This window comes from Calidris pugnax, unplaced genomic scaffold, assembly GCF_001431845.1.
Source record: "Calidris pugnax isolate Ruff unplaced genomic scaffold, ASM143184v1 scaffold41, whole genome shotgun sequence".
NCBI classification, from domain to species: domain Eukaryota; kingdom Metazoa; phylum Chordata; class Aves; order Charadriiformes; family Scolopacidae; genus Calidris; species Calidris pugnax.
The window spans coordinates 8,784,715-9,052,530 of NW_015094509.1; the positions used below are offsets into that span (position 1 = coordinate 8,784,715).

The following is a 267,816-nucleotide window of genomic DNA, read 5'->3' on the forward strand; positions in this document are numbered from 1 at the left end:
GAGCGACGGGACGGGACGGGGGTTTCGGCCGCCCCTTCGGCACCGCTGCCCGCCGGTTGGCATCTGTTGCTGGGCTGAGCGCTCTGCCGACACCCCCAAAAAAGAAGAGATACCCCCAAAAAAGAAGAGACGACCCCCTACTCCCCCCTCCCCGGCAGAAAAACCTCCGTGAAGCCGAAGCGGAGCGCCCTGCCGCCCTCCAGCGAGCCTCGACCGAAGTTTGCATCGACGACCCAGCCGCCTGCCGGTCCCGGAGCCCCCCCGGTGCCTCTTTACCGGAGGGGACGTGGGGGGGCTGTGGGGTGCCCGTGGGGTGCCCGAGGGGCTGCGGCGTGGGGTTGGGTCCGGGAGCCCGAGGGGCAAGGCGTCCGGCGGGGGTTTGTGCCCCTTCCCGACCCAGCACCGGGCACCGGGACCCGGGGAAAACACCGCTACCCCCGGTTCCGCGGGCGGTGAGGCTTAGGAGCGTCTCCAACAAGAGCAGCCCACCCCGGCCGGTTGCTAAAAAGAGAAAGAAAAGAGGGGAAAAAAAAAAGAAAAAAGCTATAACTCAGGATGCCCCAAAACCACCGGGGACGCCGCGCTCTCCTTGCGCGGGTGCGCAGCGCTGCGCGCCTGCCGCCCGTCCCGGAGCCCCAGCCTGCCCGACCCCTCCGGGTTTGCGGCGGGATGCTCGGGATAACGCCGCCGTTGAAGCTTTTTTTTCCGAGCCACAAGTGGATTTGCCAACCGGGGGGACCTCTGCTTAATGCAATTAACTCGGTTGCCGAGATTTGTGCCTCTGGGAAAAGCCCCCCCGCTCCCCCGGAGAAGCGCTCCCACCCTTCCGCGGCGCGGAGCTGGGTGAAGGCCGGCCACAGGGGTTTTGGTCTTTTTTTTTCCGTCGCTGGGTCTGAGATTTGTCTTGAGGGAAGGGGGCGTGCAAATGACACAGTTGCAGCATTTGGGCAAATATTAGGAAATAATAAATTGAGGTTTCAGGATGAAATTAAAAAAAAATAAAAATACCATGGCGATTTAATCCAATTAAAATGAGCTGCTCCACTGAACTAAATAATGTCGCTAGCTTGGGTTAACTTCTGAAGTTGTCTAGCTGTTGTATAAATTAGCCCAGTCGCAGCCTTCCTGAAATCTGGCTCATCGTTAGGGATTTCTAAGGATACAATTGCAAAACGCTTTTCTGAAGGACTAATTAAAAAGGGTTGTATAGAACACCGACTCCTGCTTCCGCTAAGTGTAACTGCGCTGCAGAAACACCCTGGCTAATGAGGTACAATATACTTTAATTTTATAGAAACGCTGTTATTACGAAGTTCTCTGATGGGCTAGTAACTATTAAACTGCCACAGCAATTAGTAAAGTATTAAGTTTTATGCTTTTTTGCCTTAGGATGAGGGCTCTGCGGCAGCAGGAGGGGGGTTGTCGGGGTGTACCGGGGCAGGGGGGGAGCGAGGTGGGGGGGAGCCTGCCTGGCCCTGCTGCAGCGCCCTCGCTGCTGCCAGAAAGTTGTGGAGAGGCTGGAAAAGTAAAGGCAGAGAGGATTTTTTCCTTTAGTTTTTTTTTCTTTTCCTCCTTTTTATCTTTTTTTTTTTTTTTCCTTTTTTCACCATGCAGCGGCTACATGGTCCCTTAAGGGGGGGGATTTTGTAGACCAGTCTCTGGGAAAAGATAAGGTGCCAAATCTGCTGTCTCTGCAGAAGGTTGTCCTGCTCCTAAGAGGAATTTTATGTGGATGATGAAAAAACTCTGCTGGCTCTCCGGAGCGCTGTTGAGTGGGTTTAGCTCTAAATTTCTTCCCCTTTATTTGATTCTGCTATTTATTATTATTATCTAGGCAAAGCTGTGAGGGAAAAATCTCATTTCCGATGAAGCAAATTATCTAGGAGCTTTTTTAACAGAGGAGGGGCAGGCAGCAGGGGATTTGGTTTCCTAAAGCAGTGCGTTCCCTGCGTTCCCTTGGTGTAACCAGCAAACCTCTTCCTTGGGGTGGGCTTAGGAGATGTCAGAGCAGTGTTTAAAGATGTAGGAGATCTGAGAGCTGCCACCAAACCCAGGAGCAGTTTGCCTGGGCTGGATGGGTGCTCCATGTGCCCTGACAGGGGCTGTGGCACCAAATATGCCCTGCCCCTGGGGGAACAGCCATTTGGGGACATGGTGGGGACACAGAGGGTGAGGGGAGGGTGACCAGTTCATGCCGACCTGTGCTTGGTGGCCAGCGTTGCCCACATCAAAGCTGGTGGATCCCAGGCAGGGCTGGCAGGGTGGTTTGCTGCCATCAGCGCGGTGAGATGCCAGGGGTCTGGAAAGGTGTTGGGGGTTGACCCAGGCTTGGCTGAACCACAAAAAAATGTGCTTTTTAGGTACTTCCAAGGTTTCCTGTTTCGCTTTTAGGAGAGGGAAAGAGAGCGACGTGAAACTGCTGGAAAGAAAAGGCAAACTCTGTAACAGCGAGAGGTGCCTTTTAAAAGGCTGGGTCCTGTCCTGATGGTAGAGGGAGTCAGCCCTCGCTGATTTTAATAGCGCCGGAGAGCAGCGCCAAGTATCCAGCTGTACTTGTCAGCTCCCTTTCGGAAGAGGCTGATAAACCTTTCCGTTTCACCCTGGTTTGCAGCAGTGGGACAAATGGTTTTCCAGAGCTGGTGTGATGGTCTCATCCTCTCCGCAAGCCCCAAGTGTGCGTTGGGGAGCTTTGCTGGCTGGCAGGTTGTGCTGCACACTGCAGCCTCATTGAGCTGCTTTCCTAACAGAAGGCTGATCCTGCCTCTCCTCTTCCTCATCCTGCCTCTCCTCTTCCTCAGCGAGGTTTCCCGGAGCCTGGGGACTTTGCTTCATGTCAGCAATGGCTGTGTGGGGTTGGTTTTTAGGCTTTCGGTGAAATAGAGCACTGGGGCATCAATATCAGCTGGGTGGTCTTTCTGTTTCGTCTGTAAGCCTCTGAGCACTGATTTGTTGGCATAAATATTATTGAAAGATGATACAAAGATAATATTTGGTATGTTTTTCAGAAATATTTAGTATTTCAGAAGAAACAATGTTATAATTTTCCTGTGTTTGTCTCTAACGGTTACTTTGATTTTGGAAAATTAATAGTGTGTTGAAGTGGAGGAATGTTGTTGTTTTGAAAAATGCAGCTAGACTTTGGAGATAGTAATTAGAGGAGAAGAGAGATGAAGGGCTGAAGAGATAGGTGGCGTTTCAGATTTATACACTGTGTGTATCTCTCCTAAGCATGTTAAATCTGCACATTGCCAAGTAAGTTCCAAAGAAAGGTAGGAAATATTTGAGTCTTGATTTATTTCCAGCCTTCCCCAACTCACGTGAGCTTTTTCTTCTCACTGTAGAATTAATAAATACCCGTCCATTGCTTTTTGTGGCTTGGCAGCGTCTGGAATCAGCCAGCAGCATCTGCTGTGGGTGCTCCCCTTGCTGTGGCTGAACATCTGGGTGCTCCCATCCAGCAGCTGCCTGCACCGCCCTGCACTGGAAATTCGGGGGAGCTCTGGGTTTTGCCACCAGTTTTGGGTATTATAATTCTGGTGCTGTAATGAAGCCACCCCTTATCTGGATGTTCTCAGGAGCCACATTCTGGGAATAGATTTCCCTCCCAGGTTAGCTTATCTTTTAAAAAATTAAAGAACAGATGATTCTTGACCCGAGATCAAACACTGAAGCAGTTTCTCTTTTTAATATCTTAGCCCCGAGGTCTGCATTGGAGCTGACTTAATATTCAGGCCCAAAGTGCAGAGGTGTTTTCTCTGCATTTTTTTCTAGATCCTTATCGAGGAAGAAGATGAGAGCCTCGTCTTTAGGAACAAGTTGGGACAAATATCTGGGGGTTTGAAGTCGGGTACTGGGATTGTGGTTCTTGGGCGGATGATACCTCTGTGGTAGGTTTGAGGCAACCGCTGTAGCTAATAGGTAAAGATGGTGGACTTTGGAGAATGAGCTGTAAACCTTGGGTTTGTTTGAAGTTTTGATGGATCTAAGTCTCTGTGGTCCTAATCTTAAATTCAATCTCAGGATGACCAGATCAAGGCCTAATTTCTTGATTTGCAGAGGTCAAAGCCTAATTTCTCGGCTAGCAGAAGTGTGACTTATGAAAAGCCTCGCTTCAAACACAGAGCTAGGATCTAAAGCTTCTGGAGGGGATGGTGGAGAGCTACCTGCTGTCCTTGGTGGGGAACATGGTGTCTTGGCAGGGAACCATGAGCCTGCAGGGGAGCTTGTTCCTCCCTGCAGCAGCTGAGCTCACTGCGGAGCAGCAGAGCTCTCTGTTTGCCCTGCTCTTTGTGGCCAGTTGCCTTTATAAAACGTCAGCCAGAGGCATACGGATGGCATTTATTAATTACATTATCTCACCAAATTTACTTTTGCCAATGACCAGTTTAAAAATTTTCCTTATGGGGAAGAATTACAGGCTTTAGTAAGGCTCAGGGGCTGAACAAAGGGCTGTTGTCTAGTTACGGAAAAGTGCTCTTTTGTCTTCTCAATAGATTTGACTGTGATTTTTAACAGAAATATTGTGTTTGAGACTGGCAAGCTTATTTGAGGCCCCATGTAAGACTCCACTTGAATGTAAGTCATAAAGATGCCCTCTGTGCTGCTGCTGCCTTTGAGAGAGGATGCACAAGTCACGAGCAAGCAATTTGGTCCTCATTCAAGTTGCTCCGCTCTCCGCATTGTAGCAAGCATGAGAGAATTCCTTTAGGCTGTTCTGCGAACAGCTTGTTGTTTGGTTATCTTTGGTTCATGCTTACAAGACGATAATAAACTGCTATCTCTAATCTTTTGAGGACTATTAATTTATTCATAGGTTACATGGCCCTATTCAGTGATTTGGGAGCAAGATTTCTCTTGCTCGCATTGAAGTATAATTTGCAATCTCTCGAGTAAAGGCTGCATTAGTGTTTGACCCTGTAATAATGACAGTTCTCTGTATGTATGTTGTTTTCTTGATTAGCCCAGCCCGGAGGGATGCTTTCAAAAGCATGCTGGATATTTGGGCAGAAATACAAAATACGTGTAATCCTCAAAAGCATTGGAAAGCTGATTGCAGTAGGAGGGTTTAACAATAATTTGCAACAAGTACTTTTGCGTGGCATGAATTATTTGTGTTGTCATCTCAAGTAGGGGGTTCATTTAAAGTGAAGTAATGACTAACAGGGTGGTGATGAATCGGCAGAACTTGGCCTTGTGTATAGATAGGTTATTAGTGTGTCACTCAAGCCATGCTTAACCAAAGCCTGAGCTGGACGTTCCATCTGAAGTCACTATTTTTAGTTTATATATAAACAACTTCTTCAGAAATCTCCTTTCTAAGCTAAATTGTTTTGTTCCAAAGGTGAATTGATTTGGAAAAGTTCAAATAAAAACCTCTTTGGCTGCGTTTGAGTTGTGAGTGTGAAGATAAATACACACTTTGTACTCTTATTAAAGGTGAGGAGACAAAGGGACTTGCAGAAGGTCAAAGAGCCTGTGGTATACACAGGAACTGAATCAAAATGTTCAGAAACCAGCGTTGTGATTAACAATCAGAATGTCTTGTTTGTATTTAAATATCATGTTGTCAGACATGTATTGTTCCTCTTTGATTAACCATAATAAAGCATAATTTTCTCTAGAGGTGCTTTGACACTAATGGAGGCCGCTTGTCACCTTTCAGATCAGTGTGAAGTGGCCTGTCCTTATTTTCTGAAGCGTGTTGCAGAAGTGTAACCATAATGGTCTCGCAGAGCTGTAGGAAACAGTGTTCCTAAAGCAGGACAGCCTGGGATGTGGAGTACTTCTCGGGGAACAGTTGGGTGCGTGACTGGTGTGGCCTCAAGACGAAGGATGTTTTGAGAGAAGAAAAAATGTAATGTGCTTGCTGCCACATGAATGGACAACCCAACTGGGTCTTCCACCTCTCCTACCTGCCCCAGGATCCTCTTAGTTGTGCCTCCAGTAGTTATACAAATAGAAGTAAGCTTTTCTCTTTCTCTGGGCTGAGCTGTGTTAATTCCAGCTGTGGTGACTCTGCAGTACCTGCAGGAACATCTGGCTGGACGCAGCAGCTGGAGGGCACAGCTGTGACCAGCCAGGCTCTGTGTGCTTGATCTCTTTTGGCTTTAAGAGCTGAGTCTTGATTGCTTTTTGGACTGAGGTCTGCAAGGGAAGGCTGGTGATGGGTTTGAATACATGGCATGTCTCGCAGCCTGTGGAGAGGAGACGTGTGTCCGGGAGATGGATTCTTCCTCTGCTCCCTTGTTTATCTCACTCTGGGTGTGGAGATCCCAGAATCAGTGCGTCACTTAAACTGATTACCAAGTGAAAGCCTCCACAAAGCCTTTCCTTTCCAATCCCCTTCAAGTGTTGTGCAGATCCAGGTTCAAATAGGCAGGCGCGGAGGTGGGACATCGATGGTGTTCTCCTTATTTAAAATGGGAAACCTACAAGGGAAGCAAAGCGGAGAGGTGAAGTTGGTTCAAAGTAATGGAAATGCATCATCATTGGGACATCTGAAGGTGGAGCTTCTGTTGAATATAAATTTGTGACACTGCATAAATAAAAATAGGTATGGCTTAGCCCTATAAATAATAATAGTGTATAGCTCCTGCAGCAAGGGTGGGCATAGAATAACATTGCTGAGAAGCAAGATTCTGAGTTTTCTGTGGAAGGAGGGTTGCAGAACATCTGGGTCCTGTCCTGGCCGTGGGGCTGTGTCTCCTCCCAGTCAGAAGCTATGGGGCACTTGGTACTCACCACTGGTGTCAGTGTGAGCACAGTGAATGGAAATGTGTCTGCAGCAAGGAGAAAGAGCATCCATGAATAGGGTGTGCAAAATTTGGTTGTGTTACTAACTGGCTTGTGTAAGTCTCATTGAAAGAAGGTGAAAAGTTCTCAAGAACTGCTGTGGCAGCATACACTGTTAGAAGATTAATGCTTTAGCATCATTAGTGACTTAAGCATCTGTAGCATGTGGAACTCACAGATCTCTCTATGGTAGAACAGGAAAGAAGCCTAGTCCTGGAGGTAGATAGGAAAAGTTACTAAAGTGCCACAAGTATCTTCTAAATTCTTGTCTTTGCTGGAGTTGCTTGCAGTTTTCCAGTCATGTGCTCTTTGATTATTTCTCATCTGTGAAGGCTGATATTTTTCAATTTAACATTTAAAATGTCTTGAAATGAAACTTTCTGGAGTACATTTGAAATGATGTCTTCCTAGAGACTGTCTTCTACTGAACGTTCACCACTGAGCTCCCTGCAGCTGTTGCAGTTCTAGCTTGGAAGGTCTCTGAAACTTCATGTGTGTGTATTTTATATAGATCTTTATTTTACATAAATCTCTATTTTATATATATGTTTTATTTTATATTCTTTTGTGTGTGTATCTTTTATAAGGCAGTGTGTCTTTCAAGAGCCAGGAAAAGTGTCGTGCAGAACATGAGAAGGATTCCCAGTTAAATAAACAGAACAAAATTGCTCTCAAAATTGCCTTAATAATTCTCCTGGCCTGAGTTAGGATAGGAAGAGGAGCTTCTCTGACCTTACTTACTAGGCAAAAAAGCCTTAAACAGAAGGTGCTCTTTACATATCCTTTTCCTCTTGTTTCGCCACTTGTGATTTGATACAGCAATTTTGTAGGTTTTCCTCCCTAAGTGTGGTTTGATGCTCCGTAGCTCCCACAGATGGTACAGCATTCCCTCTGCCCTCAAAGCCCTGGTAAGGGGACAGGCATGTTCATCACTCTGAAATGTGAATGACAGGGAAAAATATTGTTCTAAAGAGAAAAACTGGGAATAATGGTTAACATAGGTCTGGACCTGACCTGCTCAGGCTGGGAGATCTTACCAGAACTTCTTGTGGCCCGAAGGGACTCCTGGCTCAGCTGAAATTGTCTGTGCATGATGAAACTTGGTCTGATTGAATTTGTCTTTTGACCAAACCACTTTAGTGGACACGTGTGTCTGCTGAATGAAAACATGGCAGAGGTCTCCAGAAGTTTCCAGAGAGTTTGGCAGTGAGCGGGAAGTGGCTGAGAAAGCCCAGTGGCAAACCATGAGATAGTTCTGAGATAGACCTCTTCTGGTAGGTCCCTGCACGATGGCATAGAGCACCCGTTGGGGTGCGGAAGGGATGGGATGACATGAGGGCATTGAAGCAGCAGCAACTCTGAAAACTGACTATAAAAAGGTATAGTGATGCCATTCAACAGCCTTATCTCCAACATATTGAAAAGTGATTGGAAACCACATCGCAGCTTAATGGCCTGGCTGTGCAGGGCGTGTGGGTTGAGAAGAGTACGTGCCATGGCCACCTCTCAAAAGCAGACATACCCCCTTAAAGCGTGCAGGTACGGTGGTTACTGGTGGGGACAGGACATTAAAGCTGAGTATGACTGGCTGTGTCTCCAGTTGATGCTTTTCTTCCTGGTGGCATTTCACCCAAGCAGCCACGGCCAGTTGAAGAGCAGGGCTATGTTCTGCAAGGGAGTATCTCTGCACCTTTGCCGAGGCTCAGGCTCAGTAACAAGCAGCCTTTCTGCTGGGGTGGGGTGGCAGAGGTGTGCCCGTGCCACTGTGCTGGGGCTCACCAGGTGGAGAGAACTTCTGAGCTCCTGATAACGCAAGAGCATTGGGTCTAAAATAGTTTGAGACAGTGCTCTTAATAGCATTGCCGTGCTGAAAATGCCACTTCTTGTCTGTTTTGTAACTGGAGGGCATTAGAAAGGGGAAATGACCTTTCTTTCCTTTTGTTCCTGTTCTTACTGTGATTCAAATCCTGAAAAGCTTATTCTACCCTTGGCTGGTTCGGGGTTTTGTGCTTTCACTAATGCTGCTTTCTTGACCCTATCTCTCCCAAGAGCTGGTGACTTGGTATCTTGATGTAGGTCTCTTCTGGTGAACACCTGCAAGTGGTCTTCTGCCTGGTGGTGTAAATTGTCATATACCAAAAGCCAGATAAACTTAATAGCGATGAAGGTTTCCTGATACTTTTTTTTGAGAACTGTGAATCTTGTCTGTGGGTTAAATAAATCTTCTGGGTTTGTGAATATTTAGTAATGCTATCGAGGTCATGTACCTTTCACTTTATTTTTTTGTTTTTTCTGACCTTCTCTATATACACTGGAAGAATTAGACAGCTTTGTGCTATGACAGAAAAAAAGTCCTTGTTTGGGAAAAAAGTGTGGTGCTTCTATAGTGTACAGATAGGAGTCTCTGGGATACTTTCTCACCATGTTACTTCTTGCTGTTTCACATAACGTCTGAGGTTCTTATCACCACTGGTTTAAGTGTGTAAAGGTATTTGGACTTGAGGAAAACAAGGAAGACTGAGGAGAAAACTTCTTCTGGTAGATGCTGTGAGTCCCAAAAAAAATAATAATTTGGAAGGCTCCTTTGTCATGAAGATTGTGGCTGTACAGACAGTCAGAGCTGGCACAGTTCCCACGTAGTAGAGTAGCTCACATGGCATTTCTGTATTTGTGATCGGAGGTGAAGGGGTCCTAAGGGAGGATTAGCGAGAGTATTTTTTTGCAATTTCTCTGTGCCTTCCTAGAGATGCACGGAAAAAAAAACAGTCTCTCTCTCTGGTTATTTAATTCAGCTAACCTAATTGCAAAACCTCCTTAGAGCAGTCTCTGGCAGCTAGCTGTAGCAGCTGTACAATTAGTAGTGTCACCTAACGGGAGAGCAAAACAAGGAGTGGTAGGAAACTGGAGGTGGATGTTTCTGTGTATCTTAACAACCCTCCCAACAGCCAAGCTTGCTAGAGTGAACTCAGCTGTGAATTTTAAGAGCTTAAAAAAAAAAAAAAAAAGGGCTGAGTTTTTAAAGACTTAAAATTCTGAATGCCTCAATTTTCTTGCTGCCAGTCTTGTTATGCTGTTAAGGTCCAGCAAAGGACCCAGAGTTACTGTTTTGGCTATGTAAAACCCTCTTGCTTCTTGAAGCATTCAGCTTTGGGGTTTGGGCATTGTTGTAGTTAATTTATAGATTAATTAGTTAATGAAATTTTACACGAACAAGACGGGATGTGGGGGCTGGTGGGCTCTATTGGCCGTTCCTCGGGGTGTGACCAGTCAAGCTGTGTGGGTAAGGGGTGTAAAATTGGCTGCTTGATGTGGCTGGGGACAGTTCTTTGGCCTTTGCCCCCAGCTTGGCTACTGGAGCGTGGTTTATTTGTGGGTTGCCCTGAAGCTCATGAAGAGCAGGAGGTGGCGTGGAGGAGAGCATCAGCCCTGGGGCTGACCGTGCCCCAGCAGGGCAGGAGGTGACAGAGCCGGTGGCACTGATGCTCCCAGCCTGCATGGTTGAGGGCTGCACCGGAGGGCAGAGAAAGGTTTGTGTTTGTTGAACCACCAGCTGGGCACTTTCCAGCTTTACGTGGTTAATTACCGTGATGCTAATGTCATTTAGCCATACATGTATATCCCAGGGAGCGTTTAGTTAAAGAGTATGTGTGTGGGGCAAGTCATCATTTCCTAATCTGTGAGGAGTTAACATGGTCGTCATATTTGAAATGTGTGACCCATGGTTAGAAAGGATGGGTTTGGAAGTGCTATTCACCGAGTGGCATGTGTCAGGGACTGGAAAATGTAGGCTATTTATAATTATCCACAGGTGGAGAGGGAGGCAGCAATGCACAGCACCAGCAATAATTATCGGCAGTATAGAAGTTCATCTCTTAAGCCGTTGGGTCTAAAGCACTAAAAAGTATTTGATCTGAAGTCTGGCACAGCCTTCAAATGGAGCTGTTCAAAGGCGTCCTGACCTAATTTTGCTGCGGAAGCGTGCGAGCCTTCCTCATTCCCCTAATTTCTTGCAGAAGGTTTCAGTGATAAAGTCTTCATCCCCTACACGTGCATATATTTTACCGCAGAGCATTTGAATAAAAGCAGCCATTACAAGCCAGGTGGTAAATATAGCACGCAGCTTAGCAGAAATGACCTTCGATTAAGCAGAGGCAGGCCCTTCTCCTGCGCTTTGCAGTTGTCAATTAGCTTTCCTTAAGAGTTTTGGTTTTTTTTTTTTATTTGCTGGGTCTTTTGTGACTAATTGCAAAGCCTGAAGCGCAGGGCTGGCTCCAAGTGTACGAGTAGAGACTTTGTGTTACACTGAACTCCTCTTTCAGTCAACATCTCAAAAACGCGAAGGAGCTTAGAAAGAAAAGTTTGCTTTCTTTGCCAGGGAAATAAATCATTAAATTACAAAATGTTGTCCACGGAGCTATGTAAATTTATCAGTTAAAGCATATGGCGTAATTGCTTTGACTTTCCTTTGGATAAATGAAAGCAGATGTATTGATATTATGTCATAATGGGCTTTTGCCTTCAAAAGAAAATGGGGGAAAAAAGGAGTCTATTCCTCAGCAGCGGTAGGATAGAGCGCACCGCAGAGATGAGGAGTGCTCCCTGTTATTGTCTGTGTAGGTGTGGGCTGTTTTTATCAGAAGATAAAAACAAACAAAGCAACCTGAACTGAAGGCTTTTAAATTCTGTCTAACCTGTCACTGGTACATTTTCTCATGCCATTATCACCACAGTGGTGGTGTAAGACTAGAAATGTCGCTTTTTGTTCAGCGTGGGTTTTTTTGACTTGTGTTAATGGTATTTCTGAGCAATACTGCGCAGTACATAGTAACTGGAATGCACGTAATTGTAATTTTTATTTGCTCTTTTTTTTTCCTCCAGTCTCTAGTGCTTCCAACCTCATTAGACTGATTTTTTTTTGTTATTATTATTTTTTTTTTCCCCCTCCCTGCTGCTTTTGTGCTGTCAGACAAGCCAGGTAACTGTTAGCATTGGCACCGCTCTTCAGTCTCGTGTTGCAAGTACAAGATCCAAGAGCAGCAAGAAAAAGGTAGATGAAAATCTGGGCCTGCCTTGGTCCTTTGCCCACCCTCCGGAATCCTGCTCGCTCAGCTCCATGCAGGGAAAAGGGGGGAGTGGGGAGGGGGCGGCTGGGAGTGACCGAAGCACCGGCACAGCTCTTGGTGGGGAGGGGATGCTGGGCTGCTGGCACGTCTTGGCCAGACCATAATTCAAGGAAAAAACCTGCAAGTGACTGGTCTAGGGTGGAAAGTAGTCCCTGTATCGGGGATACTAGCTCCATCTCATTATATATATATATATAAAAATATATATATATATGCTTGTCAGCTGTGTCGTTTTGACAGCCCTGGAGCACGCGAACCAAGCGTTTAAGCAGACGTGGATGATTTGAGCACCACATCCCTCATCCCCTTTGCTTTTTGGAAAGTGAGCGTGTGGAGCCAAACTCTGCAGCTTGGCATTTCTCTCTGCTCTGCTCTCAGGTTTTCTTTGAAGCCTTTGTGTTCTCCTCTCGGCCCGGGGAGGGATGGGAATGGTGGGTGCAAGGTGCTGATGAAGCCGGGGGTGCTCCTCTGACCTACAGCATCCCTTCAACACTTATTTTTGTGCAAATCACCATTTGACTGTTGAAGTGATCAGTAACTATGCTGGCCCAAACGGAGGGGGAGCCGGCTGAAGTTGGGATTAGCTGGAGAAGTGTCAGGTTGCTGAGGACACTGTAATCAAGGTGACAGCTGCTTTCCTTATGCTATACTGAAACAAAATATCCCAAACCCTTCGACAGAGCCTTACCAAATACATTAACCTCGGCGCTTTGACTCTTTCCACGAGTTGGTGGAATACTTAGCACTGCTGGCTAATGAAACACGGGAGTGCTAATCTCTTTCCATGGATACCGGAGGGGAAAATGTTGAGTATTGCTACCCCGAGAGGACAGGCGTGTGCTGGCTTCCGTGAAGATTTTGGAGGCAGGGAGAGGAGCATTTTGTTCTGAGGGTGTTTGTGCATCCTCAGGAGGTGCTGAGGGTGGCCCTGGGGAGGAAGAGGAAGGGTGGGCTCCATCGTGCCTGGAGGATTATCTATGGCTCAGCAGCTGCTGTCTGGCTGCTTGCTTCTCCATACCAGGTGGTGAGCAACCTGTTAACGCAACCCTTTCTCCTTCTCCCTCCCACCCCTTCCCAGGTATTTACACTTGGCCTTAAGTAACCATTTCTTTCTTTGGCTCCTTAAGCTGACGCACTTTGAGATGCTCAGGAGTAAAAAATGGGAGGTGCTAACTTGAAATAGCCTGGACGTGTCGCTAGGGAGAGGTGTGTTTGAGGAGCAGGCTGTGAGAGTCCTCTCTGAGATCTATTTATACCTCTCTTCTAATAATACCAGTTTATTTTGTGTTGTTTTATTTTAAACAAAATCTCCTGTGGGTGTCTTAGCCACAGAAAAAAAACCACACAAAAATACCTTGCTGGGTTTTGGGTGCAGTTTGTTTCCAGTGATGAAGGGCAAGCGTGTGTGGGGAAGAAGTTTATGTCAAAGAACAAGATAAATGAAGACCACAAGAAATTACTGGTCCTGGGCTTTACTGTGGGACTGTGACTAAAGTTTTAGGAATCATTTTCCTGGTACAAAGTCTTTTCTTAATAGGTGCCTTTTCAGAGGAAAACTAGTCTTGGGCTTAGTTTTTGGATGCCAGAGGCTTGCTCCTGGATCAGCCAGAGGGCTGTAAGCCCTGGCTTTCTTCAAGGCAGAGGGACCTTCTCCCAAGCCCCTGTGGAAGGCTCTGCTGCAACAGCCAGCATCAGAGAAAGGGAGGTAGAACTGGAAAGGCTGAATCTGTAAAGGCAGCAGGGATGAGGGACTTAAAAATTGCGTAGGGGAAAGCCGAGGGTAATCTAATTGCTGAGCCTCACTGTAGGGATAGCTCTTACGTGCCAGCTGCCACATCCCCTTTCTGGTTAGGAAAGGCAAGAGCAAGGAGTGAAAGGACCCTGAGAAAAATCATCTTGGTTAAACTTGACTTGCAGAGGTCTGACAAAAGGCACCAGAAGTTTCACTGAGTGCATGTTAAGGGATGGCTGTAAAAGCCTGGGGCAGGTGGGGTTGCAGGAGGAGGGAACCTGTTTAGAAAGGCCTGCAGTGACAGGATGAGGGGCAATGGCTTCAAGCTGGAGGGGAACAGATTTAGACTGGAGATTAGGAGAGGGTTCTTCACTGTGAGGGTGGTGGAGCACTGGAACAGGTTGCCCAGGGAGGTGGTTGAGGCCCCTTCCCTGGAGATATTCAAGGAGAGGCTCGACGAGGCCCTGGGCAACCTGGTCTAGTTGGGGGTGTCCCTGCTGACTGCGGGGAGGTCGGACTAGATGGCCTTTGGAGGTCCCTTCCGGCCTGGGCAATTCTATGATTCTAAGGTGGGCAGGCTCCAGCTGCGGGGTCTGCAGGAGGCTCCTTCCCCATCACAAGCTCCTTCCACTGGGCTGCCAGTGCGACTGGAAACCTCCCCTCTCCCTGGCCACAGAGCCTTCTCCAGCTTCTGGAAAAGCACGTCTGTATCACTTCATTTGTGGTCAATGATGTGGTGTGTTTCCAGTGTTGAGAGGAGGCTCTGAGCGGTGCTGATACTCCCATCAGGGCAAAGAAACAGGGTGAGAGTTAAAGTATTGGTAGAGCATGAACTCTTGGTTATTTCAAAGCACCTAATTTAGCCTTTTATCTTTTCTCAGTTGCACCTAACTGGGGCGACAAAGCCTGTGCTGTGCGGAGACAGTGTTGGAAAACATGCATTTTGAAGCAGAGAAACTGCTCAGTAGTGAGGGAGCGTGAATATCTGAGAAAGAGAAGCTTTTGTACCTCATGATTTTTAGTCTTAGAAGGTCTGGAGCACTTGGTGCCCCCAAAACAAATCTCCCATGAGCAGAAGGCTAAGCAGTGTAGGCCACCACAGCCACAGTTGCATCCAGGCTCTCCTGGAGGGACTAGTTAACCTGAAGCCTTGCAAGGGGATGGCTGGGGTGTGCCAAGTCCCTGCCATGCATCAGAGATCCTGCACAGCTTCTTTTTCAGATTTTTTTTAGGTTTTTTTTTCCCTTATAATGCAAGCAGAGACTGAAACTGTTAAGGCTGACCTCTTGCATGAGGTGACAACTTCTTCCAAGGGAGAAGGAACAAACACCAAAGAAATTAAAGGGACAAGTGTTCCAATAAGAATTTTTTTAGGGCTGTTTTCCCTAAAATATTTTCTTTTTCCATAATTATTTTTAATCCTCTCCTGCTGGCAGCTTAAGAGGCATCAGAAGAAGGCAGTGTGTTCATTAGGTGTGGTGCAGGGCTTGTGAAGCCTGACCAAAATGAATAGGCTTCACTGGATGGTCGTTGAGTACATGCTCTGGAAATAACTCCTTCATTTTCTCTTGGGGTTTGGGAGATGAAGGAGGACTTTCTTTTAGCCCTCCTACTTTATTTAAAATAATATGCTGGGATGCCAATCAGAGCAGCATTTGTTTTTTTCTGATGCTGGATGAAGGCTCTCATGATTAAGAAACTCTGGCAGTTTGTGACTCTTAGTTTGTTTTCTTGTATTTTTGATGCTTGTGTTTGTGTGCTAAGGTGTACACAAAAGCATAAGAAAGTGTATTTTTGGGAAAGTTGTGAAATGGATGACATTTTCCAAAAGGACAGTGTGTCTCTTTTGGCAGTGTCCTGGTCAAACAAGTAAATATGTATTTTGGTATGCAGCCTAATTTTGAAAACATTTATGGATCTGCCTCATCATTCCTTCCTCAGTGTGTCTGCAATTCCAGGCAGTCTTGGAAACACTGTATGTGTCAAATTCATGAAATATGAGCAAAAATACTTGGATCTAGAATTAGTTTTTAATTCTGCGATATAGCTCTGGATTACTGCACAGTAAACACACTGGTTTTCTAGTACAAGTAGCACAAGTTAGGGATGAAGTAGCACAGAACTCCAGTAGTGGTGTCTCAGCACTTTCTGTGGAGGAAAAGGCCGCTGGGTACCAACCCCTGTTCATCTCTTACCTCTCAGCTCAAACTGTTGCTAACAGGGGTTATTTGCCTCCTTGTATTTCCAGTGTGGAGGGATCTGTCCTCAACTAATCAAAAATGTCAAACTTTCCTCTGCTGAAAATTTGGTAGAGGGGGATGGAGTAATGCTGCGCTGCTGCTGATCTCTTGCGGGTATGGAGGATATAGAGAAAGTCGGAGGGAGAGACACAGGGAAAGAGGAGAGAAGAGCCATGGTGTGACTCTGCATGCTGGAGGTCATCCTATGACTGCTCACAACCAGCTAACACCATTGCAGGAAATTATGTGTACTTTGCAGGTGGCTGCAGCAAGGGATGGGAGAGAGAGAGCTTGCCCTGAAAAGGAGGAAAAGCCTTCAAGAAAACCCACTCGCTGTAGCTTTTGATTGCTTCCACTTTTGGTTTTTGTTGGTTTTTGGTTTTCTTTTGTTATGTGGAGGATGTGACTACAGTCAGTTCCTTGCTGTACTCTGCCTGAGAGCCAAGGGAAGAGCTGATGGAGGGTGCTGGGGTTCCTGGCACCGTCACTCCCAGCAGAGGTGCTGGGGGGTGAAGGAGTTCTATCATCTCACCAGTCCCTGAACTGGTCACCTCCTCCAAACTGGTGCTTTGTCAGGAAGGCATGGTAGTGTTGCAAGCAACGTTGTGAGACATGAGGGCGAAGGTAAAGGATTTATTTGAGGGACTCCTGAAAGATGAGCTGGGGAAGTGGAGCTTGTGTAGCTCCTGTGAAAGCAGAGGACCCCTTTCACTAGGAGATGTGGGACAGAGCGGCAGGTTGGGTGGAAAAAACCCAAATACCCCTTTTGGTTATTTCACACCTGAACTGATGTGAAAACACACAGACCGATATGGCTGTTATGTCAGTAATTCAGCACAATACAAAGAATTTCTAGCTCCTACTGCAACACCAGCAAATCAGTTACTGCTTTGCTACGTTCGTGTATGAAGTGTCGTATTTTATCAGTTTATCTTTGGAAATCTGTATGATTCAGGGCTTTCAGTGTATAAATTAACCAAGTTAAAGGTTATGCATCACAGTGCATATGGTTGTAATGTTCTTACTTATAGGATGAAAATTAGCTCATATTTTATATGAGCTATTAAAGCTTAGTTAGCTTTTACCTAATAAATATTTACTAGCTGCTAAATATCGGTCATTTATGGCTGATAAATGAGGTTCTCCAGGAGGCAGCTTCAGCTGGGAAGGCATCTCTCTCCTACCCTCTTTGTATGGTTTTACATTAAGTGACATCTTTCTCACCTGCTGCTGTTTGCCCGCAGTTGGAATGTCCCTTTTTGGTGGTAGTCACCGAGTCTGGATGGAGACGTGGGTATCTTGTACTTCCCAGGACTGAGAAGGCAACCAGTTCTCCAGGACAAATCCTCTTAGAGATGTGAATTGGTTTGCTTTGCAGGGAGGATTGAAATGGATCATCTGCTCAAGCGATGCTGTGATTTCTCCTTGGGAATTTAGGTAGATATTATGCATGTCACACAGCTGAGTTTCTGAACACGGTTTTCTTTTTAAAATCTGCTTTTAAATGTCAATATACTCATCCCTGAAGCTGACGTATCCAGAATTGACGGGTGGGATTTTTTAGGGCTAGACAGTCTTTGTGGAGAGGCAAGTAGGAAGGCAGTAGTAAAATAAAGCATTAGACTATTTGGCATTGCTGGTTCAGCTTTAGTATCGGGGGATAAAGCATCTGTAGTACCCCCAGATTTCATTTTCCAGGAAACCGTGAATGCATGTAGAGATTGGGATGGAGGGAACAGGATTTTCTACAGAACAGGAAAACAAAAATTCATGTGTATGCACTATGGCTTTTTTGATGGCAAGGGTAAAACTCCCTTTACATATGAAAGCGTTATATGTTCCAAAGGGGAAAAAGGCAGGACAAGGGGGAGCTAAAAAAGAATTGACCGGAATTCATTGGTTTGTGTGTTAAGAAACAAGAGACCAGGTAAAAACCCACCAAAAGAAAAGATTCATGTCAAAGTCTATCTGATTTCACCATGATCAGCAGCAGTTGAGCAGGCTGGCCTCAGACAAAATTTTGGGATATGCTACTGGGTCTTTTAGAAAGGGATGATCTGCAAGTGGTATTTTGCTGATGTATTAACTAGTGGTTTGCTGCTGAATTGCCTTGGGGAATCAAAACAAGTTAAGGACTTTACTTTTTCAAATGTAAAGTTCCTATTGCCTAGCAGGTCGGGGATTTCCATGCATCAGCATGATCTGCGCGGATTATGGAGCCGGATTTAGTTATATGTTTTTACCATTTAAAAAAAGTCAACACTTCTTAGCAATTTTGTGTAAGGAACGCTAGATACTGTGTTAATTTACTTTTCTGTCAGTGTGCTCGGTGTGAGGTTTTATTTATTTTTTTAAAGAGACCGCAGCATATGAGACTTTTACAAAGTAACTTTCAAGGGTGCAATTACCACGCAGTTGTTCCCTGACTTACACTTGTTTTGTAAACTGTCGCTGTGCAGCTGAACTTATGCTTTGAATGAAGCCTTATGTACCACCAGAGTTAATATTTAAACCAAACCACCCGCTTAAAATTGGCTCCCCATTACTCTGGTTACATTAAATTAGAAACTCCAGTAACAGAGTGGCAAGGGTCTTGTTTTATAGCATGAGCTGCTTTCCCACCCTCGGGCAGCAAACTTATTTTAAGTCTCATGCTCTGAAGAAAATCAGAAGAGTTCAGTCCTCCAGCTGCACATGGCTGTCTCACGAAAATAGAAACCGGTGCTATCTATCCCAAATGCATAATTCATCCCCTAGCTAGCGGGCGTTTGTGCAATATAGGAAACGGCGTGCCCCTGTCTGGCTCAGCCTCTTCCATCCCCTACCTGGTGGGATGGGTGCCCTAAGGACAATGCTGGCAGCCTCTCAGCCTCCCCGGGGCACCCAGGGACCCCTTGGCTTTTGGCAAAGTGAAGGCTGACCTTGCAGCTGCTTAAATTACGGGGAAACTTAACCTGATGTCGTCTTGGTTGACCGTAGAGCAAAGAGTTGGAGAAATGAAGAGACCCCAGCTTTGCTGGTATCCTTTGGATGAAAATGTGTTGCTTCAAGCTTTACGGGACATCATTATGTTCTGAATTTGTATAGGAAAAAGCAGTTTTGTAAGGTAGATAACTGCTGTGTGATGTATTTTTCTTCCCTCCCTCTTTCCCACAAACCAATATTTTTTTTCTTCCTCTCCATCACATCAGAGTTACACCAAAACTGGAGAGTTGGGATCAAGATTGTGTTCGCTGTTGAACAACTGAGAAGCACAGTATAAAGTAGCTCATGTGAATAGCATCCTTTTCCTCATTTATTTCTGAGAAAAAATTTCTAGAACATTTCTTAAATTTCCCTTCAGAAATCTGGGATACTCTTGCTTTTACTCTTTGTTGTATCTGAGAAAATGCCATTGACTTGAGTGCACCTTGTATTGTAGTAATTTGAGATCTTTCTCCAGCATACAGAAAAAAAAAAAAAAAAAAACTGTAGCTTTGGAGACCCTGAAGGATGGAATAATCTTGGATAGATAGAGGAATACAGAAAGATGGTGTTGTTTTTCAACAGAATGAAAGCATGACAAAGATAGTTGACCTGTTACCTGTTTTGATAATAGAGACATACACATCTCTTTCTCTACTACTTTGATTTTTAGAGGAATAAACATTGAGCAATGAAAATAAATATGGTATGTCAGATAACTGTAGCAGTTTATGTGGCTTCTCAGCACAGAGGAAATGCTTTGAAGGCTGTCCTGTACAGGTGCGGAGTGACAAGCACGCAAAACTTTTCATTCATTACAAAGCCTTTCAAATAAGATTTTTTTTTTTTTTTTTAAAGGCTTCATCAAAGTGATCCTTTAAAAAAACAAGAAATAGTAAAAGAGTAGTTCCTTACTTGCTCACAGCTCTCTTCATCCCTCTTCCAAGCTGTTCTTCTTGCTGTATCTCTGTGTGCACACAGGATGTAGTTTTGCCACAACTTCATTTATTTAGGAAAGGTAAGTGCTTTGGTGATGCTAGGTGTCCAGCAGTGACTCTGATGGATGCAGAGAAGTGTTGACTGTTTCATGGTTATGGCTTCAGGAAATTAATCCCCGCATTAAGTGGATGCTTGAACCAGCAGGAGAAGGGCATACAGAGAAGTGTGGACATCTTAATCTCCCATGTCTCTAGTTCCAGCAGTGGGGTGGGCAGCTCTTCTGCTGGAGCCCCACCACCAGCTCACTCTGGGGCTGGTGCCTCAAGCTCCCCGTGGCACCTCTGCTGAGATGGAGGAGGGCTGGAGTAGCTTGGAGGCCACGTTGCCCTGTGGTCCCTGCTTGGTTGCCTCACTGACCCTTCTCCCACGGCGCAGAGTCTGGGTGGCCCTGCCGTTGGCGTGCAATGGCTGGGTGGGACACGTGCTGCCTGGACCATGGCTTGGCCACGCAGCCTCAGTAGCTGAAACCAACCTAAATCAGGAGGCTTGAGGATTTCAGTCATCAAGGCAGAGAGGTTGAGCTGGCAGCCATTCCTCGTTGCAGGAGTCTATGTCTGTTAGTGCATGTGCTTTGCTCTGCTGGGTGATGGTCTTTGTTTTGCTGGGATTTAGGACAACCACAGTCTCTACTTCACTTGTAGATGCTACTGAAGCATCTGCATTCACTAGATGCTGCTGAAGCAAGCATTTTGGTTGCATAACACTAAATAGTAGTTGATTGTCACCTGGCTTGGCTCTCTTCAGCTTCTAGTGATTGTCAACCTTTAAATAAAACTTAGTGTGACTGGGATGAAGCTGGTGTTGTGACAGCTATAAGCTGGGCTCCAGCTGGGGCCTCGTGTTAGATATGTGCAATAGATGCTGTCTGGGGATGCTGGTGGTGATCTTCAGGTTAGGTGGGTCCCATGCATTATTATTTGTTACTCCTGCGTCTACCTCTATTTCTAGGACCCCTTAATTGTTAATAGTGCCAAATAAAAATATCGTAGGGGTTTACAGTACAAGCACATACTTGTATAGTGTCCTAAAGTGTTTTAGAGTTGTAAATAAAAAAAAATGAAGATAACTTCTATTTTCAGGGCAGTCCTTTACAGTGTGAATTTAAAAAAAAAAAAAAAGGCAAGTCAGATGTAATCTGTGATTTAAGCACATTCTCCAAGTTACGCACACTGAGCAAGTGCAAATGGTGTCCCTGGTGGGACCCCTTAGTCTACATAAAGTGGGGCATGTGTGGGGGCATCTGATGGAGGTCCAAGCTCAGAGCCACAGGCTGTGGGCAAGCCCTAGTCCAAAAGGGGTAGCAGGGCACCAAATTGACCCAGTGTGTTCCTTGGAGGGTTTGTTGGCTCTGTTAAAACGCTCGGTTAAGTGGTTTCACAGTTTTGGATTGATCCATGGCGGGCCAGAACATGCTCTTGTCTGCTGGAGATCTGTTTGTTTATTTACGAACTTCCAAAAGAATGTAATCAATTTGAGTGATCTGGCTGGAGGAGAGAATGGTACAGAACTCAGTATAAGCACTGAATGGTGTGAATGTTTACACTAACGCTGCAGAGATTGCTTTATTGGGTTCTGTTTCTCAGTGAAAAGACCGAGGAAAGCAAAGCCCACCAAGTGTTGGGTTGGGAGGAACAGCCTGCGTGGCCCAGGCTGAGCAGGAGGAGCTGACAAACGTGGAGAAGAGGCAGGCAGCTGGCTGCCTTGCAAGGTTGTCCTAGGAACTGTTGCTTCTTTTAAAAAATAAAATAAAAATCAAATTATATGTACCGAAGGCAGTTTACATGCTGTGTTTGGCAACAGAAGTTAGGAATGCAGCTGAGCAGGGGGATACACGCAGACAAGCATGGAATTGTCTCAGTGGAAAAGATGAGTAAATCCGTCAGAGAGTCCCGTACTCCCTTATTTTGGTCAGCCCTTCAGAGAGGGAACGGAAACGGCAGAACGCTGTGAGTCTTGACAAGTTTCCACCGTGCTAACTGGAAGAAAGGATGGTTCTTCCATGCCTCACGTGAAGGAAACCAGTGGGTGTCACTGCTTGTGTAATTCTGTTACCCATCGTTCCCAAGTGTGACTGAAGCACAACACATGTGCAATGTCCCTGTTTCGGTTAAGTAATACTTTCCATCCCGAGCTCTCCTTCCAGACTTATTGTGAAGCACTCTTGTTTTTCTTACTTGATAACTGGCAGTTGCCTGCTCTTCCCGCCTCCCAAATCCTCACCCCCGCCCCAAACTCATACTAAGCAATTTAGGGATAAACCCATGGCATCTTGCCTGTCTCTAAAGCTGCCTCCCAGGCCTGGGTGAAGCCCAGCCTTGTTGGATGGGCACCACCTTGCTCCTGCTTGAGGGATACTCCAAACGGCACAAGCGGTGGATGTTTGCAAGGGCTGGAATCACACTGTAGTGCCTGGGAATCTGCAGCTGTAGACTGTGGTATAGTGTTGGGTTGGCCAACTCATACTGGGTGTAGGTACTGGTCTACTAGTACAGTGGTTGGGCACGTGAACCTCAGCAACATCGCAGAGTTGGGTCCTCCAAAGTTAATGCCACATATGACACATAGACTGAGGCCTTAATTCTACTCTTATGCTCTTAATTCTGCTCTTGCTCTTACCATCCCTGGAAGGAATTTATATTTCTGATTCCATGCTTTGTTTCCTGCTAGAGAAGTGTCGTGTCCTGTATAGATCAAACACAGATGAGGTCTAGTTTATTGGGTGGAGTACTCTTCTTGAAAATGTACTCCCTCCTGTGTCCCTCCAAAGCTGGTTGCTCTGCCCCTAGACTGGGGATTTGTAGGCATGTACCCTGCAGCGAGGTCGTACCTCCAAAGCCCATAGTCAGTTCTGCTCCGTTGCAGGGGATTTGGCTTTGCCACTCTGCCGTTAGGCCTGGCAGATGAATGTGATTAAAAATAGATCTGGCCGCTAACTGCTTGAATTCCCAGGTGGCTGAATTTCCATGTAATAGGACTTTCACCATAATTTATCCGCTTGGGGTGTATTAGCGATGAAAAGCCGCCTTTCTGCAATCACAGTTTTATTCATCGTGTTTTGTCTCTGCAGTTGCTAAGCCTTTACGTCACTCATCTGTGCTACTGGGTAGCTTTTGCTACTGTAAAATGTGAGATACTCTCGTGAAGAGAAGCTATACTGGGAAATTAGACCTTTATTGCACCTGCCCTATTATATCCTTTCGTTCCTTCCTTTCTCTCTCTCTTTTTCTCGTACCACTTCAGCCTCAGAGCTCAGCTGATGAGACCTCCTTTGGTCTCTGAGGCCTTCCTCCCATTTGAGGAGTAGCTGGCAGTCACTGACCCACACCTGGATGCTCACAGCCGACACTGCAAACCCTGGTCCGGGTGTGCGAGGTGCTCACTGCGGTACCTGCTTCTCCTGTGGGCAGCAGGTCTGTCCTTGGTGGTGGAGGGCTGGTCTCCTCCTGAGGCTGCCTCACCACCAGCAGCAGGAGGGTGATGTCTTGGAAGACAGAAGAAACTGGTGTGGGCTACATAGCATAGTGGTTTTTCTTTTTGGCAGCTCTGTTTTATTTGACTGAAATTTCCCCAGCTGTGTTTGGTGTCTGACTTTTGAGAAAGCAGCTTTCCAAATCGTATTGGTGCAGTGACTTGTCCGGTGCCAGCAGTGGATATGACCTGTATTTCTCCCACAAAGTGTGTGACACCTGCTTGTGTAATGATGATAAAAGCAAAATATGCAGAGGAGGCTTTTCCCCCTCCTCTTTTTCCATGTGGAGCTTCAGCTTTGGACCTCTCTCCTCTCAGATACACCAAGGGGAGTACACCTCAAAAAAGGTGTTGTGTGAGTTGGAAAGCGTGGTATAATCTGCAGTGTGGAGTTTCTGCTAGCGTGTCACCTCACCCTGCTTCACCAGCCTTTTGAAGAATTTCACAAGGAAAGTATAATTTGTAGTTGATCACATGTTTATACAGAAACACAGTGTATTTTACTGTAGACCTGTATTTTTCGCTCTCTTCCCATAACTTACCTTAAACTGCTCAATTTTAGAAAGTGTATGCATTATGAAGTTATTTTTTCTGATTTTTATATCTTTTACGTATATTCTGTGGGAAGTTTTTATAAAATATACTTTTCTTTTAATGTTGTTAGCTTCCTATGTCATACTCTTCAGTATTGCGCGACACTGAGTGAACATTCCTCCTGTTTCTTGAAGCATCTTGCCTTTGTTGGTGTATAATGTTTCTGCAATTCATTAAGGTTTATAAGAGTTTCTTCGTAGTGAATGAAAAGAATTGCAGGTATTTCAGGAATCTATGAATAGCTATTTCATAGTAAAAGGCTAATAAGAGGGGAGCATTTTTTTTTCCCAGTAATCTGAGTTTCAAGAGCGGTGAGTACTAAGAGCTCAGTGTTATGGCCTCCTTGCTAAAACTTGATACCTCAGCTGTGTAGAGGAAAGCTGTAGCCTTCAATGAGATTGTGGAGAGATAAAAATACAGATCCGCGCCGTGTCAGAGTGTTTCTCTCCACAGCACTGAGGTCTCTTTATCTAAACCAGAAGTGACAGCAGTGTTGCCTTCAGCGTGGCCAAGAGCTAAGGTAGGAGGAGGGTGACTGGATAACAAGTCCCATTTGAGCGCCTGTAAAAAAGTAAATAGCTAAATTACTTGCAAATTCTATAGTATGCTGCAAGTCTTGTCTCTGGCAAGGAGCATTGAATAACTCTGATTTGGAAAGGCATCTCAGGGTGGCCATTTTACCTTTCAGAAAAGTAATTCTGCTAGATTTGCTTTGCTCTCTGCAGTGAATTGCGGTAGCTGCTGTGAGAGCCCTTCAACCTTAATGCCTTCCTTTTAGGAAGTGGTATTGCTAATGGGAAGTTGTACAGATTAGGTTATATCAGTGCCTGGTTTCTATCAAACAACTTGGCAGGAATTGCTGCATTCTCTGCTAATAGATTCGGTCCTCTCATGGTGTATCTTTCCAAACTCATCTCAAATGAGATGCTGCAGTACGACTTTTGTTTCATGACTGTACTTAAGAGTATTGCCTTTAAATCACGGAGGCTTATTGTGTTTCAGTTTACTTATGTTTAATTTTTAAGCAGGGATTCCCTTGAGCTAGGTATTCAGTTTTACTTAAGGCACATAATAAGGTAAGTATCAGATGTGGATGATTGTTTAATGGCCATGGATTTTCACAGTATAATTAAGGTTAATGTTTTCCTAAACTTATTTGGTTTTGTATCTTTTTCAATTAGTGTCCAATATAAAAGATAGGTTTGTAGGTTACCTTTGCTTTATTTCTTAGTTTTCTAATGTGATTTAATTATTTCTGAAGGGAAAAAAAAACCCCAGCACCTCTGTTATTTGGCTTCAGTGTTTCAGCAACCTATAACCTTAGAGGAATATGCTAAATCCTGAATTTAGCTAAAATTTTCTTTTTCCTCTCTCATTAGTAATGATAAGACACAGGATTCCATGATTTAAGACTGCTTCTTCCAAGGGCAGTAATATTACCCGTGCTGTGGGTTGAACCCAGGCAAGGTGGGTTTCATTGCAGATGCAAAAGAGGGGGCATCTCTCAGTCAGGAGTTCCAGCAAAATAAAAGGTTTTTGGAAGCAGCCTTCGGGTTTTGCTATTGGGGAAAGTTATCCCCGGATAAGTAAGTCTAAATGTATGCGTAGTACTTATGCTGTATTAATTTTGAAAATAATGCTCGTTCCTTTCTAAAGTAAGAGACATTTGATTTAATGCTACTGGTTTGAGGCGGCATGAGCAAGATACAGACAAATCTTGCCCGTGTATCTGAATGCAGTAGAAACATGGATGATGTCTAAATTCACACAGGAAAAAATTTAGGCCCAGGTAATGGAGTTAACTGAGAAAGTTTAAACTGGAAACATCTTTTCTGCTTTAAAAGGACAGAACTTACATAGAATATGCAGCTTGCTAATGACTTCTAGTTACCTGCGGCTGTTTGTGTGGCAACTACGCTTCACGTGAAAATCAAGGAAATTTAGAAATATATGCAAGTTTTCTAAACCAGATAAAGATAAAAACACTCTAAACCTCTGTCCCTGACACACTCTGTTCTGATCCTCAAGCTGTAAGGAGGAATTTGTGTATTGTTTTCTGTTCCTCACAAAACGTACTTGTATTTAAAAGAAGTTAAAAGCCCCTGTGGGAATGCCTGTTCTGTAGGAAGCTGTCAAGGCTTTCTGGTTGTATATGCAGTAAAGCTTATGTGTTACTCCTACAAAAGTTAATTGCTCCTATGTTTAATTTAATCAAGGACCTCAAGTGTATAAAGGAATTAAAATCTGGGATTTGTCCTTCCTTGGTATACAGCTTTATTTTTTTTCCCTAAAGTTGTCCTTTTATCCCTTTTTGGATCATTGCAATAAAGCGAAATGCCTGTTTTTAATAGAAGTGAGTGCAGTATGGAGTACAGTCATGCATTTATTTATTATTTTTTGACTGCCTCTACAAATTACATTCTACATACCATGCTGCAGCGCGTTGGTTTGGTAGGCAGTCTGATTTATGGGTGAAGAAAAATACCCTTGATAGTGTTTTTGAGCGCCTGGGAAGGAAGGAAATAGGTAGCCTTTCTGGTTAGCTTTCAGTGGAGTGTTCTGAAACGCTTGGCCTTCAGTCAAGAGAACAAAAGCCCTCTTGTTGGTTTATGAGGTTTTGGGGTGTGCCTACACCCTAAAAATGTTGTAATAGCATTTATTTTGGAAGCTTTATTTGGAGCTTTCATCAACACCGTGATGAGGAGGGGAGAGCTACCATCAATCTCCCTGCCTAGCTTAATCCAGCCAACAGGGAAACATCAGTAATAGTGCATCAGCCTTTGCAAGTCCTGCTTGGACATGTCTTTCTGGCCATGAAGAAAGAATGAGACGTTCACCAAGATTTCGTACTAGTCTCTGCATTGCTGGTGATCTGTACAATAAGAAACGCTGAAAGTAGATGATTTATAGGTGTTTTAACAAAACCAGCTGGTAGTGTTTCACTTTGTCTTCAGCTGCCCATCTAATACAGGATCCAGTTCAGGATTGCAACCTGCAATTCTTTTTTAAAGTCTAGGTTTTGCAAAGGGACCACTTGGCTGAGAACTACTGAAAGTTACGTGTAAATCTGTGACAAATCGCCCTGTCGCTATGTGCACTGAAATGATAGTAAAGCTTGCTCCAAATCAGAATATTTTCACCAGCTCTTGTGTCATAGGTACGAGTACTGTGACTTCTTCTAATCCCACTCCTGTGTCTACAGGCGTAAGACTGAAAAGGATTTTCTGTGTAGTTGTGGAGCCCAAGGCTGGTGGAAACACTGATGTCTCACTGTTGAGCCAGGACAGTGCAAGCCTGGTGAGAAGGGTGCTCTCCTCTTTCCCACCATGCCTTAGGTTTTCACCATGGCAAAGGAGAGGAGGATTGTTCCTTCCAGAAGAAGCTATGGCTCCTGTAGCAGCCTGTGTTCCCACAGCCTCTGGCGTGGATGTGTCAGAGGCAGCAGGGGATGAAGGAGACTTAGTGATCAACAGGGTGCTGCACAGCTTAGATGTGCTCCTCCACCTGTGCAGGAGCTATTGGTGCCTCTCAAGATCTTTCCCACAGCAGGAAGGGGAACCAGTTTAAGCAACTCTAAGTTGTGGTGAGGAAGGCAAAGATTGGGGTTCTTGGTTTTCTAGTTATTACAAAAATTGTCTAATAGATTTGTGTTACAAAGACATCAGTGTTCTTCTCAATTCTATAAGCAACAGCTTCTTTAAATTAGCTCTGAAGGTTTGGAAACTTTCTTTTTTCTGTGCTTGGCATTTTTTGTTAAAAAGGGCAACTGGAGAAAAAAAAATCTCGAGTTTACTTCTTGTGTCTTGTGTAATTGTCTTGGGATACAGAAGCCTGTATTGACATCTGCTGTTGTGAGGAGCATCTGGGTGTTTGGCCCGGACCTCCTCATCCAAGGACTTTCTAGGTGGTATAAGTGGACTCTGAGACCCTGGAACGCTCTCCAAAGCTTGCCCTGCCGTGCTGGAGTTGCTGTCACTGAGGGGTGATAAGCCAGGTTGCACTCACCTTATATTCAATACCCGTGTATAGCAGTGTGTGCTGAGGTTACAAAGCTGGGCATTCCAGAAGTGTTTCAGACATCTGCACAACCATCATTCAGGGCCCTTTGTCTTGTCTGCCACAGACCAGTCCCTGATTCGGACCTCCTCCTGTCTGTCACACCTGCCCTCTCAGCGTGGGACAGGGAAGACAAATTCTCTTTACTTTTTGTGCCATTTGAGATACTTTCTGGCACTGGGAGGTCTGCGCGGTGCTGGAAGGTGCCATGGGACCTGCAGGAGGCACGTGTCCATCTGGAGCAGGAGCTGAGGACAAGGCAGGGTGCCTCAGGCACCCCGAGCAGTGCTACATGCCTTGCATTCAGGAAGCTCAACAGTGCTCCTCTGGCTGCAGAGACTAGATTTCCAATGATTAAAATGGGATTTTGTACACTGAGCTCAAGGCAAATGCCTGCCTAAAAGTGGGTGCTTTTGGAGTTGAATCTCTCGCTTTAAATTGGGCCCTCCAGGCAGCTGGGGCTCTCTCGGAATGGGTTTTAAATTCTCCATGCTTGTTTGTGCTTTTTCTCTTTTCCTTTTCCCGTATCGCTGACGAACAGTGATGGTACTTCAGCTTGGGGCCAGGAAGCACACCGATATCCTGTAATTGCCTCTCAGACCTTAGCTGGGAAGTTGCTTTTGTATAATTGTCTTGTTTTGTTCTCGACTTGTTTGTTCCCACAGCCTCCTATTACATTAGGACAATATGTCCCTCTCGGAAGGTTTTCTAAGCCACTGTAAGGTAATTTCATCTTGCTGACCAGGACACCATTGTCTGTAAGTGCATTATCTGCAGGTATCCTTAGGGGGTTTCCGTACTGTGTGGGCATTTATCAATAGCCTGCCTCAAAACAGAAGGAGGTGACAGAGGAGTAGGAGCTGAAGTGCTGTCTTATGCTGAGGGAATAGGTCCTTATTGTCTGTAGGTAGAATAGGTGTATAATTACCAGAAATTTCAAGCAGTTTTTAACGTGAGCACGTTTCACATTTACAGGTTGGCCTTAGGTCAATTTTTCTGCTATTCTGTAATTGATAGGTATACAATGCTCTTATCGAAGAGCATTACGTATACTTATGGCCCATGAAGAATTCAGTTGGTAAAACGTCGCTAAAATGATAATCAGTGTGTTTAACGGCAGCAGTTTTTTGCCGTGCAATTTGGGTTTGATTCTTTTCACTGCTAGCAAACTCCATTAGTTTCTCATTTCACACCTGGGAGGTTTCTGATGTTAACTGCGTTGCAGAATTTCAAGAGGCTGTCTTGCTTGCCTTTGGATGCCGGTCTTACTGCCTCTGTTGATTTTAGGAATGAAGCTAAATTTGCATAGAAAAGAACTGTGAATTTTGAACTGGTTTGGCCGGTTTCTATCTCATTGCATGATAGATATGGGATGTTTAATTTTAAGCCTTAATAGATCACACTTCATTCTCATCGTCCATGAGAAAATAAAGTAAAACACACAGTCTGCAGGTTTTACAAACCATTGCATCCTTCTGGGATATACAACTATTTTAACTTGCGCTATCTCGTGGATTTTGATTACTGTATTGCAATGCAGCTACTCCTTTGGTTTCCATTCCTCGAAGTGGCACGTGGAAAAATCTTATTCCTAAAGCATTCAGCATGCATTCCCCTGTACACACTGGATGGCACTGAGAATGGTAACATATATCCGATCCTTTCGTTTAATGACTGTACAGGGTAGAATTAGCAACCGGAGAAGAGTTGCAGTTCTCCAAGTGTGGAACAATATAACTTTTGTAGCCGTCATTGAGCAACTATAAGCAGTGTAAGAAGAGGCAAAAAGTTTACCTGGAAGAATTTTTTTGGCACATAGCACTGAGCTAATTAGCCAGGAGAATTGGTTTTCTACACAGCCAGGTCCGCACATTGAATTAATTGTATGACAGTGATGTCTGGGTGCTTGTATACTATGGAGCTGAAATAGCTGCTGTTAGACATGGCCAGAGAAATACAGCTGCTTCGTGCTGGAAGAACTCTGCAGTCAGGAATTATGCTGTGGTTGCTTTTTTTTCCCCTTCTTCTCCTTCCTTATAAAGCATCCAGAGAAATGAGTACCCACTGTCCCGGTCCAGAGGAGAGTCACCTACTTGGTTGGGTTATACCGTGTCATTACAGACAAACAGATGTCTCTAATTGGAACCGTCAGCCACAAAAGTATGGGTCTGCAGCCTGAAGTTGTGGAGTTTGAGGGTTTTTTTTTTCAGCGCATCTTATGGCAGCACGGAGATACTGAGGTTTCATTCCATGGCTTGTAAATGCGCTGCTGTGACAGTAATTGTTCCCTTGGAAAATGCAGAAGATCTGCTGGCTTTGCAATGTGCCCCTCTACTGTTTTATTCCAAAACTCATTCAGACCTACTGGAACCTGACGTTATAGGTGCCATTTCAGTCAGAGATTGACTCCTTTGCTTGACATGTGTTGGAAGGACTGCTCGGCTATTAACTGTTAACCGAGGAGTCTGAATTCAGACAGAAAATCAGGACTGTGAGCAGCCCTCTGCAGAAGTATACCTCTCTCCATTGATCTGTGGAAGGACCTTTTGGTCCTAAATTTAGCTACTCGGAACTGAAGTAAAGTTAGGTGCCTGAAATACACAGTGGATTTCTGTCTCCCCTTCTCTTCAGTGGGATCTGAGATGCCGCTGTATTAAAGCCCCGAACTGGATAACCCAGCATGAGGCCAGTGGGTTCAAAATTACAACTGAAGTCTATTTGTAGTGATTATACTAATTGTACAGAGATATTGAGAGGGAAAGGAATGTGCATATGACTCTTTGGGGACTCGCTTTGATCTTTGCCTCCCTGTGCCAAGCAGAGAAGGACACAGAGAGTGGGAGTAGATGCAGATAACATAGAAAAAAAATACTTTAGGTTTCATCCAAGGCTGATGATGTGTTTTAGGCTGTGGCACTTCTCCTCAGGCCAGCTGAAACCCCCAGCCCATGCAGGAGGCACCGAGGAGGTTGGGTGGCTGCAGTTGGCAGCAGAGCTGGTCACTGGCGCTGTGAGGAGCAGTGTCCTTCTGCTGGGCTCTTTATCTTGACCAGCTGCCGTGCTGGGCACTCAGAATTTGTTGATGAATAGACACGTGAGGCTGGAGCTGCCTTTAATGTGAGAGGTGAAATCAGCTGCTGATATCCCTGTTATGGAGACCTGTTTTCACTTTTGCTGCATCTAAATTGAATGATGTAACCTGTGCATTTGTGGGACAACGTGTTCACCCACTCCAGATAAAGCAAGGGGCTGCGCCACATGAAATCCTGGCTTTGGGGAGGGGATGAAGGGGCGAACAGATGATGGATGTTAGTCTTATGCTTCATATACCATGTCAGAGAACACTGTGAACAACTGAGGTACAACAGAAGAAAGGAACGTGGAAAGGTTCAGCTTTAACCCACTCTGGAAGCCACCTCTTGCGAAAGAGGGATGGCTGGGCCTGTTGACATCCAGCTGAGGAAGTGGGACAATCCAGGTGTGACCCTATCCCAAGGTGTGCCCAAGCCTCTGGGATCTACCTGTCTTTAGCTCTGGCCTCTCTCCAACTCAAATCCCATGCCTGGGCCAGTGTGTCCACACCTCCTTGGCCATCCTCTGCTTAAATGGAAATGCCTTTAGTTTTCTTGAGCAGGGTTCGTCAGCTGCTGATGTGCGTAGCTTTTGCTGGCAAGGTCTGTGTAGCTCTGACAGCGAGGGACACTTAGATCTTAACCAAAACGTGTCAACACAGATTACGTTGTTAAAAGAAGTAAGCCTTTGAATCCCCAGCAAGACAGTTGTAATCCCACAGTCATTACAACATCAAGCAACAATTCTGAAAAAGACGCCGAGTTTGATGCTGCTGGCTCGGGACGGCTTCAAGCCAGAGCAGCCCAGCTCCATGGGTGGCACAGGACCACAGCCTGTGGTCCCTTCTGAGGTGCTGAGGTCTCAAAGAGTGGGAGGATGAGGGCTCTGATGGGATACTCTGCTTTGCTTTGGCAAGCCCCCGGGGCATTTGTTGCAATAATGCCTTCAGAGGGAAAGTAACGTGGCAAATAGCTGCCCTAACTGGGGGTTTCAGGGTGTCTTCTGTGCTTTGCTCTGGTAATACAAGCCCGAGACTTGACGTGTGCCAGGACCACTGTGAATGCAGACTGAATCTGTGTTTAATTCCTCTTCAGCATCGGGGTATAAACAAGGAGTATGTGCCCTGGAAGTTTTTCCAGCTGCTTGCAGAGAAGCAGTAATGGGAGCTCGGCGTTGAGATTTGATTGATTGCTCCCAGATTATAGAGCAGCAATTGCAGACAGTTTTACTGTTTAAACACTGCTTGGTATTAAACCACTTTTATAGCAGACTGGAAAGGCAGATGTCCATTTAATCTGTTTGGCTCCTTCAGCGCTGCATAATGTCATGAATGACAACCTTCTCCAGCAAAATGGAAACCTTCAGCTATGTGATCCAGTGGAGCAGGCTCGGAAGTGAGGGAGAAGCTCACTCCTCTTAGTGACTCCTTTGGTGAAGGTGAGCTTTAACTTTCAGATGACAGGACTGATTATAAATCAATAATAGGAGATGATATATCCTGGTTATAAATCAATAATAGAATATTAAGTTGATTTCCTAAGGTAGCATAAGGTGGAGAAGTGGTGTGAAGTATCCTAAACTATCCCTTTATTCGAATCTTGTGTATTGCTTTAAAAAAGAAAAGACAAACAGTACTATTGCAGCCTGTCCCTCAGTGTGCAGACTCTATGTACTGAGGTTTTATGCCACTTTAGGTGCCACTTTTATCCTTTGCTTCAACAGCAGTTGACTGTTACAAACCCAAGCACTTTCCATTTTGTGTTACCTCTGAATTGCAGTCATCATGAGCAGAGAGAGAGGAGAACAGCCCTGTCATCCTCCCAAAATGGGATTCCATAAAACCGGGCTGGTCTGTGCTCGCTGGACTTGCTGCAGAAAGCTGGCTGGGAGAGGTTCACCTCCAGCTCGCTGGAAACTTCTCCTCAGCTTGCTGGTGACAAAATGAGGTTTTTCACTCTGAATGCAAATGGTGTTCCACTTCAAACCCGCCCTACTGGGAAAGTGATGAAGAAAACGTCTGTAAAGGCAGTCTGTAGCTTGCCCAGAGGGTTGCCTTTGGCTGCCCGAAGCCGGTGGCTGCAGAGCCAGTGCCTGTGTGGAGCAGCAGTGTCCCCCAGGGCACCAGGGGTGGCAAGGCAGAGGGGACAGACCCTTCCCTCTCCCTCCTGCTCCACGGCCTGCCGTGGAAGATGGAGTGACCTCTAAAGCAGATTCCAGGAATATTAGACTTGCAGAGCGCAGCCTGGTTGTTCTTTTTAAAATGGTAACCGGGCTCATGAAGGACATGGTGCTTGAGCAGAAAATAATGAGCAAGCCCTCACTGCCTGGCAGGCTTCGTTGGCAGAACCTCTTGACTCTGCCATCACCCTGTTAAGGGAAAACTGAGGCATTATCATTTGCGCTGGGTTTGGGGGGGTTTATGTCACTTTTGTGACGTTCTTCCTCATAACTGTTCATTTTTTTTTTTTTTTTTTTTTTTTTTTTCAAACTAATTTCAAAAGGATGAAATGGAGGCTTGTTAAGCCTTTCGGTTGCATAACGTGCTGCATCTGAGCCGTAAGCCAGCAGTAATCTGCTCTCCCAGCCCATCGGGGGGTTCCCCAGGGGACTGCAGAGCGGGACGATGTGCGCACACACATAGTGAATGGAGGGAGAACAGCCCCTGCCAGGAGCTGGACCGGGGCCTTCGCTCTGCGGAATGGCCCCTGCTCCATCAGGCTGTTAAAGCAAGCAGGTCCAGCACAGCAAACTCTTGGGGTGCCAGTTCATCTCGATAAGCCAATTATTCCGCAAGCAAAGCAGCGATGTATTTCACTGGGCGAGTATCGTTAGCTCCCGTGGGATGTGTCCAGTATGGACTCATGTTTTTAGAGACATGAAATGAGCTGATGACCGTGCTGCATCAAAATGCCAGTTGCTGTTGTGTTCTTCTGCCTAATGGTCTTTGTTTATCCCATCATTATGAAGTCGGATGAACTTCTGAGTGACTTTTAAGAAGAGATGTCAGCTACTGACGTGAGTTGAGCTTTTCAGCAGAAATGATCTTCACCTTAGTTCTCAAATTCTTCCTGGTTGTTGTTTGCCTTCATTCAATTATTGCCTCTAAAAATGCCATATGAAAGCATCTTTCTGATCTCTTCTGTCTGGTCAAAGTGAGGAAAAAAAAAAAAAGTGCTGCTTGCCATGATATACCGTGTTGCAGTTGCCTCCTTACAGTTGTCTTCCCCAACGTGCCATAATAAGCTGCTTCCATTTGTATTATTGGCGGAATCGTATTTATCTACAAGTTCTTGATCTCATTTGCTCATGTATGTTTATCAGAAAGCCTGACTCCCTTTACACTTTGTGCCCTGCCCTGTGAGGAGAGGTTTATTTTTCATCAAAATATCTAATTTGAGAAGAACTTAAATACAATATTATTGTGTGATAGAAAACTCTTCTGTGCTTTCTACTATAACCCCATTACAGGCACTTTTTTCGATCTAGCTGTATAGACATGTATGTTAAAATGTTGCTTTGTGTTGCATTGCTCTCCTTTGAAACACAGTCCTTGACCACTCTATTTTCTTAGATATACATATAGAAGTGTCCTAGTAATGTTGCAGAACTGTTCTGTGTTGTCTTGCTGTGGCAGATTTGAATGTTTTGCCATTCAGGTCTCCCTAAGCAGAGTCTTTACACCTCCCCTCTTTGTCCTCGGATTTTTTTTTTTAAGCTCCCAGAACCCGGGGAGGTGAGCAGGTTTGTGTGAGGTCAGGTCTATTAAGCAGCCGATATCCGTGACACTTAGGCAGATGAAACCCCTTTTTGCTTGTTCCATTTCCGAGAGCTGTGACCCTTTTACTGAAGCAAACAGAAACGGGAACTAATCAGCTTTCTAATGCCGTTGGTATAGCAAACTTTTTTTGTTGCTTGCAGAGCAAACCTGTAGTTTGAATTAAACTTTTGTTATTAATCTGGGGATAGCCTTGTAAAGTGCAATTGCTTTGGACATCTCTGCAATGAAACCTTAAGAGAATTTGTCCATTTGATTGATGGCTATATGGAGCAGATTACGTGCTGTATTTTTGAAGCGGAACTGTCAGAAATATGGTGCGGATAATTGGAATATATTTGTGCTTTTTCTAGAATAACTAGGGGCTGACAGGTTACTTATCCATTGTGTCTGCTATTTTTGCCAACGCTAAACCGCGTTAAGTAGCATAAAGATACCAGTGCTCAATTAGTTGCTTCCATAAGACATTGGTTAAAAGGTGTTTCTAAGGTACTTACAAACTTTACTGAATTGATAACTTAGAAGACATCTGTTCTTTCCATTCACTCCACAAGGTACAGGTTTAACAAGGAAAGAGGAAAGTTGATCTAACATCCAGATATTAAGTATCGCTAGCAGAGATTTTGTGGACTCAATTTATGTCACTTTAAATCTTTCTGTTACCTTTCTCCCTGGGCAGCTTCCCCTGTATGCTTTGGCCCTCAGCTGAGAGTCTAGTCATCAAGTGCATTACAGAAGTTGGTATCAAATTTAAATCTCTCTGTGCCTATATGGGCTGTCAGTTAAGTACGTTTTATAGCGTGCCCTTTGATTACAACAGGGTAGATCCTAATAGTTCTGATGACACAGGTGAGCAGTATGGGTCACTGGCCACACAAGCTTTCAAGATCTGAAACTTCAAAGTAGAACAACAAGCAAGAGTTGCTTCCCCAACCAGGATCAATCCATAAATATTTTCTATAAGTGGTAAAGTAGAAGCAGCATGGATGCGGCTGCTTGACTGTGGCTATTCACAAGTTGCAATCCAAGGAAGACTGCTGTGCTAGCACTAGCCTTCTTGGTTGATACCTCCAGGCATGAGCCTGCAGAAGACCATGAGATTGCTTTTTGATGTGTGTGGATGTTGTGTCAGGTTGAGGCTTGCTTTTCCTACCATGCCACAGCAATGCAAGACCTTTACCTGATAAGGTATGTAAAAATAAAGCAGAGTATTTGGTTTTTGAGTTTGAAGCATGAGAAATTTACCTTTGTTTTCTTCTTCCATTCCTCATCTTCCAAGCCAGGTGATGTGTTTTCTTACTCAGTAGGTTGCTTGCTAACTTTTGTTTCTCTAATTATATATCATGATAGATATAAAGGCAAAAGAAAGCGTGCACGTTAAATAGCATGGTCCCAAAAATATGTGGATTTGGTCTCTTTTGTCTGCTGCACGTTCACATTGCTCTCTCTCAGGAGGTGCTTAGGTGTGTAGCCAGCTTCCCAGAGGCAGGGCAGTGATCTGTAGGATATTAGAAGCATATTAGGAAAGTGGAAGAAAAAAGAAATAAAAAGGGAACCTGACAGACCCCTTTCTGGTTTCTGCTTAGTACCTCCACGTTTTGTGCTGTATTGTAAGCAGGGCTTTAGCAATAATACAGACAGAGCCTAACAAAGAGACTTGCTTGCTGGCAGAAAGTTGCTTAAAATAACTTACTGAGGATAAAGAGGCTGCCCAGGTCAATAATGCTGTGAAATCCTCAGTGTGTAACAGCTCCGGGAGGTTTTGTAGGCATATGGATTTTTCAAAGCTTTAGGCCGTTGATAAGGCAGTCAAGATTGTAGAGTGCTGCTAACTTTGTATTGATGGTGTTGGGACAGTTTTATGAAGGTTTGGAGTTTGGCTATAGAAATACTGAAATTTTTGTTCCCTTCAGCAGAACTCTGATTTAAAGTATGAATGCTAGAAAGAAAGCATTGTTCTTTGTCAACAAAGACTCTTAATGGTATTAAATATCTGTTATATTTTACTCTTCAGGCAGATCTATGACTGTTAAAAATGCTGTCAAACAACTTACCTGGCTTGCTTTCCTGTGGATCACGGGAGGGTAATTGATCAAATACAGTGTAATGTATCCCTACCTTCATTATAAAGTAATTAATTTGGTTTAGTTTTACGTAACTTTTTTTTTTAAACATCAGATTAAGGTAATCAATATGAAGCTTATTTCAGCCAGTTTTCATTAAAGATAGCCACTCATGATAACTGGAGAGATTATGTTATCAGATCACTAATCCTTTGAATAAAGCAGCAGCTTTCTTGACCATGCTTTAAACCAAAAAGAATGTAACATGCTGTTTGAAGGTCGTCCCTTATGTAATTTCAGTTGAAACTTTTATTTTGAGAAGTTCCTATATGTTCATCTTTGGAGTTGTTTGATCCATGTTGTGCCACATCCCTGTGCACAGCTTGTAGGGAAGGAGCAGCACAGGGGAGAGGGTCAGGAGCTGGGGTTGTGGTGGGGAGGGCAACCCCTGTAGAAAATCAGGTGTCAGCCTTTCCACTGCTTATGGAGTAACTCTCTTATTTTAGTACACCTGATACTGTGCAGTTTGATGCTTTCTCTGTACATTTGTGGGGGTTTTTTAAGAGCAGATACCTGTTAGATGGTTCTTCTCAGGAATATGAATGCATGTTAATTATTACAGTGTGCAGAAATGTCTTAACAGGAGATATGGATGCTCACAGGAGACTGCCTTACCAAGGCTCTGCTTTGGTTTTCCTTGCTCTGTGGTCGATTTGGGGTAAACCAGCTGCTGCAAAACTGCAAAATTGACTAAATTCCTAACAATACAGTTCAAATTGTGGATCCCCCATTCCTGGGAATGTTCAAAGCTGGGTTGGATGGGGCTTTGAGCAACCTCATCTAATGGAAGGTGTCCCTTGGAACTAGATGATCTCTAAGCTCCCTTCCAACTCTAACCATTCTATGAAATTCTCTTTTAGTGGTTCTGCTCAGTATATCCACCTAGTTTCTGAATGCAGCCCTGATCTTTATTCATCTTCAGAAGAAACCATCCCCTTGGTTCCCTCGCCCAGTCCAATGCTGCACTGCAAGCCCCAGGGAGCTGCCAGGAGAGTCTAAGACAGAGGGAGGGCAGGAGGGAAAATCCTTCCTTCTTCCCTTGGCCCCACCTGGCTCGGAAGTTGGCTGGCGCTGCAGGAAGGGCGCTGTGTGTCCCCCCCAGCCCAACCTGTCTGTCATCTTTGGCTGGGGGAGTCAGGCGGGCTTGCTTTGGTGATGCACCAGTTCCTTCTCCGTGGTGGAAGGAGGGGAGTCATGCCTGAAGGGCAACATACCAGACAGAAGACTGTTCCCAAAGCCACATCGCCTGCACAAGCCACCCTATCTCTGATTTCACTCAACTGCTTTTACAGTAGAAGTTATTAAAGTGATGTTTTATCCCACCTGAAGAAAACCCATTTCTTATCTTTGTGTGCATCAAAGAGGATATGAACACCAAGCCTTTGTAGCAAAAATTCAGTTAAGACAGGATCAGAGCGCCGAATCCAACAACTTAATCTTGTAGACCAGTGAGATGAGTGGGTGTTAGACTAGTTGGCACCTGGAAACAGCAATAAAGTCATCTTTGTAGTTTTACTGTTTGGGGATCCGGGATACTAAGAGGTATCTCACAAGGATGTACCTGGTCTCTCAATGCTTTCTGTGTTTGCTATCTCTGTCTGAGAAGACTACACCAGTGGAAAGAGTAGCAGTGATACCATTTCATCCTTTTCAGCTGTAGAGATTACGGCTTCTGGCCTTACTTTTACCCAGTTTCGGATTTACCAGTGTTTTTCCTGCCAGAGGATAAGCCAATCCCTTACCTCTATGCTTCCAGCCACCACCTAACAAGTTGGAAGTAGTCACCTGAACAAATGAAGTTGTGATTGTTTTCATGGACTGGAGAAAGAAGTTGGCATGTGCAGCGTGTTCTGCTGGTTAAGGCAAAGTTCGCGTTGATCTGCAGTTCAGTTTGCATTTTGTATCATTAGACAGTACCAGTTTTGAGCAGAAAATCTTCTCTGTCAGCACCAGAAGTAGTATAAAGATGATGATTTGGGGTTTCTTGTTTGTTTGTTGGGTTTTTTCAATATATTTGTTTAAAGGGTGATTCTTTCCTCTTGTGTTGCGTGCACAGCCTTCATATCCTGTTGTAATTAAACTGTGAGTCCTGGTACAGAGGTGTTTCATTTAAGCATACCTAAAACTTATTTGAGCTCTACTTTCCTTAAGAGTCTAGCAGACTTGGGATATGAATGTGCTACCACTATCATTCATCTCTGTTTTAGAGGATCCAGGACTTCTCTTCATTTAAAGCAGTTTATGACCATCTTCTGAAATAGGTTGCATGTGTTTGTGTGAGGAAGGGAAGTTCCTTCAGCTAAATGCTACCAGAGCACACAATTTTAGAAAGATCAAACGGATTTCAGATCTACCAGTGGCCATTTTTCCCCCTGTGGGAAGCTTTGGTGAGGTGTCACCAAGAGTCTGCTGGCTGCAGGTGGCAAACAGAAGTGTCCACTGAGAGATTCGTGGACCTTGTTCAACCAATAAGTCCCTATTGAGTAATAGATTATTCATTCAAGAATTGGAAATGCTCACTCCTTAAGCTGTGAAGTCTGATTCCTCCTCACCTTTGACAAATTTCAGTTGCCATACATAACCTTTGCTAGTAGTATTTAATTGGTGCTTAATGTAACTTTAATAATATAGTTATTTTATATGTAATTTTCCTGTTTATGCAAAAGGAATGTAATTGAGGCAGTTTATTGCCAATTCTTGCTCCTAATGGCAAAAATATCTTAATTTAAATGATTTCACGTTAGCTGATTCTGGGTTCCTCACATGGGTTATTTTGTTGAAATCCACAGACTGGAAAGGAATCAATATGGGGCTTTTGAAACTGGTGGAGATTTGCAGTGCTCCCACTACGATTGATTACAGCTGCTTTTGTAGGGCTTTAAAAAGAACAATCTGTATTAAAAACATCATTCTTTGGTATGAGCTCGAACAGCTCCAAATAGGTTTCCATGGGGGCTGCCCTGCAATTTGACCACTTCAAGGGATTGCAGTAATCACCAGTGGGCCAGGGCAGCGAGGCAGAGGAAAGGCTATTAGGTGGGGAGTTATTGGCATGCATGCCAAAGAGGTTACCCTGGCAGCTTTAATCATTCAGCCGCATTCTCGAGAGGAGGGAGGAAAATATAAGTGTTAGTTCTTCTGATTGATTAGGAAAAAGGAGCGGTAAAGCATGAAAGGAGAGGGGAGGTGTGTGTGGAAGAGCCAGCACACGTTAGATTTAAAAGCAGTGACTGGGTCAGGTACCTGCAGTTTTGACCTCTATACCAAAAAGCTACCTTTTCCTCTCAGGCTTGGGACTGGTGATTCAAAGACAGGCTAACCTCTTCATTCAGCATTTTCAAAGGAGCACATTTAGCTTCTTGGTCACGACTGTGCCTTAAATTTAACCTGTCTGCACACGGGCTGCTGTGTCCTTAAAAAAAAACTGCTTAGCATTTTGAGCTGTGACAACAATTTGCATGGTGGTTTTGATCCTATTTTTGGTGAAGCCGATGGGTGCTTTTTGGAAAACGTGCAGAAAATTGCTATGCTAATTGAGATAAATCAATCCGTGATGCAGATTGCTGGCTGCTGGCTCCTGATGCTGTTTTGCCTGCACGTTGCCCTTTAATATTTCAGTCTGGAGTGGCGCTTCGGAAGCTGATTCAGCTGTAGCCTTTCTAAAATAGTTTCCCTGTTGTATCATGCCTACGTCAAAGGCAGAGTTGAAGAATAAACTGTTCTTTGCACCAATTGATAGCTTGGCATGAAAGATGAGAGGGCTTCTAGTCTTTTAATTTTGGGGTTCCTGGAGAAACTTTGGTATTAAACTCAAGCTTTTACATGGGAAACATGAGTCACTGTGTACTGTACCCTGACTGCTAAGAGGTCTTGAAGCTTTCAAGGTAAAGAAGACAACTAAAGTGCAGTATTTAATTCTGGGTTTCGCATACAAGGAAAGAAAGGCCTGCTGGTGTGGAGTCAGGGAATGTGATATAATGTCAAATCAGGGGGTTCACATAAACAGCACAGCAGTGCTGCTTGCTTGGGTTTGGGTATCAGATTTGCCCTGCCATTCACAAAGTAAAACCATTTTTGAGTTAGGGTAAGTTTATGTGGTCATTGGGTTAGAAAGGTGCCTTGGTCCTAACCAGTAGCCTGTGTGGAGGTGATCTGATCTCAAATCTCCCCAGCTGTAGATCTGGGGAAGGACCAATGGGGCTGGTCCCCTCTTGAGCAAGGGATGGGACCCTCTTGAGCGTGGGGTTTCATCATTAATTGCAGTAGAACCACAGGAAACTTTCACTGCTGGAGAAAGAAAGTAAAATGCTACAGTTTCATATCCTGTGATCCAGGTAGCTTTTACTTGCTGAGTTGTGAGGTGAAGCTGTGGGACTTCTTCTGAGGAGACTCTGCCCAGGTGAGGAGCTGCTCTTCACTGGGATATAGTGGTGGCACAGATCCACAGAGGTAAAGGTTTGTTTTTCCAGAACATTGTGTAACTGAATCAAAATGTAGGTGTCTTCTGCAGGGTGGATGATGAAGGCATCTTTTGTTGGGGCAGACCCAACTATGGTTTCACTCAACTAGCAGTCCTTTAATACTACTTCTTGTGGGCTTGAGCCTAGTTGGATAGCCTAGGAGGGCTGTTGGGTAACCGATGAGGATTTCTTTTTGTTCATTTACCAAATACCTATTGAGGCTGGAGAGCATGAGCAAGTTGTTTGATCTGTCTTTCATCACAAATTGTGCTTTTGGTATTTGTGCATAATGATGGAAAGCTCTACCTGATCTTGCTGCCATGTTTGCTCGCCTCCCTCCTGCATCATCATACAGCAACCTCTGTCCCACCCTGGGCAACACAGTTTCTGAACAAGGGATGAGACTAATAGACTGAAGTTTAGCCTCTGTGTACAGCTAGTACATAAATGATGCACAACTGGAAAGCAGACTCTCAAAAGAAGTGGAAGGATAGAAGCTTATTCCATTGGAATTTACGTTAAACAGGCAAGAACTTTAGAGGACGTTTATCTTTCTCCTCAAGGCAGGACAAGCCTCAGCTCCAAAAGTTCAAGCAGGCCAAAGACCCACTACACAGATCCGTGAGCCTTTATAATGGGAAGAAAAACATTTGCAATTAAGCTTGAACAAGTTCTCCAGTTATCTTTTTAAGTTCTGTTATCACATAATGTACCATACGGCATGTAATTACACAGTAGGGAATATTTCTAAAGGCACAGATGACTGTTAGGAAACAGGCACGTGAGTTTCTGTGTCTTCATGAAGAGTGTGAACTTAAATCTATCAACTGCAGCACAGTCATTTCTTTGGTGTGTGGCTGTAAATGAGCAGTTGCTGACATGTTGGTGGCTTGTTGGTGTCTCCTACCCTGGGGGACTCTTTGCCTTGGAGCGTTTCCCTGTGAGCACTGTGGATGTGGTGTATTTTCTTTATTCTGAGCCATGACATAGGCTGCTGAAACGCCTGACACCGGCAAGAGTTGTTCTATTAATGCTGTCCCTGTCAAATACGCCTCTGTTTTGGTAATTAGTCTGGCGTAACAGACTGTGCGCGTCCTAAAAGCCAGCATATTTTGACTCTTGGCTCTGACATGAGGCAATCTCTGTAAATCAGCTCTTTTGGTGGACTCCTCTGTTGTTGGATGCTAGCAGTGGTAGAAGCAGTTTGCCGTGCCTGTGTTTATTTTGGGCTCTCCGCCTTTCCTCAGCAGCCACGAGCGGTCAAACCCTTTCTTTTATCTGTCGTGAGAGATTGGAGGCCTAAAGCTATAGTTTTGTACAGCATCAGGAAGTTCTTCTGCATGAGGTACGAGGAGCGTGAATAATCTTCCTGGCATGTGCTCCAGCCGCGGTGGTGGCTCCGTTCTGCACCAGGCAGGGGCTCGGCCCACCACACCGGCCCCGGGGGCAAACCCCCAACTTAACAACACTTATAGGGACATCCGTACAAAGCCCATTTCCTCTTCCACCCTTACCTGAAGAAAGGCAGCAAACGTCTTCTAAGATATTTTTAAAAATACCTTTGGAAGCCAGCCCGGCAGAATTGAGTCATGGCAATCAAAGCTTGTTATTTAATTGGCCAAAGCAGTTGGGGGGAGGTGGTGGCTTTCGCTAATTTGGCCCAGGCGGTTCCCATCACAAGGCTGGTTTTCACGTGGGGCACGGGGAGGAGCAGGAGGGCTGGCACAGAAAGGCAGAAGCCATGGGCAGTGCTTGGAGGGTTTTAAGCCATCCCGAAGTAAAACTGGGAGATGGTAACCCTGTCAAAATGGTTTGGGGATAATGAGCAATGCAGATGTTGGCTTCTGTGTGAAAGCCGTGCTCTCAAACTTGCAAAATTCAATCTGAGGCCAGTTGTTATGGAAAGAATATTTTTGTTGTGGTGGCAGTTACCCAGACTGTGGTGTGGGGCACCTTTCCTGCAGCCAGTACCCACCCCACTGACAGCACCACTGTGCAGGCACTACAGTTTCTCCAAGGAAGAAAATGGGGAGTCCTTTGAGTGTTGTGCTTCAATTATGTCACTAACTATTAGCACCATATTTCTCAAAAAAAATCTCACAACTGCCCACCACCACACCTTCTACCACTACTTCTGCTGGAGGCCCCACCACTGTTGGCACGGTGCAATGAAGTGGGGCTTGCTGGGGTGAGTTTGGCCTTCAAGTCCTTCAAAGTGGCCACTGCCACCTTGAAAGGAAATGGCGGGGACTACTTCTTTCCTTCCCTTTTCATCTGTGCCCAGCTGTAGTATCATTGAAAGGGCAAAATGGCATCTGTAATAAGACAACTAGTGGTAAACATGCCTGGTAACATAAAGTCCTACTTCAAAATTACATGTTTGTAGCAGGGTAAACCAGGCAATGTAGGGGTGCACAGGCTGAAGGACACTGATGAGCACTGTCAGAGCCAGCAGAGACTCATCTTTGGGAACCAGTAGCACAATGAGAAGATGGAAGATGAATGCTTTTCTGGTTAGAACATTTGTCTGGGAAAACCTAGTGCTTTGAGCTATAAATTTGATTTTCAAGTTTTGTTCTGTAGAGGTTTTTTTTTTTTGTTCAAAATCATTCCTGGACAAGGTTAATGAACTCTTGATGGGACAGTCTCACCAGTGAAATAGCTTTCCTGGTGTGATGAGGGGAAGCAAAGAAATAGTGAACAATGATAGCAAGATGATTGCCAGCTTTGGGGTCTGCAGTGCTGAGGTCTGTTAGGACTAACTCCCATTGGGTGGCAGATCAGAAGGTTTTTGCAGGAAACCTAGGGGAAAATACAGCTTCTCCTTCACACAACTGCCTTTTCTCCTGCCTTCAGTGGAAGTCTCTGCAATGGCCCTCAGGCTTTAGATGAATGCGTTCAGGTAGTTAGCGTTCCAAAAATGTAGTGTATATGAAGAATGCATCACTTCAGTGAACTCAGACTCACCAGCTGAACATGTTTTTATACAAGCACTAATAGAACAGCACGACCTGTTAATAGAAGAGGAAGATCTGTTTTCTTTCTCCTTGTTACGTGTAAGATCTCCACGTAATCAACAGCTGTAACACTTGCAAATTTTCAGAGCCTTCTGGCTTAGATATTTGGGATATAACATCACTTTAAAAATATTAGTCTCTGGTTCTGTGCATACTAAATGGGTTACATCTAAAAGAATTCCATCTGGGGAAAAAGGGAGGCAATGTACCATTAATAACCCAGCTGCAAACCTCAAATTCTCTGTCCCATACATATACCCAAAAAGGCAGAGAACAGAAATTTGAGTGCATCTGTAAGTAATAAAATGTTTCCTTCCATATGTCAGTTACTCATTGCTCTTCCGTCTGAGTTTCAAACAGCCACGACAGCCATGGTAGACATTACTTCTTCACTGCTCCTCACACCAGCTTTCTTGGCTTCATCCACATGGCAGGAAGGTCTCTAATGTCTTGCTCCTAAATCATCCCCCTATGATGGGAGGACTGACTGTAATAGCAGCACTGGAAAAGGGAATGGCTGTTACAGGGCACTCTGTACTTTTTCTTTTTTTATTTAAATGAAGTGCACCATCCTTTCCCAACCCTCCTATTTTCTGAAGATTGTTTTCAATTTTTTGCCATTTGTAATTTTGATGAATGATTTATGCCTTTCATGAGATGAGTCAGAAAAAGCTTTTTTGCTTTGTTTCCTCTCTCACTTAGTGTCAGAATGAGGGGGGTTTATATATATGTCCTCGATAATCTGAATTTATTAAATTAGAAATAATTTTAAATGTTAAGTTTTAGTAAAATAGACTTTGAGATTTCAACTTCAATATATAACTGGTATGGGAATATCTTTTATCTACTACTTAATGGGTGCTAATCTACACTACATCCATGAGATTTAGATTTATGCCAATGTAGTCAATAACCAGACAGGAATCAGTGATCATTGGCATGTAGCATGTGAAGTATTTAGGTCACAGGATTTTGCGGCATTATATTCTTGGAATAAAAACGTAAGTGGGATAACAATGATGGATGAGAATGCAATCTCTGTCAAGAGGTAACGAGCAGTTTTTGTGGCTTCAGGGCCAGATTAAAGGACCGATAACAGAGACATCCTTGCCTGGTGTTCTTGTCGTTTTAATAGATCTGAAAATAAGGCTGTTACGTAAAAGTGACATGAGGGACCTCATTTCAATTGTTAGCCATAGGAAACAGTCCCTTAAATATTTGGCCTTCCTAATAGCTACAAATAGATTTATGGAGTTACTTTTGCAAACTTTTTTCTTTTTCCTCCTAAGCATATTGAAGTGCTAGTACAGACCTTTCTCTGTCAAAGCCTACTGAAAGCAAACTTGTTTTTCCAACTTATCTTTTGTGAACACCCTGGAAGTAGTCCATGGGCCCCCATGGATTCCCAGCTGACAAGTGAGAAAACATTTCTAGAGCAAATATTAAATCAAATTTATTTTTACATAGCATAAAATTGCAAAGCATGGCTTCAGTGCTTGATATTCACTTAAGCACCATGAAGTATTCTTTTATTTTCATTAACTGTCTCTCATTTTGCTAAGCTTAATCTTCACAGAATTATTTTTAACGGCTGTGCATTTTTTGTTAACTGTTGGGCTTTTCTTTTTATTTTAAATGAAGGCAGTTTTCATTCCAAGTGGCCTAAGGCAGTTACATGCTTCTGAGCAACTGGGAAAGGGGGTGCAAGCTGTTGGTGTAGTAGGGATGCCCCTACCCAAAGTCTACTAGCCAGCTTGCAAAGAGAGCCTGTCTGGGGACGGTGCAATGCATTTATCTATGCAAATGCCTGGGAAATTTTAGGCTAGACTATGCTCCTTTGTGCCTTTGGTTTGAGAGAGTGCTCATGTCCTGCCCAGGTTCCACTAGACGAGAATCATTCATACTGGAAATGGGCTGAAGCAAGGGGCTCTGGCCAAAGAAGCTGCAGAGCGTCTTCTTCAGATGGAGCTTGATGTCTGATATGAATGCATTTGAGGTTCACTGTACCGTATGTTTCTCCCTAGAATAAATACTGTACTGGATCTGTAAGACTGTGGGGAATAGTTTTGTCATTCTGATGGAGTTGTGCCATCCATAATACTAGATATTAAATAATGTTTCACATTGTACCCTTTGCATCCCCAGAATAAAATACAATGGATTCTCAAATTGGTGCTGAAAACTACACAGACGTTTGTTCCGTTTCTGTTCCTCTGTTTTCAGCTGGTTTAAATATTGAGAATATCTCAGCATAGCTAGGAACGAAAGCTTTTGGCTGCTGAAAAGCCGTAATTCATCAAAAGAAAGGGAGTAAATATGATGGTGGGGAGCCTGGCTGACCAGGCACTTGCAGCTTGGGCTGGATCGGGTTAGCTGCTCAGCTGTCTTACAAAAACTGAAGCTTTAGAAGAACTGTCAGAGATCATTTCTGTCTTCGCTTGACTCCTGTGAAGCTGGAAAGAGCAAGGAGACAGGGTTATTTGTTTTGTAGGGGGGGATGGTGGTTTGGGTTTTTGTTAGGTTTTTGAATTCTACTAAGTTTTTTTCTGACATAAACAAAATTGGGAAATGGCCTGGGGAATAAATTGGTAAGTTCATATCTTTATTCAGCACTAAAAGGGCATGGATGTGTGATGCTTCTGTTCTCATGCAGACTGGTTTTCATTCACTAACAATTGCAAACTCAGGCCGCTTCTCAGCTGTTGCCAAATGCTATTGGCAATTTCCATTGTTAGCAAATTTCTCCAGGTAGGTCTTAGATTTTTTTTATTTTTTTTATTTTTTCCCCAGCTTGGCGTTGGGTAACATTTGCTGCCTCTGGTATCTTTGAGTATTGTATGCCTTTTATATACTCATGGTCAGCCACCTGCATTTCCTTTTAAATATGTTTTGTTTTTTTCCTGCCTGATAGTGAGGAGTGGGTTGTTTTGTAGCACAATTGTGGCTGAAAGTAAAATGGGGTGAAGTGGCTTGGTCCATTGTGGCAGCCTGATCAACAGCAGGATATTTGTCCCACAACAGGGAGTTGTTTTCCTATACGGAAACAGTCTCAGCTGCGTCTTAATTACAATACCACCTATACACCTACCAAGCCACTTCAGGCCTTCCTTTGGAGACATCTTTTAAAGGAATTAAGTCATTTGATGGTGACCAGGCATCGTCTTGAATTTCTGCTTTGGACTGAAGCCAGTTCCAGGCAGACCGTGTGAACTAGGAGCAGCAGATGAGAGCAAACCATTTTGTAAACCTATCTTAAAAACAGCTTTTTTTTTTTTTCCTCCCGCACATCCCACAGGTAAAAGCTACTGCAGGAAGAGTAGACTTTGACCAAGTATAGAATCATGTTGTTTTTCTTTTCCTCTTTAGAAGAAAAAACAGGTAATACTATTTTAGTTCAGGGCTGTTCAGAAAAGTGTTAGGTACCCCCAGTGCAAAGGTCTTTTACAATGAAATACTCTAATAATCAGGATAGCCTTCTGCTTTCCATGAAGAATCATTTTTTTAATTTTAGGTCAAATTGAAGTGCAGTTTTCTGCTGTGCAGAAGCTTAGAAGCTTGGAACAGAAATCCATTGCCAAAAGCCTCCAGAAAAAAGTCACATCTTCAACAAAACTTTTTTCCCAGAGGTCTAAAAAATAATCTCAGAAAATCAGATGTGGGTCTTTGCATACAGGAGCTACCCCTTTTGCAGTTTGGTACCCCTTTAGGAAAGCTACAGTGAATGTTGGGTAGAATAAAATGGGCAATCAATGCCATGCAGTAAAAAGTAAGGTGGAAACCGTTTCAGGGGTTTGGGCAGCAAGTTTGGGCAATTATATGATATAAATAAAAGACTCAGTTTGGTATAGTATTGCTTTTTGACTTAAAACTCTGTTTGCAACTTCCATACTTTTTTCAACAAGTCGTGGCAAATGGGTGTGCACAGAAATGCTGGTAAAAGTAATAGTAGTAATAGTGGCAAGTAACTTCTCAGTCATCAGGGATACATGGCTCCCATAAGGAAGTTTATGGTCTGTTGAGAAAGCTCAAGCTGCTGTGGAGGAAGACAATTTCTAGTCTTTCAAAGCCTGAATTGTCAATCTAAAAGGATGACTGATACCTTGTTTTATTATCAGCTTGTTTTAGCAAAATCCTTTTTTAGTGGGGAAATACTTGCGGACATAAAAATGTGGTGAATGTCAAAAGAAGCCAACGTTTCAGTGTGTTGAATCTACAGCTAAATTTTAGGATGTGTTCATTTAGAAGTTGGAGCATCTTGCCTGACCAGAATTTTGGAGATGTGCTCTCTGATCCATCTGGAAATGTCATAATCCTTAACCACCAGCACTATCTTGGAAACATTTCTATTCTGTAGTCCTGGTTGTTTGTTCTGATTTATAAAGAGTTTTGTGAGTATTGACTTGATGTACATCTAAGGCGGTTTTTGATATGCGCTCTTGTTGCTTGCCATTTGAGATCAAATGACAGACTTCACGTGACAGCCTATAGATTTATATATTTGAGATGTTGACAGAGGGCTTCAGTCCCGGGATTTCCTTCTTTCAGTTACAGAAGCTCTGCAGAGTATATTGCAAATCCTATTTATTCATTCATGCATTTAATGAGATGAAGTGTGATTTGAAGGGGGCTTGCTTCCTAAAGATTATGTGGTTTCTTAGTTTTCATTGTGCAACCTTGGATTTTTTTCTTATTATGCTATAATTTTACAAATTTCTTTTAACATCTTAGATGAATGAGTTGCATAAACTGAAGATATAAAGTGCTCAAGGTGCCATTATCAACTTTGAAAACAGGAGTGAAGATTAGGGGGCTGCTATGCCAGAGAACTGTTACCTTTTTAACCATTCCCTTTTATCTATTTTCCAGAGAGCAGATTTGACCTCTGATAAGGATTTATACCTTGACAACAGCTCTGTTGAAGAAGCATCGGGTGTCTATCCAATTGATGATGACGATTATTCTTCTGGGTCAGGTTCAGGTAAGACAACATGTCACAATTTGATTTTTAAAAGTGTGAGAAGTAATGCAATTATTTGAGGAAAAGCTGTGCAGTTTTTCCTTTATAAGCTGGAGGTGATACTTTTAGTGAGTACCATGAGTGCTTGGCACTCTGTTTACAGAACACTGAGCATCCCTGCGGGCTGAGTTTTAAATATTAACTTTCTGCTCTTTCCTCTTACTCCTTAGTTGCATCATTTCACTGTGGTATTTTCTCTCTTCTGTCCCTCTGGTTGCTGTGTAGATCTCTCTGGAGTTTAGAAATAAGGATTAGAGAAGGCTTAGTTTTCCCATTGCATAATGCTTATTTAGTAGTCTGTAAGAAAACATAGCAGCAGCAAACTTGTTTTCTCTTATATGCATTCAAGTTGACGTAAACATGGTGTCCACTGCTCTTTTGTTGTTGTTCTTTAAATTTGGAAGCCTAGACACTGCCAAAACCATGACAGTTTTCTCTGAGGTAATTACATCCATACAGTGAATAAAGAAATTCATAAGCATAACATACTGAGTTCTCCGACTTAAACACTCATTAGAGGCATGTAGCTAGCTCATCATTTTTCAAAAAAACTGTCAGTGAAACCTCATTAATCATTTCTCTTAGAAAGCCTCTTTGTGAAGTGTCTTCTAGACTAGCTGGGAGGCTCCAGCCATTAGAAGTTAAGTGCAGGATTTTATGGTAGTTCTGGAAGAGAAATTTCTTTATTCTTGTGAGCATTTGCTGAGCTGTTGTGGAAATCCCATTGTTTTCCAAGTGTGTTACTTATTTGTGTTTTATTGTACTTTTTGTAATCTGTCTTTTGATGTTTGCATATACTTGTGAATTTTTAAAGGGTGAGCCCTTCTCGTGGAACCCTGCCTTTCTTACCTTGTAAGCCACAGCTGAGATTTTTCGCGTGGTTTTTTGTGTTTCCTTTCTTTTGGAGGGTCAAAGATACGTTAAAATTAAGTCTGCAGAGGATTGATGGTGCTGCCAGGTGAATCCAGGCCCATCGGTCATTGACACCTGGGTAATACCCTGTATTTCAGAGGCATATTTGGACATCCTTGCTGTAGACTTGAGTGTGATCTCTGAGAAAATTGCCCTCTCAGTCAGCACCCCATTTTGTCATGACTTCAGATGCTGGTGACTTCGTAAGCTTTGGGAAAGGAGATAGGCTGACAATAAATAGCAGTATGGAGAATGGCCTGTTTTGGATTTATTTCATCTCTCTTTGTGGAGATTGACTGTTTCAAATAAGGATGACTCAAAATGCAGCCCTGCTTTTGAAGAGGAAAAGGCTATAGAAGAACTGGCTTCAGATTTTATTAACCCGTCTCAGTGGTAAAGGTGGAGCCACTCCAGAAATTATCCTGGACTTCACCAGTAACACCATGGCTTTCTTGCCTCTCTTTTCCTGTGTTCAGCCTTGAACCATGGGTGGAAGATGGAGTACATAACACACACTCATGCTACCTCCCTCTGCCAAACTCTTTCTTCCCTGCAAGAAAGCAGGAAAAGTCTCATTGTAGACTGAGGCTAATTGGAGGTCACTCCAGAGACCTCATGTGACAGTATCAAAATCTAATTCTTTTGAACAAAGGAAGAAGTCTAAGTCAAATAATCTTCTAAGCAGTCTGTGACCCCAGTTTTATTCACTTAAGGAAAAAAAAACCTCGAGGGAAACAAATTAGCATCCTCTTTGACCTGCTCACCCTATGCTTATTTAAATCTATCTCCATTTTATGAAGTAGAAAGTGTGCTGCAGATGTACCAATGATCAATTTTCTTCACATTGTTGAGTATGTCTCTCTTGACGCAGGAACACTTCGTAGTGTTCCTAGCAGGCAGAGCTTTCCCAATCAAGAGTGGTTTGCTATGTAATTCCACTCCAAGCAGACAGATCCAAGATGACAACATGCTGACTCCTTTCTTTGGTATGAAAATTGTTAGCTGCCACCAGGCCTATGGAGATAAACAGGAATTGTCAGCACCACTGTTAATGCCCTTGCAGGTCTGCAAGCAGCATTAACATGGGCAAATGTCACTGTAAGCATGACACATTTCTAACTAGAAATTGGCTGAAGGCTTTTTCTAAGGAGAAAAAAAACAGGTGAGGGTGTTCTGGTTTTCTTTTTCCTCTTATAGCCTTCATGGACATTCAGCTACTGAGGTTCATCTGCCGAAATGTTCAATACAAATCCTTTGGTCAACAGTTTCTGAAGGCGCCATGCCTGGTTCCTGTTTGTCCTACACAAACATCAGAAAGTCCATAGTGAATTCATTAGTCCATTGTTTCCTTCTTGCAGCCTCCATCTCTGAGGAGATGCCTCAATTTGTCATCAGTCTGTTTAGTGTAGGTGTTTGTATATCGCATAATAATAAAAGGGTAAAAATAAGTTTTCCTGCCTATCTACAACTTGAAATGTTTTTATAACTACTGTTCCTTTTTCCTCTAGCATAAAAGATCTTAAGTGAGCCCTGAAAGTAGCTGCTAAACAGCATGACTACCCTTTATGTTAAGGAAAGCCACCATCTCTATTAGATTTATCTATACGTTCTTTGGAAAACTGATTCTTGTGTCTTGTTGCTCTTGGTAGACAAGTCTATGCAATATATATCAGAATCTGATGCAGATTTTCCTTCCCCTTCATCTCTTCCCCAACCTAATATTTCTCAGCGGCTTGAGTTGAGAAGGTTAGCTCAGGATCAACTAGGTCTAGACTGATGTTGTGACTGGGGACTGTTCTTGGAGGAAGGTTATGGTAGTGGGGCTGGAGCTTTTCCAAGAAATACAAGGGCAACAGATCTGCTTTGGCTCTTGACCGAACGGGAAGTTACACTCCAAGGCTGGAAAGCAGTTTAGGAGTCCAGAGGCAGCGTGGTGTGGGGCTGGGTGATGGGTGGTGGGGTGGCCTGGGGACCCATGGTTCTAGATAGGGGAGGGACAAGTGCTCTCCCCATGTATTTCAGCTGCAGTTCCCTGGTAGGGCAGTAGTATTGTGTTTACAGTGTCATCTCTTGTTGTCTAATGCTGTGTTGATTAAGATTGTGTCCCTTTTCATGTGAATGGGAGTGAGATAAGCCAGCTAAAAATATGTCAGTCTGGTGTGTATCACATTGATGACAGAGATGGAAGGTGTAAAAGAGATGGTGGATATGTGTGTTCCCACCTCATGACAAGTCTGCTTGTGGTGGTAGTACTCCGTGTGATATGCAACAGTGAGCAAACATGATCCCAAAAGATAGATTGAAATGATGGGATTTGTTTGGTAGGAAGAGTTAATCACTGGCTGCTTTGCAAGTAAGAGTGCTAACTACTGGGGGCTTTTTGTAGTGGATAATGATTTAAGCTGTCACAGTCTTGATTTCCTGACAAGTTTCCTCAAGCACCAGGAGTGTGAAAGAGTATTTGCATTCCTGTCGTGCAAGGGACAGCTAACAGACATGTCACTAAGGGATATATTCATATTTCCAATACTACACCACAATTTAGGCTATTTTGACTACTATGAACATAACAGTTGTCCTGAAGAGGTTGCGGTGGATAAAAGATGGCGCATGGTGGTCGAGAGCTCTCAACTCTTTACCACAGAGATGTCTATGGGTTCAATTGCTGCAGGGTTTCTGCGGTGCCCTCACTAAGAGGGCAGTATATATTTGTAGAAGGACTCAAGGCAGTTAATACCCAGCACTGTCACCCAAGCTGGCCAAATCCAGAAACCTAAAGAGACAGTGCTATGTTCAAGGACAAAGTAAGCTCTTATACTCCAGCCATTTGACAGCATTCCTCTTAACAACCTAGTTGGAAATTATCTTCATGACACTCTGTAGGCTTTTTCTTTCCAATCCTATTTGGATTCAATAATGGGGTGGAGGTAGTTTTTGTTTGTCTGTTTGGGTTGTGGGGGGTTTTTTGGTTTTTATTTTGTTCTGTTTATCCCTTTTAGGGAACATGATACTATGTAAAATGCTATATGCTATGTTCTGGAGAGCATTAGAGAGGTTTTTTGGTCACTCAATCCTTTTTATGGGTAATTTTGAGAATACTACTGTCAGTTTAGCAAGAGAAATGCTTTCCCCTTGTTTAGACCTAGTCCATGCCAAGATAGAGACCTGTCTAGATAAAGCTAATTAGAAATCAGGGATGTGTATGAATAGGTACCTGAGTCAGGTCCAAGCAATAGGTGCTGTGATGTTTTGGTCAGGATTTCTCTGAGGCTCCTGAGGCTGTTCACAAGAGGAGTTGGATACCTTTGGTGCAAATCTAGTGACTAGTCCAGGAGTTAAATTAGTCATCTGTTTGTTGAGAGGCTGGGGATCTGCATCCTCAGTAGCCAGAGAGGTTCAGACCTGTAACGCTCACCAGTTTATCTGGCAGACACAACTATTGCCTGAAGTACAGGTGGTATTTAAGGATTTGGAGGAGCAGTTCTGATTAAATGGGACTTACCATTTCATAAAAAGAAGAAAATAAAGTTCTGTATTCTCAAAGGGTGCTTTATCAGATATCTAATCTGCTCATCAATTTTAATTTCCTTGACTCTGAAAGTCTTGTGCAATTTGGAGGAACTTCGGAAGGTAAAGCAGGCTGAGCTATCCATTGGGCCCTTATTTCTCAAAGAAAACTCTTGAGGCAAAACCAGATAAATTTTCCTGTTGGATGCCTTTCCTCACCTCTGTTTTAAAGCAGGATGTTGGTTTTTTGATCTTTGAGTAGCGTTTTGGGAAAATACCTCATTCTTGTTGTGAGGTCTTTATTCTGGAGGTTGCACTGTAATTTTGGTATCTCTAAAGGTTTTTCCCGTATTATTCTGTGCTGGTAGCTTTAATGTAGTATTTTTTTTAATTATTCCAAATTTTCTTTTCCATAGTACAGAAAAGGTTTTAGTTATTGTCTTGTTAATGCCCTTTCTTTCAATGCCAAATGTATATAATTGTGGATTCTGAGTTCAAAACTTGGTTACTGTGCTCTTATTTTCAGCCTGTTTTCTTTCTCTACAAAAAGAGGATTAAAAAGTCAGTTTGGAATGAGCGAGTCATACTATTCTGTTGTAAGAGGATATATTTTTATTTGTTAGGAATTGCTATTATGCACATTTGCTGGATTTATTACCCAATAGTTACTTGGGTAACCGATGTCTGTAATGAGCAGAACACATTGAGATTCCTAAGGAGTGGTCCAAGAATAGGTTGATTCTTTTCCTCTTTCAGGCTTTGCAATAATTTAGTCTCTTGTCTGTATCTTCTTCCTTCCAGTATCACTAAAGAATATTTATTAGACATGTCCATTATCTTATTATTCTAAAGGAGCCTTCATACTCCAGCAGGGCTTTGAATGTGGAGGAAATTAAATTTAAGGTCATCATTAGGGAGTTTTATGTCCTCTCACTCTTTATTTCAAAATAAAAAGGCTTCTGAATTATGCGGAGTTTAAAAACGTGAATTCCTAGTGACTGAAACATAAAGTAATAGTAGTCTTCCTGTAGATATAAAAGACTTGTTTTTTTATGTTTGAGGGTTTAAAGGATTTGCTGTAGGGGAGAGATTTTGCTGTTGAAGCAGCGTGTTTCAGGAAAAAACTGCTCACTTCACGTGGTTTGAGTCAAGTCAGGATAAAGAAGTTTATTGATCGATTTATTTATGATATGCAATTAACTGGCAATCATTGAACTAGACTTTTGGGCTTAATATCAGCGATGCAACAGATAACCACAGTACCAGCCACTTATAAAATGCTAACATGCAACTACAAATTTGCAACCTCCTCTTCTGTAACTGATCCCAACAAGTGTCACAGGCACACACAGATTTTTGTGTACTCCCAATTTCCTGATTGCTGCTTAATCCAGCTGATGGCCCCCTTTTCCCTTTCATGAGGTCACTTGGGGCAAATATTCCCCTGACAGTTTGGGTCACACTGTTTGCACTTGCATCTTTATCTTAGCAGGCATTGTCATCTAGGCCGTTTGCCTAGGGAGGGCTGTGTGAGCACCCCGAGCTTGATGTCATAATAAAAAACGTAACTGGTCTGGAAGAATTTCACAGGTCAATGAAATGTCACCTTTTCTGTCTCCAGGTGCTGAAGAAGATGAGGATAGTGCTGTGATAACAACATCCAGAACACTTCCAAAGTTGCCGACAACTAGTGATGCATCTAGGGCAGAGACCACTACGGTGAAAATGCAGACCAAGGTGCCTGCACAAACAAAGGTACGTGGCTGGAGAGCAACACTGTTTACAATGATTCCACTGTACCCCATTTATGGCTTGATGTTACCTTTATTTGATTTATATGGATTAAAAAGCTCCCACAAGCTCTGCTTAATGCTTCTGCAGCCTGTTCAATTAATACAGAGCTGCTCAGTTTCATTCCTACCAGCAAGTCTGTGTAAGGATGTCTGGATTTCACATGAAAGAAAAGAGAGATGCAAAAAACAGAATCTCATGATACCTTTGAGTTCGAGCTGTACCTTTTTCACATCTCTCAAAGAGTTATTCAAAACTTCTACCTGAAACTTCCCTGCTCAAAGGAGAATGTTGTGTGGTTTGACTGTAGGTTGAACACTTGCCAGGTTCCATTTACTATTTCAGTATTGCCTTCTACCACCATAGGCAATATTGTCTAAGTTACCCTCAGAGGTGTTCTGAATATAACATACCTGATGCGTTAATTTTAGTGTGGTTATGTCATTCAGAGGCTGATAAACACAGGCAATATTTAACAGCTGTTTGCTAAATATGCTTTTGGGGGTTTTAAGCTTGTGGATAGTGTTTTTCATTCCGACATCATGACGACAAATAGATCCAGTTACAATGTCTAGCAGAGCTCTCTGCGGTCAAAAAGCTTCCCATGTGTTGTGTTTGTGGGTATGGTGGAGTACGTGTGTGGAGCCACAACTTCGTGTCTGCCCGTGACTGTGCAGGCTCACAGTGTGCCCTGTTTCCCTTTTTGTGCCACAGTCACCTGAAGAAATTGATAAAGAAGAAAGGCCTGGCTTAGATGCCAAGAAAAAGAGCGATGAGCCAGGGGATGACACCGATGTGTTCACCGAAAAACATTCAGAAAACCTCTTCCAGAGGACGGAAGTTCTGGCAGGTGAGGCGTTGTTTGCCAAAGTCTATCTCCCCAGAAACACCACAGAAACCAGAGGGGATCCATATAAAACAATACAAACTCAGTTTGGATAGTTGCTTGCAGTGCAGAAATGTACTTCCCACACACATTCCTAAGAGCGCGTTGCTCTCTGGTCCATCTAGTGCAGATGGACACTGCCTGGGAGGAGGTCATGGCAGTGATAGGTGGATGGAGAGGGATGGATAAACACTGTCCTTAGGATACGGAGGCTGCAGCTGTTCCTACAGCTCCATGAAATGTTCTCATCAATAGGAAATTCATTTCAGTCTAGAGTCAGAGTGAAAATTGATGGAGAAAAGGGAAAACCTATTTCTCAACTAGCGTAACAAAATAGTTCTTTTAAGGCTGAAAAAGTTAACAGTTGAAAAGTGAGTTTGAAAGAAACTTAAATATTGTTATACATGAAGAAAACTTTATGTTCTGGCAGTATGGGTGACTTTCTTAATTGAGGTTTTGGCAAATTGCTGTTAACTCTTTTAGAACTGTGGGTTGGTGGATTGCTCACTTGTAGGTGGAACGTCCTTTTAAATGATTGCCTTATAAACAGAAACAGGCTTTCTGAGAATATATTTCAGGATACCCACAATTAAGACAGTTGCATAATGGGAGCCCTTTTCTGCGATTTGAAAACAGTCACAAACTCTTTGTGTGAGATGAAAAAGAAACATGGTGCTAAACTTCTTTTTTTTTTTCCGGCATATTGTGAATCTCTTGTTTCTTTGATTACAGCTGTTATTGCTGGTGGAGTTATCGGTTTTCTTTTCGCAATCTTCCTTATCCTGCTGCTGGTATATCGCATGAGGAAGAAGGATGAAGGCAGTTATGACCTTGGTGAACGTAAACCATCCTGTGCTGCCTATCAAAAGGCACCTACTAAGGAGTTTTATGCATAAAATTCCTATTTAGTGTCTCTATTTATGAGATCACTGAACTTTTTTAAATAAAGCTTTTGCATAGAATAATGAAGATCTTTTTTTTTTTTTTTTTCATTAAAGAGCCATTACGGCACCTTTATGATAAAATCCCATTGTATTTAAAACTTTTCATGTATTCCTTTAAAAATGTAAAAATTAAAACTTAACATTTGCAGTGTTCTGTGAATAACAGTGGCAAAGCATTATTTTATAAAACCATTGATGTTCACTGAATCATTTTTAAAACTTTATGCATAAATATAAAATAATGAAAATGATTGTTTTATCCTATGGTTCAATGAAAGTTGTTTAATTTTTGTCGGCATGTCTCAGATTGATCTTACAAGTTAGTTTTTATTTCATTAATTTATCTGTTTCCAAAAAATGCCTTTTTGTAGTTGTCATGGTGCAATTTGTCTTCAGATAAATCAGATAACAGTAACTTTTAGTGTAAATGTAATTTTTCAGCTATGTAAACTTTAACCTCCACTTTGTATAAATTTAAGTGTCAGAATATCAATTTTACACTTTGCATTGTTTCTCAGCGTACCTGTAGCTTCAGTGAGATTTGTAACAGCAAATTAATGTGTAAAATTGGATTATTACTACAAACTGTATAGTCGTATTCTTACTAAACAAATCTCCTGTAAGGAAGATTTGGAGTAAGCTACTGACAAACCTAAGCAAACCCAAAGACTCTAACAGTATTTTGAGAAGTTGCTGCAGATTTCTATGGCCACTGTATTTGTTAATTATTTGCAATTTGAAGGTACAAGTAGGGGTTTAAATTTTTGTTCTTTAAAAATGCATTTCAGTTGTAAACGTCTTTTAAAGCCTTTGAAGTGCCTATGATTATATGTAACTCGTCGCAGACTGGTGTTAATGAGTATATAACAGTAAAAGAAAATGTTGGTATTTTATAAGCACAGACAATTCTAATGGTAACTTTTGTAGTCTTACATGGATAGACATAATTGTAATTTGGGAACATAAACACTACTGAATAAATCATGTGGCCTAATACTGAGAATTCCATTGTGATATACTTTTGTACGCTTTTCGTTTTATGTCTACTTGCTTATGTTTTGATGTTACAGACTACATCTAGATCCTAGAAATCCAGACCAAAAAAAAGAGGCTGTTGATCGGGCTGATCCTTGGACCAGATCTATTGCTGAGGAAAGTGGGAATGTTTAAGTCTTGCATCTGGTGTATGAGTTAAGAGTCATTCGACCTTTGCATTATATTTAATGGCAGTATTGACACAGACCTGTTCTTCCTGCAATTGTTGTTTTCCATACTGTAAAAGTCAAAGGAGTACCCGGTTTCATTTATTGTGTATATCGGTTTTTGATTTGTTGTTCTGGTTTGTTTTTTCCCCGGCCTTTTGGAGAATTCTGATTTATTCTGCTCGGACTCCAGCAGAAGAATTGAGACAAGTGGAGTATCTTCATAAGAGAAGAAAGAAATATTCCGAGTAGAAGAGAAAAGGCTCTGTTGCTTAGACCACAGCTAGGTGTTGGATAGAGGGGCACGTGGAGAAGACGATAGTCTGCCTCCTTATATTATGCTTTGTAACAGACAAATGGCTTCGTCTTCTGCTCTGTTAACCTCCTCATTTTTTATTTTTGAGATTTCCAAAATATAGGTGTTCAGGACATCATGCTGAACTGCTTCTCAGAAATGGCAATGTATTGTAAATAAGATCTGGTAGCTCTTCAGATAAGAGTTGCGTAACTTGTATTTGTTGCTGTCCCAAGTTCAGTGGTCATTTAGGAACAAACAAACGCTATCCTGTGCTAAAATATTTAATATATTGCTTTTTAAATTACTTATACTTACTGGCAAGTTTTTCAAAGCCATACAAGTTCAACAAGTAAAAACAGGGTAAGAATTTAACAGGTATATCTTATTGTGCAATATTTAGTGAAATTCAATTAGTAAAATAACTGCTTGAAATAACTGTGCCAAGAAAAGAAAATTTCTGGCAAATGCTGTGCCACTGCTGTAAAATAAAGCATTTGTTAAAGTGCCAAAATAAAGTCTACCATGCCTAAACTAATACTTTATTTGTATAGTCTGACATCCAGTTTTTTGAAGCCCACTTAGCTTAAGGTAGTAGATCTGAATTCTCTTTAAGGGTGCAATAAATATTGCTGTAAGTATAGCTGTAAATATTAAACACCGGATAAATTGTCTCCTCCTTCTTCATAAGCAAATTGGTATTAAGAAGCTGTTTTCTTTTTATTTATAAATGTTGGACTCTGCCTGTATACAGAACACACAGGACACTTTATGCAACCTAGACATCTGTTGTAACTGTGCAGGCTACCAAATATGAGGCTCGTTGGGTTCCTCCTGCATCTGCTTACAAGCAGAAGCAATGGGAAGGTTTCAGCTCTGCTTCACCACGCACCTTTTTTTCCCCTTGCACATCCATTATCTGCTCTGTTGTATGCAGAAGAGGTTTAATGCTTCAGCTGTGTACACAGGCTTAAAGTAATGCATTCCTCCCACCCTCCCTCACAAAAACTTGAGACTTCAGCATGCAATAGGCATGAGAGCAGCATTTATCACTTCACGGTCTCTTTGCCATTCTCTTTTTGGTGCTAAGCCATACTGTTAGGGAAAAATTCTAAGGGAGCTATGGCCTCGATTGTAAACGTGGATTTGTTTTTCGTCAGGCTGATGCAGACACCCCACTTCCATCAACACTGCTCAGAAGGAACGGGTGGCTGAATGCACGTCCCTCGCTCTGAGGCTTCCTAGCACAAGCTGGTCTTTGGTTTTCCTACCCTTTTGTCCTCCCCTTCCTGGATGTGTTTCTAGCCATACTCTGGCTGCTCGTGGATGTTGCTGGGCAGCTGGGAGTCCCGGTGCCAGGCTGTGGATGCTGCCCCACGTGCCTGCAGCTAGCAGAGGCATCTGTACCTCCGGGATGGCATTTCCTAAAGACCCCTGGCTCTTCTCTGCTGGGGCTGCTGTAGCAGCTCTGAAATTCCTCAGCAACCTGATCCGGCACCTCCTTGTGATTGATAGGCCCTAGTGTTTATCAAAATGCCATTTTGCTTTGATTTATTCTGGGTTATAAATGGTTACTTCCTCCTAGATTCTTTACAAATGAAGCCTGATGCAAGTAACTTAAAGCTGATGTTAAAAGAAGTCTCCCACCTTTGCTTCATTCATGGAAAAATAACTTCTGAAGTTGAGTTGCTTGATCCTCTGTTTTAAAAGTGAATTGTGGCTCATGTTTACGGGCTGTGTTGCTAGTTTTTTCTTCACTTTGAGCATTGCACTTCATTAAAATAGGATAAATAAAAATGAAGATTGTCCTCTTGTTTCTCCTAAGAAGAGAATGGCATATTTGTAACTTTGGCTAGTTGCTGCTCTTTTTTTTCCCTTGGAGCTGTGTATTGAAATGATGATGGAATGCAGCCTTAAATGACAGATGCTATTTTTAAGCAACATACAGAATACAGAAAACTTTTGTAAGGAAAGAAGTATCCAGATGAATGTTAAACAAAAACTATCAGTGTGAGGCAAATGATGATAGCATGCTTAGTATTACAGTCTTTGCTCAAGTAAGCAAACAATGAGAAGGGGAAAAGGAATCTGAGAGGGAAAAGATCTCTAAGTAACTATTTTTACAGGTAAAAATAATATAGCATTTTTTTCTTAACTTGCAATCAGTTACGTTTGTTACTTAGCACTTGCTTAATCAGATTAGCATAATTTCCTTTGAGGAATTTGCAATATCATTGTCCATTTTTAATGACCTCTGATACTTGTTACATTTAAGCTCTTGCCTGTGTATAGTAGAGTTCTGAACCGTGATGTGAAAACTTCATGCTGTGAATTTTCAGAGCATTGCCTTCCCAAAACTTTCTTCGGGTTGAGGAAGCACGACTTTGCTGCACAGTTTGTCTGAGAAAAGATGAAGCAAGTGTCCCCCTCCCTGGCACATCTTCTGGTCCTGGGATGGTTCGTGGCTGGAGGAGAAGAGCGGTTCTGCTGAGGAACTGGAGCGGGAGAGGGGGACGCTGACATGTGCATTTCATTTCCTCCTGCCTCTCGGGCTGACCAGGCGCTGGGTTCAGCTGCGTGGGTGGGAGTTGGGGAGCTGTAACCCAACCCTGCCAGTGGAAAAGATGTTTTGCTGAGATTTCTTCCCCTGTGAAGTAAAAGTTGTATATTTTTTGCTTTGAAAACAAACAGATGATAAAACTTAAGCTCAGTAGAGCTAGAAATGGAAACGTGGGCTCTTGCCCTGACCCCTGTGAACCAGTTTCACATGTGTATCGGATGTGCAGAGTAGCTGCTTGCGTGGGTGGAAATCTGAAAAACCCTCTGTGTGTTTGCAGTATCTGAGCTTAGTTTCTAGCTGGGACGGCAGGGGGTGGAGGGGCGAGCAGGGTAGGATCCACGTATAACTACAGACTTTAATTTGGGGTGAGTGGAAAGAAGGCAGGAAGAGAAACTGTCCTCAAGCCCACGTTTTCCACTGGAAGTTATAAGCCATTTTGTTTTGTTGAGTGGTTGCTGTCGTGCTGAATTTGGCCTTAAAAGAGAGAATCTGTAGGCAGAGAAGTGGGCAGATGCTGGTGTCATACCCTGAGAGATGCTCTTGGTTGCAGAGCTTCCCAGCTTGTGGGAGATCTACGCTATCTGTGGCACACGTTGCAGAGGAACTGATAAGGCAAAACAGGTGGAGGATCCACAAGGTTGACCCCGCTCACTCTGCTGCTTGCAGGAGGTGCTGGGAGGATGGCAGGAGGCAACAATTAGGGTGCTGCATTGCTCTTGGAAAGCTCTGGGTTGTCTTTTTTCTACTGGGAGGTGGGAAGAAACAGATGAGATGCACTGTTGTGTATTGAAGCAACCTTCCGTTTCTTCTCCATGCTTGGGAGATGTCAAGCATTTGCTCCCCATGACTCCTTTGATATCAAATGTGTTTATGCTGCATCCTGCAGAGCTCTTGAGTTTTTAAATTCACATTGCAGCTTAAAAACTGTGCTGTAGTTGGGCTGGGGCTGAGGGCCACTATCTCTTGTGGCTAAAGGTCAGGTCGAAAGAATTCCTCCAGGCTGGCAGTTCAGCCCCGGCCCAGAGTGAGAGGAAGTAGGAATGCTTGTGAAAAACTTCCAGAAAAATATTGCAAAACCTGTAATAGTTTTTGAAAATAAACAGAGTCCAAGTTCTCTGTAGGGGGTGACTTTAATTCATTTAGATTTCTTCTGGGGCATTATGCAATTTATTTTCCCATGGATCTTTTGTTGATTTGTTGAATGCAGAGGAAGCTTCTGATTTTTTTCCATTTTTAGTCCTAACATGAACCAAGTGCTAACGTATAAGGAACAATAATTCCAGCAGACAAGCTACTTAAAGCTTATCTAGTGGTGGGAAACTATGCTCAGTGGAGGAAGCTCTGTCCTAGCTCTCCACCTACCTTGTATGGCCACATGTAGTCCTAGAGTCTAAACAAAGTTCGGTGCCTATTTTCCTCAGCTCCTGTGGTGAAACAGGAGCTTTCTCCAAACACTCCAGCTCCCCAGAGGATGCCAAAGAGAAATGGGAACAGACCTACTTTTTGATGTTTTTGTGTCATAACCCGTAATACTAATGCTCATCTCCCTCCTACTCCCCTTTCTAAATACAGCGTCAGGGGAAAAGTCAACAACGATCATCACGCTAAACAGTACTGAAAGAATGTAAAACAGCCCAAAGTTCAGTTTTTCATCATTCATGCCTATAATTTTCCTTACCACAGAACTTACAGAAGAGTCTCTTGTGAAAGGGACAGAAGTGGAGCATGTGCTTCCTTCTGGACCAGCCCCCAGTGCCAGCTGAGTTAATGCTGACTTGGGGAAAAAGCTCCTCATGGGAAGGAACAGTTTCTGGGGCTGAGTCTCAGATGGCTGGGGGCACAGCTTAACTCAGACCAAAATGCTCAAATGAAGGACCCTGCCTTGACCTGGCTCCTTGCTGACAGGCTGTGCCACCTTCCTGCTGGTAGGGCAAGGCTTCAGGAACAGTTCTAGTAAATCCTCATTATCTGAGCCGCATCCTGTAGGAAAACCTTCCCTGAGAATCAAAGTCAGCTTAAATTATTGACTACAATTAAAGGAGCAGCACAAATCCTTTCTTTAAATCATGGGCTTTCACCTTGTTTTGCATGTGCTCGGATATTTTCCTAAAGAAAATTGGTTTTCATTGGCTGGTGAACCAGATGACTTGTTAACTTGTAATTTAATCTTTATAGTAAATTTTGTACTTCTTTGTACTCTGCAGGAGCACACACACTATTTACGTATTTATGCCATTACAAAGCTTAACTTCCATTTTTACATTCTGTTTTTCCATTCTGTTATGTTAAAAACAGTAAACAAATATTTATTTACCAGCTGATTCACTTTATAGTATTTATTTGTTTCAACTTGCTTTTCAGTGGAAATTGAGATTTCATTAAGAAGGCATAAAATTAGCACTTCTTACAAAGTGAAATATATTAAGCACATCAGAACAGAAATTAGCAAAAACATTTTGACTTTAAAGCATATGTAATTATTGGAAGTAACTTATTTATTAGGCAAAAGCAATTTTGCTAGTTATTGAACTGAATTGAGTAATTCCAATCACAATGCTTGTTAAGACTTTAAAACCAATCTTTCTTCTTTTTTTCCCATAGGTTGGAAGAGTACAAGCTTTCCTGCTTTTTCAGCTTCTAAGTGGTTTTATAAAAAAAAAGCCTGGAAAAAAAACAAGAATTCTATACCTACAGAAAAGCTGTCAAAGAGTCTAAAGTTTTCTTTTATCATCTCAAAAACTGGTTACAGGTGCTCAGCCATGTGACTTCTCCCAATTCATGGTTTGATTTTTGTAACAGCTTTGGCAGTAGAAATCATCAATTTTTCTCTGCCAGTCTGTGCTTTTTATAATACCCATTCAACCACTAAAAGCTAAGTGGAATTTTACGTGAGCCTTTCCTGATGGAACTCTTAATGCAGAATCTGAAACTCTGTAGACTTTTTCAGCTCTGGCTCTTCTAGATTCTAGGAAATGCCGTACCTCTTCTTAAATAAGCAATATATTATTTTACACAAGCTCTTAGTATATCAGCTTCTCACTTTTCAGCATGTGCATCAAAGCTTTCAAACTGTGATGAGACAGACTTTGCAAATTTGAGTAAGAATCATGCCATCTTCTAAATATATACTGTAGAGGATCAGAAGAAGACTCCAAAACTTTAGTTAATTTTGATAGTAACACATTGACTCTCTTGCAGAATCACATTTTTTTGAAGCTTAGATGATTAATGCTATACTGTCTCTGCTTGACTTGAGCAGCCTGTTCAGAGTGTTGTAGTTAAACCTCGATGAGATACTGGCGAAGCTGGGTCTTGAAGCAGGCATCCACACGTTGGGTGGGGACTTTGTCTGCATTCAAAACCCATCACAAAATAAAACACCTCTCACTTTTTGGTCCTTTCAGATGGTAACGAGCTATTTTGGCACTGTTTCTGTCCATCTGTCCAGTATTTGCTGCTCCAAGAATGCTCCCCTTCCCAGTACAATGGCTGGCTTGAAGCATCACCACCCAGAGAGGTCACACTCCTGCTCAGCCTCCCGTCTGCCCGTGTTAGACGGGTATTTTATTGGCTCATCCTGTATGAAAACAGTCTGTAACGTGTTCAACGCAGTTCAACCCAGCCCGAGCTGTGCCCAGGGAGTAACTGTGTTTTCCTGTGGGACGGTGGGGTTGCACGGGATGTCCTCTAAACTTGGAACTCACCATTACAGTAGATGAAAAGAGGGCTGCTTTGGTACATGGCAGGGTAGAGGATTCGCTTTAAGTCTATATATCCAGAAATAAAACATGTATTTTATCTGCAGTTTTATAAGTATCTGTGGATTTAAACTTGTTTGGGACAAATATGTGCTGAATAAGTCTAACCTGGATTTTGAGTGAGTTGAACCTGGATTTTATCCTCACAAAAATACTGAGATGAATACAGGTACTTAACTGTAGTGGAGGGAGTTGCTGCAAGAAACTATTTATAATTTAATTCCTTCATCATAAGGAAAGTTATTTAAAGCAGCATTTAATGTATTTTTAATACAAATATATGATAATTGGTGTTAGGCATCCAGATGCCTTTGCTTTGTAAACACAGGAGTGGAGGAGGACTTGTATATTGCTGGACCAATTGCTACCTGAAGACTGGAGATCTGTAGGACTGACAGAGAGGGCTCCTTGCACCTCTGGTTTTACATGAGGGGCCCACGCTCTGCTCTCTCCCCATGGCAGCAGAAGTCACCCAGTTTGTAAGGAGATTCAAGTGAGAACACTTTCCACTAATGTTTAACCAACACCTCTCAGGGGCACAGCAAAGCCGTTGCCCCTGTGAGTAAACTTGCAATAACCTGCAGGAGAAATTACACTGCCAGGCTGTGTCTTACCAGCAAGTTTTGCTGCCAGAACTTTTTTTGTGGGTCTTGAGTTGCTGACATTTTTATGTCCCCAGAGCATGTGTGTTCATCATTGCTTTTTTTGAGGGGCTGTACCAGCAGAAGGGCTGCTGCACACTGGATAAGAAGGACCCAGGGCTTGCAGCCGCCAACATCGCTGTGTTCTTGGAGCGTGCGTACAGTGGCATTTTGCTAGTAGCTATATGTTGGTTTGTGCTGTTCAGAGAGGAGATTTCACTTCAGCAGGAGAGGCTGAATTTTTTTTTGGCTTACATCAACTTGGTATGAGAATGCATAGAAACTTGGGGTAATTAATGCCGACTTCTGACAGTAAACCCATATAGAACTGGACAGGCCACAGCTAAGACGTGTCCCAAGACGTATGGAATAGCTCAAACGAGGTGCCTGCTGTTTTTCTTTCATGATGTCCCCACCTTTTTCTCCATTCTGTGCACTGTTAGGGTATATTTATTTGCTGCCAGGCTGCTTAAAGGGAAAGATGTACAAGTCAGGGTTGAGCTTGAACACTTCTTCCTAGGAAGAACTGAAAAACAGTGCTGCTTGAAAGCTTCAGAATATTTCTTTTCAGCTCCGTTAATGGAAAAAGGAAGAGAAAATAAAAGCTGAAGTTTGCATTAATTAGCAGGCCATATTTACCTGCCTACAGTGCAAAGCAGCAGAGGAAAACACCTTCTAGTGGTACAGAAATACAATGTGGACCTAGAGGAGACTTTGGGGAGACAAAAAATGGAAAAAGCTTTGGTAGAGTGAATAAATGTCATGAAATGAAAATGGAGAGCATGCTTCTAAACAAGGATAGCTGGTATATTGGCAATTCCTTCAGGCTGGTAGAGCCTGCTCCCACTTCAAACACCTTTTGTGTTTGGACCTGTGCTGGCAGCTTTTCAAAGGAATCTCATACTTTCTTCCCTCCCTCTCCCCACTTTGCATAATAATTAGTATGTGAACATGTTTGTGATTTCTTCTTGTTATTTTAATACAGTCACATTTTAGAGACTTCAGTAGAGTTCAGAGCTCCACTGAAGTAGTCCTTGCTCCAAAAACCATGCAGCCTAAACAGACTGGAAAAACAAAGCACAGTGAAATAGCATCATCCATCATCCCCATTCAGTGCAGGAAGAAGCGTGGTACCAAGTGACTGTCCTGTCAGAAGAGATTCAGGACCCATTCAGACAGTATCTTGTGCCTAACAACAGACTCCACCAGTTGCTTCATGTACTGCATAACAGAAGGTGAAAAAAATCCAATGTCATCTGTCCTCACATTAGATTTCATCCCATCTTCCTAAGAGTTAGATACTGGCTTATTCCCTGAAGCACCAAGTTACCCTCAGATAATTCTGATGATTTTTTACATTCATATATATCCAATCCCTTTGTTGAATATTAAGTTCTTGACTCTGTCACTGTTCCCACCAGTGTAATCACAGCAATCTTGTGAAGATCTTCAAGCACCTGAATAGTCTTAGTGAGTTCAAAAGTACGCAAGATGGATCACATGGGTGCTTTCTGGATGGGGGAGCTAGGATTTTGCCCAGCATGGTAGCTTATAAAGTCTGAGAAACTGACGACGGGTCTCTTCAGCGCCAGCCTCTCCCTAATTTACAATTACAACCCTGAGGAGGAAAGAACAGTAATCTGAAAGTCCTGAAGCTGCAAACTAAAGGAAAACAAAACTATGTATTCAGTGAATAATGCAAAATATGAGAAAATAATGTAAGAGATGGGTGTGATTGAAATACCTTTCCCGAGGCTACGTGGGTATTGGTGAGTTTCAAACCCATAAACAGCTTTATGCATGTTGCTGGCTGAAGAGGCTTGAGGGGTGGAGCCTTAGGTTTTGTTGTTACACCTCTTTACCTGCTCTTATTGCTTCTCAGGCAAGGACAACAGAAGACACGGGCAGTGTGCTCTTTTCCCTCTGACCTGGGATTAATGACAGCCATGCCAAGATTTCTCCCTCCTTCTGACCACTTGATGACAAGGAAAAGATGGCTTATTGCTACTCATCCTTCTGACTCCTTGGCTGTGAAAGGATTAACAAACGAATCAGGAAAGATTAATGGGAAACCAGTTTTGGGAATTGATTTAATTGTAAAGGGAGCAAATGAAGAGGGAAGTAATCACTCTCAGGAATCAACCAAAATCCTAAAGTAAAACACTGCAAGTACAGTTTTACATGAGCTTGTTCATGCAGACCTGTCCTGTGTTCTCTCTCTCATTGGAAGGAAAAAGGAAAGCCATAGGTTAGTGGTTAAGTTCAAGAGGTTGTGGGTCCAACAGCCAGTCTTTGAGGGTGGAATATTTTCTTACATGACTTACAGTGACACATTTATAACTACTTGATCACTGTGTATCATCTCTTTCCAGAGATGCAGTCCCAGACGGACACTTAGAGCACGACATGTAAAGAATATACAGAACGCACAAGAAAGAGACAGGCAGAACTACAACAGTCATTCACTTGTGTAACTGTTTTATTTAAACAGATACTTTGTTACCCTTAATGGAACAGGACTCTTAAAACACTGGGCAGGTTGAGAGAAATGTTATTGTTGCATCCCACCTGCAGGCTCCACGATCCTTATAGCAGGACACAGCCCCCAGCTGCAAAAATGTACCATCCACATTGTGCATTGAGAAATAAAAGCGGAAAAAAACCACAAACGAGTCTCCTCAAACAAACGGGTGGAGGAGTCGGGTTGGCAGGGACAGCGATTATCTTGTAATAACGTGTGTTTCAAATCCCTTCTCGAGGTTCACGCCCATAAAGCTCATCAGTGTCACAGTCTTTTCACTTAGGCAGAAAGATCTTGGAGCAGCGTTGAATATGAGAGGGAAATTCTTCCCTGTCTACCTGCTACAGTTTTTTGGAGATGTGCCAGGCACTTTGATGCTAAAAACCCCTTACTGCAAGCACCTGGGTAGCCCCATTGACTCACGCAGAACCCATTGAGAGCTCCAGTTCAAGTGTTTGCAGATTAAGACCCATGTTTGTGTTTTAAGATCTTATCTACAGAAGAAATTGCGCTCATTTACCTAAGCGTTTTTATAAAGGCGCCTTTATTTAAACAGGAGGCCTCCCTGCGAGCAGAGGTGGCCTTAGCTCGGCTAGTGAGGGCTCTCCACCAGCTGGGAGCCATCAGGGGCTAACATGGCACCGCCCTCCTCTGAAGCACCCGGGGAGAAGGCCGCTGTCACCCCGCAAGGCTGAGGGGAAGCCTCCTTGGGTTTTGGCCGCTTGCTGTAAGCCCTCGCACCGCTAACACCCCGTGTGGCCGCCAGCCCCCTCACCTTGAGGGGAGTCTCTCCCCAGGAAGGGCTGGGGATGAAGGGTGGATGGGAGCTTGGAGGCCTCCTCCGCCTCAAGAGGGGCTTGTGAGGCGACCCAACCCGCCGGGCAGAGAGGGGATAACGCTCGGCCTCACCCGCAGCGCCGGGCCGTGCCCTGAGGCGGCTTCAAGCAGCCTGAGGCGCAACCGGCACCGGCCCGGGCCCGGGCGGCGTCCCGTCTCCCCCGCCCCCGCGGCGGCTCCTCCCCGGCCGGGCGGAGGCGGGGGCCGTGCTGGCGCCGCCGCGGCCCGCTCCGCAGGGGGAAGGTGCGTGTTTGCTCTGCTCCCCCTCGCTCATCCTCCTCCTCTTCCTCCTTCTCCTCTTCCTCCTCCTCCTCACAGCGGGCCAGGGGCCACCGCGCGGGGAGCGCTCGCTCCGCCGGGTCGCAGCGCTCTCCCGGAGGGGCTGCGCTTCTCGCTTTGCTGGGGGGGGGACCCGGTTCCGGCCCCACCGCCTGGCTGGGGGCAGGAAGGGGCAGGCAGGCTGCCATCACCGGCCCGCTCCGGCCCCGTCTCCTCCTCTCACTGCTCCAGCCCCGTCTCCTCCTCTTACCGAGACCTTGCTTCCAGGCCCTGCCGACATGTGCTGGGGGTTCCCTCACCCCCGAAACGGGGCCTTTCGGGCTCTGGGCCACGGCCTCGGTGCTGCCGGGCCATCCCTGCCGAGGCTGGGTGGGATGGAGCCCCCCGGGCCTGGCATTGGGGCGCTGGGCCCACCTCACACCCCTCTGCCTGCTCTGCTCTAGAAGTTGGCCGGCCTTCAGGGACACGGGTGCTTGATGGCGTGGCAAGAAACACCAGCTTACTTACTCATTCCTCTCAATTTAAAAGCAAATATTGACCCGAAGTTGTAGCAGGCTGTTGGGCACGTTCTTGGGGGATGCGTGGCCGGTGTTGGATGAGGAGCTCCACTGCCTGCTTGAAACCCCCTGAGCTGTCAGCAGACACTGGCGGAAACTTACGAAGGGGTAAAACCCATAAATATCACATGGGTACCTTAGATGGTCAGTTTCATGTTCTCGCAGCACGCTGCATAGTGTGAAGAGGTCCCAGCACGTAAAGTGGTTTAGTGCTTCTGAGTGGGAAATTCTAGTAACTGGTACCCATTAGGTTTGTTTTGACGGGACTTTAAAGACTATCGCTTTCAAATTGATGCAAAAGGGAAAAGTACGTAAGAAGAGGGGCATTTTTATATATACAATTTTTACATATGTGTATATGCATATACATATTTTATAGAAGTACTAAAATATATATGAGGGAGAGAAAATTGAGATGAAAAAACACCAGAAAAATGTAAGTTCTGCAAGCTGGATCAGATTTTACGAAGGAAGCGTTAGATAAAGAGGAGCCTTTTGAATCTAGTGGTTGTGTCTGACAAGTCACAAGTCTGCTCAGAACTACTGAATAGAAAATTCAGACTACAAGCATCTATTTGCTTGTTGATTACTTGTTTCTTCCTTCAGAATGTGGAATTTTTGGGACCTGACTTTCCCAAGTGCTGCATGAGCACTCAGAGCACCAGCTCAGAGAGCACCATACACATGCAACACCTGAAATCCTGATTTCATCTTTTGTAAGCCTTAATTTTCAAAACTTTGCTGTCTGTGGTTTTCACTCTGTTCATAATTGGATTAATTTTTTACTATCTCTGAAAATTGTTCCACATCTGCTTGCCCTATTGTATCAAAAGAATGTAAGAGTGTTGTAATCTGTCAATGAAAGGGGAGCATGTGGGTGTTTCTCCTTTTAAAGCAGTAGAACAGTAGAACTTGGTAAATCAGTAGAATAGATTCCCTGTATGAGAATGGAAGACTGCTTACATCTACATCTATCTAGAATGTATCTCTCTGTTTTAGCTTGAGAAATTCTTGTAAGCCAGGGTGACAAAAGTTGGCCTTTATTTTGTGCAGGTTATTTTTTTTGCATGAATGAAAGCTTTTATTAAAAGTCTTTCTCATGCTTACCTGCTATCGCTCCTTAAAATCACCTTCCAGTCTTGTCTGGTGCTCCCTCTGTTAGATTATTATTTTGAATACAGCCTCACATGCTTCTTTCCCCAAAGAAACCCTGCAAAGCCTGCCATATCTGTGAGAGTTCTTACATCCCTTGTTTCCTCGTAAATTTTGACTCATTTCTTTAGACATATCCACTCTGTCTTGGATAGTGTCTATCAGTTGTGCCTTGCAATCTGTTTTACTTTACCCAAACTTCAATCTTTCAGATGAATCGGTGCAGATAAACTTGGATCAGAGCCACTGCAGCTTTAGAGCTTCATACTAAGCCTTTGTCTTCCCCAATCTTGTTTCTTGGTGTTTGAAATATATATAATTCTTTTGAACAGCAGAACAATAAGATACTCAATCAGATAAGAACAGATTGCAAATCTGGGCTGGGGAAGAACAACCTGGCATTGACCCCTGTTGGGAGACATCTGTCAGTAAAAGCTCATATACATTCTTATTTGTTTTATAACACAGTTTTGCAAATGCCTGCATGTCTTTAAAGCCAAATTGGGAAAGGAAGCAACTTACACAGTCTCTTATTGTTGATATAATTGCACAAACTCATAATGCACATGGGATTCTTTTATCTGTTCCTGCTATAGCGTATAAAACTTTTTTATTTTAAGATTGAAAACTTTGTCTTGTCATTTCTTCCTTCCTTTCCAGTTGTGGGAGGATGAAGATGAAGGATGGCAGAACATCTAAGAGATAGCAGCTGCAGGGGTGAAATATTTTGCTTAAAAAAGTACTTTGTGCGTAGAAATGTACGAAACGATTACAATCTTGAAGCTCTACAGTTCTTTCTGTTCTGTCTCGACAGGAAATATTATCTGTCAAAAACTGCATTGCAGTAATCTTTCACGTTTTTGTTACCAAATGTCTGCAATAATCTCAAAGTACTGAAATAAATGTAAGTTCCTTTTTCAGTTGACCCGCAGTCACTTGCATTTTCACTGCAATGGTGACAGTGAATTTTTAGGTCTGATTCTTAATCTCCTAAATGCCAATTACTTGATTAAGTCAGTATTTCTGGCAGAATCTGTGGAGAATGCTCTGCTCTTTTTTTGTTTTAGTTTTACGATAGAAGAAAAAATTGTATGTCAGCTTGAGAAAAATGTTAACCTTGTTAAACTGTAGTTTTAAAAACAATACTTTGAGTGCCTTGATCTTTCAAGAGGCTTGATTTCTTTTTTTGGGACAGAGAATGGACCAATGGTGGTGGTGGGGTTGTCTGTCTGTCTTTCTATCTATCTGGCTACTGGAGGGGTGTGTTACTGGATTCTTTTTTTGTGTGTGTCCTGGTATTAATAAGAGTAATATTTTATTTCAGAGTCTTTTAAATCTAATTAACATAGATGTGTTTGAATTTTTTCCACAGTGGGTGTGAAAGCAAAATGTGAAAATCCCTTTGGTGCTGTTGTTGCCAAAGAGGGATTCAGTAGAAGTATCTAATGAACAGACATACAGATTCAAATACATCTCAAAGTAGTTGTTTATATATTTTGGCAAAATGTATCTCTCTGCTACCCATTGCAATCAGAAGTATGGTAAATGACCTGCGATCTTAAAAATTGATTTTCAAAGATACTAATGCAGTTTTAGTAAAGAAAAATTCCAGTCAAATTTATCTCAGTTCTTAATTGTCTAAGATAAATTTTAAATCAATGTTCTTTATGTTATAGTGAGATGAGGTTAATCTTGGGTCAATTATCGTAGACATTTCTTACATCATAGGAAATATCTTAAGTTTGCCTGAGTGACCATCCTGCATTCGGTTTAACACTGACAGTTTGCACCAGCTCAGGGTTTGCCCAAACCTGCTGTGTGACACATACCGCCTCCCCCCATCTTGTGCAACTGAGCATTGTTGTCACCCTTTTGAAGCCTGATGTGAGAAAGTTCTGGTTTTAAGTATATGTGTGGTTTCTTGTGTGTTTTTTGTTGGTTTCTTTTTTTTTCTCCAGTTGCTGGTTATGGTGTCTGATCTTTTACTCAAATGTAGCGGTAGTACATTTCCTGCTAGAACACTCAGTGTGAAAGGGAATGAGATCACTCTTCTTCCCTCCCCCAATTTTTCTAGCTTTCATCTGCTACATGTATATTGATATCCTGTGTCTTTAATTTTTGTTATTTTTTCAGAGGAGGCACTTCACTGTAAATTTACATAAGACAAGTGAGTCAAAAGTAATTTTGTGTTTCAAGTAGCCCCACAAAAGGGGCTTATGTAATATTATGCATGTGCTGATAGGCATTTGAGAAAGAAATGTGCTTTTTGAGGCCTTAAAATGAGATCTGAGCCAATAGCCTCCGTTGGGAAAGCATCCACTTTTTTATCTGTAACTTTTGAAGACCAAAGCATAAATTTGATTTATCTGTAATGGTTTCCCCTTCTGCTCTCCACAGGTTTTGAGATTAGCGTTTCTGATCTTGTTGATTTTTACTGTTCCAAATCACAGGGCTCACCTCCTAGTGCTCTCTCTGGTCATGTTCTCCCATACAAAACATGAGTGCTCTTCCGTGACAGACTGCAAAAACACTTCTCAGAGTTTTAGTTTAATGAAATTCTTTATTGCTTTGGAAGCAAAAGGAATTGTAAGTTACTAATTTCTTTAAGATTGATCGTATACTGCAACGGGCGACTAATATTTTCTCTTCTGATAACTAGATAAGGCAGAAAAGTACATTACTGATCTCAGGTAATGTATTCAGTGCTGCTGAAAAATACACAGAGCAGAAAATGTCTACCTCAGTGATGCACTAAGAGGTACCCTAGAAGAAAAACAAAGTCAACTTGACTTTAATTACTTGTTCAGTTTGGTTGTCTTGAAATAGCTGTTGGGTAAGGAATGTCCAGGGGGTTTTCAGAAGCAAAAAAGTTTCAGGAATAGGCGTGGAAAATTCTGTGTAGGCTCTGAGTTACTTCTCTTGTGTAATTTACCTGCAGCTGCTGCAGAGGTTTCCACCCCAGACACTCTTCTGTCCCTTGGCCAGAGGTTCTTACCCAGGTAGCAGAGGTGGTAGAAAGAGCAGAGCTGTCTGCTCTTCAAGCTGCAGGAACTGCCACAGTCCAGTCTTCCTTCGAGTAGTACCTCCCTGCTTTCCCTTTGGCAGTAACCTACTGGTGCTAATATTCATGATTAATTTCTGCAAACAAAGAATAAATGTTTTTCCCAGAACCAACTTGCTGCCTGACCATATGGATGAGGTTCTGGTGCAAGTGAGTGGAATTTTGGAGAGCAGAGCCACCGCATCTGGGAACTAGATAGACTTAAGCCACAATTGATCCAAATCTTCTGCTGCCCAGACCAGTGACTGGTAAAATACACCTACCCTGATTTTAATGTACATTGCTGCTGCAGCTAATGTTTGCCATTCATGCTTCATTTTGGACTTACCTTTTACAGCTGAATGGAAACCTTGCTGAAAGGGTGATACTGAGCAGGAATATCTCTCTGGCTGCCCTTCAAAGAGTAACAGAACGAGGACAGATGTGCTTGTTTCCAGCAACTGATGCCGCCCGTCAGCAGATACATCTTGCTTTGCAATGCTATCTGGTGTATGCTACGGCTGTGATTGTTAAAAAGACCTGACATAGCCAGACCCAGCATATCCAATGCAGGTGGATCATGCAGGGCTTTTTGGTAGTTGTCTGATTTTTGGATTGTTCTGGCGAACCTGGTGATGACAGAGGAGAAAGCGGTCAAACTGGAAGAAACTTGGAGAGAACAACTTAAGTTTTCAGTGTTTATAGCAGGTGACAACATGTCAACAGTGTCTGTAGCCTTACATCGAAATTTTGACTGGGACAATGACTGCTTTATTTCATTGGAAAAAGAGGTGGTCAGAGTAGCATGATTATCTTTCTGTGTTTACATCTGGCAGTAGGTGAGCTGAAAACTCATTTGCAAGGCTTTTTCCCTAGAGGAAAAGGTATTTCCCAGTGCTAAGGGGTACTTGTGTTAGCAGTCCTCTTATTGCTCAAAGTAGGTCTGTTTTTTTGGCCCCAGAATATTGGTTTTGAGTAAAAATAATCCTTTCGACACAACAGCATGAGTTACTTCGTGCTCGTAAGCAAGCAAGACTTTATGCTTTCTCAAATATAGGAATTTTGGCATAGCTAGAAATGATTTTATTTTTTTTCCCCACATCACATTCTCCCATCTGATGTTATTTGTGAAACAGATTTGTGAAAATTGCTTTATGGTTTAAGCTTTTAGGCTGAAAGAAGCCATGCATGTTTTAAGCTTTATTTGAGGAGCTATCATTATCAATAGTGACATATCCGGTGTTTTTTTGACTCGGATCATGTGGCATTTATTATTATTATTATTATTATTATTATTTTATTATAATGTTTTATTTAAAGTGGAAGCATTAAAAAAAAAAAACGTACAAACTGAATCCTGTTTTGCTGACTGGGATGTTAAGTCAGGAGATGAACCCAGCAATTAAAAACTGTATGATATCATAGAATGGTTAGAGTTGGAAGGGACACCTCCCACTAGACTAGATTGCTCAAAGCCTTATCCAACCAGGTCTTGAACACCTCCAGGGATGGGGCATGTCTATGAAGTGTAACTAATGTATGTATGCTCATTGTTGTTTTTTTCTTTTTTAAATCAGTGCTATTTTCTTGTGAGTAGGGTGCAGCCCCCTCAGCTGTCTCATCGTTGCATTTACACAGCACACTCTTGTCGGTACCACCATCACTTGTTGGCAGTTGTTGAGGATTTACCAAAGTCAGAGCAGTTATGTTTTGGGGGACTAATAGTCACATTTTCTAATTTTTTTCTTCCCTTTCACATGCTGTTTTATTTCCTTTGGCTTTTCCTCGTTGTAATATTGGAAGATATGGCTCTTCTCCATTGCTTCTGTTCTCAGTGTGTTGGTATTAGAATTAAATGTATTCAGATGGCTGCATTCTGAAAAATCGAGAACACACGGCCCGGTTGAGCAGCACGCAAACAGGAATGGGAGCATGGGAAAGTTCCTTTGAAGAATGTCATATAAAAACAACTATTTGGAGCTTATCAGTATGTGAACTGTATATAAAAAAACAGATGCACACTGGATAAATAATAATAACTACAGTAGGCATCTGTCTAATGCATCCTCCCAGAATTATCAAAATGAAATGTGCTGGGTAACATCTCCTGTCCCTACAGACAAGCGGCATAGGAAGGATGGAAGTCAGCTAGTACTAGCTTTTTTCCTAGAAAACGTTTTCAGCTGTTGTAGGTAACAGCATGGCTGCAACTGTGCAAGGGCAGCTGCTCTTCTGAGAGCAGAAGGTAACTTTGCTGTAGAAAAAGCCTTAATCTAGGAATTCAATGAGATAGTAAACTTATTCTTGATGACCTTGCCTGCTCTCCAGGTGTTTACATCCAAGTACTTTGTACTCAACAAGTAGGGCTTGTTGGCATACGTGGAATCAGGGGTGTAGGATTAGTGTTGCCAATGGATAACTGGGAAGTCACTGTCACCAGGGAGCAGAACTGATATGCAATTCATTGCCCAAAGCACTGTTTATGTCCCGGCCTGACTTTTGAATGGTTTCAAAGAAGAGCTTCCTGAGGAGTGACTCTAACGTGAAAATCATAAAAGTGTGGGCACGTGTGGTGAGACCGTTGTCCTGAAAGGAGCAGTACTTCATTGAGAAGTCAAAGATGGCTTTTTTTGGCTGCTTCTGAGTGAAGGAGCAGTTGTAACTCTGAGGACTCTACGTCACCAGTCATCCCTGCTTTCAAGCTGATGTATGTCATAAAATCAAAACCAAGTGTAAGCAATCCTCCAATACAATGCATTTTAGTTCTGAGACTGATGTTTGCAACATCTGGATTCAGTGGAGGAGGCAGAGGTTCTATTTTCTCCTCATACTAGTAACACCAGACACCCAAATGTTGAATAGTCTTTCTACTCATGCTGTGGATAAAGCCCTCTGAATTTTATGCAATTATGACAGCGCAAATGCGTGGTTTTGAAAATCACCATTTATAGCTAAATCAAAGTAAAGTGCTCTAAGTGGGTTGATTCTGGAAGCTTTTGTCTCCTCAATGATTGGTCTTGTGACTAGGAACACTTAAAGGCAAGTTTCCCAAAGCTGTGCTTGCAGGGGGCTATTTAACAGGTGGGATAAAAGCCAGAGGTGTCCTAATACCTGGGGTCCCTGCTCAGTTTGATAACACTGTATCTAAATGGCAATTTAAAGAGTGTCTAAATAGCTTCACTTCTTATTGTGTTCCAGGCATAACTCCTCCAGCAGGCCCAGAAGGAGCTGGTGGCTGTGACCTGCAATAGCAGAAGGACAGGGTGAGCAGAAGGACTGGAAATGGAGCCATAGCCTCTTTGGGCTCTGCTTGGTTGAAGTTCCTGGGGGCTTCCTGAGTTGGGGTGCAGTCACTCACCTGGGCACCGTGTGTTCGTGGCAGCAGTGGTGAGCTGTTTTCTCACAGATGGCCAGTGCAAACACTTCTCCAGAGCTTGGGAGCTGGCAGCTTTGCCTTATGCCAGTCTGAACTGTGCAAAAATGTTTTAAGATCTAGGAGGAAACTTTTGGCTGTGATTTGGTTTTGTTTTTTTTCTCCTGTACTTGACATAATTTAATCTCTGAGTACTACTGGTCAGGTACAGCGTCAGAATGATGTCAGTGCAAAGACAGGGAGATGTCTTACCATAATATTTGCAGAGAGAGGGTTGATCCCATTCTGTCTCGAATAGTGTTGCAGATGCTGTAAAATGTGTGCCAGATGCAGTAGGATGTGTGCCAGAAGATGACATGTATGTACACCTAGTCAGCTTCTGTTTGCCAAGGTCAGTATCTTCCCTTAACGTGACACTCAAGTACAGTTATCAGCTTTTGTATTGTCACATTCAAGATCCTATTAAGCATCTGGATCAAACAAATGGTACCAGAGATAGTTTGGCAGCTAGAGCAAAGGACCTGTGAGGATTTTAAAGGATGGACCTCCATTTGTTTTTCTTATACCATGAGATTCAAACAATAATTGTGTTGAGAAAAGGGAGTTTCATAGTTCATTAAACTACCTTCCTTCTCACAAATATTTGTTGCCCTTTTGGAAAGATGTCTCCAGTGTAGCTTCTGAATATGTTTTAGCAGTGGTACTTTTTTCATTTATTGTGAAGCTGCTGTTGGTATTTGTGCATATATGCTCTGTGGTATCTCTGAAAATATATCTGTGCAAGTATAAGGCATTTATTTTTGCTTGGACAGTTATCTGTATTAACAACATTATCTAAAATATAGTACAGTATGGTATAGTATCTTTTGATCTTTTTCTAAAGACTTTCCCTGATGAAAAATAATAAAAAAAAAATATTTTCTGGAAACTGTTGGCTTCAGGTCTCTTGAAGATCAAGGGCAGTGGCTAATACTCCTAAACCTGAAAACTACGTTGTAGGCGTATTTAACTATATAGATAATTCACTGTGTAAGGATCTTACTAAATAGAAAATGGTTTTTAATATGTGATACTATTAGTCCAATGTTTCTGCACTCAATTAAGTATTTTAATTTGAGCATATGAATGGGATTTTAACATACAAATTGCTAATACAGCTACTTTTCCTGGTGATACTTCTGTGATACTGATATTGCAAAAAACCCACAGTCCTCTGGAAGGTGCTTTAGTGTCTTGATACTGCTTAGGTTTATGCTGTCACTTTCTGGCTGCTTCAGGGAGAAGTTTCTTCTGTTTCAGCCATCTGCTTAGAATGGTAATTCATCAAAAGGTACTAAGAAATTGGTGTTCATTCAGGTGTCAGTAATTCCTTGATTCTGAGCAGTGTGCGCCTCTCTTTCCCCTTAAGAAACAAAAGACCCCAAAAATACTGTAGCTGATAGTAGCAGGGTGTATGTTTGCAAACTAAATATTCAAAATGAACTTTAAATTTTGCACTGAGGTGCTTTAACATGAAAAATGCATACATCTGGGCTTCCCTGTATGTGTTTTTCCATGTTCAAATTTTGCCTATGCAGAAAGTTGTTGGTTTTCTAAACCTTATTTAAGGCTTGCTAACCTATTGCAGCTCAGTGTAACCTATCTCCTAGCTCACCTGCTGCATGGTGGATCTTTGGAGTCACTGCCTGAGAATTCTGGACAGAAACATGCCAGGTGTGTTAGTATGTCAACAAAAATAAATTAAGAATAGGCATTTTCAGATATTTACTACCAGCATACCAGATAGAAGAATTGTTTACATCATCTTTAAACATTCGCTTTTGGAGTAGAATTGCGTGGCTCAGAAAAATAGGAATTTTACCCAGACACACTGGTGTCAACATTTGTCACTGTCCTCTCTATATAATTGGCGTGTTTATTTTTTGGTATGTTCTTTGTTTTGTTGTTTGGGGTTTTTTTCCCCACTTTGATTTTCAGTTAACTTTTTGTAATAATCATTTGCTTCACTGCAGCAAGCTTTTGATCAGCTCCTCTTGGTAGTTGCAGGAGAAAGGGTTTGAGTGGAGATGCTAATGGAAATGTGGAGCTGTCACTTCTGGGTCCCTCCTCTTCCAATTGTTTGTTGATTTTGTCTGTCTGTAGGTGTAAGGCCCTAGTGGTGCACTTGTCCCAGTGGATTTCTGCAGTGAGTAGCACTGTGGACCATGATTTTAACTGGGACTGTTGAATGCCACTTGAAATAAAAAAAATGTTATTAATACTGTCTTCTGTCATAAGCAACTTCTTTTTTCTTGCAGTAGCAAAATAAAATTGAATTATTATTTTTTGTCTCTTAAAAGGCAGTAAAAGGTGATTAGAAGCTACATGCAAGCCTTATGCATGGTAGCTGTAGTGCTCTATGACCTAATGTGTGCTGTGCTGGGGAGTAGCCTTGATGAAGAAATGGTGTTGGAGCTTTCCTTAACTTCAGAAAGAGGTCTGGTTTTGTTGATGGATTACTCAAAATTAGCTAAACCCCAGTTTTCTATCAAGCTACTTAAGTGTATGTATCTTGTTTACAGTCTGTTCTTTGCCTTGGTTCTTTACATTTAAACTTTTTAAGCTTGCTTTTGTTTGTACATTGCAGTGCAGTCTGTGGTGGGATTGTAGTCCCAATTTTATATTGCCACTGAGCTGTAGCAATATATTTCTGATGTTGACATGTTGGAATACAGTTTGGTATTTGAGTACCAGTATTATCCCCTAGTGAACATGATGATATCATAAATGACATACTTCATAACATATCTCATTGAAATTAATATCCTTTCCCGCCCTTAATATAAGTAAAGAAATGTGTGCATCATAAAAATAATTTTTCTGTCAATTGTAATGAGAAATTATTGGTGTCATGCCTTTTTCATGTACTTGTATTTGCAAATTCATCTTTTGTTGCTGAAGGGAAGGCTCGCTGGGCATATCTTACAGTAAGGAGGAAAAAGACTAGAGTATCAGTTTTCTTAACATGTCTACCAATATGTTCACCAGATTTCTAAGCTTCACAAAACCAAGTCTATAGCTGTATGAGGAGCATACCTTTTCTTGTGACTGTAGGGAAAGTCTATGAGGAAAAACTAACAAATAAAAAAGATATGCAGAAAAAATAGAGTTATTTTAATCTGGAAAATTAATTTATTATTATTATTAAGTATCTCATCGTATTCAGCAATGCTGAATAACTATTGACCTAATTTGAAATTGCGATTGCTACTTACAGTCTGTAAAATGAGATTATAGGTATATAGAGTAAAATAGCTAAAATAGTTGGATACTTTTGAAACTTGCCTTTTTTGGTCTTTTTCTTTGAAGCTTTTAATAATGTGCATAACTTTTCTTTGAACTAGTTGACTTAAAATGAAAATTTTCTTCCATATACAAAGCAAAAAATGCTTTGTAGCTGTGTTCACAGAGGAATATTTTTCTTGTTGTGTATGGGAACGCTAAGAATTTAACTTAAGAGTTTATAACTCTAGAGTGGTATATGATGTATGTAGGTGAGATTATCTGGCATAATTTTGTTAGGACCGGACAGGTCACTTCATCAGAAAACTTGGCCTGCTGCACTCCATTACATCATTGTAACTAAGGTTACTTATTTTGGTGGTTCATTTTGGCAAATATCCCAACCCTTAGTAGTGTATAGTCACCTTTGAAACTGAGATTTAATTGCTGGAAGGAGACAAAGTATTTGTATTTTCTGGCCAGAATCTGGAGAAACATAAAGCATACGTATGTTCTGTAGGACTGAACAGCCTTCTGCTTGGAGGAGCACCAAGGAGTGCTTGGGAGTGCCAGATACTTGGCATTTTGATGGCTTTCAGCTTTCATAGGGGTGGCAGACCAACGTGGGACAGTAACAGCCATGCACTGACTGTTGTTAATGAAACTTGGTTTGCTCCTGTTACAGTGTCCATCCATCAGCTTTTGCTATCCACAGTGATGGATTGATCATTTGCTCATAACTCATACCTTCTGTGTTAGGATTGAACTTGGTATGAAGATAGGCTTCATCCTTTGGCTGGACGCAATCTGCTAGACTCTGAATTGCAGAAATAATGTAACTGTAAGTACAGGATATAAGATGTCTTGTTGAACATATTGTCAAAAAGAAATTTGGTTTATAATTTTGGGTGACAGATGTTTAAGTGGCAATTCTTGTCTTTGGTACCTCTTAATCTGGGACTTCTTGTTTCTCTCTCTTGGGCACCTCATTCTTTTCCATAGCTTAATTCATCTCCTCATATAAGAAAATACAGAAGTGATTGTAAGAGAAGATTTCTATGGTTATATTGCCTAAATAAAAAGGAGGTGCTTTTCTCCTGCAGAAAAGACTGAAAGAACAATATATGGTTCTGAAGAGTTTATGTCTTACTTCTGTATTAATTTAATGAAAAGATATGTGTGTCTCTCCCAAGGGTTTTACAATCAAGACAGGTTCCTTAAATTAGTAAGAAGCCACTAACGTTTTGTCTCAGAATGGGTGTGTGTGAATATATTTTTTTCATATATAAATTTTCATATTTGATTTTTGTCTTTCTATGTCTAGAGACAGCTTGGCTTGTTTTTTAGACTAGAGCAATATTTATGGACTTGAAGGAAGTGTCACCAAAGTTGAGCGTGAGCTTCACCTGGCGAGCACCAGATACTATAACTGTAGCCCTATTCTGTTATGCATTGATTTAACTGTCCAAAATCATCTATCTTGCCCTGCCCTTCCAGTTGCCTTTCAACGCCATCAGCTGACATTAGCTAAGTACTTTGGCATTCATTGTAATATGAATAACATTGTGTATTTTGGTGCCATTGTTTCCTAACTGCCTGTCTTTCATTGAATATTTCTGTTCTATTCAGTTCTCATCTAAAAATCCCACTGAATTCCTGTTTTTTGCCTCTGAAAAGATCATGTTCTCCCTTTTGAGAACTGTTTGTATTTTGAATGCTCATTAAGAATAATATCAACTGCTACATGGCCTAGGCATTGTTTGGTAGTACTGTTTTTTATTTTATTTTTTTACTTAATTTTTGTCTTGGCTGTCACTGCTTTTTAGGGAAATAGCAGACTGATAATTTCTGTAGTTTCACTGTTGCAGCACATGGATTATGGTGTGATTCTTCAGGATTCCTGCCATCCATTTTAGCAGCAGCTCCTGAACGAGATGGTATCAAGGTAGCCTGTTACTATTCTGAGGCTTGCAGGTGAAGAAAGAGTTAAGTGTTGTTCCTTTTACAGCTTCCTATGTTAAGCTGTGGTACTTCCCCAATACAGAGTGTAAACCGGGTATGAACTTTTTCTTTTGCCAAATGGGGAGCTATGACTGCAATGTCTCTGGGCACATTTGGAGTCTCTCTGTTTTAATATTTAGCCTTCTTTAAACATTTCACTGCCTATTCCAATTAAGTCAGGATGACTACCTGGGCATATATGGTCATACACTACCAGGTCACGCTTATCTTTTCAAGGATTTTAGGACATACCTTCAGATGTAGAAAATCAAGATAGTTCTTCTGAAGTTAATAAAGGTAAAACAGCTCATGATTTGGTGTTTCCTCTGGAGTTTTACGCTATTTGGTCCATGTAATAAGATTTCGTATTTTATTCAAAGTCCTGTATCCATATTATGTTGTACTCTTCCTTTCTTTAGGCTTTAGATGTAAAAAGGCTCATTTTAAGGACTTTGTAATTTAAATGATAACTTGGACTGTGAGTCAAAGCCAAGATTTTCTAACTGATAAACCTTGTCCCAGATAAGGAATCTTGACAATTCTGGAAAAGCAGTCTTTGGGGAATGTCTGCTTTTCTGCTTCACTCTTCAAGATCATAAAGTTTCCCCACCCTGCCCCCCTTATCTTTCTAAGTGATGGAAGAACTCTATGACTTTATTTTTAGGCAGAAATCTACTCCTCATTTTGCAAGTCCACCTAGCCTTCCAGCCATCCTACTCCACAGCTGTCACAACAAACTTTCTCTCAGATGCTATTAAATGTATCAGACATCACTCTGCAGCATGTGAGTTTGTTACCCTGGGGCTTTGCAGTCTATTCTAATGTTATCAAAACCACTGTGTGATTTCAAGGTTTCCTACATTCCTTGGAGGAAAATCAAATGGTACATGGTTAGGAGACTGGTAGATACTCTGCAGATTTAGCAGATCTCTAGCAGTTAAATGGTTAATATCCTCAATTTATTGTTTTCTTTCCTCATTTCCCATAACCGTGACTCTTGTGAACTCTCTGTATCCTTTTGTCTGTATTTTCAGTTGGGATTTTGGGAAAACTTTGCCACACTGGAGAAGCAGCATTGCTCTAGCTTTGTTTATCCTATTTCTGTTCCCTCTGCTCCTCTTTCAGTTATCTGATTGCTGTAGACAGTGTTCTCATCTGAGAGGTTTTTTTAATCTCTTTTATTTTTTTCCCATTACATTTAAATAATTTGAATTGTAATGATTCTAATGGTGGTAACACCAGTTAGCCTGGTTACACAATGTGTGTGCTAGAGCTCTTTTACATAAGGGCATAAAAGGTGAAGATCCAAATGATCTTCAAAGTATCAAAGGCAGTAGTTAGCTATGGACAAAGGAATCAGACAATAGGTGGAATCATCCTTAAAGTAGCTGCTATTAAACATATCTTCTTATGACACTCTGCATTACTTATTGGAGCTGGAAAAGACTTACTTCCCACCTTTAATTTCACCTTTTCTTCTGCATACCTGAGACCTTTCTCCCTTGATTTTTTTTTTTAATCCTTTCAGCTTGTGTTTATGGCTTCCTTTCATATTCTGAATCGGAGATTTAGGTTGGAAGACATCTTTTGAGCTCACCTAGTCCAAACCCCTTGTTTAAGCAGGGTCAGTTGCAGCAGGTTGCCTGTAGCCAGTCAGGTTTTGCACATCTCCCAGTATGGACACTTCACAACCTCTCTGGGCGACGTGTTCCAGTGTTTGACCACCATCACAGGAAAAAAGTGCGTATTTGTCTTCAGGCAGAATTTCATGTGTTTCAATTTGTCCCTATTGCTTCTTGTTCTGTTGGTGGGCATCACTGAAAAGAGCCTGGTTCTGTCTTCTTCATCCTTCCAATCAGGTATTTAAACCAATTGATGAGACTGGTTTATAATTTTTTCTCCAGGCTGAACAGACCCAGCTCTCTCTCATAGGAGACATACTCCAGTCTGTTAATCATTTTTGTGGCCCTTCATTGGACTCTCTCCAATATGTCCATGTCTCTGTTGTTCTGGGCAGCCCAGAAATGGACAAGTGCTCCAGGTGTGGCCTCATCAGTGCTGAGCGGAGGGGAAGGATCACCTCCCTTGACCTGCTAGCAACACTCTTCCTAATGCAGCCCACCAGGCTGTTGGTATTTGCCATGAGGTTGCATTGCTTACTCATGCTCAGGTGGTCCACCAGGACCTGCATGATCTTTCTCTGCCAAGCTGCCTTTCAGCTGGTTGGCCCCTAGCCTGTCTTGGTGCATGAGGGTTAGTCCTCTCCAGATGCAGGTCTTTCCATTTCCTCTTGTTGCACTTCATAAGGTTCCCACCTGCTTATTTCTCCAGTCATTCTGAGTGGCAGCGCAACCGTCATGTGCATCAGCCTCTCCTCCTAGATTCATATCATCTGCAAATGTGTTGAGGCTGCACTCTGTCAAGGATCAAGATCATTAATAAAGATGTTGAAGGATATTGGACCAAGTATTGACTTCTAGGGGACACCACTAGTTACTGGCTGCCAACTAAATGCCATACCAATAATCAAAACCATCTGAGCTTGGCTGTTGAGCCAGTTTTCAATTCACCTCACTGTCTGCTCATCCAGCCCGTACTTCATCAGATTCCTTAAGAATATCTTATGGGAGACAGTGTCAAAAGCTTTACTGATGTCAAAGTAGACAACATCCACTGCTCTCCCCTCATCTACCAAGCCAGTCAGTCATTTTGTCCTAGAAGGCTATCATGTTCATTGTACTAAAGATCCATGGGATGAGATGCATTAATATGGCAGGGAGGAAGGACTGTACTTCCTGAAAGTGTGCTTTCCCCCTTTCTCATTTTGCTCTAAACTTCTACTAAAGAAATTCAGTGAATAATTTAATGCATCAAACAATTGTGATTTTCTTTTTTGTTTTGTTTTTTAAATTTGGCTGGCACTGTTCACTTGCCGAGTGTCACTAGTAATATGTGCAAAAATTAGTAGTCTCTTTTCCCAGATGATTTACTGGGGTGATAAACTTAGTGTTGTAGAGACTGGTACAACAGATCTGCTATTCTTTCCCTGAATTAGCAGATTCCTGTATTGCAGTCCAAGTGAGTGTGATGTTACTTTAACTAGCAGAGAATTATTTCTGAACACTGCTAGCTTTTGACCAGATGATGCTGGACTGTTCAAGGAAAGAACAATAAATTACGTTTCCATTCTTGTGTCCTTGCCCAGGCTTTGAATTTAGTTCTGCTCCTCTTAGAATGCAGTGGCAGGTAGTGAAATACAGTGCTTGGTGGGAGTATGTTACATCCACAAAAACTGCGGAAACATGTCTCTTCTCAGTGTTCAGTGGGAAATTCCTGGAAAAAGTATGGCTATTAAATGCAGCTCCGCTGGGGCAGCCTTTGGAGTGAGGATGCTGCTGGTTTTGAATGAGGCCAGGAAATGCAAGGGAAGCATTTCTTAGTTAAGAGAAATTTGATAACTGTGGTTTGATTTCTCCATTGAAAAAATGCATGAAGTTGGTAGCTGGGGGCTCTTTGTGGTTGCCAATGCTAATTAAACAATCCCCTGTGTTTTCTGTTTAACAAGTAAATGTGTCAGCTTTGTCTGGTAGATTTTGCAAACGGTTAAACAAATAAAACCCCAAACCTTAAGTTTTTTGAAACTAATTGTACAAAGTTGTTGTCTTACTTCACTCAGCAAGAATTCGTCTTATGGCAGAAATCAGATTATCTTGCTTGCTTCTTTGGGGATGATGAGCTTGGCAAAAATCAGGGAATGAGCATGGTCATCCTGAGAAAATTACTGATGTCTGTAGCAGAGGATGTCTGTGAGCATGTAATTAACTGGTCCAAAGGGAAGCAACTCAGGGAAAGTACAGAGCGTAGCAATAAAAATACACCAATACCCTCTGTGTAGTATAACCACAAATAAACAGTAACTCAGACTAGAAAAGGCATTATACAGTTCTCTGTCGGTGTCCTGAGATAACCCGAGTCTTCTGCTCCTGGTTGTGTAAGACCTTTGCCCTGTCTGTCTCACAGAGAGAGAGGAAATCTGTGTGATAGATTTGTCATTCAGAGATGAAATCACAGATGATTTTGGTTGTTCGTTTGGGAAAGTGACACTTCGCTGTGAAGAATTTGTTACTGCCTTGATCTCAAGTTTAGGGGACATTTGAATAGTTAAAAGAGAATAGTTTAATACTCTTATATTGCTAAAGCTATTGTTTAACTTGCTATTTATGAAAACACCCATAAAAACCTATGAAAGGCTGGCAGTTTATACTGGTTATCATATAAACTAGGCTTGGTGACTCAAAAAATTTTGTGGTTGCTTTTGGGGGGCTGTTTGTTGATTGTTTGTTGGTTTTTTGTTGGTTTTTGTTTGTTTGTTGTTTTTTTTTCTCCTTCTGGTGGTTTATGGATCCTGGAAGTGTGATTTAATCCTTTCACTCTTTCTGTTTCTTAATTCTGCATTGCACAGCTGGCATTTCAGGTGGCATCTTATGAATATGTAGACTCAAAGAATGGTTTGGGTTGGAAAAGATCATCGAGTTCCAACCCCCTCCTGCCATGGGCAGGGACCCCTCCCCCCAGACCAGGTTGCTCAAAGCCCCATCCAGCCTGGCCTTGAACGCTTCCAGGGATGGGGCATCCACAGCTTCTCTGGGCAACCTGTTCCAGTGTCTCACCACCTTCACAGGAAAGAATTTCTTTCTGGTATCTAATCTAAATCTCCCCTCTTTCAGTTTAAAACCATTATCCCTCGACCTATTGCTCCACTCCCTGATAAAGAGTCCCCCCCCATCTCTGCTGTAGGTCATCTCCCATTCTTGGGAGCTGATCAGACAGCTCTCACAAAAATGTTGTGGGTTGCCTTTTCTGTTTACATTGATGAATCCGTGCTTCTAAGTGCCTTTACACTAATGTATGCAACATGGAGAATAAATATTAGAAGTTGGAGATCAGTTGCAGGGTATGATCTTGTTGGGATCATGGAGATGTGGAGGAATAGCTCATATGACTGGAATGCTGCAATGGATGCATATATGCTCTTTAAGAAAGACACACTGGGAAGAAAAGAAGGTGGACTTGCCCTCTGTGAGAAGACAGCTGAAGTGCTTGGAGTTCTGCCTGGGGATAGATGATGAGCCAACTGAGACCTTATGGATAAGCATTGAAGAGCAGACCAATATGGATGACGTTGTAGTGGCTGTCTGCTAAAGGCTACCTGATGAGGAAAAACAAGTAGATGAGACTTTTAAAGCTAAAAGTAGCTTCTCATTCACAGGCTCTGATGTGCATGGTGGACTTTAACCATCCCAATATCTCCTGGAGGGTCGGCACAGCACATTATAAACAATCCAGGATGTCCCTTACACAGGTATAGAGAAGCCAGCAAAGAGGGTGCAAAGAGGATGAAGCCAAGCTCTTTTCAGTGATGCCCAATGACAGGACCAGGGGGAATGGGCACACATGGAAACAAAAAGGAGGTTCCATCTGAACATGAGGAAACATTTTTTACAGTGGTTGTGACTGAGGTGGAACAGGTTACCCAGAGACATTGCGGAGTCTCCCTCCCTGGGTACATTCAAAAGCCATGTAGACATGGTCCTGGGCAGCCTGCACTAGATCGCCCTGCTTGAGCAGGGAGATTGAACAAAATGAGCTCTAGAGGTCCTTTCCAACTTCAACCATTCTGTGGTTGCATGATACACGTTTTTCTGGCTTTCCAGAAGTTCTGCTTTAAAGTTATATGCTTTCTTATAGTAACATATAGGAAGGGTAAGTATTCACATTTGTAGTTCCAACCAGGCTCCTTACTGAGGGTGGTAATTCAGCTTTTCCTAGTGTGCTCTGCCACTGTTAAGGTGAAGCTTCTTTGGAAGAATAAAGTGAGTAAGAATCTGACAAAAAGCAGAAGTGATGTGACAACTGTATCCACCAAAGTTACATTTGAATTTCCCAGATTCTTGTTTATCTCAGCTTGTTCCTTGAACAAGGAAGGGGAAGTCAAATGAGTAGTTCTGGCAACCTACAAAGACCAAGATTTCTAGGTAGAAATATAAATACATTGAAACTAAGAGAGGACAGGAGAGGAAATGGGACAAGATACGTATTAGATGTGATATCAGAATTCACTGTACATTAAGGTAACTTCATATACTTCATAAGGTAACAAATAAGCCTTATGTCAAAGGCTTATTTTTATTTTTAATAAAATAGCAAATGCTGGAAAATGGTCCAGAATGAACATCTTGAGAAAATGAGTTCATCAATTTGTGGTTCATTATAACAGACGTAAGTGGAAAGGGGGATCTCTTCACTTAGATCATCCAGAATGGAGCTTGCAGAAGCTTCGAATACAACTGTGCTCACAGAGGCACAAAACTGGTGTAACCTCACCCTTACTCTCTCGGGAATTGGCTTGACTGATGCTTTGCTGTGTGGCTTCTGGGAGTTCATTCAGGAATATCCTGCAGCAGTGCTCTGTGGCAGGCAGACAAGGTAGATAGTCTGCTCCCTTCTGGCATTATGGTTTACGAAGCTATTTGGTTATTGTGAAATTTGCCTACTCCATAAAATGACTGAAAATTAATGCTCATTTAAAGCTCCTGTAGAGTGCAATTGTCTGAAATTAAAGGAGGACTTTTTTGTGTGTGTTTTGCATGTGGGCACACACACTTGTACCCTCCCCCCCCACCTTTTTACTGGCTCTTTGTATGTATATAGCATCATGATCCAAAATTAAAGGTAAGTATATTGCCCTGATTCCTCAGATTAGTTAGTATAAAATGAAGAGTATAACTCTTAATAGCAGGAGTTTTTAGTGATACTTCTGTCATGCAGGTCTGATTTACCCATATTTTATCCATATTAGCCATTTAACTGGTCCTTTGCTATTTGTACAACAATTGTTTCCAAGAAAAACATATTTTATAGAGTAGAGGCTAACATTTGCCTTTAGTGTTACTATTTTTTAAGTCATATAACATTATTTTTCAAAAATATTGATATTCCTAGGGAAGTCCATGAAAATGGCAAAAGTGCTGAATCAAAATCTTTTGGGGCTAGTAGTAATTGTCACTTCACTTGGCTGTAACTAATTGCTATTTTTTAAAATCTCATAATAGATGCAGAGCTGGTTTAAAGGCCTAATTTTTATCATTCAAATTGCAACCTGTTTTAAATTCAAAGGACAATAAAACAATTTCATTTCTTTTTGTGTATATCAATAAAGACATTTATATTTTGGGTTTGGATAATCATACTTCCTGTCTTATAAAAGAGCTTTGAAACTACACTAATTGATTTCAGAGATATTTTTTTTTTGTTAATTCAAGTGATAGCATAGACAAACTGTTGCTTTTATGGGATTGGAAATTTGTGATATGGTAAAACTGCAAATTTTTAATGATAGGATGGATAAACTGTAAAGCATTAACAAAGATAACTCTTGGTATTCAGTACAGGGTCAGCATCTCTGGCACTGCAACTCTCTACAGTTCTGCTGAAGTAGGTCCTTAAGAGATACACCAGTTAATAAGAAATTGTGTTTCTCTGATAGTCATTGATACAGTGAAGAAATTCATACTTTCTTATTGGGTCTAAATTGCTCTGACATCTTTCTAGTGCAACAGAAAGTGCTTTCCTGATTATGAAGATAGAAATTAAGAAGCACTTTTATTCATGAATGGTTTAAGAAATGTCCAGATGTTTTGTGTGAAGACATTTGATTTGGCACTTCTGGCAAATCCTGCTCCTAACAGAAAGGAGATGCAAAGCTCCTCCTGGATGGGAGCAGCCCTGGCTTTTGATTTAGTGAAGGATGTGATTATTTAATGAGATGCAGCATTCCAAGGATGTTTCTGAATACCACAACAAAGGTTGTGTCCAGTTGTTTAAGTATCTTTTTCATTTGCTTTCAATAATTTAGTCTCCTACTTTCTTGCCAGTTCTGATCAAAGCATTTTCCTGATAAATGCATTTCTTCTTATTTTGGTCTGTCTGTCTTCCAATCCAAATAACAAAAGAAGAGTATTGCTGATAGCTCTATGACTATTATTTTTTTAATTTTTTTTTTCTTTTTGTCTCCAGCAGGCCATCTGTGGACAAGAAAAAAGAGAAAAAATGAAATATTTATTTTTAATATTTTTCATGAATTTATTACCCCGGTATGCTGGGAAGTCTTTGAGAAAAGATGACAGTTACCCAAAAACATTTGAAGACATTAAAAATGAGATAGCTGGCTATAGCGATGTTGCTAAAGCTATTATTGATTTTGCTGTTCATGGAAAAGCTCAGAACAGGTCCTATGACAGATTAGCAGTTTTTGCTGATACCATAGGACCTAGACTCAGCGGTTCAAAAAATCTAGATGCAGCCATCAAGTATATGTTCAGGGCCCTGCAAGAAGACGGACTGGAAAATGTGCACCTGGAGCCTGTGAAAATACCACACTGGGAGAGAGGAGAAGAGTTTGCAATGATGCTGGAACCAAGGAATCACAGCATTGCTATTTTGGGGCTCGGGAGCAGCATTGCAACTCCTCCAGAAGGTAACTTTTGCTTTTGGAATTCAGTATCACTTGCTTTTTAACACCACACTGTATTATACCTCTAACAACTTCTTCTCTCAATGGACAAACAAGTTTTCTTCCCGCTATAATAGTTCTGCAAGAAAAGACGCTGGTTTTCTGTGTCTTTTCTGTATGACATGGCTGTGAATGATGCAGTTTGATATAATTTGGTTTGGTTGAACCAATCTGTAAAATTAGAGAATTCCTGAACTCGCCATTAAATCTATACTCTTTTGTTTAACACTGCTGAACCTAATTTGCAAAGACTCTGCTCCTCCGCTGAGGTTGCTCGACAGCTTCTTCTTGTGACCTGGGGTTTTCCAGCCCTTCTTTTTCTTTTTGGCCAGGGAAGTTCTCCATGGGGTGTTGAGTTCTGCTTTTCTTGCCATGCCCTGTCCTGGCAAGCTCAGCACTTCGCTCTGGCAGAAGACAAGGCAGCAGGACGAGGAGGAGAATCTCGTGCTGAGCTTGGAAAGCAGCAACCCCTCACTACGCATGGCAAATGGTATCTGTCCATTCCTTTCCCCACCTCTTCCCTCTTCTCTCCACTCACCATCTCATGCTCACCTTGGAAAACTCCTTGTTTCCCCTGTTGCTGAACTGTGTGTTGCCTTTTAGTGGATCATGTGTGATATGTTAATTCGGGAACAAGAATGATCATTAGCTGGGCTCAGCAAAATTCACGTGTTTTGAATATTAGCTTGCTTGCAAATGAAATGATATATAAGATTCTCTTGTTGTACATATTGACGTGGGGCTTTCTCAGGAGCGCTATTTTAAGGCCGGAAGACAACCTTCCTCTGTGACTGCTCTCCATAAATAACAACAGACTTACTCCAAGACCAGTTCAAAAGCATTCTTGTTCCTTTATGAGAAAATAAATTTAGTTTAGGAAATAAAAGGTAATGTGATACTTGTAATTTTTTTTATGAATTGTAAATTTTTGTGATAGTGAGCTTAGTATTTGAAATGAAACAAATACTGTATTAAAGCTGTTTTCTTTAGAAAAAATATATAGCCTTTCAAAACAAAAAATAAAACTGGGTAATTTAAGGTATGTTTGAAATAAATCTTACTCTGTTTGGGAAACTGCTACTTTAGATTTTTTTCTGAGGTACTTCTGTCGTATTGAGGTAAACGCATGCCTAAAATGCAAAACAACTAAACCCATTAATAATATCTGTTTATCCCATGATATGTCTAAGGCTTACTGTTTTGATATGAGAATATTTATAGCAAAAGTTAAACCTACAACTTATTTTGTATCCTTTCCAGTCCTATTCCAAGCTTCCCAAAAAGGAAGCTAAAATTAAAATGTTTTTTTTTGCTATTGAGCAAGTGTTACTGAACCTGGAAAGAGAACCGGCAATTTCATCTTGGCGAACATCTTCACATCCCAAGAAGTCTGCTTTTTACTTCCCTTTCTTAGCTGTGTAGTTATTTGCACTTGCCTTACTCCTAGGTTTGCCTTTTTTCATTTAGAGGGATACTGATCTGACATGTTTAAAAATGTTCACAGTTGGCTAATCATGTCCTTTTTCATTGTAAGGATCTTATTATACCGACAATTGAATAGTTGGGCTAGTACCTGTAGCTGGTGGTTTCTTGGAAGATAAGATTGTATTATCCAGTGCTGGTTTGTACTGAGTAATGTTCAAAAAAACCACATTATTCTTCCTCACCTTTTTACTTTCCTCTGAGATCTGCCGTGTTTCTGAAAAGATGTGTGTGTTGGTGCTAGAAGACTGCATGGCAATGAGATGTCTCACAGAAGAGCGTGTAGTTTCTCACACTTGGTGGAATCATTTTGATTAAATTGCTTACCTTCTGACTTAAAATCTCTCCTGCTGTTCGTGGCTGTTAACAATTTTTGCTGGTCTCATCTTGCTCTGTGCAAGCTGTGACAGATTTTCGTGCTGGAAGAGGTTATGTGGGGTAGCTGGTCCCTGGTGAGTTTTTGGCTCTCGTTCTTCCGATGGCTGGACCGGCCGCCTGGCTGACGGAAATGCCTGGTGAGAGCGCTCGTCACCAGCCTCTCCGGGCAAGAGAACTGCAAGGTGTGCTGCTCAGAAAAGCTCCTGTCCTAAAACTCATACTCATCCCAAGCACGGAATAAAAAACATGTGTGGTTAACCTCTTGAAACCACTGCCTCATCACTTCTGAGGAATTCATTCCTAGATCCGCTCCCACTGCTCTAACCAGCAATTGTCACTGTGCCCTATTCCTGAAAAAAAGGCATAGACAGCTGCCCTAAATCACATTGGAAATATTTGAACAATTTCCCTCAGTGAGGGAATATCGGCAGTTCTGATTTGTCTTGTTTTAGCCAAGAAGCTGTGGGAGTGTGAGTCATCCCGTAATCAAAATAATTCAACTCAATATTGAGGTGCTTGATGCTGGTTCTCCTGGCATTGCACTGCTGTTGCTGCACGGGATCAACCTGGGAAGATCTACTGCTGCCGTGCAGAGATTTGCCAGAAGGACACATTAAAGGTCAAGGACTGGCTTTTGGATATTGGCTCCATGAATCTGGCCATTGGCACCTGGGTTCTGCCCAGGGACAGAGACACCCTTCAGAGCTGCCTTTAAAGTGGAATGTGCAGGTAATTCCTGAAGGTATTTGGTATTAACTTGATAGTTATTGCGCCTTTAAATCAGTGTTCCTGTCAGGATACATTTTGGACCCCTTATTTTATGAACCACTGGCTCTGTAGAGCTCTGACAGATCCCTTCCTTGACACTACTGATGCCTCCTTAGAGCCAGAGGACAGCACTGGCTGCACTTTTTGTCTTTTAAGGTCTAGAGGTGGGGTTAAGATGAGAGGGGGTGATTCCCCCATCCCAGCAGGAGGTACAAGAGACCATTTCTTGCTTTCTCATCCTCTCAGTTATGTCCTGTATTCCTCCCTTCCCATTATGTGCCACCAGGCTTGAGACCTGATGACCTAAGAAAATAGGAAGCATTGGCAGAAACTTAAAATGTTGCTTCTCTCTGGATGTGCTTAGTGCTTCATGCTGGACTTGGTAACCGGCAGTGCCCTCACAGCTCCTCCTGGAGCTCAGCTCCCCAGGCTAGTGCTCTGGAGGGCTCTTTGTTAACATGGCGATAGCTTAACAGTAGTTAGAAACCTGGTTTGGATGTTGGAAATTCAGGGTTTATTCGGTTTGTTTTCCCTTCTATCCCTGGAAATTCCAACCAGTGTTTCCTAAGAGTGACCCAATGGTCACACTGAGGCTGTTCGCTTTCCATTTCAGCATACGCCATGCGAGTGTGGAAAGAAATGTGTGATCCTTTTGGGGCAGGAACAGGAAGCCCTATATAGTAGCAGTATTTTTCCTGTGAAGCCTGAGCCAGCATTGACTCCAGGATACAAGGAGTATCTCTTCCTTCTGTCTATCTAACCCATGCCTATGGGGTTGAAAACCTTATGGGACACAGATAGAACTTTGCCCATTTATTGGATTTGCTGTGATTTGCCCACTTTGGTCAGATACGAGGTTGGCATAGAGCTGGTTGGCTAACTCGAGGTTGGAGCAGTTCTTCTGATGATAAGGCAGGAGGCTTTTCGGTACCTTGTGATCTTGTGGATAAAATCCACATTTTCCTATTTTCTTCTTTGGGACTGGGCGACGTGCCAGGATGTCAAGTTTCCAGATTCAGTCTGATTTACACAGTAAAAAGGGGCAAGCACAGAAAAGATTATTTTTTTTATTGAAGAGGAATAAAACGTTTTCCCTTTCAGTGTGTCCCAAGATTTGAAGGTGTTGGGTCAAAGAGAACGTTTTCACTTCCTTTGATCTCCTTACAAGGAGGGAGTAACTTTCACGCCTGTCTTAGTGAGACAGAGAAGAGAAACAGGAAACGCAGAGTGACCTGGCTTTGCAGAAGTCAGCAGAGATTGAAAATGGTCACTACCTCAGAGAAATGGATTCCTAGGTAAAAAAACAGGACTGAATGTTACGTAGTGCTCAGTTTAGGGACTTGACAATCTGGAGGTTTACCATATTTAGTCAATGTCCTCGTCTCATTTGCAGTGTTTCAACATTGGCAAAACATACAGATATATATAGAGAGACTGTGTTGATTTCTGGTAGTACTGATTATATCCCCCAAATTCTGAGAAAAATAGAGATAATTGTTGCTTTGAGAATCCCATAATTGAAGGAAAGTAGTAGTTTAGCAGATGTTTGACCATAAAGTATCAAAGAATTCATATTTTTTGCATGTGTTTTAAAATGCATTTTTTTTCCCCAGATGGGTGACCCTGCCCTGTCATTTTAAAGAAACACTGACAAGTAGAACAAGCCCCAGAATGCAGCCTGCCCAAAATGTCTCCTTGAAAAAGGAACCGTCTCTGGTTTCTATGTACTGTTTGTTGCATTGAAACTGAAATAATATAAATATGAAGATTGTGTATTGGCAGACTTTTCCCTAGTTTTTGTGTTTGAATCATGGGCTTTTTTGTTTAACTATCAACAACATTTGGTCCAGTCTTGCTCTTATAGAAGGTGGTGGGAGTTTTGCCACTTAGATAATATGAAAACAGTTCCAGCCTGTTATTTATAAAATGGGTATGATTTGTGTCTCAAAGCTGTTGAAGGCATGTGCCATAGGCTCAGTCTTGTGAAGCCTAGGATGCTGCTGAAATAAGTGGTCTGGCCCCAGTCCTGGTTGATGTATATTTCTCCAGTGTTGACCCTCCATTTTTACTTTCTCCATGGTGAAGTGGATTAGGACGTTTATCTAGATTAACAAAAGGCCAACGAAAAAGTTAAGTTTCATGTGTATCAGCGGAATTACCCTTGAATTGCCAGCATCTTTGGATCATTACTGACCTACTGGGAGAGAAGGTGATCCTTCTGGAGGGATTAGGGTAGCCCCAAGGGGTTCAATGCTAAGAACAGGGGTGGGAGAGAGTCACAGGCATGAGAGCACAGTGCAAGGGCCCCCGTCTTCATTGGATCCCTCTTTTCCTAAGCGTGAGGAGGTACTGATTCACATCTTGAGACCATGAGCCTCAGTGTTGTGTGCCTGGATTGTTATTACTTAGAGCAGTGCTGCTTGTGGTATGATAATAATGCTACTGTTTTTCTTGGAATGTAAAAGATGACGTCCATGAAGGACCTCAGACGCTGTGGTGTTCATTGGCCCAGTATCTGGGCAAAAAGTTAGTTCAGTGGCATTTCAAAGACACAGGGAGCAGGAATAGCTGTGTGGCTTTGAGGTGGACATGCTGTCTGGGAAGGACATGGGTTCCAGTCACTACTTTCAGGAATGTCCAAGTGAATTATATGGCTTGGCAACAGAGAATATTGAATTTTCAGGTCTTGGCCCTTTTCATTGTCACTGTGTTGAGTGTGTTTTCCCCACGGATGGTAAACCCAGGCTGAAGCTCCTGCCTCACTCTAGTGGAGGCAGGATTCAAACATGATTTTCTGCATGTGGGGGGGATGCATGTACAGCTGGGTGACACTGTCACCTTCCCTCACAGGGGACAGCTTGCAGTGATTGGCATCTTGACTTGCTAAGGAGGGAAAGGTTACCCTCAGTACTTCCTGCCTTGGACACCTGTGTGCTCCGAAACTGGATTTTCTGGATCCAGTGCTCGGGTGCCTGATTCTCCCCAGGCATTGCACAGCAAGCCTGTGTCCTGTGCAGGTCTGCTCCTGGGAGAACCGGACCTGTTGCCCTGCTCTTTTGGCATCCAAGGCTTTGTACTGGAAGTCGGGTCCAACCCCCTTGCTGCTAGGATTTGCTGCTGCACAGTAAACTACATGTTACTGAAACCAAATTGTTCTAATGAAATCCAGTACTTGCTGGAAATTGTAAGTCATATTTGTCGAAAATTTAACTATTATGTAGTGTTTATTTTTCTCTGTGTTCTTCTTAAAGAGCGGAGTAATAAGTTTAGTCTCTGTGCCATGCATCAGAGCTGAATAGCCTCATATCCTTTTGGATAACTCTCCCATGTAATTTTAGTTTCATGAAGTAATTCTCTTTGCTGTTCCACAGGGTAGGTGAGGTCACATTTTCCAGAAGTATATTCAGATTTTACAAAATCTTTCTTCCTGATAAAAGCCCTCTTTGTCGTTTCGCAGTTCCCCTAAAATATTTTATCTTTTCTTCATATTATAATTCTTACATCAATATATATTGATATGTGATGATAGAGCAAATGTGTTTCTAGGTGTTAAAGTATTTTAAATTTTCAGTACATGCTAATAATTTTTGAGAGAGAAAAAAAATAAGTGATGATATGAATCTTTCATCTGCTTCAGCCTGACACCAAGCCTTAATTTGATGAGTTCATTATGGACCCAGAATTTGGATTTTTTTTTTCTGAAAACCTTTGTTGAATTACATGGGGCACTGGGGGAAAGCTGAACTAATTCCTAGAGAGACCTGAAAAGCGAAATGTTTTTAAAAGAGGTAAGGGAGAAGTTGAGGGGAAGGAGGTTTTCAGGGCTGATTTTAGAGGGTGCTGAACCTAAGTAGGATATAATGCCAGGTCCCTAATCTTTGCTTAGCTTTCAAGAATATATTTGCCTTTTCTCTCTACTTCCCAAAACCTTATTTTCTTTGACCTGTCCCAACAACTCCCTTTCTTCCCTATTTTCATACATAGATACCTTTTTCTGTGTTGCATGCTTCATCTTTTTACGTCCTCATCTGTGGTATGACCCTGGCACATGATCTGGTTCTGTGCAGGGTGATGTGGCATCCAGGGTCCAACACTGCCATGTTTAGCAGAGAACTGCACATCCCAGCTGCTACCTTTTAATTTTGTATGTGCAGCTCTTTCCCATGACCCATGCAAAAAAATGTGAAGGTTCTCTGTTACTCTGGGAAAGAAGCTGCTTTGCAAATAGACACAAGGCAGTCCAGGTGGGCCATTTCTGAAAGAAGCAGAGGGACGGTCCTTTTATCCTGGGGAGATGGTTGTGTCTGAAGGACAACTGGATTAACCAGGCTGAGGTCAGAAAAGCCTGGGGTTATCACATGCATGTGCTTAATGTCATCATGGAACACAGTATACCTTGATGCGGCAGCTTCCAGGATAAATTAGCTTTGTGGGAGAGCTGAGGTGGAAATGGAGAAATCTGAGAAGTGGCAGCCATCCAGTAGACAAGAACCCAAGGGAATCAATGTGATCTGATGTTCTGCGAGGCAGAGCTGCGATCATCGGGTAGGCTTCATGCAGTGCTTTCGTGGTGTGCTGCTGCTCCTACTCTGTCTTCTTCCTACCATGAAGAAATGCCTTGATTTCCTGCTTCTGGTATCCTGATACCTGGTTCTGATGAATGGAGAGGCACCACTCTCTCTCCCTCTTGCTCTCATGATTGCAGAGGCTGGAACATGTTTCAGATACATTCTTCTGCAGTTTCAAAATCTACCCCAATACCAGAACAATTAGATGTGTTGTTGACTTTTTGTGTTGATATTTTAGGCAGTATTTTATGCTTAGGATGCAAAAATCTTCAATATAAAGCACACACGAAAGTTTAGCAGAGACTTAGTTCATGTAGTTTCCAGCTTTATTGTGTCTAGACCTAAAAGTACCATATTTTGTTTTAAGAGAGAATTGCCTTGCCCATCACATTATTTATTTGACAGTGGCAGCTTCAATGCATGGGGATCAGCAGCATTGCTGTTCCATAGCATGATTTGTAAGAGAAACTGTAATTCTTATGTTAGCACAGTGTGAAGTCAATGAAGTTTGGAAGGTGTGTAGGGGTGAGTTGTTCACTTGCTGTTACTGAAAAGATTTGTGGTCAAATTAATGATGGCTGCATTTCATTTTGTAACTACATCTCCAAAAGACTGTTGCTTTTAACTGAATGACAACAATAAGACTGGGTGGAAAAAAGAAGAGAGTAAGGCCATAATTGAGTAGTCAGAAAATAGGTATTGAGTAAGATTAAACAGCATGCAAATGGTATTTCTTCCTGGCCTTGCTAAATTCTTTTAATACAACATTTGATTGTAACTGACTAGGTTGCATTTCTATGTGTTTATGAGGTGAGTGTTCTAGGATAGTCTCTGTTGTTTTTTATTTATTACTAAGTTCTCAAATCTCAGGGATTCCTGGTACTCAATATGGTAAAGTCTTGCCACATCTTTCCCTTGTGTGGCCAGGAACAGCAACAATATTCTGTATGAAGTTTCCTTGATATTTTAAGAGATTCATCACTTTTAAAAATCTAGGAGTAGGGTGGATTTTTTTTTTGTTCTTCTTACCCTTCTCTGAAACCTGTTACTGACACAGACAGATGCATAGCTCCAGATACTAAAATGGCTTAAATGTTTGCTGCATTTAATCTTGGGGAGATAAGTTATCTTTGAGCCAATCTAGTGGCATGATTGCTGGCAGGTAAGGAGGTCACTCTCCAGACAGAGTTGTTCATGCCAAGAATCAGACTTATGATGTACAGTGATGTTGCAGACAGCTGATTTACAGGTGCTTTTATATATATAGATATATGTATAAAGTTGAATTTTCTGTAGCTAATAAAGAGTAACTGTAATCACTTACTGAATCCTGCCTTCATCCTGCCTGTGACAGATTTTAGACTTTGCTAATCCATACCATGCCATTTATGTCAACTGGCAGTGTCATCATCAAAGTTGTGGCATATCCAAGTGTTTAGATAGAAACGTACACTTTTGTGTACAGAGGACTTTGTAATATATAATTTTGTTGGTAAATTGTCTGCTTGTTTCCACCGTTAACACCCTTCTTGTACCTCAATTCTCAGAAACGGCAGGGTACAATTTACTGTTTAAGATGAGAAATGAGAAGAAACCCATAGTACTACCTCGATTCTTTTGCTCACTAGCCCTCTGCAACAATACGTATAGTGTTTCACATGGTGAGAACAAATAAACGGTCTTCAGTTTCATAGAGTCAGCCAAGTTTATCATGTTTGTAATTCTGTCTTCTACGCTTCATGCCCTTTACTTAGCTAATTCACCGAATGCTCTGTATTCACCTCTTGGACTGCAGGGGTTATAATCTTTATATCTTGCTTAAGTAAACAGGCAATCCGGCTCCCTTCGTACATGGATTACATTCTGTTCAATAACACACAGTCAACTTCTGGGGTAAGATAATGACAGGAGTAAGAAAGAGATAGATAGAACAGCTTTTGACATGGGAAGCAGAGCCTCGAGGCACTGAATTGGTAGGAGATATTAGGGGTAGAGGTCGGTTAATTTGCTTAAAGGCTCAATAAGGTGAGGCGTTTCCCATTTTGAAGAGGAGAAACTCATTCCCCTTAGACTGGTAAACTGTTGAGTTTTTCGTTTCATTTCTCCCTTTCCACAGGAGGTCTTGGGGTGGTTTTGTATGTGTGTCCACATATTTGTTTAAGATAAACATTGCTCTTGTCACTCAATAGATGAGACCAAAATGGTATAAAATGGAACTAAAATGCAAATGAGATGTTGAATTAGACAGAAGTTACACAAGAGGGAAGTGATTAATGCTTTATGTGCACTGTGCTGCCATTAAGTTAAACTTGAAGAGAGAACCTTTGTTTTGTTTTGTCAAAGGATGGCTTTATTTAGCTTCTTTGGGAACATTCAAAAGTAGAGATACTGGGCTGGAGTTTGGAGCTCTGCTTTCTTTTCCTTGGCTTTAATTCCCGCAAAGCTCACTGTACGAACTCCTGATGCCTGTCATCTAGGGAGGGCGATAAATGTACTTCTCTAAGATACTTCTTAGGGATTATAGATAGTTGTTAGCTGTGTTTCGAATTCTTTAAAAATCATCCAGAGTTGGTGTTTGTCCATTAATGCAGTAATGCCAAGAAGAGTTACATTCCTCGCTTCCCAGTCACTAATACAACGTGTGCCCTTCCTGTGCCTGCTGCATGGTCCAAGCGGAGCCCTGCAGAGAGCTAATATGAAATACGAATTGCAGTATCAGCCTCCTGAGACCATGACTTTTCTTGTGGAAAATGAAATTTTGCAGATACCTGGCTTTATTTCCAGTGGCATGGTTCCATAGCCAGAATGATGTGTGGCTGGGATGCTCCTTAGATAGGCAGCTGAACCTGCAGTTCATTAGAAACAGCTGGAGTCCGTTACCGTGCTCACCTACCTGCCAACAACAACTAGTAAAATTTGAAGGTGATTCTCTGGTCTGTGCCTCTTTCTGTAAAGTTAAGAAGCTGAATAGTTATTCAGTTAAAATTTTTACACTATGTTAGTTCTGTAGCTAAAACTCACAGGCTTTTGTTGTAGGAGTAGATGTCTCTTGCTCTCTGTCCTGGTTTGAGGTGCATTCTTAAGAAACCAAACCTTTTTTGTGAAACAGTTTCTTTAAGGTTTTGAAGTGTACTACAGTTTGATCTTAAAGAAGCCGTGAGCCTAGATACACTGGTGCTGGGAGAGATGATCTTCCTATTTTTCTATTAGTTTTTTTCATGTATTAGAGTCTCAAACACAAGCCTTTAAAATCTTCAAATAATTTTTGTGCCAAAAAAAAAAAGACTTTCAAGGAGAAACATTTTCTTCTTAAAAACATGTTAGTTTGACTTCTTCGACAGACCCTTACTAGACATTTGTTATTATTTTTAGTTTTCATTCATGTATTTTGTTGCATTTAGGTGAAACATACAACACTAAAATTTCAGGCATCCATTACTACCCATATTGTTAACCAGTTTCTACTTATCTCTGTAACCAATTAAAATAACTGGGTTTTAAGCATAGTGGTCATATTAATGAATTCTTAAATGCTGTAAAATATACTTCCTCAATGTTCTAAAAAAGTTAGAGAATCTGGGTTTGGGAAAAATTACTTGTCTATAAAATCCTTTGTTTTTTCAAACAAGATAATACAGCAATTTAAAACTATTCCAACTATTAAAAACAAAGAGCTGGGTGGGATCTAACTTATGTGTCAGTAGTTCTGCAGAAGTACCTGCCTGTGTTTTCTGTTAATATCTGGCAAGGATGGGTATCTGGGAAAACTCCCAGAGGAGAGGGACGTCCAATATAGTTGTCATAGTCTCCCAAATGATTTTTTTTTTTTGTTTAATTTATAAGCATACTGCAAATTTCATTGAAGCTGTAAATTTTTAATTTTGTTTCATTTATGGATTAAATAATTTTATGTGTTTCAGTCTAAAAATATGTGCTTCCAGTTGTCTTATGTTAAGCTAAGTTGTTTAGCAACATATCAAAACAATTCCATGAAAAGATTACTATCTTTTTTTATTAATCCCATAGGCAGCTTTTGCAAATGTTTTTGTACTACAAATGACTGCAGCGAGGCATTAAAGCACATGCAGAGAACAGAATTCCCCCTGTGTATCCTTCTTGCCGTTCAAGTTACGTTTTAATACCAACCTCATCGCATGGTTTAGAGAACTATGTGTACTTGGTTCAGGGTGCTGTTACAGCTATTTAGTACCAATAACTGATGAAGAGTTTTACATAGTCTTCCTTTTCCAGTAAGAAGTTAAATCTGATTTCCTGTGTTCTGCCCAGTCCATGCTTTTCTGTCAGTTAAAATTCGCTTTAGGAGAGTTGTAGGAAAGCAATGTTAAAACCACTGTAATATTTTCTTTCAGGAATTACGGCGGAAGTCATAGTGGTAGCCTCTTTTGATGAACTGCACAAAAGGGCTCAGGAGGCCAAGGGGAAGATTGTTGTCTACAACGAACCTTTCATCAGTTATGGTGAAACGGTGCGATACAGATCACAGGGAGCAGTGGAAGCTGCTAAAGTTGGAGCAGTGGCATCCCTCATTAGATCCATTGCTTCTTTTTCTATTCATAGGTAAGTATTTTTCTCTTTTCTCCCTCTGACTCACATTTCAGCCATTAATTCACGTGTCATTTCTGGGCAGGCATTTTTGTTCACTATGACTTAAACGTTGCCAGCTATGAGTGGGTGTTCGGGTTTTGAAACTGTTGGCTGCACAATAGTTCTTTTCCCCTGTGCTTTGTCATTTTTTCAAAATGTTTTCATTTTTTGTTAACGATCCAAATTTTGTATGATATTTGTTTTAAAAAACTTTCTTCATTGTCAAGGCTACCGTAAATATTCTGAGATCAACCAAAATCAACTGCCTTTGGTGACAAAATGCACCAGACTGTTGGTGATGGTATGGACTGGTCATTCTGTCTATTTGACTAGAATGTAAGCGTACAGTTTTTATTGTATTGGTAGTTTTCCTGGCACGAGGCTGACTTGTTCTAGATGAAGGAGTAGTTTGCTTTGAACATAATTATTTTGAACACTATAGCAGTAGCGTTTCTAATTCTCCCTCTGCTTTTTAAGGTGGGTTGAAATAATTTCTTAATAATTAAATTTATTTAGATGTCTCGGTATGTTATTTCTTATATATAGTTTTTACATTTCTGAAATGAGTGTTTTTTGTTTTCTGTGAGATGGGTATTTTTCTAATACCTTTCTTTTTTTGGACAATATATATTCAGAGCAGTGCAGGCCATTTATTCCACCACCTTGTTGCCCAGTGACTATTTACCCACAGAGGAATCATCGGCAGTAGCTAAGCTGAGCCTGAATGTATGCCACATCATAAACTGGAGCTGTGTTCTGTTTGGATAACATCATGGTTTCTTTCTGATCTCTGCTCCTAGATTTTCTTTCCCTGTAAGTCCAGGCTAGGAAGTGGGAAGGGCTGGTGTGGCTTTGCACCTTGCTTGGGGCTGGGACTGGGAATTGGCTGGGACAGGCACTTGGACACACGCTTGGTTTCACCATTTCAGGCAAAACACAAGTGGTCACATCTCAGCAGTGCAAGCATCACCATTTTTGATGCTTCAAGAAGTTTGAGAAATGCAGTGATGCCAGCTAACTATTGGATCAGTGCAGAGGACAGCTCTGCTGCCAGCGTAGCTGCTTGTTAGCATTTTTATGTGCTCCATATTCCCCTAAAGAATCCAACATTACCGGTTTAAAATACTTTTTCAAAAGTAAAGTACTTTGAATTCAGATAGTATCCAAACTACATTACTATATTTCTTGATGCCCAACAGATGTAGCAATGTTTACAATATATTTTCTAATACTTTTCTAATAAATTTTATAATAATGATAATTTAATGATAGAGTCACAGTTAGTATCATCAAAGAATATTGCAATCTATAATCTGTTGATTATCTGAAAACTGGAAGAGGATCTGAACACTGATCTATCCCATCCTTAGTTCTGGTGCCCTGCAGAGGTGTTCATTTGAAAGAGATTCTTTGCATCTTCTGTTTGCCAGACTATTTATGGAAGTGTATTTTAACATGTAATGGAAAATTTACAGATGAGGAACAGAGGTGGAGACTGAACATAGTAAAGCCTGTTTATTAGGTCTGGGCACTGGCATTACAGCTATTTCAGAATTGCATGAAAAGAGAAGAGAAACAGATGCCAAATATATGTTTGTTTAGAAGTATTGAATCCTTAATTGAGGCTGGGAGCCAGGGTGTCATTCCCAAAAGCAATTTCAAATTTAGATGCTGCCAGGAAGCATTTTTTTCATGAAATGTACTTTCTGTCCTTTCTTCTTTCACCTTGGCTTAGAGGTTTTTTTGGGTGGGAGGAGGGATTGGTTAATCTGTTTTTTCCTGTATTAAGGGAGGTATTCAGCCCATCACTTCTGCCATTCCGTGATGCCTAGATATGGTTGTCTTGTTTCTAACAGAAAACAGGTATTGCTGTAGGCAGGCTGGATTTTCTTATCTCCATGCCTTCTCCTTTGTTTTCTCTTAATCAGCAGCTGTGTGTCTCCTTGTCTGTCCTACCAATGTGCTGTGCTGGATGGACTCTGTGCTGGATGTGGTGCTTCTTGTCAATCAGTGTCTGGGGTCCTGTTTGTTCAAGTCTCTTGCCTTCTGGATTGACTGATGGGAAATACTGTCGCTGCAGGGAGTAGTGTCTTAGAAGGGTGAGAGATGAAAGGTAAAAAGACTGAAAAGACAATAAAATACTTGTAAGTCTTGTGAAATTAAGTCTTGCATTCTTGCAGTTTGTATACTGCTGCTTTGTTGACCAGAACCTTTACTTCTTGGGCCTGTGTGTTTTTACATGTGCACCTATAATATGAATAACCGATAATGGGATTGTGGCAGTTCTCCAAAACATCCTGGAAACATCTTAGAAGAAAATATTCTTTTTCTGGTAGAGCACTGTCCCACTTTCCTCGTGAATGAAGGGTAAAGCATCACAATTTTCCCGAAGCTTTGATGTGGTGGGTTTTGGGGCTGGTTTTTTTTGGATTTTATTTTATTTTTTTTAAGATTTCAACCCCTTATGGACAGTGGGTCACTTACTGTTATTTGCTTACCCTATTTGCAACAGATTAAGCTGTCTGGAAACAATGGAAGCCACTTTGAGGTGTGATTTCCGGGTAATATTGATTGGCTAAAACTACGTACTTTCTAGTGGATGTTTTAGGCTTACTAGGGCTGATTATTAGAGCTTACTGACAAGCCAGAACTGGTAAAAATCACAACATGAATTCAATCAGTGTTCTCTTGCTGGCAGCTTGGTGGTTGTTCCTTGTTCCAGCAATGGCAAATGTCTGCCACATTGTCAAGGACAAAAAGTGTGAAGGGAACCTCTGAGCAGGGATTATGTGGACAGCTTATTTTTCTTTAAGGTATGGTAGGATAGCTGTGGCGTGAATGAAACTGCCTGGGGACTCGGGCGTCCAAACTCCAGATGAGGGCAAGAAGGGATGAATTTGAATATACTCAGGAAAAAATCACTGCTGTGTTTCTACTGGGGCTCATGCCAACTCGTCGGTAACAGTGAAGGATTTGAAGGATTTGTTGTTGAGTTTCAAGGAATGGATTCATTTACTTAGGAAAGAAATGGTGAGTAGGAAATAAAATTAGCAGTAGCATCTCCCTTGGCCTATGAAGAGGTGGCAGGATTGGTATTACCATGTTGTGTGGCAGTTGTGTCTTGTGGCATTGTCCTTGTGTTACAGTCAAAGAATTCTCTTTCTACTTTAGGGGTGTCATGTAAAGGTAAGTTTTGTTATTTAGGAGAAAGTCACTGTAACAGGTAGGTAATTTTCACTGCCCTCCACTCGACCGGTGTGTTTATGACAGCCTTTTCCCAGTAGCAGTTTCCTGAAGCACTGGCAGTTTGGTAGTGAAAACATTTGAATGTGGATGTTAGGAGTTAAGAGTAACAGAACTATTTTTAATGAAACTTCTCAAATAACATGTATTATTGTAATCAGTCAACAGTATGCCTACTATTTGGCTTTTTGGAGAAATCCGGATGTTGACTTTTTTTGCTTTAATAGCTTGACTGTGTGGTGATTAATGGTCTTGTACAAGTTAAAGTAATGCATACTTTTACTGTTGTGTACAATAAACTCATGGGTATTTCCCAGTTTGTAGTGGATGTATTTACAGCAAAAATACTCAATTTACAAGGCATGGTGGTTGTAATATGCTAGCCATAAGTCTGTTTTTTTCTTCCTAGCTGTAAATTTTTAGAACATTTTATAGATAAAAGGTATCCTTTAGTGATTGAAATCGTCCAGTATTTATCCTATGGTGACTGTACTCTTATGAATTTGAAACTATAAGTAAATCCTTCTGTTCCTCAAGAACCACAGATTCGATAGTCATAACGCTGTGTCTTGTAATGATGACCCATTTAAGGGCTCTAGAAAGAAGCCAGATAAGTGTTTTTAAAGTACTCAACAAGAAAGTTCCCCAGAATTCTCAGAGAAAAATGCCAAGAGCCCAATTATTATTTTTTTTAAAATCCTGCAGAACAATCTCTCCAGTAGATGAGAAATCCAACAGAGAACATATTACAAGGCCAAAATAGACCAACGAGGTCTCTGACCCAGTCTAGGGACTGTTAACAAGGACACATATTTGGTCAAGTTCTTCTCATTTTGGGCTCAATTCAGCATCTTATTCTTATCTGAAGTAAGTAATTTCCTTTACTTTCTCTCCCCTTCTTCAGGCTACAGATGGCCAAGACACAATGTCTGCTTGTGAACCTCTGGTAACTCTAATTAAAAGCTGTGTCTGGATGAAAGCTGAATTTGTGAGTGGCACAGTGCAACTCAAGATTTACAGCAGAGGTTGCATGGATAGCCTGAGTGGATGCATTTGTCACAATTAAGTGCAGGCATGCCAGGGCTGGAATATCATTTCATATAACATATGTGAATTCGAAAACTGTTACTTTTCCTTTATCTTAATTTCCCCTTTTTTTAACCTCACTTGGTTTATTTTCTTCTACCATGTATAGTCATGTATACTTTTGTGTATATACATTGTACTCTCAAAGTGCATTTTCTTTTCCTCTCCTGTTTTCCCTTTTATTCTTCACTGCTTTGTAATTCATTCCCTTCTCAATCTCGCTGGCAATGTATGTGAGTTGGTGTCATTTTTCAGCTCTCAAGTGCTAGCACAGTGATTTCTTCCCACATCACCTCTTCCTAATGCTTGGTCTGCTGCTTTTGGTGTCCCTGCCCAGGGCAGGGGGGTTGGAACTTTATGATCTTTAAGGTCCCTTCCAACTCTAACCATTCTATGATACAAGACTTGCCTGCTAAGGAGAGCTTCCTCCTGTCCCTAAAACTCCACGGCTAAGGAAAGCAGGGGCTTATTCCTGTCAGCAGTGGCAGACACACTCTTCTACTTGCTCTGCCAAGTTTTCTGAAATCTGGGATTGTACAGTAGTTTTGGTAGGATTTCTTTTTGCTTTTATTTGTTTTTTTCTTAATAGCAAAGAGTCTTTGACTTTAAAACTGTTTTGTCTTTGAAGTACTGCATCCTCTGGTTGTGTCATGGACCTTGAAGGCTCTTTTCCCTCCTTTTCTGCCCCTCCTTCCACAATGAATGCCAGTAGACCTAATTTTTTGCTACCATCTTAGGAGTCTTTCTTCCTATGACCCGTTCTGCTCTCCATAGAGGGGGAGCAGTGCCGTGCCCATGTGGTTTTGTATTTTAGCTGGTGAGTACTGGCTGAGACTTGTGTGGGAGCATGAGAGCTCTTTTAATATGGGTGTCAAAATAACCTGAGCCCGGCCTGGTCATGAGCTGTACATCAGGTCCCCGAGCATCTCTCTTGCTCTGTGTGCATGTGGTCTCGCTAAACAAAGCTGTATTCCCTTTCAGGTCAAGAGGGTGAGACAGGTCACTTTGTCCTAGAAAGATGCCCCTGCTGCCCATCAAATGGCCTCGACCATTTTATTTTTTTTTCTTCAGAAAAAAACCCTATTGACCTGTGTGTAAATTTCAAAAACTTCATCTACATTCTAAAATAATTCCAGGAGCTCTTCAGCTAGCCACTCCATTTTTACTGTCTATTTCATTTTGATTATTTAATAAACAGTGCAATTTCTGTGAAGGAGTGAGCCTATAGTAGCACAAAATAGGAATTAGGTTTGGTCACTTTTTCTTTAGTTCCGCTGTCTGTTGTAGTGTGGGACTGGTCATCCAGGTTGCTGCTCAACTTAAAAAATAGCTTTCCTCAGGCCTTTGATTTTAACTAAGATTGTTTGCTGCCTCTGGCACCCATTGAAAAGAAAAGAATGAAATTGGATTATATGTACAAGATGAAGTAGGAGTTTCTGCATAATTAGTTTTTTGTAAGTTTTTGCTTCACTTGCCTCTTTTTGCCCAAAACTCACACGCACCTTTTTCTGATCTGCCTGTAACACCCTGGTGACTACGTGATTTTCTGGGCTGCAGAAGCCGCGCAGCCTCAGTGGAGTATCTGGGCACCTTCAGGGACCAGCCTGGCTGATGCTCGTAGGATGCGAAGCTGGAGAGAAGGCGACACGTAACATCTCCGGCTGCATGTACAGGCTTAGCTTGTGTGAGCTGCTAGTGCCCTGGGTGCATTTCAATTTTGGTCCCCCTCTGCAAGTGCTGTGTCAATTCAGGAATTTTTGTGGATACTCTGGCTTTTGCCTTGTTAGCGGGTGTGGTATGTGAGTTAATTACCTGCAGTTCTGTTCAGTCTTTTCAGTTTTTTCTCTGCTTCTAATTAAGCTTGCCTTTGGCTCTCAGGTCTGCTGGGTTGGGATGTACCTTAGTCCCTCTGTAAACCTGCTTCCTTAGTTTTTGGTTAATGAAATAATCTTGTGTCTTACTTTCTTGGGATTAGGGAAGATATTTTACTGGTTGTCCAAACCTTTTCCTCTTTTAATTGCAGATCATTTTTACATCTTTCAAAACAAAAATCCTTGTGTGGCAGTGAAGTTTTTCCATCTGATGATATAATTAAAGTAAAAATAACTTTTTAAAAAAATAAAGCTGCAATTAAAAATGTGAGGTACAACAGCAGAGACTGAGCATGTGGTAGTGGCTGGGCAGTGTTTGGTCCACTTACTGAGCATCTTCTGGTTTAGTTTCACCAGAAAGGAATCTAGCATTGGTGCTCAGAGACTGCTCTGTGCTCGGGCAGCCAAGGGCTTTGGGAGGTTCACTTCAAAAGCTCATTCTTTAGTCAAACTAAAAGACTAATATGGACATACCACGTGAGACCTTTAAGGAAGTCACGTCATCTGTGTAATACCGTAAACTGTTTCTGGTGTAATTTCTATTGTAGTGGCCAGAGATGTGCCCTCTGGGACACGAAGATTCACTTCACCAGTGCAGGTTGTGGCTCTTTGATAATCAAGTGGCAATTCCAAGAGGAAGCGCAGGGACAGAGGCGAGACTTTCTGTAGGTCAGGGAAGACAAAGTTAGAGGTATTCACTGCATGTCAGCCAAGTAAGTCTCTTTGATGCTGACGTGTACATAAAATCAAGCATTATTATTATTATTGAAAACCTTTATGATAGAAATGGCTAAACAGATAGCCTCTTTGTCAAGAGAAAGCATTGCATAAGATCTGTTTTGAAGTGAGAGTTACTGGGTGAAGTTTCCAGAAATAATGTTTTTCAAAGGATGTCTGGGGCTCAAGACATTTCTCTGAGTGTAGAAGTAAGCTATTTCTATATTCCTTGGGTAAAAAATCTACTATATTTACCTTTTTTTTTTTTTTTTTTTTTCTATTTCATGTGACAGTGCTAAGCTGGTATCTGGAATTTTCCTTGACTGCTTGTAACGCTGTGTTCTTTGATCCTGGGGCATACTGTTACGAGCAGTGCCACCACTCCTACTTCCAGAGGGCTAGCTGTTGTTGCAAATACTGGAAATAAAGAGTTTTCCTGTATTGTGTGTGGTTCTGATGCCTTCGTTTTTTACTGGAGAAACTGTCTTTGCTCATTACCATTTTCCGGGGACAGAATACCTGTTCTTATTATTGCCTTCTGGTGGTTTTTTAAGTGGTTTTTTCCCTCCCTAGCATGTGAGTTCTATACACACAGGGTGAAGTGGTAAATGTGTGCTTTGAAAAGTTATTTTCTTTCAGTGGAGAGGAGAATGCAGTTGTGGTCAGGGTAGTTGAGAATTGATCTCTGAGGGAACTGGAAAACCGATGAACCTGATTCTCCCCTGCTTGATATTGTGTGTGCTCGCTTTTGACACTGCAGGATTTTTATAAAAAAAAAGTAATATCCTTCTGAGTAGGCAGCATCTTCTGTCCACTTTGTGCAAGCGTGGGGGAATGCACAAGGCATGGAGGCAACAGGAAGTTGGGTGATAGCTGTAGAGAAGTAATGCTGTAGCATAATTGAAGAAATCAGTAGGCAGCACTGATTATTTGTGAACACTTTTCACTTATGGGATTAGTATAACGGCAGGAATTGTTCATAAGAAACATCTCAACAAGAGACTGTCCTAAGGCAAGAGGATACAGCAATATTGTCTTCTGTTCTACTAAGGGACTAGGAAACAAGCATAAACCCCTTGTTTGTGGTGTAACAAGAGAAAATAAGAGGAAACCATGTTTTATAAGTCTCTGGTGAGCTCTTCGAAGATTCTAGTTATGTTTCATAGCACTATGCATGTTGTCTTACTGCCCTTAGAGATAAAAAATGGTGATGTGCTCTGGGATTTATTTTCTTTCCCTGCACTTGGGGGTTTTCCCTCCGGGATGTCTGTATGTTGTTGACTGACAATTTATTAATTTTTACTTTGCTTCCTGTGTTCCCTGAAGGCCAACATGCCAGACTACATTCTGCAGTGCAGTCTTTGTGCTTACTTTTGGGCGAATCCTAGCTGTCAGCAAGAGAACTTAGATGTCCTTAGAAAAAATGGAGCCTGAGCTTTAGGAAATGATTGTATCATACAGTGGGCTCTTGCTATTTGAGCAGTGATTAAGGAGTCAAATTTCAGGTAACTTCTTAATAGTGAGAAATCTGTAGATGATGTTTCTTAAGTCCCAATCTCTCTTTGGCTTTTGCCAAACTTGTTGGCGTTTTTTTTGCTTTGAACTACACAACTATTGGTTTGTGGTTTTTTTTTTTTTTCCAGTAGACAGGGTTTGATGTGACATCTGAAACCTCTGGGTAATTTAATACATCTGGCGTATTTGTTTTCTTACAAAGTCAGTAAAATGCTGGTGGGACTAACAAGGGCTTTCTCTACCTCCTCCTAGTTTTGGTTACTCCTGTTCAGGAACATGTTCATGTAATTGGGGAGAATTTAATACATTTAATGTCTAGTAAAATAAGCAGTGTCCTGTAATTTTGGTGGAGGCAGATAAAGGGCTAATAAAATCTTTGTCAATTGGCTTTGTTATCCAGAAAGATGTTGTGAGGATAACGGTCTATTTGAAATCCTTGCTTCCTTGCTAATAACTTCCCAAGGCAAACCTTTATCAATGTACTATTTGAGGTTTTTTCATTTCTTCTCTTCTGGCCCACCCACTCTCCTAACATCACTGACTCATGCATTTTGTTGGTGGCTAGATGGCCAGCCGTATGATGAATAACATGTCTTGACTCTGGTCTTATTCGGGTACCACGAGCACCCCCTGACTAGTGTTGGTAATATTCTGGAGTTAGTAAGATTTAAAGGAACAGTTTTGTTCTGCCTTTGCATGTATATAAAGATACTGAGCATATAAAACTGCCAAGTGTTGGGTTTCTTGTACTGATCTTTAAGGAGTTACAGCTGTGTTTGCTGTGGGTTGAGCACTGGGAACTTTAGCAGTTTTCCATGATTTCCTGTTTTGTCCTAATCAGCTCCGGCTTTCTTCGGTGCTGCCAGCCTCTTCTGAGTCTGTATGAGTTGCTGTGCCAACGAGAGTCCTCTTAGCAAGTTCAGAACCATCTGACATGACTGAAGAGCTTAATCTATCAATTGCAGGTTCTGCTGTAATGTTCTCTCAACGTTCAGTTTTCTTGATCACGCTGACAAGAAACGTCTCACTAGTATGTGGCAACCGTAAATGTAGAGGATTGAAGGAAAACCTGACAATGAATGAAAATGCAGACAAAGATTACAGAGAGGGATCTGAGTGATACAATGCCAATGAATTATTTTCACAAGTGGTGTATTTATTTTCAGCTGCTGATAAGATCTGAGAAGTATGTGGAATGTCATTTCATTTCTCTGTAATTCTCTGTGTTTTTTCTGTGTTAGGGCAGCATTGAGGACTTTATCTGGAGTGTTTGTCTCCAGAGCACATGGCTCTGGACAACTGGAAGTGATTAAACAGTACCAGACGTTTGTGCCAAAATGGTACAGAATTGGTGTTTGGGGTATCCTAGCCTAATAGTCTCCCTTTTTCATTAAAAAAAAAAAAAAAAAAAAAAAAAAAAAAGAGTAAAGGCTCTGTTTCTTGATGTATTCTAGGATTAACTCCATTAATTTCAAATTACACAACAACTCATTTTTTGATTTTGTTCCAGGCAACGCTGAAACATCTTGTACAGAGGTCTACTGTACAGATTCACCTGCCTATCCAATTTTATTATGTTCACATCTTATAATTGGTTTTCTGGTTTGTACTTCCCACTGAGTATTGCTTTTACTTCTTTATTACTCAAGGTGCTTTTTCAGAATCTATTTGGTATTGTTCTTAATCTGATGATGTTACTAAAAATTATCTATGCATTACGGAACGGTTTTAGCATATATATTAAAGTTTTATTTCTGAAACATGTTGCATCTGCTGTAAAACATCTGAAGTATTCTTTTCAAGGTTTACTGCTGATTTCCAAAAGTGAACACAGGTTTATGTATGAACTCTGGCTGGATTTGTGTGCTTCAGAATTTGTCTCATGCATAGAACAAAATGTTTTATTTTGATATGTAACCTTTTACTTATGTCACGTAAACCAAACAAGGTAGGTGCCATCTTAAAAAATATACTTAACGTGCTAGTCAACTGTTAATATCCTGATCTCCTGGGGTTTATGCTCCAGGCATGCAGAGGATTTGGAAATGTTAATTCCTCATTTTGTTTTGCCTTGTTTGCTTAAACGTGTGAGAAAATGTGTATGATTTGCTCCAACATGTTATGATTTCTCTTTACAAGAATGCTTGCATTGTTTTTCAGGGGGTAGGGAGCTCTCTCTTTTTTGACTTCCCACAGTCATGCGTGTGGTTTGTCCATATGGTAGGATATTTCTGTGTTATTTCATCAAATGTTGTCTTCACATAGGACGGCCTCACCCTGCTGTGTTAGCTCTACTGTGATGTATGTCAAGCATTTAAGTGTGATGAGCTAGACTTGTTTGTATGACGAAACCTCTTATTTATGGCACACAAATTTTGACTTGTGTTTTTAGGAAGTCAGGGCCAATTATTCCGCAGTTGTTGTTTAGAATTGTTTTCTAACGTAGCCTATTGTTGATGGCCAACAGTAATAATGGGCTCTTCCCTGGAGAAGTAATGTCTTGTGCCTTCTAAGTGTAACCATTTCAATTACTTTAATCCTTTTCTCCAGCTTTGTTTTCCCCTTCAAATCAAATCAGTCACCTGAGCCTCTCTTATCGTGTCCATCTTGTTGCATCAAATACTAATCCTTTGGTCTTGCCTGCAGGGTAGGGCTAAATGGTGGAAATCCTTCTCCATCTGGTTTATTAAATGGGAGGTGCCAACTCCTGTCTCTGCTCTGCCAGTGATGCCAGCTGTGATTACTTGCCTGTTGTCTTCTCCTTCAGGCACCTTATACTTTCTCTCATTTTGTTTCTACATTTAGGAGGATGGTGCAAACCTAAAGCCCTATCTTTGTTCTCCTCCAACTTTTCTTTTTAAATCTGACCTTTGGTTTGGTATTTATAGATCATTCCCATGTCACTGGGAAGGTGAATGGGGTCTGTGACTTCTGCTAAACTGTTTCACTGGTACCTTGCTCTCCTACTCACTGTCTGCATTCTTCCTGCACTGGCTGTCTAAAATGGGTATTGCAAATACTCTGTTTCACAGAGAGGATTGTCCTCAATATGTTTCTGTTCATTATTATTAAGCAAGGTTGAGCTTTGGCTGTGATTCCTGGATTTTAAATCCACTGTGGTCACAAAAGAAGGACATTTAGTCTAAGAATAAGAAACAGAAAGGAACCATGTCATTTCTGATTTCATTTTTGCTGTTTGGATTTTGTCACATTAGTTTGCTGGTGACTGTGAAGCACACAAAATATAGCTCAACAAGAGATGTTGAAACTATTGTACCATTTAGCTCTGGAAAATGCAGATTGATTCTAGACATTTGTGCACAGGGCAACAAAAGATACTTCTGTCAGGTGATGGAGAATAATCATGTGATTTAACTAAAACCAGGGATTCTGAAGTTCCATTCATCACTCTGTCTTTTGTCCCTATGAGATCTTGAGTGCCTCATGGTAATTTCTCTCCCTGTTCACAAGCAGCGCTAATATTTTTTTAGTGTAACATCTGTACATTACTTACTGTAAAGGAGACAACCTTAAAAGTCGACTATTCTAAACAGTGATTAGGTAGTCAGTAGTAGATTCTGCAATAATTTGCCTGTGCCAAAAACAAGTAATGGTTGTGTTATTGCAGAACAGTGGGTGACTACTGCTGATAATAATCCATTATATAACCATAGCTTTTTATTATGAAATAAAATTTAGTATGTTTGATTGCTAACTTCTGCTAGATTGAGATTTCAGGTTGACCTAGCAGAGATCTGTGGGAAGGCTCTGGCAGGAGGTGAATGACAAACAGAGAATACAGGTCATTACTGTGGAATATCATATTTTCAAATGTAAATATTTAAAAACAATTGGCCAACTGTAGCTCAAAGGATTTGAATTTTGAGTTCAATTCAGTAAAAACTTACTGTGAGAGAGTTGAAGCTGCTGGAAAGAGCATGGAGGAGCTGAAATTTCATAAAAGTACAAGGCTTTTTTTTTCAGTAAGAGCTCTTCGTCATCAAAAACAACATGAACTTTAGAAATCAAGTCCTGGGATTCAAATGTGATTTTACCACAAGCCTGAGTTTTGGAAAGAGTAAGCTCACAGGTCAGACACAAGGCAGGTTTTAGCTGTTCTCCTATTAATCTATGTATTGTTTGTGCCCTTTTCAGGGAGTAGATTGTGATCGTTGTTTGAGGAGGGTCTTTGTCTCCCCCTAAGTATCTCTCCCTGCAGTCTCCAAAGAAGGAAACAGCAACTTTCAGGGCTCCCAGTTTCAGGCTCTGAGAAGGCTGCAGTTGCTGCTGGGAGGGCATGGGAGAGCCAGAAAGCATGTAAAGGGACCAGGCAGCTTGAGTACATGCTCTGTATCTCCAGAAAGGGCATTAGAGGGATCTGTGTTTGTGCTCAAGCCCAAAGAGCTTGAGCAGGGATTCAACACTGTCCAGATGCAGCCAGCACCTGGAGTACAGGATCCTGGGCTGCTGGGTTCATCTGGGAGACCATCCAAGGCTGTAACTCCACAAAACTATGTCTTTTTTTTTCCCCTCTCTTCCTTTGCTTGGTTTATAATGCTGACAATATAGGAAAACAGAAACGGTGTGCTGCAGTGTCTGAGAGAATTCTAACATTTCAGTACTGCCAGAAATGTGATGTGAATAGGCATACCCATGAGAAAACTCTAGCAGAGCTACTTGGAATAATAAGTGCAGCTGCAATTTATGATTTTAGAAGCGTAGCTGGTTTTCAGTGCCTAAAATTAGGTTTCAGTCATGTAAATCTTTGTATGGTACTTCTCAGTGACAATCAGTGATGGATTCCTTTAACCCTTTCCCACATAGAGCAGTACCTTTTATTCCTTGGATATTTCAGTGTTACTTAGTGGAATGACTTAGGAGTTAGTAAAAAGGTGGCAGAATCCAGGCAGGTGCAAAAAGATGACAAGGACTTGGAGAACACCATCATAAAGCATCAGGGTTCCAGGTAATGCTTGCCTGTAGAAGTTTCCTGAGAAAGGAAAGAAGAATGTCGTTTGTTCCTCTGGGGTCTCCCCCCCCACCACATAAGGTGTCGAAACAACTGGTGTAATTGGTGATACTTTTAATACAAAATTTTAGAAAAGAACAATTTTAAATGCTTAAATCGGTGTCAGCGCATCATGCAATGTGCTTGGCTGTGTATCTGTATAAACAGAAGATGTAGAGAAAGAGGATGTTGTTTCTCTTGAGTCAATCTAGCTGATTAAAGAAAATGTAATGGGATTTCAAAGCACTCAGGTCAGTTTGGTATGCTTGGGTAACTGTTGGGTATTAGAGAAAGAGCCTTGAAGGCGATTTTTGTCAAAATATATTACTGGCTGAAAAATTGTAACCACAAATACACTATTTTTTCCATCTCCCCCTATGTCTTCCAGAAGGACATTAAAGTGTTAGCAGGGAGCAGATCTCACAAGCTGGACAGTCTGGCTGTCAGGGTTTCAGAAGGATGCTCCTAGATGGATCCGTTTCCCCCAGATGTTTGACAAATCACAAATTTCCAAGGAAGAATATATTTTATCAGCATTTTTACAGCCAAGCTACTCACTATTTTCATGGCTTTGGCAGCAAGAAGTGATATTCTGTGATTTGCAGTGTACCATGGGTCATGTCAGCCATCAACTGTTCATTGCAGGTGAACAGATCAGTGGTTAAATAGTGGATCAAGTACTGTCCTGTTAAACCAGAAGTTTGTTAATAATGCTATTAATCAGTGTATGGGCTACATGACAAGATTCACCATCAGGTGAGTGGAGTTTTATCTTCATGTAGAGGAAACTGTCCAAAGCCCACTTTGAGGGCCGGGTATTCAAAGGCTTTGCAGGCTGCAGGTGATCTTTGGGCTGCACTTACAGAACAACTGCTTTAAACTACCTGACAAATAGTTATGAACAGTACACATTCAGCGGTGTTCTGCAGAATTCAGTATGTTTATAGACAGGCTAGATTTGAAACAAGTACCATTTTCAGTGAATAATTGAAGTGACTCCACTATGCTTACACAGAAGGGTAGTACAGAGTATTTTACAGAAACAAATTTTCACTTGACGGCTGCAAGTTAATTCAGCCTGTGCGTATTAGCTTGTAAAACACATTTCTGAATCTAAAATTATATGATTCGTTTCTTTCTAAGTAGATACATTTTTTAACAGATTTTCTATTTATATTATTCATGAAGCTATATATGTGGTCTTGGTGTTAACATTAATCATTAACAATCAGTAAGATAATTTTCCTGCAGAGTGTTCTTCAGGGAGGAAAAGTCATCCCTAGTTAGCATTTGAACACCAGGAAGAAAATTCCCACTTTTTATTCTGTTAGTGTCTTGCAGTGTTGCACTAGGTGGGCTTCAGTGTTGTTGTGTCCTGAGCTCTAAGGAGGTGGTGTGTGCACAAGTCTAAGAATGTGTGTGACTTGTGGAGGCTGTCTGAGCAGAAGAGTGACACCCAGAACGGATGGGTGAGGAGGAAGCAGAGAAGCCCATGGTTCCCCCAACAGCTGTCTTCTCCTGGAGAAAAGGTGGGCTCAGAAAGCTGCGGCATTCCAATGGCTGTGATTTTTCAGGTAGTCTGGAATCTCATCATGTCCCTAAATCCTGTTCACTTTCTCCACAGCCACAGTTCATCTCATCTGACTGGCTGTTTGCCCGTATCTCTTGGCTAAGATCCAAAAAAGTGTATTTACATTTATCTACAGATTATAAAAGTCATGATCATTATTGAACATTCCAAAAAAAAGCCTCCAGCCTGCTACCTTTTTTCCAACAACATTTTCCTCAGCAACATGGATCAAATAATGAAAAGGAAAGAAAATTATATTGTTACAGTCTGTCTTCCAGCAGAGACTCTCCTAGGCACTTTTTATTGGATATTAAAGAAATCCATAAAATATAAGAGTGGGGTTGAGAATAATCTTTTCTCTCCCCTTCAGAAGATGAGAAAGGAATCAGCGTATCTCCAGGGTTAAACAGGAGGAGCACAAACCTTCAAACAATAAGCAAAGCACTATGAGTATGTGGTATGCAGTGAAGAACACAACAACCATGATACCTAAAAACAGTGAGAAAGTGTTGTCATGGACAGCAATTTCGCTTTTCCTTTTGAGGAAGGAAAATAACTTGGATTCTCAAGACTTAACTCTTTTCTCGGGAAGCCCCTACGTTCATTTCCTCGTGGCAGTTGCTGTGTGTTCTTCCTGTGTGCTCCCAAAGAAACCAGCAGTATGGGGGGAAGGTCCCCAGAGCTGATTCAATCACTCTCCCAACCATGGTTTGCACTGGAAAGATTTGGTTTTTTCCAGCCTGACACTCTTCATTTCCCAGAGACAACACTAATTGCCAGGAAAGGAGCTGTTCGGAGGAAATATGTACCTATTGGGACATTTTGTATTTCATCTGATGTAGATTATGAAGCTTTTGGGAGAATCTGCCACAGTCAACAAATGCAGCTGGGGAAAGAGTGCTCACGCTTGGCATGATGTTCTGCCATGCTGCTCAATATTTAGTCCTAGATTACAGAAGTTATTATAACCTTATAATAAGCTTTAAAAACATATTCTGTTACTAAAAGGAACTTTTCTGTTTACAGTGGATTTCAAGTTTGAGATTGGAAAAATTTAGAGTGTATCTGTAATTTTGAAGCCACAGGCAAGATTGCCTGAGTTTTGAAAATAAAAATTAAAATAAACCATTTAATTGGAGAATGAGTTTATCAAATCAGTGTAAGACACTATTAGATAAAATATCCTTATCACTTAAGCATCTACATTGCATTTTATATTGCATGAGTTTCATTGTACAATATTTGAGCTAGACAGGCAAATATAATGATCAGGCGATGTTCAAATAGTTCCTTTCATGTGATACTAAAATGGTATCTCTAATACTAAAATATCTCACCTGAGGGCGAAAATAAGTGATACCTGCTCTGTATTACTTTTACTAACATACTTTTTATTCTCTTGACCTGGCATTATTATTTTTTTTGACTTGAACAGCAAAAGTGTTGGATTGTTTAATAGAATATCAACAAGGAGTTTAATATTCCATAGAAATTAGATCTGTGGGAGTAAAAGAAGCATTTATGTAGTGAAGATATTTCAGAATTTCAGTTTTCTTCAAAAAATATAGGGGTTCACCCAGACCAATTGTCTTGCAGATCCTTTTGGTTTGCTCAGTGCTTGAGAGAATCCAGTCAGGCCCTTTGTTTTGTCTTCTCATATCCAGCCAGTTTTTAAAGCCTTTCCCCCTAACCCCTGCTTCTGTTGAAGTTAATGGATTTCTCCATTTCCTCTCTTCTTTCTCCTGCTGTTCTTCTGAGACTTGTTTCCCCTCTGTCATTTCCATTCCTACCTTGTGGGTTTTTTCTGGTGCCCTGATATTCCTGTTGACCCTTAAGTCTTACTTTTTGCACTTTAAAAATGTATCTCCGTGAGACTTTGTTTGCATTGCCCCAACATATTGTAGGGAAAAGCTATTCCAAAGTACATTTGAGTTTAAGGTAGGTTTGTATTTCAGGTTTTTTTATGTACAACAGTGTCCAAAGAGTGTACTGTTCTGAATGGTGTGTGGTGAGAAGAAGAAAGGAGAGAAGAAAAGTTCCATCCATGCCCTATTCTGTGAGTCTGAAACTTTCCCCTGACTCCTCTCAGACCTCACTCCCCTCTATTTACCCCTGTGGTCAGCTGGTTAAAATAAAGAAGTTTTATGGTGAATAAGAGCAGTATCCTCCATTCCTACCCTTTCCCTTCAGCTCACTGAAGTGTTGGCTGCGTATTGCCCATTGCCACGGCCATCTTTCAAAGGGAGAAGGAATCTCCCTGTACTGTCCCATAATGTATTGGATTCAATGCCAGAGGAGGCTCAGTTTTCTGGGGTGGCTTAATGTATATGCCTGTATATGGGAGACCTTGCCCTTCCCTGCTACTTACTGTCTGCAGTGAAGCAGAGACTCGGAGGCACTGATACGGTGATTGATCCTGCCCTGAAAAGCTCTGCTGCCTCTTCACACTTATTTGCACCTGATAATTTTGATGTAAAAATTAATTATCAGTAATAACAAACATCATTAAATGGAGGAGGTACAAGGGCCAGATCAGTGTTCCAGGCAGCTAGCTGTTATTTAGTTTGCTTATGTATTGCTAGCCCTGTGGTACCTCCTAGTCCAATTCTCTGCTTCCCAAAGAAAGAAAATGGGGTGGTTTTTGCCGTTTTGGTTTTGTTTTGTTTGGGTTTTTTTTTTCTTTTGATTTATTTATATCCTTCCTGTAGGTATAAAATATAACATCTGTTTTCAGTAAGTTGTTTTTTTTTTTTGTAATTTGTCCTGTGCTCTTGCTGGTCTCTGGTGATCGAGGAGTCACTGAAGATATAAATATGGCTTCTGCTCCAGGCTGAGAAGCCAGGAGTTAAAAAAAAAAATAGAAAAGAAACCCCATGAAGCCAGAAGCCTTGCAGCTGCTGGCAATTAGGGTTGTCATTGGCGTTCCCTCCAGGAGCCCTCTGTGAACATACCTATGGTAGCGTGCAGCAGGCAGCTGCGTTCCCACAAGGCGGGATGCAAACACAGGAGGAGGGAGCTGGGCTGCTCCTATGGAGCAGGAGGAGGCCAAACAGGTGTAGGACTTAAATGGTTCCCTCAAGGTATTGTCAGCTGCTGGAGAGTCATCCTTGCGTCTGTAAGATGCAGAAAGTTTCTTTTTTCGTTAAAGAGCAGCTGATGGAAGCCTCCATTTCCTACAGACGTTTGGAAAGGATTGTGCAGACTTTTCTGCTTTCCCAGCAGTTGGATAGTCCCGGGGTGGAATTCATTGGACTTGCTTCATTTGATCATTTTACCATTCACAGTTGTTTTCTGTTTCTTGTTTGACAAACCATGTCTAATCTACGCTATTTTTTAAAAAATTCTGTGGTTATCATGGAATTTTCTTGGGGCGTGTGGTACTGAATATTATAATGGAATGCAAACATGTATGTGTTAGCTGCATTCTGTAGCCTACAACGTATTTAATTACGTCAAAGCTATTACGCTTGTTTGGTAAAGCCTAATTTTAATGAGTGCCTAGCACTGATTAGGTGCAGTTTTCTAAATGTTAATTTAAATGGAGTCCATGTGGTAACAGAGTAATGCTGTACTCTTTTTTTTCAAAGGGAGTTTTCTTTGGTAAGGCAAATAGTTTCTGGAGTCTCTCTTACACTTCATTACACTTGTGCAGATGCTGCATCAATTAAAGGTTGGTACAAAGTAATCTGGAAGAGACTGTATAACTAGACTCCAAATATTCTATCCCTGGTAACAGACTGCTTTATTATTTAATTCCATATTTGTACCACATCATATTTTTATTCCTTAGTTTCTTAAAATTTTCTGTGCATATTCGTATTTTGTTTCACATTTAGCAGTCTTGCTATTATTTCAACTTTCTGTAAGCCAACAAAGCCAATATAAGAAGCAAACAAAGCAAGAGAATCTTGGGACAAATGATGACAGAAACACAAAATGAGGCAGGATTTATTTCTTTTACATTTTGCCAAGTGGCTGTAAATGGGATGTAGTCTTGATTCTATTTTTAAAGACCTAATTCTTCTGAGAACACTAACAATATTTTTGACATTTTGACTAATTCTGCTACAGTTTGGTTTCTCTGTCCAGATAACGATGGGAATCTTGAAAGAACATACACAATCTGTGTGTGCACAAGGACATGTTTTGTTTTGTAAGGACTTTATGGTGCTGGAAAAGGCGATTTACTTGAATGGAGTTCAGCCCTTCCCATGCTGCTCTTGATGAAGAGAAGTATAGAGGAGTGAGGCACTCCTGGGTAGCTATTGTCCTTAGCTAAGCGTGAGATCAAGAGGTAGAGCTTCCCTTCTGTTTTGCTACAGGATGTTCCATCACTCCTTCAAAGTGTGGTAGCTTTGTATGTGAGGGGGTTTTCTGTGATACGTAAAATACACAAGTGAAAAAACAACCAAAATATGAGGAGGATGAGAGTCTGTTACTGAGAGTTAAGGTTGTGATCTTGCTATGGGTGTAGCTAGTGATTAACATAGTCGTGGTTCCATTCAGGAATGTATTTTATGATCTAACTTAATAAACTAGGTGACCTGATATGAATGTTTAGTTTACATGTGGTTGGTACAGGGAATATGGCATGGGTCCTATAGAAAATAGACGGTCATGTATGTATTTGGAGTCTCACAGTGTGTTTGTATGAGTGAGTAAACTAAAGATACTTGGACAACATTCATAATTCCCAACCCTAGACTGCTTTATGAGGTTGGTGTGGAGAATTGTGCACTGGGGATGTGTGTATAGACATTATGGCTGAAGCAGATCTTTATAAGCATTCCCATAATCAAGTTTTGGTTTAATCCCTTGTAGTCATGATAGAGCTCTTGTAATGTTGTGCTTGCTTCTCCCTTTAGGAGATTGCTATCTTTGCCTGAGGCTTCAACTTGAGATGTGTTTTCCATCAGAGCACCCAGTTTAGCTTGAAGCACTGGTTCTTACACAGTTTATTTGTCCTTGGGCATTTTAGCTTATCTTAGAGATAAGGGTTGATAGTCCAGGAAGTAATGAAGTATGCCAGGTCAGCTACCACTGTAACAAGAGTTAGAACTGACCTGACACCAGGAGCACATCTTTTCATCCACACCTTTTAGTTTCTCCACATTTGATTATTTTACTCAGAAGAGAAACTATCTGGTTTCCTCTGACTTTTTTTATCCTTCCTTTACTCTTTTCTGTAAGAAGTAACCCGCATCTGTTTCTTACTAGTCATTTGATGTGCACTTCTAACAGAGAAAATGCTTTCCTTTTCGGAGCATTTCCTCTGATTTGTTATTCATACTGTGATACTTCTCTTAAATGCTTTCCAAGATGTTAAATCTGGGTGTTTATCAAAAGCAAAACCCAAACACTTTATTTATCTGAATACTGTTAGCTGTTGAACAGGAATGTCAAGACGAAATGATGATGAGTTTTTATTAACATTAATAGGTTTATAAAGGATTAATCTAGCTAGATATGTTCAATTTTTAAAGTAGTTTAAATATGGAGCTTAGGTGATCCAGCTAAATCAGAAGAACAGATGCTTTTGTTAAATAATAAATAAAAATAAAAATAAAAGAACCACCTTCTCTACTAAACACCAAACTATGATATTACACTATGAGTATGTTAGATATTAAATGGCCTAATTACCCTTAAAGTTTTGCAAAATGAACGCAGGCTTTGCTGGATGACAACATTTTCAGAGAGAGAGTGAGTTTGAAGCAGCAGAAGCTGACATCACTCCCAGGTGTTAGCAGGAAACGCCAGAGGTGTCCCTTGCTTGCCTGTAGGTACTGATATTGGAAAGATGAATGCTGATTCCGAGTCAAGGTTGCTTTGTAATCTCCCTACCTGGTTTTATGTGATGCTTTTCTTTCTTTTCTTTTTCAGGGGGCAGGGAATGTTAAATGTAAGTCAGATTTTTACTTTTTTTTTTAGTAATATGCTTTTTCTTTAGAAAGAATAACCACAAAGTCGTGTTTGTTCAGACTCAGTGGAAAAAAACCCCAAAATCTTCCTAACCCACCAGTACCAAAATTCTTTCTCCAGAACTACATCCTCTTTGCCCATCCTCTTTGCTCTTTGAGGCAAACCCAGGACTGCTTCTCTCCATCTTGATCTGCTACACACACAGTTTGCTAGTCATTTCTTTTCCATTTTCTTTAGTTAATTCTTGCTCAGGTCTTGCCATATGGCCAGCAGCCTTTCCAGTTTTTTGTTACTCTGCATAAAAGGGGCTTAATGTACTTTACTTAGATTTTTTTTTTAATGTACTCTTTCACACTTTAAGCGATTTATTATGTAGATAAACTTAACACATTGCATGTTTTGCATATATGTAAAGTTTCATCAGGTATATCCCGGGTTGCTTAGTGTCTGTCACGAATGTTTTCAATGTGAGTTCATCTTGTAGCATTAGGAATGTACATTACTGAGAGATTGCCTAGTGCCTTTGTACTGGTAATTCTTAGGGTCCATTTCCCTTTTTGTGGCAATCACTTGGACAGTCACCCATTCCCTGCAGGTCCTGGTATCGTCTGAACAGTTGCTGGCTCTGCCTGCTTGTTCCAAAATGTCTTTAGTTGGGTAGTTGGGTTTACCTTTATTATCTTGGCATAGTAGTTTGAGCATAAAAATGGCAAGGTGACATCAGGGTTTATTTTTGGGGCTGGCTGGGGTAAATTTTCTACCTGCAAGCATTCATTCATGTAGGGTGTGTAAGGATGCATGCGTGCGTCCCAGCAGGTTCTCAGAAGCTTTATTCACAGTTGTGGTGGAGCATCGGGATTGAGCATCTGAAAGAAATGTAATTGCTACTTATATTGGAGAAACAAACACAGTTTTAGGGGGTTCTTTTGTTGAACATCTGGGAAATAACAAGAAGAGTAAAATCAATACAGGTGGTGATAAAACTTGAATTACTGCAGTTAAGCGTACACGACATGTTAGTACTAAGACATAATCTTGCCAGAAGACACAGGTGAATGGATTCATTTAAAATGAGCAGAAACTGTTTCTGCTCAGTTGTTGAATGTGTTTTTTTCCTTAACATTAATACATGAAATTGTCATCTCTCTTTTTCCTTTTTTTTTTTTTTTTTTCCCTAGTGTGTTGTTTATTTTATGTATTTTGGAAAGTCTCCTGGTTAGCATGCTGGATATATCCCCAAACACTCAAAGAAACATTAAACATATACAGCAAATTGTTGCAGTTTAGAAGTGGGACAAGGACAAAGGGAAAGAAAAAATACGTAAGATCTGAACTTAAAAGTTCTACATGAGTTTATCCCACTAGGGGAGGATTATGTGGCACAAGAGCTTCTGAGTACCTGGCTAACTGTGTTATTTCAAAGTGAGCTCTGTACCTGACCTGCAGAGCTGATGAGGAGAAGGGGCACCGGTGTTTGTATGAGGTCCAGCCATTGTCAACTGGGAGCAATAATTTCCTAAACTGTTGCCACCTAATAAACAGATCTGTCTGCGCTCTGAAGCAGCTCCTGTAAGACTCTTTGTAACTGATTTTTAGTATTTTCTTTTCAAATAAATGTTTATACATATCCACTCTGTGGGTTGTGTTATTGATTACAATATGACTTGTTATTGCTGAGAAGGATTTATTTCTCTAAACAAATAGAATTGAACAATCTCTCCCATTTTACCTAATCCATATCCTTACAAAGTGGATTTCTCCCTTTCTCCTCACCGTATCTCCTCCAGGAATTACGTGGGGTTTTTTTCCAGTTTAGAAAGCTTAAAAATCCACCAAACTTTTTAAAAAATAATTCGTTAAATATATAAAAATATGTGTCTGCTACTGTAAGTAGGCTAATAGGTGAAGATTTTCACATATTCTGGTCATGGTTCTGGGCAAAACCGTCTATGGGTAGACCTGGTTGAGGAGCCGGGTTGGACCAGACGAGTTCCAGAGGTCCCTGCCAACCTCACCTTTTCTGCAATCCTATTATTAATATATGGATAAATAGTATTAAAATTTGTAACAGCTGATGTGAAGAATGTCTGTAATCTGTCTAGAAAGCTTCAACTCTAGCCCTTCTTCACAGGATAACATGTAGGTGAAGACACAGTTTAGCTTTAGAGAGTAACATAGTTAAAGATATGATTTAGTTCTAGAGATTTCCTTCAGAAACTGAGTTCACTAGCATTTGGCTGAAAAATAACTGAGTAACTGAGGCAAATAGGCAAATAGCATATTCATAAGAATATTGAAGAAGCCTCTAGATGCCTGAATATTTTATGTAATTTGAAAACACCTCTGGAATAGCAACTGAAATGTGGGAATTACAAAGTAGACCAGAAATGAAGGATTGCAGATGTATTATTTCATCTTACAGATCTACTGCAGAAGATGGCCTGTACTGGAAAGCTGCTTATTCAGAGTTTTACCCTAATATTTCAATGCACAATTCTAAGCTTATTTTCAGATTAGGATATGTAATTGTATACCAGTCAATTTCTGATCATTATTATGGTATCAGAATGGTTCTTCACAGAATCACAGAATGGTAGGGGTCAGAAGGGACCTTTGGAAATCATCTAGTCCAACCTCCCTGCCAAAGCAGGTTCACCCAGAGCAGGTTGGACAGGAATGTATCCAGGTGGGTTTTCATTCAGTCTGTCCTCTTGAAACAAAGAATATTTTTATTCCCATTTTACAAGTGGGAAATTAAGGCAATGAATTACTTAGTATCAGAAGTATTTGTGAATTTCCACTGTATCTGGCTTTATATGCAATTTCACTTTAAAAACGTTGACTTCAGCTGCAGCTGTAATGCTGAATACTTCTGCAAGTCAGATCCTAAGATCTCAACAGAAGCACCAGAAAATGAGAAATATGTAAATAATGGCCAAATGTGAAAAAACACTGAAGGAAGTTACTAAGGAACTTGTCCGTTACCTTTTAGTGATCCCGTGTTGTCAGATGTGGAATCACTCACTCCAGTTAGCTCTGCACATGGCGGTAGAAGGAGCCTCTGGAAGGGAAATAATTGCTTTAAATAGTCATGAAACTGCAGCTTTCTGAGAGGAAAGAAGTAACTCCATATCACACTGTGAATGTCAGAGGAATTTTGTGATTATTTGGGGGTTTTGTTTTTGGGTTCCCCCCCCCCCCCCTTTTTTTTTTTTATTTCCACAAAGTCTATCTGTTCCTTAATGGAAGACACTGAAGCCTTACATCTAGTGGCAGATATTTTTCTTCTTGGCGTAATCTGTGTCAACTTAATTGTTGGATTTTTTTTTTCCAGTTCTCTTTATTAGTGCTCTTCAAAATAAATCTCCAGTCTGATGCTGAAATAGTTGAAGTAATGAATTTTAATTCCATTAGTTGTCACTGGGGAAAAAAATGCACTTCTTACGAACTGTTTACTTACTGTCTTTTCATTGCTTTTTTTCATGATGAAGCAGCAAAGTGTGGTATCAGAACATTTACTACTGTAATGTTAAAGCATGGCAGTGACGTAAATAGAGCTTACACAGAATAGCTTTCCAGACATATAGAATGGTAAGAGTCAGATATTCAAACTAGCATAAAAACACTTGATGTATTTTATGAAAAGGTTTATTTAAAAATAGTAAATATATCCTTTTTGAGAGTCTGATGGGGAGGGTAGTGGAAGTATTCTTTTTAATAATTCTACATAATGATGATAACTTACAGAGCTAAGTTGTTAACATTGTGGTTTTATGTTTCTTTTGATAGCCCACATACTGGGTGGCAGGATTACAACCCTGCTGTGCCCCGGATTCCCACTGCTTGCATCTCTGTGGAAGATGCTGAAATGATGTCACGGATGTCCTTACGGGGAACTAAGATTGTTGTGCACCTGAAGATGGGGGCTAAAACCTATCCAGACTCTCCTTCCTTTAACACCGTGGCAGAGATCGTTGGAAGCAAGTACCCAGAGCAGGTGAGTGAGAATATACAAAAAGAAACTAATTTTGTCCTTTAAAAATATGAAAAAACAAAACCGATGAAATCTCTCAAATGAGTAACTCTTATTCACCTACTCTTCTACATTTCAAACAAGTTGGCTTTTCAGTCTTTTTCAGGTACCAGATTTGAGACCTCCATACTCACTTCTAGAGTGTTTTAAATAACAAATAGTAAGTTAAGGTTGCTGCAATGATTTGTACTTGAGGTTTGCTTGTTCTGTTAATAATCTTCAAGTGGTTTCTTGATCAGGCAAATTCTGCTCTCTGGAAATAAAATTGTTTGCTTTTTTCCTCAAATGTAAAAGTGAATGCAGGATGTCAGTTTTACTTTTTTGAAGATGTTTTTTCTTGTGCAAAATCATTGCTGCGTTTAGCAGGAATTGAACATGTGTTAGTTTGGAAGAATAAACCATCAAAAAGCTGTCTGCAAATTCTGTTTGAACACTAGCTAATCCGTAATTGTTGGTTTCCATTTTAAGACTTCTTGCTTTCTCTTTTCTTCCAACTTCTTAGCTAAAAATCATACAACCTGAATTTGTGGTGCTGAAGGATTTGGACCTGGTACGAGGTCTTTGTCAGCTTACGACATGGAATGATTTCTCTGTCAGTATAGTTAATTGTGAAAATGCTGGTGAAGCCTCAATTACAGCAGCACTAGAAATTGCTGCTAGAGTTCATCTACTGAGCCACGATTCTTTTTTTAAACACTGTCGTTCTCTAACTTCAATGAAAAATAAGAATGACTGTCCCTGTCCTTTAAACTAAGCATAGCTCTGAAAAGATTTTCTGAGGGGGTAGTTCTGTAGCTCTGGCTTGTGATGTCTAGAGACCTTCAGTGTCAGCATGAATGTACAGTTTCAGAAGCCACTGGCCAGGGAAAAGTAACTGCCCTCGTAGTTGACTGGTTTACATACCATCACCTATGAGTCTAGCTTCATGAAACACATTTTTATCAAATTAAATACAATGCCTCAATTTCTAAATTAGGGTACAATTAACTTTGTCATGTGAATTTTTAGCCATGCTTCTAACCAGCTAATGGGCTATCTTTCCTGAATTACTTTTGGTGTATTTCAAAATTCCACATTTCAATTCAGGTTACGAAATGTCCAAATGTATCCTTCAAAGCTGTGTAAAGGTGCTTGCCTGCACTTGATTTTCTCTTTGCTGTCCTGCTCTGCTTCTTTAAGTAGTGAAATGGGTTGGGATCTCTCCACTTCTTCCACTGAGAAGCTCAGTTTTTTGAAACACTGGGTAAAGACTTATTTACAAACCCCCTGCTGATGTTAATGGGAGTGGTAGTGGACACACTTTCAAAATGTAACCAAGAAACAGAAAAATAAAACAAGTGAATGTTTAGGTTTTTTAGTCCTTAGTTCCTCTTGGAGCCTTAATGGGAGCTTCACCACGCTCATTCCACTGCGTTACTCTGGTAAAAATGGGAACCATCTAGCTATTTAGGCAATAAAATACGTTGCAGACCCAAACTCTTACAATGCCCTTTATGCCAAAGTGTTTCAAAATGCAGTACAAATCCAGGGGAATAGAAAGGTACCATTTCCACGCGCCAGAATTTCAATTTAAGTTTTGAATTGAAACAAAAGCAAATCTGGATCTCTGAACTCTGGGTGAGAAATCAGCAGCGGGTGGTATTGCTCTTACAAAGGTCTAAAGCAAAACAGTCTGAAATTAGGCTGAAGCCTGTGAAACATAACTAGTCACAGGTATTTCAGCAAATTATAACTTAAGAAATGGAAATTAAATTGAAAATGAGGGTCACTGTAGGATACTGAAGAATTCTGGCGGGAACTGATGGAGTTCTAGATGTAACTGCATGTTAGGCATGTTTGTGTTCATCTGTATATTGACCAGAATTTGATACACTACTTGATTTATAAATAATTCATTAATTCCTCCTGTGAGAGTTTAGCATGTTTATTAAAAATAATCGCCAAGAACTGAGATAATATTTGTCTGAAAATTTTATCTGTTACAAGCATTGTTGAATATCGTTATTAAAATCCTTTAAAGGAGAAAACTATTTATTTCTTTGTCTTACCTTTTTCTTTTCTTTGAGTGCTCTTGTAGCATGTCCAGTTCAGTTCCTCCTTTTTCAGTCATTTTTCCAAGTGTTTTGTGTGGATTCTTTATAGCAATGGGGTGGGGGGGGGAAGTAAATCTAGAAAAATGTAAAGGGAAACAGAAGAAAAAGTTGTTGAAATGCTTCTGACAGCTTCCTAACAGTCAGCTGTATTTTAGACTTAGTGTTCTTAAAGTCTTTTAATACATGCTTTGTTTTTCTCTTGCAAGAAATGTTTGATACCATCAAAACTGATGCTCAGAACTGTCAAACTTGCAAACCTTTGTTTAGTCACCTCTGCTTAACTTCAACACATTTATGTTTCTGAGTAAGGTAAAGTGGTTAAAGAAATGTAATTACTGCTTTGTGCAGCATCAGGCTCTCGGGGATGCATTCATTTTCAGAAGTGATGATGTGACACGGGTGCAGATGTCCTGTTGCTTTTTGAGGCAGCTCTGCACCCAAGGCACGCAGGTGGCTTTTGGAAAGTTAACCCACTGATACTTCAAGTTTTCTGTTCTGCTTTATCCTTTCTCTTTGGCCAGCCAGTAGCAGTCAGCAAATGCTTTAGCATCAATTGCTCCAACTACCAAAAATGTTCTTTGAAACCTACAGTAAGTCACAACTTTGCACTGCCAAGTTTTCAGGTGATGTGGAAAGCATCTGAACAGAAAAAGGAAATGGATTTTGTCATGCTGTCAGTAAAGTTCAGTGTCTCACCAATGTCTCTGTTCTGTTTATCTTTGTGTTATTCCTTCTAAGTTAGGGAAGGGCTGCTCTTTCCAGACAGGATGCTTGCTAATGTCAGGGCAGGCATGACCATGTGTGTTGAGCAGAGACATCCACCGTCCTTACTGTCAGTCCCAAGGTCCTCGTTCAGTGCTGGCTGAGGCCTGAATATCTGTAGGTACCCAAAGGAGGCAAGCCTATGCCTATAAGATAATGAGTTCAAGATGAAGCTTTCCTTCATATAAACAGATTGGAAGCAGTGGGCCCAAACATGCTATGACTTGATGTCCTGGCAGTCTTTCCGAGCTAAGGATCCCATTCTCACGGTGCTCAAGGACAGCAGCAAGAGTGGAAAACCTGTGGGTTGTGGGACTTAACATATTTAAGCCTGTATGACTGCTGACAGTTGAGCCAAAGAGTTTGTGAAATAAGAAAGGTGTGGTAGCAAAACCTGCTGAGGTCCAGGCTATCGCAGGCTAGAGACATTTGCATTCCATTCCTGACTTTTAGCTTGGAGAAGGAGTTTTTGAAGCCCAGTGTTGAACCTGCGACCATGCTGTTAGCATCCTTTTCTATTGTATTGCGTGTTGGTGAGATGTTTTATTTAAACTATGTAAGTTGACACTGGAGACTGACTGCCTGAGAAATTCACAAGTTAACTAATGTGGTTTTCATTTGAAATTCAGGCAGAGCTGGCAGTAAAACATGTTTGTCTTCTCATTTTAATACAGTTGTAACATGATTGGTCTTAAAGTGCAGAAGCAACCGTTCCCATCTCTGGGGAAATGCTATAAATAGCGGCTGTTTCTTGTTAGTCTGGCTTCACTGTACCTAATGTGCCAAACACAGAACCACAAAATACTTGATTAACTGAAAAGGTATCAAAGTGGATAAAGATAAAACTCTTCCATAATCCTGACTTTCAGCGTCTTTCCGTGCTGTATATTTCTTGGTGTGCAGGGCTGTTTTACTTATCTCACAGTTACTAAGTGATGGGAAAACTGTTTCCTAAGTGCCCTACAAAGTACATAAATTTAATGGTTGCTCATTATTCTATGATCTAGCATAAATACTGTAGCACAGAAACAGAGGAGTTCATAAGTGGCTTTTTTGGAATCCTGAAGAGCTGTTCCAGGAATTCACTCTATACAGCTTTTTTGCCTCCTGTTTTTATGGAGTGCCATATCTACAAAATGTACCATTTCAAAAGTGACTCTGTTTTGAACACCACAGGCATAAAAGACCGTTGAAGAATGTGCTGTAGCTCTGAGCCAAGTTTGGACAGCACTTTGAAAGTAGCAGTCCTAGGAATGACCTGAGAAACAGAGATGCTAAGGTAATAGATTGTGAAGTTCTTTACCCGTCTGTGACTGATGTAACAGAACCTGTTCTACAAAGGAAATAGCGGCTTATTTATTTTTTCATTCTTTTTCCTTTCCCTATTTCAAAAATCAGCCCTCTTTCGGAATTTGTGATACTGGGCAAAGCTCCAGGGAACAAGAGAACATTAAAACTGTCCAGGCTTCTGAGCCTGTTAGGCATTCATGCACATAAGGGAACAAATAATTTGTAGACCAAAAAGAAAAAAAACCAACAACCCAACCCCAGGGAAAAAAAAAAAAGACTTCTCTGAAGATGTGTAATACTCAGTACAATGTTGTTTTATGGTCTGGCATCAGTTCTACATATGTTAACAAAATGTCTATCCATTAGCTCTTTGATGTGGCTTCCAGATATCCCTATGCTCAAACTAAATCATGCATACAATAGAGCTTTGAGTAGAAACGTTTTAAGAGTCTGGTGCCATCACGTTATGGCTCCATTATCACATTTTCTCCATGTGGATTGTTTTGCTATTCAATCCAAAATGTTGAAGGATTTGTAAATGCACTTCTGTGAACCTCTCTTCTGGGACTGTAAGCTGATGCCTGTGACGCCTAAAATTTAAGAGAATTTAAAAGAACTTAAGAGCTAATGATGGAGATTGGGTTTTGAGAGTGCCAGCCCATTACTTCATGATAGCAAACTGATGGGAAAGAAGAAGAGGAGAAAGGGTGAAAAAGAAACAAGAGACAGGGTGAAGAAGGAACACTGTCATTTTTTAGGAAACGTATTTTCTTTGAAGTTTTTGTATCAATATTTGCAGAAAGAAGTAGTACCCTCTCTGTGTGTGTTTGTTTTATTAGTAACAAGACTTTGTATTATTAATTGGGGGGGGGTGTTTTTGTGCCTTGTGGGAGTGGCAGTATTGCCATCGTTTGTTCTTAAACAGAGGTTTTGTCATGATGAAAACAGTCAATTAACATGAAACTGATACGGAGGAAAATTTTTCTTTGTAACTTGACCAATTTAAATTATTTTTTTTTTTAACTCCTAGAAGGCCTACCAAGTTTCAGGACTAAAGTGCATGCTGAATTTTGTGGTGTAGTGTTTGGCAAATCTTCTAAAACTTGAACTGCCCATTTAAAACCCAAGAGCTTATTGAAAGCATTCATTTCTGCTAGGGAGAACTTGGTAATAGATTGCCTTCTGACTCAGAATGACTGATGCACCCTAAAGTAGTCATTTTTTTGGAAACCTTAGTATCTGTGTATGCAACAAGCACATCTTAAAAGTCATTTGTACATAGGTGGTTGATGTCGTTAAGGGGCAACAGTTAAAAAGCATTGCAGTACTTAGAGTACGTGTCTGAAATACTGGTGGAACGACGGAATGTGAACATGGAAGAAGGACTCAAGCCAACATAGATCTTTTCAGAAATCATTTTGCTGGAAGGCATCAGGTCAGGTTCACCAGTGTGATGTGACCTTTATAATGTTCAGATATTTTCAAACTGACTAGACCAGATCTATAAATGGGCAGCTGAGAGTTGGGGAGAGGGCCAGGGTGGTAGCGGGCTCTGCTGATCTTGGAGACACCTGAAGTTAGTTTGTCTCTCAGCTTGGTGGTGCCAGAGCAGAACCAAGGGTTGTGCTCCACTGGGTGTGGGCAAGCCAGCAATTCTTTGAAAGGGTCCTCCTCTTGCCAGCTGAGGCACAGTAGGTGTCAGTGCATATGAGCTATTGCAATATGAAGAAAACGTCTCAACTTTATTTACCATCAACACCTGGTCTCCAGAGGGAGAAGGACCTTCTTAGAGTGTGCTAACTCAACTCGCTGGCACACAGCTGGTGATACCCTAGGGTACTGCAGCACCAGAGTGACAGTGGCAAGGGATGAGAACATCTAGGTGGCCTTCCTCACTAGAGTCAAGTGGAGCTTGGAGGAACAGAGCGCTGCTGTCAGCCTGCTATACATGTTCCATTTGGATTCTTTTGATGTAAACTCAAGACAGTGTACTTTCTGCCTGTCACCTGAGCTTAGGCATAGGTATCACCATATACACGTCAGCTGGCTGCCTACCCCAACCTCTTTTTCTGTTTGAGTCCAGGGTGGTATCAGCCCAAAGCTACACGCTAGACATTTGCTCTGTGCACTACCCTTTGAAGCATTTGGTTGGATTTTAACTTCGCTGCTTCTAAAGCTGCAACCAACTCAATTGTGAAACTAGAAGTTAAAAAGAAACACTTATGGTGCTTGTTTTATTGGTCAGCAAGCGTATCTGATCACACGGTTTTGTAGTCCTTTTGATGATGTGAGTGTAAGCAGATACACTGTAATATTTTTTTTTATTCCCACCCATTCCTTTGTTTCTACTCCCACACAGCCGTTTAAAGAAATACTGTGGGATTTTTTTTTCAGTAATAATTTACAAATACACACAGGGTTTACAGAATGGTTGTGAAAGCTTTTTTTCCTCCACATTGAAGAAGTTATCTTCTAAAATTACACTGGATTCTTCTTTCATTCTAGTACACAAGGGTATCTAAGGAGTAGTCCTGGGTTTGGCAGATATGGTACTTGCCTGAGGCATGAAGTAAGAAACCACAATATTGAGGAGGAAGAAGGAAAGAAACTGTATCGCAGCTTTCATTATGATTAAATAGGCGCCAGAAATGCTTGTGCCAAGTGTCAAGAGTTAGTTTCAAAACAACTATTCACTACAGAAGTAGTCAAATAGCTGTAGTAGTATGTTTGTGTTTGTTCGGTGTGGACTGTATTCTTGACCTTGTACAGCAGAAGGACTGAGGTAGTTCTTGTCCTAGTGAGTCTGCTGTCCAGAAGATGAGTGCATTGCTATAGAAATACATCAATACATCTTTTCTGCATAATTCTAATGGAAAACTACATGTCTAAGAGTGTACAGGTTGGATTTAGAGGCTGCTCAACAGATTCAGAGGTTCTCACAAATAGGACCAATGTAGAGGAAGACCCAACAGTGAAAGTTTAGAAGGTGGAAAGGTGGACTGAAAATACTGATGGTAGAGGTGTTAAGCTAAGAAACATGTTGTTGCAGCATCTGAGAGAGAAGGTTACTCGATGATGTAGCAGAGTATCTAGCAGAGTTCATAGTCTCAGTGGGCAGAGAGACAGTATTTTTGAGAAACACTGAACTGGCTGCAGAATGATGGGTAGACTTGTTAGGGTTTGTGAGAATGAGGAGTGGGGAGAGACAGTGAAAACAATAAGCTGACCACAGTTGGCATGAGAGAATTAGTCTCAAGACTTTGGTTTGCTTTGTTAGTATGAGCTTCAAAATGCTGATATCAATTTCTTCTTGGTTTTTATACCATTCTTAGATAGTCTTTTATACAGTTTCATTGGCATAGGAGGAGTCCCATCGGCTTCTGAGACCTGAAAGGCCTTGCACTTTGCCACTGTAGCTTTATTGTAAATGTAGTCACAATGATGCAAAAGTATTTTTTTGTGGTTTTGCAAAGCAAAATACACTGTAAGGCTCGTTATACAAGTAAAATTTGTCCAGAATATTTGTTAATAAAATGCTAAAGATCTTGTGAGGCTGGCAGGCATAAATCTTAATTAAATCAAAGAATGAGTTTTGTTTATAGAGTTTCCAAGTATTATCGGTACTTATATCAACAATATATCATGATGTAATATGTAATTTATCTAGAATTCCATTGTTTATAAATACAATTTTAATTCATTGTAGCAGATAAATGGAAATTTTGGACAAATTCCTGATTTATATGGTTGACTTTTTTCAATAGCACTTGTTAGAAAAGTAAACTGGTTTACATGTTTAGGACTGAGATCCCATTTCTTTTTTACTGAGGTTGCAAAGGAAAAAAAGGGCATGTTACAGTGTCCTTAACAGAAAATGTATTTTGTACCACAGGTTCTGTAGGTTTGTTTCTTTATATGTTCTGAAAAGCACGTTCCTCACAGTCTGCATTTGTTTTTCCCAGTAGATCTTATTCTGTTGTCTATTTCATAGACTGGTTTACAAATTTGGACAAAAATAAACTAAAATGTGTATTCTTCTGGTAGTTACATAGTCCCTTGACATCTGATTTCTACCACAGTGTTCGAATTTACAACCATCACTGTGAAATATTAGTCTCAAGAACAGTGTACAATGTCCTGTTATAAATTACTCAGAAAAAAATCCCTATGTCCCATTTCATCTAATCATACATACATTATCATATATAGGGTGGAGAATGGAATAATATCATGATGTACGATGAAATAGTCTGGAAGGCATACAGCTTTAAAAATTGCACCAAATTGGTGTTTTGTCCTAGGATGCATATAAGCAAATAGAAGTATGTTTTTCCTTGTGTTTTAAATATTTGAGCTCAGCAGGGAAGAATAGTAATGCTGTCTCAGTAATTCTGCATCACTTAAAATTCTGGGCTTTATTTTCCAATGGTGAGCTGGATCTAATGGTCATTGTGCGTAGTTTCTGCTTTCAGTGATGTCAACTGGATGAAGATTTTTCTCATCCTCTCCGTGTGCCAAATTTCATGTGCTGCTTATGGGAGAGGGTATTTAATGAAATAATATTCCTTCGCTCTAATGGAATTTGTTGCTGTAACTATATATATCTACATATATATGATAGTTTTAGGACACCTTCATCTGTGGCATGCTGCTCGGCAGAGTAGAACATATTCTACCATTCCAAATGGGAAATGTCTGTCATCCAGCTTCTTGCCAGGAGAGTGATTACTGAGCTCTAAAACATGATGTCCTCCCTCCTCTTCTTTCCCCTTTCAAACAATCAGGAAGAGGACCTGAGATCACATTATTCTTTGTGAAGGAAAGGAAAAACAAGATCTTGAACTGTTGACGAGTGTGTTCCTCTCTGTCTTATCTTGCAAGCAGATACTACAGCTCGTGGTCTGTTCTGCTGGTATGATTTTGTTTCTTGGCATTGTAAACCTGAAGTCAGGGCTGTCTTGGATTTATGTTCTCCACTTCTGCCTGAAGCCCACTGACCTCGGTTGATATGCTAAAGTGCTCCAGGAATCTGTTCACTTAGCTGGAATTAATGTTCAGATGATACTTTATTTGACCGTCTCTTAACACGTTCTGCAAGTTGTTCTGCAAGTCTTTCTGGAAGACTGCAGCTGTTCTTGCATATAAATAGGCTATAGTTAATAAGCCTATTTATAGCAAGCCCAAGTCTGACAATTTTTTTTCTCATTCATTAGAGTTTCCAACCTTCAAATAAGTTCGACAAAATAATTGGATTGCACCCTTACCCACTAAGTGTGGTGCATTTACTTTTTCATTGATTAATTTGGTAGTTTAATTTAAAATTGCCTAGACACATTTAACTGCTGACTTTCAGGAAAGAGATACAGCTAAGTTTAAAGGCATATACATAAGCTGACTTTGATAGATTGGTTAAATTAAAAAAAATGGTAAGAATAATATTCTAGATTATATGAAAATATATAAGCTTTTTATTCTTTTATCTGTGGACTTTGTTACACACATAATTTCCTGCTAGAGATCAATGTAACAGCCCTCCCTGTCCCTGCAAAATACCCAGGAAGCCTCTCAGAATGCTTGAGATTATTTGCTGCGCAAAGCCAGCAGTGGCTAACGCTCAGATTACTTCCATTTTCATTTATCTGTAACAGGGTTTGCTGTGAATTAAGAACAACTCGAGGGATGTTCACAGTCACACTTCACTGTGACCTTCTGAATCTGCTGGTGACTGGAGCACGGTGAGGGAATGAAGAATGTTATTGCAAGTGTTGCCAAGGTCACAAAGATAAAGTATTAAATACTCTGGAGGAGAGAACAAAGATTCAGAATAATCTTGGCAAATTCATAGGAATCATCAATAGTCATCAGGACAAAATGTGGTCTGCTTTTCTTTAGGGAGCAGAAGTGGAATGTACACTGTGCCCTGGCCTGGTGGCTCACACAGGGTCCTTATTTGCTGAGAAACAGTTGTGAGGTACTTAGGACTTAGCAGGTGTGGTACAAATTGTGGCACAAAAGTAATAAGATAACATCCTGCCCTGCGAGCAAGCGTTTTAGATAGATCCACAAGTTAGAGCATTGAAGGGTCACACTTGAAGAATGTGTTTCTACGGAGACAAGTGGAGGCATCTAGAAAATCTTTCTTGAGTGCAAAAAGCTCAGGCTGCTGAGAGAGCATCTGGTTGTTCAACATGCTGGAATTGCTGCAGTTCGTCTTAAAAGCCTCTGCTTTGAGAGATAATTTTCTGTGTAGCACGTTAAAAGCTCTTTTGATGACCCTTGGCCATAGGATTCTACAGTATGACAAAGCTGTTGAAGATCCAGCCAATAATATATAGATCAGAAAAAACACATAATTTTCATGTCTGTCAAATTAAATCACTTGCTGCTAAATTTCAGTTTTGATGAGTTCAAATTTGCGTTAGAAGCATAAAGAAATTTCAGTTTTGTTTTCTGATGGGAAACTTCTCCTTAATTGGGAAGGGCTGTGTATGTTTAAAAGAAAAAAAAAATTACAAGCAAACTTTTCCCTGATTAACTGAGAATCGCTTAATGGATTTAATTAAGATTATCTTCGAAAGCCACTGAGAAGTTGAAGAAAGACCAGCTACCTTGCAGTAATTTTAGCTGTTTAAATCCAGCAACACTGAAACTGTTTAAATTGCTGTAAATACAGTTTTAGTGGTTTGAAAGAATCTTCTTTGTCTGTAATTGCGTTTTCATTTAGATGTATGTCTCATCTCTGTGCCTGGGAAGTTGATGGAACAGATCCTTCTGGAAGCTATGCTAAGGCCCATGGAGGACAGGGAGGTGATTCGAGACACCCAATGTGGCTTCACCAAGGGCAAGTCCTCCTGACCAACCTCATCACCTTCTGTGGTGGTGTGACTACATCAGTGGACAAGGGAACAGCATGTAACTCAAAGCCTCCATCTCTTGCAGTGTAGAATAAGAGACATCTTTGTCCCACTCTTCCTTGGTGAACCAGCTATAAACTCTACCAGGTGACAATCCAGAGGTGAAGCAATTAGCATAATGCTGTGCAATTGCTGACCTATTGAATTAGTAATTAAGAAACCTTACTTTATCTGTTATCTAGACAGTCCTGTGAAGAGCTTCCATTTTTTTCAGAGCTCTCTTCATTTTCTCTGCAGTGTCTCAGCTTTAATCAAACCTTTGCCTCTAGAAGAAAATAAAATGATTTTCTGGTACAGGTTTAAGAAATATGCATCTTTAAAGATTTTGTTCTGCAGGTGAAATTGGAATTGGTTGGATGTATGTATCAGTACATAAGGTCAATATTTTTAAAAGTGATAAATTTAAAATGTTTATCACAGTCCTCTTTTAAACTCGCAAAAGGGATGTGAAAGTAACGAGCCTTTTTTTCAGAGGTTTTTATAGTCTTTGTTTTAATGCTTTTTGAAAATAATAAAAGTGAAGGAAAATGGTAGCATAGTTAGATAGCAGCATTGACTCAAACTGTGAGGAAAGGAGTGAAATAATTCTGTATCACTTTTTCACATGCATAATAAATGGCAGAAAAATATTTGTGATGAAGAAAAATGCTCTGTAAGTAGCCTACCTATCACAAAGTTTACAAAACCACATTAAACATGAATTCAAGATAATAATGTGACCTGCCGTTTCAGTCTTAGACCTGGAGGTGCAGGCTTGACCGCTGGAACAACACCCACACAAGAGTGTGGTAAGTTTGTCACTGCAGTGCTCAGTTTGGGTTGGTGGGGATGCCACACGTCTGTCTCCCTTCCCCTCACATCCCGTCACCGTCACCCAGCTGCCTTCCCCCAGACGGGATCACCACCATCTGGGTTACTGCAGTCCCCGTTTGAAGTGGTGTGGGGAGTCTTTCCTCCTCCTCCCATTTGTTTGAAATTAAGCACAGGAAGGCTCGTTTAGCTGGGTGCTACAGCCAAATTCTCGCACTGTGGCCTGCAGAGAACCACATGATGGAAACCTTTTTGGTGGCCGACAGGGCGAGTCAGCTGGTGGGCAGGCTGCAGGTCTGGGGAGAGGAAGTGCGTGCTGTGCAGGTCTTCAGCCCGTGACCTCTGTGGCTCTTTAGCTTGGCCAGGAGCATGTTTTTGAATGAAGAGCTGAATGGAAATACCCATTCTGTTGTTTTTTTTTTCTGTAAACCTTATTTATTTGTGCGCCTGCTCTGCTGTTCCCCTGCTGAGTGCTTTCACACGTGGTGAAGGTGCCTTCCCCGGCGTTGCTGGTTTGGGCTGGGGCACACTGACTGTGCAAGGGCAAGTCCTGAGGAAAACTGAAAGCAGTTGGAGGTCGGGGTTTGTCACTGATTGTTTCTAAAGAGATTTTTCCTCTTCAGTTGACCACTTGATGTAATCCATGCAGTGCTAGAGATGTGAGGCATGTTTATTTCACTTACAAATGTGAAGTAATTGCTCTCTGAGTTCAAGGTGACCTACAGAGGGTTGCCTCTCCTACGCAGTATTGTTATCTCATTTCTGATTTATGTGTCGAAAGGAAATGGAAAAAAGAAGTATTCAGAGCAGCTCCAGAGAAACTCGGTGTGCCAGCTGCTGTTCTGTCCTGAACCTCTCATTCCCAAGCAGAACCACGGAAGAACTACTCAAAGGCTCGTCTCTCAGAATTCAGCCTTCTACAATTGGCATGGTCGGTGTCCAGGCCAGAAGATGAGCCACTTGTGTTGTGATGTTAATGGTTAAAACAGAGAGACCATCCATGTCTTCCTGAGCTCTCTGCTGAAATGCTTCAAGTCCTTCCTGAAGCAGTCCCCATGAGTGGTGATGAAACTCCTGTCATTCAGTTCTCCCTGCTTTCCAACGACCTCAGAGAATTGTGGTGTGAACTGTTAGACAATATGGACCACAAGCACCAATAACACGTAGATGAGACGAGTCTACATACTCTTTCTTCCTCAGCACATATTTCTATAGTAATAGGAACAAGACTGTATCTTAGATGAGGTCAGTTTATGAATGAAGAACAGGTGAACTTGATAGAGGAGAGTTCTGTTGGGACAAGAGGACATTCTGAAGAATCTGCAGACCTGATACTTCTGTCTTCTACTGAAGATGTATCCTATTGTAAGATATGTATCCTATCCTAAATGTCATTTAGTCGAATACAAGGTGTTGATCCTTCTCTACTGCTCTTCAGTTTTACAGGCCTGTGCTATCTAAAAGCACAGGATGAGAACTCAGTAGGTATGCTCCTCTTATGTGGTGGGCCACATTCTGACAAAGCTGTTGTAGGAAATGTTACTTCTCAAAAGTTGGTCCAATCCTGCAGATTTAAATTCCTTGGGAAATAAGGGCTCTCGCTGACCTTCTGTTCCACAGAAAGGCAGCTTCCTTTGACCTCACTTTCTCTGCCGTAGAAATGCAGCACCATGTACATCTGCAAACACTGTTCCTCCAGCAAAAATAAACCAAACTTTTTAGAAGACATTCCAATACATATTTTTCTCCCCTTGTAGTAGGTTAAAGGACAAACAGTATATGGCAGATGCTCGTCCTGCAGAACGATACACTGACAGTGAGTGTTTAACATGTACTTGTTACCAAGATTAATAGGTAGCCAGGGCTACTCTGATATTACAACTATGAATATAGAATTTTTTATTTATCTAGTTTTGGAAAAAAAATCAGCTAAGGAGGGATGTAGTGTTAGACTTCAGTGCCATACATTATGTCTTAAATGGCAGGGAAAGATCAGACTTTTGGAGTAGGGGGTTCTACCTGAATAAGGGGTACCAACCCCATGAAAAACTGTACTGAAAATTTAGGGCCTCCCCCCAGTAGATGGGCTGGTGGGTGAACTCGGGATAAGAAGCAGGAAAACGGGATTTGGCTGAAATTTCCTCAGTTTGTGTCTGGGCTGCAGAAGCATTCGAAGAGACGTTGTATGCTACTGGCAGGAAGAGGACAGACTTATCAAGAACTTGGAAAAAAAAATAATCACTGGGGATTAATCTGGCATTTGTATTTCCCTGGGTAGAGAAATGTATGTCTGTGGTGGTCAACAGCCCAGAGCGGCTGTCCCTCTGAGGGTGCACACGTAAGAGAAACTCAACTCCCCAGTCCAGCCTGCAAGTTCTGCTCTTGGGTGAAATCATTCCTTTGCCTGGGGATTCTGTTGGATTTTGTAGTCCTCATGGATGCCCAAAATATTCGTGATGCTAGTACTCACTGGCTTTAAACTTCTTTGCCAAAAGATGCAGCAGGCCAGATCCATGACTCATGATGATCTGTCTTTTTTTTTTTTCCCCTTTCTTTCTTTTGCTGGAAATTAAGCAGCTTTTCAAAGACTCAGCAAACACCAAATGGCAGCAGCCTGTGTGCTGAGCTCCCATCCTAGTGTTCTGCTGACTGCAGTAGTTTCCTGCTGAATGCAGAATCTGGATCTCATGTTAGTACCTTAATTTTAATGCTGTATGTGACTCCACTGTCCATTTTAGAATGTACTTTTCAAAATCTCTACAGTTAGTTTGTGTGCCAGTGAACAGGTAGGAGACAACTGCCAGGGGAAATGAATATAGACGAGGAAGTGGATTCTCCCAAGGAAAAAATCAGGCTTCATATCCATTCATTAGAATTTTAATTTTTCCTTCTGCTTGTGTCCTCCTTGTCCAAGCAAACCTCTGAGTGAATAAGGTTATTTTTTTACTTGCACTCTCAGGAAGAGGTCTAGGAGGAAGAGATTTCTATTTTTGCATTCATGGGAATGAACTGGTGTAATAATGATGGGATGATCTTAAGTACCAAGGAAAATGTATTCTAAATTTATTTTTATTTAAAAAAAAAATAATGCTGTATGTGCTGAATCCTCTTCTGGTTGCTGAAAGTTTTGTGTTGCACAGCCTGGCTTACGTACTTTTGAGAAAAATCTTTGGCTGGAAATGCATGTTCTGCACTGAAATAGGAATATTTTTGTTCACTTAAACCTGCTCATTCCAAGAAGAGTTGGAAAACTTTGGGAGAAATTTTTGCTGCGTAAGATGCTTTGTTTCTGGGTGTGATGGCTCACAAATAATATATATCTGACATACTTGGGTATGGACTTACATTGTTCTTGGCGATCTAATCAGGAAGATATTCCATGAATGTCGTCAGGGCTGGGAACGGACCAGAGCACGTATTTATATAACAATAACTTAAGAACTTTTCCTTGAAAATGTAATCCGTCTGTGTTTCTTAGTAGAGACTTTTATTTAAATTATATCTAATAACCAAAGTTATATCTGCAAACTCCATTTCAATTAAGATTTATAAAGCTATTTATTCAAGAGGCTGTGGACCAGGTGCAGTGACTAAATCCAACAGATTCGTATGCAGTTTGTTGGGGCGTATTTTTTTCCCTTACCTCTCATGCAGTGTATTTTCTGCATTATTCTATATTAACTGAACCTAGTCTCAATATTTAACTGTATAGGGACGTCTTTTGAAACCTGTGACACTGTTTTTGGCTTTTTTGCCATGTCTTACAAGGATGAAAAACACTGCAACTGAAAGTAGATTTGGTACTGTTGATTTTCTGTCTTGTTGGAAAGCGTATGTGAAAGAGTGAAGCCACACTCAGGAGCTCAAATTCTTCTGAAGATAAAATAAATTGTTATAGTCCTTTCACTCACTAATTTCTGTATGCTGTAAATGGATTGCTGTGCATCCAGGGAAAATTGCTCAAGGGAAAAAGAGTTTGTAACTTCTATTTAGTGCTTGTTGTGCAGCAGTTATTAGGCTAGACAGAATGATTAATAAATTACTGGTTTAGTAACTTGGAGCGAATCATTTTTGCTGTAGCTGAATTACTAAAAAAAAAAAATCATACAACAACAACAATAAAAGGTTTTTACAGCGAAATTAAATATTTTGAATGGTGCTTTCTGTGCTTGACAGGCTAATGTACCCTTTTTATGGCGTAAATCATTTTAGTGTGGCTTTGGAGGGGGAGACTTGGGATGTCATACAGAATTTGAACATTGTGGAGCACCAGATTTATTAAGGTGCCACAAGTGATTGTGCTGGAGAAATGTGTCTCTTTCGATGAGGTTCCAGGACTGGAATTGCCTTAGTGTGCCATTGCCCACCCTCCCGTGCCCAGGCTGCAAACCTGCAGGATCAAGTCTGTGGAGCTGAAGCTGAACCGGTGGGGAGAATGAGCCCAAGCAGGGATGCATTATGACCCAGTTGAACCAGTATAACTATACCCAATCTGCTCTGCTTTTAGCTCATACAAGTCCAGGGCACTGGCAGTGTCCCCATGAAGTTGGGAGAGCTGAGGTAGGTGCTCAGGAAGCAGACATTAGGTGACTCCGTGACAGTCTTGTACCTGCAACATCAGACAGGTTTTAAAGAGTCTTCTGATCCTTATTTATTTTTCCTCCTTGAAATATAGGTCAAGTGTTTTGAGATTCGTATTAAGTGCCTAATGTAGAATGGTCCTTCTGCCTGTACTCTCCAAGCAGAAGAGCCAGAGGCATTCTGGGTTTAAAATTCCTGGCTTGGTTTGTGTCCTTTGTGCTGATCCTGTTTCCTCTAAGCTTTTAGCGATCTCAGCCGAAGCTCCTTTGTGCGCACAGAATAGTTAACATTTGTACATGCTTGTTGTTTAAGGGGTTTTAAAGCACGTTTTTTTGTCAGCAGAAAGCCGACTTAATCATGAACTGTGCTTTTTGTGATACTTCGAGCGAGCAAACAGGCTTCATAGAGTTTACTTCTGTGTTCAGCGGTTCCGGCAGAGAAACCAAACAGCCGTATCTGTTTAGACTGCCTCCATTCTGCCGAGCCTTTGTAGCCCTGCCAAGGTTCTCCACATCACTGAGCCTCCCCGCCAAAACCAGAGCCCACTCCGCTTTGTTGACGGGGCTGAAAGCCGCTCGCAGGGTGGGATTCGGGGGGCGAAATTCTTTCAAGAATGAATTACACTCAACCAGTGTGAGTCGTCAGAGGAGCAAATCAAAGGGTTTATTTGTTTTGACTGGTGCCTGATTTGTTTTTGCCAATATTACGCTCAGTCAGAAAATTAAAAAAAGCCCCTTAATTAAGTGTGATATTTTTATAAGCAAAAAACAGGCAGAGGAATCTGGCTTAGCATCCACTGTGTCCTTCGTGCAGGAACTTTATCATCTGAACTGTGCTGGCTTTTTTCTCTTACCCGTTTAAGGACAACAACCATGGTTTAAAAATTGGGTGAGAGGAGTGGGGTTTGTATAATATAGTGATTAAGCAGAGGGCAAAAGAGTGTACCTATATCTAAAAATCTGATCATGGGAAACGCTCTGCTTCTATAAATTGTTTATAAAGAATTAAAAACAAAGTGACAGAAATGCAGATGACCATGATGTGAAGTGGGCAAAGCAGAATGATTTTTGAGGAGGGCAGGAGGGAACCTTCTTTTGTTTTTTGGTTTTCTGAGCACATGAAAGGAACTGTGACGGAATATAACTTTAGACTGTAGAATTATTAGCAAATATCCTTACAAATAACTACTGAGCAAACTACTTCTCATGCCAAGACTATTTCCAGCAGGTTGTGCTGGTAAAACTGCTTAGGAGGCTTAAGGCAAGAGAATAGGAATGAACTGTTGCTTTCAATGTTGTTAAACTATGTTAAAAATTGTGCTGGAATAGTCAATGTTAATAGCTCAGAATTCTCATTGCCGAGCTACAAACGTAATTAATTCTTTGATTATGAACTTAAGAAAGGTTCAATAGAAGTAGTTAAATAGGCTATATAATGGCAAGGGAAATTTGGGTGGAACTGTTGCTGTATAACTTTGGTAAAGAGCTTTCAGGAGATAAAACAGGTAGGTGCCTACCATTTTGTCACTAATACCAGATCAGTTGCACATGCAACTTGTAAAGAAATATACCTAATCAATATTAATGAACAGCATTTTGACGCTATTCAGTGAAATTATAGTGTTAATAGCTGGAAAATATTGATACTGTGAGCCCTGGAGGAATTAGCATAGCTTTATTAGATGGGATAAAATGTTTCTGAAAAGGCATTTGAAAATGTGGTATTTACCCAACAGCAGAGCTGAAAGAGGGGATGGGAAAAATCTACAACTTTAAAGATGTGATGGATGCCACCTCTGAATCTAGATATTAGATGTAATTGTATCTATATGGAGTTACCATGTTCAGTCTTTCAAAGCTGTGTCTTTTGGAAATGCAACTGGCAATGAACATTTTTTAGGTAACGGAAATTGTTATGATAACAGAAAATGCTTTGAACAGTGCTGGTAGATAAAGTTTAGACCTGCATTATTTGCCTATTTGTTATGAAAATGTTTATAGTGTGTTAGTTACAGTAGTTAATAATAACTACTTAAAGTTTTGTACCCATCGTTACTTTAAGATCAAGTGCATTACATTCACTTGGTCAAGCACTTACACTTGTTTTTTGGAGAAAGTATTTTTTCTGAGAGTGGTCGTGTTAATGTGGGCAACTTTTAATCTTGTAAGAGGGACAGAAATTAGCTGTATTTTAACCATTGCCATGTAAGTGTTCGGTGAGGGTGAATGTTGGTGGTGACACCACCTGTGACCTCAGCTGTTGTGTTGTTCAGGCCAGCCACAGCTGTGTCACAGCACTGCCTGCCAGCTTTGGGTCATCCTTCCCCGTTTTGAGGTTCAGGTCACTGAGCATCTTGCAATAAGGACTGATAAGCTGAAGCCGAGTAAATGCTCTAGAGGAATGAATGAAACGGTTTAATTGCTTTGGCTGTAGTCCATGTTGCTGAAAAGGTACCATCTGCACTGGTAGAAGGTTGGAGTTCTGCAGGTTCTCAAAACTCAGGGGTCAGGTATCCAAATCTTGCAAGGCAGATACAGCTACCTACATACAGTTATCTTTTGTGGGAATATTTGGTACCTGCTAAACATATGGTGGATTAATAAAAAAAGGACACTGTGTGATGTTCTCACCTAGAACAAATAATATGGTGGCCCTCTTAATTTCCCTATATTCAGATAGCTGTAATTGTGTCTGCAGTATCCCAATTTCTCATGACATTTAAACAGAATAACAGGGTAGCTACTATACCAAAGATTTTACAGTGGAAACTAGGGGTGAGAGAAGAGTTAAGTGGATGACACATAGGGAGCAATTAAATGCTGCTTTGTAAAAAGTTTGGAAGTACAGATTTTGAAATGAAAGTTCCATAAGTTCAGAGCAAGTACAGAAAGCTGTTTGACAGAAGTGGGGGAAGCTGAGGGATTAAACTCACTAAGAGGATTTTGAAGCATGGAGAGTGACATGGTTGGGCAGTAGAAAGAGAAATCCTTTTACTCTGTCATGTTTAACTGAGGAATTAGGGATGTCGGGGAACATGAGGTTACAAAGGGGAGGAAACAAAAAAGGATGGAGAGAGGTGTGAATCACGGTATGCGCACAGGGAATTAAAACAAGAACGACTTCAGAGAATAGTGAGAGAGAGGAGACCCAAGTTTTTTTAAATCCTGACACAGAAAGAAGAAATGAGAAATGGCAGATGATAAATTTGAAAGTCTCTTTAACTATTCAGCTCTTCTGAAATGGAAGTCTGTTCTCATAGCCAGCATTTCTCGCAGGCTCCTGTAGGTCCTAGAGGTGTCTGCCAGTTGGCCCTCTCTTGCTCTCACAAACTCTCTTCTTCAGATATTTTGTTTGTGATGATTTTTTCTATATTTAAATTCTCTATATGTACTCTTTTTTCATCTCTTTTTATGACTAATGTTTTCAAAACCAGGTAATTCCTTTTAATCACTTTTCCCCCTGGTTAATGTAGAGGTTTTCTGGCATAGAATTTCCCGGAACTGCCACACCACCACATAATGCAGTTGCAAGGATTTGTTGTAATTTAGGTGTCTTAGGATGGGACTTCATCTGAAAGTCCATTTTTAGCTTTGAATTTTCAGTCCTGCGAGGGAGTAGTATTGATTATTTTAAAGGAAGTCAGTGGAAAGAACACAAAATGTAGGCGCAGGATGGGGAATGACAGGGGAGAATAATTGTAGAATAATTATGCATTTCTGAAGTGAGTGGGTTGGTAGGGGAGGAGGACAAAATGTCTGCATGAATAATTGCTTGAGATAAACTAAGCAGGGAATATTTAGATGGAATATTGTGAAAAGCTTCCAGAGAGAGATGGTTAGCTGTCTACAGAATGGCCGATCACTTAGCTCCCCAAGTTTCCTACTGACAAGGAGAAAAGTTTGCTGTCATATTGCATCTCTTCTGCCTTTAGTTTTTAGTCTGGTTTTGTTAGTTCCACTCTCTCTTATTAAACAAACTTCTGCTTAAAAAAGCAAAACAAATTCCAGCGTATGAATAAATAACCTTTGCTCAGCTGTCTTCTTACTGGACAAGCCTTGGGATTTGCCCAGTCCAAAGAGGTGAAAGGGCTACAGGATTGTGGGCTGTTAGATCCCAGTCTCTACGCTTGGAGTTTTGGACTGTTGCTTGTGCTCAAAGCTGAATTTTCCTTTTTTTCCTTAACCACAATGGGTTTGGTTTATGTTCAGTCAGTGAAGATTACAGCAGCATGTCACTTAGAACTAGTGAGGGAGGTTTTAATTTATTTAATGCAGGATTGTTTCCCTGAGCTGGAAAGTTTGGGAGAAAAGCACAACGGAAAAACAAAGGAGCTTCTGCAACATCTGCATGTGCAGTCTGCAGAAGAGTGATGATCTTCATTTGATAATTGCCCATCCATGTAGTAGGTAGTGAATCAACCAAAGGTAGCAGTGACAGAAATTACACAGCTGTCGGGAGAAGACTCCATTGCAGTTGTCTTTATAAGACACTTCTGGAACTGGCTGAACTTCTGCTGGCCTTGCACTTGCAGCCTTGTACATCTTTGATGCTACTTTGGTATTCACAATGTGTAGTTACTTTGTTTTCCTCTTTGCTCATCCAACCCTTTGATCTCTTGTGTTTTGATGGAAATTGAAACTAGCCAGGACTCTTTCAGCAGCTTTCTGGAGATGATTTCTTCCACCTTCTAAAATAATCCATCTTCTCCCAATATACATTTTGGTGATGTGTTTTTAGGACTCCTTCAGATGGTTCATGGTGTAGTAAAAATCCAACTCTTAAGGCAAGGTATTCTGCATTTTGGGGCTATTTTAACAGTGACTTGTCCAAACTGGATGCATTTTGCTGAGTTATGTGAAAGCTACAACGAAATTCTTTTAAAGACAGTTTGTCCAACTTGCGGATAAAGTGAGATCTAGCTGTATTTACATCTAAATGTTTCGCGGAAAAGAGAGATGAATTGACTGCTATCTAAGAAGTGTTACATCACAAGGATACTGGAAATATGAGGATATTTGCTGGACATTGGTCCTAATAGCTGACTATTTACATGCAAAATTAATGCATGGAACATGTTATATAAACCAAAAGAAACAATGAATACTGTAAACATTGCTTGGTTCAGATGGATATAGCCAGACTAATCAAAACTATGTTTAAACTGTGTGAGCTGTAAGTGTTTAGACAAGGTCCAACAAATTGTTTCTTGGCTGCTGTGGAGAAGGCTTATATCCATCTTCAAAGGCTTTTACACAGGGTCGGAGTTTTCTTATGGTTCCCTTCCATAAAAGCCATGAGAAAAAACCCAAAAACCTGTGTCCTTCTTTGCTTGCCCACTCTGTTGATACAAATGTCATTACTTGCACTGACGTCCTGAAGGCATTGTTTGCTGTTTGTCTTACACATCACCTGTCTTAAAAATGAAGGGGCTCCTGCCCTCAGCCACACTAGTCCAGAGAAAAATATTTTAAGTTATTGTACATCTTTTACTCGAATTTTAATTCTGTAATCTGTTAGCACTGCTCCCTGCTTCCTTTGTGCTGCTTTTTTTTTTTTGGTTAAATCTCTCAAAATTTACGTTTTCTTTTTTTGGTGTAGGAGGTGGTTTTTAATGGGCTATCTATTACACAATTTAGGTATGTGGCCAGTGCTCAGTTGCTCCAAATACTGTATGAGAAGAGTCCTTCCAGCAAGCACTGGGAGAGGACACACTTCAGACTGAACCACCAGGCATACACAATGGCTTCTTTGTGCCTGGGCTTAAGAAGTTCTAACTAATAAACCTAACTAGTACTTTCATTTATAAAGGATGTACTGCCAAAGCCCTTGACACTGAAAACTGTTATTTTTTTTTCAGTAAATATATATGAACATTAGAAAAAAAAATAATTGCAACCTAATTAGTAAAATGAGATCCTTGCAGAAAAAAAATAAATAAGACTATGTTCCCTGTTTACTAACCTGCTGCCCACAGATTATTGCTTGGAGTCATTCTCTGTAGAGATGCTTCTCTGGCAAAAGCTTGTAGTCTGTCGTGGTAGGCATCTTATTTTGACAGAAATGAGCATATTGTCTGTTTATGCAGGGAACAGCTTTCTTGGGAATCAGTCAGACTCTGTGCTACACCCAATGTAATCATTGTCCCCTGCAGCTGTAAGGCACACATCTTTTACATTGCCTAAAATCAGGGTAATGAATGCAAACAGTGCTTTTTAATCAACAAGTGATTTCTGATGGGAAGGAGGAGGGATTATACAGGGATGCTGGAGGCATCACTAAACACCATGGAAGTTATTCAGATGTTGTTATGGATTCTGGGAAACTCCATGAAAGAAAATGGTCCTTGGTTGTAGGTTCAATTAGACAAAAAAATAAAATACAAAAATACAGATCGAATATAGTCCAGGCCTTGCAGATCGTATGGAAGAAAGAATTGGGAGTAACATATTTTTAGCTCACATATTCATTTCTTTGAATGTCTGTGACATCACAGGTTTTCTGGATGAAAAACATTTGTGTTCAAAAGTCTCCTGTCTCCTGTATCTAAACACAACCCAGGTATATGTTCATTGGAATTTCAACCTCTGGTCATAGGGTCACCATTAAATATATTTAGTAACTTCTCTTCTATTGAGAGCCTTGGAGGAGCAGTTTTCTTGCTATGGCTGATTGGCATGAAGAAAATGCCTTTGAAAATATATAATAGTAGTCTCAAGCCAAGAAATATGATTTAGTGTCTAGGAAATTGTGGGTTTGTGAAAAATTGTGTATAAGGTCCTGGATTTAGGGGGAAAGCAAACACTTTGCAAAAACAAAATGCAGAAGCATGGACGGTATATTCTTTGTTTTACTTTAACACATTGTTATTGCTGGCCTAGGTAGTCTCACCATCAGTATTTCTCCTCAAGTATAAGAAAATGTATTTCTCTGGGTTTGGTATGATTCTGGGTTCCGCAATGTTACTTCAGAAAACGAATTTGCTGCAAATGTCATGCTAAATGAACTTTAATCTTGTAACACTCTATTGTATTTTGTATGTGCATGCACTTTCTCATATTGAAAAACATGTGCATCTCATTTTATATATAAACTGTTGTTGATTTAAGTCTTTGATGATCTGAGATTAGACTCTGAAAGCTAAAAATTTAATAACTTGGGGGACATTTAAGGGTACTTGAAATGTTGCATGTTCTGGTTAGAATGCATGCACACGTCATATCTGAAGATGTATGGCCCATTATGAAGTTCTGAAGATGAACAGTGCTTTATGAAGTGTTTTCTGGTTTTCTTCTCCGATTCCTCCATGGTGGTCAAGCTGTCAATAAACAGGGTCTAGGGGCTGAATTAATTGAGAGGAAATTTGGGTTGAATATTGGAGGGGCAGGAGAAAAGAATTACATCAGATGATAAAGTAGCTTTCCAGGAATGTGATAAAATGCCCGCGTGTCTCATTTTCACTCTCTCTCGTTGCTGAACAGAGGTTGTCCACTCCCCTCCATCCTTACTATGAGTGTTCATTTTCCTGTCTTTCAGATAAAGTTGCCCTGATTCAGCCCGAGTTGGGCAGTGGGAGAGGAAGGGAGCATCTTGAGGAGAGAAATTGCTCTCTCTTTTGATTTGCCTGGTAGCCACAATGGCCCACTGAAGGTGGCCAACCCCTGACACCTGTTAGGTGCACTGGGGTCCATATTCAACCCCGAAGCTTAAAAATTGGCAGTGAGGAGAGTGGAAGGGAGATTTTAGTTGCAACCTGATACTTAAGCTACTCTTGCTCATGAAAACCAGAGTGGACGTGTGGGTGCGACTGCTGATCACGATAGTCTGGAGAGCAAGCAAAGGGAAGTTTTCAGATACTGTTATGGCAACTATGGTGAAGGTGGTGTGTGGGGATGCCAAGACAACCCTGTGAAGGAAAATCACTGGCATCTCTAGCACAACTTCAGTTATTGCATAAAATACCTATTTACCACCCCTCCTTTGCCAGGGCAGTTCCTGCTCAACGTACCTTGAGCTCTTACTGTGCTTTGTCCTTCCCAGAGGAACCTCAGGTGTCTCGTAACCACCTAAAAGTTTTTTTCTGCAATACATTTACAGTTGATTTTCAGGACTGGTTTTGTTTCTTGGTGTTCCCATGGGTTAATTTGGAGAGATTGTGGCCTTAGTACAAGGATCTCCTGCAGCTCAAGAGCCACAGATCGCCGTTGAGGGAATCGAGCACATTTTTTGTATGTGTTTGTGTCTGTTCTCTGAACTTCTGGTACCCAGTTGTGTCTTCACTGGTGACATGCTCAGTGCAAATGGCGTATTACAATGCCATCAGCTAATATATGAGTTGTCAAGATCTGTTCCCAGACAGCAGTTTATATCAATTTCTTCCCTCAAACCTGTGCTGATTTGATGATACTGGGAACAAGTCATGGGCAATTCAGGTGAAATACTTGAGTTGGAGTCAACACTTTCTACAGAACTGCAAAAACTTTTTGTTTGCAGCTTTCTTTTTACCTCATTTGACTTCTTTATTGTTTCTACTAACTTCTTGCATCATGTCTTTTTTTAAAGAAATAAAACATTAGCTAGTTTGGGTTTGTTTCCTGGATAATGTAGAATAGCACTGTATCGATTGTGGAATAGAAGGAAGATATAAGGTTGCTTGTCAGATTGCCAAGTTTGTAGGCAAACTCTAGAAATATTTCAGTTCTGTGTCTTTTTGCCTTATGTGTGGCTCAATGACAATGGTGTAATTATGGGTGCAGCGTTCGCATCGGATGTCCATTTCCTGGGAAGAGTAAACGTTAATTACCAGAGTGAGATCTGCAACCACGCTCTGGGTGATGTGAATATAGGTGGTTTCAGAAAATGAGTATGCAGCTTACTTGTTTTGGGGCTATATGCACCGCAGGGGACCTGTTCTTTGGAGCAGCTTTTCCTAGAGGGTGTCTGACACCTGTTGCTCAATTAAGTTATCCTGCCAAACTGAGGGGTTTTGGTATGACAGGAGTAGCAGCCCGCCAGCAAGAGTAGTTTTGCCTTTTTTTCTCTCAGTAATAGAACAAGTTAATTGGTATTTTGTTTCATTTGTACCATGCAAACTCCAGTCTAATAAGTGTTTGAGTTCTCTGCTTGTCCTCGTCATCAGTGGGAGGAGAAAAGTTTATAGACAACTACAGATTCCCATTCTGAAATTGTTGTGTTATTAAGTCCACTAACATGGGAATAAAAATTGCTGAATGCACTCAAATGATAAACACATGATAAAAACATGAAGCAGATTTTTTATGCATTTGTGTCTGCTAACAAGGACTGGAGTGGATGCTTCAGGAGAATCTTGAGTGGATGCTTCAGGAGAATCTTGCTCCCCATGCCCCTAATTCTCTGTGTGCAATCTTGTCAGAAGTTTATTTAAAGGCTAGAATAACTTTCTTTTAACATTCAACCGTTTAAATATTTAAGCAGGTACAGCCCTGATATAATCTTAACTAAACATGCCTTTCAAGCTTATTAATCCGGGACATATAATCAGTTTTGTTTACTGCTGTGATAACCATTGTGTTTCATTTTGAAAGTTAAAGGCATGAAAACTAATAAAATTAGAATAGGACCCTCTGAGAACAGTGCCTGAAGGAGAAATTAAATTCATTTCAACACAAACAGATATGAAATGAAGTACAAATGGAACGGCAGTAATAATTTTAGTATGACACAAGGTTTCATTAAAAAATCCAACCAGCTTTATTGCATTCAGTGTCAGGGTTGTGGAGGCTGACTGGATACAGGGTCTTTTTAATGCATATTCAGGAGGTGATTGAAGGTTAATGTCTAACAGCAGTCAGTGGTGTTTGCCAACTGGTTAAGCCCGTGCTATATAGATGTCAGAATTTCAGTGAGCATAGATTGCTCTGTGCTGGGTGAAACTGGGGGGTGCAGGGATGGTTAAGTAAATAAGTTATTTCCACTTGCAGCCCGAGGAAGAGAAACTAGGGGGAGATGGCATTGGCAGTGAGACACACGACCTTTCAGATGAAGGTCAGGGATTCAAATCTAAGGTGAAGTGACAGGGAGTATTAGTTAGCACTGACAGATTTTGAGTGGCCTGGGGACATAAAGTTGATGTTAAGTCCAAGTAGACAGAAAACCACATCACACAAACCTAGCCGTATAACCTAGACCTAACTGGTGTTTCTGGTGCTTTTCTTTCTGATTTCCTCTCTGTAGCTGGACACGGGGAATAAAAAAATTCTGCTGTGAACATTTTCACAAGCTCAAAAGGTTTCCTGTGCTGTGGAGGGCATGAAGAAATTCGTGCCTGTGAAAATGTCTGAGATGATACCAACCTGCAGCCATTCCTGAGGTGCTTGATGGTGGTGGTGGGGTGGATGGAGATCAATACGCAAAGCATTTCTGGGCTTGATTCCAGACTGGGGCCATGTAGGCGCCTCTCTCACTTTTAGGATGAGCTCTATAATCACTCTGCCTGTCCTTTGCAATGAATACTCAAATGGTTCACACAAGCTTGACCAGTTCCAAATGAGATGATAACTTCCATTTTTGGTAATCACACCATGATTTTGGACACAGGCAGGACAAGGGACTTGTCCATCTTGTGACAAGGGTCTTGTATGTGGGTTTGTCCAGAGCTATGAGTTATCCAACTGCTGTCTGTTCTGTGCAAGGGAAACATTGGTTTATGCCTGGCATGTCCACCTATTAAAAGATGGCACCAGGCAGTAGCCATGCAGTGCTTGGACAACTCGTGAATAATAAGTTGAATCTCGCCTGGCTTTGAGGAGATATTCTACCCTGGGAATCATCCTGACAACAGTTGTCTCATCTGGTCTTTTACAGAAACTGTTTGAGTTTGATAGAGAAGCCTTTTCTCCATCTTGGTGAAAACTTGCGTGAAACACTCTTTGAGTTTCACAATAGTATATAAACAAAGGAATTAAGGACAGATAAACATAAAAGGTGAGCTATCACTCTGTATGTATCAAAACTCCATTTTTTTGAGATACTAATGGGAACTGAGCAGGGAAATCTGTCTGTGTCACTTACAAATACTTCGCTGTGTCTCTGTGAGTACGACTCTCTTGTTTCTGTGGGGCTGAGCACAGGTACTAGAGACTGTGCACTGAGTTTTCTTTTGTGTAAAGAGATACAGCTCCAGTAATTTCACCATAAAACAGGGACTTTGAGTCTCCACTTCTTAGTGCTTTCCATGAATGCTGTCATAAGTATAGAAATAAATGTTAATCTTCACTATATCCCTTCGTAATAAACAGTTGTTTAGTCCCATTTTACTGATAAAGAGATCAATACAATAGAATTAACTAATTTGAATTTAGAAATGAGAAATTAATGATTTTCTAAATCCACATTTAAACCTCAATAGAAGTACTGTTTTAGTTATCAGAAAGTAAAAAAAAAAAAGCCAAAGGGACTGTAATTGGTGAAAGAAGAATTGCAATCTGAAAATGACGTTAAGACTTTGAAGACAAGTCTCATACAATATGTAAAGCAATTCTTTTAGGGTCAGTGTAAGATAAAGACTTTTATTCACGTTGCAAGCCAAATAATGGCCTGTTTCTGTGGGTTCTTGAATCAGTTCATAAAATTATTAGACAAATATTGCAAATGGTTCCATAAAATGGATTTTGTACCGACTTTAATTTTTACCATGATTTTGACTGCCCTAAGTAGAAAAGAGTTCTTTTATATAGTAAAATACTATATTGAAGATTACAGTTGTACTTTAGCTGTCTGGATTTTGAACGACATACTCGGGTTTGGTAGAATTGATTTCCAAGTTGTGTTCTGCTTTTTGGGTCTCTCTAATGAAATTTTCAGAGCCAAACGAAATGTGGATTATTTATAGAGCCAGAAGAATATGTGAGTTAATCATTCTGGAATCAGAGTCATACTTACAAAAAGAGACCTCTGGAGATATTGTAGTCCAGCACTGTGCTCAAAGCCAGGTCAACTGAAGCAGGTTGCATAGCACTCGAGTGTTGAATATCTCCAAGGATGGAAACCCCACAGCCTATCCAGGGAGCAGTTCCAGTATTCATAGAATTCTCTAGGTTGGAAGGGACCTTTAAGATCATCAAGTCCAACCATTAAGCTAACACTGCCAAAACCACCACTAAACTATGTCCCTCAGCACCACATCTACCCGTCTTTTAAATACCTCCAGGGGTGGTGATTTAACTGCTTCCCTGGGCAGCCTGTTCCAATTCTTGATAACGCTTTTGGTGACGAAATTTTTCCTAATAGCCTTCCTAAACCTCCCCTGGCACAACTTTTTTGGCCGTTTTCTTTTGTCCTATTGCTTGTTACTTGCGAAAAGAGACCAACCTCCACCTTGCTACAACCTCCTTTCAGGTAGTTATAGAGAGCAGTAAGGTCTCCCCTCAGCCTCCTTTTCTCCAGGCTAAACAACCCCAGTTCCCTGAGCTGATCCTCATAAGACTTGTCCTCCAGACCCCTCAATAGCTTCGTTGCCCTTCTCTGGACTTGCTCCAGCACCTCAGTGTCTTTCTTGTCATGAGGGGCCCAAAACTGAACACAGTGTTTGAGGTGCAGTCTCACCAGCGCCAAGTACAGCAGGATGATCACAACAATTTAGTTAGCTGTCTACCAACACCCACAGCTCCTTTTCCACCGAGCAGCTTTCCAGTCACTCTTCCCCAAGCCTGTAGCGCTGCATGGGGTTGTTGTGACCCGACTGTAGGACCTGGCACTTGGTCTTGTTGAACCTCATACCACTGGCCCATCCATCCCGCCTGTCCAGATCCCCTCTGTAGAGCCATCCTACCCTCAAGCAGATCAACACTGCCACCCAACTTGGTGTCATCTGCACTTACTGAGGGTGCAGTAGATCCCCTTGTCCAGGTCATTGATAAAGATATTAAAGAGAACCAGCCCCAGTACTGAGCCCTGGGGAACACCACTTGTGACCAGCTGCCAACTGGTTGTAACTCCATTCACCACAACTTTTTGGGCCCAGCCATCCAGCCAGTTTTTTACCCAGTGAAGCCCATCCAAGCCATGAGCAGCCAGTTTCTCCAGGAGAATGCTGTGGGAAATGATGTCAAAGGCTTTACTAAAGTCTAGGTAAACACTATCCACAGCCTTTCCACTCATCCACTAAGCAAGTTACCTTATAGAAGGAGGTCAGGTTAGTCAAGCAGGACCTGTCTTTCATAAACCCATGCTGACTGAGCCTGATCACCTGGTTGTCCTGCACGTGTTGTGTAATGGCACTCAAAATGATCTGTTCCATAACCTTTCCAGGCACCAAGGTCAGACTGACAAATAAAATTATAATCTTAGCAAAATTCTGAAAAAAATCTAGTGCAAATGCTAGGAACATATGCTAAGCCGTAGAAATAAAAAAGGGTTGCAGTAACCACATGAAAGACTAGTGGAGTGTTTTGGTGTGCTTCCAATTAAATCCTTTATTTAGGAGAGGAAGAAATGGCAAGAACCTGGTGTATGCCTGGATTTGTGGAATAAGAGGACAGCATCAGAAGAGCTTCCATCCAAGGCTGGAGTGGCAGCTGTAAGCACAGGTCTGTGAATGTGTGACCATGAAAATACTTAATGTTGGAGAGTGGGAAGTTTTTGCCATCACACCAGAAAGGCATGGAGCCACCTCCCGCTGTAGAGTAGCGAGCACAAGAGACATCACCAGTTCTGATAGATCATTGTGACTGTAGAAGGGGGATGAATAGGCGGTTTTGGGAGAACTGATTATGTGATCAGTGCTCCTTTTAGTATATATAATGGTGAGGGACAATGGTGTGGTAAAAGGAATTTCATTTCTCTGGCATTCAGTTGGTGGCGATTAAGTAAAATTAAGTAAAGTTTCTGGAGATGTAAAATTACAAGGCAGGCTTGTGAGCTGACAGCTGCAGTAGGGCACATTTAAGGAAGGCTTAGAATAGGTATTAGGAAAAATATTTTCCTAATAGCAAACTTTGAAACAGTTTGTCCAGTTGGGTCATCTCCATCTTTGGAAATTTAAAAAACTCAACTGGACAAGACTGAGCGATCAAATCTAAGTTGAACCTTCTGTGAGTGAGGTGTGAAAGTTGATGAGCAGCCAGAGGTCCTTTTCAACCCCAGGTATTCTCTGATGCTCAGTGTTTGGCACCGAGACATAAATGTTATGTTCTGAAGCCTCCTCATTTGTAGTCCTCTGATATTATTACATCCATCTAAGGGTTGCTTTAACTGACTTCCGTAAGCAATCTTCTTGGGGGATTTGTAAAACAAAATCTGTTTTCTTGAGGATGGTTCAGAGCTGGCTACTTAGGAGGATGGCTTTCAGGACATTTTGGGCCATCAGAATGCTCTAAGGCAGAGTTAGCAGGGCACAGGGGCTGACTTAATAATTTTGTAATTTTTTGGAGAAAAATCTACAATTTCTACAATTTTGGAAAGTGATGCTTGCGCATATTGCACAGTATCATAGTGTACAAGTAGGACAGTTTTGTAAAAGCTTCATTTAAAGAAGTGGCATTAGGCATTAATGTTTATTTTAGCTGAGATTAATTTTGATATCTGATAAAATTAATTTCAAAAATAAAACATTTGTGAATGTTGCTAGACTGTAGTCATACAGCATATATACCCCTAAAGTGAAAAATATACAGATACAAAGATTAGATTACAAAATAATGCCTTTCTTCATATACAAATCATCTACTACATGTGTAAGGGAAGTCTTCCTTTGGTAAATGTAGAAAGAGGATTGTTTCTCCCTGCACATCAGGTCAGACACTGTTTCGACTTCCATACATGGGGATTTGCAGAGATTCTTTGCTAATCTTTGAACTTGAAAAACAGCAGCTACAACATCATTTTTATGCAAGAGTAAGCGGTATTTTGGTGACAACCCGGTTTTGTTTAGATGAAGTTATTAATGTGATTTTTTTTCCCTCTTAAAACCTCTAGAGGTGGTCTGAAATGTGTAAATTAAAATCCTGACTTTCAAAATACAGTATTATTAAGAGTGGTATTATTTCTGAAATGTTACAGCTCAGGAAATAGAAAAGAAAAAGATTCTAGGGAACTTAAATATGGAAATGCTAAGTCTTAAAATCCAACATTTAATAAGAAATTGGTAGTCATTTCAATGCTTGGTTATCTTTTGAATGCTCATATAGTTTCTATGTCCTCTTACCTTTACTACAATTCCCTTATCAGTAATAACTTATTTTAAGACTATTTTTCTCCTTCACTGTCCTATATGCCATAAATGATACCAGCCCATGCTATTTAACTACTCAGTGCTTTTGAGATTCACTTCAAACGGGGAGGTTTGGTTGCAATACTTTCTGAGAACACTTTATTTTCAATCACTTCTACAAAGTAGAGATTCAGCTTTAAAGAGTTTACTGTATATTGTGACAGAGAGGCTCTTTGAAGGTTAATAAGCTTTTTAGCAATAATAGGGTTGGATTCTTGTGTGACTAAGTGAGTCACTTCTGTTTCATGTGCAGATCTATCATTTAATCGGAAGCCTGGAAGACTTACTACGCTACATATTAAGTAGAAAAGACAGTTTTTGTTTTAATCATTTTTTTCTTTCTGAACTTCACTGTATCTTTAGGACTGTAAATTAGTTGAGACAGCTAGACTGATTATTTGAGAACCATTCCTAATGTGCGTGAAATCTAATAAAAGGAGCTGTACAGTGAAGTCATATTATTTGGACACCAAAGCTAAAAACTAATTTGAAGAAATATTCTTTTATATACAAAATAAAATCCACTAAATGTGGTAATGTTCCTGATTTACATTTAGGGCATGATTTAATCCAATTGCAGTTTAACTGGAGACATTTAGTGTCTTTTTAAAGGCAAGTGCAGAAATTCACAAATTTTTTTCACATATCTGTAGCCCAAAACAAATATTTGGGAAAATGTCAGGTTAGGCTTTTACAAAGAATTTTTACCAAGTAAGCATTTTTTACGACAGAGCATCTCTGATATAGCTCTGTGCTTGAATTTAACAGTTGAAGTTGATGGAATTGCACTCAAAAGAGTAGATCTATGTTTAAACATAACTGGGAAAAGTATTTTTTTCTGCTAGTAATGAACTGCACATGTTTAAAAGGCAGGAGAATTTATATTAAAATATATGTATATTAGATATGTATATATCTAATCTTGCATGTAAATCTGTTTCTAGTCCCATGGCATAGACTGCTATGTTGCTGATGGGCACTCAACTTTGTCAGTTTTGTCTTCCCCGAGCATTGAGATGCTGAGCTTGAAATAATGGTGGTATAGATATAAAATGCAGTGTCCCTGCAGGAATGATGTAGCCATTTTAAATAGTTATGCTTATTCTGCAGGGCTTGAGAAGTTTCCTTTGAGTCTCTGTCCTGCTGTCAGAAGAGCTGGGTTGGAGTCCAGAAAGGAGGATGATGTGTGATGCATTTGCAGCGGTCTGTGTGCTGCTGCAGCACATAGCCCCACAGGTTCTGACTTCTTTAGATTTCTGAAGTCCTGTGGTGGGAAAGACAAGGGACTGATTTACAGAATCCTCCTGCATGAGGCAAACACATATCTACTGTAAATTTTAAATTTTAAAATTTTAATTTTTAACTAATAATTTTCAGTTTAAACTTAAATTTTTTAATATTTTAAAACTTGAGGATTGTTACTTTGTATAAAGCAACGTGGTTCTATCTGGACATAAAGTGCTAAGCTCTTAATTTGTTGTCTGTTTTGCTGTGTGAGTTGAAGAGAGAAAGGTTTGAGGTGGAGTAGGGAAGAGAATGGGCCAGGGCACAAAACCTGATTACACACTAACATTTTATTCCATTGAGATGACAGAACTTTTTCCTAAAAATGAGAAAGAGAATGCAGTTTGCAGACTAAGAATTCGTTTAAAAGAGGGAGATGATTGTGGACACTGGTGCCAGCGTTGCTATGTGGGTAAGCAGTAGGAAAGCATATTGCTTGATGTTGCCATTTTCCGGAACACATTTTCAAGCACTGCTGTGGATAATGCTAATACATCCTAAAACTGCCATGCCAGATTTACTACTCTTAATTTGCAAATCTGGGTATATGAAGACTTTTATTTAATCATACTTTTGGAGGCAAGTTAAGCATGATGGGCTTAAATATAGTCCTGCCAGCTGTTTTATTTGCCCACTAGTTAGGTACATGTTATGCTGCCTTGCTATTCTCCCTTGTTCTCATGCTGTTAACACAGTGAAGTGAAGAAAATCTTTAGATCCTTATAAACTGAAGCCATCTGGCCATTTATAGCTGTCATGCTATCCAAATTGGTAGATTACTCAAGATGTACTCCCTATGCTTAAGAGCACAGGCCTGAATTTGGTGCTGGGTTCCTCTGTCTGAGGAGCTGGGATTAAGAGTTTTTCAGTCATAGTTTAGTTAACATCAGAAATTTTGATTGGGACTGGGGAAAATAGGAAATTGTGAAGTGAGAGAGTGTTTGTGTGAGTAAAAGGAATAATGAGTATCTGGGGAAGGAAAGAATTTCTAGGCAATTTTTTATCAGAATGATTAGGGGATCCTAATTCTCATCTGACTTCTGTTTTCCTCTAATTTTGGTCCAAACACAAATCAATTGTATGTGGTGTTCATATGTGTGTTAGGTATTGTACAAGTATCTCATGCACTGGGAGAGGATTCATGAGGAAAAAATACCCAGTCAATAATGTAAGACCTTATTGTGGTACCTAGAGCTTAAGATGGACCTATCTGGAAGCAAACTGGAGGGAAAAAAAAGAACCACAGAAATTTGAATAGAAATATTTTTCATGAATTTCCAGGTAATTGGGAACTGGGCTGGAATAACATCAACCTGTGTTACCCTATCAAACAACTAACTTATGGCAGTATTTGGCTGAAAATGTGGATGAGCAGTTGGAAAGAACTTGAGTTACAGTCTTAGAGCACTTCACTGTTTTAGCTTGAAGTTTTGGCACACAGAAACATGGAGCTTGAATGTGTCTTGGTTGAAGATGCTTGATCTGGTTCTGCTAGCCTGTTTAGTTCTTCATCATCTCATTCTTTGTGTATATGATACTTAAGTTTTCTGTCCTCTCCATGCAAGTTGAGGCACTCATTGTCTTCCCTGTCTACTAGAAGAAGATGTAAGCAAAAATGTTTTTCAGTGGTTTGGGTAATGGAAGTTCTTACTAAGCTTTTCTAAGAGAATGTGTTGATAGCCAGATTCCATCACTAAAGGTCCTACTTTGTGGACCCTAACCTCCATCCATGAAGTTGTCTTCATCTGTGAAGGGCAAAGATGAACAATTACTTCATTACTCGTCCATAACCATCTACGTCAGTGACATGAAATAGCTTTGCATGCTGGTTTTCACAACTTGATACGTTATAGTAGACTAGACTCTGTGATTGAAAATGTTACTTACAGTTTTTTCCTAATGTTTATTATTTATGACCTCTAATGTTGGGTGGAAAGAAGCCTTTGCCTTGTACCTCTACAGGAGCAAGTGAGATTGTGGAGACTCTCTAAGAGTGGAATAGACTTTTCTTAAAATTCCCTCTAACCAAGCAGAAGGTAGTTCACCTACATTTTATGGAGTTATTCTGTGACAAATGCAATAGGCATGCGTGACTATGTATGGAATAGGAGATTAGATTTTAGTGGCAAAAGCCATCCTGCTTAGAAATGGTTAACTCCATGACATATGCAAATGTATGTGAACGCGTCATTCCTCTTCCTAATCTTATCGGTTTTAAGATATGAAATACGTAAATAGATATTTATATACATATATAAAAAATATAATATAAACTTCAAAATGTTTCAATGTGCTTGATTGAAATGCTGGGCATGACTTAAAGTCATCCAGTAAAGGTCACAATGTTGGTGCAGAAGGAAATACAATAACTCACCTTCTATTTGTAATGTTTCCTGCAGTTTCCCTTCTGTTGTATTGTCTCAGGGCTGTGTCTAAGTAGCATTTCTTAGCTCTGTCACTGCAGGACTGCCAAATCTTAACTCGGAATGTTGCATGTGAACTGTCTTATCCTAAATTAATTTTGGTCATTTTGGCAAATCTGTATTGCTGTATTCGTACTGTCCTATACAGTTGCTTGTGGTTTCTCTATGTATTTAAAACAAATACGTACATATGTTTACATACATTGCTGTGCAATGCTTACGTTGTGTTAGCATGTGCTGATATTTCTATAGGGATATTTTGTGCAAATGTAAGTGATTAGTCTATATGTAGATTTGGAGCTGAGAGCCACGTAACACATTTGAAAGCAGTGTGGAAAATGCAACAATCATACTTACATGATAGCTTTAACTGCCTTTGTTATTAGCCCAACTGTACAGAGAATTATAATACTGTTATTCTATAATATTATTTTAAATAATATAGTGGTTTAGAGTGAATTTCAGAAATATTTCCATTCATGGACCAGACAGATTATATCTACTTAAAGACCAAGATAAACATAGTGGTTTTGTTATTTTATGACTGTGTCTTATTTTAAGAATGTCTATGGCCAGCTATCAGCAGGATCATGGAAACTTTCATTTGAGCTGCTGCTGCAGAAGCATGACAGCTAAAAAAACAACTGTTCCTAAAAAACTTTCACATAGAAGTACATTGGTTGTATTTATGTAATTGCTCTTGGCATCAGCTTAAGTAAATTTAAGTAAAAGTTCATCCATAAAATGATCTGACTTTCTCAATCCATTTGAACCTTGATCTGTTTTGGTGTAATGTTCTGGAGCTGGTAAAGATGCTTTGTGATTGGAGTCTGTAGCCCCAAGTGGGATTACACCACCTTCTTCTGATTCAGAAATTCCTGCTGTTGCAATATGTGTTGTTTCACAGAAACGAGGAGTAATTCCTTTTCAGATGCTCATGTTGAGATTGCTGCCAGGGAACAGCAGTAGTGAAGTATTCTTTCACAGCTAAAGACAAGGCATTGTTTCTATCATAAACCTGGGTCTCAATGAGTTTACAAACTGCTTCTAAATAATTCCCTTCAGCTTGAAGCTCTGTTTCCCAGGAGAGTGAATAGTTACCTTCCTAAAACCAATTTTTGCTTTAAGAGCAAACAAAGCACATGGCGATTTTGAAGTTGTGGAATAGACATCATTTAAACTGCAGTCAGTTGTGCTTTCACTCAGAGCCTTCTGTTTGCTTTTGCTTTGGTTTGGTTTTTAATTTATTGTTTGCAAATTCTTTATTGAGTGGACAGTAACGAGCCTGCACCCATCGGCTGCAAAGTGTGGTGGTGGTTGGAAGGGAAGAGAAGGTTGCAGTGGGGCTCCAGGTGCACCCCAAGCTCTGGAAGCAGGATCATTCATGCTTTGTGTGTGTGCTGAGTCCTCCCTTACAAGAAAACAAAAAGAGCAAGGAGTACCGCAGTGAGCACTTCTTTTCTGCTCTCATTTCAGAAAGGTTTTTACCTCCAAAGCTGGCACGGCTTTTCTTAGATTATCTGGTTTCAGGCTGCGTTGCTATTGTAGCAGAGGGCTGCTGCAGATTAAGTACTTCTACTGCGGGGCAGCATCCCTGGAAAACAGGCTGTTTGCAGCCTCTCACGCTGGGCTTGGGAGGATCATGACATTAAACTGCAGGAACAGCTCCTGAGTAAATCTGAGGCTTTTACAGAGGGGCCTGCCATCTAAATTTAAGCACTTTTGAAGGAGGGGAGGTTTTGGACTAAAGGCTGCAGCATGTCTGTCTACTACCAACAAAATCTGTGCTGGAAAGCAAGCACATGTTCAGTTGGGGCTGGGTAAGCAAAAAAGAGAGTTGAAACATCTGAGAAGGAAAGAATAAGCTGCTCTTCAGATTCTGAACACAAGCTTTTCCAGCTTCTAAAGCATGATGCTGGTGGTTTTTATGATACGCACATTTATAAACATAGTGTGTTTTTGAAATTTAATGAGTTTTGGTGCATTCTGGCTGGACAATACGATATATATGACTAGTAATTTGTCTTGGCCCTTGGTTGATGCAAAAGGGCCTTTTAGTTAAGCTACATGAGTTCATATTTGCTGCACTCCATTGCCATGATCTGTTTGCGTGCTATTTTTAATAATCAGTGAACATTTAACTAAAATTTCTCTCATGTGAAGTGGAAAATAGAGGTTTTCATGTTTTGGGACCCCAGGTTAGTTCCTTGCAATGTCAGCTGCATACCTGATAGCACAGACTCTCTACCTCCAGGGGTGATAGTAGGAAAAACTCGTTGTGTTCTCATTATCAGTGCTAGAGTAGTTGTCCTGCGATGTATGAAAGCTGAGATGGTATGCCAAGGAGTGCCTCATCCCTTAGGGAGAAGAAGGTGGGAGGAGGAACAAGTATTTTTCACCTCATTCTAGAGCCCAGAACTCTGAGAGCTTTGACATCCACCGACCAGGGAGCTGGAAGCATCCCTTCATGTGTGGCCAGTTCTGGGCAGGACACAGACAGATGCTCCAGGTTCTCCTTCAGTTTTTGCTCAGTGCTAAGTTGTCATAGGTTGGATGCTTCCACTTCCACCCTATCCTAAGGGCACTTTTTACTGGTACCAGCTCTTCAAAGACTCCTGGAGAACTGTGGTGGCTCCTTGCTCTTGTTTTTGACCTATTGCATCGTTTTACCACACTGCCTGCTCAGAGTTCTTGTCCCTCCTTGACCTCACCATTGCAATCACAGATCCATCAGCCCTTCAGCTTCGGGTCCAGTTAGGGAACAGTCTCACTTCTTATGTTGGTCTGGTGCTGCTTGTCGACATTTGAAGAGTTCAGGTCTGAAAGTGGGTGGCTGTGGAGAAACGTATATGGCTCTACTCTGCTGTAACCACAAAACTTTCTTTGCAGAAAACCCATCTGGGACTTGCTACCACGTAGTTTTTAATTTAAAATATCCCCATGACTAATGGAACTATAAAATGCCTTGTCATTGTTGTAGCACATAGGGGATCCAGTAATAAATTAGACGTCCTCTGCGGCAAGTACCATAGTTATATAATAAACCAACAGTGTCTGGGAGCACTTCAGTTTAAGTTTATATTTCTTACTTATGCACCCAAAACCAGGGTTAATGAAATTTCATCCCTGAGGGCTTAAATAGCCAGAATATGAAAGAAATTTTCACCATTCTGCAATGTAGTAGTCCTGTATTTCTGGGAAGTATGCACTTTGTTAACGTAAAGACAAAACCTTTCATATAAACATTCCTCACGGCATTTCTAGTTTGGTTCATGCAGTGGTTTGAAGCAGTAGATGCATTTGGTCGTCCCAGGTTTGTATTCAGGGACTAGAGAACGAGAGTTTTATCTGAAATGTTTCCTTTCTGCTGCTCTAAATTAAAAAGCCAAATTTATGACAAAATCATTAAAATGCTTAAATGCTGAACTGACTTTTATGATTGGGTGTTTTCATGTAGATATGTTTTCTCATAATTGCTTTTCCAGATTGTATTGGTCAGTGGACATCTGGACAGCTGGGACGTTGGGCAGGGAGCTATGGATGACGGTGGTGGAGCATTTATATCATGGGAAGCATTATCAATCATTAAGGATCTGGGTAAATATTTATTTTTAAAGTATTTTAAATTAAATCAAAATACTTTTGATGCATTACATTTCCAGGACATTTTGTATGCTGTCTAAACCAGATTTTCTATTTTATCCATTCCTCTGAGCACAAATATTCATACTTAGTATAAATATTTTGCAAATTTGTCTGTTAAACTCCTCTTTTCATCACAGGGGTCATCCAAAAGCAACACATCAGTCAATGGGTGTGTTTGTGGGAGATCGGTCCACAAAGCAAGATGAGATTGGGCCAGTGTATGTGCAAGAGGGAGCTTGCACTCCCTGCACACAGTCATCTGCCTGTCTTCTCCAGACACCCAGGCAGTTTGCTCTGGTGTCCTGCTGTTCCCAGTCTGCTGTAGCCTAGTCTGATTTCTGGTCTCCAAACTGTAAATTCCAGTCTTACTGCTTGATCTGTAGGGGTTTTTTTTGCTGGTTTTACTTCCATATGGGCATTTGTCACTATGCCCCTCACAACTAGCTCAAAACAGACTTCTTAGATTGTCGAGTTGATATTCCAGGATGCTTTTCCCTCTTCATCAGATGGAATCTATTTTTCCTTATCATTCCCTTTTTCCAGAACTGCAACCTGTGGTCAAGAGGAATGCACCACGTAGTCATTAAAAACTAAAATCAGCTGCTGCTCCTGCTCTTAGCTCTGGCAGAGTTTAAATAAAAAACTAGCCTTCCCTGCTTCCGAGCAGAAGGATTTGTGCACTTGAACAATCTCGCTGTTTCTTGAAGAGCTCTTTGTAGACAAGCTCTGTTATGTGATTAGCCACTCTCACATTTCAGTGGTGAACATCAGACATCCCTGTGAATTCCTGCTCCTTTATTTTGCATTATTCAACCTCTTATCTCTCATTTTCCCAGCCTCGGAATGATTGGAATATAAGTCTGTGACCAAAAACAAAGTGGATCTGTTTTAATTTTTGGTGTTTTAAAAGTAAACTAAAGGGGATTTTTCTACAGAAGAATTCAGTCCTACTCATTCTTTTAGTGTTCTTTAATCTTCCTTCTCTGATTCTTAGAAAATTGTCTGTGCTTCCTATACCTTCAGGAAAAACCCCCCAATTATTCTTCTGTGTTTGCTGATTCTATTCCATTGAGAATACACTGTTTTGTGTCTCTTAAGGGCAAGTTCATGGTGGCATTGTATAATTCTTATAATTCTTATTTACTGGGTTTCTCTTCACGCATGACTGAAACGCAGAGCTCTCTGCTTGTTCAAATATTTTATTTCCTCTGGTGGTAGCCTGTGTGTTTGCTGTACGACCTGTGGTGAAATGCTGTTTTCTCAGCTGGGAAATGCCGGAGCCTTTGCTGGTACCCTCTGTTCTGGCCAGCTGTTGTGTTAAGCTCTTCCTCTTATACTAGAGGTCTTCTGGCTCGTCACGTCTAACCTGTAGATAACCATGCGGGATAGGGCCTTTCACAAACTCTCTTCCCTAGCAGATTGGTTAATGCAGATTTTATATCTTATGATGCACATAAAATCTGACAAAAAGGAAAGCAAAATAACGGTTGTGCAGGTTGTGTGAGAAATGTATTAGTGAGTTTTATTTATTTTCAGTGAGTGTTATATTTTGAACTGTGGAGACTTGGATTAATATCCTTTTTTGGACCCCAATAAATTTAGTCTCAGACTAGTCCACCAAGTACATTTGGCATGGAGATAAGATAACTAAACTGGCTTGTCTGTATGCACATGCAGATTTTTTTTAGTGTTTACTGGGAGTCTTCAAGTCGTGGTGCATTGTGTAGCCATAAAAACTGTGTTTGAGTATGGTATACCTGGTGGTACAGATACGCAGATACGAGCTTAAAGCTGAAGCAAGCATTCTGAATTACGATATCACTGTGACCTTGGACGTGGCTGGTGGACACAAGTTATGCCTGTTAATTAAGATTTTGATAATTCCATGTATTACTTGAAGAATGATTATAGTTTAAATGCTGTTCTGTACTTTCAATATACCCCCCCCCTCCCTTCCCAAGCCATTTAATAGCTAGTGGCTTAGGGCCAAATATATGAATTAATTTTAAAAAATCATTAAAATTACAGTTTAAATTATATTTTATATTAAGCATGTTACCTTTTATTTTCAGCAGTGCACTTTATTTTCTTGCCTCGAGAAAAAAATTCTAACAGATTTTGCTTTTATTTTGAAATAAAGCAGTTACTTAATGTGTTAGGCTTTATATTTCCTGAATCTTCACTGTTGGCTTTTTTATTTTTAAATTGAGCTGGCAGATCTGTACAATGTTTTTGTAGCTTTCCAGACTCTTTAATAGTTACACATTCCCTATAAGGACACATAACAGTAGCACAGTCTCAAGTGGTTTTACACAGAGTCTTCAGCACTTCAGCTTTTTGGTAGGATGCTTTTTTTTTCCATTTCACTTTTTGACTTCACAGGGATGTTCTTTCTTTTTGAGAGAAAGGAAACTACAGGAATTCCAGACTGAACTGAAATAATTCCATAGTATATTACCAGAGAGTGGAATAAAAAGATTTAATTCATGTAAAATCCCATATATATATTTCAAAACACTAGTACCTAAAAACGTAGAGCCAGATTGTGAACTACTCTAGTTTTTGAGGATTGTTTAGAGCTTTCCAGGTCAGTTAGACCTGGAAAGTAGAAGAGCTAAAAAGTGGAAAATTTCAAGTTTGTCTGAATACTTTGCTTTTAATAACTGTAATGCCTCCCTGCCATCTTCCCCACTGGGGTGACAGGAAGGGGCACACGCTGGCGGTGCCGCTCCCTCTCCTTCTTCTCTGGGGAAGACACACAGGCAGCAAATTCAGAGCAAATGCTGACATTTAGATGATTACATTTCAGCAAGGTGAGTCTTCGTGACTTCTCCACTGTCACCCTGTGCAGAAAACTTCTCCTCTCCTCCTCTCCTCCTCTCCTCCTCTCCTCCTCTCCTCCTCTCCTCCTTCCTCCTTCCTCCTTCCTCCTTCCTCCTTCCTCCTTCCTCACATGTTTTGCCATTTGCTTGGGTAAAGAATTGCAGCTGTAGATGTTTGCCAGTTCTTGTACAGCCCTGTGAGGTTTTCAGTTCTGTCTGAGAAGGGTTTGTCCTGCAGCATACAAATACTTGGTGCTGGGTGTCCCTGCCCATGGCAGAGGGGTTAGAATTCAATGATCTTTAAGGTCCCTTCCGACTCTAACCATTCTATATTTCTATGTCTATGTAATTTAACCACGGGGCCGGGAGGAGAACTCATGTTGGGCCAGAAAACACACTCCCTCGTTAGGAGTAGAGGCTGTGTGAGCTCTGTTGTCACTGCACTATCTCAAAGGAAAATCCTGCTTAAAGTCCAGTGGGTGGTCAAGAATCCTTCTACTCAGGGGTTGTAGAAGTACTTCAGTGATGGACAGGCTCTCTTCTCAACTGCTTTCACCTTGGTGGGTCCTTGCAACTCCAAACTTGGGAGTCTGAGTGACAATACCCATTGTCTTAACGCTGTTCTTGTTACTGTGACAGTGTCTTCTATGAATCTCATGTGTTGACATCCTCTAGTGGCTCTCAGAGATGGAGGACTCTGTCCAGGCTCCCAGATGCTGGGAAGCTGAAGATATTATACGGGAAATTGTGTACAGATGCTTTCTCCTTCACCCTCCGTCCTTTTTCCACTCAGAACATCCTTAAATTTTTGCTTTATCGCTTTCCCTTCTCCTCTTTTGTTTAGACAAGCATCACTTGCACCCTCTTCCATAAGGAGATTTTCCATGTGCTGCTGCTTCCCCTCTCATTAGGGCAGTTGCTTATCTGGGATCTCTGGTGGCCCTGGCTTCCCTTTGTTCCTCAAATACACCCACCTGTCATCATTGGCAAAAAGCAGAGGCCCCTTAGAGGGGGTGCGTATGGCTGTTAGATGCAAGTGTTTGCTGTCATTATTAGAAGCTGTTCTCTAATGGAAAGACATTTGCACAGATACTTGGTTGATTACATTACAAGAGTTTCCAATATCTTCTTTAAAGGCACTGTATTTAGTTTTACAATAGTGCCTTGAGGGGTGTACTTTTTCCTCCTTCCTTAAATCTGTTCTTGATTTTCCTTCCTCCTTCCTCCTTCCTCCTTCCTCCTTCCTCCTTCCTCCTTCCTCCTTCCTCCTTCAGCAGCTTCACTCTCAAAACATCCCCTCCAGCAACCTACAAATCAAGGCCAGCAGTGACTTGTGCTCCTGTTGGTACCAGCAGTGACTGTAGATATCTCCAGGCCGGAATGAACAGAAGTGTTTTCCTTTGTGTGCTTTCCTTTCCTTGTCCATATCAGCTTCTCCCTATCAACTCTACTCTTACAATTGCTCACTTGCTAGTAGCTAATTTCAGAAAAAATCACCAACTAGTGGCTGCATTGACCAATGTTATCCAAAGGGGTCTTTTCTCCCGGTTAATGCTGAAGTTTAATGAAGCACGAAGGAAAGAAAAAGGATACTTCTTTCTTTTTCCTGGAACTCTTGAAGCTTATATGTGCCGCTGATCGGCAAGATCTGTGGCAAACTGCTTTGTGGCTTATGTGCTTAAAAAACAAAGAACTGGAAGTGTTGCCACAGAAACACTTTTTTTTGTTGTTGTTGCTTATGTGAAGCAAGATGAAAGTTTCAGCCAGTTATTGCTCTTTATTCCTTTCTCAGGGAATAAAGACATCTTTAGAGGGGCTGAGGCAGTTTGTGAGCTGGTCTGAACTGGTAAACTGCCTTTCCTTCAGCGGAGCCGGAGCTGCTGTGATTAGCTGAGGATTTCTGGTGCTTAAGAAATTGCCCTTCATAACTGCAGGCGGGGTGTCCGAGGCAGTAACCTTGTGCAATGTGCAGTTTGCCTGCAGCTGTGTCTGGCAGCTGCCACCCTCCCCAGCCCTCTGCTGGTTTTTAACCTTTTTGATCAATTTTAACAAAATTTGATAGAGGCATAGAAATATTTAGAACATGAAGTTCTGATACGCTCTTTGCAAATGAGTGATTGAGGAGAGAGGGGTGAGTGCATTTATGTCCCAGCTGAAGGAGAGGCAGGGAGAAACTCTGCTTTCATCCTTTCCCTGTGATGACGAACGCCTGGTTAATGAGCAAGCGTGTAGCTTTGGTGTAAGCATCAAAGCCTCTTTCTTTTTAATCTGCCTGCACACAGTGTGTGAGAGGTAGCAAATATTGCTACGGCGGTAGTGAGAGCATTGTTCAGATTAATTTAGAGGTGATGGGAAGGCACTAGGGGTGTTTTAGGGAAAAAGGGCTGAGGGGTTCCCATCTTTAAACCAAGGGAATCCATGGGGTATTGCATGAGCTGTGATGTGGTGTGAGGGCATTTGGAAGCGGTAGGAGAGGCAGCACTTAAGCAAATTGGGGTTTTCTAGTTTTCCACAACAGCAGCAGTGTTGCTAATTACATCCTAGAAACCTCAAACCCAACGCGTTGTCAGGTTGCATTTGTAATTCTCCAATTTCACGTGTTAGGTTGTGTGCAAAAAAAGGTGTCTCTGGAGATGACCAGTTCCATTTACCTCAGCGTTTTCATGTTAGTCTGGTTAGTGCTCTGGTGTCATTTGAAACACAGGTTTTCTTATCCTCGTGTCACATGTGATTTACAAAAAAAGCTGCCTTTCCAGGCAAGGTGAAAGACTAGTTAAGCAACTAAAAAATCACTATATAATTACCCCAAATTTATTTCGGTGCCATATTTTGCCTTTAGTTGGCTATACAGGTTGGGCGGACAGCCTGTGGGACTCGGTCCTGCTCTGGATATTGGTTGCCAGTTTCTGTGAAGAAGGTATTTGTGTTCCTCTCCCACTATTTGCAACCTCCTGCTGCCTCCATGCTGGTCTTGCTCAAGACTAGTGCTTGTACAATGTATTTGAGCAAGAAGCAGGCAGTATGTATCCGATGATTTCAGAGCTTTAGCCAGTGCTGCCTCTTTGCTCCCAGTCCAGCCGTGTTCCTGCATCACTTGGCCAAGGGGCATTTCCCATCCAATGCCACAGGTACTTTGTCCTGCTCCCATCCCAGGGAGCACCCTGCCAAAGCCACCTCCTGCTCCAGCGCTAGGAACACCCGACTTCTATCCTTAAAGGGAGCTTGAGGGCACTCAATAGCGACAATAACAGAGAAGGGTCTTTAGAAGGTGGTCGTTTGGCAGTGTTGGCTTTCCAAACATACTATTTTAATGCTCCTGACTGCAGCAGAGAGCCCACTGGAGTCAGAGATGCAGTTGATTTTGATGGATGAATTTCACTGCTTTCTTCTGAAAAACTTCAGGCATGGTAACTATTGTGTTTCTTTTTAATTAAAACAGCTGGAGCCTTTTCTTTTTTTCTCTCCCTCATGAGAAGAGAAGCTGATGGTGTCTGCTACTTGACACTAACAGTCTGGTTTATTTTCAGAGTGTCATCTCTGCTAGCACAGGAGGAATCAAACAGTCAACAGGTCCTTTGTTCACATCCCAGGTTTATTTCAGCAGCATTTATCCACAAGCTCTCTCTCCTTGTTCAGAAATGTGTTTTCTGCCTTTCCCTGGCGGTGTTTGGGTCTCGCTTTCTCCACCACTACTCAACCCTTGGTGCCCTGCCAAGCCCAGAGGTGCACACGTGTCCACCAGCTACTGCCTGGTCTGTGTGTTTGCGAGGTTCGTCTTCGTAATAAGCCCAACGGCTGTGCTGTGGATGTGCAGAATCACAGATTTATTCTCTTTCCCTTCAACTGCTTGAACTGTGGCAGCGTAAGGCATTGCCAGTTACTGCTGCCTGAACTCCTGCTTGTCTTGAAGTAGTCAGTGTGGACTTCAGGAAAGGCTCTACTCCAAAGACCACTATAGTGATGGATTGTGGCAGAGAGTAAATGTTTCCCCACTTTTGCTGTTGTCTCATGCACTGAGCTCATGTTCAGTCATGTCTGTGTGCCACATGAGACCAGGAAGTCTCCTGCTCAAATTATGTCTCCAAATGCTTCTGGGAATCCTGGTTCTTCCATGTAAAAAAATATTTGCTATGGGGAGCTGCCAGAGCCAGCGAATACCAGGAGTCAAGTAGATGAACAGGGCACATTTTCCTCTTCTGCACCCAGGGCAGGATGCCCGATGCCATTGCTGCTGGGGCAGCCTGATGAAGGAAGGATGATTGTTGACAAAGTCTGATCCCAGCCATCACACCTTTTACACAGCTTTCCTACATTCCTAGACGATGATCTATACGTACACGAGAAAGGGAGAAGTGTATGGTGATAGGTGCCGTGCGTATTCCCCCTCTTTGCCAGCGTTCTGTGGAAATGGAATTTCAAGAGTAAACTTTCCTATAGATGTAGACATGGATCTGGTAGAACCAAATCTCTGTTTTGTCGTATAGAGGCACAGAAAAATGCAGAAATGTTTTTAAAACAATGCACGTAAGAATTTTAAGGTACTACCTGAGTTACATTTTATGTAACTCATAAGGACTTGATTAGGCAGTTCTTTTCCCCTTAAAACTTATTTAAAATTGAAATTGTAACTCTCATCTGAATTATACCCGTGACTAATGTGACTGGAAAACCGTAAGACAGATTTTTATGAAGTTCGCTGTAGTCTTTGTATGAAGTTACATTTCTCGAGTCCAAAATCGCTGGCTAATATATGAGGACTAAAGATATGTTTTATTAAAAAAATATCACTGGAGTCATTCCTTTTCTGCTAGTTTAATTGAAGTCGTATGACACAATTTTAACCTACTTGCCAAAAATTTTGTTAAATATTTTTCTGAATTTCCTATGTGGTGGCGTAGTTGTTTGCTGTCTAGGAGATATGTTGTGAAACTTGATTAAATGACTGCTTTTACTGTAGACTTTTTTTTTTTTAAATTAAATATGCCAGATACTAACTTCTTATTCTGACATTCTTTCCACTTCCCCGAAGTTGCATATTTTATTCTGAAAATCACCTTTTACAAATCTATTAAACTTACTTGGTATGAAATATCTGTGTATGCTATTACATTACAGCTGCATGTATTCCTTCATTTCAACATTTGGTTGAATGCATATTTGGCAAATAGTTAAATCCTCATTTTCTGTACTGGGCTGGGGTAGCAGAGGGGTGACTGCAAACATACGAAGTTGTTAATCTGGCAGTAAATTTAGGCATACAGCCCTCCATACCCACATTGCCTTTTGTCCGGGGGACTGCTGCTTCTCTGCAAGCTTTAATTTACGCAGAAAATTCAAGATAAACTGTGTGCTTTGTTTATCTAGAAAAATCTTAAAAACCTGGCCACAGGGGCTGTTGTGATTTCTGTTTTAAATCTGTAACATGGCTGACACGGTGGAATTCTGAATTCCTTCCCAGATGAAGTCAGGGACATCTTGTCCTTACTGTCTTTTTTTTAAAGGTATATATTTTCAATATGGGGAGACAAGTGTGGCTGGTGCATTTTGTGACTCCTCAGCTCTGAAAACAGTCTAACAGACTTGGGGTTTTTCTGATCCAAAGAGCAGGGCAGGAGAGGCAGAAGGCAGAGCCACAACTCAGTAAGACCAAACCCTGTTTGATGGTTGATGTTTATGATCTCAGAGAATGAGGGAACGGGGCTCCGCATTTTCTGCTCCGCAGTTTGATGAGATCTCCAAATACCTTTAAGGAAGGAGGTTTTCCTAAAGAGGAATAAGGTGCATTTTAAAGGTGGACAGTGTCCTCTTCCTTTTGAGGGACTTGGAGAACATGGCAACAGGATCAGAGCAGGGCAGGGTGTGGAGGGATGCTCTGCTGAGGGCTCCTTTGCTCTTAACAGCAAGTAGGGGGGTTCCTGGTTTTTTTCATGTAGACGTGACTGTATTGACTTCACAACCCTACAGTAACCAATTCTTTGTTAAAGCCCCATGTGCAGAAGTGCACATTTGTCAGCACTTCTCCTCTGAGCTCTCCCTGAGCTGTGCTGCTGGGTGGCAAGGAGGTGGTCCCCAGAGAAACCCTCTCCCTGGCAGCTTTGCCACCTTACTGGATTGCAGCCCATTGCACCAGGCTCTGAGCTGTGCTTCCCTCTTCTCCCCCCATCTCCCCAGTCAAAAGGCTTAATCTGTGTTATTTTTAGTTACTCGACTTGCAAATTATTCACAGCTTTCCCCTCCGTTCTTGTATATACAACTCCTTCCTTGACACTTCCTCTCGGATATTCCACGGCTTTCTTAAAATAAAGCTACCTAAAACCTCTGACATTTCCCACCTCCGCTCTTCTGTAGATCTGCCCTTCTTATTCTCTCATAAACTCATCAGCCTTCCTAAAAACAGAAAAAAAACACCCCAATTACTGCAGTGCCCAGCTTAGCTCGTGCCCCCGCTTTTTTTTCCCACTTTCCAGCCCCTGTCTTGCCTGTTTTCTGTCTTCTTCTTCCTGAGATTCTCTTCTCCAGGAAACCTCATTCTCTACTCAAGACCTTCAAGACTCACAGGATTACACTCTTCCCATCTCTATCTTGTCCAAGGACCTCATCCTCAGTGCTGCCAAAAGAAACCCTATCAAGAGAGAGAGATTGATCAAATTGCATTGAATTAGACTGTTTTAAGAAGAAAAGAAAAGCAGTTCTCCAAGCAAAGATCTGTTTCCCTTGTCTAATTTGGGCTCCACCAGTGAATTAAAAATATATCAATATATAATAGTCAGGGTTTAAGTAATACTAGAAGTGTGATTCGATGATTCTAAGTATTATAACAGTTGGACTCGATGATCTTAAGGGTCTTTTCCAACCTAAATGATTCTGTGCTGTAAAGTTGGAGTTGTTTTAAGGTTTTCTTTGTCTTTTTGAAGCTTGTAACTTTGATAGCCTTAAATTTTCTCTGTTAAATGGTGTCTTTTCAGTCAGAGCAAAAATATTTCTTTTTAAATAAATGTCTAACTAGACAGACACTTTCATGCACAAATAGTGAGATTAGTTGTCTGAATCATGGAGGACTGTATTTCTAATGACAAAATGAAAGCCAAAATACTGTTGTTTTAGAATAGAAACTTACTGGTCTCCAGAGGAAAAAATTTGGACATTCTCAATTAATTGCATTATTACTGTAGTTTATTGTTATATGTGTATTCTTTGAAATTAGCCAGAGAAACATGATGCTAAAGGAAAGAGCTTTTCTTCTAAAACGGGGCTTGTCCATGCTGCAGAATACAGCAATTGGGTAATATTCTCTAAAATACTTGGGGATATTGAAATTTTCCTGTGTTCTATTTCAAAAGCTATCAGAACCCTGTCAGAAAAGCAATATAACTGGGTAGCAAATGTTAGGAATTTATGCATACTTAGTTTATTGGGGCCTTCAGCAGACTCTGAAACTGCAAAATGTGGGCTCTTACTCTGGAGATACTATGGAAGGAAGGCTGCAACACCAAAACTGTGTGCAGTCTATTACGAAGAAAGAGAAAGGGTCTAAAAAGTTATTGGTGAAAGTGACCTTATTTGATAGTTCATTTGAGGTCTAGACTGGAATAGGGAATGTTATAACTAAAAATATCACTGAAATAAAAAATAAGCAGTGTAATGAGAATGCAATGAGACCTAAAATATGTAACTTGCCGTGAAGCCTAGCAGTTTAATTAAACTAGGAAATAAAGCATTTGCTGAGATTCTGGAAATTTCAGAAAATCTCCTGTTTCCCAATCTGCTAATGAGTGAAACAGTTTCCACTTTAGCAGATTGAATCTAAAAGAAAATGGAAAAAACCCTTTGAATATTTGGCTGGATTAAAAAAAATTAACTGAGCATTGCTAGTTTGGAGGGGATTTTAATGATGCATAAAGGGACTGCTAGCGTGATGTATGCAAAACAGAGCAATTAAGAATGACTATTGATACAGCTAATTTGACCCTAAAATATGCACCAGAATTGCTCAAACTTAGCAATAAAGAAGACACAGCAGGAGAGAGGCTGGGGAAAGCAGGAGGCATAGCATGGAGGAAACTCAAAGACACAGTTTCCTAAGACAGTGTTTTCGGACAAACTCAGCTGGCATTGCAATAACTTAAAAAGAATGAGGACAAGCTAGTAATAAAGGAAAATGTAAGTGCCTCATTAAAAAGAATAGTAGTCCTGTGTTTAAGCTTGTCGATGCTGCGTGTGTTCCAACTTCAAACTCTAAACCTGGAGCTTGTCATCAAAGGAATCCTTTAAAACCAGAATGCCATCGCGTGAACGAGTCATGGGGGACTGGTGTATTAGGTGTTTATCAGGGCCCTCTATGAATTATTCATGGCATCATTTCTAAGATAAATTTGTGACACAAAGTATTAAGTGAGAGCAGCAATATTTCATGGTACGCCTGGGAGAAAATGAATGGTGTCCAGCTAAAACGTTCAGCTCCAAAAAGCAGTGGATGGGACGTGGAAAATAATGTGCTGCTGTTAAAAGCACTGAGTTTCAGCTTGGTACGGTCATGGTCTTGCTTGTGTGATTGTAGCTGATACAAAGCACATTTCACAAGTGGAATTTCACTATTGTAACGTAGCTGAAGACAGGGAAGTGTTCCACGTTATTGATACTACATCAAGGTCTTAACAGATCTTATTTAGTATACTGTTTCATTCTTGTTGACAGAAAACTATGCTGATACTTGAAATGGAAGCAGATCACACCACTTTGTTTGATGATGAATTCTCGTCTTCTTTAGCACAAAGTGGGCTACTGGTTTTATTTTCATTTTATGCTGGGGCAGAGGTTTTAGAAATTCCAGACATTTTATGAGAAGTACTTGCAGGATAGAAATATCCCAACTACTGTCTCACAGTAAATTCCCCATGTCTACCTGAAAAAGGTAGGGAGTGCATTAGGAATTTAATGATTGTCAACAGTGTCATCATGTATCTTACTACTTTTTGTATAAATACCCTCTTAAAGACATTCCAGGCTACAAGGTAATAATGCAGAAATGTGCAGCTCATGATGTTAAATGCAGCAGTGGACAAGACTTGAGGATGATATATCTGTATGTACTTTTCCCTAGCAGCTCCTGAAGCAAATACATCAGTGGCTTAGGCAGTATTGGAGAGCAAGGGATCCAGTAGTGCAATTTCTTCTGCTTCGATGCTCAATTCAAGGCTTTGATGGGCATTTATGCAGGGTCTTGAGAGGGTGAAGCTGGCAAAGCTCTAAGAAACATCATGGTTTTCACAGTTCTAGAGCACACGGTGGGGAGCTACAATCATTTTCGCTTTTATTGGATACAGATGAGCCCCATCTTTGCACTGCTGCTCCTCTCTTCAGCTAGTGCAACCTCTTACGAATGCTATTAAAAATCAGGAGGGGTGGAAAATAAATACAGCTTTCAGACTGAAGAAAGAAATAGACTTTAGAAATTAAAACCAAGAAGATAGTGTTTTACCACTGAACACACTATAAATGCAAGTTAAAATTCTTTAGCTGTTAATCTGCTCACATCCATCTGCAGTGTGCTTATATGCTTCATGTAAGCTGAGCAGCTATTTGTTTTGCTTGTGGGTGATCCCAGTGCCTTGGCTTGCAGGGGAAAAAAAGCTTTTTCACAGAGGTGGAATACTTTTTATATTTTTCAAGAGCTGACAACAACATGATGACTTCTCTTGAAGAGATCTGATTAGCCATCATACACTGTCTTCTTAGAAAATACTTTATCTTTGTACTTAATCCTCCCCATCAGTAAGGATTTATGTTTATAAAGTGGGAAAATATTTACTGAAGGAAATTTAGTATTTAAATTACTGATCTCTATTTTGATTTGCAAAAAAAAAGACACAATTCAGCTTCTGCCTCCTGGCTTATATGCTATCTTGAGGGTGAACCAGGTTTGTTTTTTTACATGGCATGTGACAGACGAGCATAATTTGTCTGTGCTTGTACCAAACCATACACTTCAGTTACACTATGAGGGAATGTCTCAATTCTATCAAGCATAAGCAAGATATGTAGGACATAAAATTCAAGTCTTGTATACCACCCTGGTAAGTAACTTATCACAGGGAGATCACCTGCATGTGTAAGAATATGTGTGGATTTAGTAAACATTGTCACATCTAGAAAATATCCATTTTAGATTTAAAATGGACATAAAGTGTGCATATATACATATGTATACATATGTGTGTAACATGTCCATGTTATTTGTTGACAATTATCTTTTACATAAGTTATTAAAGAAAAGATTTTGGCAAAATGCTGAAGTCAAACTGATTAGTTAATAAAACTTGGTTACAAATAATTTTTTACTCAAGCATTTAGTATTTTGGCTAATCTAGGCTTGTTGCTGATATCTGCAAGTGTCTCTTGATGAGACCTGATGAGACTCTTGAAGTGACTCTGTGATGATTTAAAGGAAACAGAAAATAGAGTCACTAAGAGCTGCATTTGAGTCTGACTGGAGAGTTTGCAGTACCCAAGGAGAGTGAAAGGGCTAACAGCCACTCCAGCTCAGAGGGAGTACAACACAGCAAGTGTCCTGGTCTACTCACTGCACGCGTTTCCTTAGTCATAGATCGACCATATCGATGTTTTTATTTCATCCTTTAACTTAGGAGACCACGTGCCCTATAGTATTTTTTATGCTTGGGATAAAGCATAAGAATGTAGAAGTTGATTGGTAAAGAGCACTTTTGTGGTAAACTGTGATTGTGTTTCCCAGTTAAGGGTGAGCTAGAGGGGGAAAAAAAAAAAGCTACTTCATTTTTCTAAAACATTGGAAATTTGCAAATTATTCTGTAGCTGGAGAATACTCTAGAGTTGTTTTGGTTTTGGATTTAATTATGTGAGCTTAGAAAGAACAATTTATTTGAGTACCACCTCTCATCTTTTCAATCATATCCTCCTGTAAACCCATGCTATTTTCTTTATTATGATGCCGCAGTAGGATGGAAATGGGGATTTTGGTGGTTTTGAGCAGGTGCTGAGCTCTGAAATGTTCCTTTGAGTACATAATCTCAGATCCCAGTGACCCAGGAGGACACAGTAGGATTCCTGCACTGATCCATCAACGAGTGCCTTTATAACCGGCTGCCTTTGCCAAAATGATCTATTTAAATTGACTGGGTACCTTTATAATTTGTTTTTATTCTGATATCTTCTTTTTTTTTAGACTATGTAATATGTCATTTATATAGATAAAAAAGAAAGAGGTGCTATTTTATTTGTGAAACAGTTTTCCTTCCTTTTAAAATTTTCTACCTACCCCTCTACATGATACACCTGTCACAGAACATAGTTTTCCAGTCCAAGTGCTATTTTGTGATGCCTTTTCAATACGTATTTGGTCTGTGATCTGCAAGACTTCTGATTTTGTAGAAGTGGTACTTCGCTTAGGAGGAAGGAGTTTCTAAGAAGCAAGCCAAAATAGTTGAACTTCATGAAAAAAAAAATGTAATAAGTACAGTACTTCATATTTTTTAATAAAAACATGCATTGAAAATATTCTTAGCAATTTTACTTGTGAATATTGGATTTGTTCGATGTTCTTTGGTCAGAATAGCTGTGCTTTTTAATAACAGGTAGATAAATACTTATCGCTTTCAGATTAAGATAATGAGGAAATTAAATTTTCCTCTGTAGACCTTGTTTTGTATTTTAAATAACTGCCTCCATAGCTTATATATATATTTAATATTTTTTTTAACCTGCCCATTTAATTTCAGTAGAACACACAAGTGACTGTGAGTTTGGAAGAGCTGATACCCCGCCTCTGGGACTGGAAAGACCGAAGCTCAGCAGGGCTTTTGTCTTTCCCCAGCTTTAATGGACACATGCAGCGACAGGCTAGGAGGGGGCCATAAGAATCTCAAACTTCTTCCCCACAAGTGAGCTGAGACTTTCTCAAGCTCCTGCAGAGCAGGAGAGATCAGCCCATTGGACCTGAACCTGATGCCCCTGACCTTAGGGCAGCGGCAGCATCTTGACTGTTGCCTGGGAGGAGGCAGGAGATGCTGCTCCTCTGTATTAAGCATCTCCTACCAAAGCTGCTTTCACAGCCTTGGTGTGGTGATGGCTGGAGGCTGGACCCCAGTGCTTTGTTTTTTGTGACACGACAAACACACCTCTATTTTCCACTTAAACCATGGAGCCATTGGAACCGTGCTACAGAACCGGCTGCTCTATGCTTTATGCCCAGCACCTTCTCTTCTTTAGAGCTGCCTCTTCTAACCAAGCTGCTGACACATCTGTGGTTATTTCGGGTCTAAAATCTTTCTAACTTCAGCCTGATATCTATTTTATTATCTTAATTTTACCTCATTGGCCAGCTGGCTGATTTAGGAGGAGAGCAGGGAACCCACTGGGATGTGTGCAGGGAGGGGGGGTTGTCTTTAAAACAATGAAGTTTGGTGGCTTTTCTGTTTACAGTCAGCAGATCAACATTTAGAAAATACACCTTTAAACCACTTGTTTGCACTTTGTTCATGATGAAATATTGGAAAATCCAAGGTGTTTTTTTCAGATTTTGAGTATCCCTTGTATCCTCTGCCTTCAGTTATGAGGATTGCTAGTGCCTAGTTTCAAGAACTCTTCAGTTGATTTTCATTGTGTTGAGAGAAAAAAAAAAATGAAGGTCAGGTCTGTTTGTGAACTTCTTCCATTTCAGCTAGGAAATGAAATAAGTTTTGACAGTGATACTGATATGATTTCTCCTCAGCACAGAAGTGTGTGTGGTAATTTATGCTTTATCATTTGTGATAGTCTTCTCACTTGGTTTTCTTTCTTTCTTTCTTTTTTAAATAGTTTGAGGGGCTGTATTTTTCTCGAACGTAATTAGCATTACACTGCACAGAGAACACTATTCTTGATCTGTTTGCTCTTCCGTGCTGTCAGGTTTGATGTTCAAATGTATTAGTTTATGAATAGAATCAATCGAATAAACAAAGGGCAACAACTTCTGTCTGTTCAGTTCTGCCATGGCAGAGACGCTTTCAAAATTTATCTGAGAACTTATCTTTCTTGCTGAGCAGCCACAGCAAAATAGAAAATGCCCTTGTATTTGCCTTGTTTTAAAAAGCCGTGCATACATTTCAGCAGCCGATTGTATTTCAGATTCCAAAGTACTGATTGTTACTTTTCATTTCTCTGATAAAAAGCAAAATAAAATTACGGAGCCCCTCAGTTCTTGAAATGAGTAAACATTTCTCATATAAGTCCAGCAGCTCATTTTCAATTAATTATAATAACGTAACCATGACAAAGCAATGGTAATTCTCATGAAAATTTTATTTGGATCTGCTGAAAGTGGAGGTGCATCACTTACTGCAGACCACCATGATGACAGCAGCGTATGTCTCAGAAATCTATCAAGGTAGTTATTTTATTGGTTATTATGGTTTTCAGACACTTACAGTATGTCCCCAAAATGTGCTTCTCTTGTGCTACTGCAGCCCACTCCTTCCTGGCACGGGCTCTCTCCCCCACCTCAGTCCTTCCCCACAAACAAGCCAAAAATCTTCTCGATGTCAAAACCCGCACTTGAAATTGGTGGTGTTTGGTGAATGTGGAGATGACTGAATGGAAACCCAGGCTTTTCATCCATTGGAGGGTGGAGACCAAGGCAAAAAATGCTCAAATATATGGATATTTAGTACTAAGTCCAGTGTCTAAAATTGTGTTTTAGGACTTCGCCCCAAAAGGACTCTGCGCTTGGTGCTGTGGACGGCAGAAGAGCAGGGAGGAGTAGGCGCCGAGCAATACTATCAGTTGCATAAGGTAATTGATGTCTTCGGATGATTTGCTTGACAGCAGTTTTCTCCCTGATACGTGACTTGCATATTATTTTTGTCAAAATGTTCAGCTTAATATCTAGCCGACAATAGTGATTCCAGTTCTGCCTGTAATTACATTTTCTGGTTTTAATCATAAATGTAAACTTCATTTTAAATTTAACAGAAAGCAATGTGACCACACATATACTTGTTCTGCTTGACCTAAGATACCTGTCACAAAGCTGTTCTGAAACAGATATTTCATGATGATATCTGCCATAGCTTTCAAACATAGCTAACTTTCTGAGAATGAATGACAAATGGTCCACATATGTTGGCAATATAAATAAATTTTGTTTGCCTTATATGTTTCTGCTTCATTGCATTTTCCCATAATATTTTCCAATGTAAAACATAAAATAATACAAAGAAAAATCTTCGCTATCTTATCTTAATAGCTTGTAATCTAAAATACCCTTTGCCAATCATTATTTCGATAGGATCTGGAACATTTAAAGTGGTTGATCTCTGATGATGCAAGGAACACACAAACTCTGTGACTGGTTATCAGTATAAAAATATTGTGTATTGTCACATCTGTCTCTCCTGCCAAGAACTGTCTTTTCAAAGTACATCATGACATAAAGGGAAGTTGCATAAAACTATTTTGGAGATAAGTCTTTGGAATATGTGGTGGTTGTTTTTTTTTTTTTTTTCCCCCAGAAAAAACTGTACTGTACCTGTATAACTAAGCTAAACTAGTTATCTTCTATGCTTTTTCCTAATTCAGTATTCTTGCTCTCAGCAATGGTTAATATATCCAAGGCAGAGACAAGATGAATGCAGAAGCATTTAGGAAGTCACTTGCTGTACCATAGCATGAAAGCAGACTTTCAACCAGTTCCTAAGAGTATGTTTTTAATGGTAAGCAACCTATCAGGACAAATAAATGAAAAATTCAGTTTGAATCAAATTCATTGTCATGAACAAAACTAAATCAATTTGCATCTGCAACAGAGTTGTCAGAGATGGCATTACAGCAGTTATGCTTTTCTGGCTAATTGATGAGCAGTCAGTTATTTCCCACTAACTTGTTCAACATTTACTAAGAAGTGCATTTAACTACCCATATATAATGTAGTTCCTCCTTATATAATTTGGAAAATTATAGGGGTAGCTCTGCTCTGTCATTTGGAAGAGGTGCCTAAGAGCTTGCTTTCTCAGCTTCAGGGAGGTGACAGGTTGCAATTTAGTATGTATTAAGGACTCTGGTACTCTGGTGTTCGGCAGGATTAAACTAGAATGAGATGTTCTGGAATATGTAGCACAGGAAAGAGGTGCTTCTTATGTACAGAAGTGCATTTTGGAGGAGCTGGAGGGATGCTCTGTGCCCAGTGCATGCTGCTCATGAGAAAAGTATCATCCCCTCTGTAGATTTCCATGTTGGAAAATAAGCTCTGTCCTATGCTGCTGTTGTCAGCAACACATGGAACTGTCTCGTGCCCGTCTCATCTTCTGCCAAAATGTCTGCATTTCACTGTTGTCTCTAGGATTTCTATTCCAGAAGTAATATCAAAAGGCAGGCTTAAGAATCAAAAAGGGAAATATAAAGCAGTCCGGGTGTTGTTTGAAAGACATTTGGTTACTTTGCTTTTAAAAAAAAATTGAGACAAAGTTGTGTCTCAATTTTTGTTCTGCTGATGCGATTCCATCTGGATGTTGTGTTCTGCAAAGAAAGCCCAGTCTAACTTCACAAGAATTTGTAATTTACATGGCGAATTTAAGCAGAAATTACATCCGTCTGTTGTTTGTTGTTCTTGTTTCCCTCCTACCATGCGATCTGGCATAATTGTGAATTGATACGACTATAGGACATCACATTACTCATAATAACAAAATATAGCAGATTAATACTGTACATTATATTTAGCATGAAAAATAACCTAACCTTTTAATTATTTACTTGCACAAATCTCTGGCAATTAGGATAGTACGGCACAAACATTGCTCGCTGATGGTAATGAGTACAAGTTAACTAAGAGTGGTATTTAAAGATGCCTTGTTAAATGAAAGATGGCCTGTATGACTCATCTACATAGCTGGGCTTATTATGACTTTAGTTCGCTACAAACAACTAGAAATATGAATGCAGTAATTCAGCACAGACAGACACAGATTTAGTTGACATTGTAAATTACCTCCTCATGTCAGTGGAAATGTGGCAAGGGAGAAGAAATGAAGACAATATAATACTGGACAAGTACAAATACTCTAACTTTTGTAGCTTATTTATTATTTCTTTCAATTTAATTTCAGGTCTTTCTTCCTCATCTGTCATTGTAGGTTGACACTGCTAGAAAGTGGATAAGTTACTGCAGAAATAAGTGAGATTGCAGCAGCATAGTGGTTTTACTATGACACCAATAATTAACTCATATCCCTATATAATAGCATTATTTATATCACTCAAGTATTTCTGTAGAGCCCAGTATTATAGTTTCTGATTATTAAAACTAGAGGTAAGGTATATTGGCTCTTCAGAGCTTTGTGATAATGTTAAGGTCTACTGTATTGGGTTGACCAAAAGCTCATTCTAGTGCTGTCTCCTGTTTCTGATAGCATCCAGTAAATCAATGCTTAGGAAAAAGCATATTTGCCCAGCTGCAGTTGGAATAAACTGAGACATAGATTACTCATGCAACTGTGCTTTCATTTTATCACATATATATCTGGAGAGCATAGAATCATAGAATTGCCTAGGTTGGAAGGGATCTTTCAGATCATGTAGTCCAGCTATCAACCTCACACTGACAAAAACCATCATCTGTTGTTTCCTGTGTATGTTTTTTCTAAGACATTTCCAAAAGTTGAAAGCCAAGTATCGTCCAGCAGTTTCAGTGCCTCATTAGTGCAGAGATACCTGCCACCCACCCACTAGTACATCACAGAGCACCTGCAGAAGCTTCCCAGGGGAATCACCAGCATCTTTGCTCCCAAAGGAGATACCTGCTGAAGTGCTCACTGCTTTGAACTGTTAGCCAATAACCAGATTTAATCCCAGACTGAAAAAAAAAGGAAAAGAAAAAAAGCCTGATTTTTTCTCTACAGTAAAGACTCTTCATGAAGGGTAATGAAATTAAAGGATCTAAGTGTAAAACAGGCTCCAGGTCTTGGGGTTTGACATTACATCTGAAGTCTTTGCCCAGTGCTTAGTGTTGTGTGACCCAGCTGCCGAGTAGACCTCTTACATACAGACAGTACAGTAAATAACTTCAAAAATGTGAAACATTGCAACTGCTTCTTTTCTTTCCAAGTCGAACGGAAGGAGCAGGGGGAACACAGTTTAGTAATTCTGTACTACCTCGTGTTGCAGCTATTTGGTACATTCAGGTTCTCATACAACATCTGAACCTGAGTGCTCTCCAGTAAGGTTTTTAAGTTTTTTGTGTTTTTACTCTTATACCATGGGACAAAGAAGAATATGTAATGAAATGGCTGTCCTCCTTTCGTTGCTTCAGACTAGTTTCCAAGAAAGATCTGTATACCCTGAAGACAAGGTTACAGTTATTTACCTAACTGAATTAAGGGACTATGAATGGCTGATAATATTTATTTTGGATTATAAGTATTGCATACAAGCTCCTGGGAAAGCAAATACATTTTGTAATTAAACTGCTGAGATCCTAGGCCACATTCAGATTTACTTTAGTAACTCTGTTGTGGTCATTGAAGGCATTAATGTGTTATGAATTGAATTCAGAATGCATTAGAGAAAGCATTCTTGAAATATTTCTGCATGCTTTTATTCATATCTTAATGGTGTTTACAGTACTCACCTAAATTTCTGGTGCAAATGCCATACACTGTTTTAACATTTTAGGAAAGGTTTAACTTTATGAAAAATATCACCAGTGTGTACTATGGTTTCCTTTCTGTGTTTATTACCAAGAAGATTTGATATTTTGCCCAAACTGGGTCTGCATGAAAACAGGACTTCCTGAAAAGCTGGTATCTCGCTGTTGCTAATTTAAGTACTCTCTGTTAATGCTCACGTAGAGGTTTCTACTGTGATTTGCTAATGAGTTACTTTCTCTAAGAAGTAAATATCAAAAAGATCTTGTCACTTTCAGGTGAAATAATTCTTCCCAGGAAAATATTGGTTCCTCAAAACCATAGTTTTCGTAAAACTCATCTATTTCAACATTCCGTTTTATTTCCCAAGGTACCAAGTACACTGGTGAAACGTGAGACATAGGTTTGTGTCTGATTTGAACCAAAGACATCAAGGACTTTAATGTGGGTTCTTTTATCCCAGGAAAATATGTCAACCATTTGCCTATTAACTGTTCTTAGGAAATATTCTCGTAATCAAAAGTTTTGTAAAATTACTGCTTGTTGTTTTCACCACTGCTGTCCTGTTGATCCCTTTCATTGAGAAATGAAAGAAATGCATAAAAAGAGAAATGTTCTGTTAAAAAACTACAAAAAGAGACTAATTGCACTGTATTCTCCGGAATCACAGTTAACAACCAGAAGTGTCCTTGATTGCATTAAGCAGACTAAAGCAAGCTTCATTATACAATTATATTTTACACCATTTCTAGGTCAGTAGGAAATCATAATTCTTAATATTCAAGTGTCACAGTCCTAATGAAAGCTGCAGAGGAAACCAGATTTTACTAAAAGACAAAGACCATTTGATTCTTTACACTGCCTGAAACCAGAAGGGTCGACCAGAATCAGCCATTTCAGTGTGTCTGTGTGTGGCAAATTTCATATACGTCAAGCGTCAGGAGAACTTTTGTCTTTGTAGTTTTCCTCCCTTTTCTTTCCCTCAGGAAAGTCGCAGGGCTGCTGTGTGAAATGTTGTGAACTGGTGGAGACATCTTCTGAGGATGGCTGCTCTGCTTTCATACTCCAGGCAGATGCACCCAGCCACCGGTCCTCGGTGCTTTGGGACGTTCTGCTGTAAGAAAGCTGGGCTCCTTGTATCCAAGCTGCCTGCAGCTGTGCAAGACACAGAAGATTATCTCCTCTTGTTGACTCACCGTGCTGAACTTTCTTCTCATTGACTTCTTTTAATTTTAACATTTCACCTCTTACCCAGAACCTAATAGCGTTCTGCATAAAAACAGGAAATATTAACAATGTTCATGCTGTGATAATTTCTCAGTTGTTGCCAACTTATTTTCATCTCTCTTTTATTGAAAGTTACAAAAGTACTCATTTTCTTACTGAAAGAGTAAGAGTCATCTTTGGTTGAAAGATGTAAATGTTTTTAATTTTGGCAGTGTTGCCTATTTTCAGGCGAAAACCTAAAACCCTTTCAAAAAAGGACAGCAGTGGGACAGAGTCATTCAGAGTCATAGATAGTGTTTTGATACCCTTGTCTTTGAGCAGTAAAAGGGCTCGAGTTATGGAATGTTTTCCAGGGATGGCGCTTGTCTTTGATATGCTTCTTTGTCAAAGAAAAAATGCTCCCAAGACAAGGTAATCTGATGCATCCCTCACGTAGCCTGCTGCTGTCTTCAGAGCTGTCTGCTTTTTCGTGTCTATCATCCCAGGGATCTCACAATACTGAATGGTCATCTCTGTGAGTGCTGGCAAGTGCTTGCGGAGGAAACAGTAGTGGCATTGTACAAGGCAAGACATGCTACTAGTATGTTTTTACTGAGTGAAACACTAATAAGTACACGACCGGATCCTGCTCCAAGGCTGTTGAACTTACTGGGAGTTTTGTCATTGGCTTCTCAGAGGTCACAACTCTGTAACTCTGATAGAGAACAAGACATAAAATCTTCTTTATGGACTGCTTTCCCACAAAATGTGGCAGAAATATTTCATCTTTTAACGAAAGTACGAGCCTTATTCATACCTTGTCATCTATCAAAAATTGTGCTAGTCTTCAGCTTTACAGCAGCTTTCTCCCATATAATGATGAGGTAATTTACAAAAATTCAGAACTCACAGTGTTCCTGATTTTCCCTGTCTTCATTCAAAAAGTGAGTGGTATGATCCCACTTGTGACTGATGGTTATTATGCCTTGATGCTTCCTAAACAGCTGTTCTGGTGTTTTTGCTCTAGTTTCCATTTATGCTGTTTTGCTCCATTAAATAATCTTGATCCTAAACAGCAACCCAAAATTACACTACACCATGTTTATATATTATTGAATACTTCAAGGAGATTATTTATTTTCTTTTCTTCTTTTCCAGCTGTTGTATCCACTTAGGTGTTTCTGGTGTTTTCTCTTGTCTTTCCTGTAGTCTTCCTTGCCAGCCTAACAAGGGTGGGTGTTGATGTAAACACACTTTTTGAACTGTGAGTGGGATGACAGTCATTTCACCGTAAACTCTGCAACATGGTTGTTGCTGCGCTATACTTGGATTCCAACTGCTCTGAGTCAAATACTGGAATACAAGAATACAAGTGTTGGTGTTTCCTAAAGTTAAGTGTAAATCAATAACAGAAAGCTGAAAATGTACTGTCGGATTAACCGATGTCCCTTATTACTGGAACAAATTAACCATTAGTCAAGGACAGTGCTTTGCCATTACAGACTTTCGTATTTTCCCTGTAAAGTGGTGATTTGTCTCAGTGGAATGAAAAAGAAAACCAGTAAATGGGCTATTGGACAAGTAATAACACTCTATTTTAAATAGCCCCAAATTACAGAAGGCTTTTAAAACAGCTGTTCCCTTGCTTATCATTACAGGTTTCTCACTGCTTTAGATGGGTAAAAGGAATTGCCATCAGTGACTTGGTAGATTAGTCATGAGATGTTGGAGTCTAGTTTCACATTTGGTAAGAATTAACAATTGGAATTTTGACTGAATAAGTAGCTACTCTATGATTGGGATTGCCGGTGTCTCCTCTAGATGGGACATTTCCTACTGAGAGAAGTACCGATCATGCATATGACAAGGGCTTGTTTTATTAATTGAAAAGATTTCACTGTAATTTCATGTTTTCAAGTGTTTGCCTTAGAGATGAGAAGCACTTACATTTTAAATTTTGCTTAACAGAGATAAAAATTGATTGTTTATAGAGAAAACAGAAATAAAAGGAATTAAAATTAAAAAATTAAAAATAGGGAAAGTATCGGCAAGGATTGTGCCTATTTGCATATTCAATGAAAATAGAAAGCCAATTTTCCCATGCAGTAATTATTGTACTATTTCATTTAAAAATTCAGTCAAAGAGCTAAACTTGATAAGGAGAAGTAACCTCTTCTGTGACCGAGTCATAGGAAGATAAAGGATAAAAGTCTATTTTGGTGTTCAGTGAATTAGGTGGCAGGTTACACTAGCAAGATTTAATTTTCTGGTATGTGCTAAGAGAAGTGGCACAGTATCAAGATGCAGCAAATAGGATTACTTTCCGAAAAAAATGCATACTGAGTGTAAAATGCTTATTTGAATAATACATTCAATATGAGGGAAAATGGAGAAAACAGCTGAGCCTACAGTTATTTTAGAAAATCTTACTGGCTTGTTATGCTGTTCCTTTGAACTAGTCAAGGGAGCAATGTACAGTCTCACCCTGCTTTGCTAAGTGGCAGTAATCCCTGCACCACAGAGGGCAAAGGACAATGGAGCATCTTCTCTGCAGCACACTTCACAGCGTGTATTTCTTTCTGTATAAGTAGAAATGCTAATATACGTGCACAAAAGCGGGTACAGTGAAATCAACCCGACACCCTTTTTAAATATGGAAACTTTCAAACTCAACAGTGAATAGAATTGTCATGAATCATATCTTCCAGTGGACAAAATAGGGGAAAAGCTTTCTCAAGGACACATGGTACTTCAAGTTGTGGTGACCTGTTTCTTTTTTGTCCCCCAGTGAGTCTAGTTTCTCTCCCCAGGGTGTGCTGTTTTCTTGTCACTCCAGCACGTTCTAAGAACTGAACAGATTTCTTACAGAGCAAGAATATGGTGTAATGTATTGTGGGTGGTTTGTTTTCTCAGCTTCATATTAAAACCACATGTGAATGTTTATATGAGAAAAGGCAACTGAACACTGTAGTAATGCTCCTATACTAGCCATTTATGAAGTTTTGGAAGTTAAGAATTCTGTTCTTCAGGGCAGTAGGTGAGATTTTTTCTGAGTAGCTGCACTGCTGCCACACTCACTCTTCTCACCTCGGTGCCCTGGATAATCCTTTCCACTCGCCTTATTGCTCCTACTCATTGCTGCTTCTCTGAAAACGAGCAAAAGTCCTGCTTCAAAGATTCAGCCAAAGAGGCCGTTTCTGAACAATTTCTATCCTGGTATTTGTTGAGTGCTCACTATTATTATTTTAGCTTTGGTTGGCAAGTTGTCAACGCACTGAAATTGTGTTGTCTACCTTAACTCGTGTTCTGTGTAGTTCTTTCTGTTGTACCTGTGACTTTTGAGCATCATTTGCCCGTTTCACCATAAAATGTGCTTTTCTTGGCCTGATTCTCTCCCACTACATTCAGAGGGTCAGTGAATCACAATTTCATGTTGAGACTCCTGACCTGTAGTACTGCATTTGAAGCTAGGTCTAGATGCCACACGTATCTTTACGTTTAATCTTTTATCTAAAGATTTTTGTCATTGTATAAAAAGAGTGATTGCCAATTTGGTGACAGCATTGGTTATTTCCAGCAGTTGGATGGGTAGATAGGTGGACTGGTTATTTCAAGGTATGGGAACATTTACAATTACTTCTTCATATCCAAGGATTTTGTATTAATTTTTTTAACTGCTGGATATGATTCTGAGTAAGAAATTAATATATCTGCCATGCTAGAACTTGTTTCACTCAAAAGAGAAAAGTTCTGGGAAAGTAGAGCATAAAACACAGATCTTGGCAAATTCTATGAAGAACTTCTGAAAACTTATGGGGCCAGATTTTTATATTTGTGGAATATCACATTCACAGCCATCTGTAATTCATATTTGGTTTTATATCCGGAAAAATGTGAAAGAATTCCGTACTGAATAGTAGGCTTATATAAGCTGTTAATGACATGGATCTGTTACTCACTGCTATCATATATTTCTTGTAATGATTTTCTTGTAACAACCCATGACAGCCATAAAGTTCTGGAATGAGATTTGGGCAGAGGAGTAAAACCTGCAGTAAGTTGTCTTACTCACATTCAAGACGGTCTGAAATACAGCTTTTTTTTCTGCCTGACCTGGCCATAAACTGTTTTATTTTGAAAAAAAAGTGATGTGCCTCTCAAAAAGAGTGAGCCTTCCTTCATGTAAAGTCCCTACATACTTCATTCCAATTAAACCTTTATGGGTGAGTGTTCTGAGTGCATGGGAAGCAAAGAAATGCCTCTAGATGCTAACTTTTGCTCTTTTAGCTAAAAAGAATCTTCCAAGTGCACATAAAAGCAAATGTTTTTATGCCATTTATACACAAAATATATTTATGCCATTTATACACAACCGCCTCTACAACTACCTGAAAGGAGGTTGTAGAGAGGTGGGGATTGGCCTCTTCTCCCAAGGGAATAATGACAGGTGCAGAGGAAATGGTCTGAAGTTGCGGCAGGGGAAGTTTAGATTAGATATTAGGAAAAATTACTTTACTGAGGGTGGTCAGGGACTGAAACAGCCTGCCCAGGGAGGTGGTGGAGTTGCCATCCCTGGAGGTGTTTAAGAAATGTGGAGACGTGGCACTTCAGGGCATGCTCTAGTGCCCAAGACAAGACTGTTGGGTTGGGTGTTTTGTTTTGTGTGTTCTTTGATTTTGTTTTATTTTTTTTGTGTGTGTGTGTGTATGGTTGGAGTCAATGATCTCAACCGTCCCTTCCAACCATGAAGATTCTGTAAAATCTTAAAATTTCATGTTTCCTGTAAGGACTTACCTTTCCTAAGGGAAGTACAAACTTCCCTTAAAACAGGCATTATTCTTTCAGGTCAGGAGGAACCTTGACATGTCAGTCCTCCAACCAAAGTCAGAGTTGACTACTTGGTATATTGAAAATAATGTGTTTCTGAAGAGGCAGCAGCTGTTTTTTTTAACATGATTCCCTTCACAATCTAAGCGAGCTTTGAATGCATCTAATTTTAAAGCTAACCAGACAGCATATCCTGCAACAGAATTTCTGAGTTTCAGGTCTAAGGAGAAAGTGAGAGCTCCAAGTGAAAACTGAAATATGGTGGTGATGGCTTACCTTTCTAGGTGGCACTTCAGAAGTCTTAAAGCAAGTATCTGGGGCCAGCAGACCAGTCTTGTTGGGCATCCTAGAAAATATTGATGTCTCAGAACTGAACTTGAATTGTTCCAGCGTTTTCATATAGAAAGATTAGGTCCCTTCATTTCTGCTTATATACATGTGATCACATTTCTCTGGAAAGAGAAACATTTCTCTGCTTCTTAAACAAGTTTGTTGTGGTATGTTCTCTGTGACATCTAGAATCCAGTATGTGGTGCTGGTTTCACAAAACAATATGTCCTTTCCCTCCGTGTTTAGGAAAATATCTCCAACTTTGATATCGTCATGGAGTCCGATGAGGGCACCTTCAAGCCATCTGGACTGGGTTTTACTGGCAATGCTAGAGCTCGGGACATCGTGAAAGAGATCATGGCTCTGCTGCAGCCCATCAATGTTACGGATGTTTACGACAACGCAGATGGGACGGACATTGATTACTGGATGAGAGACGGGGTGCCAGGTGAGCGTGATTTACAGCTGACACCTCTCCTCCCACACAGTGGCACGTTGGATGGGTGGTCTGGTGTTTTGAAAACAGTAAGAAATGTTTTCTCTCAAGGAGTAAAATTTACCATAGGTAAAATGCGGATATGTTCAAAAGTGACCAACAGAAATAGGACATAAAGTGTATTTGAGCTGCAGTTTAATAATGATATAGATTATACGTGGCATAACATGGCTAAAATCTTCTTTTCGGCTTTAAGGATTTATAATAATTAATCCCAGACTGGTGGTTTATAAATAGTAAACTAAGGCAGAGGGGAATTCTCCAATGCAGAACAAATAATTTTTTTATTATTATTATTATTATTATTTTTTGAGTTTGAAATATAGGGGTTTTTTTCCCTGTTTTATATGCTGAGGAAACAATGTTTTTGAGACATGACATGTAAAAGGTGAAGGAGCATTAAGGTGTGCTGAAGGGGTAAAATTCTGCAAAGTTTAAACTGGTTTAGGGGTTTGTTTGGAGTGTTGTGTCTGGCTCCCATTGAAGAGCAGCTTGTTGGCAAAGAGGCTTGCAAGCTGTGCAAGAGAACCATGGCTGGCAGCCTCCCTGAGCAGGAGACCCCACACCAGCACGGGGGCTTGCAGAGCACAAGGGTCCCAATTAGAGGCCAGCCTGGGTGAAGCCTTAGGGAATTTCCATGGTAGTTTCCACGCTTGAATAACAGTAGAAATAAAAAAGTTTCATAGCACTGATATTTAAAATATTACGATCAGTTTTAAAATTTTAAGGTTCTTTTTCTCCAGTGTTTTATGACTGAAATAGGCTGGCGCATTTTTCATGCTAGTTTTACTAGTAACTACTATATGCTTAGAATCTCATAATATTTGATTAACTGCCTTGTTTCTCACTTGGTCCTGTGGAAGACGCAGTGGGTCATGGAACATATGCTTCTTATTTACGGTCAGAACCCTTTGCTTCTCACTCACCTGGGTTGTACAAAGATACCATAAAGTTGACCACCTCAAAAAATGTATGGATATCTAATTTTCAAAGCAAAATATCTAGGCTGGGCAAGAAGTATGGATGAAGGGAAATTGTTAAACAGCCAGGGATTCATCTTCAGCTGGTGTGCTGCTTTCTGGGTAAATGCAAGCTGTTTGGTGCAATGTCATAACAGCTGTGACACTGATGTGCACCTGGGTTCCTAGGCTCTGTAAACCTCTGTAAGGTATCTCTGCACCTGACATGAGTGATAGGACGTTGAGTTGGGTTGACTTGAATTGAGTTGAATTGAGTTGAGATGAATTGAATGTAAGCACTGTTGAGAGGCTGTAGCTGTGCATCGTCCTCCACAACTTGTAAGTGCTTGTGCAAAGGTCCAGAATTTCAGACCAACATGTCTGTGCTATAGTTAGAATATGAGAACTCACTGCACAGCCTGTGTTTAGAAAATTGGGTGTATTGGAATGATTTCCTAGGTAAGGTGTTGGGGACAGAACGTGGAGGACATTACAGTCAGTCATCAGGGGCTTCCATTGTGCTTCCCGTCTGGGGGCGACAGATTATGGAAGGAGAGAGAAGATTTTAGCATTCAAATGCCTTGTTTTCAGTTGATAATGTGAGTGGTGCTTGTGATGACTGCGTATTGAGCTTTTATGCACGGCTTTTCATCAGCTGAGGTGCACCTGGAGCATAAACAGCTATAACTTGCCGTGGTCCTTTTGATTAGTCACCTGGGCTACAGGAGTAAAGTACACTCAGCAGGAGCAGGGCAGAAACGGGAGTCATCTCCCGTGATCACCTGTACTCCTCAGAAAGCATAAACTATGAAAAATATCATAAACTATAAGCTCAACCTTGGGAAAATATAAATACACCAGAAATGAGACCTCGGTTTTTAAATAAATCTGATTTGCTTTCCTATTAAAAATTTGGCACATTAATTGATGGTGGATTTTTTTTTTTTTGCTGTCTGAAGCTTTGATTCATTTAACTTCCTGTTAAGCAAATAACAAAGTGTTCTTGTAGCATAAAGGAACAGTGATGCTTTTTTTGCCCATTGAGCCCCGGTGGGAAGGAATTAGCTCCACTAAAATAAATTCAGCTGCCTTAGATTGTATTTCATACTGTACCAGGGAGAAGTCTAAGACATCTTGTAATCTTCACGCCTTTTCTGCAGTATTCTCACTGCTCCAATGAGCCCTTATGGTATATAATAACATTGGAACAAATTGAACACACTGTAGCAGCTTTTGTAATTTTGTCCAATTTAAACAAGCAGTCAAGTGTTGACACTTCATCAATTTTATTTAAGTATTTTATTGAAAATACACTCGGTGGCTTTGTTTCCACAACAGTGAGAGAAAATACAGTGTACTTCTTGAACAATCAGAATGGTTTCTGACATCAGTTCTCTAGAATTTTTCTCCTTTTCAGTGGTAAATATTCTGAGATTCACCTTTTTAGATGCTATTAAAATTCTGGTCCTTTTGGTCTGAAAGGTCCACAGAGGGCACCAGCATGTGTGTTTTTCAGAGCTGTACATGGCGGCTTCTGAGACAGGCAAAGTGTCTCTGGCTCCTTCCTCTCTGCTATTTCCAGCATGTTTATTTTTAATGGGCATGCAATGAAATGTTATTTGTGAAGCTACTTAAACGTATTTGCAAGAAAACAGCAGTGACTATTCTGAGATTTTGGGACGAGAGGCCAGGAGAGTTCAGAGTGCTTTGCAAACCTTAGACTGAAGCTTAACTAATAGCTCTGAAGCACAAGGAAGGTGATCTGCACCAAATACAGCAGTTTAATGCTTTGTAACAGCGGAGTATTAGAAATATTTCCGTCGGTGGCCTTTACATTGGATTATTTTGAGAGCAGTTCAGCCCAGCAATGAGGAATGTCTGTAGCTGTGTTTTTCTAGTGATAGCCAGTTTTCAGCTACTGAAAATATTTGTATAACGTTTGTTTTGCTTCTTCATGAAGTATAAATCAAGTGAAATGTGTTTTTTGTGGTGTCGTATTTTTCGCTGCGGTTTCACAGTTTTGAGGTAACCATTTCTCCTAAGACTGCTCCTTTATTAATTATGCAATTATTTTCCTCAGTGTTCTTTTTAAGGGTTCAATTACGTATTTGTTTTTAGTTAGAGATACATCTAAACTGTGGCACATAAAGATGTTTCTTTCCAATATTGAGTCCAAGTTTGGCTAGAATTTGCAAATATGGGTGGGAAGACGGGTTGGTTGGGTTTATTTGTTTGGTTTCTTTGTGTGCTTTTTCACAACAGGCTTCTTCAGTGTCTGAAAGGGTTAAAAAACCATTAAGCAAGCCCTGCAGACTAGCACCCAGGTATTTTTGTTGAAAAAATAAGGTGTCTGATGATCGCAAGGTGCTTTGAACATGATTTAAACCAGTTCCTAAAGTAATAGCACTGGGGTTGGGTCAGCCTTCCCTGCAAGCCCTCGGAAACTGAGAAGGGGGAATGAAGTAATTATATTTGTATTATGGTGTCTAGTGAACATTAAGTTCAGCTTCAGGTGTTGGGGTAATGGAAAATGGGTGCTCTCCTGTTTTCTCAGAGGGCAGGCTGTTGTGACACGGTCTATTTCCAGGAGAGCTGGTACAAGGACACTCCTTTCTGCTGGGCTCATCAGGGAGGTTATCTATTGCTGCAGTGCTTGTGATGGGAACACTTCTCTGCTAGGAACCGAGCTGTATGTGAGATCGAGCTGACCCAGGACATCAAACAGCTCCCCAAAGGCATGTGGCAACTCCTCGATTTAAAATTCAACCAGTGACCTAAAGGTGAAACTCCTTTTCACGGTGTCACTCTGAACCTTGATAACTGTTCGTGTCTTTCTGTCTCCACAGTGACCGTGTCTTGCTTTTTTGTTGCATTACACAAGAGGAGGAATTATTCTTCCAGAAACTAATAAGCCAGTAGTTCATCTAACTTTAATGTATCTTCAGAAATCAAAAATTCATTTCTAACCCAATCTATTAGTCATTTTCTTGGAGGTGGCAAACAAATACTATCATATATCATTTCTCTCATTGTTACATTTCTCATTGTTATACTTTCATAGTGATTCTTTATTACCTTCATCTAAAATAAGATGTATTTTGGCCCTTAGACACTAGACTTTCACATGCATGGTTTCCTTCCTTACATAAGAAGTTAAATCCTTCATTCCACCCCTTTCCAGGCCATGCTGCCCACCCTTCCCCCTGTCCCCACCATCCCTTTTATCACCAAACTCCAGCAGGAGCCTGCCAGCTTGAGCCAAGCCTGTTCTTCTGCTTGGTGTCAGCCAGGGCCACGATTGAAAAAGTAGTGTAATGGGAAAACTCCCTGACTTGAGATTGCCAGCCAAGTGTGAAGAATTGGGTAAACTCTCTATTTCCCAAATTATAAGTAGGTAAACTCTGTTCACTCTTGGGTATATCACTGTTTGGAAGTGATAACTCCACTGTAATGCATAAAGCATTGCCCCTCAGCGTACCTGCTCCATACTCTCTGCAGACTTGGACAAACTCTGTGGATCCAATTTCTCAGGTTCTTTTTATTGCCAAAAGAGTAAAACTCTAAGGAATAAAAGTAATGTTGTTAGGACTTCATAAGCCAATGCTGGAAAGTCCTTGGCTTGATTGTGCACACGTAAGGGATGTTTCACTTGACAAAGACCTTCTGAAAAGATGATGAGAAGAGAAAAAGGTTTCCTTAAAAATAGACATTAAACTTAACTTCCTCATTTTAATATGTAGCATTTGTGTGATTCATGATCTGAGATGTTTAGCACAGAGTATCATGTGGAGAGCTCCAGTTATTTGACCAAGTGACTAACACAAGTGAAATGTTTCCTGCTTGCTCATGCAGCAAAAAGTTGGACAAAAGTCCTAAACGCTACTCAAAAAACTAGCTTTGTACAGTATTGCAAGTACTGAGATCATTTTAGCTACTTCACAGTTGCTACATTTTTGTACTTGCTGAGTTCCCACTGCCCTGGACATGTGCTAAAGTACACCACCAACACCAGCCACTATAGGTTTGGGTTTTTTTCATGGAAATGAGGGGTAAGGGGCTTGTGGTCAATACTTATGTCTTGCCTGAATCATGATCTTAGATGAATCTAAGATATATAAGCACTGTTGTGTGATAATTAGCAACATTGTATTGCTTTTTTCAGGTCATTCATTTCCTTTTTAAATATCTTATTTTATCATTCCGAAAGGAAATATGGTGAATGAGTGTGCTTCACTGCAGAAATCAAATTTTCTGCAACTTGGGAGGTATTAAATTAAACCAGTATGCTAAAAGAACAATTATAATTGCTTGGCACTTAAAGAACCTACTATAAATGCTACAGCTATTAGAACCATTTAAAATCTTGATTGCAAAAAGAACTGTGTGTATTAATCTGTAAAATAATTCATCTATGCTCTAATTTATCATTGTTCCATAAAAATGGGCTTTTGAAATTAGAAATTACTCTAGAGTAATTAAATAAATTTAATATGCTGCAACTTTTTATGAAGGTGGATACCTTAAAAGACTCATAGTTTAACATAATATCTCAGTTATATTAGCCTTTCATATGACCTTCTCTATTTTAATAAAGTTAATAAAGTCTTTGAGACTAATCATTTAATGAAAGCACTAGTCTGTAAATGACGGTAGGTTTTCTTATTAGTTGTGCTATATGACTACCAGACAAGCTTGACCTTACTTTATATACAACTCTTTTCACCTTTGTTCTGCTTGGCCTAGAGTCTTGTTCTGGCATATTGGGAGTATGGGACTACTTCTAATAATTAACAGGAGGCATCGGAACGGCAAGTTCGTTTGTTTCATGTGGACCAGACAGAGCCCACGCAAACACTGGGCTGGGATAGTACTGTTGGAGAGAGGGATGGAGTTGGGTGATCAGACACTGTGCTTGAATGCAAATTTTACTGGTAGTTTTAAGAGTGCTTCTGTAATATATTTCTCACCAGAGCATGTACATTTCTAATGCAAGGGCACAGGGTGGTCCTGTCAAGTCAAAAATAACGTGTCATCTTTGGGGCAAAATCATTCCTGATCATAGCAAATACTTGAAAACTGCTCATTGACACTCATTTTGACAAAAAAATAAGACTACTTCTGAATGAGCTTGCTGAAACCTACCTCACCTATGAACTCCCACTGTTCAGGAGTATGTTTTTAGGGTAATTTATTAGGGACTGATAAAAATACTACGAAGAGAAATGTTGTCACACTCAAGAGTGATTAGTAGCAGGTAGTACTAAGTGGTTTTACTTCACTCAATATTAGCGAAAGTTTAGTGAAAGCAAGATCACAAAAGAACTGCAGGAAGACTCGAAAGTCTAGAAATCATACCTTACAGTGAGAAATGGGAGACGTTACATCTCACTCCGTTTATGCAAAGCTGTGTTAAGTGATGACTCAACTGCAGCATACATATTAGGCTGGGAAATGATTTTTCTAATTACACCACCTTTCTCCCTTATTTTAAAAAATAGTCCATTTGCAATTCCGTCTGTCTGAGTCTAAACAAATTCAAAGTGGAATAAAGCAAACAGCTTCTTCCAATAAGGTTATTGAGCTACAGAAGCACTTCACAGACTTGGTGAATTCTCCATCAGTTTGCAAGTGTAAAAGAAGACTTGGGTGTCCTTCAAGAAGGAAAGGGTAATTCAAGCAGGAGGAATGGGCTTGATGCAGTAGCTACAAGGTGAAGTTCTTTGTCGTGTTTTATTCAGGAGGTGTGATTAGATGGTAATGGGTCTTGCTGGCCTTAAAACAATCTGTGGATCTGCCAGCAGATCTTACAAGAATTTTCCATAATGAAATGCCTCGTTCCCCATTTAAGCCTTAGCCATTTCAAACAGACTAGCCTTTTGAATATCAAAAGCTCTTGTCTTTGATTTGCACAGTGTTTAGATAATCCTAATTGCAATTAAGAAAAATAGAACTATTCTTAATTTGCCGATCCTAGCGAAAATTTGAACTGCAAAACCAAAAATATTTGCAAAATACATCATACGTTGCTGAACAGTTCGAATTTCTTATTTTATTTCTAGTTATTCTCTTCAGTATTTGTGATGCAGTTTATTTGACAAAGTTTTCTTGGTGGTCACAAGCTAAGAATTACAGCACAAGGGTTAAGTAGCTGATATTACATAGCACTTAAATTTATCTTTCAAAAAACTGAGGCAAGGCAGTTTTAAAATCATCTCATATCAATGGTATAATAAATTAGTTTGAAATACTGACATTCTGATTGCCTTAAAGAAGTAAAATTGTTTCAGTGCATTCAACACTGTACAAATACTAAATAAGCTCATTAATCTAGTAATGAAAACTTAAATTAAGGTGTTTCATATAAAATCGTTAATTCTAATGGTTCTTGCACTTTTTGTCTTTCTCTTAAAGATATTTTGTCACTGTTCCTCATTTAAGGTTGAATTTTTTCCTTACTTTTAGAGCTTACTCTTCACAAAACCACAGGAGGTACCCTGTTATTAAATAGGTTCCTTCTTTAAGCACACAAAATTCCTAAACATTTCAAAAATCACTCCTGCCACGCACCTTGTGAGTAGGAGAATATGCTCTGTCTCAGAAAAGAAACACTGAAAATATCTATCTGAACATCTCATTTGGATTTAGGGTGTGGTTGTTTTTATTCTGGCTGTGCCTCTGAGAGGCATATTAATTCTCCATTGTTTGCTTCCTAGGAAAGCTGAATTCTGTTTCTGTGGGTGGGAATATTCTTTTCATATGGAAGCATTTGCCATTTGTTGATCCTAAAAAACCAAGTGTCCTGCATTAACACACAGAGCTCAGTGTTAACATGTTAAGTACGCAGTTTGGAAGTACAAGTTAGTTAAACCTTATTCCTAGAGCTTTCCCTGACTTCAGTGAAGCTCATGCAAACAGTGAAGTAAGTAGGAAAAAATAAAGGGGTTAATTTGTTTTCTGTAAGGAAGCTGGAGGTGGAAAGTGTTTGCCAATAGAAAAGTGTGAAAGTTAAATGTGATTCTCTCCACTTTTTTTTTTTTAACCTTTTTGTAATCTGACTATGAAAAATAAGAGACATTCATACTGTGGAGATGTCGGGAGATTTCTCACCAAATGTGTAATGATCCAGAATGGCTGTTAGAAACAACATCAGAAATATCTGTAGATTTGTGGATTTTGTTCCTGGAAAACAAACTGGAAGTAAAAACTGAATAAAAAATAAACTGCCTGGTAGCATTCCAGGAAGACCGCATGTAAGCTGCTCTTGATGGGAGAGACACAGGTTAAACTGATTAAGTTCTGTCTTGCAGCTCCCCAAGTAGTTTCCTACATGAAGTCATATGATGAGTATTTCTAATAGGATTTTTCAGGGCTTGGTACATCCTCAGCAATTCAGATTTTCCGTTGGTGGTTTGGAATCAAGTTTAAAATTACAAGAAAACAAAGCTGATGTAATTGCTATTGGAATGATAACAAATAATGAGAACAAGCTGATCATCCAGCCAGGGTGATTACGTTAGCGTTGAGTCCACTCTGTCCACTTTGCTCACACCTTTCTTGTACTGCAGTCCCAAAAGAAGATGCAGTATTTAGAAAAATCACTTCCTTGGACGTGTTGGCTACCCTATTGCTGATGTAGCCCCATATGTTACCTTCGTTGCCACAGGGGTCTTCCTGATGCCACTTGTCCAAAAGGGTTTGGAGGTCCTGTTCTGCAGAGCTGCTACCCTGCTAGTGCACCTCCAGCATGCACTGTTGCAGTGGGTTGTCCTGTTCCAGTACAGGGCTTTGGTTTTGTTTATGCTGAATTTTCTGAGGTCCTAGTCAGGCCACTCCTGGATTTCGAGCTCTCTGAACAGCAGCTCAGCCTTCCTGTGCACGAAACTGCTCCTTCCAAATTTAATGCAGATGCAGCCTTTCTCTTTCATCTGGGTCATTGCTCAAGAGGCAACGGGTACTGGCGTGATATTGATCCCTGAGGGTCATGCCACTCATAACCAGCCACCAGTTAGACCTCAAACTGTTGATGGCTACCCTTTGAGCCCAGAGGTCTGGTCCAGTTATTTTTTCTGGGGACTGAGGTTAGTTTGTCTGGCTGATAGTTCTCTGGATCCTCCCGCTTTTTATTTTACAATGAGCATAACACTTTTCCGCATGACTTTTTGCAGCCACTGGGGACTTCTCCTGATTGCCACAACTTTTCCAAGATGATAGAAGGCAACCTCTCAGTGGCATTGACAAGCTCCCTCATGCAGCCCATCCGGTCCCATTCATTTTTAAATGCTCCATTTACTTAAACAATGCCTAAATTGATCTTCCTATACCATGAGTAGTACCTGTTTCCCCTTCTTCCCAACTCTGCTGCCCAGCAGAGACCTGAGAGTTAAAGTTTAAACCACAGCAATTACTTTCTTACCATTCTTTTGTTACTCATTATAGATAATCTAGTGAATAATACAGCACTTCCACAGCAATTTTTTTCCCAAGCAATCTAAAAGCTTTACATGGGAAGGAGGCTGTAAAAACATCTTGACTGACTGTGCAGGGCACATTGGAGGTTTGAACGAAGTATGTTTTTGATCCAGGATCAGAAAGCTTTTTAGCGGCAGACCTTTAGATATTACTCAGAAAACATATCCCTTCCTTAAGCAGCAGACACATCATGCTTGCATTTGCAGGTGACATTTTAGGTGTAAATGTCTGAGCCTTCTCAAGAAAGCTTTTGCTAGTAGACCTAGCTGAACAAATACAAAGCTCAGAAATCATTTGTAGAAACATCTTCCTCAAAGGAGCAAATTCAGAATTATTTCAGTGGCAATCTCTTCAGGACATCATTAACATTCATAAACTTCAGATTGGGAACCCTTCTAACTGTTTGTCTTCAAAACTGATTTTACAGATTTGGTCTACAGCGTTACTGAATTTCTGAAGAGCAGAATTTATTAAGCATCAATTTTTTTCACAGATATCTCTCTTTCCAGTGACATTATAAGTGTTTTCATTAAATAATTCCAGTCAATTCTGCCATGGAATAGACCACAGATAAACACTTCAGTGTGAAAGAAACTGAATATACATTTGCATTTTGTAGTGGAAAATCCTCAAGCAAGGAGGATGGGCTGTGTAGGAATGCAAGAGAGGAGGTATGGGATTACTGTTCTGACTCTTACATCAGCTGCCATCATCACCAAATAATTTATGCTTCCTTAGTTTCCCCAATGCTAGCAGTTACCTGAGGGATGCCAAGGAGCTACTTTTTGTCTGTAAGGTGCAATAAAGAGGAAGAGGTCTTCAATGCCTTCCTAATTAAGCTGGTCCATCTTCTGCTGGAGTCATCGGACCTTGCATTTATTTAGCACAAGAAGAGCTTTACCTGATCAAATGTTGTGGATGCATGTAAAGAAAATAGCAGCGTATGAGGAAAGAGCTTCCTACAAATGCATTTTAGGGACACGTAAACAAATCTGTTTGCAAGGACAAAGCATGCACCTCAACATGAGCACCAGTTTATTCAAGTTCTTCATCCGAAGAGCCAGAAAACCCAATTAAGAGTTATTATCCATCAGGGCCAGTCTGTCCTCGCTCTGGGCTGTTTGCAGTGCCCGTGACGGCGCTGTCTCAATCACCATGTAGGGTTTGGAAATCCACCAAAGAAAATGGGCACTTTTCCTGTTGCTTAGATTTTAAAACAGTTCAGTTCCATTAACTATATTAAACCCAAGCAATGACCTTCTGGGACAGCAGAATTTTTGTAGCTGTTGCTGCTGTTTTGAAAGAAAGCGGAAGAAATAGCTGAAAGCGGGGATTTTCAGACTCTGGTCTCCTGAGGGATTGTGGATTACTCCTGAAAATGTACAACTTCATCTGCGTCTAAGAAGAGAGCAAGTTTGTTGTTAGTGGGCTTAATCATCCGTCTGTTGCCGGTTGGGATCATCCGTGTGTTAGAAAATGTTTATGGATTTTAAAATTGGAAGCAGTTGAAAACCGATAATGTGGCATTCTGGAGGGGAAAGAAGTTGAGCAGCTTGGTTTCTCAAAAAGTAGGTTCTCAATCCGTACGAGCAGAGGCATGAGGGTTTAGAGTACTGGAATTTTACACTATCCCCAGTTCCCTCAGGAATGTGTAACATACAAACACCTTGCTGGCTGGAAGCTACTGGAAGCAACTTATAAATCAGAGATTCAAGACAAAAAAACTAAAATTTTCTGAGGACAGAGGTTATTGTGAAGAATCCTAAAGTGGTTTTACCTAAAGAAGGGATGTGTGGATTGCCTGCCTGCTTCCCCTCCTCACCAAACCCAAACCCACAGCAACAACAACCACCAAAGCACAGTGGAAGGTGCTGGGAGAAGGCTGAGAAACATCAGAGCTTGGTTGCCCACCTCTGAGCAGAAAGATAGCAAAGAAATGAAAACTGAACTTAGCACTGGTGAAGTCACAGAACTGATTTTCAAGGGACTTTATACTCCCTGAATGGGAATCTTGTAGATGTAGGACTTTTAGCGCTATTTTACACACACACACACACACACACGCACACATTGCAGTTCATTGTGAAATATTTAGGAGCAGGACATTTTTTCTGCTGTGAAGTTCTCATTCCTGGGCTGTTCACAAAATGCAACTTGGTTCCTCCAGAAGTCTGATGCCTAGTTTAATGCTGCATGCAAGGTCCACTTGGAACAGTGATCCTGAATTTCCCTCTGCCTCACAGGAAAAATTTGGCTGTAGTCATGGGTCAAGTCAAGCGCCAGAGAAGGAAGATCTGTAACCTGTTAAGGAGCTATTTCAGAAATGTGTACAAACAGATGAGATTTCAAAGACCCACAGAGCTGGCAAGAAGGTCTCTGGAGAGCCTCTAAACATCCTCTGTTCCAACATGGTCTTGCCAATGCCTGTGTCATTTCTTTCACGTTTGTTTATGAGGTTCTTGAAAACTTACTGTAACAGAAACATTATAGACCAACCGGTCTGTCCCTGTGCTGTTTTTAGCACTTAGGGAGGTTTTTCTAGTACCTAACCTAAGTCTTTTCTGCTGCAAATTGAGTGCATTAGTTCTCTTTTTTTTTCATTATGAACCCAGAGACATGGTTATTTCTTTCCTCTTGCAGAAGCCGAAGTTGATTTTTCCCTTTCTTGTTGTGGTAGTTTGTCCTTGCTCCTACTGATCAACATCCTGGGGTTTTTTTAAGTGTCTCCAGTTTGTGAAAATTGCTTAACAAGTTCTCATCTTGCCTTCAGTGTCTCTGCTGTAAGTCACTGGTTGGTGTCATCTCTTAGCATAGGAAGACTCTGTTCCATCATTTTGGTATATAATGAAAATATCAAATAGCCTGAGACCCCTGTGGTGCCCCAATTTATATATCCTTCATTTTTTACTCCCTAAATACACTGCCTATACAGTTTGGGCCAACCTTATAATATATATAATTTTCTGTGTCTCTTCTGGTGTCCTCAGTGATTAACACAAATTTGAGCTTTTGTACCTGTTTTATGGGATTAGAAAGTCAGTTTAAAGTGAGCCATCATGTATAGTGAGGACACAGACTGAGGTGCTGGATTATTCTGTATTCTGGTAGCATCTGGAGATGACAGTGCTTTTGTGACTGGCATGAAAAGCATTGATCCTAGGTGTATGTTTCAGGGTTTCTTCATAATTAGAATGCACTGCAGAAGCAGTTTCTGTAGGTAGATTAGCTCTTTAAGCTTTTAAGGAAGGAAAGATATTGAGAAATGTTGATTTGCATAAACAAGATCTATTTTGATTAAATTGTAATAGAAAATAAAAGAGTGGTGAATTCCAGTAAGATTAAACAGTTAAAATTTAGAACAATTAGAGAAACTATTCTTTAAGGTTTTTATTTCACACATGTATTAAGTCAAGAAAATGTGCATGATTGGAATATTTGGTTTTACTGTTTTATTTCACTTTGTGAGAAAAGTTTGAGGTACCTTCTATTTTCATTTGAGTTGGGAAAAGAGTTGTGTCATTTGCTGCAAAATGAAAAGCCCAGCTTTTCACAGCTCTGCCTTTAATTGTCTGCTTGTCTTAAGGGTTCCATGAAACCCCAGTTCTTTGCATTGTGTATTGCTGCAAAAAGATGAGTTACAAATTTTTACTTTATTCAAAGAAAAACAGCCTTATACTGTACAAGCCACTCTTGGGAAATTGATGCAGACATGAACCAGGCTAGTTTCAGATCTTATCAAATTGTCCAGTCATGTCTTCAGGTGGAAGCCACCACCAAAACTATCATCATCTCTGGAAAAAAATGAAAAGTACATGAGAGATATGTATGAACAGCACAGAAAAGGTGAATAGTTATCCTCTGTATTACAGATAGTGTCCTATTACATTATAGAGAATAACAATCTACATTTTAAATATACCTGGAGGATCAGAGCATCAACACTAACCAGAGAACAGACTTGAGACAAAAGGACATACTTCTCTGGACATCGCATAGCTGACTGAAAAGAGGAAATCAGCATCACAGGATGTTTTGGAGCGGTGTGGAGTCTTAAGGTTTTCAGCTTCCCAGGCTAGCTGCTCTCAAACGAAAGCCTTTTTTTGGTTGGTTTCCAGATTTCGGCCAGGAATAAGCAGGAAATACTAATGATACCGGTGGTCATTATTGATTCCCTGTGTGTTATTTCTGTTCTGTACTTTAAAAACTCTCACCAAATCTGCCGGCAGAGGAGATGTCGCAGCAGGTTTTGCTTCCGAATTAGAGGCACTGGAATAAGCTGGATGGGTTTGAACCAGAGGGCTACAAAGATGATTAAGGGACTGGGGCACCTCTTTTGTGAGAAAAGGCTGAGAGACCTGGGTCTGTTCAGACTGGAGAATAGAAGACTGAGAGGGGACCTCGTCCATGCTTATAAACATCTAAATGGCAGGTGTCAGGAGGATGGGACCACACTCTTTTCAGTGGTGCCCAGTGACAGGACAAGGGGCAACGGGTACAAACTGGACCACAAGAAATTCCATTTCAACATGAGGAAAAACTTGTTTACTTTGAGAGTGATGGAGCACTGGACCAGGCTGCCCAGAGAGGCTGTGGAGTCTCCTTCTCTGGAGATATTCAAAACAGCCTGGATGTGTTCCTGTCCAGCCTTCTCCAGGTGAACCTGCTTTGGCAGAGGGGTTGAACCAGATGATCTCCAGAGGTCCCTTCCAATCCCTACCATTCTGTGATTCCGTGAAATTGAAAAACAGAAGTTGTTAGTGTATTTTCATTTGTATTTCAGAGCAGAATTAAGGCCCTGTGTACGTGTGGCGCTTCTGAGTATCACCCAAAGAAGTCTTTAGAAAGATGCTGCTGAAGGTTGGTCAGCCATTGCTTTTTGTAGCCCTCAGGCTTTCACTGGTGGATGTTGCAGACTGACTTGGAAGCAGATGAAACAGATGGTCGCTAATGGCTGAAATCCCTAGAACTGGCAAAGCTTAGGTTAATTCTTGAGGTGTTCTTTTTCCTCCCGTGCTGGGGAGGTTCCTAAGCTGTTCCTAAGCACGGAAGTGTCACGGCCGGCCTTGAAAATTGCTATTAGCTCTCCAGCCAGCGTTACTGTGGAGCTGGTGGCTGCCCGTGGCGTGAAGGAGATGATGGGCTGTGAGAGGGCAGCTCTCACCCTCTCGCTGTGCCGGAGTGTGAGGAGCACAGCCTGGACGTGTCAGGGCTTTGACGCTCTGCCGCGGCAGCTTGTTTGCTTGACCTGAACGATTTTAACCCTTCTAACTTCTGGCCAGGCAACAGATTTCATTCTGCAGCTAAAACCAGTCAACAAGGTTTAGACGTCTGAATCTTGAAAACATCCCAAATTATACAGATCTTTGATTTTAAATCCCTAAAATGCCCTAAGTGGGAAGCACTGAGGAAAGTTAATTAGTCTGCCCGCCTCTCCCAAATTACTAATGGGTACTTGTCCACCAAAATGTGTTGGCTAGATTTTAGGGCAGATGTTAATGTGCAGTCACAATTAAAAGCACGTGCACTGGATGCTGCTGAAGCCCCCAGGTGCTCTGCTTTTATGTCTTTTTATTTCAGGACACTTGGGGGGAAGAAGGGATCATCACACCATTAAAAATGACATTTGCTTGCTTTCTTCTTTTCCACGCAGCTCCTCTCTTTTGCTCAGACAAGCAGCTGCCAGGAAATCTATTAATGACGTGGGGCAGTGTTTTTGACAACATTATCTCGGTGTCTGTAAGAGCTTTTTCACTTGGTACACTCAACCTAGAAAGAATTTAATTTCACTATCCCTTGGCCCAAGTAATGACTTCAGGTTTCTAATTAGAGAGCAAGCAGGGAGGGACTGTGCGTGGTCGTCAGGACCTGAGCTAAGAGAGTGTTAAGAAACACTCCTGTAATAATTTAACAGGCAGGAGAGCTCCTGCCAGCCGAGCCTGCTCTCCTGCCTCTGTGGAAACAGGCAGGATCACTGCTTTGCCTCCCCAAGCTGTGCCAATTGTTGCTTGGGCCCCTCTCTCAGCCCTCCTTACACCTTCCCTGGGCAAAAACACCAACCTCCCTCTTTTAGGTGTAGAGCATCCTTTCTGTGGCAAAAAAAAAATAGGGCAATATTGAATACATGTCCCCATCATGGATAGCATTATCCCGTGCCTTTTCTCTGGTCGTTCTCTTTTCCTTTTTTTTTATTTTCAGTACATTTTAAGTTCATTGAGATGGGAAAAAGTGCGATTGCTCCTTCACTGTTTCAAGAATAGGATATTTGGCTGCTCCGTTCGCTAAAATAGATGGCTGTAAAGGCACTCTGGGTGCCTCATCTAATTCCAGATAAGCCTTGGGCTCTTGATAGGCAGCATAAAACAGAATCTAATTATTGAAGTAATTATTATTGCCTCCTCTGCTACACTGTGTTTTTCTGAGCCCAGAGCCACCTTTGGAGTCACAGTTGCAGACCCTGCTGGCAGCAGTGAGACCTGATGGCTGGCTGTCAGCCTGGGAACAATTTGACTATACTTACCTGCAATGAGTTACTTATTTAGAATCTCACTTGTCTATTTTTTGACCCTGAAAAGAACATGTGACAGCAGAATTTCTTCCCTTCTTCAGTCAATGCATTCTGATTTCAATTGTTGCATTTCTGAAAAGCTGGTGCTGGTTTTTTTCACCTCTTCTGCAGAACCTGGTAGTAGCTTAGTTTGAGGTTGGGTTACCCAGGACTAATAAGACCTGCTGGTTTTTCTTCTATGTCAGTCCTTTTAGGAGTGTGAAATAGAAAGTATTCAGCTAATAATCGTTCAAGACTGTTTTGCAATGATGGATCTTAAAGAAAGAAAAGGCAACCTCTTTTTCTTCACTATCAAATGCCTGTTAGTTTTAAAGTGAAGATGTAAAAGTAAAGGAAGGATGTAATAGTAAAATAAGTATTGGCCAGAGTGGAAAAACTGTTCATTCAGATGTTATTTTTAGGTAAGACCTTTAATTCCAGCTTGACTGAGTAGTCATTGTAGTCCTTTTAATATAGCAGGATGCCATTCTATTTACCAAGTGCACATTCGGCTCCTGAAAGGTTTTAAGTTGTATGTGGGTTGTTATGTATATGTGTGTATGTGTGCGTATACATTTGCTGCGCAAAAAAAATCTTCAGTTCATGTGTTTGGAAGGAACCAATTGTCATATCTACCCTTTTCCAGTGAAACCTGAGTATTTTAAACTTTTTGATAGGCTTTAAGGTTGATCTATATTCTCAGACTTCTCTTAAAGATGAGCATAGAATAAGAAACATTTTAATTGATTTAAGAAGTGTTTATTAGTACAGTAATCAAAAGAAAGGCAGGTTGGCAAGAATAGAGATCTAAATCCATCTAATCTGGGTCTAATGCCCCAATAGCTGGTCAAATTGGAAAGTGCTGGTTATGAAAACTTGCATTTGGGGAGCCTCCCATGAAAGACAAGTGTAGCTACACAGAGATTAAGAATTTTTGAAGGAATGTATTAAATTCTAACTACTCTCTATTAAAATAATTATAATCATAGAGTAATAATCTTGTGCAGATTGCATCACTTGTTCTATGCTATTAACTGCTGTCATCACTGGCTCTTTTTCCCCTTTGATTAAGTAATAAGTGGTGTTTGCATATAACACCATAAACAGCTTTACAGTAGGGTGTTTGCACTTGACTTCTTTGACTACAACCAAATCAAAATGGCTTTGATTTATTTAGCTGTAAACACTGCTCTAAGTCTTAGCGTGGTCGCAATACACCAGAAGGATGGTAGGAGTGTTTAAACTAATAGAGGTTTGTTTACTCTGTGTTGTGTAGGGTCTGGTCACTGTTATCAAATTGTCTGCAGTTGTTGCCTCGTGTGTATAAACATTGTGCCATTTGGAGCAGCTCATGAAATTTTTGTAAAAGCTGCCCCGAGCAACACCCCTGTATAATTTAAAATGGGGCCTTGGACATTTTTATTCCCATATGGTGAAAAATATATATTGATTCTTGATTTGTGCAATAATGTGATTGTGATGGAGATAGATAGTCAGATGGCATCTGGAAGTGGATTTTCAAAGCTATGCTTGCAGCTTGGCATTCAGGGCAGCTGGACACGCTGGTGCCTTGTTCTGCTTCTGTGAAGTTTTGCCTAACCAGTTTTTGTTCTTTTTTTTTTTTTTTTTAAGTGTGGCTTTCACCCATAGAGATTTAATTTGAATGAAAAAAAAAACCAACCAAAAAAACCGAAAAAACCCAAACCTCAAATTAATAAGAAAACAGCATGTTCTGTGCATGGCAACACAGAGAATGCAGTAAGCCTGTCTTTAAGGGAAATGCTGTTTCCACTAACTGGTGTGACTGAGGCTCTGTCACCGAAAGCAAGCAGGTTAACCTTTCAACTTAAAATTAATTGTCAGCTTCCCTTAGTGTTCTTTCCGAGCTTGTATGGCTTCTGTTTTGTTCTGAATATATTTGCATTTTGACAAGTCACTCACTGTGTTTGCAGAGTAGCAAAATAGCTATCACAGCAACTCAAATTTACAGGTTGGAAGAATCGTGTTAGTTAGGGACACTGCTTTATTTACTCTGTCATCCCCTCGGATGAGTTCTGCTGTGTGGATTAGCCAGAGCCCACGTGCAGTTAGGGATACACCGCAGAGTCAGAGCAGGGGTAAGGAATTTCTGTCCTTCTCAACCTCCCTTTAATTTCTCCTTTTCTTTTCCAAATGGGCCCCATGTAATTTCATGAAACATAAAATTCCGAGATTGCAGACAACAGTGTTGTGGCAGGTGGCTTCAACGTACCTTAATTCTTCTTTTTTTTGTTAAAGTATGTTGTTTCTGTGCAGCTTTGCTGACAAAAATATGCACTTTATTGCCTAAGAACACTGAATAATTAGAATTGTTTATTTTCCTTCCTACCGCTTTGTATTCACAGCCCATGGGACAGTGTGATCTGTAGACCAGAATGGGCAGGATTACTACAGCCTTGTTTCAGAAATGGCTCAAAACTCCCAGATCTGAGCAGCCCTGAACTTTGTGATAAGATCAGATCTGAACTTTGTTTCAAATACCCTACTGTTTTTCTATTAATAATGAACTAGCTAAATATATACTGATTTGTAGATCAAATTAAAGTGGTATTTCATCACCAATATCTGGAGCATCTAACATTTATTAGGAAATAACATATATCGCTTTAAAACTCAAGTATGCATTAATCAGAGTAACAACAGATATTTTAAAGGATTTTTTAGTATCGTAGTCATAGTATTTTTCCAGCTTTGTCTAATGGTCCTGCATCTAAAATACAACGTGTCCTTGAAGAGTTTCATAATCTCAATGGGGTAGGACAGTGAAGAAACTGCTAAAACCATTGCTCATCCTGTTGGTGTGGTTGTATGATGGCACAGTTGCTGTTTATGTGATATAAAATACAACAGGCTTGTAGTTTGCTTAAAATGTGTTTCACTTACAGCAGGGTGACCATTTGTTTTTTCATAACTAGTGAAGCACCAGGATGGTGCATTTGGTTAGGAAAAATGGTTTCCATGGGTCGCAGTCTTATAAAGTACTTCACTTGACCCTCGTGTGTGACATATAAAGCTTAATGGTATTAAAATAAATCATATGCTCAAACCTTAACTGCTTTGCTGAGCTGAGCCATAAACAAACAGATGAAAAAGAATTCTAAATTAGAGAAATTGTCAATTTTGCAATAACTTTCATCCCTCTTACATGATGTTTAAAAGAGTAAGCAAAATGTAAAGGATTTATAAATCCAATGACCAATTTTAAAACTATCAACTTTGGTAAGTATTCTCTTAATAATATATGTAGCCATATGTTAAATAGTCTCTATATGATACATGTAGCCATATACATCATTTTAAAGAAAGCGCAAATGAAATAAACGATAATAAAATATACAGCATTTCTACATACACATACAGACATCTAATGCAGGTATATAGTCCTTCTAAATTAAAATGCCCTAAGTAAGGAATCCCCTAAATAGGGATCTGTGAATCACTGGACCAGGGTGGTCACAAAACCAAGAGAAGGGCTGCAAAGACAGAAAATACAAAAGTAGTGCAAGAGTCCGTGTAGCTTTTGAAGAAAGAAGTCCTGCCTCACCAATCTTTCAGAGGAGGGCTTTTTCAGAGGAGTTTATAACCGGTTTTGTAGTTGGATCTGGTCAGCAAAGTACAGCCGAATCTTCAAAAGCTCCTGGATCAAAGACCTTTAGAGAAATAAGCTACAGTGAGATAAGAGGTATTTTCCTCTTGCAGAGAAATACCTGATTAAAGGCAGGCAGAAATAAATTGTCAGTCTTCATAATGGAGAAAAGCTTTATTAGGCTGCTTAGCCACCTTTTTTTGGAGGCTTTGGATGTTCATCAAATTCAGTGTTAGCTGCAAAGGGAGTGAATAGCAAGTTGGCAAAGTTTACTGATGACTGCTACAAATATTTCATATCAAAAGTGATGCTAACTGTGAAAATGTGACAGTAATCTCGTACTAGAAAATGCCTAAGTAATAACAACAGCCAATGACATTTCATTGTCAGTAAATGCAGAGTAATGCAGTCTATGTGCTACGCGTACACGATAACAGGATCCAGATGAGTTGTTTTCAAGAAGAAAGATCTGGGAATCGCTGTGGATAATTGTCTGAAATTGTCACCAGGGATGGTAAAAAACACATACAGTGTTTTGTGCTGCCAGGGAAGGAGGAGAGAAGGAACAGAGAGCATCCTCAGGTAAGGTGGTGTGGTACAGCACAGGCACATTGTGAGTCCCTTCACACGCTGGGCTTTGTGGGCAGTTTGGGCTTCTTGTCTCAGGAATGGTGAAAGAGCATTAGAAAAAGGAGAAGAAGAGTCACCAGGAGCCTGTATCCTCACAGATACTAAATGGTTTCCATGCGAGGAGGGGTCTTCAGCAGCTGAGACAGAGTGTGATAAAAATGTATTAAACCATCAACAGTATGGAGAATGTGAACAAAGAATGGCAGGGTGCTACTTCTGCAGCTCACGTAGTGTGCCCACCTGAAATGCTCAGGCACACGGTGCATTTTCTCAGGGAGGTGTGGTGGGCAGAGGTGTAAATAGGTTAAAAAATGGGATTAGTGAGCCTGTGATGGACCTCTCTATCAGAAGTAGCCAGCCTGCAAGTGTGGGGTCACGTTTGGGCAGTGCCTGGCTGTTCAATACCCAGCTAGAAAGACTCAGCCTTTTATTTATAAGTTTTTTTTAAAAAAAAAAAACCTTGCTGATTAAAGACAGAGGGTGAATGAGTGGAGGAAGAGCTTCCACTGCCTTTTACTGTTGAAGCTTCATCTGTTTGTTGGGATGTTTTTTTTCCGGTTAAGGGCTGTTTAGGATATTATTTTAGAGTCTAGTCAACCTGTGCTCTGTGGACTAGAACAACTTCCTTCCCTGAGACCTCATTTCACAGGATTTTATGCGAGTTTAGATTGAATCCCCAGCTGTCACTGCTCCTCTGCTGCAATGAGTGAAAGGTTAATGCGTTGCAAAAGTAACTGTGATAATCCCGAGCTGTAATTTAGTCTGTTTAATGTATCCAGAGGATTAATACTCAAATGCATTAAGCAAAACAAGAAATAATGCACACTTCATATTGTCTCCCTCACACTCTAGTCTCATTTAATTAGCCACTGAAACAACCGACTGAAAGCTTTCCCTCTGCCTTGTTGTTTGAATCATGAATTTTAAAGACTTTTGAGAGAATGACTCAGGAGGTGAAACAGCAGGGCTTCTGATGTTATTTATAAGCTCTGTACTGGAAACTATTTCAGTGTCTGCAGCCATGAAACTCAAGCAACTTAGCCTGTAATTTCATCATTTGAGACTAAATGACAGGAGAACTAATGCTGTCAGCGCCCCACTAAACAGCATTAGCATTCTCCATTGCTTCTGCTTACTTGAGAAATGGATAATGAAATAATTGGCATTAAAGCCAACTGCAGGTTATCCCACAAAAGAAGAGGTTAATATGTGCACCAAAATACACGCGATTCGTATCTGCAATAATTGGGTTTTCATTACAGTCGTGGCTCTGAGGGCTGCAATTAAGCGGGGGCAGCTCACAAAACATCTGTGTGACACCTCGTGCAAGCAGGCGGGTGCTCCACGGGGCTTGCACCACCAAGGATGCTGTGGCATGGGGAGAGTCCTTCCAGCCACCCCATCCCAAACAGAACTACCACTGCAGCAGGCTTACTGCCCGACCACCTAATGTTTGTGACTCTGCTGGGTTTTAAAAAGACCCAGAACGAAAATGAAAAAATAGAATTAAATTATATTCCCATTCATCTCTTTTATCTGTTTCTTTTCCTTTGTTGGCTCTTCGACACATACCCTTTGAAAGAAAAATCACGCGTCTCCCCACCTCTGCCCTGTAGTTTTGGCCTTTGAAATTTGGGCAGCAATGAGAAGAGAGAGGCTATTGATTCTGTTGCTATGTGGACGGACACGTGTACCCCCACACCCCCATTTCATCGGAGCACAAAGCTGAGTTAGCACTCTGGTGTGAGGAGGGGAATGCTTGTCTTCAGTATTTTATGCTTTCTTGGTACATAGCAGTTTTTAACTGCACAGAAGGTTGTGAGGCCTCTTTTTCCCCTCATTTCAAGTGTAAAGTCACTTAGTGTAAAGGAAAAGGACATACATATTTCATCAGGTCTTGCTTTATTTCCAAGGCATTGTAGTTTCTCGGTACATTCCTGAATAGTGTCGTTAGCATTAAAAAGTCCAATATTGGAAGAAACTTGATAATGAAGTTAAGGAATATTTCTTATTTTTCATGGAAAAAGCAGGAAACAAAAGCAAACTTTAATAGATGGGGGAAAAAAAAAGAGAAAAGGAATCTATCTTTTGTAGCCAGAAAAATCACTGCAAAAATAAAAATAAGTTTTCAGGTGAGGTGTTTTTGTTGACATCTTACTACAAGCAGTATCTTTGATAATATGCAGATTTTTCTTGACAGGAAGATGAAGCTCGAACACATAGGTGCTTGGAAAATGCAAGAGATACACAGAGAAGTTATCTTGCAAAGCCTTTATTTTAGCTTCATAAGCTTCTGAAATCATTGAGCAAAATATTCCTTGTTAAGACATTTCCATCTTTGCTGTTAGGAGGTAGCACAGCTTGCTCAACAGGGCACTGGCCTAGGCTCAGATGTCTGGCATCTATTCCTTTCTCAGCTACTGTGAGAAAATGAATGTTCCATTTCATCTCTGCGTGCCTCTCTCCTCCTGCAGTCCCCCTTGTCTGTTTAGAGTGCATGTTCTTCTGAGCTGGAGTCTTTTTTATTTGGAGTGATATATATATATATATATATATCTATACTGTGTAAAATCGTGGAGTGACAATTCTGTCAGCTCCCCTAGGGACTATTGTAAAATGAAGCCTAAAAAAGTTATACATTATTGTAATTTATTAGCATGCTATTTTCACTATATATGGCAATGTACAAGTAGAGGTCAGTATCCCAAAGATCTAACTGTGGTATTGAAGACCCAGCACACCCAAGAGAGGTTACACAAACAGTGGGGAATTTCCCGTTGTAGTTGAAAGTTTCATGGAATAGTTGTGTTGCAAAGTTTACTTGAAAGCAGACAACTGGAAAGTCATTGATAGGGCTGTACAGGAAACTTATACTGACTTCAGGATTCATATTTGGCTTGCTTTGGCAATTAAATGATATGTAGGAAATAGAAAAGAAAGAAAATGTAGGGAGAAATGTCATGCAAAATGTTTTACACTGAAAAAATACTCAGGAGTTACGATATGCTTTCCCTCTTGAAGACGCTTGTCTTATGGAAACAGCCTTTGTGATCATTCTGATAATCTGTAACTAATTTTCTGTTCATCGTTGGTACAAATGACAATCATTTTATTGCTTAAATATCTGGCATTAGAGTTTAAACTAATGATGACTTTATCACAGCAGTGCATATGGAAGCGGTAGTGCCTGACAGTGATTGACAAGAAGCAGTGGTCATCATTCATTTTGTGGTTAATTCATCCTCTTACCTCAATGGTAGCGTCACATGTTCTTAAGTCTGTAAGAAAGAAATGCAGCAGATAGTTTACTAATGTGTGAAGAATTGGTGTTTAAGGTGGACATGTTGCAAGGCAGGTAAATATTCTGGTCATCAGCTAATTAATATTCACATTGTGCATTTCATGCTGAGATCAGAAGCTAGAAGGGATGGGCTGTTTCTCAGAAGTCCTCAACGTGAGTGTGTGTGCATTTTCATCAAGATACTCTTACGCAGCTGGTTACTGAAAATACATTGTCAGTATCAATTACCAAGCAGCTGCTTTTACCTGCCTTATGCAGTGCATCTAATCACGTATAAAATAGCTGGATACGCAGAGACTCACGAAAGGAGTTCAAGACAAGAATGAGCTTGACGTGAAGAATTGTTTATGGTGTGTCAATTGTAAGAGGTGTCTGAATGAGCCAAGGAAATGACAACATGGGATAGAGAGTCCCACGGAAGGGTGGAGATAGGCAGGCACCTCTTAAGATCATCTTGTCCAACCTCCTGCTCAAGTAGGGTCAGTTGCAACAGGTTCCCCAGGACCATGCACAGTCAGGTTTTGAGTATCTCCATGGATGGAGACTCCACAACCTGTCTGCCTGCTGTGCTGAGGGGACCCCTGTGATTAATGATTTTGTCAGCTCAGATGACACCAGTACCACCCCAAGCTCCCCAGTGCAATCTGATTTTTCAAGGCACTTGGTTGCAAAAGAGACACTGAAAGCCTGAGGGACTTGGGTCTTTTCAGTCTGGAGATGAGTGGGGGAGAATCTTATAAATACTTATAAATACTTAGAGGGTGGGTGTCAGGAGGATGGGGCCAGACTCTTTTCAGTGGTGCCCAGTGACAGGACAACAGGTAATTGCCACAAACTTGAACATAGGAAGTTCCATCTAAACATGAGGAGGAACTTCTTGACTTTGAGGGTGGCAGAGCCCTGGAAGAGGCTGCCCAGGGAGGTGGTAGAGTCTCCTTCTCTGGAGACATTTCAAAACCCACCTGGACACATTCCTTGCAACCTGGTCTGGGTAGATCTGCTTTGGCAGGGGGTTGGACTAGATGATCTCCAGAGGTCCCTTCCAACCCCATATAGTTCTGTGATTCTGTGGTTGTGCATATATTGGTAAAAGTATTACATTTATGGAGTAAGTTGATCTGTTTGGCAGGTGCTGCCCTGCTCTATAACCTGAGGACAAAATCGGTTTCATCTGCAGCCTGCTCAGCGTGCAGACTCACTAATAGGTCAGGTATAAGGAAACAATCTCGGAAGGAGTCAAAAGCAGAAAAACAAAAGAAAATAAAACCCCACAACCTCCACAACAAAGAACCCAGAAAGCCCAGCCTGAGAAGTCAGAGGCATCACAGAGTGTTTGCCTCTGACCCTGCTTAGGCACCTGTTTCCCACAAATGGCACATAAGGTGGTGCCTCGCTGCAACAAGGAGACCCTGCTTTACGCTCCCAAAACACACACCTCCTGCTGCAGAATAGAGGACTGTTTGGGCACAGCAGCTGCTCCAGGCATGAGATATATCTCCTCTGGCCCCTCGGTCAGACCCGTGCCAAGGGGTTCCACCAGGCACCTTTGTAATGGAATGATGAATTATCTTTTTATTATCTTGTTGAAGCTGTAAATGATTAATTCTTTTCGGTTTTCAATTTCCCGTATTTTTGATGTATTCAAATAGTAAGTACAGCATTTTTGGCAGCAGTTTTTAACATCCCCTGTTTCCATGCCACGACATCTACTACAGCCAGCTAGAAGCAGTTTCTCACTGAATGCCTTATCAGCCAGCAGTGTTCCTCATGTGATTTGCATGACTGTAAATGCGAACAGACTGAAAAAGGACAATTAAAGAGGGGTGTTTGGCAAACGTCCCTTTTTTCTTTATGGTTATTCTTGCTCTGCAAACACAGGAAAGCAGCAAAGCACGTAAAACGTGACAGTGGAGCACCCAGCCCCACCAATTGTTTTTCTGTTTGAGTGTTGGTTCCACCTAGAAATCAGAATTAAATGCATACCTATGTAACACCTCCCATCTGAGGATTTTTAAGTACTTAATTAGACCTCTCAGACTCTTTTAAGGCTGTATACTACCCCCTTTTTAGGTGGCTAGCATGGAGACTAGAGTGAATAATTTGTAGCAGGTCTACCAGATGTGGCTACTCATCTGTTTTACTTGACTGCTAGCTTATGTAGCTGGCAAAAATAAAGCTCCATTTGTTACTGGCGGTTGTTCCCGAGGGAAATGTTACATAAAAATAACAACAAACACCTCCACCCTTAGATCAATTTTATGTGAAAGAACAAAATTTGAGCAAATGGAGTTTTAAAACTTGTGTCTAGGTGAATTTTACCAGTTTCTTTCAAGCTTCTGGAAGTGGCATGTTTTGCTTCCAGGCAACTGTTGTTTGAGAAGGGTTAATAATACAATGACTATCTAGGGTCCAGTGTGGGCAGCCAGCTGGTGGACTTTGAAACCTCACTGTTTGATGTGTTATGTAGGGTTCTTCTCTCCCTGCCCCTGCCTTCTGTAGGATGGCTGCTTGTGCTCACAGCGTTAACTTTTTCTGCTAGCTTTTTAGAAAAGGGGCTATAGGGTCCCACAGGCTTTATTTAGGTAACCCAACATGACTACAGTTTGCAGAGCCCCACAGAACTTCCCTCTGCATGGTCATCTGCAGGGGTTGATCTTAGTCTTGGACACATTTGCTGACAAAAGGGCACTATTCAGTGTCTTGCCTCAGCCAGGTGACCTCTGGACACCAGAAGTATCTCCAGCCAGCTAACATCAACATGGAGGGGTCTCAAGTTTGGAGCAGGAGACATGAAAATTGCTTGCAATCATATCTGTGCCCCAGGTTGTTCCATGTCTAGAGGCTTGTGTGGGGCCCTCAGCTGTAAACTGCTCTTGTGCTCAAAGCCAAGAATATGGATTTTTCACTTTTGTTTCTAATTACGTAGGATAAAACTGCTTTCTTAGGGTCTTTTCCATAGTCTCACAAGATGTTTTCAGGTCACTGACTTTATGCTAGCCCAAGACATGAAAGAGACTGCCAGTTTAGGGACCCTTCAACATTCTCTCTACTCACACTGATGTTTCTTGCGCAGTAATCACTTGATGCCAAAGTCAGATCATTTTCTGATTTTTAAAATCAATTTAGAGAAACAAATCTATTTCAGCATTGCATGGAGTTGAACATTACAAAGCGAAGGGTGCTTATCCTTGTTCCATTCACAGAGATAAAACACTCCTCTGTAAATCCATAGTTACTGCCATTAGTGAAATGTCTACAACAAACTCCAGGCAACCAGTTTTTGTCTTGAGTCTTATAAAAGTGTTGAAAAATTGTAATGGGTTTGCCTCAGTGCCTTAACTTGTAATATGTCTGGAGTGCAAAAGTCCATCAGCTGAAGAATTCATTATAGCTCAAAGCTTTTATGGTTGTATATATTGAAAAGAATTCAGAATTAACTTTTAAAAGTGAATATGAGTTGACATAAATTCAATGCTAAAAGTATTGGAACATAATTCAGCACCTGTAACGGACCCAGTGACTTCTGTGGGATTGCATTGCCTCAAGTCAGTAACAAACAAGTCTTTTAAGAGCAAGAAGTGCCTCTTAGAATAAAATCAGTCACAGTAGTGTATAACCATATGCTACAGCATTTGGTCTTTCTGCATGCCATCTCTCCTATGAAGGGATCTTCATCTTGTATGGAATTATAAAATGCATTACCTTTCTTTTTCTTTTCTCTAAAATAACAGTGAATCAAGCAGTCCAAGCCAGTTCCCATTACAGCAACAGAAACGTGCCTGTTAACCACAGTGAGAGCTGGACTCTGTCCTGAATGGCTGTATGAGTGATCAAAAGATACGTATTATAGGAATGTACAGTTATGCTGTGAGAAATTTTGCTTTCCTTCTCTTCAAAGGCTTCAGGCATCTCGGGGAAACCAAGAAAAATTGTAACAGTAAGTCTTATGAGCACACATGAGTTTATCAAAGCCCTCATCATCTGATGCTGATTTCCACTGCGTGTAAATAAATATATGAATATTTTATTTGCTTCATCTTTATAATCAAACAATCCTGGGTTTTTTTTCTGTCACGGTAGGAGTAGCCTCAGTCAGTGTTTCTGCCTGGGTCCTATAGCTGTTACTCATGAACTCACATCAGCGCTTGTTCTCTGGGTTGGGTGACCAAGAGAGGAAGGGGTCCTGTTGTGTGGGGTGGGAGCTGTGCACCTCCTAGCCCCGATCCACAAGGGAATCAGCGCAAAGGAATTACAAGCAGTGAATCACTGTGGTGGGGGAAAAGATCACGTTTACTTGTTTTCAAACTTTGGGGTGGAGTTCTGTTAGGATGAGAGGGTTGCTGAGATTAAACCAAAGCAGATGGAGGCTGATAAAGCCAGAGAAGAGGCAGAGATAATGAACTGTGAGAGAGGAAATTGCAAGTCAGAGAGGGTTGGTGGGGACTGGATCAGGGGGAGAATGGCCAGAGTGAAAATACCCCATTTGTGTCTCCACTGCAGTGCCCAGTGGGGCAGCAGCTTTTCCTGCTCCTCTTGGCTCTGTTCCGCCTCGAGTAACACCTCACCAGCGTTATTTGTGCTCCTTGAGCCCACCTGGTTTGGGCAAGAGTAGTCCTTTCCCTTCCCATGTGCCCCCAGAGGGAGACAGTTGTTCCTGAATGAGAAAAACTGTGGCTTCACCCAACTTGCTTCTGCCCAGGCTGACGAGGACTCCTGACTGCAAAGGTAATGTAGTCCTGGGCTATCCCAGGTTATCTGGAAAACTGCTCTGTAACACCATATTCCTGTGATGAATAGATGCTCAAAAGTAGAAGCAAATTCCAAAGCTTTCCCCAACACAAGTAACAGCAAGGACAGGATCCGTAACTCAGTTGTAACTCATCATGGGAGCGGTGGGATGAACGGAGGAAGCACCGCTGCATGTGGGGTTACTGGAGGGATTTTCCTGCTTGGACTCGGGTAGTCTTAGAGGAAAATGGATGTATACTGTTGCTGAGGAAACAAGTCTCCCAGAGGAAGGTCGGCTTCTCCCCTCTGTGAGTTTTTGCCGCCTCGCGCTCACTCAAGTCAATTAACCTAAAACCTACAAACTGCACACACCACGGCTCTGTGCAGTTATTATATGGAACTTTATACAGTTGCATGTGGATTTAATCATAAACAGCCCAGGAATGGATTCAAGTTTATATTCCTCTTTAAATATTTGTATTCCTGTAATGGAATGTTGCCCGTTTTTCTCTGTAGGTGCCAGCTTGCGTGATGACCTCAGTAAATACTTCTGGTTTCATCATTCTCAAGGGGACACGATGACAGTTCAGGATCCAAACCAGATGAATCTCTGTGCTGCTGTCTGGACTGTTGTCTCCTATGTAATTGCTGACATGGAGGAGATGTTGCCAAGGTAATAAAACAGCAAGAAAGACGATTTCTGTTCTTCAGTAAAGATTCTGAGTCCACTAATGCATGTGGTCTACAGCTGTGGGAAAGTCTGTTTTTCACCCCGATTTTGTGCATTATTATGTCTGTTTTCATCAAAGCACACGCTCTTTTACACATTCCTGTTTCTTTTTGCTGTTTTGATATCTTCCATTTGTGATTTTCACTTAAAATTCCTTCTTTTAAGTACTTTTTAAATTTCTGATGAAGCTCTGATACCTCTCTGACTATGATATAATAACCATTTCTATGCAAAGTGATCCTGTGCAGAAGGAAAATATACCAAATAAATTTGTGGCATCAGAATAATTAATGTATTGAGTTAGAGTACACTTTTATGGGTTTATTTTCTGTCTATCACTGTATGCATTAGGATGATGTACTATTAATAAAATAATCATTTTTTTTACTCTTCTAAAATAATGCTGCAGTGTCTATATGGCTTTCAGGTTATTGGACAAATTAATCTTGGCTGGGTTAATGGTAATATATGGTAAAATGGTCAGATAATGGTCAAAATGCTAAAATAATATGGCTTTTAATAGTTCCTTCAGCTCCCACTGTTAAATCTTACTAAAGCCTTCATGTGAGGCTCAGATAAACCAGGACACCGAGGGTAGGAAGCCAACCACAGGAGTCCCAGGGCTCCTGTGTTTCTTCAGGCACCTCCCCATGGAAAGCTGTGCGTGTCCTTTTCTTTCTGATGGAAGGCTCGCCGTAGTGACATGCAGAGAATTTCATATGGCAATTTTTCTCTGAAACGCCGTGATGTTTCAGAAGCGGCATCACAGCCGTGATTTGTGACCTTCACTACCTGCCAGCTGGTATCCAAACTAAGTGTAAAAGCAGATTTTGATTCAGGCTGCTGAAGCCATTCCCAGCTTCCCTCTCTTGCCGGGATGCCCTCCCCTGCTGGAAGCCAGGCGAGAGGATGCTCCTACATACGCATTTTGATGGAGGAATTAATCTGGGAATTTGATTCTTTCATACTTTGGTTTTTTTGGTTTTGAGGTTTGTTTTTTTTTTCCTGCTCAAAGATGATGAATATTCAGATGAGTTTCAGGGGTATCTGTAGAGAAGATATAACTGGTGCTGAGGAATATTTTAAGGCATATGATTTTTGCTCATTTCATTGTGACATGAACCCTGTTTGTGCTTTTAAATTTTACAACAAGCAAACTTACTGATGTGAATAACTGCTGCAATATAATCAATGCCAAACAGCTAATGTAACAAGCAACACGGAGTATTAAACCAAACGGCAGGTAGTCTCTGGTGCTGTTAATCAGTAATTGAGCAATAGCTGAATGATGAGCCATTCATTTTTATAGAATTAATAACCATGATATCTGTTTACCACGCTAATAGTGGTTTTACATCAAATTTATTAAATATTTCAATTTTCCCTCCAATTCATTTCAGGAACATAAAAGCTGCTGAGAGATACTCAGCTTTTTCTTTTTAAAGAAACAGTATTGAAATAAAGTTAGCAAAAATTTCCTCTGCTTTCAAGGCCTGATGCCTATGCTTGTTTTTTCTGATGTGCTTGACAAGAGCATAGCTAGTGGTGCTCACCACTGATTGATATGTCCTCAGCTGTCTCTAAATCCAGCCTTTTGACCTTCACAGAATGTTACTGACTCTTTCCTGAACTGTGTTCCACATCTTTTTTCCCTCAAGGTATACCACTTTGTACGTCAGATATTCAGAAGGGTTTTCCGTGAAGTTACATTTATTGTTACAAATCTTAACCTGTACTCACTTGGAAATGAGGTTTATTTGTGTTTTTCTCCATTGCCTCAAGTCAAACAGAGAATCTCTGGAGTCAAGAATACCCTCTCTTGAGGAGAAGGCTGTGGTGTACATGTGGTGCCACAGCACATCCCAAGATGTGCTTGTTGGCTCCTAGGCTACGTAAGATAGGCTGTAAGACTGTGATGCCCCTGAAGAAAATTTAACCTTCACATCAGTTTCAGATACACAGTTTTAGAGAGAAGCTCTGAAGAGTGGATTTAGAAAAAAAAAGTTACAAAATTAAAAATGCCATCTTATTTTTATGTAAATAATGAAATCAAAAATCTTTCCGTTCTCAAATTGAAAAAAAAAATCTTTTTACATGTGAAAACAGGTTTCATTGAAATAAAACATTGTTTTTTGTATCACCAGATCTTTCTTTTCTGATCTGTTCTCAGATCTAAAAGTTCAGCTGTTCACAGGAGCATCCTGATAACCTGCCTGTTCGGATGTACCTCTCTCAAAAATTTCCATAAATGGAGAGTTGCTAATAAATTTCTTTCCCTTCCTGGTGGGTTTTTGTACTTTCTGTGCAATAGCTCATCTTTATCCCTGCTCAGTGTAAGCAATTATGCTGTTTCAGTTGCTGGCAATTAAACATGTATCAGTTAGCCAGTTTTCAATTCAAGAGCGCTTCTAAGGCGATCCAGGTATGTCAACAGAACTTTGTTTTCCACTTGCATGCTGCCTTTGATCTTTGAGAATCTTTCTCAATTTTAGTTGAGAAAGTAATAGCTGAGGATATTATTTATATTACCATTATTGTCAGGGTCAACTGCCATAAATCTGTGCTTTTCATAATTACTGTGACAGCATTCTAAAATAAAGGGACCATGTTTCTCTCCAATAAAATAAAAATATGTCAGCTGTGGACTAAATTGCTTTTTGCCTGCAAAGATCTGTGAGCTGAGAGTTGAAAAAACAGCGGTAGTATTTAAATATATGTAAAAAATTTAAATTTCAAATAAAAATTTTCCTCAAGTTATTACAAATCTCTTGCATCTGCTGAGAAGAAGGGAGGCCCCTGGGTAGCCTTGCGTTCTGCTACAACTCAAAGCTTTCAGACATAGTTACAGAGGGACGAGGCCAATACATAATTCATTTACTCGACTAGACTATAGCACAAATGTTGATGAAAAGTCTCTTTTCAATACCGCATAATGTAACGTAGGTAATTTTGGCAGTAATAGAAGAGGAATTGCAGGATAGGAAACTGAGTCGGTGCTTTTGTCCTTCATGTGTCAAGACATTGCTGGAGTTTCACTGTCTCTTTGAGTGATTCAGTTCTATGTGATACCACAGGATTTTTACCTCCCTTTAAAATAATTAAAAACAAATAAAAAGAGCTGTTTCCTGGAACAAGAGATGAGCAGTGCTTCTGCTGCTGCTACACGGCAAACATCTCTGGCTGTATATTTAGTTAGTATGCTTCCCCCGTAACAATTTGAGACACTTCCATTTACCATGAGTAAATATCAAACTGATCTTTATATCTATATCTGTCTCATGAAATATACATACCGTCTAAATGTGCCCAGATGATTAATTTACTGCTGTGTAATGATTAGCATAAAAATCTCATCACTGCACAGGATAGAAATGTTACCACTAATTACTGGTTGAAGTGAACAATGTTTTCTGCATAGAAATTAATGATGCATGCATCACAGCTCACTCTTGAATGGGAAAATTCAAGACTTTCTGGAAGAGAAGCATCTTAATTTTATTTTTTTCTTCTCTTTTCTGCTAAATGATAGGAGAGCCTGATGATGTATAATAGAAAGGAAAATTGTTTTGTGCATGGCTCATTTTATCTTTACACCACACCTCTGGAAGTGTTTTAACTTACGCATTTTACAATCTTCTGTCTACAGCAAATAGGTGGAAGCACCGCCCACATGCACACCGTGGTCTGCCATGGTCATTACTTCTGGGAGCTCCAGCCCTTTCGCATGAAAGAGCTGTGATTTGTAGTTACAATTGTTTAATAAATATATTGTGCTAGCACCTCATTAAGGCCTGTAGGCAACTCTGTTCTTGGTAATCCTCTTTGACTTTGGAAGAGGGACCTCAGTGACAACTTCATAACCAGCTCTGTGTTTAGCTTGCTGTTTGATTTCACTTCAGCACAGACCAACCTCCTTTCGCTTATGTTAAGTTTCTATTTTCTGAGGTTTTTTCGGTATTTCGCTCTGCCTTTCTCAGTGTCTGCATTGTGATATGGATATTAGGTATGACTAACTGATTGAAAAGATCTGTGTATTTTGTGCCTTTGGGGCTCAGGAGCTGCAAGATACAACTGCGATGACTCCAAAGAGCAATGCAGAAGCACATGGGTGATAGCTCCATCAGGACCACCACTTGCTGTTATCATTGACCTGTGTTACTGGCAGGGAGAGCTTTGTGATCAGTGCAGTGAGTTTTCATCACCAGTCATGATTGTCTGTATAACTAAGTGAAAATCAGGTTTATGGGATCCAAAAAGGGAAGCTCACGAGGAGGAACCACAAAAATTTGAGGAAAGTAACATTGAGGCAGGGACTGTGGCTTCAAGTACTGGTGTTTTACTCTACTTTGCTGAGTGAGTTAAAGAACGCGACCTGAACCTACCTCAGTTTTCCTGTTAAGTGGTGGTAGTGGTGTTTGGAGCTCGTGTTTGGTGTAGCCTGATTTAACAACACTGTGTTAAAATACAGGAGGGATGTAAATGTAAGTTCATAGCAGAGGTGAGGTCCAAGTGGAGGAGAGGAACAAAAGTTAACACCTTTTAGCTGCATAATGATTCATCTGTAAAATGTGTTTTTTAGTAATAACTATTTGCATTTATGCTACTTGCATTATTTGCATTACTATTTGCGTTTACTCTTTGTTACAGCAAACAAAAAGAAATATTGTTCCTCCAGACACTGCCATTTCAAAATAGAATTTGGACATTAGGCATATCTATTTTAAACTAGTGGTACTTTGCATCCAGGAATGATGTGGGACAGTTATGTACGCAAAATGGTCGCACACAGATATATATATATCTCTCATCATAAATGCCATCTATATATATAATTTCATAGCTTTGAACTATCACACACATGCTAAGTCTCTTTCACAACCTCAGTGGCCATAGACTGGGACAATATTAATGTGGGAAAACTTTTCTCATGGGAAAAGAGAATAGGTCAAACGGTTTTCCAAAATCCATGCAGCCAGTCAGTCCAGAAGCGAAGTTAAGGATCCCCAAGTTCCTACCTCAGCCAAATTGTGCTGCCCATAAAGGAGTTGCTTCTTTTTTTAATATACCACTGAGATAATTTTGAATCTGATGTGTAAAATTTTGTGCAAAAGTGACATTTTTGACTGAGCATATGAAATACTCTGGACTGCAAATCCAAGAGAAAGAAATGAAAAAATATTTTTTGTGTTTTCTGATTTCTGGAAGGAAAATAAGGAGCCTTGCTCCATTTATATTATTCTTAAAACATATTAATACATACCTATATACATTCCCTCTCTATGCTTAATACGGAAAAGCTTTCTTATCCTGAAGATTATATCATTTTTGCTTTGTATGCAGAAGTTGCTAAAAATCTTCTGGATTTCCAGAGTGGCAACTATATCCTTTAGTCCTAACAGGAATTGAGATAATAGTGCTGCATGCCTCTTGGTAAATCTGAAGTTCTATGAATGGACTATGAAAGCTTTGGGAGAGTCTTTGAAACTGTGATTTCACTGAGGTTCTTTGTGACTCATGTTATAATCTCTGGAATATCTTGACTTCAGCTTTGTGAATGTGATTTTTCAATATGTTACCTATCCTAAATTGTCTGTACCTTTTGTCTTTTCCATGGATATATGTCACTGATAAGGCTGCAGAGAATCCACATCTTATTGCCTGTATTTAAAAGCAACTTCCCCGGTGCTTTTACATTTCAAGTCATCATTTTTGATTTTACTTTAAATTCCTATCACTAGGACAGGAAAGTATCACCGCTTTTAATATGATACACAATGCAGAGGCTAATGATTTTTCAAAAGCAGATAACAGAATAACCACCTTTTTTTAATAAAGCTGCTGTGCTGTTCTTTCTGTGACTACTATCAAGCTTTAGCTCTTTAGTAAGTTGAGTTTAATAAAAGGAATTACTAGAAAGTGAGTCATGAGACATTTAACCATGGAGAGTTTAACAGGCATAAATCGCTCCATGGTTTCTGAATGGAAATAAAATGTTGACTACTTTACCCCTCCAAATTGCTCATTGTAGAAGCAGGGGAAGCTATAAATATCTACAAGAAAATGCATGCTTCTCTTCAGCAGCAATTCCCAGTGCTGAGTTCTGTTATTTTAAGTAGTTATTTTAAGCCTTTATAATGTAGCCTGGGCCTTTAAAATGAAATGTTGAGAATCAAATACACACTAGTTGTTGTGAATTCCTATATGCTTTTTTCTGCAATGGTAAACAGGATACAGCTCTATTGGAAACTCAGCCTAGCTTTAATATTGCTGTCCCTCAAAGCAGGGGGCCTTTCTGGCTGTATGACAAGCTTAGTGGAAGGGTAAGTATGAGCAGTAGAAGAAATTACTTTAAAACGGTGTCTTGTTACGTCTTCATGAAACGATGAAAGTGGGTTTATTTTTATGTACCTTTAGCTTGTTAATAGTCGAACTTGGTTTTTGACATGTGCAGTTGTTGAAGACTCTTTTCTTTCCTTTCATAAAAAGTAGTGTTTCCATAGGTATGAAAACATAATTAAATAACTCACTAAACTCTCTATAAGTACCATATGTATTAAACTGCAGCCTATCAATGTTACAAGAAATGTAATTATAAAGAGAGAATTAATTTGGCAAGTTGTTAGAAGGAAGCAGATGTGATAGAAGGAAATGTAGACTTTTGATTGAAAAAAATCTCATTTCAGTTGTTTCACATTGGGTGTTCACTTGAATTCAAAAGAGAAGTTGGAGAAAATGTTCATATCCTTCTCTGTTGATCAAACTCCCAATGTTGCTGTTATCAGCAGAGGCTGCTCCTCAGGAGGTTCTGGGGTCAGGGGGTTCTTTATCCCCTATGTGTTTGATAACACACTGGGTGTGCTGTGTTCCCAGAACTATTTAGGCTTGAATTTTTGGGGTGAGGCCAGAAGCATTTGTTGGGAATGTTTTGCTAGAAGTGCGTGAGAGCTGCTCTTTGTGTTGAAAACAAATAATAAACCAGCCATTGGTAGCTCAGCCGCTCACCTCACAGCCCAGGTGGTTGCTCTGTGGTCCTGAGGAAAGGGTGATCACTTCAGGCCCCATCTAGAGAGAACTGAAGATCACTGACCAGAGCCCAGGTGTTTGGTTGACCCAAGCCCTCTTTCTACACAGCTAATGTAGGGTTGCCATGGAGACTCCTTCTGCTCATCCCTTGGGTGCAGAGGTCCCATAGTGAACCAACCAGTCAGAAGAGATGATTATCCCACTGTATTCAATGTTGGTGTGGCCTCACCTTGAACACTGCGTGCAGTTCTGGGAGCCACAATTGAAGAAGGATGTGAAGGTCCTTGTATGCCTCCAGAGGAGGGCAACAAAACTGGTGAAAGAATTTGAAGGCATGTCCTACAAGGATTGGCTAAGGACCTTGGACTTGTCTACTTTGGAGAAAAGGATGCTGAGGGGTAATGTTATTGCTCTCTCCAGCTTCCTGAGGAGGGGAAGTGGAGAGGGAGGTGCTGATCTCTTCTCCCTGGGATCCAGTGATAGGATGTGTTGTAGTGGTTCAGAGATGCACCAGGGAAGGTTTAGGCTGGACATTAGGAAGCATTTCTTTACCAAGAGGGTGGTCAATCGCTGGAACAGGCTTCCTAGAGAGGTGGTCGATGCCCCGAGCCTGTCAGTGCAAAAGCCTCTTAAAAGAGGCATTTGGACAATGCCCTTAACAAAATGCTTTAGCTTTTAGGTAGCCCTGAATTGGTCAGGCAGTTGGACAGATCGTTGTAGGTCCCTTCCAACTCAAATAGTCTAATCCTATTCTATTCTATTCTATTCTATTCTATTCTATTCTATTCTATTCTATTCTATTCTATTCTCCTTTGCATCCATGCTCTCATGAGCATGAGTTTTCATGAGAGTTTTCATGTTTGCTGACTGTCTGTAGGTAAATACTTTTTTTCCTATTCCAAATGCTAGAAGCTGAGGAAGAGCTCAGGGTCACAGGCTCTTTTTTTCCTCCCAAATAGCCTGAATGATAGTTCAAACTGCAGTACTTTTATGTCTTTTAGACTTGGATTTGCAATGGATATTTCACATCACACTGTGAAATCACTGAAGTCTAATACTTTTCATGTTGCATATCTCTGTATTTCAGAGCTGTGTCTAAACAAGCAAGAACAGTAATGGCTGTCAGCAGAGCGCTTGACAATATCTTCAAAGCAGAAGAACTGAGTAAACATTTGCTGTGTGTGCTCTATTAGGTGTCAACGAAAATTTTATCCCTCCCTCCCTCATCTGTGAAGTGATGGATGCGGAAAACATTAGTGCTCTGTGTTTTTGCAGCACTGAGTCTTAAGAGTTGCTGCTACAATACTTCTAAATTGGTTGGAGGTGTAAGATTATGAGAGACATCAGGATCTGGCAAACCTCAGAGAAGTTGCAAATGCAGCAACGTCGTTTATTGCACAGTGTTTCTTCACACAGTAGTGAATAAAAAACAGAAGTATAAGAGTTTTGCACTATTTGCAGAAGCATTTTGCTGATCAGCTAAAGCTTTGAAAGACCTCTGTTACTTTAGTGTTGTAAACTAGCAAAGTTAAATTAATACCTGCTTTCTTAACTTATCACTTTTAGATTCCTCTATGGAAAAAAAACCAAAAAACTCCTCAGCCTAATTTAAAATAACTGCAGGAAGAGCTCCCAGAGTTCTTTTGATTGTAGCTTCAGATAAGCATTGGTCAAGTCAGTAGGAATTTCTTAAAAACATCTGCAAATGTGGGCAGATGGCGTCGGGTGTTCTGCACTGTAGCAGAGCAAGCAGTTACATTAGACTCTTTTTCCCAAAGTTATCCTGATTTTTACAAAAATCCTCCTGTTGCCATTAATCTCCAGCATTCTAACAAGCTCTAAATTTACTGCCATGCTGTAAAAGTTTACTTTCTGGCCACTTTTTTCCCCCCATAGAATAAGCTCAGTCTAGTGGTTTTAACTTAAGACAATAAACCAGGAACTCCCAAGTTCTAATTCTGCCTCTGTAACTGTCTTGCTGGGTGGTCTTGGCACACCCTAAAGGTATGCCTTCTGTGCAGAATATATTCGTCAAAACGAATTTAAAAAATATTAAATTGCTTATTTCCTAGCCTGGATGTGGCTAGAGGTGTGGGATGCTGTTTGTTCTAATGATGTATCTTTTATCTTCGGTCATAACCTGAAAACAGCTGAGATCTTCTAATTTGCAGGCATCTTCTAATTACACTCCGTAGGTGAGTTAACCTTGCAGCTGAATAATACTTCAGCTTGGCTGAAATCTGAATATCATTGTGGTCCGTCTTCACCATGACTGATTCTCAGTTTGGAATGGAAAACACATCAGAATTTGGTGGGGTTTTTGACCTCAAAACAGATGAAACCTTGGAGTTGTGGAGTATTTTCTGTTGGTTAAAAAATTGGACCCTCCACTGTGAAATTGTAGATCTTTCCCTTCAAAGCTCTGCTCAGAGACTTCTAGAAAATAACATTGAGGGGAAAAAATAGCAATGGTTAGTATAAAAACCACCATGTGTAGTAATACTGTGAGCCTGGAAACAGGGAATATATTCCAAATTCGAAGCGTTGGGTGGGTTTTTTTCAACAATAAGAGTTAGGATAATAAAACTGCAGAGTAAGTTTAATAAAGTGTCTAATTTATTCTTAATCCAAAGTCATTTTCTTATAGCTGCAGGAAACAAGCCAGCCCTACTGGAGTCAATTCAGAGAAAATTCAGCAAACAGAAATAGCTCCCACCCTTCTTCATTATCCTAAACAGAAATCTACATGAACCTCACATATTCTGCTTTTGTTCCTGGTGCTTACTGAGCCTTTAGTACAAATAATTAGGAGTCATCTCTCATAAAGCCCTTACAAGTTAGTGAAATGTCAGAGGGTTCCCCTCTATGTTTGATTTTATTACAAATTCATCTACTTTCCCCTCCATTTTATTAGTGGATACAATTAATGACACTGAAGACTTCTCAGGGTATAAATTAAAGATAAAATTTGAAGCAATGCCATTGGCTTAAGAAGCGAGTTTGCTGATAACTCAGTCTTCAACCCCCCAAATCCATCAATTACTCATTTCTTCACCTGCCAACCTTGGCTCTAGGTTTGATACATGGTATTAACTGCATCTCTTCACTAAAGAAAGTGACAACAGAACTTAGTTGTATAAAACTGTTCTTCTTTGTACTTCAAGGGGAAATTAAAACTGTCTTTAAAATGACTCATTACCCTCAAATATTTTTTCCAAATATTTTTTTTAAAAAGTCGATTTCTGTCACTAGCAGTACACATATTCATAATTCACACAGCCAAAATAAAGCAGCATGAGGAGGACTTACTCTTCTTGCAGGCACTAACTTAATAAAAAATTAGTGGTTAAAAAAGCGGAACCAGCAGTTACATAGAGTAAGTCTGAGATGCTGCCATTTGAGGAATGAAAAACATCCTTATCTTGTATTTAGGGTGGAAGAAAACGAAGTGTCATTAAGGAAATTGGATGTATAAGGTAAGATACCAAGAAGTGCAAATGGGAAGTTAAGATTCTTAATGTGCCCAAGTAAGGTAATGCAGCGCCAAGATACCCAAAGCACTCAACTACTCTAGTAGCTGGAAAAAAATTAAGAAACTGTAGAGCAAAATGCCTATATTCAGTACAAGTATATAAAAAGTAATGAATTTTTAATCCAGGAAACACTGCAATTGCCTCAGATGTTATTACAGGACCAAGACTTGGGCCAGGCTGATGGCAGGCTTGGAAGTTTAAAGCAGCTTTAAGCAAATCTGGGCCAGCTGGATGGAAGATATGTATAACTTACAGGTTCATTACCCTTCATCGCCCAAGTAGGTGAGAATTGGCTGATCTCGGTACACTTATATTAGAATTTTGGTTCAGAGGAAATCTGGAACAACAGTCCCTGATGCCAAAAGACTTGTTGTGTGAAGCTGTGGTTGGAAACTGCAGTGCGTAACACCGCTTGTAGCAGGACTTTTCATCTTTCTTTTTCCTTTTGCTGAGGATTGTTTCATGCAGTCAATGCTGAGACTTTTGCCAAGGCTTACTTTAAAGTTAGAAATTGATGAGCTTCCCACGATTTCCCCTGAGCAAGTTTTCTTTGCAATGAATCTTCTCTACAAACTTCTTTGGAGCTTGTAACTTACCAGTGGGATAACGCTGGCGTTCAGTGTTCTTGCACAATATTCAGGCACGCAAAAACTGCCCTTTAATTTGTCTTCTAAGAGAAAATTAGGTTCATGTAGCTGCAGATGTTGGTGATTTATTTATATTACATGCAGTGATTCTCAACTGTAGAAAGAAAGCAAGCAAAACCCAACTGTTTCGCTGCTTCTCCAGCTTTTTGAGGTTGGTGCCTTTGTGGAACCTCAGCAGCAGCCTGGGAATAACAGGTGAAAAGAAAACTGCCACATGGCGAGCGTGGGCAGGGCTTGTTGGTCATCCACGTGCTGTGCTATTTGCCTTCAGTGTGTCACTACAAATTCAGTATCTTGGTATCACACCCGGAGAAGGCTTACAAAATCCAAAGGGCATTTATGCCTCACCTTTCTTTATAAAGGAGGTTCTGAAACGTCCAGACTTGCCTCCCTTTCCTGCAAAGGGTTTTATGTAAGGTTGCTATCTAATACTATAGGTTGCTATCTAATACATTAATGCAAACTGCAGGAATAAAAGTGCATCAAAGGTTGTTTTTACACTTTAATCTTTAGAAAAAATGATCGCACATTTTTGTACATGATTGAAGCAAAAGATACTGCTCAGATGAAGTGAGACATTTCCCAGCAGGAGGAAGGTGTGGTTCTGTGAGATAAAAGGAAGGTGTACGTTTTCTCACTACTTAATTTGTCTGAAGATACATCTTATAACAAATCTCCCCTTAATGTTTTGAGGATCCATAAATTCAGGTCAAATTAAATGCAGTCAATCTGCATTTTAAATAATGGTGTGGTTAATAAATAGAAAAAAGATCAGAGAGCTATGATGTAGCAAGTCCTCTGAAAGTGTCTTAATGGCAGTTAATAAAGAGAACTTCAAAATCAATACATGACTTTCCTGGAAGCTAATGTAAAGTCATTAAAACAGCAGTAACATAATGCAAGCTCATATGCCTGCAAGAATTCAAGCATTCGCATCCTGGGCACTTTGTGTCTGGGGAAAAAGATGATCAAAACTTCTGTGAAGCAAAGCAACATGTTGCAACACTAATTTCTTCAAAACAAGAGCTTTCACAAGAACTGAAAATCATTCCCTCAAAGTAACTATATCATCTTTGTACCGTTTCACAAAAAAGTGCTGTTCTCTCCCTGACTGGCTGCAGTCAGACAGACCATGTCATTTGGTCTTAAGAAAAACCCACTACTGTCTTTCTTTTGTAATAGGTGAAGTGAAAGGACTGTGCCTGGCACAAAGACGAGCCCTCCTGTGAATGCTCCAGATTGTTTTCCATTGTATTGTTAAAAGACTTTCATTTCCAACCTCGTCTCATTTCCTAGACCTGGCTACCAAAGCCCAACAAGACCTCAAACCAAACAAGCATTTAACACAACAACAACAACAAAAGCCCAACTGGATTTTAAGACTTTAAAATATTTTTCTTTCCTCTTTCAAACAAGTAGTTGTTTACCTTCAAACACAGGCAGGCTCTGTGGTTCAAGCTGTTTACATCAAGAGATTCCTCTCTGTCCCCATCTTCCAGTAAATCCTTCTGATCACTGATAACCGTAACGTATTTATGCAGCTTTGTGGTGTTTTGTTCTGGTGCAACGTAGCATGGTTCCACTAGCAACCCATAAAGCTCTTGAAGGTTCCTTTTACAGAGTGTTTTTGCAAATTTTTCTCCTCCATGTTGATTCTTTTGGGTTTGAATGGTGACAGCGTGCAAATATCCCTTGTTTCCTACAACTGTGTCGTAGGAAAAAAAAACCCAACCATCCAACCACAATAAAACAAAGCAAAACAAAACAGAGAAGAGCCTGTCCCTTGAGATTTCCCTATAGTCAAGTGTGCTACATGCTTGGACTTATATTTCAGTGCTGAACCAGCACTACTCAAGTACAGATGGGCTCAGAAAGGCTCAGTGTTACAGCTCAGGAGTGAGTGATGTGCCTGCATTGGTCCTTGGACTGAAGGAGCTTCCATAAAGTCATTCTGCTGCTGTATTTTCCCTGGATTTTGAGTTTGAAGAAGCTCCATGCCTTTGAGGAAAAGTCAGCTATAAAACTGTTATTTCTCTTGGCTTCATGTTTAAGATATGGTGGAAAAGCTAATTCCTTAGTCAATGTAGGTTTTTTTGCTATATATAGACCTAGTTTTGAAGCTTAGGAAACCTGATAATGAAATATATATAAAGGCATAAAGACAGTTATATTCAATAAGATTTCAGGTTTTATTGAGAAGATCCTATAATGTATTTTATGGAGTGCATAAAGCTGAAAATGTAATAAAACAAGATGTGGATCTTGAATGCACACGGGCAGGCTAGCACTATTCATTCCCAAATCTGAATACACAGACTATTACACCTTCTCCACACAAGACCCGGCACCAACGCGGTGCAACACTCAAAGTTACAGTGACTTACAGAAAGTGGTGCAAATACTAAGGTCTCTGAAACCAGAATCTGAGTGAGTTGTACCCTTTTGGTGGCGTCAGCTTACGCCAATGCAAGCAGCCACTTGGAACTGAAATGGGTGTTTACCCAAGGTTTTGCACTTGTAAAGCACATTTTTGGTGCAACATTCTGTTGCTGGTAAGCCCTAAGACTGCTGGTGTGCTCATGGTCCGCACCACGGGCTGCCCGTTCCTGGGCAGGCGTGCTTGTGTTTGATCTGCAAACACTGTTTGATAAGTTGGAAATAACTATACTACAATCAAAAAGCAATCCAAAACCGTCCCTGGCAGTGCTGAGAAAGGGCAACTGGTATGGGCACCTGGGTCATTTCTGAAACAAGAAAAGTTAATTCCAACGTTATTTCTCCACCCAGTTCATCCAACCTCTGTCTGAACAAGCAAAGTAACTTGATATTTCCAAGTGAGTTGTCTGGGAATCCTGGACATCAACAACGTCCAAGTGACCTGTTTGAAGGCACAGCTGTGATGAGCAGGGGCTCGGCATTTGTGCTCTCCCTCTTGGGACACACGTGCAGTGCTGAAAGTAGAAACTCTCCAAAGAGCCCTCAGCCAGCGTGCAAATGCTGTTTGCCACCAAGGGCCAACCCCTGTAACGCACCAGGGCTGCTGGATACAAGTTTATGGGCTTCTGGCCAAGGGACGAGCTGCTGCTATTGCTGCTTTGGCTCCACACAAGGTTGTGGTGACAGCAGTTGGTCCTTCCTCTTAGTCCTGAGATAACCTGTGTCATCACCGTGACAGATCGGCTGGTAAAACGTTACCATAAAGTGCACTCATGTGAGAGACCACCCTGATCTACCCCTTCGTAATCTGAAAAATATTCCTTGGCATCGTTTCTTCTCCAGTACTGGCCGGGGACTCTGCCCTGTACAGTTTTGTACACAGAGAAATGGAAGCGAATCGAAATGGTAACTTCAGGTGAGTCTTTGTTTACTGTTTTCCTTTTTTAATAGAAAAACAGTTGCACATGTTCTTTAGGAATGACTCTCGTGATACTGAAGCAAATAAAGCTTCTCTTCCACCAGAGCAAAAAGACCTGGATGTGAAAGCATCACACGGGTCATACTGGGCTGGGAGAAGAAGCAGTTACCGAAAACCATGTAGAGGGAAACCTATTTACCTGTGTCACATCAGTGTTAATGAATTATATAGCATAGTATAAAAGTAAAGTACTCTGTATTTGTTGTGAGATGTGGGTTTGTTATATCGGACATATTAAATGGAAAGCACAGATTTTGCTTGCAAATGAATATTACAAAGTTTATAATGGTTTTGATCCTGTGATAAAAGTCATTAGATGTAAAAATGAGGTATCTGGATGCATATTCCTGACTTACTGGTAAATATGTAGGTTACTGGTAAATAAATAAAGGGAGTGTGAAGTCTGACAAAAACCAGATCACACAATTCTAGAAATTATTAATTGCACAACTTTAATTTAAATGCATTCAAAAAACAGTTCTTTGATAGAACATCAAAATAAGGTCACCCTTCTTTTAATGTACAGGAAGGAAGTAGTTGAAGGTATGTAGCAGCTGTTTTGATTGACCTAGTAAACTTTTTTCCCATCTATAAAAGGCAGAGTAGAAAACTGACACAGAAGTTCTTGGAAGAGGCAAACTGGTGGGACGAGCACTGTAAAAAGGAGCCTAAACGGGGAGACAGAACAGAGTTTATTTGTCTAGTTCATTTAGTTTATCCAACCTACAGACTCCTGGTTTTGGGTGAAAAGAGCTGTGCTTTAGGAGCCTTTCAGTCTTTGGTGCTCCCTGGGTGAGCACAAAAGAGCCACATAGCACCGCAAAGCCCTCAGCAGCATCCCTGTGTTCTGCTGGACCAGCACTGTGTTTGGATGGGTTTTCACATAAAAATGAGAAGGAGAACATTTCTATTCTACCTTCTGTGTTTGGCTTTTTCTCATATCAAAGTCATGAAGGGACATGTAAGCATCAGCTTGCAATTGGAAGGACAGTTGGTCACTGCCAGCAAAAGAAAACCAGGCTGCAATGAAAGATGATGGCTGTGTTTAATAAAAGTAACTCCTCATTTTTTCATTCTTACTGTATTTGCTCCTAACAGATGCTGTGAAAATTGCAGGATTTTGTCTTCTTTCAGTTTCTTTTGCAGCACTTCAGAGAAGCAACAGAGCAGACCCCTCCATGCCCTTTGTTGCCTTTTGCTGAGAGCCCCAAATCTCACTGTGTTATCCAAGAATTATTGCATCCTTGGCAGCTAATAATGATTCTCAAGCAAAAAAGCTTTCCTTAATGCAATCTACTAGAATTCTGGTTGTCTCAAAATCCAAAATTTGTCCCAGTGTTTGGATTGCCTACATATTTAAAAACAATTCTGGGGTTTTACTTTATTTGAGAAGTGACTGAACGTACAGCAAAACTTTGCTTGACGTGTGCAGCAGTTGGAAATACAGGCAGAGTGTATTGGAGAATGTGTAAAACACGTGGTGTTTTACATGCCCACCCAAATCTAGGCAGTACCCATCAAATGAATGTTAAATTCTTTAAAGAAGGAAGAAGTGGTACTAATTATGATAAATAAATGGTCCCAGAGTGTGTTAATAATGCCAAGTGCTAAAAATTAGCGGGAATCTTGTATATGGAGTGAATATTTTTTTGGTTAGCTGGTTGTGGCTTATTTCGCGGTCAGGAATGCCCAGCGACTGACCTGGTAAAGGTTTCTCTCCCCACTCACCCTGTCCAACTTCTGACAACAATTTTCTTCTGTTTGTTTATTTTTCACAGCTCTAGCATACTAATTGTATTAGGGAGGTTATAAAAAAATCTTGGCAGAGTTAACACGGTCTTATCTTTTCATATCGCTCCTATCAAAATGCATTGAAAGTTAAAGTAATTTGAAACAATAAACTTCCATCTCCTTCCCACACCTGCACTCAAAATTAGAGTAGATCTGCAGGTCCCAATTATTATAATAAGCTGTAATTCATGCAGATGCCTGTGAGTCACCAGCAAAACTTTGACTTCCCTGGTAGAGTAAGTCTGTGTGCGTATGTGCATGTAAATGTCGTGCAGAAAATCCAGCACTAGCAGTATTAGAGGTGTGAAAGCAAGAAAACACCCTTTAAACTCAAACGATCAACCTGGACTTGTGCTTTGTGAGCTTGCTGTATCAGGCAACCCCCTGGAATTGGACCCCCTGTCCAAACAGGAATTGTATATGCTACTATTGGCCGTGCCTGTGAGTAACTAGGTGTGATATAAGCCAAGCTCCCAATTTACACCTGGCCTCCAGAGCCAGCCCTGGGTTTTTTTACTTAGACAAACATTTCATTAACTTCCATGGGACATTAGCCCAACTTTAGCATCAGCCCTTGGGTTTTAAATCTGAAACTCTGTAATTAAACATATAGTTAAACTTCCTCTAACTGTTTGTTGTTTTTGTTTTTTTTTTAACTGACACACAAGCAATACTGATGAGAAATCTAAAATGCCATCGATTTGAGCACTGTTTGGGAATGATGAGTGGAAAAAAATTGCAGTGCAAGCTTCACGCTGTGTACTTCCTGGCTTGCAGAGTACATGCCTATAAAGAGAAATCGCTGTGGAATGACTTTCCTGAAAAATAGCTCCATTTTCATGCAATGTAGAAGTTCATCATCTCCTCTTCCTGGGCTGCGTTACTTTCCACCCATATGAATCCTTTTCAATTTGTAATTTCAGTGGGATCTCCATAACCATTTCTAGTTTTATTTGTCAAAATACTCCTTTTTTTCTTAAATGGTCAGTTAGTGAAATATCCCTACAAGATTATGTAAAATAAATTAACCTGGTATCAGCTCATATTCTTGCATGTGAATGGTTAAGTTCAAGGCTGTATACCCTGTATGACATAAATATCCATAAATGGGTATAAGAATGCAGTTTGATTACATACCACTTCAAATAGCAAAGATATTACAACTGGAACCGGTGGAAATTTTCTGCATGAATCATTTTCTTTTTTCCCCCAAAGAAGGAGTGACATTTATGAAAAGAATTCATTTCCTTCTAAAGATTGAGAGGGAAGAGGAATCTCCCAAAACAGACATTTAGGTATTTCCAAATTTGAGACTTAAATGGTTTTTATTCTTTCCTGATTTCTCCCCATCTTTCTTCTGTCATTGAATGTGACAGTAAATATTTGGGCTATGAGATTCTGCTCTCTTTTATTCCCCTCTCTCTAATTTTCAAATGAGAAGCAGAAGGGAAAGTTGAAGGGAAAGTACTATCTTTTCTAACGCATTCAGGAGACAATTCACAAATTTATTTTCAAATGCCTTTTTTTTTTTTTATATTGGTGTGTTGTGTTTTTCTTTTAGATGTTACGTTTCTTTGAAATTTTCCACTATATTGCTTTTTTCCTTTATTCAGCTCATGCTTTTGACAGCACCTTGAAATATTGAAAAATAGCCTGGCATTAAATTACATTATGGTAAAATTACAAATATAATACAGCACATTACCAATGTATTTAGAGTTACGGCAAATCTCTGAATTTTAAACTACATTTCAATCATATTCAGAGATGCAATTTGAGTTGCTTCTGATAGGCTATACTTTTCCCTGTTTGTCATTCTTGTGCTGCTTATTTGCAGCCTGTAATTACAAGGTAGGTTACTGCCTGCCTGGCTCAGCGCTGGGGTGGCTCTGGGCAATGAATGGGAGCTGATGGCTGGTTCTCCAGCACCTGAGCACCCACGAACTTGAAGCTATTGCTTGGTACCCAATTCATTGTCTGTTATGTTATGACCAGGTGAAAAACACCCAAAACAACTCCCAAAATACCCTGCACATCTTCTTCTTTCTCCCCTCCTTCCCCTCCTGGGACTCCTCCTCTGCAAAAAGCACTGGGGGAGAGTCTCGGGGCCCACCTGCACCACCCTGGGACTGAACACCTGCACCCTCAGGTTGGACCAAACCCACGCTGGCACAAAACACTTCAAGGATATTTTGTTTTGACAGAGTTGGTCAGAAATGGGAAGTGGATGCTGAGACGAGGCAAAAGGAGTCAGAGGCGCCAGTACAGCCAGAAGGTTGGTCCATGTGCAGACCTAGCTGCTGTTGGAGGATTTCTGCCTGCTGTCTTCTGGTGAATCAAGATCAAAAATGGGGTGTGGTGGGCAGTCTTGCTAGCTAATTTCAGCATTTTCTGTTTTGCAGACATAACTCCATTGAGGTAGCTCACACATCACTTCTGTGGAGCAAGCATCACCTGGAATTCCTGTATGGTGGTGGAGGGGACATTTTTCTTTCAGGCAGCATGCAAAGTGGAGGCCAAAGGGGCAGACACTGTTGTGACACCCTCAAAAGCATGACGAAGACAACGTGGCCTCAAGGGCACTGCGGGGACACTCTTACAACACAGCCACAGCTAAGCTGGGTCAGGGCGTGGGACATGGCTTTGGGGTAGGGTGGCGAACACTAGAAATGATGGGTGGGATGCATCATGAGTTGGAGGGAAGCTGTACAAGAGCAAGTGTTTCTTTTTAGAACTGTTACAAGTGCTGCAGAGGTTGAGCTCCTCTGAAAGGCACCTTCCACTAAAATACTGATGAACTATTTCAGAAGCAACATAAATCAAAAACTCCTGGGGACCAGGTGACCCTTATGGCCAGGCTACTTTTTTATTTCACTGACTACTTTAGTACCCAGATATCTCATATTTTCTTGGCAGGTGGACAGTGGGATATGGATGGGCCACTGGAGGTGGAGGGAGACGCAGTTGGGGAGCTCAGTCAGGTGGTCAGCAGAGCCCTGTCCTGTTCCATCCTCTCCTGTGTGGCCATAGGCAGGTGGTTAACATGGATCCCCTCCTCCCTCATCTGGGGACATCTCATAGCAGGGTTATCAGGCTGAAGTCTTTCCTTGTAGAAATGCAAACTATTTATTTCACACCTGTAGGACAGCAGGCACCTTCACTGCTCTGTGAACGATACTTATGTTGGCTATATCAGGCTGCCTGAAAGGTGGGTTGGTCATTAACCACCAGCATTGTTTATGAGAGATTTACACCTTTGAGAACAGTTGAGGATTAAGTAAATCATAATTTATCCTCTTAGTTCTTCTTTGATATAAGATGTAGTTGTTTGTTGTTATTTAATTTTTTTTTTTTGGTAAAACTATTGGTGCGGTGGATTCAGCTTAAAACATAGCCAATTGCTGTGAGGGCAAGCCATGAAGGGGAAATTCAGTGGTTTCTTTGTTGTGCCAGCACTGTCCTTAGGAGGTAACTTGTGAGAGGAGAGGCCCTTTCTCCAGCACAGCCTGATGCAGTCAGAGGTCTCCTCATATCAGCACTTTACTTGTGCTTTTCTAGAGACACTTCAGCCTTTGCTACAAACTTCATGCTGATGTCTCTCCTGGAGAATAGATGAGAGGGGACCCTACTCTCCTGAGCACCCCCTAAACTGGACCTTCCCTCTGGGTTTTGCCAGGAACTGCAGCATGGTGGTACCCAGCCTGGAGTCCAGGGTCCCACTTTGGGCTACCAGTGGGACTTCTGGCAATGGGACAGGCTACCAAGGTCCTGGCCAAATATTTGGCATGGGCTGCTCTCTGCTCCATGCCACACATCATGGGGCAGTGGGGTCAGGCTAGCAGGGGGGCATCACTGGGCAGTGCCTGTGGTGGTCACCTGCCCCTTGCTGAGCCTGGATTCATTTCTGTGGTGTGACTTGATCCCTACCCGTCACACAGGAGCTGTTATTAGCAACAGAGCAATTAATCTTCTTTCATAGATGGGAATGGACACATGGGTGGGGGCAGGAGGCTGCAAAATGCTTTTGAGCAACTTCAAGATCAAAAAATGTTAAGGCAGTGACTGTTGCCTGTGGGTAACGGGTGAGAGGACAGAGAGGGAACGTAAAATAGGGCATGCAGGGAAAAATTACACTGGAGTCACTGCAAACACGTGAGGAAATAGGTGCAGTGTTATTAAAAGCCAGATGCACTGGGCAGCCCAAAGCCTCAGAAATCCCTTCTTTATCTAGTTAAAGGCTCCAAAAGGCTGTGGCTAAAATGTGGGATACCAGCCTAACAGGTCTGTTTATACAGACTTCTCTAAACAGTTCTCCAGTCAGATCTTTTGCTTCTGCAAAAATCTTTTTTTTTTTTTTCCCCTTGTGTTTTGATTCCTTTCATCTTAAAGGACACCCTGCCATTTCCCAATCTGTAAATAAAACTCACTATGATAAAGGTCATGAGCTTAGTCTCCGGGAAGAATTACCCAGCAATGAAAGGTAAAGCCAATTTGGGGCCTGCCAGTACTGCCCTTTGCATCCACGGCTGCCAAGGCCTGATGAGCACTGCCCTGGCATCTATTGAGCTTGCATGAATAGCAGATCTTCCCCTTGCAATTATCCCCTGCCACAAAAAACAGGATTTCTGGAGATTTACTAAATGGTCAGGAGAGACGGTCACAGCGGGCGGAGTGGAAGAGCGCCATCAAAACTAAGTTTTGGCCAGAATGGTGGAAAATGTCCCTTGCAGGTTTTGTGTGGGTGTGGGTTTTGCTCACTGCGCATGGCACACGTGTATGTACTCAAATGCCTTGGTCCCTCCACTCGAAAGCCAGCTCCACTGGCAACTCCTGCCTGAATTCCACAGGAAAATATTTGGCAAATCACATGCTGACATGTTTATCTTGTTAGCTGTCAGGATGAGTAAGTGCGCACACTGAATGCTATCATTCAGCTTGAATGGAGCTATAGCTACCACTCATGAAATAAATATATTTTCAAAGGTGATTTTTCTCAGACTCATATTAATCCTTTGTTCAGCTTCTGTCCTAAGTGACCTTAAATAGACCCGTGCTCACTGGCAGCCCCAAACTCCAGCGCGGTGACTCCACACAATCCAGAGATGACAAAGTGACACTGTTGCTTGCTTATAAGAGTCGTATTGAGTTAGCTTCTGCCCTGGCATATATACATTTAGATGTCTTCTAACGTCTAATTACACTAAAGCATCCCTCAGAAAGCTCATATTTGGGCTTTTAATGCTAATCCAATAAAAAAGCATTGCAACCATTTCAAGATAATTATGGCATCAGCAACCCCCCGCCTGCTTTCAGGCAGGCATTCATGGGAACCCCTTGTGGGTGTTCAAACAGTGTGAGAAAATAGCGAGAGCATTGAATCTCATTTCTATGGCACAAATATTTCAGTGTGCTAGAGTACCTCAGAGCTAAGAAATCTCTGAAACATCAACATTTGGTTTCCTGCTTGATCTAAACTGGCCTTGCCTGAGGCAGGGGTCGATAACATACTGCTCCGTTGTTTGCCAGGATTAAGAATAGCCGAGCTTGTCTGATCAGCTCCCTCTCCAGCAATATCAAAGTGCCTCATTCACATTAAAGAGCATCAAGCTTTGGCCCATTTCCCTTCTGATATTAGCAGAAGGGCAAGCAGGAGGGAGAAAGGGTAGATTGAAGGTTTCCCCCTCCTTGGGCTGTTTTGCTCTTTGCTTTAGTTTGCGCAGGATGTGCCGGTGCACCCTGGTCCACAGGGGTAGATTGTAAAGGGATGGCTTAAAAAGTTCAGTGCAACGCTTACACATGAATGAACCGGGCACTTAAAAGCCCTGGCCAGTTTTTTAGGGCTGCTAGTATTGAGCAGGTGAGGGCAAGATTAAGGAAGTGAGAGGCCTGTGCAATAGGGTGAGATCTGGAAATGAGCACAAGCTCTGGGAAGACAGACAGAGTGGGGTCACACAGCTCAGAAAGAAAAATGTGGCACGGCGATGTGAAATGGCAGTGATGAAATCAGGGCATTTAGCAGTGCTATGCTCTAGTTTAGTAGTGACAAAGACATGTCAGAGATCACTTTTTTTCCCCCCAGATTTAACCATATTTCGCATTTAGAGCACTTTACGGACACTAGACAAGCACCTGAAGTAAAGAAAAGACAGAAGATGGTACCAGGACCCGCAGCTCCTCCCCTTCCACACCTGCAGCATCCTCCGAGCTTTACTGCCACGACCACAGGCTACCCCTCCTCTGCATCCCTGCCTCCTTTGCTGTGCAGACTGAATATTTATTCAATATTTTCACCTGCAGAGTTCAATGTGTGTCCTTGACTAGCTGCTGGAATCCTGCACCCTCCAATGCAGCAAATGCAGCAGGGGGACAGCAGCTCCCTTTGTGAGTTTTGCCTTGGCCCAGGCTGGGTGCTAGAGGAGGTAGAAGGAAATTCATCATCATTATTTAACAGCCTTGCCCTCGGTCGATGTGGGGAGAGGTATTTGTCTGGGGAGGGGAGCTTGGTTGGTTTTGTTTGGAGTGGTTTTGTACTGAATAGTATGCCATGGGAAAGGGAAGGTTCCTCCATGCTGTCCCAAGGAGAACATCCACACGAAGCAGAGTGTTACAGGAAGCTCTGAGAGGCTTTCCACATTCACCCACTCCAATAAATCAAAGACAGCACTGTCCCTCACACCAGTGGGATTTAAATTAGGGTAAAATCCTGTGTATGGTTGCTGCAGTAGATGACAGCACGATTACCTCTTGTCCCCTTTTTCTCTCTGTTCTCAGCAAAAGGCAGTAAAATTCTTCAGCTCAGCTTATGAATTGCAGGACCGAGCAGCACCTGTAATTTCACATCATTCAAACTAGCTTTTATCTCTCTTGACACAAATGCCAGACCCTTGTGTGCTACTGAACGGGCTGCAGGCAAGAAACAGTGGCCGAGTGAGTTATGCCAGTAATCCTGAAGTCTGTCAGCCAGCATGGGCTTCCAGGGAAAGAGCAGGTTATGTTGGGACAGGAGGGCAAACCTGATGTGAGAGTCTATTTTTTAAGCTAAAGGGGCATTGCTTAATGTGGCTGCCTGAGCCCAGGTCAATTCTTACTCCAGATTCAAGATTTTACCTGGAATAAACCAGAGATCAATAAAGCCTATTATTTCACAAAGGACTTCTATGACTAAAACGTTCATTCTCCTCTTCCAGTGGAATGACCTATATTTGCTTTTGATAGGAATTTTTTCATAGGGAAAAATTTCCCCTTCGGTTGTGTTTTACTTGCATTCGTCACATGCATTTTACTGGCAGAAAAGTCTTTCTTTTTAAGTGCATCTTTTCTCTTTCTTTCTTTCTGTCCTCATTACTCATTCAGAAAGCTCAGAAAATCTTTCAAGAAGTCCAGTCAGCTCACTGACATTTGAAGAATGAGCATCTACCCAAGCAATGTAACATCTACATTTTCATTTGCAATTTAAGCCAGAAGAAAGTAATTACTGCCTTAAAATGCAGCTCCACATCTTGTTTTCCTGTTCTATGGTTAAGCCATCCAAAGCTTTGGCCCAGCAAGTCTTGGATCTGTGTATCGCAGCTCATTTGAACACCAGAGGTTCCTGGTCCCCGAGACAGACCAGACCCTCAGAGCACACCAGGAGAGGACAGTTGCTTTCTGGCCATTTCAGCAAACACCTGGAGAACAAGACCAGGCTGCCATCACTTCTCTGGGGTGACTGGAGCTTCTTCAAAATCTCACAGCAGAGCTCTTCCAACTTGAAGGAAGGGTGCAGGGGAAATTCCAACTCATTCAACAATTATTTTCCTACTTTACTCCACTCTTGGCAGGTGCATGGTTCAGAATTAATCCCAGAGACCAGCATGCATTTGTATTTCTTGTTTGTAAATATTCATAGCTAAAGGGCTACATAATAAAAAAACACCTGCAGTACAGAAAGGGGAAGAGGATGCAGAGAGCTTATCTGGGGCAGCCAAGAAGGACCTCGTGTCCCAGGGCTGTTCGTCTTCCAAAAAGATGAGCACTTTGCTCTCTGCAAAGGAGTAATCTAAACCCAGGCCTGATGCCCCAGATTCTCCAAGCTTTGGACCTCTTTGCTCAAAATGCAGTTTCTCTCAAAAAGAAACAATCTTCCAGCCAGAAGAATGAATGTGCCCATTGGGGTAAGGGCTGCATCTCTCCATGGGTGCTTAGGGTGTAATTAGTGGCAGCCTCAGATGTGGTCTCTAACAGCATCCCAGCAGGCGAGTGGGTTAAAAAGTCATCTGTCTGTCCCAAGTAATTTCTCCAACCGAAAGAAAGAGTTCCATTTGAAGCTTTTCAGGCCTTACAGGGAAAATGTAACCATGCCGAGCAGAGCCTTTGGAGACATGGAAGGAAGGCTTGCGAGCCAGAGCAGCCAAGCATTGCCATTAATAACCTCAGGCATCCAATGCTACGGAGTCACCTCCCTCTTCTATGAACTATTTCACTGGTGCTGAAGCTGCATCTGCCCAAGATAAACTGTGTAGCCCTGATCTAGCTGTGGGGTCTGGTGAACTTCAGAGAGAAGCTATTGTCACGCTCTGTCACTTTAATCTGGCTTGCAAGTCGACATTGCTTCCAAAAATCCTTGTAAAATATACTCTAATTAGACAGTTTTACAAAGCTTAAAAATGGTATGGGGAGGGGGGTGCTTGCTTTTTTTCTAAAACCTGCTGGATTATAATCTCTCCTAATAGGGTAGTTACAGTTTAGTGTTACAGCCTTGCTTAGTTCATTGGCCGTTGGGTTAATCCATCAACTGCCATTAATTTATGCAAACTGTGCAATCTGAAATACGTAGGACATTTTCACAGAAAGTCCCAAGCAAGGGAAAATTATCAGTTTAATGTGCTTCCCAAACTGACCCCTGTTTTCACAAGTAGCCTCTGGTGTGAAGTGCCAAAGCTTGTATAAATGTGCTCTTGTACAAATCTAAGCAGAGTCAAGACACAGTGAAATCCCAAACAGCCGAATTCAGCCAAGGCCCTCGGAGCTTCCCCCCACAGCTTCTCCAAAAAAGGCTCCAGAACATGTGTCCTGCTGCCACAATCATGGGCGAAATCGTGAAGGCACATCCTTAGTGGATGGCCGCTGCAGGGATCTTAATGCCTTTGCTCTTCGCATTTTATAGGAGCTTCTCTTTTCTTTTAAATGTCTGTCTTCTTTTCTTTTTTCTTTTCTTTTTCTTGCACTCCAACCTCAACATACCAGCCAGATCCTCACTCAACTCGCTCCCACTGCCAAAGTAGAAGGGAGTGGGGAAGGGGAGCACATCAGCTGCTGTTGTTCTCAGCTCTACTTTCCTAAATTTTTCTTGCATAAGGCATACATGGCACAGTAGATTTGAGGTTTGGCAATACTGTATTTCCTTTCAGAAAAAAAAAAAAAGGAAACAACAAGCTCCCACCATTCCCATATCTGTAATGTTTTTCTGGGCAATAGTAAGGGGAGTTACTGAGGGTGGAGGTTTTGAAATGACAGCCCACTGCATGAAAGACAGCTGCCACCACTGCCGTTCAAGGGGAAACTTAATAAGGAGTTAATACCAAAGAAAAATCTTCCAAATCAGGGAACAGTTGGTGTTTTACTCACTGAGTCTTTGGGTGCTTTGAGCATGTGAGAAGCCCCTCACATTTTGGAGGAACCACCATGATTGCAGCTCATGGAGGTATGCTCAAGATGACTTTTTGGTCCTTTGCTGCCCTGAGTGCCAGGAGCAAAGCTGTCATGCAGGGGGAGATGAAACCTTCTGCCCACTTAGGAGTTTCCCAATGTGCCACCTCTGAGGAGCTGCCAGGCATGCCCAGAGCACTTAGTGGAGACTTTGATCTTCTTTTCTTGCTTTTCACAGTTTACTGAAGTCGGTGTAATCTGAAACAAGAGTCTCCCACTCTTTGCCCACGCTGGGCTACCACTGGCAGCAATGGAGGGGAGTCCTGCTGTGCCTGTAAGGCGTCACCCAAATGCTTGCAGAAATTGTGGTCCAGCCCAGTTCTCACTAATAGTGGTTTCGAACAAGTGCAGGACCACTGGATTCAGTGCAGTAAATCTTCCTTCTCCTTGGTGTGAGGGAAAGATGCTCACTGAGCTGCTGTGGGTGTAGCATCACTGTACTTGCTCTTTTATTCTTGCTCTTCTTATCCATCTGCTGATAAAAATTACCCAGTATTTGTCTGTCCTCGTGACCTCCCTCTTATCCCAACGCTGCTTGGGTTTGGTTTCGGTGGTGGAAGAGACCGTTCTGCCCAGACAAGGGGAAAACTGGAATTTCTCATCACAACCCAGTGCCCATGGCTCTCTGTAACTCTACATCATCATAGTACAGGTGGATTTGCTAAGCTGTTTCCTCTCTCCTTATTCCCTTTCTGTAAAAATGAAAAATCATTAACATGTTAATCATTTTGTAAATTGGCAAGGACATTTTAATTAGATTTGCTCTCCAAGTGGATATGGAGAAGGAGAACAGTGTTAGAGCAGTTAGGAATGAAAGAAGTCAATTAGATCTTGCTTTTCCCTCTGGAACACTCACTAAATATAAAATTGGATTCCTCTTGCTGGTAGATTGGTGGCCATAGAGAAGATGGCAATATGTGATTTTAGTTGCCTTCACAGGCCACTAGCTTCATTGCAGTGAAGACCTCAGACACACGTTGAACAAACTGAAGGAGAGTTGGCAGTAAATGAAATAAAATCATCTCCACAGATGATGGTCCTGGAGCCTTCTGCTTAGGAACTGTTGGCTTTTGCCTTTGGTCCTCCCTGAGAATAAGCAATGGTGGGGTCTGGTGGTGGTCTCCTGGCTGTGGCAATGAGGCTTGAATCTGAATTAGCTCCGAGCTGGAGCACGGGTCTCAGAGAGCCACAGTTGTCCCCAGCACTGCAGCGACAGGTCTTGGTGTGAGACTGGGCACAGGTTCCCTGCATCATGGCCATATCATGTCCCTGTCCCCATGGCCTCCCTGTGCAGCTGCGCTGATGGGAAGGTGCTCTCAGTTTGCTTTATGATTTCCACGAGCAACTATTAATCCTCCTCTTTCTCTTAATTCTGTTATTTTCAGAGGTGAATTAAACAAATAATAAACTTATTATGACTAAGGAGGATTAGAGTCAAATGCTCAGACAAAGGACAGCAGGGATTTAAGGAAAATTATATTTTCCATTTGTCTTTCTTTCACACCAAACCCCAGGGCAACAATCTCAGACAGCACATTTTGCAACTTTAAAGGAGCCTCAGCAGCTTTATTTCATCTCAAGCGTGGTACAAGGAAAACTTGTGAACAGGGACCCAGAAAAAGCCATTGAAGTTCAATTCAACCACGTGCTTTGGAGGAAAGCTGTGTGATACAAAAGGAAACATTTTCAAAATCATCTAAAAAAATGACATCGGAGTCCAACACCATGCTGGGGACCTGTCCTTTTACAGCCACTTTGTGGCTTTTGGAAATGTTAACCATATAATTTTGTGTGGATATTTCTCCATCACTCAAGACTAGGAGATATTAAAGGAAAAGCGAGAAGATATTGCCCTCACAAAGCTCCCCTGACAATGGACACAGCACCAGAGCCAGCAGGGGGGAAGCGGGAGATGGGAAAGGAAATGTCTTTTCTCCTTAGAGAGGGACAGCATCTCACCCATCGAAGCCTCCAAACTGCCTACAAACATGCCCTTTCTGCAAAAGTCTATCTGCACCTTATTCTCAAAGGAATCCAGCTGGTTCCAGAAATGCCACACGTCAGCCCAGGAAGGATGTCCCTAATAAATATATTTTTTAATACCTTCCAGCTTCAGCTTGTTACTGGTGGTGGGTTGATATATTTTTATGCCCCCATAGCTGAGGAGCTATGTGAACACAAAGAGTAACAATATGAACTATACATGATGTGGGGGGGTGGATGGAGGATGACCTGGGATAACGACGAGTTGGCAAAATGAGGATACTATGGAAGAGTTTTGAAATGGGCATTCACACACCTTAGCTCTCTGCCACCAGGTCTGTTTGTTGCCATTCCTTACCATGCCCCAAGTCTTTTCCGTGCATGATCCTGCCCAGCCAAGGCAAGTTCAAGGGCAACTGCTTAATGGTGCAAAAGAAAGTGAAAGAAGTGGAGGAAGAGTTTGAGTATGTCTGATCCTGCCAAGAGGACAAGCTGTGTTCTGGAAAAAAAGAGGTTCGGGATCTCCAGCAAAAGAAAAAGGAGGAGGAGATGCCTTCCTCATCTTTTTGGCGTGCAGGCTGCCTTAGTGCTTCCCTCCCTCCCTCCCTGCCTTTGCATAATGGCACCGGAAGCCTGGAAAGTATTTATTACTGTTGGAAATGCTGAGCCTGAGCATGGGAGACGTGTGGGACAATGGAGATACTACAGAGCAGAAGCTGTGAATGCTGACACTGAGAGAGTTGCCAAAGCCTGCCATGAATAATGTAAGAATAGCTCCAGTCCTTTTCCTGCCCACGCGGGGAGGTTTGAATGAATTCAGCGCTAATGTGCTCTCTGAGAACGCACGCTGCCAACTGTATTTTCATGGGGTAGAGTGGGAAAACTTAAAATCAGCCATCAAAGTTAAACTGCTTCCCATTTCTCTGTAAGATGGTTACTGCTGAGCATAAATATGCATACGATGAAAATAGCCCTTTTTTTTCTGGGCAGAACGACTGCAGGTAACTTTCAATCAGCATCAATGGATGCTGATATTGCAGTGAGAACTTCCTCTACATCCTCCCCGCTGGCACAGCTCAATAGAGACTGTATCCAAACCCACTCTTGCAAACAAATGGCTGTAGCTCCGTGAGCAGCACTTCTGCCCCTGCACACCCAGCCCTGCATGGTGAACCCCCGGCTCTGTGGCAGGGCACCGACCACCGCGCTCCATCCTGCTTCACTCGAGGGGAAAGACTTGGAAAATGGTACAAGTCATCTTTTTAATGCTTTGTGACAGTCTCAAGAAAGTATTGGAGTCTTACTCTGAGGGGGTAAAGAAGTAAAGAGCCCTGACCTACCCATGGAGGTGAGAACATTGTGGTTTGAGAAGACTGTGAAGTGATCTGACCCATATAAATAAAATACCTTTCATCATTCATCTGTCATCTTTAGGGATCCCTCCTTTCTGCTAATAAGTGTGTTTTCAGATCCTGAGTTACGGATTACCAACTTTTGAGCTCTGAAACCCAGATGTATTTTAACAGATTTTAAGCTATGATATCTGATTCTTCAGGGGGCCCAGAGTCAGAAAGTCAAACAAACCAGAGCACAGTCCTTTCTGCAAAGACCTTGGGTTGTGGTTAATGGAAACAGCAGAGTTTGCAGTACATATGTGCTCTCTTGGCCAAGTTCTACATTTTGTTGAAGTTACTGGTGATGGGGAAAAAATAACCTGATTTCTAGAAAGCTTCAGCTCTACTCATTTGTTTTTTCAGAAACACTTGCAGAAGTCAACTTGGCACTATTTAGTATCAAGGGCTCTGTCTTATTTCTTGAATGAAGAATAAGAGGACAATGAATTTTGGAATGAAGCTGAATTTTACAGCATAAGAACTACTTCTGGAATAAAAGCTTGAATAAGGCCCCCATGAGTTTTGGGTGGCTGGAAAACAACTTCTGGTCTGCCATTTTTCAGAAGGGAGAAGAGTCAATGAAGTCTGATATCTACTTCTGTATGCAGACCACATTTTAAACAAAAGGGTACTTTATTAAATTTAATTTTAAATTGTCCTAGTTTCAGCTGGGATAGAATTCATTTTCTTCCTAGAAGCCACTGTGTTTTGGATTTAGTATGAGAATAATGTTGATAACACGTATTGGTTTAGTTGTTGCTAAGTAATGATTATATTAAGTCAAGGACTTTTTCAGCTTCCCACAGAAGCTGAGATGGAGCATAGACAGGACAAGCTGGCCAAAGGGATATTCCAAACCATAGATGTCATGCTCAGTGTATAAATGGGGGTTGGCTGAGTGGGCAGGAATCCACAATCGCTGTTCAGAGCAGGCTGGGCAACTGATCATCGAGTGGAGAGCAATTGTATTGCATCACTTATTTTGTATCTTCTTTTACCGTTATTATTATTTTATCTTCCTTTAGTGTTCTATTAAACTGTCTTTTTCTCAACCCATGAGGTTTTTTAAATTTTGTCTCCTTTTCCCTACCCTACTGAGGAGTGTGCGTGTGTGTGAGTGGACGGCTGCATGGTCCTAGTTGCCGGCTGGGGTTAAACCACCACATAAATTTAATTCTAAATTTGTAATTCATTAAATGCTGCGTTTGATCCCAAGAAGGCAGGAGAGAGAAAACTAATTTTGTTTGCCTCTTTTATTTCAGCTCCTGTGGGCTAATTGAGGGTCTGAAGTAATTCAAGTAGTACCAGGAGCACAGTGGGTGAAGAGCATCGTATTTCACAGACGAGAAGGAAGAAATTCACTGTAGGCTTGAGCCTTAAGGGTGGAAAACCAGCAGAAGCACACAGCTGCCATTCCACTGTAAACCCCCTGACTCATTTCTGTGCAGTGGTAGATGTTACTCCTTCTAGAAAGCAGTAAAATGTCTTTGAAAAAGTCTTTCCTAGTGTTTAGAAGGCAGTACTTGTTCAGATGAACTAAAGCAAACATAAAATACATTTCAATGAAGAGATAAGTCAACAGCGCTATTAAACTGTTTGAGATTTGTACCTAGACTTGGGCTGGGATTTAAGTGAATAATGTGGTCCAAAGGAGCTGTTAATCTGAAGTCAAAGTGTGTAGAGATGAAGCATTGCTTTACTTTTCACGGAAAAGGTCCTATATTACAAAAGATTTGTGGACACTTATTTGAATACTTTTGTAAAGTATTCTGTAAAGGCTGAAAGCGGCTGCCCAAGGAGAACCTGTAGTGTCGTGGTATCAGGCAGAGCTAGATTTGTAATAAACCCAAGGTATAACAGTATAAGGAAAATACCAAACAACTTTTAAAGCATAGCACTTGTTTTTAAAATACTGCTGCTTTCTTTTTATTCCACTGGGAGCAGCAAAAACACATTTAATATATTCACTGCTTGGAAGTCAGCATCTCTAACTGTCCTAAAAGATAATAAATATGATTTAAAATCCCATGCCTTGTTTCTACACCAAAATTGATCTACTGTACTTGATCAAGATCTCTGTCATCTCAATGTGTAAATAACTCTCTAATACTTTTAAAAAGGATTTTGATACAAAATTCAGGTCACCTTTGGGGTCTCCCATGGAATAAATATAGAGATATTCTGATGACATTAAATATATATCATTGCAGCTGAGTTTACCTGGCAGGTAGCAAAAGCTTTTGAGCATCTTCCTGTATCGGATGTGATTTATGTGACCTCTTTAGAATGAAGCGGGCCCTGACCCCAGACATGATCTGAGCATCTCTGACATCTTTACTTCAGGCTTAAGCTTCTTGCAAGTCCTCCTCATAGTTCTTGTTTGGACAGCTAACATCTGTCTGTATGAGTTCTATACATCTTCTATAGGCTGAAATGCCACCAAGCAAGAAAAAAAACTTTGTGCTTTATCACTTGCACTTCTCTTCACTATGAAGCCCTTGAGTGATGCTTGGCTTTTGGGTACGGTTGAAAAGAAACGAGTTCAGAATGAGTTTGTGAGGCACATGAAGGGATGCTCTTCTGACTTCTCAGTCTGCTAACATTAATCTTGGACAACTTGCTAGACTAACATCTTAATTGACAGACATGAACCCTGGAAATTGCAGGGCTGCTATTTATTCCAAAATTCAAACTGGAATTTCTAGCAAAAGGATTTCTAGGATGGACCAATGTCTAATTTAAAGTGAGAAGACTGTAAATAGATTAATGGTACCCGGCTGAGGAATGACCAAGCAAGCATACTGTGGTCTTTTTATTTATAAAGTAAACTCGGTAGCTACCTTCTGATCACACAAAGAGCAGCCCTATCCCTCGGCATCAGACTGCCTGGTCACACACTTAACTGGAGGAGAGAACTGATAGAAGTCCTGGTCTCTGAATGATCCAAATATCCTGTTTCTCAAATGTTCCAAATGCCTGCTTTTCTCCAGGGCTTCAGTAATACTGGGATTTATTTGCAAACAGAATCCTACTAATAAGCCCTACCACCAAATGCTATTTGGAGCAAAGCAAATATCTGTAATAAAATGTAGAGAACTAATCAAATTCTAAAAGGGATTTTTTTTTTTCCAGAAGTTAAAAATAGCTACTTTATGGAGTTCAGATTTATCTAGTGATGTAAATCAATTTAATTCCATAGGATTATTACAGAAATATAGCCTAATACCAAATGGTGTTACTTACCAAAGACCTAAGTGTTTGTTAATTTTTCTGATGTACATTAATAAATTCTGTATTTTTGCCAGCTATTTCTGGTATACTTTCTATGTAGTATATGCATAATTAAAACCTCAACGGTTCTCTTGAGCTAGCTATTTATTTATTTCTGGTGATGAAACAGTGTAACATTAGCAGCAATTTGGATAGATAGTGACATATTTCTCTAAATATTGAAAATCAAGGTGTATTATTTACAGCAAAGAAAAAACTTTGTTTATGGCCTTTCTTTATTAAAAACAAGTGTTTGCTGTATTGATGCTTTTCTGAGAGAGAGAGAACTGTTTGAAAGGGCATGTCTAGAGAGCTGAGTGATGTTCGGTGACAGCAGGTACTCAAGGGATCCCTGCAAAGGAGTGGTGCCCGTCCTGGAATCATCCTTCTGCCCAATTCCACCCCTTTGCTGCAAAACCTACGTGGCTTTTCCAAAAACTGTGAATCGCATATGCCAGCCTGAGTGTTCGTGTCCCAGATCGGTGATTAAAGGCTAGCTGCGTGTGCCAGGAAATGGAAATCTTCTATTATCCGTCTCAGCTGAGGAAGTTGTTTTGGTGCCTCTTAAAAGGAATCGTCGAGTTCTGCCCAGGTTGAAAAGTAGCTTTACAAAGCGGCTGGATGCGGCGGCTGAGCAGGAGGAGGAATAATGTGCTTCCCCAAAGGGATGCGAGCACCACGGTAACCCGTACCGAAAGCTGTAACAAGATTTTAGAAAAGTGATGTTTCTTTTGATTAAGAGCTGAATCTGAGGGTTCTGAAACTGGAGAGGCACTGAATAGACATGATTTTTGTCAGTTCTAGTTATGAGAAACAACTTAATCTAATGTCATGGGTAAAGCTGACAGGAATCCAGGACTCCTGTGGTTATAAATCCAAACCCACCACTGAGCTGGTCAACTCAGGTAGTTTTTTGGCTCTGCCGGATAATGTTAAGCTTGAGGTAGGAACAGCAATATAGACAGGGCTCAGACACAAATGTATTCACAGTGATTAAATAGCCCATCATTTGCAGTCTCTTGGTTGTCCTTTGGCAGCTATTTGCTCTGGAGTCTGTCAGCCAAGCTGAAGTCCCACTGTGAAACCCATCAGTAACTTGCCTCCTACACAGGACAGCCTCACATCCTAGAATCATAGAAAGATAGAATGGTTAGAGTTGGAAGGGACCTTAAAGATCATCTAGTTCCACCCCCCTTGCCCTGGGCAGGGACACCTCCCACTAGACCAGGTTGCTCAAAGCCCCATCACACCATTTTTGCAGAACAACAATGGGATGATGCACCAGCTCTGCTTTCCTTGGTTTTTTGCTTCAGTGTCGCTTGGGCTGGTGGGATTATTCAGTTGGCTGCATGGCAACATTCCCCCTACTCATTGGCTCTTAGGAGGATGACACTTTCTAGATGGTTAGATGCTGGTTGACACATTGCCCTGTGCTGCTTGGTTAGGTTTTTATTCTGCAGCGATATGGGCAATAATCAGCAGTACAATTACTTCGCAGCTTTAATCTTGCCCCACTTATCTTCTCCCAGCAAAACAATTTGCACATCTTTGCTCAGCTGGTTTCCCCAAACTTGCCTGAGAGCCTTATCTGTGTTAAGTCAGTACGTAACCGTGTGAGAATTTAAACAGAAAGCCACTTTCCTTGCTGTTTAATTTGAGGAAGGGGAAGGGTGGGTTAATAGGTAATTTACAGGACCCAGACCGGATGGCAAATCTATTTTTGATATGACTCCATGGTTCAGCAGCCATGGATGAGTTCTGTCTAGCGACAGGCAAAAACATTGATAAAGCTGAAAAGCCAGTGGGAGCTAGTGATGGGTTTCAAGGTGTGGGGAGAAATCAGTGTTCAGTTGCTAGGTGATACGTGTCTAGCAGACCACTCCTCTGAAGAGATGAGTGTGGCTTTCTTCTTTTTTTTTTAGCAAATATGATTACATCTAGCAAGTCACATATATGCACGTACACACAGCTCTTTCTCTTCTCGTGCTTCTCCTGACTGAAGGAGTGATTTATTTTTTTTTATAACCCATGTGTTTCTTTCTGTGCTATTCTCTACAGTTAATGAAATCTAAGCAAGAAACTTGTAACAGCTGAAGAGGAAGTTTCCTGTGAGCTCTGGAGACTAGGTCACAAAACTAGCCATACACTTCCCACTGAGCCAGGCCCTGAAGAAGCAGAAACTGGCCTCTCTGCTATTCTCTCTCAAGATGGAGGAATGCCTGATGCTAGTACTTTGATTTACGCTGGAGGTTAATTTGCATTATTTCTGTTTCTGGAAATCACAGCCAACCTTCGGCACAATAATATTATCCATATTTACACCTCATATACGTGCTCCTACTTCCCTCACTTGCAGGCAGTACTGAACATCAGTCCTTGGCTGTTTGAGCTGCTACAATAATTGGTTAAACCCCATCTTATTTCACTGAGTGGCCATTTAATTTTTACAGAATCCTAAATCTATTCATCTGCTCATTTATTAAATAAAGTCTTAACTGTGGGATGGTTCAACATTGACTTGTTTAGTGTAGTTGTAATAATTCAAAACTTCTGATAGGGAGAAAGGAGTATGAGCAAACCCAAGGCATCTGCTCCAGTTTCTTATCAGCATGCTTGGCTCTCTCCGTGTGGTCTCGGGACACAGTACACTGTGTCTGTCTCTTCCCAAGGGTGTGCTTTGGGAGATAATGTCTGTAAGGGCTGCTTTTGGCAGAAAGCTCCAGACGTCTCCTGGATTCGCCTGGGAATTAACCCAGAAGTGGAACGAGTCTGCACAGTTCCTGAAAAGCAGTTGTCTCCCGCTCTCAGATGGTTATCCATTATTTCAGCCTTCCTAGGTTGGGTGGTGCTTATTGGAATCTAAGCTTCATTAGGTCTGGCTGGGTCCTACAAGCCCCACAAAGTTAACTTAGGATTCAGCCATCGAGCTTGCTAGGAGTGCTGTGCTGCCCGCCTCCCTGAACAGCAGAGCACCAGCAGTTTGGGAGAGCCAGGGGCTCACAGGTGCAGCACAGCCACCAACATGTCATGTGAGGCCACACAATGTCTTGCTACCTTTGCCCATGCTGAATTACGTGCTCTTCAAATGCCCTGTTTTGTATCAACAATGCCTGCTTTTCCTGACACTGTTATTTCTAAACCTGGATTTCCTTTGGGTCTCTTGGTTTTAACTCCTTAAGGAATGAGATACTGAACCCTTCTTTAAAAGGTAGCCCACAGCAAAAGTTCAGAGGGTGCCTGTGATGTGCTTGTGTCTAGCAATGTATGTGATTAGCCTCCTAGGTCAAGCAACTGTGATGTTGGCAGCTTCCCTGGCACCTCTTGAGATTTAATCCAAAAGCAACATTTGACTTTCTAAACTACCAAATGTGATTACCTATTCTTACAAAAGGGCCTTTTTTCCTCTGCATGCTCACAGTTTAATGCAGAAAATGTAACATGACAAAAAGCAGCAATATGCTGAGACCTCTCCTTAGGATAGAACATGACTTAAAATTGCTTCCACTTTTTTGAAAGTACAAACGTGCCTTGATGTTGCTATGATATTGAACCCACTCCTGGCTTTTTGTTCTGGAGCTCCTCCTCACAAATAGCCTCCTTCTGTTTCAAGCTAAGGTTCTCAGCATCGCTGGAAACAGCCCACTAACATGATAGAGCACCAAAGTGCTGTGTCACTTCTCATACAGCAGCTGTGGCAAACTGCCTTGATGATGTACATGGCTGCCAATGATATGCAAGCATCCATGCAACGTGGCCTGGTGACCCACCCCAACATGGTTGGTGGTTGCTCTGGCGTTTGAGTCAGAACCTTGGATGGCTCTGGAGCACGTAATTTTTACCTGTTAATAGGGTGGGCTAAAGGTCTAGGGATGAAGGAGGCAGAGGGACAGCTCTGGGAGGGCCTCTCTCCTCATGCTGTACACATTGCTCTAACCCTTTCTTGAGTGGCAGGAGCAAAATGGCTTTGCAATTGGATGTGGGACTAACTTTTGCTGCATGTGTCCTCCATCACATGCACCACTCTGCTTTCCCAGCAGCTGCAGACTCCTTTGTCCTCTCTCTTGCCCCTCTCCCAGCCTTGTCTCAGCTCTCTCCGAGGGTCAGCAGCTACTTTAATGACTCCAGTACTGCAATAAGGCAAAATCCCACCCAAATAAGGGACATGGCTGCTGCCTTAGGAGGGATGAAGGGAGGATACAGCAGTGTTCTGTTTGGAATGTGCTTGCTAATATCCCAGACTTACAGCCCAGTGATTTTTAGGAAGACCTCACGAAGCTTTCAGTTCTGCTGTGATTACCATGTGGAACAGGGAAGCTATTAGTGTCCCTAGCCTCCACCATATATCTTGTGTTCCTACAGGTCCTAGAAGTGCTCCAGAGCTGCATCCTTGGCCCAGGCAGCACACATAAGGTTATAAACCAACCCAACAACTCACATCCAGCAAAGCAGATGTGCAGCTTGGGTCACATTTGTTTGCCCGTGCTCTGGAGGTTCAACAGCAAAAAATTTTCTTGTAGGAAAACAAATGCATTAGGGGACATTTCCAGAAAAGTCAGCTCATTTAAATGGTGTTACTCCAGGAAACCAACAGGTCGGTTTTGTATAATTTCAACATCCCATCATATCTAATAACATCTTTTCTCCCTGCAGTCCTCTGGCTCTTAGGCTATGACTGTTTTTCTGAACAGAGCTGCCTGGATCCATTCAGCAGCCCTCCACACCATGACCAGGGACATTTTGGCAATGGTCCTTCACGTGCGTTATCCCCTGAGTCATGACTGGGCACAAGCCAGGAAAGTGCCCATTGGCATGGTCAGAACTGGTGGTGGGGAGCGTGCTGGGAATTAAGGGGTATGGACAGGTATGGGAGAGTACCCTGTGAAAACCCAGCCCAAATTCTCCACACGTTTTAGGTATTAGTCTAGGGTCTAGGTGTTCCTCCTTTGCAGCTACCATGGCTTCCAGATACAGCTGGCTGAAATTTCTTGTAGAGAAAGCTTTCCTAACTAAAATATTCCACACTTTTTCTTTTTTTTTTTTTTAAATAATCAATGCAAGATACTAATTGAGGTGAAAATATTTAGATTTTCTAAGGAAATTTTTGAAAACAATGGCTTAATTTTAAACATTTACAGCATTGAACATTTCCAGCTCAAGAGGAAAAAAGAAAAGAAAGCCCTATAGTTGAGTATTTTTCCCTATTTGAATTCATTCTTAACTTCCTGAAGAAAAAAGGGGATGCTTCATTTGACATTTTTCATTTTACATTTCCACTAAGAGAACCTCAGTTTTCCAAATAGCTTAGGTTTTTCTTCTGAGAAATTGTCAGATGTAACTTACAACTTACATTAAACTCTCATCTTCAACAGACATGATATAAGCTCCTTTAGCTGTGAAAGAGGAATTGGTTTTGCTTGAATTACAAATATATTAAAAACACTTCTCTCCTGCTTGTGAATCAAGTACTTTATTTCTTATTCAGGAAAAAAAAAATCCCACTCACATAACAGAGGCAGGGCTGTCATAGTAACATCATTATTTAGACCTGAGATCATCAAATGGGATCAATTTTAAATAATCAATGTCCAGAGCTGATAACTCCAGCAGCTATCCAAACTACTTCTAACAGTTTATGAATTCAGAATTGTTATTGTTTTTCACGCAAGAAGTATGTGACTATGTTTCAGCTCAAAGACTTATTTCCCTGAATGTCTTGGTCGTAGCAAAACCAACAAACCTTTAGTATGAATTCCATGTCCCTTAGGTCACCCTGTGCCTTTGATGAATGTGGCCAAGTCCTCTGACTTTGCTTCATTTGCAGTAGAGACTCTTAGTACCCACTGTTCTCTTTCCACCCCAGCTGATGCTATAATCAGTGGTTGTGGAGACCAAGACTTTTATTAGTGTAAATTAGATTGGCTTATTGCTCTGCTTTTTTGTTGTTGTTGTTGTCGTCAAGGGATTGACAAACTTTTCCTCAATTCCCTTTTCCACTAATGAGCAGCAGGAAAAAAACCCCAAAGGCATAGAGACCAGCCACACTCCTGGGACTATCGTTTCCATGCAGATACGCTGGGATCTAGAGATGCCAATCTATCAACACCAGGAATGTTTTAACCATCTAGCATGCTGGAACCAGTTTCAGCCTCCTGTAATTCCCTCTGCTTAAGTGGAATTACTCCAGGGGTAAATGTAGCTCCCAATGCTATGTGCAAAACAAGCCGGCTGGGTTCTAATGTGTACAGACTCTGGAAAAAATAATAAAGAAATAGACCTTAGAGGAAGATGACGTATATTGTGGCAACTAGTCTGGCTCAGGAAAAATACCCTAATTTATCAAAATTAATGAGTTTATTTAAGATTACTGAATCCTAAAATTCTAGAATGAGAATTACCTAATGATTTTTTTAAATAACAAGGCCAATGATTTATGGAAAAGTTCATGTGGCCTGTAAGACCACAGTTCCTTTCTGGAAGGAGGAGAGAGGTTGTAGATATAAGGCTAACATGTGTAATTAAAAAAGAAAATAGCCAACAACACAGAAAACCCACGTTTTCAGGAAGGGGAAGGGGTGTTTCTGAGCATGGGACATTTGTGGGATGGGCAATTAGAGGGAAATTAAAAGTCTATCACAGCAGAGATACTGCTCTTCTGCTTGTCCAAGAGGAAATGGCAGGTTTCCTGAGATAGGTTTGTATTTAGACACCAAACAAGCTGAAAGGGACTCTGTGAGCAGTCTCTGGTCTACTGGGTCATCCTTCCCTGCTGGGAATGCACATCTCTGCTGGTGACTCCCTGAGGGCAGTTCTCCCCAAGTGAGTAGGCAGTGCTGATGTCCCAGAGGGGCTGTGAAAAGGCAGTGGCTTTGCCTTCAAGCCTGGGTTCGCCAGGATCTCTGGTGGAGCTTTCAAAGCCACCTCCCCTTCCCTGCTGGCACGGGAAGGGGTTGTCCTCCAAGGACAGTGATTACACAGGCTCCCCTGTGATCAAGGGGCATTCAGGGATAAGTTCCTGGAAGAGCAGGAATTATGGACACCTTCAACCCATTACAGCAACATCTCAAACCCAACCCATCTGCGGGCAGAGTTTCTGCTGCTGGGGACCTTGTGACAGCTTATGCCTGCAGCATTACATCACTGCGCTGGATCCGGCCCGGGGCCAAGGCACTCATGGTTTAATGTAATGAGACATTACCCTTTTGGCTACAGCAGAGCGATGACCTTGAATGATGGCAGGAGTACTAATCTGCAGAGCCTTTATGTGCAGTTCTAAACGAGATTAACATTTGCCGTTTGCTTGGTTGTTTGGTAATGATCTATCATTTCACTTTCCAAAAGGGAGCAGCAATGGCCAGGGTGATTTTCTAAAGAGCATGCGAAGTGATAAACCCAGAGATGGTGGCAGGATACGTGCAGAGAACCTGCTGCCCCAGAAACACTGTGCTTCTCTTTTGTGTCAAATCCCCTGGCCCCTGGGTTTTGAAAGCAGGCTTCAAAATTTTTGGTGTATCAAATATGTCGCAAAGACAGTGGACCCAGTTCACAGGAGATACCACTCACAGTGTCAAATATTTGGTGGGTCTGCAATCAGTAATAACTGACGTCTTGGCTGTGAACAGCAGGGGTTGTGCTCAATTGTTTAGGTTACAATTCCTTCAGATAAGTCTTGTCTCTTGAGAATTTTTTTTCTTTTAAATAAAATCTTCTTGGTGATTCTCTGGCCGTAGCTGGAGGATTGCCTTTCCAGCGGCCAAAACAGGAGGGTGTCTGATCTGCTAATTTCACTGAGCATTGCTCAGTTCTCAAGACTTAAAAGACCAATAATTGAATTGTATTTTTCTACTTCGAATCTGATGTGCTATACCACTGTATGGAGCAATATGTCAGAGTGAAAGGACACCCAAATAGCTCATGTCCATTAACAGTAAAAGGCCGTGTATAACAATTCCAAGTGTGATACTTGCATTTCCCATGGGAACTGAAGAGATGGTTTGATAAGCTGTTCTGCAAAGCATCCTGAAGCTTTCTGACAACAGGGAAAGATCATGTTTAATCTTCGCAGTAATTTTATGATCTCAGGAAATGACAGTCGTAGTGAACTGAGGTGTTGGGGAGCTTTAATCTCACTGCTGTGTAAACAGTTCAGGGAGGTGTTGTTAGGAGCTGTGGGCAGTCATTGCCACTGCTGAGGGTGGCACCACGATGCACCAGCTTGCAACTAATGACACCACGTCGGAATTATGGGTGCAGCAGAGATCTCTGGGAGGTGGTACTTTTGCCTCTTACACTTGGTGTTGGAGCACTGTATGAGCCATTGGGTGCCTGAAAATGGCACCTTTTCATAGGAAATGATGAAAAGACAGATACTGATCTTTGAGTGCTTCAGTTATGCTGGTTGCAAGCTTTCTACTTTGTATTTATAATGGTGGGAAAAGTGCAACACTTGGAAAAGATCACCCTGAACTTGAGGCTGGAACTACACACTCCTCCATACACTCCGCTTCCCAGAGCTAGGAAAATGCCTTTTTTTCCCTTGAAAAGATATAAGACGGATGGTTCCCCCTGTTGCCTCTACTATTCGTGCTCTTTGCACCTTGCCACAAGAGAGGTGTCTAGAGAGGACAATATCTGTCTGACACAGAGCGAGCTCCCAGGGTAATGGGAACTGCTCTGCCCAGCCTCCAGCAGAAGCATCTGGATTTGCTTTTCTGTGTCTCATGAGTTAACACTTTTTAAAAGGTTCTTGATGCTGTTTTATGATATTTTTAAATAAAAAAAAAAAAAAAAGTGGGAGATCAGACAAAATTGCTCATGTCTTAAGTGTTGCATTTGGTCATGTATGACCAGCAGTGCCTCAGTCCTTTGTCTTCTTTCTCTGCCTTGTACCTTGTTTTCTATATTACCTTTTCAGTGACAGTAACCTTTTGGTATGTTTTAGTACCAAAATTGCTTCCCAAGAGTTCTGTGAAAGGAAGATCTGAAGATGAAAAATCTCACCGGATAAAATTCTAAAATCATTTCCTATGAAGTTTTTAATCATCCTCCAGCAGTTCTTGACAGAACTACTTCGGTTCCTGGGAATTTTTTATTCTGTTGCATATCTTATTGCCTAAATGAATGGTAAACAGGACACAGGAAAGGGAATGACCCGAAGAAGATGGATTTCTATGTCGCAGGAAGGACATAGCTCCATACCCACCATGCTCTAGAGAGGGTGTGATGGACGTGGAGAGAGGGACAGATCTGGGGGGTTATTTCTTCTTGCCATGTGACATGGGCACATACTGCTTTTTTCTAACAGAAATCAAGGAACACAACTGGCTTAGAGAAAACAGTGCTGCCAACCCTTTTTCCTGCATTCATCCCTTCTGTGTCCATGCAAGAGTCCTTAAGTTGTTTTTTCATCTTCCCTACCTGGTCTCCCACCTCAGTTTTAAAGGGGGAACATATAAATCCTGCTAGCTCTGAAAGGTAAATAATAGGCAGAACACAGGGCCACCAAGCTACAGGGGGAGAGAAACTCTTCTGTTTCTGGGTGATCAAACATTTGCATGACTAAACTCAAACTAGGTAACATACTGCTTTCAGAAGAGTACTTTGTTTCTCCCTTGCTGCCTTTAACAGCCTTTGGGCTCCTCAGGTGTTCACAGACAACTCTGACTCTATTTCTTAAAACAAATGCTGACACCTGCTTCAACAACAGTGTCTCCTGGGCCACATAAAGACTGAAAGCTCAGTAACCCTACAGCAATTTCAGATTCTTGGCTCGAAGGCAGTACTAAACCTAAGCCAAGGACCCCAGTCACAAGCGAGGTGCTGCAGTTTAGCTTGCCATAGTCCTGTTGCACTGCAGTCTTGCAGTTTTCATTTCAGGCCATGCTTGCTTTTCCCTTAGTACTCCACGTTTTAAAACAAAACCAGAGGTTTCTCATTACAACACGACAGCGATAGGGATATTTTTCTCAGGCACAGCGATTGAATGGAAAATCCTGCTGGCCTCTTCCTGAGCAGGGAAATTCGGAGGCAAACTTAAAATACCTTTCTCAGTTTATTCTAGTATCTGTGGGCATTTCAAGGGTCTTTAAGAGAATGCATGAGCTTGCGTAAGACCCGCAGCATCGTGCCTGGGCTTGAAGCTCTTCAGGGAATCCACCTGGGGAGAGGGTGTTTAACGTCTCACAGCCACCCCGATTGGCTTCTGTCAGGCTTCAGTGTCTTTATGGTGCTGTTTACAAAAGAGCGAAATCCCCAGTTTCCAATTTGAATGCCACTAGTCATTTGTAACCTTAGAAAGCACAGCGCAGCAAAACATGAAATTTGCTCCTTTTTCATTTCCACTCCACCACCCCCTTCTTCCTCTCTCCTTTGAACTGTTCTCACCGCTTGCCAGTGTAGTACAGCTTGTTAACTGGCTGCCACTCTGATTTTTCACAAGTTTGCCACGTTGCAGTGACAAGACCATGTCGGGGCCCAGATGCTTCAGAGTAAATAAATAGCACATCTGGGATTTGGAAACGGGCCGGCTCTATATTATGGAAAAAGCTGGTGTGGAAACACATCCAAAGAATACACAGCTGGAAACTGTTAACTCTGGAAGGAAAGGGGAAAAAAAAAAAAAAAAAAAAAGAAAAAGAAAAAGGAGGCGAAAACTCAGGGCTTACTACTGCTTGAGATCTTGTGCATTATAATTGTTGAGAAACAGAAACTCAGTTTACACAGCAGTTAAATTAATGGCATTCCTGAAAAAATTGATAGTTTATAATAATTGACCTCAAGCAACATAAAGGCAGGGCAGGGTGGGAGGCTCGACTCCTCGCTGTCTGGCTCTCTGGGATGTGTTTGGTAACATCCCAGCTCTTTGGACTCGCAGGCGAGCTGGTGGGAGGATGTTGGTGGTAGGAGCTCTGCGACTGCCCCTCTGGAGCCAGGGCGCTGAGAACCCAGGCAGTTTCCCAGGCCCCCGAGCAGGCTGTGTCACCCGGGGTGTGCCGGCCCCACAACTGCCTGCTGGAAGGAGACCCAGATGGATGGGGCCGGCCGCCCTCCTTGCATCACTCCGGCAGCCGGAGGAGCAGCACCCCCGGTAGATGATGCAGGAGGGTGAATCAGCAGCAGCTACGGAGGGGGCTGCTCCCACCCAGGGCAGGAGAGTGTCTCGACAAGGTAAAACCAGGACAGGGGTGGCGAGAAGGAACCCAAAATAGAATGAAATTGTATCTTTGGACTCTTTTTTTTTTTTTTTTTTTTGAACAAAACAAAACAAAAAGTTATGTGAAAAGTGACAGCAATGCCCAAAGGGATTATTTGTCGGGATTTCAAAAACAAACAATATCCACACAGCCAAAACTTCCATTTTCAGGGATTTTAATGCAAGATTTTAACATTTAAAATCTCTATCAGCACCTAAAAAATAGGGATA

The 267,816-nt window shown here is 41.0% G+C and overlaps 2 protein-coding genes across 8 annotated transcripts; both read left to right on the plus strand.

Annotated features, from left to right (window-relative positions):
- The first annotated feature begins 49,215 nt into the window (after positions 1-49,215).
- On the plus strand, positions 49,216-59,509 carry SDC2 (syndecan 2). The gene is made up of 4 exons (XM_014965528.1): positions 49,216-49,393; positions 55,473-55,606; positions 56,357-56,492; positions 57,261-59,509. Exons 1-4 carry the CDS (start codon positions 49,231-49,233, stop codon positions 57,422-57,424), a joined length of 597 nt encoding a protein of 198 aa, XP_014821014.1. The 5' UTR covers positions 49,216-49,230; the 3' UTR covers positions 57,425-59,509.
- Positions 59,510-69,420: 9,911 nt separating this feature from the next.
- On the plus strand, positions 69,421-224,052 carry CPQ (carboxypeptidase Q). 7 transcript variants are annotated; one of them, XM_014965146.1, is made up of 9 exons: positions 69,513-69,529; positions 77,513-77,577; positions 91,026-91,485; positions 103,088-103,295; positions 128,044-128,251; positions 167,177-167,288; positions 183,870-183,961; positions 194,419-194,620; positions 223,441-223,601. In XM_014965146.1, exons 3-9 carry the CDS (start codon positions 91,059-91,061, stop codon positions 223,599-223,601), a joined length of 1,410 nt encoding a protein of 469 aa, XP_014820632.1. In that variant the 5' UTR covers positions 69,513-69,529; positions 77,513-77,577; positions 91,026-91,058. The 7 variants fall into 7 exon arrangements, with proteins under 7 accessions (XP_014820633.1, XP_014820631.1, XP_014820632.1 ...); XM_014965151.1 differs by lacking the exon at positions 223,441-223,601 and adding an exon at positions 221,928-223,421 and having other exon boundaries at positions 69,514-69,529; XM_014965147.1 differs by lacking the exon at positions 77,513-77,577 and having other exon boundaries at positions 69,421-69,529.
- The last annotated feature ends 43,764 nt before the right edge of the window (positions 224,053-267,816 follow it).

Bases quoted from the DNA above. Each gene is read 5' to 3' on its own strand.
- SDC2 (XM_014965528.1), top strand. From the start codon at position 49,231: ATGCCAGAGAACTGTTACCTTTTTAACCATTCCCTTTTATCTATTTTC. The intron at 55,607-56,356 runs GTACGTGGCTGG...TTTGTGCCACAG, and splicing joins AGGTGCCTGCACAAACAAAG to TCACCTGAAGAAATTGATAA. The intron at 56,493-57,260 runs GTGAGGCGTTGT...CTTTGATTACAG, and splicing joins GAGGACGGAAGTTCTGGCAG to CTGTTATTGCTGGTGGAGTT.
- CPQ (XM_014965147.1), top strand. From the start codon at position 91,059: ATGAAATATTTATTTTTAATATTTTTCATGAATTTATTACCCCGGTAT. The intron at 91,486-103,087 runs GTAACTTTTGCT...ATTTTCTTTCAG, and splicing joins CATTGCAACTCCTCCAGAAG to GAATTACGGCGGAAGTCATA. The intron at 194,621-223,440 runs GTGAGCGTGATT...TTTTCTCTGTAG, and splicing joins GATGAGAGACGGGGTGCCAG to GTGCCAGCTTGCGTGATGAC.